General features: G+C 46.5%; 2 protein-coding genes across 6 annotated transcripts; one reads left to right on the top strand and one right to left on the bottom strand.

Moving 5' to 3' along the window:
• Positions 1–50152: 50152 nt before the first annotated feature.
• Positions 50153–60148, bottom strand: LOC141205670 (uncharacterized). 3 transcript variants are annotated; one of them, XM_073664157.1, is made up of 2 exons: positions 60044–60148; positions 50153–53161 (listed from the first exon to the last, which is right to left on the bottom strand). In XM_073664157.1, exon 2 carries the CDS (start codon positions 53135–53137, stop codon positions 51839–51841), a length of 1299 nt encoding a protein of 432 aa, XP_073520258.1. In that variant the 5' UTR covers positions 53138–53161; positions 60044–60148; the 3' UTR covers positions 50153–51838. The 3 variants fall into 3 exon arrangements, with proteins under 3 accessions (XP_073520258.1, XP_073520250.1, XP_073520269.1); XM_073664149.1 differs by having other exon boundaries at positions 50153–53264; positions 60044–60128; XM_073664168.1 differs by lacking the exon at positions 60044–60148 and adding an exon at positions 53362–53383.
• A 69225-nt stretch (positions 60149–129373) lies between these two features.
• On the top strand, positions 129374–256612 carry LOC141205336 (structural maintenance of chromosomes protein 2). 3 transcript variants are annotated; one of them, XM_073664095.1, is made up of 26 exons: positions 129374–129510; positions 131627–131811; positions 131916–132065; positions 132728–132850; positions 135575–135613; positions 136241–136351; positions 136467–136511; positions 154061–154294; positions 159844–159993; positions 160072–160305; positions 162184–162343; positions 162427–162544; positions 176399–176537; positions 176623–176742; positions 176856–177060; positions 177256–177391; positions 185573–185697; positions 186116–186309; positions 186642–186785; positions 186863–187057; positions 200779–200979; positions 203978–204094; positions 204219–204379; positions 212092–212239; positions 214725–214873; positions 255633–256612. In XM_073664095.1, the coding sequence occupies exons 2-25, from the start codon at positions 131644–131646 to the stop codon at positions 214869–214871; spliced, it is 3564 nt and encodes a 1187-aa protein (XP_073520196.1). In that variant the 5' UTR covers positions 129374–129510; positions 131627–131643; the 3' UTR covers positions 214872–214873; positions 255633–256612. The 3 variants fall into 3 exon arrangements, with proteins under 3 accessions (XP_073520196.1, XP_073520188.1, XP_073520236.1); XM_073664087.1 differs by having other exon boundaries at positions 129489–129622; XM_073664135.1 differs by lacking the exons at positions 131916–132065; positions 132728–132850 and having other exon boundaries at positions 129489–129622.
• Positions 256613–288358: the final 31746 nt, after the last annotated feature.

Genomic DNA, 288358 nt, shown 5'->3' with positions numbered 1-288358 from the left:
TTGAGTCCAGGACCGGGGAAAGTCTCCGAGTACGGTACTGATCATTTCTTCCCTTTCCTCTGCGGGTTGAGGGTTCTCTTGATCTTCGTCAGGGCTTTGCAGCTGCTCGGGACACTTTTTCAGGTAGTCTCTGGAGACAATGGCTGTGGTCTCTCCTCCATCCTTACTGATTACACAGACTTTTGGGTTATCATGACTTGAAGGCAGTACTGTGTACGGGTCCTTCTCCCACTGGTTGTCCAACTTGTGGAGCCGCCTCTTTCTCTTCAAGACCTGCTCTCCAGGTACCAGGGGAACAGCGGGAGCATGCTGATTATAAATCTTCTCTTGCCTTTCTCTTGCTTGAGACAGACTTCGCTCGACGCTCTCCTGTACTTTCCGATACGGCTGCTGCCGTTCTGTATCCCAGTCCGTAACTGGCGAGGTGTCCTCAGGTGTCAGGACTCCCATATCCAGGTCAATAGGCAGCTTACCAGGTCTTGCTCTCATTAGGTAAGCCGGGGTACAGTTGGTGGAACCTACAGGGATGTGATTATATAAGTCCACCAGATCAGGCAGTTTTTCAGGCCAGAGACTGTGTTCTTCCAGGGGCAACGTTTTTAGCAAGTCTATCACCACCTGGTTCATTTTCTCACATAGTCCGTTGGTCTGAGGGTGATAGGGCGTTGTTCTTATCTTCCTGCAGCCATACAGATTGCAGAACTCTTGGAAGACCTCCGCTTCGAAGGCTGGCCCTTGGTCAGTCAACACTTGCTCCGGATACCCGTGTGGACGGCAGAAGTGCTGCTGGAAGGCTCTAGCTGCTGTTTGAGCCGTTAAGTCCTTGACAGGGACCACCACCAGGAACCGGGAGTAGTGATCTACGATGGTGAGGGTGTAGACGTACCCAGATTTGCTTGGAGCCAGTTTCACATGGTCCAGGGTTACCAGTTCCAGTGGCTGTCTGGTGATGATGGGCTGCAGGTGAGTCTTCTGGCTGGCGCGGCCCTTCCTTCTTAGGTTGCACGGGCCACAGTCTCTACACCACCTCTCGATGGCTCCTCTCATGCCTACCCAGTAGAACCGTCCACGCAAAGGAACTCCAGCTTCTTCCATCCGAAGTGTCCTGCTCCGTCATGGTATGCCTCCAGAACCATAGCCGCGTCTCGTCTTGGGACCACTACCTACCAGGTCAGCTCATGTGTTCTAGAGTTGACCATTCTCCGGCACAGCTTCTCCTTGTAAAGAAACAGTCTACTTTTCTCCTTCCACAGTTGCTTGGTCTCCTCCGGAGCGTCTGGGTCAAGACAGGCATCAGCCTGTGTCAGCATTTCCTTCACCAGACGGACTGCGGGATCACTGTCTTGTGTCTCCGCCCAGCTGTAGTGGGGTAAGGGATTGAACGTGGCAGAGCGCCTATCCCTTACACGGTGGGAATACAGGGTAATCCCATGACGGTGGAACGCAGGGAGTTCGACCTCTTCCAGTTCTTCTGGATCTTCCCCTACGTCCAGTAAGTTTGGCATTCTGGACAGGGCATCCGCGTTGGCATTTGAGCGTCCCGCCCGGTATTTGATGGTGAATTCATAGTTGGACAGGCAGGCCATCCATCTCTGCTCCAGGGCACGAAGTCTTGCAGTGTCCAGGTGCGTCAACGGGTTGTTATCCGTGTACACGGTGAACTTGGAAGAGGCAAGGTAATGCTTGAAACGTTTGGTCACTGCCCACACCACTGCCAGGAACTCTAGCTTGAATGAGCTATAATTCTCAGGGTTTCTCTCTGTGGGCCGTAGTTTTCGGCTGGCATAAGCGATTACCCGTTCTTTCTCCTGCTGGATCTCGGACAGTACGGCTCCTAGCCCGATGTTGCTCGCGTCCGTGTGGAGGATAAAGAGCTGGCTGTAGTCAGGGTACGCCAGGATTTCATCCCCCGTGAGGGCCATCTTCAGCTGGCGCAAGGACTCCTCTTCCAGCTTTTCCCACCTGAAGGGCGGCTTCTGGCTTTTGGCCTTCCTGGATTGACCTATCAGGAGGTCCTGCATAGGAGCTGCCATTTTGGTGAAACCGGGAATGAATTTTCGGTAGTAGCCTACCAACCCGAGAAACTGCCGCACTTCCTTTATGCTGGAGGGTCTTGGCCAGTCTTTAATCACGGTGATCTTATCGGGGTCGGGAGCCACTCCATCAGCACTCACCACGTGTCCCAGGTACTGCACCTTTGGTTTCAGCAGGTGACACTTGGAGGGTTTCACCTTTAGGCCGTAGCTTGCCAGGGCGTCAAACACTTCTGCCAGGTGCTTCAAATGGTCCTCGTAGGTTTTGGAATAAACGATGACATCGTCCAGGTATAACAGGACCGCCTCGAAATTCCGGTGTCCCAGACAGCATTCCATCAACTGCTGGAAGGTTCCTGGTGCGTTGCAGAGCCCGAACAGCATACAGTTGAATTCGCTGAGACCCATCAGGGTGGTGAATGCAGTCTTCTCCTTGTCTGCCTCTGCTACAGGAACCTGCCAGTACCCGCTAGTAAGATCCAAAGTGGAGAAGAAGTTAGCAGATTTTAATGCAGCTAAAGATTCTTCTATTCTAGGTAACGGGTACGCATCTTTGTGTGTGATATGGTTGACCTTTCTGTAGTCTACACACATTCTCATTGTGTTGTCCTTCTTTTTCACTAGAACTAGTGGAGCTGCCGAGGGGCTACAGCTGTCCCTGATTACCCCAGCCTCCTTCATGTCCCGCAACATCCCCTTTGCATGCTGATAGTGTGCAGGGGGTACAGGTCGGTATCTTTCCTTTATGGGTGGATGGTCTCCTGTGGGGATGTGATGCTCTACCCCCTTTACTCGCCCGAAGTCTAGCAGGTGTTTACTAAAGACTCTTTCATACTCCTGAACCACCCGGTAGACTCCCTGTTTTTGGTGTGGGGGAGTGGAGTCAGTACCCAAATGCAGTTGCTGACACCAGTCCTCCATTTGTTTCTTAGAGCAGTTACCTTCCTCTGGTTGAGATGGAGGCAAGGGTTCTACGGCCTTTACAGAATTTTGGTTTATGGTGAACAATTTGGCTAGCGTGGCATACCGGGGCAGGTGTACTTCTCTCTCCCCGATATTTACGATGCGGACAGGTACCCTCCCATGGCGTACATCGACCACTCCCCGTGCTGTCAAAATGGTGGGCCTACTGTCTGAGTAGACGGGCTCTACCATTGCTTGGTAGTCTCTACCTCTTAGACCAATAGCTGCCCGGCACCATATCATCATCTCACTTTTCGGGGGCATGGCAATAGGGAACAGGTCACACATTCTCACGCTACCAATCTCACCACCAGATAATTCCACCTGTTGCCGTTTCATCAGTGCCCGGATTTCTTTTTGGAGCACACGCTGCTGGCTGGAACTGGCGTTCTTGGCAACCTGCTGTAAAATGAGAATCACCTCTGCAAGACAATTTTCAATCACGTTAGTTCCCAAGGTTATTCTAGGGTGACTCTCATAACGGTCAGTGTCCACAATAATCAGTCCTTGTGCCGCCAGTTCGACCTTACCGACCTTAATGGTCACCTCTTTGAACCCCACCTGCGGCACGGGCTGACCATTGCTGGCGATGATACTCAGGTCGTCATCTGGGTAGCGGGTTATGTCCGAGTCATTCCAGTACCGCTTAAAGAGCACGTACGGGATGGTAGTCACCTGTGACCCAGTGTCTAGTAGGGCACTCATAGGAATGCCATTCAGTACCACAGGCAAGACCGGACGTCCCCCTACGTATTTATCACGCCAGTTCGATGGGCCTGATGATCTTATGCCTGGGGGTTGGCCCTCTGCCCCAGGTTGTGCCCGTTTAAATGACAGTACCTTGCCATATGTCCGGGTTGATTGCAGCGGCGGCAGATGGGTTGTCCGTCCTCGTTGTATCTGTCGCTGGGTCTTCCTCTGGACGATGGGATCCTCCTCTGTCGGTGCCACGGGACGTCCTCCGGACTGGTGGCCAGCTTGATCCTTCCTGGAGGAGAGACCTGTAAAGACTGCACAGTTCGGGTTAGCGCGGCTACGCTTTTAGTTAGCTCTTGGACCTGATGGTGCAGGTCTGTAGCCGGGTTGTTGTCCAAAGCTTGCGCACCAGCTCCTACAGGCTCTGCAGACAAGGGCGCAGCCTCTTGATGATAGGTAATAGCAGGGCGCCGGTGGGTTACAGCGCTACCCGGTGCCGGTTCTCGGAGCACCCGGATGGCCCTGTCCTTGAACTTTGCAAAGTCTAAACCAGGGTTCTGCAAGGCCATTGCACGCAACTGGGTTCGGTGGGCGTTGGACAGCAGACCCTCAATGAATTGCTCAGTTAACAGTTCATCTGCATTCCGCACACTGTCAGGGTCTGCCTGTTTAATGGCTCCCAGGGCCTCTTGCAAACTCAAAGCATAGTCTCTTATACTGTCTTGGGCCCGCTGCTTGCACCCATAAAATCTCATTTTGATCTCGGCTGAGGTGCGGGTATCAAAAGTGTCCTTCAGACGGGCCAAGATCTCCTTTACGGTCTCCTTGTCCCAGACTGACCAGGACTTTACTTCACGCTGGGCTGCGCCGGTTAGCTGGCCTATCAATATGCTCACTTTCTGGCCCTCCGTCAGGGGGTATACCTTAAATAGGCTGTACAGTCTCTCTTTAAAGTCGCTTAGGGTATGCGACTCCCCTGAGTATTGGGGCAGCCAGGCCGCTCCGGGGATGTAAGGCATTGTAAATGGCATTACTGTGGCAGTGGCCGCGCTGGTGGTAGAGGGTCCCTCCGTGTCCGTCATCTTCCTCCCCCCTAGTTAAGTGTGGCCTACCTTCCGACGATCCTCTTCTGTAGGCCGCGGCTCCGCTGGTGCTGCTCCGGACGAGGACCTTGCGTCGCGTCCTGGTGACGTCAGCGTCGCTTTCTCTCCCTTCCAGAACCTTGCGCAGCATCGGTGCGTGGGGCGGAGCTTCGGGTCTCGCGCGCTTTCGGCATCCACGCCCCTCTTCTTCCTGCGCGGCGTCCCGAAGATGGCGTCCGATAGTGGGAAAACGACTGCGGATGGCGAGAAAACAGCTGCGGATGGCGGGAAACTTCTGAAGATGGCGGGAAACGGCTCCGGATGGCGGGAACCTTCACCACGGCAGGTATGACAGTCTTTTGAAGGCACGCAGTACCCGGTGGTTGCGGGCACGAAATCCTGCCGACTACGCCAAGAGTTGACGCGCCCCCTGGGCCGCGTGGGGAACCCGGAACCGGGCCTTTTGTGGGATGCTGTGGGTTGTAGTCACCGTGGCGGCGACCCGGTCCCGTGGCTCAGGGTGGTCAAACCAGTGGCAGTCTTTATAGGGTTTTTGTGGTTTAATGTCCGACTACGCCACCCGTGGATTGCGGTCAGGGTGTACCGCCGATGCGAGGCAGTCCGCTGAGGCTGGTGTGGTGTGCGCAGCCAAAGATGGGATAACTCCCCACGGGAAGAGTATGGCCTCAGAGCAGGGAATGTGGATGATGGGAGTGATGGTGCGCGGGCGTCCCAGTACCAGTAGTGTTGTATGCGGTGAGAAAGCAGGAACGACTCAGAGTCTTTGCAGTGCAGTTCAGGGTCTTTGCTGATGATATTAAGGCAGACCCTCCCGGGAGTACTGGCTAGCATAAGGGGCCTGGTCAGTCTGTGAGCAAGCAGGAGTTCCCCTGGCCAGGTGGAGTTGTAGGCCTCCCCGTCTATCTGCACTCTTCCTGGCTACCTTGCTGTAAGCGAGTGGAAGTAGCCCACGTCCCTGAGTATACCGTGTGGTGCTCACCTATATGGCTGGTGACTTGGGGCCTTCTGATAGCCTCCGCTCCTCGATGGCGGTGCTGGTCCCTTCCTTGTGACTGAGCCTCCGGGCTTCTATGGTCAGAGGACCTGGAATCCCCTGCCGGCTGGTTTCTGCTGCTGGACTTAGAGGTTCCCACAGCCTCGGACTCCGTTGTCCGGTCGTAGTCTCTTCATCCAGGACGAGTAATATGTGCTTCCAGTCCCTGGCACTCAGCTCCTGCTCCTACAGAGCTCCTAGCTGTTTCTCGCCCTGTGTCTGGAACTTCACTCCAGGCTCTGACTAACTAACCCCGCCCCAGATCCAGTTTATATAGGGCATGTTCCTCCCCTATCTGGCCTGGGACAGGAGGTGTTGCATGTTTTAGGGCTCCTGACCAGGAAACCTCCCACCTGCTCTCAGACGTAATATTTCTATTACTGTGGTAACCAGACCCCTGGGGTGCCACACTATCATTCGGTGGTGTTTAGAAGTCTGACCCAATCCAGCCCTTGTTCATTTTTATAAGAGTCAGCCTGTCAGCATTTTCAGTTGACAGGCGGATGCGCTTATCAGTTATAATTCCACCAGTGGCACTAAAAACCCGCTCTGATAAAACGCTAGCGGCAGGGCAGGCTAGGACCTCCAAGACATAGAGAGCCAGTTCATTCCACGTATCCACCTTGGATACCCAATAATTATAATGCACAGAGGAATCACAGAGGATGTTGGTACGGTCGGCAAGGTACTCCGTCAGCATCTTCCCAAACTTTGCACTCCTTGTGAGAGTACCCCGCGCCTCAGGGCCTGTGCGATGGGAGGGGCTGAGAAAATTCTCCCAGAACTTTGACAGTGTTTCCCTGCCTCTGCTGGATTGGAGTTGTGTCTCTCTCGCTTGTAGTCCTTGGTTGTCCAACGAACTATGACCTCTGCCACCAGCGTTTTCAGATCTGAATTTTTTTAATAGTTCCGCAACAAGGGCCTTCTGGTACTGCCCCATATTTGTATACCTGTCTGCCTCAGGAATGAGAGATATAAAGTTCTCCTTGTAGCGTGGGTCTAGAAGTGTCACCAACCAGTAATGACTGTCACACAAAATTTTGAGAACGCAAGGGTTATGGGAAAGGCAGCGTAACATAAACTCAGCCATGAGTGCCAGACTGCTAACAGGCAAGACTTTCGTGTCCTCACCAAGCGGACGAGTGACCATGCTCTCCTCCTCCTCTCTGTCCTCAGGCCATCCACACTGAACAGACAGTATGACAGTTGTGCAGGTAGTACCGTCTATAGCGCATAAAACTAGCTCCTGTTTTTCCTCCTCCTCCTCTTCCTTATTGTCACGCAATCCATGTTGGGATGAGATGAGGTTGGGCTGTGTGTAATCACCCTGTATGGTTCCTTGCTCCATCTCATCGTGCTCCGCCTGCAATGCATCCTCTTTGATTGTGAGCAGAGAGCGTTTCAGAAGACAGAGAAGCGGGATGGTGACGCTAATTATGGCGTCATCGCCGCTCACCATCTTGGTGGAGTCCTCAAAGTTTTGGAGGATGGTACATATGTCTGACATCCATGTCCACTCGTGAGGTCTTATGTGTGGAGCCTGAACTGAATACCGACGGCCTTGTTGATGCTGTTACTTAACAACTGCCCTCTTCTGCTCATACATCCTTCCCAACATCTGCAGTGTAGAGTTCCAACGCGTGGGGACATCACACAACAGTCTGTGAGCCAGAAGCTGCAAACGCTGCTGAAACACGGCAAGGGCGGCGGAAGCTGTAGGTGACTTTCTAAAATGGGCACACAGGCGGCGTACTTTAGCAAGCAGATCCGGCAGCTCCAGGTAGGTTTTTAGAAACCACTGAACCACGAGGTTAAGCACATGGGCCAGGCATGGTATGTGTGTGAGTTCGCCTCGCCTCAGAGCCGCCACCAGGTTCCGGCCATTGTCACACACGACCATGCCTGGCTGTAGAGTCAGCGGTGTGAGCCACAGATCTGCCTGCTCTTTCAGAGCTGTCCACAACTCTTCAGCATTGTGCGGTTTGTCACCTAAGCATATTAGCTTCAACACAGCCTGTTGCCGCTTGGCCAACTCAGTGCTGCAGTGCTTCCAGCTTGTGATGGATATGGTAATTTCAGAGATGGAGGCTGAGGAGGATGAGGTGCAGGAGCTGTAGACTGTGGGGGCAACCCTGATTGACCTAGGGCCTGTAATCCTTGGCGTCGGAAGGACGTGTTCTGTCCCAAGGTCCGACTGGCTTCCGGCTTGCATTTTGTTAACCCAGTGTGCCGTCAGCCAGATGTACTGTCCCTGCCCACAAGGACTTGTCCACGTGTCCATGGTTAGGTTGACTTTCCCGGTAACTTCGCTGTTGAGGGCACGGCTAGTGTTTTGGGACACGTGCTTGTGCAATGCGGGGACGGCACTCTGGGAGAAATAGTGGTGGCTGGGAACCGAGTACCGAGGAACGGTCACCACCATCAGGTTGCGGAATGCTTCCGTCTCCACGAGCCTAAAAGGCAACATTTTGAGCGCAAGCAGTCGCGAAATGTGGGAATTTAGTAGTGTGGCCTCAGGGGCGTTGGCTGCGTATTTGCGCTTGTGTTCCAAGGACTGGGGTATGGACAACTGAACGCTGCGCTGGGACAAGGACGTGGATGTGCTTCCTGATGCTGCTACTTGAGAGTGTGCAATGAGAGGTGCAGGGAAGGAGGCATCTTCGCATGCACCTTGGACAGGTGACTGGCTTGCATGCACAACAGCAGAAGCAGTGGTGCCACCCGCAGACACTGTTCCTGGACCCTGAGGTTTGGCCCACAAAGTCAGGTGCTTTGCTGCCATGTGCCTGATCATGCTGGTGGTGGTCAAGCTGGTCTTTTTGCCACCCCTGCTGATGCTGGCCTGGCAGGTGGAGCGAATGGCCTTTTTGGGGTTATCGGCAGAGTCTTTAAAAAACAACCAGACTCGGGAAGACCTAACAGTTGTACTGGCAACTTCATTCGTGTTGGTGTTACGCGGAACGGTTGCCTGCCTTCTGCCTGTGGCCACTACACTGCTTCTTCCTGCCTGTTGGGGTGCTCTGCCTCCCTCCCCCTGTGTGTTGCTCTCCTCGCTCTGCATGTCCTCCTGCCAGGTTGGGTCAGTTCCTATATCATCCACCACTTTGTCTTCCACTTACGCACCCTGGTCCTCCTCCTGACTTTCTGGCAATTGTGTCTCATCATAGTCTACCTCTTGTGACACTTTCCCACCGTCGCCTTCGTGTGACCGTGGCTGCTCAAATATTTGGGCATCGCTACATGCGATCTCCTCTTGCCCCGCTTCAAGTGGACCGGGCGAGAGGGCCAAATCTATAAATGGAAAAGTGAACAGCTCTTCGGAGTGTCCAAGTGTGGGATAAGTTGTCTCTGGGCACTCGGTACTCTGGGCACTCCATGGTGGAGGAAGGAGGTTCAGGGTGAGGAATATGTGGTCCAGACTCACAGCTACTGAGACTTGACTGTGTGGAAGACAGGGTGGTGGTGATGATGGCTAAGTGACTAGAAGCATTATCTGCTATCCAGCCAATAACCTTTTCACACTGCTCTGTGTTCAATAGTGGTGTTCTGCGGTCCCCTATTAATTGGGACAGGAAGGTCGAGCGAGAAGATGTGGGTGTTTGCTGTGGCACAATTTCAGCTTGCCCATGGCCTCGGCCTCTGCATGCATCATTACCATCACGTCTAGTTCCCCGTCCCTTGCCACGTGCCTTGCCCATTTTAAATGGACAATATCTTCCACACTCACTACAAATGGCTGAATTTGGAGCGAACTTATATGTGATGGACAAACCACATTTTTAAATACCTGGCCTGGCAAACTGGTGTCAATAGCTTCACTGACACACTGAAAAAAATGTTTAATGGAGGCCAGAAATGGCAGTATTTTCTGAAAACGTATATGTGATCCGTGTGACGGAGAAAACACAGTTTTAGATAGCTGGCCTGTAGGTAACTATTTTGAACAGCAAACTGGTGTCAATAGCTTCACTGACACACTGAAAGAAATTTTTAATGGAGGCCAGAAATGGCAGTGTTTTCTGAAAAAGTATGTGATCCGTGTGACGGAGAAAACACAGTATTAAATACTCGCCCTGTAGGTAACTATTTTGAACAGCAAACTGGTGTCAATTTCTTCACTGACACACTGAAAATTTTTTAATGGAGACCAGAAATGGCAGTATTTTCAGCGCAATTATATGTGATCTGTGTGACGGACAAACCACATTGTTAAATAGCTGAATTTTTAGCGCTGTAATATGGAAAGGACCTGGCTATATTCTGCAGTGTCAACAAGCAAATTGGGCAGAAAAACGGTGTTCTCTGGATTGCTTTTTAAGCAAATAATGAGGATTAAGATCCAGAAAAAAAATTATTCCTGGCCCCTGAGACCTGGGCCTATTTCTAGAAATATCTAACAGCAGCAGCAGACACAACTGGAATGGAGCCTCTTGTGCTATGTGCACTGCAGTCTGCTATATACCCTGCCTGCCTATATACACTGCCTGCCTGATATCTCCGCAGATGGATTAGTCCTCAGAAGGACTGTTTGTTGAGATGGATATGTGTCTCTAATATAGTTTGGTACACCTACACTAACTAGAAACAAGCAAATCTCTCCCTAGCTCAGCAGCACCTCTCCCTACACTGTCTGATTCCGGAGTGACTGTGACGAGCATGGAGGCGCCAGGTTTGATATAGACCCGATGACGCTGGGCGGCCAGCCAATCACTGTAATGCCACAACCAACATTGCTGCGGCATTACAGTAAATGGCAGACAATCCCTGCATGTTCACTGGCTCTGTAAAGAGCGGCAAACATGCAGGGAGGGGACCCGAGCTCCCGCCGAGCATCTCGAGCAGTGAGATGCTCGGGCAAGCACCGAGCTGTAGCAAGCATGCTCGCTCATCACTAGTAGTTATACATTGAGACTACGTATTACATTGTTGTGCAATAATTTGAATATGTGTCATGTTTAGCTACAATTCTGCAGCTGTGTCCTCTGGTCTTATATAAAGTTGTCAATTTGGGACAGTCCAGTAAGCACCTGACCATCATCATAGTAGGGCCTATTTGATTACCCTCTTTTTTTCAAGTACTAGGTTTCTCTTTGACACCTTTACCCCCCCCCAAGCTTGTTTTCACCTTCATAACCACGCCAAATTTTACATTTCTGACTAATGTCCCTTTATGTGGTAATAATTCTGGAACGCTTTAACGAATTGTAACGGGTCTGGGAGGTGGAACCTCTGTGCAACTATACAAGGGGGCAGTCCTTGTAAGGAAGCGGGTGGTTCCCAGGGAAGACGAGCAGGTAGTCACGGCAAGTGACAGGGACAGTCTCTGGGTAGAGGGGCAGGTAGTCACGGCAAGTGACAGGGACAGTCTCTGGGTAGAGGGGCAGGTAGTCACGGCAAGTGACAGGGACAGTCTCTGGGTAGAAGGGCAGCGGGCTGGTGGCTGGTGAACGCTCCCAGGTGAGCGGGCGAGAGTCTCTGGACAGGCAGGTGGTCACGGCAAGTGATGGCAGAACCTCCAGGTAGACTAGCAGACAGGTAGCGGGTGGACGCTCCCAGGTGAGCGGGCAAGAGTCTCTGGACAGGCAAGTGGTCACGGCAAGTGACGGCAGAGCCTCCAGGTAGGCTAGCAGGCAGGTAGCAGGTGAGCGCTCCCAGGTGAGCGGGCAAGAGTCTCTGGACAGGCAGGAGGTCACGGCAAGTGACGGCAGAGCCTCCAGGTAGGCTAGCAGGCAAGTAACAGGTGAGCGCTCCCAGGTGAGCGGGCAGGCTGGTCCATAGACAGACTGACAGGTGTCGGAGAGCAGACCGTCGGACCGCAGGCTTGCAAGCTGGTAAGCGGATATCAGGCAGGTATCAAGCAGGAATCTGGCAGATGACTGGCAGGTAACAGGCAGGAATCAGGCAGGTGACTGGCCGGTCACTGGCAACGGGACCTGAGGGCTGAAGCAGAGTGAAGGCTTTGCAACAACATTGCTCGGGCACCTCCATTTTGGAGGAGGTGCCTTATATATGGGAGGTCCTCCGGCAATTGGCCGGGGACTCCTTAGGACGGCGCGCGCGGTCCCTTTAAGAGAGGGGGAGCGCGCGCGCGCGCCCTAAGCACACTGCCGGGGAAGGAGCGCGTGCCGGAAGCAGCGGGGAGAGAAGCGCTGGAGGACGCCGCGCCAGGAGCGGGGAGGTGAGAGGGACGGCGTCTCTGCCTAGTACGGGGCAGAGACGCCGATGCTACAGTACCCCCCCTTTAGGCCCCCTCTTTTTTTGGCCAGAAAGAAATTTTTCAAGGAGAAGCGGGGCGTTGATGTTCTCCCTGGGTTCCCAAGTTCTCTCCTCAGGACCAAACCCCTTCCAATCTACCAGAAAAAAAGGTCTTTCCTCTTACCCTCTTGGAGGCCAGAATACTCTCTACCTCAAAGATGTCATCAGCGGAAACTGGAGCAGGAGGGGCACCTGGATTATTGGAAAAAGAGTTAAAGACAACGGGTTTGAGGAGAGATACGTGGAAGGAGTTGGGAATCCGTAGGGTGGCCGGGAGTTTTAATTTGTAGGCCACAGGGTTAATTTGCCTGAGGACTTCGAAGGGACCGATGAATCGAGGGCCCAACTTGAAGGAGGGTACTTTGAGCCGCACATGTTTGGACGAGAGCCAAACCTTGTCTCCCGGACGGAATTGAGGCGGATCCAGACATCTCTTATCAGCATATCTCTTCATCCGCTCAGAGGACAGAAGAAGAGCGGACCTGGTGCTCTCCCAAATAGTAGAAAATTCGCTGACAAGAGACTCCGCAGCAGGGTTGTCCACAGAAACGGAGACAGGAAGCGGAATCCGGGGGTGCTGGCCATAGACAATAAAGAACGGGGACTTGGAAGAGGATTCGCTCTCGTGGTTATTATAAGAGAACTCGGCCCAAGGAAGGAGGTCCACCCAATCAGAATGGTGGGCATTAACAAAGTGCCGGAGATAGCTGGTAAGGATCTGATTGATCCGCTCCACTTGACCATTGGACTGAGGGTGGTAAGCGGAGGAGAAGTCCAGGGTGACGTCCAGCAGTTTACATGTGGCTCTCCAGAAGCGTGAGGTAAACTGAACCCCTCGATCCGACACGATGTGGAGGGGTAGGCCATGGAGACGGAAGATATGGCGAATAAAGTCCTTAGCCAGCTCAGGTGCAGACGGAAGACCAGGCAGGGGAATGAAGTGGGCCATTTTAGAGAAGCGATCCGCGACCACCCAAATGACAGTACACCCGGCAGAGACAGGAAGATCAGTAATGAAGTCCATAGCGATGTGTTGCCACGGGGCAACAGGTATGGGAAGCGGCAGGAGACGACCAGCTGGTAAGTGTCTGGGAATTTTGTTGCGGCCACAAGATGAACAGGCAGAGACGAAGTCTACCACATCCTTACGCAGGGTAGACCACCAGTAATGCCGGGAAATGAGTAGGAAGGTCTTCTTTTGGCCGGCATGGCCAGCTAGTTTAGAAGAATGACCCCAGCGAAGAACCCTCTCACGGTCTGGAGGCGCCACGAACGTCTTGACGGGTGGAAGACGAGTCAAATCCAAGGGGGCCACATTCATCACCTTGGAGGGGTCGATAATGTGCATAGGCTCCTCCTCTTGGTCGGAGGACAGGAAGGATTGGGACAAGGCATCAGCTTTGACATTTTTGTCCGCCGGGCGGAAATGAAGGATGAAATCGAAGCGGGCAAAAAACAAAGACCACCGGGCCTGACGTGGATTAAGTCTCTGGGCATTTTGGAGATATGCCAGGTTCTTGTGATCCGTATAGATGATCACCGGGTATAGAGCCCCTTCAAGCAGGTAACGCCACTCCTCCAGCGCCAATTTAACGGCAAACAGTTCTCGGTCTCCTATGGAGTAATTGCGCTCAGAGGAGGAGAAGATTTTAGAGAAAAAGCCGCAGGTTACCATTCTCCCGGAGGAAGACTTCTGGGTGAGCACCGCTCCGGCTCCAGAGGAGGAGGCATCAACCTCCAGGTAGAACTGTTTGTTGCAGTCCGGACGGTGCAGCACAGGGGCAGAGGAGAAGGCTTGTTTCAGGGAAAGGAAGGCCTCCTCAGCTTCGGATGACCATACCTTGGGATTAGCTCCCTTACGGGTGAGCGCAGATATGGGCGCAGTCCGTGACGACAAGTGAGGAATGAAGAGACGATAGTAATTAGCGAAGCCCAGGAATCGCTGTATCGCCTTCAAGCCCTCCGGACGGGGCCACTTTAGGACAGCAGAGAGCTTCTCGGGATCCATTCGCAAGCCTGTCTGGGAGATAACGTAGCCCAGGAAAGGAAGAGAGGTCTGCTCAAAAAGGCACTTCTTGTATTTAGCATAGAGGTGGTTCTGCCTGAGCCTAAGCAGGACCTGACGAACATCCCTCCGGTGTGTGGGAAGATCCGGAGAGAAGACCAAGATGTCGTCCAGGTATACCACCACGCAGGAGTAAAGAAGGTCACGGAAGATGTTGTTGACCAGTTCTTGGAAGACGGCGGGAGCATTGCAGAGACCGAAGGGCATCACACGGTACTCATAGTGTCTGTCCCGGGTATTAAATGCTGTTTTCCACTCGTCTCCCTGACGGATACGGACCAGGTTATACGCTCCACGTAGATCCAGCTTGGAGAAGATCCTGGCGCCTTTAAGACGATCAAATAACTCAGAGATGAGCGGAAGGGGGTATTTATTTTTAACCGTGATCTGATTGAGTCCTCTATAGTCAATACAGGGGCGTAGCGAGCCGTCTTTCTTTTTGACAAAGAAGAATCCGGCTCCAGCCGGGGAGGTAGATTTCCGGATAAATCCCCTAGCTAGATTCTCTTCAATGTACTCAGACATGGCTCGGGTCTCGGCTGCAGACAACGGGTATATACGCCCACGGGGAGGAGTGGTGCCAGGTACCAGGTCGATCGGGCAGTCATATGGCCTATGGGGTGGCAACGTCTCTGCTTCCTTCTTACCGAAGACGTCCGCATAGGGCCAGTAAGGAGCCGGGAGACCTGGTAAATTAGCTGGAGTTGGCGGAGGGCGAGCTGGGCGGACCGGAACCAGGCAGGTCCTATGGCAGTCTGGACCCCATCGGAGTACTTCACCGGATCGCCAGTTCAATACGGGTTCGTGTGTCTGGAGCCAAGGTAGACCTAGCAACAGGGAGTGAGAAAGTCCGGACAACACATGGAATGAGATTTCCTCAGAGTGCAGCATTCCCACCTGCAGGGTTATGGGTTCAGTGACGAGCAGGATGGTCTCCGAGAGAAGTCTTCCATCCACGGAGGCGACTGATAATGGTTCAGCCAGGGACTTGGTGGGAATACGGTATCTCTCTACCAGAGACTGGGAGATGAGGTTTCCAGCAGCTCCAGAATCCAGGTGGGCGAGTTCAAAGTGACGGTTTTCTCCCCAAGCAATAGAGACCGGTAAAGTCAGAGACGGAGAGGGCTTACTTTTGTCTAGGACGACCTCTCCGAGCGGTCCTAGACACTGGCGTTTCCCGGCTTCTCTGGGCAGGAACGGATGAAGTGCTCCATACTGCCACAACAGAAACAGCTTCCCTCGGCTCGGCGAGATTCTTGGCGAGATCTGACCATCTTGGTCTGGTCGATCTGCATAGGTTCAGGCGAGAGCGCCCGTGGAGTGACTGATTAAGAGTCAGGTCTCAGGGAAGTAGGAGCAGAGCAAGAAAATTCTTTCTCCCAGGTAGTCTCTTTGGCACGTTCTTGGAACCGGATGCCAATCCGGGTAGCTAGTGACACCAGGTCATCCAGAGTGGTAGGAATGTCCCGACCAGCTAACTCGTCCTTAATCCGACCGGAAAGACCCTCCCAGAAGACGGACACCAGAGCCTCATTTTCCCAGGCAAGCTCAGAAGCGAGGGTGCGGAACCGTATGGCATATTGGCCCACGGTGAGACTCCCTTGGCGGAGATGTAGCAGAGAGGAGGCAGAAGAGGTTTTCCGTCCAGGTTCATCGAAGACTTTCCGGAAAGCAGCGAGGAAAGACGGCAGGTCGGACACCAGGGGATCCCCTCTCTCCCACAGGGGATTTAGCCATGCCAGTGCCTCCCCAGTGAGATGGGACATGATGAAGGCCACCTTGGCCCGGTCGGAGATGAACTGGTATGCCAATAGCTCAAAGTGCAGGGTGCACTGGTTTATGAAACCCCGAGCTAAAGTAGGTTCGCCGGCAAAGCGTGGAGGTGCCAGAAGCCGAGGTCCATAGTCGGGTACCATGAAGGGACTGGATTGCGGTACCGCAGGAATGGGCACGGCTGGACCAGAGGTAGACATAGACAAGTCACACAATGCGCCTAGACGAGAGTTAACGGACCGTAGATAGGACAGTACCACCACCTGCTGAGTTTTCTGACATAAGACTTCCTGGTGCAGATCGGAGATCTGGGGGCCACCGGGTTCCATGGCCCGAGCAAACTGTAACGGGTCTGGGAGGTGGAACCTCTGTGCAACTATACAAGGGGGCAGTCCTTGTAAGGAAGCGGGTGGCTCCCAGGGAAGACGGGCAGGTAGTCACGGCAAGTGACAGGGACAGTCTCTGGGTAGAGGGGCAGGTAGTCACGGCAAGTGACAGGGACAGTCTCTGGGTAGAAGGGCAGCGGGCTGGTGGCTGGTGAACGCTCCCAGGTGAGCGGGCGAGAGTCTCTGGACAGGCAGGTGGTCACGGCAAGTGACGGCAGAACCTCCAGGTAGACTAGCAGACAGGTAGCGGGTGGACGCTCCCAGGTGAGCGGGCAAGAGTCTCTGGACAGGCAGGTGGTCACGGCAAGTGACGGCAGAGCCTCCAGGTAGGCTAGCAGGCAGGTAGCAGGTGAGCGTGCAAGAGTCTCTGGACAGGCAGGAGGTCACGGCAAGTGACGGCAGAGCCTCCAGGTAGGATAGCAGGCAAGTAACAGGTGAGCGCTCCCAGGTGAGCGGGCAGGCTTGTCCATAGACAGACTGACAGGTGTCGGTGAGCAGACCGTCAGACCGCAGGCTTGCAAGCTGGTAAGCGGATATCAGGCAGGTATCAAGCAGGAATCTGGCAGATGACTGGCAGGTAACAGGCAGGAATCAGGCAGGTGACTGGCCGGTCACTGGCAACGGGACCTGAGGGCTGAAGCAGAGTGAAGGCTTTGCAACAACATTGCTCGGGCACCTCTATTTTGGAGGAGGTGCCTTATATATGGGAGGTCCTCCGGCAATTGGCCGGGGACTCCTTAGGACGGCGCGCGCGGTCCCTTTAAGAGAGGGGGAGCGCGCGCCCTAAGCACACTGCCGGGGAAGGAGCGCGTGCCGGAAGCAGCGGGCAGAGAAGCGCTGGAGGACGCCGCGCCAGGAGCGGGGAGGTGAGAGGGACGGCGTCTCTGCCTAGTACGGGGCAGAGACGCCGATGCTACACGAATCCCAGTAATTCTGAGCATGTTTTCTCGTGACATATTGTGCTTCATGATATTGGTAAAATTTCTTCAATATGACTTGCGCTTATTTGTAAAATATTGGAAATTTGGCAAAAATTTTGAAAATTTAGCAATTTTTAAACTTTTAATTCTTATGCCCTTAAACCAGAGAGATATATCATATATCACACAAATTAGTTACCGTATTTGCCGGCGTATAAGACGACTTTTTTGCCTTGAAAAACATGCCTCCAAGTGGGGGGGTCGTCTTATACGCCGGGTGCACTTCAGTTGGGATAGACATAGCTGCCCATAGTGGCCTTCCGATGCTCGCCCGGTGCCCATAGTGGCGTCCCGATGCCCGCCAGGTGCCCATAGTGGCCTCCCGATGCCCGCCCGGTGCCCATAGTGGCCTCCCGATGCCCGCCCACCTCATTCTACATACCATCCAGCATCCAGCGAGCATCAGCAGCGAGACAGGGGTGCCAGCCTTTTCGGCGTGACTGGCCCGCCCCTTGTCTACGCAGAGCTCGCACATGCGCACTTGCACAGTAGTGCCGGTAACAAGGAGATGCAGGGGCGGGCCGGAGGAGCTGCGGCCGTACAATGGTGACAATGACAGGTACTGTAATGGCACTAATACTAATGGCACTCATGTAATACCGGTAACAATAATAGCACACAGGGGTACACTTTTATACATTTTGCAACTCTCTCCTCGCCCCCTCCCCTCTTCTTATGCATACCTTGATAAATAACAAACTCTATATTTTGAGTGGAAATGTTTGGGGGTCGTCTTATACGCCCAGTCGTCTTATACGCCGACAAATACGGTAATAAATAACATTTACCACATGTCTGCTTTACATCTGCATCATTTTTTAAACATATATTTTTTTTGTTAGGAAGTTAGAGGGGTTAAAAGTTGATCAGCTATTTCTCATTTTTACAACAAAATTTACTAAACCATTTTTTTAAGGGACTACTTCACATTTGAAGTGATTTTGGGGTCCTATATGAGAGAAAATACCCAAACGTGACACCATTCTAAAAACTACACCCCCACAACCACATTCAAGAAGTTTATTAAATCTTCAGGTGCCTCACAGGAATTAATGCAATGTGGAAGGAAAAAAAATTAACATTTTACTTTTTTTCATAGAAATTTTAATTTAGCCCCAACTTTTTTATCTTCTGAAGAATAACAGGAAAAATTGGACCCCAAAATTTGCAGCTCAATTTCTCCTAAGTACGCCGATATCCCATATATGGGGAAAAACTACTGTTTGGGCACACATCAGGGCTCAGAAGAGAAACAGCACCATTTGACTTTTTGAACTAAAAAATGACTGAAATCGAGAGTGGACGCCATGTCGCGTTTAGAGAGCCCCTGATGTTCTTAAACAGTGGAAAACCCCTACAAGTGTCCCATTTTGGAAACGAGACCCCTGAAGGAATGTATCTAGATGTGTGGTGAGCACCTTGAACCCACAGGTGATTCACAGAAGTTTATAACGTTGAGCCGTGAGAATAAAAGATCCCATTTTTCCCACAAAAATGTTCTTCTAGCCCCAAATTGTTATTTCTACAAGGGTAACAGATGAAAATTGACACCAAAATTTGTTGTGCAATTTCTCCTGAGTATGCCAATACCCCATATATGGGGGAAAACTACTGTTTGGGTGCATGGCAGTGCTCGGAAGGGAAGCAGCACCATTTGACTTTTTGAACACAAAAATGGCTGGAATCGAGAGTGGAAGCCATGTTGTATTTGGAGAGTTCCTGATGTGCCTAAACAGTGGAAACTCCCCCAGAAGTGACCTCATTTTGGAAACTAGTCTCCTCAAGGAATGTATCTGGATGTGTGGTGAGCACCTTAAACCCCCAGGTGCTTTACAAAAGTTTATAATGTAGAGCCATGAAAATAAAAAAATCAAAGTTTTCCCACATAAATATTCTTTTAGCCTCAATTTTTTTATTTTCAAAAGGGTAACGGAGAAAATGAACTGTACAATTTGTTGTGTGATTTTTCCTGAGTATGCCGATACTCCATATGTGGAAGAACACTACTGTTTGGGCGCACAGCAGGGCACGGAAAGGAAGGAGCGTCATTTGACTTTTGGAGGGCAAAATTGGCTGGAATCATTAGCGGACACTGTGTCGCATTTGGAGAGCCCCTGATGAGACTAAACAATGGAAAACCCCATAAGTGACCCCATTTTGGAAACTACACCCCTCAAGAAATTTATCTAGATGTGTGGTGAACACTTTGAACTCCCAGATGCTTCACAGAAGTTTCTAACATAGAGCCGTAAAAATAAAAAATCACATTTTTCCTACAAAAATTTTCTTTTTGAACCAATTTTTTTATTTTCACAAGGGTAACAGGAGAAAATGCAACCCACAATTTGTTGTGCAACTTCTCCTGAATACATACTGTACATACCCCATATGTGGGGGAAAGCTACTGTTTGGGCACATGGCAAGGCTCAGAAAGGAAAGAGTGACATTCTGAAATGCATAGTTTAATGAAATGGTCTTCGGGTGTCATGTCAAGTTTGGAGAGCACCTGATGTGCCTAAACAGTGGAAAACCCCAACTGACCCCATTTTGGAAACTAGACCCCACATGGAATTTATCTAGATGTGTGGTGAACACATTGAACCCCCCTGGTGCTTCACAGAATTTTACAATGTTGAACTGTGAAAATGAAAAAAAAACATTTTCCCACAGAAATGTTTTTAGCACCAAAATATTTTTATTTTCACAATGGTAACAGGAGAAAATGGACCTCACAATTTGTTGTGTAATTTCTCCTGAGTATGCAGATACCCCATATGTGGGGGAAAACTACTGTTTGGGCGCATGGCAGGGCTTGGAAGGGAAGCAGCACCGTTTGACTTTTTGAATGCATTTTGGAAATCACTCCCTTCAAAGAATGTATTGTAAGATAACTCATGGACACATAGTTGATGGGAGGTATGTATCACAGAGATGGAATCCTGGAATGTTGCTCTAGTGTATCTAAGCACTAAGAGGTTTGTTTGGTGCTCCAGACCAGCTTTTACCGGTAGCCAGAGAGATGGGCAGGTCTGGTTACCCACATACCTCATCTCTGGGTGTGGTTAACAAGTTAAAATGGTTGCTTGGCACATGGTCTGTGTTATTGTCTCCAGAGTGAGCCAGGGTACTGGACCCTATAAAGCCTGTGTGCCCACAGGACTGGCTAAGTAGAGACTTTGCCTAAAGGACTGTTTAATTTGTTTTGCCTGCACTAAAGGCTGTTTGTCTTCATTTTTACTTATGAACGGTTTATGAAGTAATAAACCGACATGGACATTTAAATGGAAAACGCTTCCTGTTTGCCTCCCAACGCACCCAAGTGAGTAGAAACCCTACAATATCTAGATGTGTGGTGATCACCTTGAACCCCCAGGTGCTTCACAGAAGTTTATAACATAGAGCCCTGAAAATAAAAAAAATCAAGTTTTTCCCACAAAAATGTTATTTTAGCCTTAATTTTTTTTTTAAACGGGAGAAAATGGAACCCAAAATTTGTTGTCAAATTTTTCCTGAGTACACAGAAACTTCATATATAGGGGAAAACTACTGTTTGAGTGCACTGCAGGGCTCAGAAAGGAAGGAGTGACTTTTGGAATGCAGACTTTGATGGAAAACACAAATTACCCAATTTTGGAATCTAGACCCCTCAAACAATTTATCTAAACATGTGTTCAGCACCTTGGACCCCCAGGTGCTTCACAGAATTTTACAACATTGAACTGTGAAAATGAAAAAAAAAAAAATTCCCACAAAAATATAGTTTTAGCCCAAATTGTTTCATTTTCACAAGGATAGCAGGAGAAAATGGACCCAAAATTTGTTGTACAATTTCTGCTGAGTACACCGATACCCAATATGCGGTCAAAAACTATTTTTAGGCACATTTCAAAGCTCAAAAGGGAAGCGGCATATTGGAGTTCAGATTTTGCTGGAATGATTTGAAGGTGCCATGTCATATTGGCAGAGCCCATGAGGTGCCAAAACAGCAGAAACCCGCCATAAGTGACCTAATTTTACAAACTACACCCCCAATGAATTTATATAGGGGTGCAGTGAGCATGTAGACATCACATGTACCTCACAGAACTTTATACCATTGGGCAGTGAAGAAAAAATAATTACATTTTACTACTAAAATGTTGTTTTAGCCCCAGGTTTTTAATTTTTCTAAGGGCTAGGTGGAAAAAAATAAACCTCAGTTTCTTGTGCAATTTCTCCTGAGTGCACCTATACCCTACATGTAATAGGGAAATACTTTTCAGGCACAGAAGAAAAGGAGCACCATATTTAGGGGCGGACATACTGCCTATGTAGCCGTTGCAGCTGCACAGGGGCCTGGGGGGGAGGGGGCAGCATTGGAAAGTTAATTATTATGTCTCCTGTGTTTAAGAGACATAATTACGTTGGCCAGAAGGTGGCAGCATTACAGAACTGCAGCACAACATTCTGGTCTGCGTTAGGCCTCTCTATATCACTGGAGGCTGTCGGAACAGAAGGAGAGAGGGAGAGAGGGATGACAGAATGATTGTCTGCAGAGACGACAAGAAGATAGAGCTCATGTTACAGTCCTCAACATTCTGTGCTGTGTCATCCTCTATCTCTATACTTGGTTATGGTTTCTGTGCAAGACATGCTGTGAAGCCCCACTACTTCCAGAGAATGTGAGATCAGCTTAGGTAGGTATATGTATTAGTGTGTATATGCTGTATGTGCAGAGGTGTATCTGGGGGGGGGGGCAGCCAGGGCATGTGCCAGGGTGCAGCCAGCAAGGGGGTGCAGTCAGGCCGCCTAATGTGGCGGTCCGAGGTGTCTCCCCCGGCAGCTGCATTCTGCCGCCCCCTGGACTGGGATTCGGCCGTTCTCTGAGCAGGCTGTCAAGCTGACAGCCCGCTCAGAGAAGCTTCAGCGTGCCGGCTCCCAGCGTTCAATTGTACTTGCGTCTCTCAGATCCGAGTACAACTGAAGCTCTGACCGTCATCTTAGAGCGACGTCAGCAGCGTGATCAGGTCATGTGATCACACTGCTGACGTTACTCACCAGCTCCCGGAAGAGAGAAGACCATGGGTGGTAAGTGCTCCTGTGGCTATGGAGCTGAAGACAACGAAGATTCAGCATGGGGAGGAGAGGGGAGGGGAGGGGAGGGGGATTTATTTAGTGTGCAGGGGAGGCTTTTTATTCATTGTGCAGTGGGGGCTTTTTATTCAATGTGCAGGGGGATTAGGGCAGCATGGTGGCTCAGTGGTTAGAACTGCAGCCTTGCACTGGGGTCCTGGGTTCAAATCCCACCAAGGACAAAATCTACAAGGAGTTTGTATGTTCTCACCATGTTTATGTGGGTTTCCTCTGGGTTCTCCAGTCTCCTACCACACTCCAAAGACATATTGATAGGGAATGTAGATTGTGAGCCCCAATGGGGACAGTGCCCATAATGTCTGAATTGTAAAGCTTTTTATTCAGTGTTGAGGGAGGGATTTATTCATTATGCAGGGTGGGGGGCTTTTTATTCAGTGTGCGGTGGGGGGCTTTTTATTCAGTGTGCGGTGGGGGGCTTTTTATTCAGTGTGCGGTGGGGGGCTTTTTATTCAGTGTGCGGTGGGGGGCTTTTTATTCAGTGTGCGGTGGGGGGCTTTTTATTCAGTGTGCAGAGGGGGGGCTTTTTATTCAGTGTGCAGAGGGGGGGGGGCTTTTTATTCAGTGTGCAGAGGGGGGGGGGCTTTTTATTCAGTGTGCAGAGGGGGGGCTTTTTATTCAGTGTGCAGAGGGGGGGGGCTTTTTATTCAGTGTGCAGAGGGGGGGGGCTTTTTATTCAGTGTGCAGAGGGGGGGGGCTTTTTATTCAGTGTGCAGAGGGGGGGGGCTTTTTATTCAGTGTGCAGAGGGGGGGGCTTTTTATTCAGTGTGCAGAGGGGGGGGCTTTTTATTCAGTGTGCAGAGGGGGGGGCTTTTTATTCAGTGTGCAGAGGGGGGGGCTTTTTATTCAGTGTGCAGAGGGGGGGGCTTTTTATTCAGTGTGCAGAGGGGGGGCTTTTTATTCAGTGTGCAGAGGGGGGGGCTTTTTATTCAGTGTGCAGGAGGGGGCTTTTTATTCAGTGCGCAGGGGGGGGCTTTTTATTCAGTGTGCAGGGGGGGGCTTTTTATTCAGTGTGCAGGGGGGGGCTTTTTATTCAGTGTGCAGGGGGGGGCTTTTTATTCAGTGTGCAGGGGGGGGCTTTTTATTCAGTGTGCAGGGGGGGGCTTTTTATTCAGTGTGCAGGGGGGGGCTTTTTATTCAGTGTGCAGGGGGGGCTTTTTATTCAGTGTGCAGGGGGGGGCTTTTTATTCAGTGTGCAGGGGGGGGCTTTTTATTCATTGTGCAGTGGGGGCTTTTTATTCAATGTGCAGGGGGATTAGGGCAGCATGGTGGCTCAGTGGTTAGAACTGCAGCCTTGCACTGGGGTCCTGGGTTCAAATCCCACCAAGGACAAAATCTACAAGGAGTTTGTATGTTCTCACCATGTTTATGTGGGTTTCCTCTGGGTTCTCCAGTCTCCTACCACACTCCAAAGACATATTGATAGGGAATGTAGATTGTGAGCCCCAATGGGGACAGTGCCCATAATGTCTGAATTGTAAAGCTTTTTATTCAGTGTTGAGGGAGGGATTTATTCATTATGCAGGGTGGGGGGCTTTTTATTCAGTGTGCGGTGGGGGGCTTTTTATTCAGTGTGCAGAGGGGGGGGGGCTTTTTATTCGGTGTGCAGAGGGGGGGCTTTTTATTCGGTGTGCAGAGGGGGGGGCTTTTTATTCGGTGTGCAGAGGGGGGGGCTTTTTATTCGGTGTGCAGAGGGGGGGGGCTTTTTATTCAGTGTGCAGAGGGGGGGGGCTTTTTATTCAGTGTGCAGGGGGGGGCTTTTTATTCAGTGTGCAGGGGGGGGCTTTTTATTCAGTGTGCAGGGGGGGGGCTTTTTATTCAGTGTGCAGGGGGGGGGCTTTTTATTCAGTGTGCAGGGGGGGGGCTTTTTATTCAGTGTGCAGGGGGGGGCTTTTTATTCAGTGTGCAGGGGGGGGCTTTTTATTCAGTGTACAGGGGGGGGGCTTTTTATTCAGTGTACAGGGGGGGGGGCTTTTTATTCAGTGTACAGGGGGGGGGCTTTTTATTCAGTGTGCAGGGGGGGGGCTTTTTATTCAGTGTACAGGGGGGGGCTTTTTATTCAGTGTACAGGGGGGGGGCTTTTTATTCAGTGTGCAGGGGTGGATTTTTATTCAGTGTGCAGGGGTATTAGGGCAGCATGATGGCTCAGTGGTTAGCACTGCAGCCTTGCAGCACTGGGGGCCTGGGTTCAAATCCCACCAAGGACAACATCTACAAGGAGTTTGTATGCTCTCCCCATGTTTGTGTGAGTTTCCTCCCACACTCCGAAGACATACTGATAGGGAACGTAGATTGTGAGCCTCAAGGGGACAGTGCCGATAATGTCTGAATTGGAAAGCACTGCAGGATATGTTGGTGCTATATAAATAAAAAGATTATTATTATTATTTATTCAGTGTGAGGGGGCTTTTTATTCAGTGCGCAGGGGCGGATTTATTCAATGTGCAGGGGGGGGCTTTCTATTCAGTGTGGAGGAGGCCTATTTATTCAGTGTGCAGGGGGTCTATTTATCCAGCGTGCAGGGGGGGATTTTTTATTCAGTGTGCAAAGGGGCTTTTTTTTCAGTGTGCAGAGGGGTTATTTATTCATTGTACAGGGGGGGATTTATTCATCGCACGGGGGGGGCTTTTATTCAGTGTGGAGGGGAGCTATTTATTTTGTGTGCAGGTGAGGCTATTTATTCAGTGTTCGGGGGGGGCTTTTTATTCAGAGTTCAGGGGCCTTTTTATTCAGTGTGCAAAGGGGCTTTTATTCATTGTGCAGGGGGGGTCTTTTTATTCAGTGTGCGGGGGGGTTATTCAATGTGCGGGGGGGGGCTTTTTATTCAGTGTGGAGGGGGGCTATTTATTCAGTTTGCAGGGGGGGGCTATTTATTCAGCGTGCAGGGGGGAATTTATTCATTGTGCGGGGGGGATTTATTGATTGTACAGGGGGGCTTTTTATTCAGTGTGGAGGGGGATATTTATTCAGTGTGCAAGGGGGCTATTTATTCAGTGTGAGGGGGGTTTTCAATGTGCAGGGGGGGCTATTTATTTAGTGTGCAGGGGGGGCTATTTATTTAGTGTGCAGGGGGGGCTTTTTATTCAGAGTGCAGGGGCCTTTATATTCAGTGTGCAAAGGGGCTTTTATTCAGTGTGCAGAGGAGCTTTTATTCATTGTACAGAGGGGGAATATATTCATGTACAGGGGGGCTTTTTACTCAGTGTGGAGGGGGGATATTTATTGTGCAGGGGGTGATTTTTATTCCGTGTGCAGGGGGCTATTTATTCCGTGTGCAGGATGGCTTTTTATTCCGTGTGCAGGGGGGCTTTTTATTCAATGTGCAGGGGGGCTTTTTATTCAGCGTGCATGGGGGTATTTATTCATTGTGCGGGGGGGATTTATTCATTGTACAGGGGGCTTTTTATTCAGTGTGGAGGGGCTATTTATTCAGTGTGCAGGGGGGCATTTTTATTCAATGCGCAGGGGGGAAATTTATTCAGTGTGCAAGGGGGCTTTTTATTCGGTGTGCAGGGGGGCTTTTTATTCAGTGTGCGGGGGGGCTTTTTATTCAGTGTGCGGGGGGGCTTTTTATTCAGTGTGCAGGGGGGATATTTATTCAGTGTGCAGGGGGGCTTTTTATTCAGTGTGCAGGGGGGCTATTTATTCAGTGTGAGGGGGGGCTATTTATTCAGTGTGGAAGGGGGCTATTTATTCAGTGTGCAGGGGGGCTTTTTATTCAGTGTGCAGGGGGGCTATTTATTCAGTGTGAGGGGGGGCTATTTATTCAGTGTGGAAGGGGGCTATTTATTCAGTGTGCAGGGGGGCTATTTATTCAGTGTGCAGGGGGGGTTGTTCAGTGTGCAGGGTTTTTTTTCAGTGTGCAGGGGGGCTTTTTAATCAGTGTGCAGGTGAATTAGGGCAGCACGGTAGCTTAGTGGTTAGCACTGCAGCCTTGCAGAGCTGGGGTCCTGGGCTCAAATCCAACCAAGGACAACATCTGCAAGGAGTTTGTATGTTCTCCCTGTTTTTGCGTGAGTTTCCTCCAGGTTCTCTGGTTTCCTCCCACACTCCAAAGACATACTGATAGTGAACATAGATTGTGAGCCCCAATGGGGACAGTGCCAATAATGTCTGTAAATTGTCTGAATTGTAAAGCACTGCAGAAATGTTGGTGCTATATAAATAAAAAGATTATTATTTTTTCAGAGTGAGGGGGCTTTTTATTCAGTGTGCAGGGGGGCTATTTATTCAGTGTGTGGGGGATTTATTCAGTGTGCAGGGGGCTATTTATTCAGTGTGTGGGGGATTTATTCAGTGTGCAGGGGGATATTTATTCAGTGTAGAGGGCATGTACCATAAGAGGGACAGTGTGGGGGTCATATTTTGTGCAGTGAATATAGTGAGGGGCAATTATTTATTCAGGGGCTCAGCGTAGGGCAGATATTTTTATTCACGATCATTATAGTGACACTGCTATCTTTAAGGGCACCATGTTGGGATGTGCAGCTGTGGATAAGAAAAGTCATCATGGCATCTTGCCAAGAGGAATTAAAAAAAGAGAATGACTAAAGAGACGTCATCTATCAGGTACCTGGATGTAAATGTTTTTTGCGATGCCGACATTTTTAGATTTTTATTCATGATAGGAGCATTAAAGATGTTGTCCACGTTTGTGATGAGTCTGCAGTCATTCTGTGTGACTGCAGACTTCTGAAATCTCACAGTGCTCCCTGCACACTATTAGGATTCTCTGGTGCTGGCAATTTATATACATGCGTTCACATGCCGACTAGACATGCGTGGCCTCACTCAATGAAAATTAATTGAGCGAGGCTGGACCCGTCTAGTCTGAATGTGGCCAGACGTATACAAATATCATACTTGTGCTCACATGACCATCCACTCTTGCCACGGCAAGGGAGAATCCTAAAAGTGTGCAGTGCATGTGCTCTGAGAATTCAGAAGCCTGCAGTTACATATAGGCTTCACTGTCAGGATTCAGCTCTGCTTGCAGGTTACATCAGTCCTCACACGGCCACTTCACTCACATGCAATTTATACTTATGGTCACGTGACAACTAGCTTCTCTTCCTGCTTTTCTCAGAGACAATTAGGAAGAGCAGCTCATCGGCATGTGACTAAGGCCACGGCCCCACTATCAGTATTCGGTCAGTATTCGGTCAGTATTTTTTCTCAGGAGTGGGAGCCAAAACCAGGTGAGGAACAATCAGAGAAAAGGTAGAATAGAAACAAGTCACCAATTCTGCATTTATCACCCACTCCTGGTTTTGGCTCCCACTGCTGAGAAAAAATACTGACTGAATACTGATAGTGGGGCCCTGGCCTATGTGTGCAAATCGCTTATGTGCTGGGGAAGAAGTGGGGGCACCAAACTGAATTCTTGCCCCCGGGTGCTAGAAGACCTAGATACACCTCTGTGTATGTGTATATGTGTGGTTTTCTTTTTGTAAATGAGTGTATGAGGCTATGTATCTGCATTCTTGTGTATGTATGATTGTGGTTTTACAGGAAGATTTTATGCTGTAGTTTTTTTTGTACCTGGCAGCCAGAGTTTGATCAATATTAGGTCTTGTTCACATTATGTTTTTTATCTATGTTTAGCATGTATGTTTGGAAAACACCTAATGTACATGCGAAATATGTCAAGAGCATACCTCCCAACTTTTGAAGAAGAGAAAGATGGATAGATCATGCGGTGCACATAATGGCAAATTTTGGCCACGCCCCTGCTCACACCCCAATCTACACCCATTTACAATTCCTTTATCCCCTGGCAGGAGGAGTTGTCAGAGGGGCGCTGGTAATGAGGGGCATTCAGCAGACGGCCCTCATCCCCATTCCTGGTATGCATGGCCTCCTCATCCCCATTCCTGGTATGCATGGCCTCCTCATCCCCATTCCTGGTATGCATGGCCACCTCATCCCCAATCCTGATATGCATGGCCACCTCATCCCCAATCCTGGTATGCATGGGCCCCTCATGCCAAATCCTGGTATGTATGCCCCCCTCAGACCCAATCCTGGTATGTATGCCCCCCTCAGACCCAATCCTGCTATGCATGGCCCCCTTAGACCCAATCCTAGTATGCATAGCTCCCATCAGACCCAATCCTGGTATGCATAGCTCCCATCAGACCCAATCCTGGTATGCATAGCTCCCATCAGACCCAATCCTGGTATGCATAGCTCCCATCAGACCCAATCCTGGTATGCATAGCTCCCATCAGACCCAATCCTGGTATGCATGGCTCCCATCAGACCCAATCCTGGTATGCATGGCTCCCATCAGACCCAATCCTGGTATGCATGGCCCCCTCAGACCCAATCCTGGTATGCATGGCCCCCTCAGACCCAATCCTGGTATGCATGGCTCCCATCAGACCCAATCCTGGTATGCATGGCCCCCTCAGACCCAATCCTGGTATGCATGGCCCCCTCAGACCCAATCCTGGTATGCATGGCCCCCTCAGACCCAATCCTGGTATGCATGGTCCCCTCAGACCCAATCCTGGTATGCATGGCCCCCTCAGACCCAATCCTGGTATGCATGGCCCCCTCAGACCCAATCCTGGTATGCATGGCCCCCTCAGACCAAATCCTGATATGCATGGCCCCCTCATCCCCAGTCCTGATATACATGGCCCCCCCCATTACAGCACACATGAAAAAAATAAACAATTCTACTCACCTTCCTTCTTCCCCTCTGCTCCAGCGCTGCATCCTGTCTGGCAGTGTGTCACCCTACCTGGATGCCACAAGTGTAATTAAAGCTGTGTCTGAGAGCAAGGGGGAGGTTCTCTGGTCAGGGGAACATTAGCATGCAATGCCTCCTGTCTCAGGCCAGTAGGGGGAGCAGGCTGCCCCTATAAAAGCTGGTACTGGGGACAGGGTTAGAGAGAACTGGATTGCCTGTCTCAGCTCTGAGACGTGTCCCAGAGTGGAGCAGGGACAGAAAGTTGATTGCACCTAAGAGGAAGTGTGGCAGTAGGAGAGAGCCACCAGCCAGAGACAAGAGGCGAAGAGAGCCTGTTTTGGCAGAGAAAAGACTTAACTTTTCCAGACTTTGGTGTCTGAGGCTGGAAGGATTCTACATCCCCCAGCAGAGAACCAGTCCGCAAGGGACTGTACATTCCTTGGCCTAAGAAGCCTGGAGGCCCTGCCACAACCGAAGGGACCAGTAAAGCCGTACAAGGCTGGGAGCAAAAAGGAACCCACGTCGCAGGCCATACAGGCGAGAAAGCACGGAAAGCTCGGAAACGTGGGCTGTTATCCTATCAGGAGGAGATAGTCAGAAGGAGCGCAGAAAGCACGGTAGGCCTACACCCTCACCCTGACCAGGGCCAATTTCCCCGTTGCTCTCAGACATCCAGGTCCCCTCCTATCTGGGACTGTTTGTGGGTCAGTTTACCTGTTAGTAAAGACCCTGGACTGCAACCTGTTGTCTGTGTGCTCCTTGCTCCTCCAGCACTACCATCACTCCCACCATCCACTATACTGCCCTGGGGCCGCACTCTTTCCGTGGGGAGTCACACTACCATAGCTGCACACCTCATCAGCCCCAGCGGTCTGCATGCAGCGGCGGTTCCTAATAACCGCAATCCACGGGTGGCGTAGTCGGACATAATCAATATAACGGACTACCACTGGCCTGACCACCCTGAGCCACGGAACCGGGTTGCCACTACTACTCCCATCGTTCCCTATTGCCCGGATCCGAGTGCCCCACGGCCCAGGGGGCGAGTCAGCTTTGGCGTAGTCGGCAGGATTTCGTGCCCGCAACCACCGGGTACTGCGTGCCTGAAAAAGACTTTTGTAACTTATCTGTGGCGAAGTTTCCCGCCGTCTGGAGTCGTTTCCTGCCATCAGACGTCATCTTGGACCTTTTCCCGCCGTCTTCTGCCGTCTTCCCGCCATCTGCAGCTGTTTCCCGCCATCGGACGCCATCTCCAGGACGCCGCGCGGGAAGAAGAGGGGCGTGGACGTCAAAACCGCGCGAGATCCGAAGCTCCGCCCCACGCACCTACGCTGCGCAAGGTCCTGGAAGGGAGAGAGAGCGACGCTGACGTCATCGGAGTGCGACGCCAGGTCCTCGTCCAGAGCAGCAGCGGAGCCGCGGCCTACAGAAGAGGATCGTCGGAAGGTAGGCCACGCTTAACTAGGGGGGAGGAAGATGTCGGACACAGAGGCGCCCACTACCACCAACGCAGCTGCAGCAGCGGTGATGCCCTTTTCCTTGCCCTACATCCCTGGAGCGGCCTGGCTGCCCAAATACTCAGGGGAGCCCCATGCCCTAACTGACTTCAAGGAAAGGCTATACAGTTTGTTCCACGTTTACACCCTGACAGAGGAACAGAAGGTCAGCATATTAACAGGGCAGTTAACTGGCGCAGCCCAGCGGGAGGTAAAATCATGGCCCACTGAGGAGAAAGGGACTGTGAAGGGTATTCTGGCCCGGCTGCGGGGTACCTTTGACACACGTACCTCCGCTGAGATTAAAATGAGGTTCTATGGATGTAAGCAGCGGGCACAGGACAGCATCAGAGACTATGCCCTAAATCTGCAGGAAGCCTTGAGGGCTATTCAACAAACTGACCCTGGCAGTGTGCAGGAAACGGATAAGCTGCTAACAGAACAATTCATAGAAGGTCTGCTGTCTAGCGCCCACAGGGCCCAACTGCGCCTCATGTTCTTTCAGAACCCCGACCTGACCTTTGCCCAATTTAAGGACAGGGCCATAAGGGTGCTCCGTGAATCTGCAACCAGTGGCGCTATAAACCCCCGGCGCCCTGCTATCACCTACCACCAGGAGGCGGCGCCCTCCTCTATGGACTCCGTGTAGGCTGATGCACAGGCCCTGAACCAAGCCCCGTCGAAAGGCCTGCACCACCAAGTCCAGGAGCTGACCAGGAGCGTCGTGGCGTTGACCAGGACCGTCCAGGCGTTGCAAGTGGATCCGTCAAGACCCATCGAGCTGGCTTCAAGTCCGGAGGATGTCCCGTGGCGTCGGCAGAGGAGGATCCCGTCGTTCCGAGGGAGGCCCACAGACCGCTACGCAGAGGATGGACAGCCCATTTGCCGTCGATGCAACCAGCCCGGACACATTTCCAGGTACTGTAATTTAAACGGGTCCAACCTGGGGCAGAGGGCCGACCCCCAGGCATAAGATCACCAGGCCCTTATAATTGGCGTGATAAGTACGTTGGGAGACGCCCGGTTTTACCCGTGGTGCTGGACGGTATCCCCATGAGCGCCTTGCTGGATACTGGGTCGCAAGTAACCACAATCCCTTATGTACTTTTTAAGCAGTATTGGACTGATGCTGATATCACACGGTATCCAGACAGTAACTTGAGCATCATCGCCAGTAATGGCTTACCCGTGCCGCAGATGGGGTTCAAGGAGATGACCATTAAAATTGGTAAAGTTGAACTGCCGACACAGGGAGTGATTATTGTGGACATTGACCGTCATGAAAGTCACCCTAAAATAACTGTGGGCACTAACATAATTGAAAATTGTCTTTCAGAGGTAATTGTAATTCTACAACAGGTGGCGGTGAATGCTAGTTCCAGCCAACAGAGAGTCCTCAACAAGGAGATAAAAGCCCTGATGAGACGGCAGCAGGTAGAACTGTCTGGTGGTGAGATCGGTAGCGTAAGACTGAGTGACCCATTCCCCATTTCCATGCCTCCCAAAAGTGAAATGATGATCTGGTGTCGGACTGCAATCGGGTTGAGAGGTAGAGACTACCAAGCCATGGTAGAACCCGTGTACTCAGACAGAAGGCCCACCATTTTGACAGCCCGGGGGGTGGTTGATGTCCGTCATGGGAGGGTGCCCGTCCGCATCCTCAACATTGGGGAGAGGGAAGTACACTTACCCAGGTACGCTACACTCGCCAAACTGTTTGTTGTCGAACACAAAGCTATCAGGGCCGTGGAGCCCTTGCCTCCATCTCCTCAGGCGGAGGGTAATGGCTCCCAGAAACAAAAGGAGGACTGGTGCCAGAAACTCCACGTGGGTGCTGACTCCACTCCCCTGCACCAAAAACAAGGAGTCTACCGGGTGGTACAGGAGTACGAGAGAGTCTTTAGTAAGCACCCGCTAGACTTCGGCAGAGTAAAAGGGATAGAACACCACATCCCCACAGGGAGCCACCCACCAATAAAAGAGAGGCACCGACCTGTACCCCCTGCACATTATCAGAACGCAAAGGGCATGCTAAGAGAGATGAAAGAAGCTGGGGTTATTAGAGACAGCTGTAGCCCCTGGGCAGCCCCTTTGGTTCTGGTCAAAAAGAAAGACGGCACCATGAGAATGTGCGTGGACTATAGACAAATCAACCGTATCACCCACAAAGATGCATATCCGCTGTCTAGAATAGAAGAGTCTTTAGCCGCACTAAAATCAGCTAACTTCTTTTCTACTTTGGACCTTACTAGCGGGTACTGGCAGGTTCCTGTGGCAGAGGCTGACAAGGAGAAGACCGCCTTCACCACCCCGATGGGACTGAGTGAGTTCAACTGTATGCCTTTCGGGCTCTGCAACGCACCAGGGACCTTCCAGCGGCTGATGGAATGCTGTCTAGGGCACCGAAACTTCGAGACGGTCCTCCTTTACCTGGACGACGTGATCGTCTATTCGAAGACCTACGAGGACCATCTCAAGCACCTGGCCGAGGTGTTCGAAGCCCTGGCAGGCTATGGCCTGAAGGTGAAACCATCGAAGTGTCACCTGCTGAAACCAAAGGTCCAGTACCTAGGGCACGTGGTAAGCGCGGAAGGAGTGGCCCCCGACCCTGACAAGGTCACGGCAATCAAGAGCTGGCCAAGCCCCTCAAACATCAAAGAGGTGAGACAGTTTCTCGGGTTGGTAGGCTACTACCGAAGGTTCATCCCCGGGTTCACCAAGATGGCAGCTCCTATGCAGGACCTCCTGATCGGACAGTCCAAGTCCAGAAGTCAAAAGCCACCCTTCAAGTGGGATAAACCGGAAGAGGAGTCCTTCCGCCAGCTAAAGATGGCCCTCACAGGGGACGAGATCCTGGCCTACCCTGATTATGGCCAGCCTTTCATTCTCCACACAGATGCCAGTAATGTGGGACTGGGAGCCGTACTGTCCCAAAACCAACAGGGCAGAGAACGGGTGATCGCATACGCCAGTCGGAAGCTGAGGCCCACCGAGAGGAACCCGGAGAATTACAGCTCCTTCAAGCTAGAATTCTTGGCGGTGGTGTGGGCCGTGACGGAACGCTTCAAGCATTCAAGCGGTGGATGGCCCGTCTCTCCAGCTATGACTTCGTGATCAAGTACCGAGCAGGCAAAACCAACGCCAACGCGGACGCCCTATCAAGAATGCCTCACTTACCTGAAGGTGACGAAGACCCAGAAGAACTGGAAGAGGTAGAACTCCCCGCGTTTCACCGGTATGGAGCCGCTCAACACTCTCACCGCGTGAAGGAGGAGGATCTAACAACTGTGATGATGAATCCCCTACCTCACCACAGCTGGGCCGAGACCCAAGATAGTGACCCTACAGTCCGCCTGGTGAAAGATCTGCTGACCCGGGAAGACGCCTGCCTAGATCCAGATGCCCCAGAGGAAGCCAAGCAGCTATGGAAGGAGAAGAGCAAGCTGTTCCTCTACGAAGGCAAGTTGTGCAGAAGGATTGTCAACCACCGGACGCACGAGCTGACCTGGCAAGTCGTGGTCCCAAGGCAAGATGCAGCTATGGTCCTGGGAGCTTACCATGACAGAGCGGGACACTTTGGTTGGAAGAAACTGGAGTTCCTGCTAAGAGGAAGATTCTTTTGGGTCGGCATGAGAGGAGCTGTAGAAAAGTGGTGCAGAGACTGTGGCCCTGGTCACCTGAGGAGGAAGGACCGCACCAGCCAGAAGACACCCTTGAGGCCCATCGTCACCACGCAGCCTCTTGAGCTGGTAGCTCTGGACCACGTCAAATTGGCTCCAAGCCGGTCCGGATACATCTATGCCCTGACAATCGTGGACCACTATTCCCGTTTTCTAGTGGTGGTCCCGGTAAAGGACTTGACAGCCCAAACAGCGGCCCGTGCCTTCCAGCAATACTTCTGCCGTCCACACGGGTATCCGGAACAGGTCCTGACAGACCAGGGTCCAGCGTTTGAAGCTGAAATCTTCCAGGAGTTCTGCAACCTCTATGGCTGTAAGAAGATTCGTGCAACCCCTTACCACCCCCAAACCAATGGGATGTGTGAGAAGATGAACAATATAGTCATTGATCTCCTGAAGACGTTGCCCCTGGAGGAACGCAGCCTGTGGCCAGAAAAACTGCCGGACCTGGTAGACATGTACAACAATATCCCGGTGAACGCTACAAACTGCACCCCGGCTTACCTGATGCGAGCCAGACCGGGTAAGCTGCCCGTAGACCTGGAGATGGGAGTCCGAATACCTGAGGACACCTCCCCGGATGCGGACTGGGATATGGAAAGGCAACTGCAGTACAAGAAGGTACAGGAGAGTGTGGAGAAGAGCCTGGCCCAGGTGAGAGAGAAGCAAGAAAGACTCTTCAATCAACACGCCCCTGCTAGTCCCCTAGAACCTGGTGAGCAAGTCCTAAAGCGAAAAAGAAGGCTACATAAGTTGGACGACCAGTGGGAAAGGGAACCCTACACCGTACTGCAGTCTGACCACGACAACCCAAAGGTGTGCGTAATCACCAAGGACGGAGGAGAAACCACTAGCACAGTCTCCAGAGACCACCTCAAAAGGTGCCCCGAGCAACTCCGTAGTGTAGAAGAAGATCAGAGTGACCTTGAACCTGCAGAGGACAAGGAAGAAATGATCAGCACCGTTCTCGGAGAGTTCCCTCAGTCCTGGACTCGCATAAATGATGCCATAGTGGTACCTGTACTGCATTTCCTGCAACCGGCCCAGCAACAACCAACACCAGAGTCGGAAGGTGAAGAGGAGCAAGCGGTTCCAGAGGCAGAAGAGCCTGTTCCAGCAGCCCAGGAGAGTCAACCCTCTGCTGACAGTGAGCCTGCCATGCCTGCGGTAAGCCAAAGAACCTGCAGACAGCTGCCTGCCCTACCTGTACATTCAGCTGGTAGTTGTACCCCTAACGCTAGTGGGGAAAGCCAGGTTAGTCCACCACCAGACAGTGGGTTAAGGAGGTCAACCAGGAGCACAAAGTGACAGATACCCGCTCGCTGGAGAATATAGGATGCACTAAATTGTAAATAACCTTGTTGCCAAATGTTAAAATGTTTGCCAAAGTTACCTGCATGTTTATTGATAGTGTGTTTCAGTCTCTTGCAGCAACCGTAAGGACTCACAGGTTATGGACTTTTTATAACCGGGACCTTGTATGGACTGCATTCTGAGCCTAACCCAGGAATGAACTAAGACTGTGAAGAACTTGGGGTAGGACAGACCCCCACCTGGTTAAGGCTCCCGTTGTACTGGTGATATGGACACCCGGTCACAGGCCACACTGTGACCTAAAGAACTCAATTTGTGCGCCGTCTGTCTATTAATGTTTTATTGTTATGCATATTGTCTTTGTTTATTGTTTAGTCCCGGAGTACTAAATTTCACTAGGGGGGAATGTGTCACCCTACCTGGATGCCACAAGTGTAATTAAAGCTGTGTCTGAGAGCAAGGGGGAGGTTCTCTGGTCAGGGGAACATTAGCATGCAATGCCTCCTGTCTCAGGCCAGTAGGGGGAGCAGACTGCCCCTATAAAAGCTGGTACTGGGGACAGGGTTAGAGAGAACTGGATTGCCTGTCTCAGCTCTGAGACGTGTCCCAGAGTGGAGCAGGGACAGAAAGTTGATTGCACCTAAGAGGAAGTGTGGCAGTAGGAGAGAGCCACCAGCCAGAGACAAGAGGCGAAGAGAGCCTGTTTTGGCAGAGAAAAGACTTAACTTTTCCAGACTTTGGTGTCTGAGGCTGGAAGGATTCTACATCCCCCAGCAGAGAACCAGTCCGCAAGGGACTGTACATTCCTTGGCCTAAGAAGCCTGGAGGCCCTGCCACAACCGAAGGGACCAGTAAAGCCGTACAAGGCTGGGAGCAAAAAGGAACCCACGTCGCAGGCCATACAGGCGAGAAAGCACGGAAAGCTCGGAAACGTGGGCTGTTATCCTATCAGGAGGAGATAGTCAGAAGGAGCGCAGAAAGCACGGTAGGCCTACACCCTCACCCTGACCAGGGCCAATTTCCCCGTTGCTCTCAGACATCCAGGTCCCCTCCTAGCTGGGACTGTTTGTGGGTCAGTTTACCTGTTAGTAAAGACCCTGGACTGCAACCTGTTGTCTGTGTGCTCCTTGCTCCTCCAGCACTACCATCACTCCCACCATCCACTATACTGCCCTGGGGCCGCACTCTTCCCGTGGGGAGTCACACTACCATAGCTGCACACCTCATCAGCCCCAGCGGTCTGCATGCAGCGGCGGTTCCTAATAACCGCAATCCACGGGTGGCGTAGTCGGACATAATCAATATAACGGACTACCACTGGCCTGACCACCCTGAGCCACGGAACCGGGTTGCCACTACTACTCCCATCGTTCCCTATTGCCCGGATCCGAGTGCCCCTCGGCCCAGGGGGCGAGTCACCAGCAGCTCATGTCAGCATCTGAGCAGCACATGACGTCATTGCCATGCGCCCTCAGATGCCTAGGTTTGCTGCAGGGATATTCACTCCTCTCCACGCTGGGACTATTGGCGTGGAAAGGAGTGAATAGTTTTCTTTAATAGCGTGCACTGTCAGCACGGCCGTAGCTCCTGCTGCTGCTCCGCGATCCTGTGTGCCCGCTATTAGAGAGAATGAATATTCACTCTTCTCCACTCCCATGGGCGTGGAGAGGAGTGAATAGTCATTCTCCTTAATAGCGCACACAGCAGCGGTCGCGCTCCTGCTCCTGCTGTGGCTCCGCTATCCTCTGTGCCCTCTACTAAAGAGAATGAATATTCACTCCTTTCCACGCCCATGGGAGTCGAGAAGAGTGAATATTCATTCTATTAGCGGGCACACTGGATCGCTGAGCCACAACAGGAAGCCGGTGGCTGCTGACACTGTGCGCTATTAAGGAGAATGAATATTCACTCCTCTCCACTCCCATGGGTGTGGAGAGGAGTGAATATTCATTTTTTTCCTTTAGCAGCGGGCATATGTGGTAGCTGCAGCTGCCGGCTACTACCTGTGCCTGCTGCTCCACCGCCGCAACCTGCTCCACCACAGCCGGGAGAACAGCTGAGGCGGGACTGAGCCCTCAAAGAGGGACAGTCCCGTGAAAACCGTGACGGTTGGGAGCTATTGCCTTGTATTGCTGGACAGAGGCCAGAATAGTGTCATTTTGTCCTCTGTCTGACCAATATGTATAACGCACAAGGTTTAGAATAGTACCGTAGATTAATTTCTATCATACCATAGTGTCCTGTAAAAGAATCTAAGCATTTAGCAACAATATCCTATGGATAACAGACGCCCGTGTCATTAACCCTCTGTGTCTTGAAGCTTCAATGATATCAGAGCCCACATACGGACAGTCACATCACTGGGGCTCCCAGTGGTACACGAGAAGATAAGATACCAATACTTTTTTCAATACTAAACATTGTGTACAGTGAATTTATTTAGTTTATTTGTTTTATCTAAATAATTCCCTTGTTAAAGGGAACCTGTCACGTGGTTCATGCTGACCAAACCGCGAGCAGTATGAATCAGAGCCTGGCTAAATGATTGCAGTAAAGTATATTTTTTTCTCAAGAACTGCAGGGTTTCAGAGAAACCATAGCTAAAAGGCCGGTTTCTCCCCACACTGCACTAGTTGTCAGATATCTTCCATGTGTTTATGTCGGATGGCACCTGTCAGTCAACTGGTATCGTGCGGGGAGAAGCCAGCCGCATGTGGCGGCAGAGTAGTCTAAGCTACTTTATGGTAACTGATCAGTTCTTTAAATCACCACTCCAGTATTTTATTTATTTCACCCCCAGAGTGGTATCACTAATTCATGTTCCCTGCCCCTAGTATTATACTTACCAGCCGCCATCTCCAGCTCTTCTCAGCATCACTCTGAGCTCAATTGTCCTCCTTGTGACTGTGGCTCCTGACAGACCGGAAGTCGGAGGTAACGATCACTAGCTCTCAGTGTAAGTCTATGAGAGCCTCATCCTGGCCTCATAAACTTACATTGAGAAATGACCTCCAACTCACCCGGCAAACACTGGAGCGATCTGGCAGGTCACAGCTTGCAGAAGACCAGGGCCAGTGGAGGCCAGATGTGCTCAGTTGCAGAGCAAAACACTTCAGCTCTGTCAACTTTATAGTAGCCACGGCCGGGTACTACAGATCTACCTCTTTCAATTTGAATAGAGGCAGATCTGAACACCCAGTCATGAACACTATACAGTTGACTGGTCTGCTTTGAAACTAAGCACATCCGGATGTGGGAACAGTTGCTGATTGGCAAGGGTTGCACCCGCACTGATCTTATATTGATGACCTAGCCTAATTATAGGGCGTACAGTTTAGATCCACAGTATATCAAACTGCACATCTGAGATTACATCAAGTTAACAATTGCTCCATCTGTAAATATGTATTTATATTATGGCTTTTGTAGGTTTGGTATGGAAAGCAGGGGGCCCCAAGCAAACTTCTTGCACAGGGGGCCTCCAGTGTCAGTGTCCGCCCCTGGCCATGTTATAGTGCAGATTTTACTGTTATTGTTTGCTAGTGCTATGACCCACTGGGAGAGCCCCTGAGGTGCCAGAACAGCAGAACCTCCCATAAATTACCCCATTTTATAAACTATACCTCTCATTGAATTCATCTAGGGGTGCAGTGATCATATTGACACCAAAGGTGGGTCAAAGAATTTTATACTTGTAATTTTATAATTAAAATTTTACTACAAAAAGATTTTCCTAGAATAGTTTGCAGACTCCATATACAGAGCCCCTAAGTGCCAGAAGAGCAGAATCCCCCCTCAAGTGATCTCATTTTGGAAATTATACCCCTTTGGGAATTTATCTACAGGTGTAGTGACAATTTTGACTCCATGGGGTTTTTCTAGAATCAAGCAGCAATGGATGTTGATGAGTGAAAATTGCAAACTGCCATTGTAGTGCCCGGTACGTTGTAGTGCCCGGTACGTTGTAGTGCCAGGTACATTGTAGTGCCCAGCTCATGCTTCTGGAGACACGCACCCATAGATTAGGCTTCAGAAATGCCAAACATGTAGACGCTAAATGTGGTTTAAGCACACAGAAGGTAGAGAGGCATTTGGATTTGGGAGCGCAAAATTTGCTGAATTTCTTTTGGGAGGGTCAAGGAGGCATTTTGCTTTTCCAGAGTCTTTGTACTACTAGTAACGTGGAAGCCCTCTATATTTTCGTTAACAGATGACGGACCTGAGTGGGGACTTGCTTTTTTGGTGGATTGAGTTGAAGCTTTTAATGGGAATATTTTACATAACAATTTGGATCACATTTATTCTGTGCTCTACGCTGAGCACTTACATCGGGGTTTCCATCTAAATCTCCGAGTGACGCGATTCAGATGGAACCCCCGAGGGATCCATTAACAATAAGGAGTCAGCAGAGTTACTCTGGACTCCGTCTCGCCTCTGTTTAGTGGTGTCCTTCTTTTCAGAGGTGCATAAAACTGTGGCTGATCGCGCTTTTATGCACGCCTAAAAAGAAGGACACCGTGGGATCACAGGCCAGACGGCGTCCTCAGTGCCTCCATCTTCCTCATTATAGGGAATCTTCCACCGGGGGAAGCTCTGTATAAATGTGAGCCGAGCCTTACTGCGATCTTTGGGAGGCGGAATGAAAAAATTAACAGCAGGTGAAGAATTGGTGCTATTTATTTTTTACGCCGTTCCTCGTGCAGTATAAGTAATTAGACGACTTTATTCTTCGGGTCAGTGCGATTACAGCGATACTAGATTTATATTGTTTTTTATGCTTGGCTGCTGTCACATACTAAGGCTATGTGCCCACGATGCAGAAATGCTCTGGATTTTTCCTGAGCGTTTCTGCATCTCCCTGGCAGAAAAAAAACGCATGCGGATTTTACATGCGTTTTTCCTGCCAGGGACATGCGGAAGTGAAGCATTTTTCACATGCATTTCCGCATGCGGTTTGTCAAGCGCTTTCCAAGAGATTTTAGCATCACTTGGAAAGTGCTTGACAACTTGGTCACACTATATAAATCCATGCAAACGGCATGGATTTATATAGTGTGACCGAAAGAATGTTAAAAAATAAAAAATAAAAATATTATACTTATCTTTTGATGGCCCCTGGTGTCCTTGTCCTGGCTTGCCAGCAGCTCGCGGTAGACTAAAAGGATCTGCCATGACGTCATTTAGTCATGTGACGGGTCACGCGACCGCCGACGTCAGCAGTCGCGTGACCCGTCACATGCCTAAATGACGTCACCGCAGGTCCTTTAGTCTACCGCGAGCTGCCGGCAAGCCAGGACAAGGACACCGGGGGCCATCAGAAGGTAAGTATAATGTATATTTCTTATTTTATTCTTTTTTTTTACAGGTACTATGGTACCCGAGTCTGGAGGAGACTGTCCTCTTCTCCAAACCTGGGTACCATCTGCACATTGAAACGCATGTTATCCGCATGTACAGATGCAGTGATGAGGATGACATGCGGTCCAATGCAAGTCAATGGCGGCGAAAACACAGCGATTCCACAAAATAATTGGTAGTGCTGCGGATTTTTCCGCAATGATAATGATGCGGAAATTTCCGCAGCATGTGCACAGCACATGCGGATTATCATTGGGGAACATGGCAGACCTTCTACCAAGCGTTTTTAAGCATTTCTGCAGTGGAATTGCCACTGGGGAAACGCTTAAAAAATGCATAGTGGGCACACCGCCTAAAAAACATTTTTTATTGCAAAAACTTTTGCATCGCCATATTTTGAGGGCTATAATTTTCCTATATTTCTGCCGACAGTCATGTGAGGGCTTGTTTTTTGCGGGAGTTGACGTTTTTATTGGTCTTATTTTTGGGCATATAACATTTTTTTGATTGTTTCTATTCCGATTTTTGGGAGGCAGAATGAACAAAAACTATCAATTCAGCAATTGTTTTTTTTTTTTTTTTTTTTATGCCATACCACGTGTCATAAAATTGATAAAGCAGCTTTATTCTTCAAGTCAGTATGATTATAGCGGTACCACATTTATATTTTTTTTATGTTTTGGCGCTTTTACACAATAAAAATTATTCTATAAAAAAATAATTGTTTTTGCATTGCTTTATTCTGAGATCTGTAACTTTTTTCTTTTTCCACTGACGGAGCTGTATTGTGCCTTGTTTTTTGCAGGACAAGATGACGTTTTCAGCGATATCATTTTTATTTCCATTCGTCTTTTTGATCGCGTTTTATTCCACTTCTTGTTCGGCAGTATGATGAAAAAGCATAGTTTTTCCCCCCTTTTTTTAAATGTTAACTGAAAGGGTTAACTAGTATGACAGTTTTATGGGGCGGGTCGTTCTGGATGCGACGATACCAAACGTGTACTTTTTTACATAAAAATACACATTTATGGGTACAATGAATATACTGTGTGTGTGTGTATATATATATATACACTCCCTGACAGAAGTTACGTCGCTTATCCATGTTATGTAAATAAAAGCTTATAACCTGACGTTAAATTCATCCATTGGTTTTATAAATTACTCTTTTGAAAGCTGAAACCCTCCCAAATTTGGTTTAGGTTAAGAAAATAAATTGGCATCAATGCTGAAATATTGATCATTTAATGAACACAGAATGGTCAGATTTTGGCAAGACAAAAGTTTTGTCGCCTGGTCAAATAATGCACCCAATCCTAGTTTACATCCTCACCAGTGCTCAGTAAAAGATCGGTTAATTAGTGGGTGTGTATAAAAAGAAACCCAGCACCCCAGACCTTCACTTGAACTGCAACTTGAGCTCTGGCAACATGCCAAAAATCCACCCTGTGACCAAAGCCTTGATTATCAAGAGGCTGAAGACCAGATCCACTGCAGAGGTGGCTGGCACCTTTAATGTGTCTCAGTGTCAAGTACAAAGAATTAAAGAAAGATTTGAAGAGACTGGAGATGTGTTTGACAAGCCCAGGTCCGGCAGACCCCGCAAGACAACAGCTCAGGAGGAACGTTTGTTGGTTAGAAAATCCAAAACAAGTCCCTCTTCCACTGCAGCAGAGCTCCAACAGGCCTGGTCACCTCAAGTACCTGTGTCAACTAGAACAGTTTGTAGGATTCTGTCTTGAAATGGCCTCCATGGTCGAATCAGTGCCCAGGAGCCAGCACTAAACAAAAGGCAAATAAAAAAAACTATTATGCACACGCCCGGGCTGACTGGCGTGTGCGTGATTTAGTGATTCCACTGTGCCATGAACCGGAGAGTGCCTGGAGGGGAGTAACTAAGTATCTACCCTATCCGACCAAGGTCGCACGACGGCTAACAATGCCATGCACCAGGGAGGAACCGAGCAGAGGGACCAGGTGCTACTCCAGGCCAGACCCCGGACACGGCTGTTGACCCACACCGGGGAGTACAGGAACAGGCAGGTTAGGCTGGCACACAGACAGGTGGGTATTGGCAGGCACCGCTGGCATGCAGACAGGTGGGCACTGGCAGGCACGGCTGGAGTGCAGACAGGAGGATACTGGCAGGCACAGCTGGTATGCAGACAGGAGGATACTGACAAGTATGGCTGGCGTGCTGACGGGGAGGTACTAGCAGGTTGGAGTACAGGTTGGATAGGGTCCAGTACAGACTGGGATTCAGGAACAGAACCGCAGATGCGGTAGACAAGCAGAGGAGAGAGGAACCGCTTGAGCGGTGAGCAAGGCAGAGCAGGCAGGAACCGCCGGAGCGGTGAGCAAAGCAGAGAGGACAGGGCTCTGTTCACACTGAACAGACTGGAAGGGAAAAGCAGAACCAGATACACTCAAGGTACTTTCAATGAAGTAGCGAGTGGACTCTAAACTCACAAACGGAAGTACAGCGACAACGAGTAGGAGTTAGGTGCAGGTTCAGACTCTGCAGAAAAAGGGAAGGTACGGACATAGAGAAAAACAGGTAACAGGCTAGGAGAGTGTTCAGACCGGAACTGAGTGTTCAGACAGGAACTGACACTGCAGCGAGATACAGGAGCGAGTCTGGGTATGCGGCCCCCAGAATGGCGGACAAACAGGGTAGAAGACACAGATAACAGGTCTGGGTATGCGGCCCCCAGAAGGCGGGACAAACAGGCTAGGAGAGTCTTCAGACAGGCCTGGGAATACAGCCTCCAGTAAGGCGGACAGGCAGGAAAGACAGAACAGGACCTGGCACATCAGAGACAACAAGCCCTCTGAGGATAAGAGTTGCTCAGGCACCAGCTTCAAGGTGGAGCTGGTTTAAATATCCAGTGACAGACAGCAATAGGCTGAGGACGCATTAGGGGTGCGCCCACAGCAGCTACAAAAAACAGGAAGTAACCGGGCCACCACCCTAAGCAGTCAGAACTGAGACAAACAGACAGCATGAATAGAAGCCAGGCTAGCAGACTGGAATGATCAAGTTTGCGATCTTGCATAGTGAGAGATGGTGCACCATGCAAGCCCGCCACCAGGTATGTTACAAAAACGTGTGGCATTTGCAAAGTCCTACAGCCTGCTAAACAGATGGACATTGGAAAAGTGGCAGAAGGTGGATTTCTCTGATGAATCTTCAGTAGAATTACACCACAGCCGCTGCAAATACTGCAGGAGACCTACTGGAGCCCATATGGATCCAAAATACACCCAGAAAACAGTTAAATTTGGTGGTGGAAAGATCATGGTCTGGGGTTACATTTAGTGTGGGGGTGTGCGAAACATTTGCAAGGTGGAAGGCAATATCAATAGCCTAAAATATCAATAAGTATTAGCTACCTCTTACATTCTAAATCATAAAAGGGGTCAAATTCTGCAGCAGGATGGTGCTCATCTCATACATCCATCTCTACAACAAAGGCAAAAAAGATCAAGGTGCTCAAGGACTAGCCAGCCCAGTCACCATACATGAACATCATTGAGCATGTTTGGGGTAGGATGAAAGAGGAAGCTTGGAAGACAAAACCAAAGAATCTAGATGAACTCTTGGAGGCATGTAAGACTGCATTATTTGCTATTCCTGATGACTTCATTAATAAATTGTATGAACCATTGTTGAACAGCATGGATATAGTCCTTCAAGCTCATGGAAGTCACACAAAATATTAAATATGATTCTAATAGCACCACAACTTCAATCACCAATGTTATGCAACATATATTTGTATTTTAAGAAAATTATTTGTTTGAATATCACATTACTTTCTGTGGGCGACAAAACTTTTGTCTTGCCCAAATCTGACCATTCTGTATTCATTAAATGATCAATATTTCAGCATTGATGCCAATTTATTTTCTTAACCTAAACCAAATTTGGGAGGGCTTCAGCTTTCAAAAAAGTAATTTTGAAAACCAATGGATGAATTTAACGTCAGGTTATAAGCTTTTATTTACATAACATGGATAAGCGACATAACTTCTGTCAGGGAGTGTGTACAGTACAGACCAAAAGTTTGGACACACCTTCTCATTTAAAGATTTTTCTGTATTTTCATGACTATGAAAATTGTACATTCACACTGAAGGCATCAAAACTATGAATTAACACATGTGGAATTATATACTTAAAAAGAAAGTGTGAAACTGAAAATATGTCTTATATTCTAGGTTCTTCAAAGTAGCCACCTTTTGCTTTGATGACTGCTTTGCACACTCTTGCCATTCTCTTGATGAGCTTCAAGAAGTAGTCACCGGAAATGGTTTTCACTTCACAGGTGTGCCCTGTCAGGTTTAATAAGTGGGATTTCTTGCCTTATAAATGGGGTTGGGACCATCAGTTGTGTTGTGCAGAAGTCTGGTGGATACAAAACTGATAGTCCTACTGAATAGACTGTTAGAATTTGTATTATGGCAAGAAAAAAGCAGCTAAGTTAAGAAAAATGAGTGGCCATCATTACTTTAAGAAATGAAGGTCAGTCAGTCCAAAAAATTGGGAAAACTTTGAAAGTGTCCCCAAGTGCAGTTGCAAAAACCATCAAGCGCTACAAAGAAACTGGCTCACATGAGGACCGCCCCAGGAAAGGAAGACCAAGAGTCACCTCTGCTTCTGAGGATAAGTTTATCCGAGTCACCAGCCTCAGAAATCGCAGGTTAACAGCAGCTCAGATTAGAGACCAGGTCAATTCCACACAGAGTTCTAGCAGCAGACACATCTCTACAACAACTGTTAAGAGGAGACTTTGTGCAGCAGGCCTTCATGGTAAAATAGCTGCTAGGAAACCACTGCTAAGGACAGGCAAAAAGCAGAAGAGACTTGTTTGGGCTAAAGAACACAAGGAATGGACATTAGACCAGTGGAAATCTGTGCTTTGGTCTGATGAGTCCAAATTTGAGATCTTTAGTTTCAACCACCGTGTCTTTGTGTGACGCAAAAAAGGTGAATGGGTGGACTCTACATGCCTGGTTTCCACCGTGAAGCATGGAGGAGGAGGTGTGATGGTGTGGGGGTGCTTTGCTGGTGACACTGTTGGGGATTTATTCAAAATTGAAGGCATACTGAACCAGCATGGCTACCACAGCATCTTGCAGCGGCTTGCTATTCCATCCGGTTTGCGTTTAGTTGGACCATCATTTATTTTTCAACAGGACAATGACCCCAAACACACCTCCAGGCTGTGTAAGGGCTATTTGACCAAGCAGGAGAGTGATGGGGTGCTACGCCAGATGACCTGGCCTCCACAGTCACCAGACCTGAGCCCAATCGAGATGGTTTGGGGTGAGCTGGACCGCAGAGTGAAGGCAAAAGGGCAAACAAGTGCTAAGCATCTCTGGGAACTCCTTCAAGATTGTTGGAAGACCATTTCCGGTGACTACCTCTTGAAGCTCATCAAGAGAATGTCAAGAGTGTGCAAAGCAGTCATCAAAGCAAAAGGTGGCTACTTTGAAGAACCTAGAATATAAGACATATTTTCAGTTGATTCACACTTTTTTGTTAAGTATATAATTACACATGTGTTAATTCATAGTTTTGATGCCTTCAGTGTGAATGTACAATTTTCATTCTCATGAAAATACAGAAAAATCTTTAAATGAGGTGTGTCCAAACTTTTGGTCTGTGCTGTGTATATATATATATATATATATATATATATATTTATTATTTTGTGATTTTTTTAATTTTTTTGCAATTTTTTTCAACTTTTTTTTTTACTTTATTACTTAGTCTCTTTATGGGACTTTCACTCTTCACAGTCTGATCACTGTTATAAACCATTTATAACTGTCAGTTCTGCACTGATGCACAAATTTGTTAGACCATGTTCTGAGCATTGCGGTCACTGCTTCTGGTGTTGAGCGAATTTGTTCGGCATTTCGGATGTTAGCTGCGTCACAGCGTGGCAAATCAGGGATGTTTGTGGGCAGAGCCGATTTTTTGACGCGAACAAGCCGGAACCCTGAACACAAACCCGCATTTGAAAAGTCGAACAAATTCGCTCAACACTAGCAATGAGAACCAGGTGTCTTTTATGATGTCAGCTGAACACCGGGAGGCGATCGCGCACGCACAGCTCCTGTGTGCACAAAACTGCCATGATGTACCCAGTACGTCCCAGGTCAGGAAGTCATTCCCTTTCATGACGTACTGGGTAAGTCAAAGGTCGGGAAGGGCTTAAAGGAGTTCTCGGGGACTTTTATATTGATGGCCTCTCCTTAGGATAGGTCATCAATATCTGATCGCTGGGGGTACAACACCTGGCACCCCCACCAATCATCTGTTCCTGGTGTTGACAGTGACTGCGCATGCGCTGTGAGGAGCGGCTCTTGCCGCACACAGTGAAGCGGCTCCCAGCACTACACACTTTGCTGGCTGGCCATGACATACTGCGCAAGTGCCCCATACTTGCGTCAGCACAAGCCGGGAGCAGAATTCAAATGCGTGGGCGGCGCCAGCCCTGACTGAATGCGAGGAATCACACCCCTATGACTAAACGAGCAGGTATGATATAAACATATAAAGTGCTTTATACTCATGATATTAACGCCAATTTTAATGAAATGCATCACTAACAACGCAATGGGGGCAGTGTACATAGCAACTAGGACGTGACAGGTTCCCTTTAACTTATATTACTGGAGTGTTTGGGTCTTCATGGCTCTAACCTTTGGAACACTATGCACTTGCAAATTTTGCTGAATTCTCTCTTACTGTTTCAAACTGGAGCTATTGTCCTGATATTATTTTATAAATATTATCAATATAACAGAAAGGATAATGACTCTGATTTAGCTCTACAGAGATCTACGGTACTTCCCTTAGGTAACATTCCCCCGATGAGCTTTTGGTAAGATTTTCTGCACTATTTCTGCACCCATTAAGTAAAATAGGTTCCTTGCATTTTTAAAAAATATGCAGCATAAAAAACTCACCAAAAACTTATTGTGGGAACATAGCCTTAAATGGTTATTCCCATCTTAGCACTTATCTACAGGATAGGTGATAACTTACTGACTGCTAGTGGACCCACTGCTAGCACCCCCACTGACTGTAATATGCAGATAAAACACAAATTGTATTTCCAGCGTGCCCTGTGGCCCCTCTACTATAGGAAGGAAAAGGGTGCCATAATAGAACTGTCTACCTTTGTTTTGTGCAAAGTGTCACCAAGTAGACACCTGTTTGTGGGTGTACATAGAGAGACTGCTCTGTTCTCAGCTTTTATTCTGTTCTGTATTGGTAGATCAGTACACAAAACATACAGATTTGTCATGATCTACAGTGCAAACACAGAGATGAGTTAAAGAAAACATTGTCCAAATAGTTAAAGCCTGTTAAAATCAAGATAATGGCAGAACAATCCCTATTCACAGCAATGGTAGATCATTGTCATTCAAGAGTAAAAAATATCCTGAACCCACGCAGTAATCAGAGTGCTTTCCTGGATCAATAAAAATATATTTTTCCGGTTTTATGAGACCATAATACTACTACAGATTAACCTAATGGTCTATTTACACTGGACAATTATAATGAGCGAGCGTTCCTAAATAGGCTATCAATCACTTGACGAAGGAACAAAACAATTGTTTGCTGGGTGAAATAATCAACTTTCTGGGCAGGGCATCATCCTGTGTAAACAGAACCTGCAAAAAGAACCCCATACACATCAGATCATTGGCAAATCTTAAGCCCCCGTCACACTAAGCGAGATCGCTAGCGAGATCGCTGCTGAGTCACAAGTTTTGTGACGCAACAGCGACCTCAGCAGCGATCTCGCTACGTTTGACACGTAGCAGCGACCAGGCCCCTGCTGTGAGATCGCTGGTCGAGTCGGAATGGTCTGGACATTTCTTTCATCGTTGAAGCCCCGCTGGGTAGCATGCATCGGTGTGTTTGACACCTTACCAACGACCTTGTTGACGACTCAGACACAGAAACACATAGGCGTGCATCGTTATACAGATCGTTACGGGTCGCCGCATCGTTGCTGCGTCGTTGGGAAGATCTGACTGTTTGACATCTCACCAGCGACCACATAGCGACGCAGCAACGATCCCTGACAGGTCGTATCGTTGTCGGGATCGCTGTAGCGTCGCTTAGTGTGACGGGGCCTTTACTGAAATCAGTGGGATTGGTCGACTTTAACGTCTATGGGTACTTGTTGATCATGGAGTAGATATCTAGTACTTGTCATGCCTACTTGCTGTGATAGACTATTTCAAAGTTTGGCTACTGTACTTAAAGAAGTTGGCCACAACTTTTTATTATCTCCCCAATGTATCCCCCCGGATAGTATATTTGTAAATACCTTCTGTTGCAGGTTCTGCCTGTGAGCGGCGCTATCACTGGCCGCTCACAGGCATCACGTGACCCCGTGCTGACGTCACTACAAGTGAGGCGTGACTCAGCGCTGGGGTCCCTGCGGTGGCTGCTGGGTTGTGGGCGGGGTTTCCCCACACGCCACACCCAGCATCCACCGTGCACTTTCCCGATGAATGGGGAAAGGCAGAGCGTGCGGTGGATGCCGGGTGTGACACGCGGTGCTAACCCCGCCCACAACCCAGAAGCCACCGTGGAACGCGGAAGAGGGACCCTCGGCTGCAGCCGCAACTTGTCGTGACATCAGTGGATGTCAGCATCGGCTGCAGCCGGGGGGTCACGTGATGCCTGTGAGCGGCCAGTGATAGCGCCGCTCACAGGCACTAACTGCAACAGAAGGTATTTACAAAAACACTTATGGGCCCCGGGGGGATACATTGGGGAGGGAATAATAAGTAGTGGACAACCCCGTTAAATTAGATGTCCTGGTCTTTGTGTAGTTATGAAAAATTCACATTTTAATTTCTTGTATTAATACAGTAAAAGTTGACAAAAGTGCTGAATGGTGTTTTCAATTATCTTCTAACTTAGCACCAAAACAACAAGATATATAGTAGTAGTTAAAATCTACTGTCCAACTCCTCTGTACATCCATGAAATTCTCCCTTGAATAACAATAATAGGCAAACTAGTCTGACGGCATTAGTAAAAGTGCTCTGATGTACTTTGTACTGTTTAGTTTCATTTATCTTCACTTACTAGAACTTGGTCAACTCCGTTGAGCTTTAAGAAAAATGCATGTAAAAAACTGAAACAAACTACTATAATTAACTGAAATTTAATTACACTTCAAATAAATACATTTTTTTTACTAAACTAACTTAAGAAAACATCATACAACATCAATAATGATTCATGTAATTATTCTTTAAATTCTAAATGGCCTAAAACATAAAGTGCTTAGAAATGTATGTCTATTCAATGTGAAAAATATCACTCAAATTGAATAACAAAGAAAACAATCTTTTTAAATAAAACAAAATCATCCAGAATAATAAAGGTAAGGCCAGGGGATGCGGGGGCAGCGTGGCATAAGCTTCAAACAATCATGGTGGGCCAATGGCGGCACAACGGTGAAACAAAATCATGCAGCAATTTGCCATCGAGGTGGACAGAATTTCAGCCTCACATGGTGGCCGCACCGTCTGGCCATACCCTTAGACATCAAAAACCATTAGTAGTAACATGGCTATCTAGCAATCATATAAATAAGGATCAAGTAATTTATCTTCTTGCAGACAAACATCAGTTAAATGTAAACTATATAATGCAATGTTTATGTGATCTGTTCTACAGAAATAAATCTCTTCCTTAAAGGGGTTGTCCGGGCAAAATTAACATTTTACAAGTAGATTGGTGTATTAAAAAAAAATAAAACTATACTCACCTGACCCGGGTCCAGTGCAGGTCGTTCCATGGTCTGCATTTACATGTAAAGGAAAGTCACTGGTCAAAGCAGCACCAGGACAACTAGGACCTGTGATTGGCGGATGTGGTCAGCGGCATTGCTGATACCACTGATGATGAGCTGCTGAAATCCTTTCGATGTAAACACAGATTATGGAGCGGCCTGCACCGTATCACGGTAAGTGCGGGTAGGCGAGTATAGCTTTGTTTATTATTTTTTAATATACCAAACCACAAATTTCATTTTTTCTAGACAACCCCTTTAAATTCTCACTCTGGTTTCCAGCTTCTGGCAAAAACAAAATAATCACAACATGACTAATCTTTCTGTTGTGCTATCTGGGCACATACAAAAATTGTGACATAGTGACAAATAAATATATTTTACCTGCCATGAACTTGGTTTACACAATGCAGTGCTTCTAACCACAGCCCTGAGATTTTTTTTTGTTGGTGGATCATAAGAATTCCAATTGAATGAAATGACATTTTAATTCCTATATGGGTTAGAAAATATTTTTTTTCCATGTCCTGACCTTTTGCTTTGTCTTCGAGGCCATAATACAAAAAGAAACATCATAATAATGTGCAAAGCAGCACACCGTATACAAACATACAGTAAGTACATTTGACATATCCCTGAAAGGAGATCAGCTAATTAATAGCATCAATGTTAGTATTGTTGGCAGACACAAATTTTAGGGCTCGTTCAGGTGAAGTTTACATACTTTATTGGTTCCCCTGTAAAGGAGAGCCCCTCAGTAGCGATTGGATTAATCTAAATGAGCCCTAAGAAATCCTTCAAGACATTTTTCAATGACAGAGTGATGTATTATTAGCTCTTCGATTGCATGTAAGGAATGTGCTATTTATTTTCCAGGTTTGGCACACAATCTTCACAGTAAAAAAGAACATTAGTGTCTTTTGTCATTTATGGTTTCTTCAACAAGATCTATCCTTTTCAACCTTTCACCCCCAAAAGAGTTCAACAACAGGAGAGGCACTAATCTCCATATTACATTGCCTTAGTTGCCTTTTCTAGTTCTTCATCATAAATTTACCCTTTGCACCCAGATGCTCTGATGTTGGCATCTGACTGGATGAATGTACTTTTCCTGACTTATCAAGCCTAGTGTTTGGCAGTAGTTTTTGAAGAGGTACCTCAGTTCTTTCTTCGTTTATCATATGTAGTTTTTCACAAGATCGGTTCTTTTTTTCAGTCTCCAGCATGGTTGGTAGAGCATTTAAATCCTTATTTGCTTTGCCCTTAACCCTTGGATTATGTATCCAAGAATGTTCTTCAGAGATGATACTCCAATGTCTACCAGGGGTTTGGTTGTCTTTTTCGCCAGTACTCATTTTCCTCTTTTCCAACGCTGGTTTGCACTCTTGCTTTTTTGGCAGTTCTTTTGCTGTTTTCTTCTCATACATATGTTTTAACTGCTCAGCCTTGTCTTGATGGTACTTGGCTTGATCTCCAGAGCTTCGTAGACCTTCCAGTGAGCATAACATGTTGGAAATATTGTTTCTACCGCCAATTTGCAAATTTATATTACTATTATTTTCTTCTTTCCTTAGGCCACTTACATAATGGTTCATCAACTGCTTTCCTTCAGTACTAGAACATTTAGTCTCCACAAAATCCATCACTACAGGTTTGCGTTGGCGAGGAATATCAGACACAGACTTTACATTACTATGAAGGATTGATAAATCATCAATCTTCTTCCTTTCCAAGTCTTTTGTTTTGCAATCAGAAGATGTTTCACAGTTCATTCGTTCTTTTAATCCTTGTTTTAACTGCAGTTTTTCTTGTAACTTCATATCTGTGTGCTGCATGGCAGTAAGGGAAGATGAAAAGACGTCGCCGTCTAAAGTATTCTCGGCGTCACCCCCTTGCCAGTTAAATACCACTGTTCTGTCAGGGACTGTAGATACAGATGAAGAAACGGAGGAATAAACAGTGGATACTGAACACAATGGTGCAATATTATCCGATTGGCGTTCAGTCTCATTTATACACCCAGCTTCAGTTTTTGCAGCTGGTTTCAGGAGAGATATATCCTCACTGGCTGAGTGGTACAATTTTTCTTGGGCATTTTCATCTGCGTAGTACTTGTTTTTTATCCATATGCCGCCAGAGCAGAGAAAGAGTATGGCTGAAAAGTATAAAACGCAGCCTCCTCCCAGTATTCCAAGTCCAACTGTGCCAAAGGGATTGAGATATCCAATCGTGATCATCACAATTGATGCGATGATTAACAAAGTTGACACGATGACAACGATTGCGATGAAGACATGCTTCCATTGTATCCTGGTGGGTCCTGCAGAAGCCATGACTCAGGTAAGCTCGTGTGTCCTCTAAATGAGAAAAGTCTGTTACACGTTGCTTTATACACAGATCAAGGTAGCAGATTGACTCACAGGTTTCCCTGATGTCTCCTCCTCCAGTATGTAAAACAGTCTAAACAAATATCAAGAAGGTCAGTACGTGTAGAACAAGAAAAACAACTGTCTGCATATCTTTGACACATACATTCTTCGCTTCTTATTGCTTTTACCTGCACCATTGTATACGCGTACATTTCATTTGAATAAGAACAGTGAAACTTCTTTGCAGAGACCGCCCAAACCTAATCAGCAATCTTCTAACTGGTAATAGGTCAGTTAATAAAATAAACACGTCGCGTAAAAAAAAAAGCTCAGATCCAGGTTTCATTTTTTTTCCTAATGCACTTTAGTAAATGATTTAGGACAATAAAAGGATGAAATACTATAGCTGTTATGTAATCACAAACGAAATGTGACTAGTCACAAAAGAAAATATTATGTTCTGTGTGCGGGACGTTCTGGTCGTAATGAAAGTATGATAGCAAATCTCTGTTCAATAAAAATCTTGGTGCAAAACGCAACTGTTCATCAGCATGAAACGTTAATGTAAAAATATACCTATAAAGAGAAAAATCAGAGAAAATGAAAATTTTGCAGTGGTCTCTTAATTTTTGCCAGAGCTGTATGTAAAGTTGCTGTAAGGGCTCGTGCAGACGACCGTAATAATCGAACGAGTGCTATTCTTTGTTTTGATGGATAGCACTCGCCCCCATGTTATTCTATCGGGCCGTGCGCATGTCCAATTTTTTCCTTAGATGGTCCGGGGGAAAAAAAATCGCAGCATGTTCGAATATGCTCCGATATTCGGATCGCACTCGGCCATGTAAGTTAATGAGCCTGTGGAAAACATCCGATTGCATTCGGATGACATTTGAATGCAGTCCGATTTCCACGGACTGACAAAATGGAGTAGATGGAAAAAACATTTTCTCCCATTTTTTCATCATCCGAGAGAATCAGATCGCACTGTAATAAGAGTTTGATCAGAATATGATTTGCAAGAATTTACCCTCGTGTGACCCTAGCCTCGTGTTACCTTTTGTTTTAGTAATCCTTGTTTCTGAGAAATTTATTGGCAAACTTTATGCAAATGAGCTACAAGTGAAGTCTCTCTCCTTCTTTACCTGCCCACCACTGTCCTACTGTCAGTGACTGACAGGTCACTTTTGTCACCCAACCTGAGATCTCGCATAGATACTGTCATTCCCTGGGGTGTCTCATGCACACTAAGGTCCTGATGATGTTGCGAAAGCCGGACTGTCAATCTGTGCATGCTCTGCCCACGGGAATGATGGTGTCCACAAGAGTTCTAGAGCAGGTTCACACAAAAGTGACCTATTTGTTACTGGCAGAAGACAGGTAGCGGGTGGGAAAATGAGAAAGGGTGGAGAGCTGTAACGGCAGGGCCAACTTCTCTGCATTTGAGACTCAATTGCATAAATATTTACGGATGGATTTCTCAAAAGCTGGAAACAAGGATTTCTAAATCAGGTATGGACAGCATCAACATTAGAGACTTTCCATAGATGATGTTAGTTTGGGGTATAAAAAACTGCTGACAAGTTCCCTTTAAAAAAGCCACGAGGAATTTCTAAAGAAACATACTGGAGAGTTTTATCATTTTCCATTATTCAATGCTTAAACTTTAATTTCTGAAGTGTGAATGGGGCCGATACATCAAAGAATTTACATAAAACACGGAATGGCCATAAAAAGTTTGCACAACTTGGGCTGTGTGCCCACGATGCGTTTTTTAAGCATTTCCGCAGCGGCAAAAACGCTGCAGAAACGCTTAAAAAACGCATGGTAGAAGGTCTGCTATGTTCCCCAGTGATAATCCGCATGTGCTGTGCACATGCTGCGGAAATTTCCGCTGCGGATTATCATTGGGGAAAAAAACGCACTACCAATTATTTTGCGGAAGTGCTGCATTTTCGCCGCCATTGACTTGCATTGGAACGCATGGATTCCGCATCACTGTATATGTAGATGCGCATTCCATGCGTTCTAATGTGCGGATGGGTACCCGGGTCTGGAGAAGAGAAGACTCTCCTCCAGACCCAGGTACCATAGAACCTATGAAAAAAAAAATAAAAAAAAATAAATAAATATGATATTTACCTTCTGACGGCCCGCGGTGCGCTCGTCCTCCCATGCCGGCAGATTGCGGTGGACTGAATGACCTGCGCTGACGTCATAGTCATGTGACGGGTTACGCGATGCTGACGTCAGCAGGTCCTTCAGTGTACCGCGATCTGCCGGCAGCCAGGATGGAGTGAAGCAAGACTGCGGGGGCCATCGGAAGGTAAGTATAGATTTATTTTTTTATTTTTAAACATTCTTTACGGTCACAGTATATAAATCCATGCCGGTTGCATGGATTTATATAGTGTGACCAAGTTGTCAAGCACTTTCCAAATGATGCTAAAATCGCTTGGAAAGCGCTTGACAACCGGCATGCGGAAATGCATGTGAAGAATGCTTCACATCCGCATGTCCCTGGCAGGAAAACGCATGTACAATCCGCATGTACAATCCGCATGTGTTTTTTCTGCCAGGGAGATGCAGAAACGTTCAGGAAAAATCCGGAGCAGTTCTGCATCGTGGGTACATAGCCTTAGAGCTGCATAAAAATGTTGGTGTTTTGAAATCTATCAGTGAGTCTTATTCCTGCACGCCCCTCATTAAGACTGGTGTATGAAACACTAGTCTTAATGAATCGGTACCTAAATGTAATAAATATTTCCTGTAACATTCTGTCCAGCTTATTATAAAGCAATACGGAGATTGTTGAAAATGCATCAACAGCTTGGAAATGTGATAGTGTTTTCACTGCATGGGAAAATTTATCAAAAGGTTTGTAAAAGATTTTCATTTAAATTAAAGGTGAAGTCTAGTAAATATGATCCTCTAATATGTCATAGATACTGCAAATGTGAGTAGGCTAGTTTTATCAGCAGGGCTGCCACCAGGAATTTCAGGGCCCCATACTGGCAACATTTTTGGGCCGCCTTCAGACTCCGCCAGGCTCCAGCCCATCTCCGCCTCCACCCCTTGAACCTTCCACAGTCCCACCGCCCACTCTTGGAAAAACTCCATTCTACACCACGTCCTCACCAATCACACATTACCAGTTTTTATTGAACACCAGATCACATACATAGCCATCAGCTTTTATTATGGCCAAAAGATTTTTTAAGCCGCCACCACGGCAAGGTAGACTCTTTTGTCAGGGCCCTACTCTACTCTAACCTATAAAAAAAAATGTAAATATCCAATATTTTTTTGAATATTTTTATTTATTTTTCTTTCAGGGAATGAGTCACGTGCATTCAGGTTGTGATAATTTTTTTTATAATGTGTATTTCTGACTGCATAGGATTATAGTCAAATGAATCGTGCGGCTACTCGCATGTCTGACCAGCCGCTCCGTTCATTTCAGGGGGCAGTTAGAGTTATGGGGCCCCTGTTCTCAGGATTGGTGGGAGTTCTACTTCTGGGACCCCCCACTGATCACAAGAATGGGGCCCCCGAAAATCTCATCGCCCCCTGAAATGAGTTTAGCAGCTGATTGGGCATGCCATTTGATTGTAAGGGCCAGCTTACACCGCAGATTTTCAATCAGAATTTTCGTGCGTGCAGGTCCTTTCTCAGCATGACTGCGGCTAAAACCCGCCATTCCGCAATCCTCATCACTGTCTCCCATAGAGATGAATGGGAGGCATGAAGGAAGCGGCCACCATTGATATTTATCAGAATGTTGGCGTGGCTGTCCACGCCAAACTTCTGCTTTAAGATCCGCCATGTGAACTGGCCCTAATAATTATTCCATATGTTGTTTATAGGGTATAAGTATTAGGTTACTAGAATATCCCCTTTAAAACATGCAACTGTACGTTATTGCAGGCAAGCAGACAGGCAGCAGTCAGAAGGGCTGAACTTAGTAGTACTTAGTAGTTTACAGGCAGACAGCAGACAGAGACGGCCGCCAACTTCACACTGCACAAGAAGAGTAGCTGGTGGGGTGGACCAGCAGGTGGGCGAATGGGAAGTCGGATGGGGAAATGGGAGGTCGGACGGGCGGGTGAGCGGGCGGTGGCACGCACCTCATCACTTTCAGGCCCTGAATTCCTGCATATAATGTGCTGCAAGAGCCCGGGGTGCACCGGTATCTTAGGAACAGAGGGTGGGCCGGCAGCATTTGACGTCACTGTTGTTAGGCCGTTTATACAGTGGCTCGGGGCCCAGTCGGGGCCCCACCTCTTTGCTTCTCCTCACCAGGCCCCATACAACAGTAATAGCAGTAATGCCCTGATGACGGCCCTGCATATCAGCACTGATCTCCAGACTGAAAGACCTCTTAAAAGAGCTCACACCTACAGAGCCATCTACACTGGAAATCAGTAGCGATCCAAGATCAGACTTTACCGATGTGTTCTTCTACCATTCTGTATATCTTATCAAAAAGTCATCTCCTCTTGTAATGGATGATATGGATAGTACACTGCTCAAAAAATAAAGGGAACACTCAAATAACACATCCTAGATCTGAATGAATGAAATATTCTCATTGAATACTTTGTTCTGTACAAAGTTGAATGTGCTGACAACAAAATCACACAAAAATCATCAATGGAAATCAAATTTATTAACCAATGGAGCCCTGGATTTGGAGTCACCCCCAAAATTAAAGTGGAAAAACACACTACAGGCTGATCCCACTTTGATGTAATGTCCTTAAAACAAGTCAAAATGAGGCTCAAAATTGTGTGTGGCCTCCACGTGCCTGTATGACCTCCCTACAACGCCTGGGCGTGCTCCTGATGAGGTTGCGGATGGTCTCCTGTGGGATCTCCTCCCAGACCTAGACTAAAGCATCCGCCAACTCCTGGACAGTCTGTGGTGCAACGTGATGTTGGTGGATGGAGCGAGACATGATGTCCCAGATGTGCTCAATCGGATTCAGGTCTGGGGAACGGGCGGGCCAGTCCATAGTTTCAATGCCTTCATCTTGCAGTAACTGCTTACACACTCCAGCCACATGAGGTCTGGCATTGTCCTGCATTAGGAGGAACCCAGGGCCAACCGCACCAGCATATGGTCTCACAAGGGGTCTGAGGATCTCATCCCGGTACCTAATGGCAGTCAGGCTACCTCTAGCGAGCACATGGAGGGCTCCAAAGAAATGCCACCTCACACCATTACTGACCCACTGCCAAACCAGTCATGCTGAAGGATGTTGCAGGCAGCAGATAGCTCTCCACGGCGTCTCCAGACTCTGTCACGTCTGTCACATGTGCTCAGTGTGAACCTGCTTTCATCTGTGAAGAGCACAGGGTGCGAGTGGCGACTTTGCCAATCCTGGTTTTCTGTGCATTTCTTTGCAAGGCCGAAAAGCCCTCCATGTGCTCGCCAGAGGCAGCCTGGTTGCCATTAGGTACCGAGATAAGATCCTCAGACCCCTTGTGACACCATATGCTGGTGCGGTTGGCCCTGGGTTCCTCCTAATGCAGGACAATGCCAGACCTCATGTGGCTGGAGTGTGTCAGCAGTTCCAGCAAAATTAAGGCATTGAAGCTATGGACTGGCCCGTCCGTTCCCCAGACCAGAATCCGATTGAGCACATCTGGGACATCATGTCTCGCTCCATCCACCAATATCACGTTGCACCACAGACTGTCCAGGAGTTGGCGGATGCTTTAGCCCAGGTCTGGGAGGAGATCCCACATGAGACCATCCGCAACCTCATCAGGAGCATGCCCAAGCATTGTAGGGAGGTCATACAGGCACGTGGAGGCCACACACAATGCTGAGCCTCATTTTGACTTGTTTTAAGGACATTACATCAAAGTTGGATCAGCCTGTAATGTGTTTTTCCACTCTAATTTTGGGGGTGACTCCAAATCCAGGCCTCCATTGGTTAATAAATTTGATTTCCATTGATTATTTTTGTGTGATTTTGTTGTCAGCACATTCAACTTTGTACAGAACAAAGTATTCAATGAGAATATTTCATTCATTCAGATGTAGGATGTGTTATTTGAGTGTTCCCTTTATTTTTTTGAGCAGTGTAGTATTTAAAATAAAACTTTTGACTTGGAAGCTAGGGATACTCATATCTTTGTGTGAAGCCTTGAAAAATCTGGAACATGCTAGATCCAGTGCTTATTCAAGCCACAGCCCCTTTCTATACCAAAGTAACAGAAATCCTTTTTTTCCTGCCTGAGCTTGTTAAGTGTTTGACGTGTTTAGAAAAACTCTTTGACCCCCTTTTTCTTCACTCACATACCTTGGCCAGCAGTACTGTGAGATTACAAAACTGGAACACTCTGGCATATGCAGCCTTTATTTTAAATGGTAAGACTTGGCGGATATGAAAACATAGTGGGGATTTTAGCAAGACTGGCATTTTAAATGAAAGTCATGAACCTGTAGTCCCCCCTGGAGAAAGATGCGTCAAATTTATTAAGAGGTTCACACTTGTTAATACATTTGCTGTATCTTTCGGCTGTCCATGTGCCAGAAAATGAAGTCCATGCCAAACATAGATTTCAGTTACAATGTACACTATTTTAAAGCGCATATTATAGTTAGTGATGCTTGAGCACTGAAATACTTGAGAGCCCGGTACTCGAATCAAGCACTCGCTCTCTTCTTTCTCTTCTCACTCTCTCTTCTCTTTCTCTTCTCACTCTCTCTCTCTTCTCTTTTTCTCTTTCTCTTTCCAAGGTTCAAGGTTCTCTACAAGGTTCACATACACAGTTCCTGCCTAAAGCATCTAGCTCCATACCAATGCTATCTCAAAGCCTAGAGAAAACATTAGTGTAACGTGTGTGTGCCTGGATCGCTTACCTGTATCTGCACTGGTCCTCTTTCCGTACACTGTTCCGTTTTCAGTATGGCGGCTTCCCTCAGTTTTAAATTGCCTAGACAAGTTATACAGCACATGTGGACATTAATGATTGATCAGTTAGCATCCGCTGCCAAAGCCATATACTGACAGTTAGAACGGAGGAAGAGATGAAAAGAAATCCAACATTACTGACCTCAAACTTTCAGTTATTAAAAAATTTGGTCAGTAAAAGTCCAAACTGGCCATTGCAGCATTTTCTTCCACTTAGTAATGATGTTTCAAGGTTTCCGAGTATCAATATTTTATTGCCTCAGCCAACTGAATCTGCTCTTTGCATTAACCCCTTCCCCCACATGGAGGTTTTCTGTTTCTGGGCTTTCATTTTTTTCTTCCTCTCATTCTACCAAGAGCCATAACTTTTTTAATTTTTCAGCCCACATAGCCATATGGGGACTTGTTTTTCGCGGGACGAGTTGTAGTTTTGAATGTCACCATTCATTTTACCACCATGCGAAAATGGAATGGAAATAAAAAATGGAAGATAAAAAAAAAATCGAAATTCGGCAAAATTGTAAAAAAAAGTGCAATTACGCAACAGTCTTTTGGCTTTTGTTTTTATGGATTTCATTGCACAGTAAAATGACCTGGCAATATGATTCACCAGGTCAGTATGATTGTACCAAACATGCATAATTTTTTATTAAATGTGCCCCTGCTGTGTACTGTGTAATGGTTGTGTCTGACCGTGCAGGGACATGGTCTGATCATACCACATCTCCTGAGCAGGGGAGGACGCAAAAGAGTATACAGACATTACAGCAGGGGGTCACAGCTGCTGCTTTCTGTGAGGTAAAACATGTTTTTAAACAGGCAGGAAAATGTTTTACCTCACAGAAAGAATCAGCTGTGACCCCCTGCTGTCTTGTCTATATACTCTTTTGCTTCCTCCCCTGCCCAGGAGATGTGGTATGATCAGACCATATTCCTGCATGGTCAGACAGACATTACACAGTACACAGCAGGGACACACTTATAAGATTATCTCAGCACAGGAACATTTTTAACACAATTTTAATCCAATTGCGTAACTTATTTTTATTCCAAGATCTATTGATTAAAGTGTTCTTTGTTGATGTTTCTTATTACATTTGTTGTGGCAACTGAAAAAACACAATTCTGGTGCTTTGATTTTTTCCTCATTATGGCATTTGCCAATATGGTTAATTAATGTTATATTTTGATAGATTGGATTTTTTCAGCCATACCACATACGTGTATTTTTTTATTTCTTGATTTTAATGGAGGAAAAGGGGAGTGATTCAAACTTTTGTTTATTTTTTTCATATTTGTAAAAAGATTTTTATTTTATTTTTATTGTGTTTTGTAGTCTCCTCACGGACTTGACCCTGTGATTGTCCGATCATTTGTATTTTATCCAGCAATAACACAATATTGCAGTTTATCATAAGGGCCTTCAGCAGACCTAGACTGTCACAGCACCCCATTGAGTGTCACGGAAGGGGCCGATGGGCACTTAGAAAGGCTCTCGCCCTAGGACATGCCCTGTAATAGCAGCTGGCAGAGCTTAGCTCCACCAGTGGCTGTGAGAGGCAGATGATGGCTGGATATTCATCAGTGTTTGTATGCCAATAGCTGAAGTGGAACATGCAAAAAAAAACTATAATTCAAAGACTGACACCTGTTCTGTGTTTTGGAGACACTGCTGGTTTTGGCATACAAATACTGATGAAAAGTCACCGACGTCTGAATGAGCCCTTACACAGAGCAGTTGACTATGTGGCACAAGACAACAAGTCCTGTTTTGATAATCTCCTGCTGATCAAACATTGATTTTATTGAAACAGCAACACACCGCCGATTAAGTGAGCTGTAATTGCAGGAAATAGGTTATCAGCCCCTAAATCATGCTGCTCTCATATTACATAGCAAACCTGCTGACGGATTCCCTTTACCACACACAGCACATGGGCGTTTAATAGGCGCTAAAACCTTAAAACCCCTTTTGTTAGCCGAGATCTGCTTTACAGTATCAAGGAAATGAATACTACATTGATTGCAAGATTTCAGTGTGTTGTTTTTTTTTTTTTCTTTCTTTTTTTTTCTTAATATAGTTAACATTTTGGGAATTGGCGTTTTCAAAGGGAACGGGACAGGGGGCGCAATAGGGTGTCTAATAGACACTCACTTGTCTAATTCATGACGAGATGTGGCGCACCTTATGCAACATCTCAGTACTCAAGTATTTCAGCACATCACTATCTCAAGATGCGCCTGTTTAAAACGCCTCAATAGAATTATGCAGCTCGGACTTCGGCATGCCACCTCATCAACAATGCCGGTCTTCATGAATTGGGGGTATAGTCTTTTTTCTTTTTACTATTTTTGTGCACAAAAAGTAACTTTCATTAAAATTTCATTCGCTTTTTTCATTGATTATTTGGGGTACTTATGACTTTTTTTTAATATGATATTTGTTGTATGTAATACATAAAATGATAGTTTTATAGTTCAGCTTGTTATGGAAGTGGTAATATCAATTTCGTATAGCAGCCATTTATAACAACTTCTTTTGATCCACGCCTAATGTCCTGCTGTTTATCTAACAAACATATGTTTATATTATATATATATAAATATATATACAGTATATATATATATATATATATATATATATATATGTACTGAAACTATACTATACCTGCGACTACATGGTAAATAGGAAATGAAAAAAGTCTTGGAAATTTCTGAGTTTCAACAGCGGATGTTTATTAGTCAATTAAAACTTTTTTTTTTTATTATGTCATGCAATGCCAGTAAGCAGTTCTATTTCCTTGTCTCACCTGTTGTATGTTGACATGGTGAACTGAGTTAAGAGGTCACATACAAATGATACAAGACATGAAGGAATGAATGCAACAAGTATATGCAGGCAACGATTAACAATGGCAAATCATACACGTCTTCCAGCTTTCAGGGAAAACATTCTAGCAATAGAAAGCTTTTTTTCTTATTATTCATGACTCATTGTTTTATTACTTATGACTTTGTGAGTAAATGATCTACGAATGTAACAATGATGATATTAAAAAAAACACACAATACATAAAGTGGATATAAAAAGTCTATACACTCCTGTCAAAATGCCAGATTTTTGTCATGTAAAAAAATCATACCAAGAAGAATAATTTCAGAACATTTCCACCCTTAATGTCATCCATAATCTGAACAAATCCATTAAGAAACAAACTGAAATCATTTTCAGGTTGGAAATAAAGATAACACACCTAAAATAATGTGGTTGCATAAGTTTGCACACCCTCTTAAAATTGGGAATGTGGATGTGTTAAATTATCAAATCACATTTAAACTTATGTTAAAGTGAACCTGTCATGTGAAAAAATGCTATTAACCTGCAGATATGGGGTTAATCAGTCAGTGCCAGGAGGCATGGTTACAGCCGCTGCTCTCTATACACAGAGCGGAGACCGAACCCATGACGGTGCTGCCCCAGTGGCTGAGACCTGAACGCTACTGGGAGGAAAAAGGTTAATTTCCTCCCAGCAGCAGGGTTCTAAGTGCAGACGCCGGACAGGTTCAAAACGCTATTTACCTGCAGATTAACCCAATATCTGCAGGTTAATAGCATTTTTTCACATGACAGGTTCCCTTTAACCCCTTAACGACAGTTAAGGATACTTATTCCTCAGCGCGGTGAAAATGCATTGCTGAGGAATAAGGCTGTAGCGCCCCCCAGCGTCGACAATTTTCCGGGGTCTCAGCTACCAGGGGTAGCTGAGACCCTGGAGAATATGATCAGCGCCAGTTTTTCCGGTCCCCGATCACGTGATCGCCGTTATTCACCGAATATTATTCACCGGGATTTTTTTACAAGTAAAGAAAAAAATGATGACGATATGGCGACTAGTGTTGAGCGCAAGTGCTCGCTACTTGAGTTTGCATCGGGTGCTCAGGTATGCACTGAGTATCGCGGGTGCTCGAGTGACATGCTCGAGTCTCCGCTCCATATGCTTCGTAGCCAAAAAAACCTCTCGGGATTGCCTGCCATGCACGAGCGATCCCTGCATGTTTTTTTTGGGTGTCTAACAACCGTGAAACAAGCGAAGCGGGGACTCGAGCATGTGTGGCACCCCAGGGGTCTGGTTGCCACAGTAATAGAAATATTATGTCTGAGAGCAAGTGGGAGGTTTCTCTGGTCAGGAGCCCTAAGCATGCAACACTGCCCGCCCCGCCCCAACCTGGGAGGGGAGGAATCTACCCTTATAAACTGGGTCTGGGGCGCGATTAGGAGGGACAGAGCCTGCAGAACAAGCAGAGCAGTCAGAGTCTGGGAGACAGAGTCTGAGAGTCAGAGCCTGGAGAGGGAAAGTGACAACAGGAGCTCTGTAGGAGCAGGAGCGAGTGCCAGAGGCTGGAAGCTAGAAAGCTCACCTTGGCTGAAGACACTAAACCCGGACACGGAGTCTGAGGCTGTGGGGACATCCAGGTCCAGCAGCAGAATCCAACCGGCAGGGGATTCCATGTCCTCTGGCCATAGAAGTCCGGAGGCACGGTCACAAGCAAGGGACCAGCACCGCCATCGTGAAGCGGAGGCTAACGGAAGGCCCCAAGTCACCGGCCATATGGGTGAGCACCACACGGTATACTCAGGGACGTGGGCTACTTCTACCCGCATAGAGCAAGGTAGCCAGGAAAGAGTGCAGATAGTCGGGGAGGCCTACAACTCCACCTGACCAGGGGAGATCATACTTGCTTACAGACTGACCAGGCCCCTACTGCTAACCAGTACTCCCGGGAGGGTCTGCGTTATTCCATCAGTAAAGACCCTGAACTGCACCACACGTCTCTGTGTTTCATCGCCGCACCAGCACCATCAGTCCTGGGACGCTCACACCATCACTCCCATCATCCACACTAGCTGCCCTGAGGCAATACTTCTCCCGTGGGGAGTTATACCATACTTGGCTGCGCATACAACATCAGCCTCAGCGGTCTGCAGCGCAGCGGCGGTCCCCACTGACCGCAATCCACGGGTGGCGTAGTCGGACATTTGTCACATTACTAATACTGCCACTGGTTTGACCGCCCTGGGCACGGACCGGGTCACAGCCACGGAGGACTACAACCCCCAGCGATCCGGCTCCGGGTATCCCCTGCACAGCACAGGCCCAGGGGGCGCGTCACATGTCACGCGATACATGGTGCATACCTGAGTACCCGATGCAAACTCAAGTAGAGAGCACATGCGCTCAAGACTAATGACAACTTTTTCAATATGATGACTTAATGTTATCAAATTCTGTGTCGTATCTCTGGGTTCAAAATGTTCACTATACCCCTTGATAAAATCCTTGAGGGGCCTAGTTTCCAAAATGGCGTCACTTGTGGGGGGTTTCCACTGTTCAGGCGCATCAGAAGCTCTCCAAACAACGCGACATGGAGTCATCTCTCGATTCCAGCCAATTTTGCGTTCAAAAAATCACACAGTGCTCCTTCACTTCTGAACCCTGCCATGCGCCCAAACAGTGTATTTTCCCCACATATGGGGTATCGGCGTACTCAGAAGAAATTGCACAACAGTTTTTGTGGTCCATTTCTCCTCTTACCCTCGTGAAAATAATAAATTTGAGGCTAAAAGATCATTTTTGTGGAAAAAGTTAGATTTTTTTTATTTTCACGGCTATATGTTATAAACTTCTGTGATGCACCTGGGGGTTCAGGGTGCTCACCACACATCTAGATAAGTTCCCTGAGGGGTCTAGTTTCCAAAATGGTGTCACTTGTGGGGAGCTTCCACTGTTTAGCCACACCAGGGGCTCCCGAAACGCAACATGGCGTCCACTAATTATTCAAGCAAATTTTACAGTCAAAAAGTCAAATGGTACTTCTTCCCTTCCGAACCATGCCATGCGCCCAAACAGTGGTTTTCCCCCACATATGGAGTATCGGCTTACTCAGGAGAAATTGCACAAGAAATTGCATGGTGCAATTTCTCCTGTTACACTTATCAAAATGTAAAATTGGAGGCTGAAAAATATTTTTTGGGAAAAATGTGAAAATTTTATTTTTACGGCTCAATGTTATAAACTTCTGTGAAGCACCTGGGGGTTCAAGGTGCTCACCACACATCTAGATAAGTTCCCTGAGGGATCTACTATTCAAGAAAATTTTACATATGGGATATTGGCGTGCTCAGGAGAAATTGCACAACAAACAACAAATTTTGAGGTCCATTTTTTCCTGTTACCCTTGCGAAAATAAAAAAAATTGGGTCTACAGTAACATTTTTGTGAAAAAAGTTAATTTTTTTCTTCCACATTCCAAAAATTCCTGTGAAGAACCTGAAGGGTTAATTAACTTCTTGAATGTGGTTTTGAGCACCTTGAGGGGTGCAGTTTTTATAATGGTGTCACTTTTGGGTATTTTCTGTCATAAAGGCCCCTCAAAGTCACTTCAAATGTGATGTGGTCCCTAAAAAAATGGTTTTGTAAATTTTGTTGGAAAAATTAGAAATCGCTGATTATTATTATTATTATTATTTATTTATATAGCACCATTGATTCCATGGTGCTGTACATAAGGAGGGGTTACATACCAAATACAGATATCACTTACAGTAAACAAACTAACAATGATAGACTAGTACAGAGGGAAGAGGACCCTGCCCTTGCGGGCTTACATTCTACAGGAACGGGGAAGGAGACAGTAGGTTGGGGGGTTGCGGTAGCTCCGGTGTTGTTGAGGTGGCCGCAGGCAGGTCATAGCAGGCTGTAAGCTTGTTTGAAGAGATGGGTTTTCAGTTTCCGTCTGAGGGATCCAAGTGTGGCGGATAATCGGACATGTTGAGTCACAGAATTCCATAGGATGGGGGATATTCGGGAGAAATCTTGGAGGCGATTGGGCGAGGAACGAATAAGTGTGGAGGAGAGAAGGAGGTCTTGGCAGAACCGGAGATTACTTAAGGGAATTTATCGGGAGATTAGTTCAGAGATGTACAGAGGAGAGAGGTTATGAATAGCTTTGTAGGTCAGTGTTAGTAGTTTGAACTGGATACGCTGGGCAATTGGGAGCCAGTGAAAGGAATTTGCAAAGGGGGATAGCAGAGGAGTAGCGAGGCTAGAGATGAACTAGTCGCGCAGCAGAGTTAAGGATGGACTGGAGGGGTGCGAGAGTGTTAGCAGGAAGGCCACAGAGGAGGATGTTGCAGTAGTCGAGGCGGGAGATGATGAGGGCATGCACAAGCAGTTTAGTAGATTGAGGGTTGACGAAAGCACAGATTCTGGAAATATTTTTGAGCTAGAGGCGACAGGAGGTGGCGAGAGCTTGGATGTGGGGTTTGAAGGACAGGGCAGAGTCAAGGGTTACACCGAGACAGCGGATTTCTGGTACAGGGGAAAGTGTGATGTCATTTATTGTGATAGAAAGGTCAGGTGGGAAAGATATGCATGATGGGGGAAAGAAGATGAGCTCAGTTTTGTCCACATTGAGCTTGAGGAAGAGGGAGGAGGAGGAGGAGGATATGGCTGCTGGACATGCTGGGATTTTGGACAGCAAAGAGGTGACATCTGGGCCAGAGAGATAGATCTGGGTGTCATGAGCGTACAGATGGTACTAGAAGCCATGGGATTTTATGAGCTGTCCCAGGCCAAGGGTATAGATTGAGAAGAGTAGGGGTCCTAGGACAGAGCCTTGAGGGACTCCAACAGAGAGGGTGGCGGGGTGAGGAGGTAGTGTGGGAGTGGGAGACGCTAAATGTGCAGTTGGAAAGGTATGACGAGATCCAGGATGGGGCAAGGTTTTTGACGCCAAAGGAAGAGAGGATCTGTAGAAGGAGGCAGTGGTCAACTGTGTCGAAAGCAGAGGACAGGTCAAGAAGAAAGAGTACAGAGAATTGTCTGTTAGCTTTGGCTGTAAGTAATTCATTAGTCATTTTGGTAAGAGCAGTTTCAGTGAAATGGTGGGGGCGGAAGCCGGATTGTCGAACAGAGAGTTAGGTGAGAAGTGAGAGGAAAGTTCAGCGTGAACGCGTTGCTCAAAGAGTTTGGAGGCAAATGGGAGCAGTGATATGGGGCGGTAGCTGAACAAGGTGGTTGGGTCGAGGGATGGCTTTTTGAGGATGGGCGTGATTGTGGCATGTTTGAAGGCAGCAGGGAATGTACCAGTAGTTAGTGATAGGTTGAAGAGATGGATTAGGGATGGAATGAGTGTGGGGGTAAGGTTGGGGAGGAGGTGGGATGGGGTCGAGTGCACAAGTGGTGAGGTGTGATTTAGAGAGGAGACGAGTAAGGTCTCCTTCTGTGATGTTGGGAAGGAAGGTTATGGGGGAAGGGCAATGGTCTGGAAAACAAAGTGGTGGTTGGGCAGTAAAGACTTGCCTTGTTTGGTCAATCTTGTTTTTGAAGTGTGTGGCAAACTCCTCAGCAGAGATGACGGAGGTCGGAGGGGGCAGTGGAGGGCGGAGGAGAGATTTAAAAATGTTGAATAGCTGTTTGGGGTTGTAGGATAAGGAATATATGAGGGTTGTGAAGTAGGCCTGCTTAGCAGAGGTGAGGGATGATTTGAATGCGAGTGTTGCTTGTTTGAATGTAGTGAAGTCATCTTGACAATGTGTATTCTTCCAACGCTGGACGCTTGTCGAAGTTGTTTAGTGAGGTTATTGTGCCAGGGTTGCCTTTTGACTTGTCGTGCTCTGCCATGCATAAGAGGGGCACGGTAACGGTCTGATGATACCAAAGTTTAACTTTTTGACCATAATTCGAAAAGGTACCTTTGGTGCAAAGCCAGCACTGCGCCTGACCAAAATAACACCATGACCAGAGTGAAGGATGGTGGGGGCAGCATTATGCTTTGGGGCTGTTTTTTGGCAGCTGGAACTGGAGCTTTAGTCAAGTTGCAAACATCAGTCAATTTTGCAACAAAACCTTAAGGCCTTTGCTAAAAGCTAAAGATGAAGAGAAATTTCTCCTTTTAGCATGACCATGATCCTAAGTATACCTCCAAATCAACAAATGAATGGCTTCGCCAGAAGATCATTGTTTTGGAATGGCCCAGCCAGAGCTCAGACCTGAATCCAATTGAAAATCTGTTGGTTGAGCTGTAGATGGTTGTACACAGTAGATGTCCTCTCAATCTGACAGGTTTGGAGCGCTATTGCAAGAAAGAGTAGGCAAAGATTGCCAATTCTAGATGTGCCATGCTGATAGACTCCTACCCAAAAAGACTGAATGTTGTCATGAATTCAAAGGGTATTTCAACATAGTATTAGTTTAAGGGTGCGCATATTTATGTAACCACATTGTTTTACTTCTTTTTCCACCCAAAAAGATTTCAGTTTGTTTTTCAATTGAATTGTATAGATTATATGGGACATTAAAGGTAAAAAAAAATATCTAAAATATATATATATTTTTTTTTAAATGAAATCTTGCAATTTTCACTTTAGTCACTGAGCATTCTGTAAGGGTATGTGCACAAAACAACTTTTTCAGGCGTATTCCGCTCCAGAAGCCTGCCTGAAAAGCACTCAGAATACCCTAAAATGAATGAACATATGGATTTCTATGTAATAACAACTTGATGTTCATATGTTCAGTCTTTTTGAGTGTCTTTTAACCTCTCAAGATTTCAAAAGACACCGTTCGGCTAAAAGAAGTGATCTGACCATTCTTCAGGCATTTACATCCTGAAGACGTGTAATGCAGGTGCCGGGATGCAACGCACAGAGACACAAGGCGAGAACAGTCAGAGATGTTTGTAAACAGTTTTATACAACAGGTATACTGAAACAAGGGATTAGCAACAAGGGTAATGAATAGAGATGAGCGTTGTTCTACTCGAACTGTTCGCCAATCTCAAATTCGAGCTGTTTTGGGCGGTGTTCGAGCCGTTCGGCGAACACGAACAATTTGAGAAAAATTCGGCTGTTCGAGGTTATGTTCGATAACTGTTCGTGCACCAAAATCATAACTGGATTTTTTCTCAGTAATGATGAAAATTAATGTTAATACGCAGTTTGAGTGTACAGCGGGGTGGGGGGAGGGGCAGGGGATGGATCTCTGCAGGAACAATGAAGATCTCCATTTTTTTTTCTCTTTCCCGCATTTACAGTGGGGAGGTGCAATCTGTCAGCCTATCAGCAGCGCACACACGGAGCGAAGTGCTTTTTTTCACACAAGCAAGGGCATGTGTCATTGGCAGTGTATGTCACATGTCCTTGCCCTATAAGACCCAGCCATTTTCCCCGTCGCCACCATTTTCTCACTGCTGCAGCTGCGTGTTAGACGGCACCGCTGTTGCTGTGTGCGCTATACCTTGTTAATTTCAAGCCAATTTTCGCACAAATATACAGATAGCTTGGGAGTAGGGAATAGTTGTGATTGCAGTCCTTTTAAGGACTAGGTTACAGCATTTCCTACGACTTTTATCAGGCAGGTCTGTGCTCTTAAATAGATAGGTTGTGGGAGTAAAGACTAATTGTAATTGGAGTCCTTTTCAGGACTAGGTTACATCAGTTCCTATCAGTTTTTGCCAGGCAGGTCTGTGCCAGTGCTGTGCAAGTTTTTTTCACAGCATTTGGCTAAATCTAGCAAAGCTAATCCTTTTTGGCCTATTGCAGAGTGTGTTAGTCAGTGGAGTAGCCTATCTGTGTTGCAAGATATACCACCTGTGTATAGAATACCAATTTTTTTACTGCACCTAGTGAAGTAAAATCTTTTGGGCATAGCATCATTCTATTAGTCCATCTATACTGACCTCCATCAGGTTGCAAACTGAATCTAATTTTTTTCTGCATCTAGCTCTGAAAAAATATTGGGCTTCTAGCTGTGTGTGGGTCTTGTTCTATTAATCCATCTATACTGACCTCCATCAGGTTGCAAACTGAATCTAATTTTTTTCTGCATCTAGCTCTGAAAAAATATTGGGCTTCTAGCTGTGTGTGGGTCTTGTTCTATTAATCCATCTATACTGACCTCCATCAGGTTGCAAACTGAATATATTTTTTTCTGCATCTACCTCTGAAAAAATATTGGGCTTCTAGCTGTGTGTGGGACTTATTGTATTAGTCCATCTATACTGACCTCCATCAGGTTGCAAACTGAATATATTTTTTTCTGCATCTACCTCTGAAAAAATATTGGGCTTCTAGCTGTGTGTGGGTCTTGTTCTATTAATCCATCTATACTGACCTCCATCAGGTTGCAAACTGAATATAATTTTTTTCTGCATCTAGCTCTGAAAAAATATTGGGCTTCTAGCTGTGTGTGGGTCTTGTTCTATTAATCCATCTATACTGACCTCCATCAGGTTGCAAACTGAATATAATTTTTTTCTGCATCTAGCTCTGAAAAAATATTGGGCTTCTAGCTGTGTGTGGGTCTTGTTCTATTAATCCATCTATACTGACCTCCATCAGGTTGCAAACTGAATATAATTTTTTTCTGCATCTAGCTCTGAAAAAATATTGGGCTTCTAGCTGTGTGTGGGACTTGTTGTATTAGTCCATCTATACTGACCTCCATCAGGTTGCAAACTGAATATATTTTTTTCTGCATCTACCTCTGAAAAAATATTGGGCTTCTAGCTGTGTGTGGGTCTTGTTCTATTAATCCATCTATACTGACCTCCATCAGGTTGTAAACTGAATATAATTTTTTTCTGCATCTAGCTCTGAAAAAATATTTGGCCTTCTAGCAGTGTGTGGGACTTGTTCTATTAGTCCACCTATACTGACCTCCATCAGGTTGCAAACTGAATATATTTTTTTCTGCATCTACCTCTGAAAAAATATTGGGCTTCTAGCTGTGTGTGGGACTTGTTGTATTAGTCCATCTATACTGACCTCCATCAGGTTGCAAATTGAATATAATTTTTTTCTGCATCTAACCCAGCCAATAGTTTTGGCCTAATACCACAGTTTGGCCACTCAGCTCTGCTCGGTTCCCATCCATTGTTTTTTTGTGCAAACAACTCCAGAGTTGTGAATTAGTTAACCACCAAAATGAGTGGAAAAAGGCCTGCTGCTGGTGGAAAGGGGAATAGGCGTGTTGGGAAGGGGAAAAAAGGTTGTGTCCGTGGGGTAGGTGTTAAAGCAACAGTAACATCTGCAGAAGAAAGACCATCTTCCAGCCAAACTAAAATGTCTACTTCTTTTAGCGGACAATGTGATAAGATCCCTTTCTTACGGCCACGCCAATCGCTACAAATTCCAGATGAGGCACAAAAACAGCAGGTGCTTCAACGGATATCAAGTGCTCCTTTAAGTGGGCTCTCCTCCACATCAACTTCAACATCACAAATACTCCAGTCCTCAAAGGTGTCACCCAAATCGCACTTGCTTCCTCACAGCTCCCAAATCTCCAGCTGCCCGTCTGAGTATGAGGTAGAACAGATGGTTGAGTCTGCAGAGCTGTTTACTCATACTATAGCCTGGGAATCAGAGGTCGACTCCAGCGCTTCTGTGAATCCAGACGAGGAAATGATCTGCACTGATGCCCAGAATCTTTATGAGTCGGATCCAGGACCAGACGCAGAAGGTTCTGACCATAATGTAGACCCTCATTCCCAAACTGTAACTCCTGTTGGTGGAGACAATGAGGAAGACGATGATAAGACTCAAATACCTGATTGGAGCGACAACTTTAGTTTTTTGTCAGGGCAGGAACAGGTTGGCTCTGAGGACGACGGGTGTGATAACACACAGGGTGATGATGATGAGGTTGGAGATCCCACTTACTGTCAACCCACAGTCAGCCAAGAGATGAGGTCAGCAGAGGAGGTGGAGGAAGATGCTAGTGACGACGAGGTCAGGTTGCGCCTTCCTGGACAGAGACGTAGTACTGGAAGCACGTCAACAACTGCATCCTCAAACACAACTCTGCCTCTCACCACAAGTCGTGGTGGCTCTTCAGGTCGCATGGGTGCTAAGCCTTGCATAGCCTGGGCATTTTTTCAGATCGATAAAGATGACCCAACTCGTGTTATCTGTAACATTTGTCAGCAAAAGCTAAGTAGAGGCCAAAAAATACATAGTTTGAGTACTTCATGCATGAACCGGCACATGGACATGAAGCATAAGTTGCAGTGGGAAGCTCAGTGTGCTACAATGCGGCCTAGCCGGCCGGGCCAACCACCGTCTGCCATATCTTGTGCATCCGCGGCCTCTTCATCCTCTGTGACTGGGGGGACAGCAGTCACACCTGTTTTGGGGCGCAGACCTGCCACCTCTTTACCCGCAACAGCCAGCGTGATTGGCAGGTCATCATTTTCTTTGGAGGTGGGAACACCAGCTGGTGTTGAGCGCTGTCCGACATCGATAGCACCACCTTTGGATCAAGGCAACCTAACATGTCCGCCTGCATCTTCCTCACAGACCGGCAGTTTGCCGGGGACACCCTTATCAACCCTGTCTAAGCACAATAGCCAGCCCTCGGTCCCTCAGATGTGGACAAGTAAAAGACCATTTCCTCCTAGCCATGAGAAAGCTAAGAGGTTGAATTTCACCATCTGCAAGCTCTTGGCTACAGAAATGCTGCCTTTCCGCCTGGTGGACACAGAGGATTTTCGAGACCTTATGTCCGTCGCAGTGCCCCAGTACCAGATGCCCAGTCGGCACTACTTCTCAAAGAAAGGTGTGCCTGCGCTCCACCAGCATGTCGCACACAACATCACCGCTTCTTTGAGAAACTCTGTGTGTGACAGGGTGCATTTCACCACAGACACTTGGACGAGTAGGCATGGACAGGGGCGTTACATGTCGCTGACTGGGCACTGGGTAACTATGGTGACAGCAGGACAAGGGGCTGCTGTCCAAGTCTTGCCGTCCCCACGAGTTGTGCGTCAATCCTCTTTATGTCAAAGTTCCTCCACTGCTTCTGCCTCCTCAACCTCCTCTCGGTCTTCCACCTGCACCCAAAGCCTGTCTGGTCATGCCACAAGCTTTCTAACTGTGCAGAAGGGATCCTGCACACCTCCTTACTATGCTGGCAGTAGGGCTCAAAGTCATCAGGCGGTTTTTACATTGAAATGTCTGGGAAATGTGAGTCACACAGCTGAGGAGTTGTGGTCAGCTCTGGAGAACCAATTTCATGAATGGTTGTCTCCACTGGACCTGAAACCAGGGAAGGCCGTGTGCGACAATGCTGCAAACCTGGGTGCGGCCCTTCGCCGGGGCAATGTCACACACGTGCCTTGTATGGCTCACGTGTTGAACCTGGTTGTCCAGCAATTTTTAGCCCACTATCCCAGACTAGATGGCCTTCTGCAGAGGGCACGGTCGCTGTGTGCTCACTTCCGCCGTTCGCATCCCGCAGCTCAGCGACTTACATCTCTACAGAAGTCGTTGGGCCTGCCACTTCACCGGCTAAAATGCGATGTGCCTACCCGGTGGAATTCAACTCTGCACATGTTGCAGCGACTGTGGCAGCACCGACAAGCCCTGGTGCAATACGTTCTGACGTATAGCCTGGGCCAACGAGATTCAGAGGTGGGGCAAATCACGCTGGAGGAGTGGTCTCAGATCAGGGACCTATGCACCCTTCTGCACAGTTTTGAAATGGCGACGAAGATGTTTAGTGCTGACGATGCCATTATCAGCATGACTATTCCGGTGATTTACATGCTGGAGCACATGTTAAACAGAATTCGGAGTCAGGTGGTGGCACAAGAGGAGGTGGAGGAAGTAGAGGAGGAGGAGTTGTATGCGGAAGGGCTAACATCTGCAAGGTCCAGACGGTCGGCAGCACCAAGGCGGCAGGCATGTGAGGGTGGGGGAGATGGTTTTACCAGGGCGCATGGTAGCAGCCAAACTAGTGAGGAAGGTGCAGGAGCCCAGGAAGAAGTGGAGGACGAACTGATGGAAGACTCATCAGATGAGGGAGACCTTGATCACATTTCTGTTGTGCGAGGTTGGGGGGAGAGGACAGAGGAAGGAAGCATGATTGTTACCTCGCCACCAACACAACAGGGACTTGGTGCTCCTGGATGCGCAACACACATGAGTGCCTTCTTGCTGCACTACCTGCAACATGACCCTCGAATTGTGAGAATTAGAAATAATCCTGACTACTGGGTTGCCACACTGTTAGATCCCCGGTACAAAAGTAAATTTGCAGAAATTATTCCTGCCATAGAAAGGGATGCACGCATGCAGGAGTATCAGCAGAGACTGTTGCAGAATCTTACATGTGCTTTTCCACAAAATACCAGTGGTGCACGTAGTGAATCTCACAGTTCCAACTTGCCAACCGTGGGACCGTCAAGTGTTCAGCACTCAAACCGTAACAGAACCACAGTATCTGCTGGTAACATCAATTTTGCGGAATCATTTCACCACTTTTTTAGCCCATCCTTTGCAAGGCCACAGGAGACAAGAAGTCTGACACATAGTCAACGCCTAGAGACGATGGTACAGGAGTATCTCCAAGTAAACATTGAAGCCACGACTGTGTCACTGGACCCTTGCTCTTTTTGGGCTTCCAATCTGGATAAATGGCCGGAGCTAGCCACTTACGCCTTGGAGATCTTGTCATGCCCCGCAGCCAGCGTTCTGTCTGAACGTGTGTTCAGCGCTGCTGGTGGTGTGCTGACAGAAAATAATTTTGGGGCTCCGAGATGCGCAAGACACATAAGTGCCTTCTTGCTGCACTACCTGCAGCATGACCCTCATATTGTCAGAATTCGAAGTAATCATGACTACTGAGTTGCCACACTCTTAGATCCCCCAAACTTTTCGATCAACCTTTTCATTTTAATAAAGACCAAAAAAATGGTCATTTTTGAAATTATAAGCATTAGCAGGTTGTTAGAAACTGAAATCCAAACAGTTTTCAACTCAAAACTTTATTCTAGGTGATGTTACATTTTCACATAGGACCCCTTGTTCGAAAGGAGCTTCTGAACTCTCTCGTCCATTGAATTTGTCAGGTTTTGGATGGTTTCTGCTTCAATTGTTTTGCATGAGGACAGAATACCCTCCCAGAGCTGTTGCTTAGATGTGAACTGCCTCCCGCCATCATAGACACTCCTTTTAATGATGCTCCAAAGGTTCTGAATGGGGTAGAGGTCAGGGGAGCATGGGGGTCACACCATAAGTTTGTCCCCTTTTATGCCCATATCAGCCAGAGATGCAGATGTTTTATGTGCAGCATGAGATGGTGCATTATCATGCAGAAAAATGATCTTGCTGTGAAATACACGGTTCTTCTTCTTGAACCATGGCAGGAAGTGCTGTTTGAGAAAATCCACATACATTATGGAGTTCATCTTTAGCGCCTTCAGGGATCCTAAAGGGGCCGACAATCTCTCTCCCCATGATTCCAGCCCAAAACATTACTCCACCTCCTCCTTGTTGGCGCTGTAGCCGTGTTTGCGTGGGGTGTCCATCAACCAGCCATCCTCCACTCCATCCATCTGGACCATCGAGCGCTGCACGGCACTCATCCGTGAACAAAACTGTTTTGAAATCAGTCTTCATGTAATGTTTGGCCCACTGGAGCCGTTTCTGCTTGTGTGAAGTGGATAGAGGAGGTCGACAGGATGGCGTATGCACAGCTGCAAACCTCTGAAGGACCCTGCATCTTGTTGTTCGGGGGACGTTGGAGGCACAAGCAGCTTCAAAAACTTGTCTGCTGCTATGACAAGGCTTTTTGGCCGCTGCTCTTTCAACCTGACGTAATTGCCTGTAGGAAAGAGTCCTCAATTTGCCCTTATCAGCACGCACACGTGTGTACTGTGAATCAGCTACATACTTCTTGATTGCCAAGACACTTCATCCTGATCATCACACAATGTTGATTGTAGTCATGCCTTGACCTAAACACTCCACAATTTGTTGCTTCTCAGCAGCCGACACATCCTTTTTCTTTCCCATTTTGGCAGAAAATGTAGGCTGCTTAATAATGTGAGAGAGCCTTCTTAAGTAGTCTTGCCTTTCATTGGACACACCTGCCAAACTAATTAGCACAGGTGTCTGCAATTGCTTACAGTGATATAAAGAGCCCTGACACACATCACCATCAATGAGTTTAACTGACAAACAAACAAATTCTTCCCTTATCACTCCTAAACACTTTTTGCATAATAATTTGGAACGCAGTGTACATGTGCTTTTCCACAAAACACCAGTGGTTCACGTAGTGAATCTTACAGTTCTAACTTGCCAACCGTGGTCTGTATGGAGTTGTTCAATAAAGGGCCCAAAATTAAGATAACATAGATGGGAGAGGTCTCTATGAATAGGAATTCCTAAGTATTTGATACCCTGTGAGGGACAGGCAAAGGGAAAGTTGGACTGGATGGAATCCTATATGGATTTGGGGAGGGAGACATCGAGGGCCTCAGACTTCGCTGCATTGATTTTAAAATTTGACCATGTAACAAAGTGATCTATTTCAGCCATAACAGCAGGGATGGATATATGTGATTGAGTGATATATACTAGGACATCATCAGCAAATAGAGAGCACTTGTACTCGGTGCCTCCCACCTCAATCCACCTAATATTGGGGTTATGGCGAATTGATGAGAGCAGGTGCTCCGTCACTAGGATGTATAAGAGAGGGGACAGAGAACATCCCTGCCTTGTCCCATTGGTGATTGTGAAAGGTGATGAAAATGTTCTGACGCGCCCCCTGGGCCTTGGGACACCCGGAGCCGGACCCTTTTTGGTGGATGCTGGTGGTTGTAGTCTCCGTGGCGGCAACCCGGTTCCGTGGCTCAGGGCGGTCAAACCAGTGGCGGAACTATTTATGTGGTTTTGATGTTTAAATGTCCGACTACGCCACCCGTGGATTGCGGTCAGAGTGAACCGCCGCTCCAGGGCAGACCGCTGAGGCTGGTGTTGTGGGTGCGGCAGAGCGTAGCATAACTCCCCACGGGAGGAGTATAGCCTCAGGGCAGTGTATGCGGAGGATGGGGGTGATGGTGCAGGGCAGCAGCAGTAACGACACGGAGTCAGTGATGCAGTCCAGGGCCTTTACTCACAGTTCTTATTATCCAGACCACGTCTGCAGGTAACGGCTGCCCACGTCGTACTGTGCTCAGCAGGTGAGGGGCTCAGACAACTCCCAGATAACTTTGGAGCACTTCACAGGACCCCCTTTGTGTGTCCTTTGTCTGGCCTTTCTTACCAACACTTCTGTCCGGCTGCCTCGGGCCTCCTCTTGGTAAACTTGGCGCCAGTTTCCCTGACCCTATGTGGTGCCTTCCTAGCGGGTGTAGCGAGGGGCTGCGCCACATAAAATGTCAGAGCCTCCGGTTTCTAGCTGAGGGTCGTTTCCTGCCTCCACTGTTTCGGGGACCGGTCTCCCCCTTTGGCCTGACCCCTCCACGCAGGTGGATTCGGGCGTGCGGTGGCGACTCGCCCGTCCGCACCCCTGGGATCCCTTCATTCCTCGTTCCTGGAGCCTTCTCCGCTCCTCTTCCTTCCTTCTCCCTCTTCCAGGCCTGGGCCTCTGTTACTAGGCCCGCCTCCGGAGCAGAGCTCATGCAGAGCCCCTGCTCCCTGCCACTTCTGCTCAGACTTCTCTGCACTGAACTAAGATGGTGCCCACCTTTTATACTCCCTTCTCAATGCACCCAGGAACTGCTTCCTCCCTGCTCCTGCACTACAGGGTTCCCCTTCCTCAGTGTTCCCTCCCCCCACTCCAGCCACTGACAGGGACTGTCGTGCCCATCTCAGGGGCATATTGGTCGCCCTGCCCCACGGCAATGTGGTGTAATGCATGCAGGTGTCGGGTCCTGATCCACACTCCATCCTTACCTGAGAGTGAGATATCACACCTCTGGGTGAGGTGCAATACGTCTGTAGCAACCGAGCCCTCAGGGTGCTACAGTTCCATTTATCTTCAGCCTAGGTGACGTATTGCGATACAGGGCCGTGATTTTGGCTATAAAAGGGTCCCCTAGACCCCTACCCCAAGCTTTTTAAGAGAATCATATATGGCGTGCCAGGAGACTCTATGGAATGCTTTCTCAGCATCCAACGAGAGTATCTAATTACAAATTTTTAACTGCATCTAGCCCAGGAAATACTTTGTGCCTAGTAGCAGTGTCTGCTAGTCAGCGGATTATCCCGGCTGTTAAGCAAGCTACACCACCTGTAGTTTAGACACTTAATTTTTTCAAAGGAAATGATTCGGGACCATGGGATACTTAGTGAAGAGCATCAGGAGGCACCCCAAGGCATAGGGGCTGGGACTGGCATTAGGATGCCTTGCGGTGGACAGCCGAGCTCGATCCTTATAAAAGCTTTTTAACTGCAGCAGCTTTAGTGGACGCTACTGGAGCTGGAATTACGCGGCTGCTGGCATGAGACTTGCCCTCCAATAGATCCTTGTAAATGGATTTAAAGTGTATTCATTCAAATTAGAGAGACAATTTAAATTAAAAAGCTTAGAGCTGCCTCCACCACAGGGGGGCTCGCTCGACCCACCAGCGGACAGGCACCAGTATTGGGAGAGGGGGGCTGGCCGTCAGGGTTCACCGCGGCTCTGGCACAAACCCGGCGACACGGAGGTGGCACGGGCAGGAGCGGACTGGCCGTGTCGGCTTCTCACTTTTTGGATTTTAGAAGGGCATGACATGCCTATATCTGTGTCTCCCCCTCCTTTTACTCCTCCACCTCTTTTATTTTCGCATGACTATATGTACTTGTCACTTTTCCATGTGTTAGTTATGTCTTCTGAGCAGTTTGTCAGCTTTTGGACACCTTTGAAGGTGTTTTCTATGTGTTTCTATGTGTTTTTGTTTGCCTGCCATTGTTTTTAACGGTGTTCGAAGGTGTTCGACGAACAGTTCGACGAACAGTTCGGCGAACACACGGGTGTTCGACGAACCGAACCGAACTCGAACACTACGGGGGTGGCTCAACACTAGTAATGAACAGTGGTTTGAAATATCAGAAAAAATACAAAATTTCTCAAAGTAAGGCGCAGTCTCTTAAAATAAGGCGCAGTCTCTTAAAGTCAGGTGATGCCCTCAAGCAAGAGAAGCACCACACAAGTTCTTTAACCGTGAATTTGGCCCTAGCGGGGGTCACCGGTTATTCTCGCTAGGCCGTGAGTCTCTTTCCGGATTAATTCAATTAAATCACGTTGTGCTACTTTAGCCCCAACCGTCCCCCTCCCAACCTGAGTACTTAAACCCAATTGTCCCCGGTACCGTGGGTGAGCAGTGGAAGTGACGGCCCTGCTCACGTATGCAGCTCCTCTCTGCTTGGCTGTTGGGGGCAGTCTCTCGAGCCTTGGATAGGGGGGTCCAGGCCTCGTCTGTCGGCGGCCGACGTCGGGTTCCGCGAACTCACTCAGCACCGCGATCAGGTTCCTAGTATCCTCAGCAGGCACAGCACTCGAGTCACAACTGTGAGGGATCCGGAGCTCTTTTACCGGTGCCCGGCTGGAGCACCTCTCAGGCCTTTGGATTTGGCCTGTCACGCGGGGTTTCTCAGGACGCAGGGAGCACGTCTGCTCCTCTCTGCTGCTTGGCGCCAAAGACCCCTCAGGTTTGGCGCGCTGGCCTCTTATCTCTCTGAACTCCTTCCTGGAAGTCACCTGATCGGGTCCAGCCTCTGAATCTGCCCTCCCTGCAACTTCCTTTGTATATTTTGGTTCCGCTTGACTGTCTCTGGCCAGTAGATGGCAGTCTCGCTCCATCCTTGAAACATCATGTTGAAGTTCTTTTACAAGCTTTTTTGCTCGTTCTACATTCCTCCCTCCTTTTTGCTCGCCAGTCCTCGGGCGAGTGGACTCCTCGCAGAATAGATGTCTCCTTCCAGGCAGTGCAAGCTCAGACAGGAGTTGGGCACACTCCTGCGTTTTCTGTTGGATTCGGGACCAGATAAACTCTTCCTGAGCGTACCGGTTAGGAGGAATTCCGGCATTAGCCCGCTCTGTTCTGCGGGGCTCTTCTTGCGGAGGAGACTCCGGGAGATCTGAGGAATCAACTACTGGGGATTGCAAATCATTTCCTGACTCATTCTGACTTCCACTCGGGAGTGGCACCAACGGTTCTGACGGGCCCAACTGCATTGTGGCCCATCCTTCTTCATCCCCCAAGGTTCCTGTATGTGGCACTTCAGCCAACACGTCTGAGGGCCCAGCCCTGTTACAGACTTCTGCTTCAGAGGAGCAAGGTCGCAATAGATTATGGTGCAACACCCTGGATGTCGCGGCGTCATCCCCTTCGGGCCTAACCTCGTAGACGGGGTTGTCTGGGTGAACCTTCTTCACCACCCGATATGGTATTGCCTCCCAACGATGGTCCAGCTTACTCCCAAATAGTTTAGCCCTCACCAGCACTCGGTCTCCTGGCTGAAGCGATCCACCTGTGGTCAGGGGCCGAACTGCATGCTCTACTTCCTGAAACTTCTGAGCAACCAGTCTTCTCACGGTATGGAGTCGACGCTGGTGTTCTCGAATCCAGGTACTTGGGCTACTGCCCGGACCGGGGTCTTCTGAGTCTAGCTCCAGTTCGGTGATTTCTCGGCCACTTCTTCCAAACAGCAACATGTAGGGGGTGTAGCCGGTGGTTGCATGAACTCGATTATTATACACCCACACCAGCTCGGACACGAATTCGGGCCACTTCATCTTTTTGTCCGCTTCCAGTGTTCGCAACATTTGCAACAGGGTTCGGTTAAAGCGCTCGCATGCACCGTTCCCTTGCGGGTGGTAGGGCGTTGTCCGGGAACGGTCGATCCCATAGATGCGGTATAGCTCATCCATCACTCATCCTTGGAAGCAGGCTCCCTGGTCAGAATGTATTCGCTTCGGGCACCCATAAATCCGGATGAAATCTTGACAGATGGCCTTGGCTGCGGCTTCTGCCGTCTGATCTTTAGTGGGCGTCACTACTGCAAACTTGGTGAAGTGATCAGTCATGACTAAACAGTGTCCATAACCGTTGTATGAAGTTCCTACCATCAAGTAGTCAATCAAGACTTCCAAGGGGGCAGAAGTTCGGATGGTCTGAATGGGAGCTCTTTGCTCCGGGGGCTTGTTCAACTCACACTGGCGACATGTTCAGCAGACCCCCTCGACTCCTTGTCGCAGTTGAGGCCAATACACCAGCCGTTGCAACCACCGGAAGGTCTTTTCTACTCCGAAGTGAGCACCTCTTCTATGAGCTTCTTGGGCTAGCTGTGTTACTAGCGCTCCTGGAACTACCACTTGCCAGGTAACATCAAACTCTCGAGGCAGCTGGATTCTTCGGCATAGCAAGCCGTCCTTCAGGAGGAGCCTCTCCCACTGGCCTAGGATTTGTAGGGTAGTTGGAAGTGAAGCGGCTCTGGTTTCCTGGTCGGGTCTCTGATTAAGGGCGACCCATTCTCTCAACTTTGCTAGCTCCGGGTCGGATTGCTGCAGATGTATCCATTCGTCTCTTGAATGGCCCAGAATCTGAGTGGGCCTCGGCTCCCCTCTGGTCTCTTGGGCGTCGACCACAGCAGCGGCGAACTGGCTGAAATCCGGGATCTCGTCGCCTTCGAGCTCCTCATCTCTGTCCTTCGTCGGCCCCGCCTGAGTGACCCGGGACAGGGCATCTGCATGTGTGTTCAGGGCTTTGGACTGATAGGCGATTTTATACTGGAATTTGGACATCCCTGCGACCCACCGCTGTTCTAACGCGCCCAGTTGGGCGTTCTCCAAGTGGGCCAAAGGGTTGTTATCTGTCCGCACTTGCACTTCTGACCCTGACAGGTACTCCGCAAACTTCTCGGTCATGGCCCACACCAGTGCCAGTAGCTCCAGCTTAAACGAACCGTAGTTGTCCGGATTCTTCTCCGTATCTCGGAGTGACCTGCTGGCATATGCGATCACTCGCTCTTTCCCTCCTTGTACTTGAGGGAGCACTGCTCCCAGCCCATGCAAACTTCCATCAGTGTACAACATGAACGGCTGCGAAAAGTCAGCGTAGGCCAGAATCGGGGCATCTGTTAGCGCCATTTTCAATGCTCGGAATGCCTCTTCTTGTCGTGGGCCCCACTGAATGGGCTGCCGCTTGGCTCCCCCGGCTGTTCCTCTCAGCAATTCATTGAGCGGGTTCGCAATCTTAGCAAAGTCTTTAATGAATCTGCGGTAGTATCCAGCGAGCCCCAGGAATGCCCTTAGTTCCCTTAGATTGGCGGGCGTGGGCCACTTCTGCACGGCAGCTACTTTCTCCGCAGTGGGGCACCCCTGCACTGGACACAGTGTGCCCCAGATATTCAATTTCTCGTTTGAAGAGACGACACTTACGAGGCTTAATTTTCAGGCCGTGCCTTTGTAGCCGTTCTAACACTTGTTCCAATCGGCGGAAATGATCCTCAAACGTTGCGGAATAGATAATTATATCGTCCAGATATATTAAAGTGGCTTCAAAGTTGAGGTCCCCCAAGCATCTCTCCATCAGCCGTTGGAAGGTTCCTGGCGCATTTGTTAGTCCGAACGGCATTCGATTGAACTCAAACAGGCCCATAGGGAGAACAAAAGCTGTCTTCGGACGATCCTTCTCAGCTACTGGGAACTGCCAATAGCCACTGGCCAGGTCGAGGGACGAGAAGAATTTGGCGCTCCCTAGTGCAGATAGAGACTCTTCGATTCGGGGGAGTGGATAGGAGTCCCGTACTGTACAGGCATTCAGCTTCCGATAGTCTACGCAGAATCTCAGGGTACCGTCCTTTCGGACCAGCACGATCGGAGCTGCCCAGGGGCTCTGGCTTTCACGGATCACACCGTTCCGCAACATGTGGGCCAGCATTTTGAGTGTCTCGCTGACTGTTCAGACACAAATATATCTGTGAAAGAGCCAACAGCTCTTTCACCTCCTGGTACATTTGAGGTGGGATCTGCCGATATCTCTCTCGGATGGGAGCAGTATTTCCGGTGGGTATTTCATGCTGAATGTCCCGAGTGCACCCGAAATCATCTTCATGCTGTGCAAACACTCCCTGATATCGCTGTAGAAGTTGTTCGATCTGCCTTACTTGTCCAGCAGAAAACTACTCAGTCAGGTTAGCTTCCATTTCTTCCAGGAGGTGGCGTCCAGCCAACGGTTCTCTTCCATGTTCCTGGGTATTGAGGGACACCTCTAGGGTCCATGGTTTTCCTTCCACAGGTGCCAGCCCTATAGCGTCAGCTCTAGTAAGGGCCTCCGGCATTACGCACACTCACGCCACCTCTTGTCGGGGCAACAACTGTAAACTGGTGCCACTTAAATTGATGCAGCGCACGGGTACTTGACCGTGCCGCACGGTGGCCAGAGTCCGAGCAATCAGGAGTCCAGAGGGCGCTTCTTCTCCCTCCATTGGTTCAACTTGAATGTCCACGCCCTCTAAGGACACATGTGCCAGCACCGGCAAAGTGAGTACAGTCTGTCCCACCGGCAGTGTCATTGTGGCTTCGGGCGGTATCGATACCTTACCAAGGTACTGGGAGGTAGTGGGCAACTTTTGAATCTGACTGACCCGCACGAGGTGCTGGAACACTCTCTTGTTAGCTGGGTCTCGAGTGGCGCAGGTCCAGTTGTTTTTGCTACAGCCCTCAGCCAGGAACTGTCCGACTTCTTTCAGCACATTCATGCCCAGGGTTACAATGGGCCCATCGCCTCCGGGCCCGGTGGTCAGTACAATCCCTTTTCGACCGAGGTCCTTTCCACATGCCCGCACGGACATCCATACTACTCCCGCTACTGGGATAGGTAGTTGATTAGCCGCCACCAATTTGACAGTGGGTTCCCGGCAGGAACGAGCGACTTCAGGAAAGTGACTTTGGAAGTACGTCTCAGGCATAGTGGTCACTTGAGACCCGGTGTCCATCAAACAGCGGATCCGCTGCCCATTGAATTCAGCCCAGATAATGGGCCTCTCGGAGACAATGTCTTCAGAGCTCCCTCTTCTACTCTCTGAAGCTCGAGACCCCACGGTATGCTCCACAACCGTGGGGAATTTTAGTTTAACGGCTGTCCCCTCCTACTCCTTTCTCGGTTGGGACAGTCTTTGGAGATATGCCCCCTACCTCCGCGGGTCCAGCACTCCGGTCCTCGTTCTGCCGATAGGTCGGGTACATGTCGTGCTGGGGCCGGATAGGAACGTCTTTCTCGTTCTGGTCTCCGTCTGCGTTGAGCAGTACGGTCCGTCGGCAAGGGGGCCGTAGGAGTCTTCCTAATAGAATTCAGCTCACCCCGAATGTCTCGAATTTCCTGACGTATTTCCCATACCCAATCAGGCTCTTGGTTGGTGAATCCAGGAGCAATTGCCTCATGACTTCTAACTGTGGCTTTGAGAACAGGAACTTCTCTCTCCAGGACTCTAGCTTCAGCCCCTACCTCCAGGAAGCCCATATCAGGGCTCAATCGCAGCCGCTCCTTCAGGATCTGCCTCAGGGAAGGGTCTTTCAAGCCAGCAATCAGTTGGTCACGCAACACCTCATCCAATGGTCCCAGTCCTCGGTTCCCATCTCGAGTTTTCTTAGTGATATGGGCCGTCACTTCCTGTAATGCATTAACATACTGATTTACTGTCTCATTTTCCCCTTGGACCCACTGAAACAACCGTAAGCGCAAGTGTCCCAAATCTGTAGCGTCACCGTGCATGTCCTCTAGAATTTTTATCACTTTATCCACGGTGTCACGGTCCCCAGGTGGGCGGTACATCACAGTCTGTCTGGCCTCTCCATCAAGGGTTAGGAGGGCCAGCTCCGCCTGGGCTAGAGGGTCAAGGGGATGCATACGTAGCATACTTCTCAGTCTTTCTGCCCAGTCCCAAAGTGACATGCCATGCCCTGTAAACTTGGGAAGATGGCTGAGCATAGCCCCCAGGGGTATATGGCTCCGGCCGGACCCAGCCACAGACTGATCCGCCATCTCTGCGTCTGAATGTTGCATCCTGCCGACTACGCCAAATGTAATGCAGGTGCCGGGATGCAACGCACAGAGACACAAGGCGAGAACAGTCAGAGATGTTTGTAAACAGTTTTATACAACAGGTATACTGAAACAAGGGATTAGCAACAAGGGTAATGAACAGTGGTTTGAAATATCAGAAAAAATACAAAATTTCTCAAAGTAAGGCGCAGTCTCTTAAAATAAGGCGCAGTCTCTTAAAGTAAGGTGATGCCCTCAAGCATGAGAAGCACCACACAAGTTCTTTAACCGTGAATTTGGCCCTAGAGGGGGTCACCGGTTATTCCCGCTAGGCCGTGAGTCTCTTTCCGGATGAATTCAATTAAATCACGTTGTGCTACTTTAGCCCCAACTGTCCCCCTCCCAACCTGGGTACTTAAACCCAATTGTCCCCGGTACCGTGGGTGAGCAGTGGAAGTGACGGCCCTGCTCACGTATGCAGCTCCTCTCTGCTTGGCTGTTGGGGGCAGTCTCTCAAGCCTTGGATAGGGGGGTCCAGGCCTCGTCTGTCGGCGGCCGACGTCGGGTTCCGCAAACTCACTCAGCACCGCGATCAAGTTCCTAGTATCCTCAGCAGGCACAGCACTCGAGTCACAACTGTGAGGGATCCGGAGCTCTTTTACCGGTGCCCGGCTGGAGCACCTCTCAGGCCTTTGGATTTGGCCTGTCACGCGGGGTTTCTCAGGACGCAGGGAGCACGTCTGCTCCTCTCTGCTGCTTGGCGCCAAAGACCCCTCAGGTTTGGCGCGCTGGCCTCTTATCTCTCTGAACTCCTTCCTGGAAGTCACCTGATCGGGTCCAGCCTCTGAATCTGCCCTCCCTGCAACTTCCTTTGTATATTTTGGTTCCGCTTGACTGTCTCTGGCCAGTAGATGGCAGTCTCGCTCCATCCTTGAAACATCATGTTGAAGTTCTTTTACAAGCTTTTTTGCTCGTTCTACATTCCTCCCTCCTTTTTGCTCGCCAGTCCTCGGGCGAGTGGACTCCTCGCAGAATAGATGTCTCCTTCCAGGCAGTGCAAGCTCAGACAGGAGTTGGGCACACTCCTGCGTTTTCTGTTGGATTCGAGACCAGATAAACTCTTCCTGAGCGTACCGGTTAGGAGGAATTCCGGCATTAGCCCGCTCTGTTCTGCGGGGCTCTTCTTGCGGAGGAGACTCCGGGAGATCCGAGGAATCAACTACTGGGGATTGCAAATCATTTCCTGACTCATTCTGACTTCCACTCGGGAGTGGCACCAACGGTTCTGACGGGCCCAACTGCATTCTGGCCCATCCTTCTTCATCCCCCAAGGTCCCTGTATGTGGCACTTCAGCCAACACGTCTGAGGGCCCAGCCCTGTTACAGACTTCTGCTTCAGAGGAGCAAGGTCGCAATATATTATAGTGCAACACCCTGGATGTCGCGGCGTCATCCCCTTCGGGCCTAACCTCGTAGACGGGGTTGTCTGGGTGAACCTTCTTCACCACCCGATATGGTATTGCCTCCCAACGATGGTCCAGCTTACTCCCAAATAGTTTAGCCCTCACCAGCACTCGGTCTCCTGGCTGAAGCGATCCACCTGTGGTCAGGGGCCGAACTGCATGCTCTACTTCCTGAAACTTCTGAGCAACCAGTCTTCTCACGGTATGGAGTCGACGCTGGTGTTCTCGAATCCAGGTACTTGGGCTACTGCCCGGACCGGGGTCTTCTGAGTCTAGCTCCAGTTCGGTGATTTCTCGGCCACTTCTTCCAAACAGCAACATGTAGGGGGTGTAGCCGGTGGTTGCATGAACTCGATTATTATACACCCACACCAGCTCGGACACGAATTCGGGCCACTTCATCTTTTTGTCCGCTTCCAGTGTTCGCAACATTTGCAACAGGGTTCGGTTAAAGCGCTCGCATGCACCGTTCCCTTGCGGGTGGTAGGGCGTTGTCCGGGAACGGTCGATCCCATAGATGCGGTATAGCTCATCCATCACTCATCCTTGGAAGCAGGCTCCCTGGTCAGAATGTATTCGCTTCGGGCACCCATAAATCCGGATGAAATCTTGACAGATGGCCTTGGCTGCGGCTTCTGCCATCTGATCTTTAGTGGGCGTCACTACTGCAAACTTGGTGAAGTGATCAGTCATGACTAAACAGTGTCCATAACCGTTGTATGAAGTTCCTACCATCAAGTAGTCAATCAAGACTTCCAAGGGGGCAGAAGTTCGGATGGTCTGAATGGGAGCTCTTTGCTCCGGGGGCTTGTTCAACTCACACTGGCGACATGTTCGGCAGACCCCCTCGACTCCTTGTCGCAGTTGAGGCCAATACACCAGCCGTTGCAACCACTGGAAGGTCTTTTCTACTCCGAAGTGAGCACCTCTTCTATGAGCTTCTTGGGCTAGCTGTGTTACTAGCGCTCCTGGAACTACCACTTGCCAGGTAACATCAAACTCTCGAGGCAGCTGGATTCTTCGGCATAGCAAGCCGTCCTTCAGGAGGAGCCTCTCCCACTGGCCTAGGATTTGTAGGGTAGTTGGAAGTGAAGCGGCTCTGGTTTCCTGGTCGGGTCTCTGATTAAGGGCGACCCATTCTCTCAACTTTGCTAGCTCCGGGTCGGATTGCTGCAGATGTATCCATTCGTCTCTTGAACGGCCCAGAATCTGAGTGGGCCTCGGCTCCCCTCTGGTCTCTTGGGCGTCGACCACAGCAGCGGCGAACTGGCTGAAATCCGGGATCTCGTCGCCTTCGAGCTCCTCATCTCTGTCCTTCGTCGGCCCCGCCTGAGTGACCCGGGACAGGGCATCTGCATGTGTGTTCAGGGCCTTGGACTGATAGGCGATTTTATACTGGAATTTGGACATCCCTGCGACCCACCGCTGTTCTAACGCGCCCAGTTGGGCGTTCTCCAAGTGGGCCAAAGGGTTGTTATCTGTCCGCACTTGCACTTCTGACCCTGACAGGTACTCCGCAAACTTCTCGGTCATGGCTCACACCAGTGCCAGTATCTTCAGCTTAAACGAACTGTAGTTGTCCGGATTCTTCTCCGTATCTCGGAGTGACCTGCTGGCATACGCGATCACTCGCTCTTTCCCTCCTTGTACTTGAGGGAGCACTGCTCCCAGCCCATGCAAACTTCCATCAGTGTACAACATGAACGGCTGCGAAAAGTCAGCGTAGGCCAGAATCGGGGCATCTGTTAGCGCCATTTTCAATGCTCGGAATGCCTCTTCTTGTCGTGGGCCCCACTGAATGGGCTGCCGCTTGGCTCCCCCGGCTGTTCCTCTCAGCAATTCATTGAGCGGGTTCGCAATCTTAGCAAAGTCTTTAATGAATCTGCGGTAGTATCCAGCGAGCCCCAGGAATGCCCTTAGTTCCCTTAGATTGGCGGGCGTGGGCCACTTCTGCACGGCAGCTACTTTCTCCGCAGTGGGGTGCACCCCTGCACTGGACACAGTGTGCCCCAGATATTCAATTTCTCGTTTGAAGAGACGACACTTACGAGGCTTAATTTTCAGGCCGTGCCTTTGTAGCCGTTCTAACACTTGTTCCAATCGGTGGAGATGATCCTCAAACGTTGCGGAATAGATAATTATATCGTCCAGATATATTAAAGTGGCTTCAAAGTTGAGGTCCCCCAAGCATCTTTCCATCAGCCGTTGGAAGGTTCCTGGCGCATTTGTTAGTCCGAACGGCATTCGATTGAACTCAAACAGGCCCATAGGGAGAACAAAAGCTGTCTTCGGACGATCCTTCTCAGCTACTGGGAACTGCCAATAGCCACTTGCCAGGTCGAGGGACGAGAAGAATTTGGCGCTCCCTAGTGCAGATAGAGACTCTTCGATTCGGGGGAGTGGATAGGAGTCCCGTACTGTACAGGCATTCAGCTTCCGATAGTCTACGCAGAATCTCAGGGTACCGTCCTTTCGGACCAGCACGATCGGAGCCGCCCAGGGGCTCTGGCTTTCACGGATCACACCGTTCCGCAACATGTGGGCCAGCATTTTGAGTGTCTCGCTGACTGTTCAGACACAAATATATCTGTGAAAGAGCCAACAGCTCTTTCACCTCCTGGTACATTTGAGGTGGGATCTGCCGATATCTCTCTCGGATGGGAGCAGTATTTCCGGTGGGTATTTCATGCTGAATGTCCCGAGTGCACCCGAAATCATCTTCATGCTGTGCAAACACTCCCTGATATCGCTGTAGAAGTTGTTCGATCTGCCTTACTTGTCCAGCAGAAAACTACTCAGTCAGGTTAGCTTCCATTTCTTCCAGGAGGTGGCGTCCAGCCAACGGTTCTCTTCCATGTTCCTGGGTATTGAGGGACACCTCTAGGGTCCATGGTTTTCCTTCCACAGGTGCCAGCCCTATAGCGTCAGCTCTAGTAAGGGCCTCCGGCATTACGCACACTCACGCCACCTCTTGTCGGGGCAACAACTGTAAACTGGTGCCACTTAAATTGATGCAGCGCACGGCTACTTGACCGTGCCGCACGGTGGCCAGAGTCCGAGCAATCAGGAGTCCAGAGGGCGCTTCTTCTCCCTCCATTGGTTCAACTTGAATGTCCACGCCCTCTAAGGACACATGTGCCAGCACCGGCAAAGTGAGTACAGTCTGTCCCACCGGCAGTGTCATTGTGGCTTCGGGCGGTATCGATACCTTACCAAGGTACTGGGAGGTAGTGGGCAACTTTTGAATCTGACTGACCCGCACGAGGTGCTGGAACACTCTCTTGTTAGCTGGGTCTCGAGTGGCGCAGGTCCAGTTGTTTTTGCTACAGCCCTCAGCCAGGAACTGTCCGACTTCTTTCAGCACATTCATGCCCAGGGTTACAATGGGCCCATCGCCTCCGGGCCCGGTGGTCAGTACAATCCCTTTTCGACCGAGGTCCTTTCCACATGCCCGCACGGACATCCATACTACTCCCGCTACTGGGATAGGTAGTTGATTAGCCGCCACCAATTTGACAGTGGGTTCCCGGCAGGAACGAGCGACTTCAGGAAAGTGACTTTGGAAGTACGTCTCAGGCATAGTGGTCACTTGAGACCTGGTGTCCATCAAACAGCGGATCCGCTGCCCATTGAATTCAGCCCAGATAATGGGCCTCTCGGAGACAATGTCTTCAGAGCTCCCTCTTCTACTCTCTGAAGCTCGAGACCCCACGGTATGCTCCACAACCGTGGGGAATTTTAGTTTAACGGCTGTCCCCTCCTCCTCCTTTCTCGGTTGGGACAGTCTTTGGAGATATGCCCCCTACCTCCGCAGGTCCAGCACTCCGGTCCTCGTTCTGCCGATAGGTCGGGTACATGTCGTGCTGGGGCCGGATAGGAACGTCTTTCTCGTTCTGGTCTCCGTCTGCGTTGAGCAGTACGGTCCGTCGGCAAGGGGGCCGTAGGAGTCTTCCTAATAGAATTCAGCTCACCCCGAATGTCTCGAATTTCCTGACGTATTTCCGATACCCAATCAGGCTCTTGGTTGGTGAATCCAGGAGCAATTGCCTCATGACTTCTAACTGTGGCTTTGAGAACAGGAACTTCTCTCTCCAGGACTCTAGCTTCAGCCCCTACCTCCAGGAAGCCCATATCAGGGCTCAATCGCAGCTGCTCCTTCAGGATCTGCCTCAGGGAAGGGTCTTTCAAGCCAGCAATCAGTTGGTCACGCAACACCTCATCCAATGGTCCCAGTCCTCGGTTCCCATCTCGAGTTTTCTTAGTGATATGGGCCGTCACTTCCTGTAATGCATTAACATACTGATTTACTGTCTCATTTTCCCCTTGGACCCGCTGAAACAACCGTAAGCGCAAGTGTCCCAAATCTGTAGCGTCACCGTGCATGTCCTCTAGAATTTTTATCACTTTATCCACGGTGTCACGGTCCCCAGGTGGGCGGTACATCACAGTCTGTCTGGCCTCTCCATCAAGGGTTAGGAGGGCCAGCTCCGCCTGGGCTAGAGGGTCAAGGGGATGCATACGTAGCATACTTCTCAGTCTTTCTGCCCAGTCCCAAAGTGACATGCCATGCCCTGTAAACTTGGGAAGATGGCTGAGCATAGCCCCCAGGGGTATATGGCTCCGGTCGGACCCAGCCACAGACTGATCCGCCATCTCTGCGTCTGAATGTTGCATCCTGCCGACTACGCCAAATGTAATGCAGGTGCCGGGATGCAACGCACAGAGACACAAGGCGAGAACAGTCAGAGATGTTTGTAAACAGTTTTATACAACAGGTATACTGAAACAAGGGATTAGCAACAAGGGTAATGAACAGTGGTTTGAAATATCAGAAAAAATACAAAATTTCTCAAAGTAAGGCGCAGTCTCTTAAAATAAGGCGCAGTCTCTTAAAGTAAGGTGATGCCTTCAAGCATGAGAAGCACCACACAAGTTCTTTAACCGTGAATTTGGCCCTAGAGGGGGTCACCGGTTATTCCCGCTAGGCCGTGAGTCTCTTTCCGGATGAATTCAATTAAATCACGTTGTGCTACTTTAGCCCCAACTGTCCCCCTCCCAACCTGGGTACTTAAACCCAATTGTCCCCGGTACTGTGGGTGAGCAGTGGAAGTGACAGCCCTGCTCACGTATGCAGCTCCTCTCTGCTTGGCTGTTGGGGGCAGTCTCTCAAGCCTTGGATAGGGGGGTCCAGGCCTCGTCTGTCGGCGGCCGACGTCGGGTTCCGCAAACTTACTCAGCACCGCGATCAGGTTCCTAGTATCCTCAGCAGGCACAGCACTCGAGTCACAACTGTGAGGGATCCGGAGCTCTTTTACCGGTGCCTGGCTGGAGCACCTCTCAGGCCTTTGGATTTGGCCTGTCACGCGGGGTTTCTCAGGACGCAGGGAGCACGTCTGCTCCTCTCTGCTGCTTGGCGCCAAAGACCCCTCAGGTTTGGCGCGCTGGCCTCTTATCTCTCTGAACTCCTTCCTGGAAGTCACCTGATCGGGTCCAGCCTCTGAATCTGCCCTCCCTGCAACTTCCTTTGTATATTTTGGTTCTGCTTGACTGTCTCTGGCCAGTAGATGGCAGTCTCGCTCCATCCTTGAAACGTCATGTTGAAGAAGCTTTTTTGCTCGTTCTACAGACGCTTTATAGTTTTTGATAGAAGTCAATGAGAAAGCTTAAAAGTTGCCCAGAAGTAGTCAGGACATCTTTTTGAGTGTTTTGCTAGCATTATTGCTTCAGAAACCGCTCCATTGTTAAATGGAGTTAAAAAAAAGTATGGAAAACGACAATGACAAATATGCCCCCAAAACAATGGAAAAAATTCTCTAAAAAACCCTCGGGTGGTCAAAAGCATTGAAAAAGCATTCAGGAAACAAGAAAAAAAATGCTGAAAAAGACGCCTTCTGAAAATAAGCATCTTCCTCTTGAAAGACTCTCAGGGGTACGCCCACCTAGAAAAGACATTGTGTACAAACACCCATAGGCTGACACTTCCTGTTCTGTGGAGATTACATTTCAGAAGTCATCTCAATATTATCACAGACAGGACTACAGTAACATTTAAAGGGTTGTCACCTTCCAGACAATTTTCTGCCCTAGCTACAATTTGTTAAAAAAACGACAAACCGTCCTGTTCTCACCTTCCCTGGGTCCACCGGTGAGTCTCTGCTGCAGCTCTCGAAGTCTGGCTATGAATGCTGTGCAGACGTCACAATGACATACAATTAGTGAGACATACAATTAGCCCAACGTCTCTGCCAGTGTAGATAGAATGCCCCCTTCACAGCCGCTGAACTCGATGATTGTCTGCCATGCTGGTGACGTGACATCAGCGCTGCAAACAATACCAGACACTGGGAGTAGCTATGGAGTCTCACTGATGGAGCCGAGGAAGATTAGTACAGGGTAGTTTGTTGTTTTGTTTTTTTTAACAAATCCAGGGCAGAACATTGTCTGAAAGTGGACAACCCCTTTAACACCTACATACACTGTGTGCAGAATTACTAGGCAAGTTGTATTTTAGAGGATTATTTTTATTTTTATTATTGATCAACAACTATGTTCTCAATCAACCCAAAAGACTCATAAATATCCAAGCTTAATATTTGTGGAAGTTGGAGTGGTTTTTTTTTAGATTTGGCTATCTTAGGAGGATATCTGTTTGTGCAGATAACTATTACTGTGCAGAATTATTAGGAAACTTAATAAAAACCTAATATAATCCCATCTCACTTGTTTATTTTCACCTGGTAAACCAATATCCGTGCACAAAATTTAGAAATAAACATTTCTGACATGCAAAAACAAAAACAAAAAAAAATAGTGATCAATATAGCCACCTTTCTTTATGATGACACTCAACAGCCTTCCATCCATAGATTCTGTCAGTTGCTTGATCTGTTTTCGATCAACATTGCGTGCAGCAGCCACCACAGCCTCCCAGACACTGTTCCGAGAGGTGTACTGTTTTCCCTCCCTGTAGATCTCACATTTTATGATGGACCACAGGTTCTCTATGGGGTTCAGATCAGGTGAACAAGTGGGCCATGTCATTATTTTTTCTTCTTTTAGACCTTTACTGGCCAGCCACGCTGTGGAGTAGTTGGATGCATGTGATGGAGCATTGTCCTGCATGAAAATCATGTTTTTTTGAACGATACCGACTTCTTCCTGTACCACTGCTTGAAGAAGTTGTCTTCCAGAAACTGGCAGTAGGTCTGGGAGTTGAGCTTCACTCCATCCTCAACTCGAAAAGGTCCCACAAGTTAATCTTTGATGAAACCAGCCCATACCAGTACCCCACCTCCACCTTGCTGGCGTCTGAGTCGGAGTGGAGCTCTCTGACCTTTACTGATCCAGCCTCTGGCCCATCCATCTGGCCCATCAAGAGTCACTCTCATTTCATCAGTCCATAAAACCTTTGAAAAATCAGTCTTAAGATATTTCTTGGCCCATTCTTGACATTTTATCTTATGTTTCTTGTTCAAAGGTGGTCGTTTTTCCCTGAGTAGCGCACACCTTTTGCTTTCTGATACTCCAGTAACGTTGCAGCTCTGAAATATGGCAAAACTGGTGGCGAATGGCATCTTGGTAGCTTCACGCTTGATTTTCCTCAATTCATGGGTAGTTATTTTGCGCCTTTTTTGGCCAACACGCTTCTTGGGACCCTGTTGGCTATTTGCCATCAAACGCTTGATTGTTCAGTGATCACGCTTCAAAAGTTTGGAAATTTCAAGACTGTTGCATCCCTCTGCAAGACATCTCACAATTTTGGACTTTTCAGAGCCCGTCAAATCTCTCTTCTGACCCATTTTGCCACAGGAAAGGAAGTTGCCTAATAATTAACACACCTTATATAGGGTGTTGATGTCATTAGTCAACACCCCTCCTCATTACAGAGATGCACATCACCAGATTTACTTAATTGGTAGTTGGCTCTCAAGCCTATGCAGCTTGGAGTAGGACAACATGTATAAAAAGTATCATGTGATCAAAATACTCATTTGCCTAATAATTCTGCACACAGTGTATAGAGAACACATTATACAACAGCTCACCTCCTTCCCTTTCTGCATAGTAACCTCTGCACCAGTGTTGAGCGAGCATGCTCGACACAGCTCGGTACTTGCCCGAGCATCTCACTACTCGGGATGTTCGGCGAGCACCGAGCATTTCCGGGTTACTCGGGCGGGAGCTCGGGTCTCTGCCCTGCATGTTTGGCGCTCTTTACAGAGCCAATGAACATGCAGGGATTGCCAGCCAGTCACTGTAATGCCGCAGCCATGTTGGTTGTGGGCATTACAGTGATTGGCTGGCCGCACAGCGTCACCTCGAGTATTTAAAACCGGGCACCGCCATCTTGGACACAGTCGTTCGGGATCAGACAGTGTAGGGTCAGTGCTGCTGAGTTAGGGAGAGATATATAGTGCGAAATAGGTAGTGTAGGGTCTCTAAAGCCTGCAAAATCAAACAAACAGTACTTCTCAGGACAAATATCCATCCCAGATATCAGGCAGGTAGGCAGGCTGTATAGGAGATGCAGTGGTTATACCAACAAACACTGCATTACAGTCCTGTGTGCTACCGCTGCTCAAATTGCTAGACTTAGCCCCAGGTCTCAGGGGCCAGGAAAAATCCTTTTTTTTCCATCTAAATCCTCTTTTCTTTTTTTTTCCCTCAGTCAGACTGTACAAATACCCGTCTTATTAACCTTTTGGTATTTCCCCCCCCCCCCAAAAAAAAAATTGAGTGTGTCTGTGAGTGTTCAGACACAAATATATCTGTTTAAAAGAGTCTGGTGTAGGCCAGATAACTAGAACTGTGGTTTTGCAGTTCCACGCTTCAAATCTCTGTATTATCCACTTTTTTTCCTTTTTTGCATAAAAAAAACATTTTGAGTGTCTCGCTGACTGTTCAGACACAAATATATCTGTTTAAAAGATTCTGGTGTAGGCCAGATAACTAGAACTGTGGATTTCCTCTCCCACGGTTCAAATCTGGGTGTAATCCACCTTTTTGCATTAAAAAAAAACATTTTGAGTGTCTCGCTGACTGTTCAGACACAAATATATCTGTTTAAAAGAGTCTGGTGTAGGCCAGATAACTAGAACTGTGGTTTTGCAGTTCCACGCTTCAAATCTCTGCATTATCCACTTTTTTACCTTTTTTGCATAAAAAAAAAAACATTTTGAGTGTCTCGCTGACTGTTCAGATACAAATATATCTGTTTAAAAGATTCTGGTGTAGGCCAGATAACTAGAACTGTGGTTTTCCTCTTCCACGGTTCAAATCTCCTTTTTATTACCCTTTTGCCATTGATAGTGCATTGATATTTTACTTCATTTACAATGGGCAAGGTGCGTGGCAAGGGATGTGGAACTGGACGTTCTGGTGATGGTGCGTAGAGAGGACAGGGCCGTGGCCAAGGTGAAAATGTGCCACAACCAACAGCCACATCTTCTTGCTCCCAGTTCTTGACCGAATTACTAGGGAAGTGTGGCGCCCCTGAGGGTTCAGTCGCCACAGAGGTACTGCACCTCACCCAGAGGTGTGGTGTTTCCTTCTGTCAGGTAAGGAGGGAGTGCTGCCCGGAACCCCAACACCTGCATCCAACACTACACTGCTCCAGGCCGGCTGGAAGGGCAAGATGCAATGTGTTTCCTGCTGAGCCCTGACCCTGGCTGGAGTGGGGGGAACCCAGAAGTAGGGGGAACCTGTAGTGGGTGTGGGTGGAGGAAGCAGTTTAAGGGAGCACTATACAGTGAGGTATAAATAGGGAAGCCATCTTAGGGTGGCAGAACAGTCGGGTTAGTAAGTGAGAGAAGTCAGTCAGGGAGCAGAGTCTCTTTAGGAACTCTGCTCCATAAGTAGGGCCCAGTCCTAGAGGCCCAGGAGGGGAGCAGAGGAGTAGGCTCCGATCTACAGAAGGGATCCTAGGGGGTACGGCGAGTGCGAGACGGCACCCGTACGCCCCGAATCTGTCAGACGACAGAGGGATCGTAGGCCGCAAGAAGGGGACCGGCCCTTGGTCCAGCCGTGTTACTCTACGTCTCGGCTGGGAAAACCGGAGGCTTCTGGCTTATATAGTCAGTTGCCGAAGCCGCATTCTAATCCCCGTGAAGGTCAAGTAAGTCCGGGAACTCCAACGTACAGGAGGGACTTCAGAGCACCCGAGCGGGATTGAGAGCGGGCAGCGCAGGGCAGGAGGGAGAAAGTCCCAGCGTGAAGACGGTCTAGCTAGGAACACAAGAAAGTGGGGTTCTGCCAGGTACTCCTAATCTGCCTGAGGAAGTGCTGAACTCCTGCCTGGTGAACGCAGCGCGACGTGGGAGGCTGACACCTGTACAGTGCACCAGTGGAACTGTCATAAGAACTGTGAGTAAAGACTCGGATGACTGCACCGTACTGCCTCCGTCCATTCTTTCATCAGCGCCATCTTCCCTCCCCGCACTACAACGCCCAGCGCAACTTACACTACCTACACTGCCCTGGAGCTAGCTCTACCTGTGGAGAGCCACACCATCCCTGCTGCCGTAACACCAGCTCCAGAGGACTGCTCCGCAGCGGCGGCACCCTTTAGCCGCAATCCACAGGTGGCGTCACAAACTTTCCAAATCCCCTATAAAATTCCCCCTTTTTACTGACCGCCCTGGGTCACGGACCGGGCCAGCCACCGTGATATTCCCCATACCGGCATCCAAAAGAGGCCCGGCTGCTGAGTACCCCACGGCCCAGGGGGCGCGTCAGAAGCACACAACAGCACCACTATTGCGAACTGATCAGTGTGAACAGGTTATTCATTGGATAGCAGATAATACTTCCAGTCACCTGGGCACCACCACATCCGATCTGTTTTCTACACGGTCAAGTGTTAGTAGTTGTGAGTCTCGACTGCATACTCCTCCTCACCCTGATGCTCCTTCCTCCCACCATGCCGAGTGTCGTCAGACAGCAACTGATCCCACAGTTGGACATTCTGAAGAGCTGTTCACTGGTCCATTTCCATATTTGGGCCCCTCGCCTGCTCCGCTTGAAGTGGTGGAAGAGGAGATCCCATGTAACGATGGCCAAATATTTGAACAGCCACGGCCACAGGAAGGCGACGCTGGCAATTTGTCACAAGAGGTAGATGATGACGAGACACAATTGCCACAAAGTGAGGAGGAGGACCGTGGTGCGGAAGTGGAAGAGGAGGAGGTGGTGGATGATCTAGTAACTGACCCAACGTGGCAGGAGCACATGCAGAACGAGGCCAGCAGCACACAGGGGGAGGGAGGCAGAGTACCCCAACAGGCAGGAAGAAGCAGTGTGGTGGCTGCAGACAGAAGGCGGGCAACCGTTCCCCGTTGTAACATACCTGGTGGCGTTCTTGCATAGTGCTCCATCCCCCACTATGTAAGATCACGAACTTGATCACCAGTCCAGTCTGCTAGCCTGGCTTCTTTCCATGCTGTCTGCTTGCCTCTGTTCTGGCTGCTTAAGGGCAGCGCCCGATCTCTTCCTGCTTCTTGTAGCTGCTGTGGGCACACCCCTGATGCGTCCTCAGCCTATTGCTGTCCGTCACTGGATATTTAAATCAGCTTCACCTGGAAGCTGGTGCCTGAGCAACGTGTTCATTCAGTGTGTTCCTTCACTATGAATGTGCCAGGTCCTATTCTGTGTTTTCTTGCCTGCCTGTCTGCCTTCCTGGAGGCTGTATTTCCAGGCCTGTCTGAACACGCTCCTAGCCTGTTCATCCCACCCTCTGGGGGCCGCATACCCAGACTCGCTCCTGTATCTCGCTACAGTAACAGTTCCTGTCTGAACTGTCTACTAACCTGCTTCCTGTTTTTCTCTATGTCCATACCTTCCCTTTCTCCTGCATTGTCTGAACCAGCACTTGGCTTTACCTTGGCTCGTTCCTGTATTTTTTGCAGTAACAGTTCCTGTCTGAACTGTCTCCTAACCTGCTTCCTGTTTTTCTCTATGTCCGTACCTTCCCTTTCTCCTGCATTGTCTGAACCAGCACTTGGCTTTACCTTGGCTCGTTCCTGTATTTGTTGCATTAACAGTTCCTGTCTGAACTGTCTCCTAACCTGCTTCCTGTTTTTCTCTATGTCCGTACCTTCCCTTTTTCTGCAGAGTCTGAACCTGCACCTAACTCCTACTCGTTGTCGCTGTACTTCCGTTTGTGAGTTTAGAGTCCACTCACTACTTCATTGCAAGTATCTTGTGTGTATCTGGTTCTGCCTTTCCCTTCCAGTCTGTTCCGTGTGAACAGAGCCCTGTCCCCTCTGCTCTGCCTTGTTCACCGCTCCTGCGGTTTCCGCTCTACTCTGCCTTGCTCACCGCTCCAGCGGTTTCCGCTCTGCTCTGCCTTGCTCACCGCTCCAGCAGCTTCCGCTCTGCTCTGCCTTGCTCATCGCTCCAGCGGTTTCCGCTCTGCTCTGCCTTGCTCACCGCTCCAGCGGTTTCCGCTCTGCTCTGCCTTGCTCACCGCTCCAGCGGTTTCCGCTCTGCTCTGCCTTGCTCACCGCTCCAGCGGTTTCCGCTCTACTCTGCCTTGCTCACCGCTCCAGCGGTTTCCGCTCTGCTCTGCCTTGCTCACCGCTCCAGCGGTTTCCGCTCTGCTCTGCCTTGCTCACCGCTCCTGCGGTTTCCGCTCTGCTCTGCTTAGCTCACCGCTCCTGCGGTTTCCGCTCTGCTCTGCTTAGCTCACCGCTCCTGCGGTTTCCGCTCTGCTCTGCCTTTGCTCACCGCTCCGGCGGCCTCGCCCCGCTTTGCTCTTGCTCACCGCTCCGGCGGTCTCGCCCCGCTCTGCTCTTGCTCACCACTCCAGGCGGCCTCGTCCTGCTCTACTCTTGCTCACCGCTCCAGGCGGTCTCGCCCCGCTCTGCTCTTGCTCACCGCTCCGGCGGCCTCGCTCTGCTCTGTTTGTCTACCGCATCCGCGGTTCTGTTCCTGAGTCCCAATCTGTATAGGACTTTATCCCGTCTGTGCTCCAACCTGCTTGTGCCTCCCTGTCTGCACTCTAGCCGTACTTGCCTGTACCCCCTGCCTGCATACCCGCCTGCCTGCATACCCGCCTGCTGCATACCAGTCGTGCCTGCCTGTGCCCACAGTCGGTGTGCCAGCCGAGCCTGCCTGTTCCTGCATTCCCCGGTGTGGGTCAACAGTCGTGTCCGGGGTCTGATCTGGAGTAGCACCTGGTCCCTCTGCTCGGTTCCTCCCTGGTGCACTGGCGTCGTATGCCATCGTGCGACCTTGGTTGGATCGGGCAGATACTTAGTTACGCCCCTCCAGGCACTCTCCGGTTCATGGTCCAGTGGAATCACTAAACACGCACACGTCAGTCAGTCCGGGCGTGTGCATAACACCCGTAACACCAACACAAGGGACGTTGCCAGTACAACCGGTAGGTCTTCCAGAGTCTGGAATTTTTTTAAAGACTCTGATGATAACCCCAAAAAGGCCATTTGTACCACCTGCCAGGCCAGCATCAGCAGGGGTGACAAAACTACCAGCCTGACCACCACCAGCATGATCAGGCACATGTCAGCAAAGCACCCGACTTTGTGGGGCGAACCCCAGGGTCCACGACCAGTGTCAGCGGGTGTCACCACTGCTTCTTCCGCTGTTGTGCGTGTAAGAGAACCCCCTGTTGTGCATGCGGGGCAATCCCCTGTCCATACTGCATGCAAAGATGCCCCCTCCTCTTAGTGTTCACTTGTTATGGCAGTTTCTCAAGAAACAGCATCAACGTCCACGTCCCACCGCAGCGTTCAATTGTCCATATCCCAGACCTTTGAACGAAAGCGCAAATTTGCAGCCAATGCCCCACAGGCCACAGTCCTAAATTCGCACATTTCACGACTGCTTGCGTTGGAAATGCTGCCTTTTAGGCTGGTGGACATGGAATCCTTCCGCAACCTTATGGCGGTGGCCGTCCCTCGGTACTCGGTCCCCAGCCGACACTATTTTGCCCGGTGTACCATCCCCGCACTACACAAGCACGTGTACCAAAACATCTGCCGTGCCCTCAACAACGCAGTTACTGGGAGAGTCCACCTGACAACGGACACGTGGACAAGTGCTTGTGGCCAGGGACGGTACATCTCCCTGATGGCACACTGGGTAAACATAGTGGAAGTTCGGGACCCAGTCGGACCTTGGGACGGAACACATCCTCCCCACACCGAGGATTGCAGGACCTATGTCAGTCAGAGTTGCCCCCACAGTGTACAGCTCCTGCGCATCATCCTCCTCCTCCTCCTCATGTTCAGCCTCCATCTCAGATATCACCACATCAGTTACAAGCTGGAAGCACTGCAGTACTGCCTCAGCCAAGCGGCAACAGGCTGTGCTGAAACTCATAAGCTTAGGTGATAAACCTCACACTGCTTGTGAGTTGTGGACAGCTGTGAAAGAGCAGGCAGCTCTGTAGCTGAGACCACTGACCCTACATCCAGGCATGGTAGTGTGTGACAATAGCCGTAACCTGGTGGCGGATCTGAGGCGAGGCGAGATCACGCACGTACCATGCCTGGCTCATGTGCTTAACCTCGTAGTTCAGCGGTTTCTTAAATCGTACCCCGAGTTGCCAGATCTGCTCGTCAAAGTACGTCGCCTGTCAGCTCATTTTCGGAAGTCGGCTACAGCTTCCGCCGCCCTTGCTGTGTTGCAGCAGCATTTGCAGCTTCCGGCACACCGACTGGTGTGTGATGTCCCCACACATTGAAACTCTACCCTCCACATGTTGCAAAGGATTTGTGAGCAGAAGAGAGCAGTTGTGGAGTACCAGCTGCAACAAGGCCGTCGATATTCAGGTCAGACTCCACACATAAGACCTCAGGAGTGGACCTGGATGTCTGACATATGTACCATCCTGACAAACTTTGAGGAGTCCACCAAGATGGTGAGTGGCGATGACGCCATCATTAGCGTCAGCTTCCCACTTGTCTGTCTTTTGCAACGCTCTCTGCAGAGAATTAAAGAGGAGGCATTGCAGCCAGAGTATGATGAGATGGATCAAGAAGCCGTAGCGGGCGATTACACACAGCCCAGCCTCATCTCATCCCAACGTGCATTGGGGGACAATGAGGGAGAGGAGGAGGAAGAACAGGAGCTGGTATCATGCGCTGTAGACGGTAGTACCTGTACAACTGTCATACCGTCGGTTCAGCGTGGGTGGCCAGAGGACAGGGGGGAGGAGGAGGAGGAGGAGGAGAGCATGGTCAGTCGTCATCTTGGTGAGGACATGGAAGTCTTGCCCGTTACCAGTCTGGCACGCATGGCTGACTTTGTTACGCTGCCTTAACCGTGACCCTCGCGTTGTCAAAATGTTGGGTGACAGTCATTACTGGTTGGTGACACTTTTAGACCCCCGCTACAAGGAGAACTTTCACTCTCTTATTCCTGAGGTGGAGAGGTCTACAAAAATTGGGCAGTACCAGAAGGCACTTGCTGCAGAACTGTTAAAAAAATTGCCATTTAAACATGCTAGCGGCAGAGGTCACAGTTCGTTGACCAACCAAGGCGTACAGGCGAGAGAGACGCAACTCCAATCCAGCAGAGGCAGGGGAACACTGTCAACGTTCTGGGACAGTTTTCTGAGACCCGCACAGCTTACAGGCCCTGAGGCAAGGGGTACTCTCACAAGGAGTGGAAAGTTTCAAAAGATGGTGAGGGAGTACCTTGCCGACCGTACCAGAGTCCTCCGTGATTCCTCTGTGCCTTTTAATTATTGGGTATCCAAGCTGGACACTTGGAATGAACTCGCTCTGTACGCCTTTGAGGTCCTGGCCTGCCCTGCCGCTAACGTATTATCGGAGCGTGTTTTTAGTGCCGCTGGGGGAATTATAACTGATAAGCGCACTCGCCTGTCAACTGACAATGCTGACAAGCTGACTCTAATCAAAATGAACAAGGGCTGGATTGGGCCAGACTTCTCATCACCACCAAATGACAGCAGAGTAACATAAAGTCAAATCCACTGTGTTATTTCGGGAGGTGTATTGCCATGCACCGCTTCACACCCACACATGGGTATATGCTTCCTCATTTCGGCTGTTTTTTGCTCTGCTCCTTATCCTCAGCCTCCACCACCACTATACCACCAGGGTGACCGTGGTCCATGTTGCCAGAATTGCAAGTTCCTCCGTCCTAATTTTTGGCAGCTTTTGTTTGGAAGGCATAGGCAAAGACTATGGGAGACCCACTCCCCAATAATGGGAATAATGTTTTTAATATGCTGTACTGCATGGCTCTTGTAAGGGGCATTAAAACAGTCTTGTTAAGCTACTGTGACCTCCACGTCTCTTCCAAGGGGCATTAAAACCGTCTTGTTAAGCTACTGTGACCTTCATGTCTCTCCAAGGGGCATTAAAACCGTCTTGTTAAACCACTCTGACCTCCACGTCTCTTCCAAGGGGCATTAAAACCGTCTTGTTAAACCATTCTGAACTCCACGTCTCTTCCAAGGGGCATTAAAACCGTCTTGTTAAGCTACTGCGACCTCCACGTCTCTTCCAAGGGGCATTAAAACCATCTTGTTAAACCACTCTGACCTCCACGTCTCTTCCAAGGGGCATTAAAACAGTCTTGTTTAGATACTGTGACCGCCACGTCTCTTCCAAGGGGCATTAAAACCGTCTTGTTAAGCTACTGTGACCTCCATGTCTCTTCCAAGGGGCATTAAAACCATCTTGTTAAACCACTCTGAACTCCACGTCTCTTCCAAGGGGCATTAAAACCGTCTTGTTAAGCTACTGTGACCTCCACGTCTCTTCCAAGGGGCCTTAAAACCGTCTTGTTAAACCACTCTGAACTCCACGTCTCCTCCAAGGGGCATTAAACCGTCTTGTTAAGCTGCTGTGACCTCCACGTCTCTTCCAAGGGGCATTAAAACCGTCTTGTTAAGCCACTCTGAACTCCACGTCTCTTCCAAGGGGCATTAAAACCGTCTTGTTAAGCTACTGTGACCTCCACGTCTCTTCCAAGGGGCATTAAAACCATCTTGTTAAACCACTCTGACCTCCACGTCTCTTCCAAGGGGCATTAAAACAGTCTTGTTAAACCACTCTGACCTCCACGTCTCTTCCAAGGGGCATTAAAACCATCTTGTTAAGCTATTGTGACCTCCACGTCTCTTCCAAGGGGCATTAAAACCGTCTTGTTAAATCACTCTGACCTCCACGTCTCTTCCAAGGGGCATTAAAACCGTCTTGTTAAACCACTCTGAACGCCACAGGTCTTCCAAGGGGCATTGAAATGTTGTTTTTAATTACCTCTAACCTCCACGACTCTTCCAACGGCCATTGCATTTCCTCCTAATTTTAGTCAGCTTTTGCTTTTCAATGCATAGGCGGACACTAAGGGAGACCCACTCCCCAATAATGGGTAGAAGGTTTTTAGTACGCTGTAATCCACGTCTGTTTCAAGGGGCATTGCAGTTCCTCATAATTTTTGGAAAGCCTTCCATTCACTGCTTAGGCCAACAGTGTACAGGAGACCCAGTTGCTATAAATGGAAAAAACGGTTTAGTTAAGGCCCTCTGACCTCCATGTCACTTGCAAGGGGCATTGGAGTGCCTCAAAATTTTTGGTAGGCATTGCACTCACTGTATGCCCTATAACTGTGTAGCCGAACCGCTCCTTTTGGTACAGAAACATATCCTAAAAGACATGTGTGGTTGACTGGCCTGATATTGATGTGAATGGTCCCTGTTCCTCCTGATCTTTCTCCTTTGCCACCACCTCATCCATCATTCATCACCTGAAGCTTTGTTTTAACGGGAGTCATAGAACTAGGATAGTAGCAGGAAAACATCCAGCAATCCTCGGAGGAGATAGGATATGTGCCAAAACGCTGACCACCTCAGGCCTATTCGCTACTACATACATGCGCTTGCATTCCAAGGAACAGAAAGCTAAGGAGATGGATGGCCTCATGATCATGAATAATTTACTCGTTGTGTAGGAGGCCGACCACTGCTGCTGTCTACCTTCTGAACTTTGTGTTGAAGCCTGATTGACCCAGTACCCGTAATGTTTTGGTATGCGCGCTTGTGTATAAGGCACACCGGGACAAATAGGGGTGGCTGGGGACCGTTTATGGACACCCGGCCGCCCCCAGGTGACTGGGGACCGTGTGTGGGCACCCGGCCGCGGGGCGGCTCGGGACCGAGTATGGATACCAGGCCGCCGACGCAGACATGACGTGGTGGCCAGATTCCACCTCCACATGCATAAAAGGCCAAATTTCAAGTGCAAGCAAGCAAGCAGTATGGTATTGCAGCCTGGGGGTGGGTGGGTGGGTGGCAGGCTGCATACTTGCGCTTGCATTGCAAGGAATGGGGGAGGTACAATTGAACACTGCCCTGGGACAAGGACTTGCACGGGGATAGTTGCAAGTCTGCATCTTCTGATGGGCACACTTTTAGGCAGTGACCTGGGTGTCAGAGATGCTTCCAGGGGTCTTCCCCATGCTGTTCCCATGTCTTTTCAGCACTGTATGCATGTGTCACACAGCACATGGCCAGATAAGGTTGTAAAATGCTAAAATGACATTTCCCGGTGAATGCATTTGTCACGGTTGAAAGCAATACAAAAGTGCAAAAACGCATAAAAAATGCTACTTGTGAGCATAGCCCAAGGTGTGGAGGAGTATTTTTGTTTTTGGTTATTTATTTTACCTTATACACAAGTCTTTACCCTGGAAAGGATGTTCCTTAACATATTTCACAGGAAAGCAGTTTCAGTTTCGTTTTTGAACATTTTATTGTGAGCCCGTAAAAGTGGCTTAATACCTCTGACCATGTTGTTGACAGCAGTGACCTGGGGGTCAGAAATGCTTCCTGGGGCGATCCCCATGCTGTCCCCATGTCATTTGAGCACTGTCGCTATCATTTTGGGCACTTTTTAGGCTTTCTACAGACTACCGGGGGTGCCGCCGCAAAAATGCTCGGGTCTCCCATAGACTAACATTGGGCTCGTTGCTCGGGTCGAGCACCCGAGTATCACGGTGAGCTCGGCCCGAGCTTCGAGCACCCGAGCATTTTAGTGCTCGCTCAACACTACTCTGCACATGTCATAGAGCACGCCTCAAAACTCACTCATAGAAGTTAATTCAGATCTCTAGATTATTGTTTTCTACAGTCCATGTTGGAGCTATAAAGCGTATTCATTAACAGCAGTTGAGTAAGATGTCCATCCACATATTTGTGTGCAGAAAATAGAATAAAAAAATTAAAGAAAGTAAAAAGAGGAAAAAAAAGATGTTTTAGTATCTGTTTATAATTAGTAAAAAATATAGATGATAAATTCCCTATAAACAGTGTAGCGCCAGCGTCCATGAACGCTTCTCTCTTCCCACGGCAGGGACACCGACTCACCGCTGCCCCCATCGCGCACTTCCTCCTCCTCCGGCTGCTGCCCGGGGTCTCCGCACTGCTCGCAGATCCTCGGGCACTGTGCTTAGGGTGCACGCACTCCCTCCAATGGCTGGGAGACTCTTATTATTTAAGGCACCTCCACCTGGTGGGAGATGCCTGTGCACCGTGTTAAGTCAGTTGTCCACACGCGTGCTAGTTCTCAGGTCCCCTGTACCCGCTAGTCAGTTTACATGTCTGCCCGTACTTGCCTTGTGTGCCTGTATTTCTGCCGAGTGCGCCAGCACCTGCCTATACATCAGCCGTGCCCGCCTGCACCTGCCTGTCTGTATATCAGCTGTGCCCACCAGCACCTGCCTGACTGTACATCAGCCATGCCCACCAGCACCTGCCTGACTGTACATCAGCCGTGCCCACCAGCACCTACCTGTCTGTGCATCAGCCGTGCCCGCCTGCACCTGCCTGCCTGTACATCAGCTGTGCCCGCCTGCACCTGCCTGCCAGTATATCTGCCGTGACCGCCAACACCTGCCTGCATCTGCCATGCCAGTCTGTATACCAGCTGTACCTGCCTGCACCTGCCGTGCCAGTCGCTATACCAGCCGTACCTGTCTACACCTGCCTTGTTTCCCAGTATTCCTGTCATGCCTGCCTGCAATTATCATGTCCATCTAGTCTTGGCCGCTCCATCTACCTGCCCTTTTGGAGGTCAGCTGCCATGCGTCCGAGGTCTGTCTGGAGTAGCACCTGGTGTCCATCTGGAGCTAAGTCTAACCCCACCATCAGGGACTCTAGCGAAAAGTTAGGTGTTCGACTAGTCACGTCTCTCCAGGCTCTCATCGGATCACGACACAGTGGTTCCACCACTCCTGTTATAAACAGTAGTGTCATAGCAACTGCCAGTCTGCGGTTTTCTTCTCATACCCACTAATCTTTGCATATCATGCTTTGTTGTAACTTGTAGCCTGTCTCTACCAATATACATAAACAGATAGATACATACATCTGTTGCTGTGAACACCTTGCTAGTCTGTGTATCAAAAGTCCAATAATTTGGACTGAGGGTATGTGCACACAGAATCTTTATACAGAGTTTTCGGAGTAGAAACTCCAAGTTTTTGAGGACTTTTGAGTTTTTAAAGAACATTTGGAAAGTTTTTATTCCATTTCTGCTCCAAAACCTCCTGAAAAAAAATTTGTATGCACATACCCCAAAAGTGTGAACTCTTGTGATTCTATCTTATGTTCTCTAACTTCTGCGTACTTGTAGAAAAGAGAAAGATTGGACACCTAGGCCCCGATCCATCAAGACTGGCGAAGAGTACACTGGAGTGTGGTACGCCAAATTCAATAAGAGGCAAGGGCCTCTTAAAAGGGTGGTCAGATACCTAAAACGCTCTTTATAAATATCTACCTTTATACCCTAATCACTTTTGTAATTAGATTATAAAATACCATACACTTCTCCTATCCTGCTAATCTCTAAATATGTCTTTCTACTCCACTTCCAGTGACATTTTGTTTCAGAGGAGTCTCAAATGGGACATCTCAGCAGGTTGGGGCTGCACTCACTACCCTGCAGCTTTTATCGCCCCTCCTTAAACAGGACGTCATCAAGAAGCGACGGTGAAGTTACTGGTATTTACTGTAACGGGTCTGGTAGGCGGAACCTCAGAGATACTATACAAGGGGGCGGTCCTTGTAAGGGAGCGGGTGGCGACCAGGGAAGATGGGCAGGCAGTCACAGCAGGTGACCGGGACAGTCTCTGGGTGAACGGGCAGGAGGTCACGGCAAGTGACCGGGACAGTCTCTGGGTAAACGGGCAGGAGGTCACAGCAAGTGACTGGGGCAGTCTCTGGGTGAACGGGCAGGAGGTCACAGCAAGTGACCGGGGCAGTCTCTGGGTGAACGGGCAGGAGGTCACAGCAAGTGACCGGGACAGTCTCTGGGTATAGGGTAGGTACGACCTGTGACGGCTGAGCCTCCAGGTAGGCTAGCAGGCGGATGACAGATGAGTTCTCCCAGGTGAGCAGGCGAGAGTCTCTGGAAAAGCAGGTGGTCACAGCACGTGACGGCAGAGCCTCCAGGTAGGCAAGCAGGCAGGTAGCGGAGGAGCGCTCCCAGGTGAGCGGGCAAGAGTCTCTGGAATAGCAGGTGGTCACAGCACGTGACGGCGGAGCCTCCAGGTAGGCAAGCAGGCAGGTAGCGGAGGAGCGCTCCCAGGTGAGCGGGCAAGAGTCTCTAGAATAGCAGGTGGTCACAGCACGTGACGGCGGAGCCTCCAGGTAGGCTAGCAGGCAGGTAGCAGAGGAGCGCTCCCAGGTGAGCGGGCAAGCTGGTCCATAGACAGACTGACAGGAGTAGGAAGGCAGACCGTCGGACCTCAGGCTAGCAAGCAGGTAGCAGGAATATCAGGCAGGAAACAGACAGCAAACTGGCAGGACTCTGGCAGGAATCAGGCAGGTAACTGGCAGGAAACTGGCAACGGGACCTGAGGGCTGAAGCAGAGTAGTGAACAGTGCAACAACATTGCTCGGGCACCTCCATTTTGGAGGAGGTGCCTTATATATGGTGAAGTCCTCCGGCCATTGGCCGGGGACTTCTTAGGACGGCGCGCGCGGCCCCTTTAAGAGGGAGGGAGCGCGCGTGCGCGCGCCCTAAGCACAGTGGCTGGGAAGGAGCGCGCGCTGGCAGCAGAGCGGGAGGAGGACGCCGGGCTCGGAGCAGAGAGGTGAGGGGAACAGCGTCCCTGCCTAGCAGAGGGCAGGGACGCCGACGCTACAGTACCCCCCCCTTTAGGCCCCCCCTTTTTTAGGCCAGACAGAAATTTAGCAAGGATGAGAGGGGCATGGATGTTCTACCGGGGCTCCCACGTTCTCTCTTCAGGACCAAACCCCTTCCAATCTACTAGAAAAAAGGTCTTCCCTCTTACCCTTTTGGTGGCCAGAATGTTCTCTACCTCAAATTCGTTTTCAGCGGAAACCGGAGCAGGAGGCGTACCTGTAGACTTGGAAAAAGAGTTAAGTACCACGGGTTTGAGGAGAGATACATGGAAGGAGTTAGGGATCCGCAAGTTGGCCGGGAGTTTCAATTTATAGGCCACCGGGTTGATCTGACTGATGACCTCCAGAGGACCGATGAACCGAGGCCCTAACTTATAGGAAGGAATCTTGAGCCGGACATACTTGGACGAGAGCCAGACCTTATCCCCTGGACGGAATTGAGGAGGATCCAGACGTTTTTTGTCAGCATGTCTTTTCATACGCTCGGATGACAGAAGGAGTGCGGACCGGGTACTCTCCCATATGGAGGAAAATTTGTTAACAAGAGATTCCGCAGCCGGATTGTCCACCGAGGTGGAGACGGGAAACGGGATCCGAGGATGCTGACCGAAGACTACAAAAAACGGGGATTTGGAGGAGGATTCGCTCTCGTGATTGTTGTACGAGAATTCGGCCCATGGCAGGAGATCCACCCAGTCAGAATGGTGGGCATTAACGAAGTGCCGGAGGTAACTGGTCAGGATCTGATTGATCCGCTCCACTTGACCATTAGACTGTGGGTGGTAAGCGGAGGAGAAGTCCAGGGTGACGTCTAGCAATTTACAAGTGGCTCTCCAGAAACGAGAAGTGAACTGTACCCCACGATCCGACACGATGTGACGGGGCAGGCCATGAAGACGGAAGATGTGGCGGATAAAGTCTTTAGCCAGCTCGGGTGCAGACGGGAGGCCTGGCAGGGGAATGAAGTGAGCCATCTTGGAAAAGCGGTCAGCTACCACCCAAATGACCGTACAACCGGCAGAGACGGGAAGATCAGTTATGAAGTCCATCGCTATATGCTGCCAGGGGGCAGCAGGTACTGGTAGAGGAAAGAGGCAACCGGCTGGCAGGTGTCTCGGAACCTTGTTGCGGGCGCAGGACACACAGGCAGAAACAAAGTCTATTACATCCTTGTGCAGGTTAGGCCACCAGTAGTGCCGGGTAATAAGCTGGAGGGTCTTTTTCTGACCGGCGTGGCCAGCTAGTTTAGATGAATGACCCCAGTGTAGGATCTTCTCCCGATCAGGTACCGATACGAACGTCTTACCGGGAGGGAGACGATTTAGACTCACGGGAGCCACCTGCATTACCCTGGCGGGATCGATGATATGTTTAGGTTCCTCCTCGAGGTCAGATACCAGAAAGGATCGGGACAAGGCATCCGCTTTGATGTTCTTGTCAGCCGGGCGAAAATGTAGAACAAAATCAAAGCGAGCAAAAAACAAGGACCACCGGGCTTGGCGCGGGTTAAGTCTCTGGGCATGCTGGAGGTAAGCCAAGTTCTTGTGGTCAGTGTAAATTATTACCGGATGAAGAGCCCCCTCGAGTAGGTAACGCCACTCCTCCAATGCCAGCTTGATGGCCAATAACTCTCGGTCTCCTATGGAATAATTGCGCTCAGAAGAGGAGAAGAGTTTGGAGAAAAAGCCACAAGTTACCATTCTCCCGGAAGATGATTTTTGAGTAAGTACAGCTCCGGCTCCAGAGGAGGAGGCGTCAACCTCCAGGAAGAACTGCTTGTTGCCGTCCGGACGATGCAGCACCGGGGCGGAAGAGAAGGCCTGTTTTAAGGAAAGAAAGGCCTCCTCTGCTTCGGACGGCCACTCCTTGGGATTAGTACCCTTACGGGTGAGCGCGGAAATTGGGGCAGTCCGGGAAGAGAAGTGTGGTATGAAGAGGCGGTAGTAGTTGGCGAAGCCCAGGAACCGCTGAATGGCCTTCAACCCCTCCGGTCGGGGCCATTTCTCGATGGCAGACAGTTTCTCTGGATCCATTCGTAGGCCGGTCTGAGAAATAATGTAGCCCAAAAACGGAAGCGAGGTCTGCTCAAAGAGGCACTTCTCATATTTAGCGAAGAGGTGATTCTGCCTGAGCCTGAGCAGGACCTGACGAACGTCCCTCCGGTGAGTCTGGAGATCCGGAGAGAAGACCAAGATGTCGTCCAGGTACACCACAACGCAGGAGTAGAGAAGGTCCCGGAAGATGTCATTGACCAACTCTTGAAAGACGGCAGGAGCGTTACAGAGACCAAAGGGCATTACCAGATATTCATAGTGGCCGTCCTGGGTGTTGAATGCAGTCTTCCATTCATCCCCTTGACGGATACGGACCAGATTGTACGCCCCACGGAGGTCCAGTTTGGTGAAGACTCTAGCCCCCCTCAGGCGATCAAATAATTCTGGAATGAGCGGAAGGGGGTACTTATTCTTCACCGTGATCTGGTTAAGGCCTCTATAGTCTATACAGGGACGGAGAGAGCCGTCCTTCTTTTTTACGAAGAAGAAGCCTGCTCCCGCCGGGGAGGTAGATTTCCGGATGAATCCCCTCGCCAAATTCTCCTCAATATATTCGGACATCGACCGGGTCTCAGCAGCGGACAATGGGTAAATACGCCCACGGGGAGGAGTAGTACCGGGTAACAGGTCGATAGGACAGTCGTATGGTCTATGAGGGGGTAATGTCTTTGCCTCCTTTTTATTAAAGACATCAGCAAATGACCAATAGGGAATCGGAAGTCCAGGTAGATTAGTTGGGGTAGGAGAAGGACGGACGGGATGAACAGGAACCAAACAAGTCTTATGACAGTCCTGTCCCCAGCGAAGGACTTCTCCGGTCTGCCAGTCAAGCACGGGTGCATGTCTCTGGAGCCAAGGTAGACCTAGTAAGAGGGCGTGAGAGAGTCCAGGTAGAACATGAAAAGAGATGCTCTCAGAATGCAGCATTCCCACCTGCAGAGTTATGGATTCGGTGATGAGTTGGATGGGACGTGGTAAGAGGCCCCCATCCACAGCAGCGACAGATAATGGTACAGCCAGAGGTTTGGTGGGAATGCGGTATTTTTCTACCAGGGACTGTGAAATAAGATTCCCGGCCGCTCCAGAGTCAAGTTGGGCTAGTTCGAAATAACGATTCTCCCCGCAGATAATAGAGACTGACAGTAGCAGAGATGGAGAGGATTTATTCTTGTCTAGGTGGACCTCTCTGAGCGAACCTAGACACAGGCGTTTCCCGACCTCTCCAGGCAGGTACGGATCCGGTGCTCCTTACTGCCACAGTAGAAGCAGCTCCCTTAGGCACGGCGTAAGTCCTGACGGGTTTTGACCATCTTGGTCTGGTCGACCTGCATAGGCTCAGGAGAGTGTACCTGGGGAGAAACGGAGGGAGTGACGGGTTTCTGAAAAGTAGGAGCTAGACGTGGAAACCTCCTCTCACGGGTGACCTCTTTGGCACGCTCCTGGAACCGTAGGTCAATCCGGGTGGCAAGGGTTATTAAGTCATCGAGAGTGGTTGGAATGTCCCGACCGGCGAGTTCATCTTTAATACGGCCGGACAGACCCTCCCAGAAGACAGATACCAGAGCGTCGTTATCCCAAGCCAGCTCCGAGGCAAGGGTACGGAACCGTATGGCATATTGGCCCACGGTGAGATTTCCCTGGTGGAGGCGTAGCAGAGATGATGCGGATGAGGTCTTCCGTCCGGGTTCGTCAAAGACTTTCCGGAAAGCCGTGAGAAAGGCAGGCAAATCGGACACCAGGGGGTCTCCTCTCTCCCATAGAGGATTTAGCCAGGCCAGGGCCTCCCAGGTGAGATGGGACATGATGAAGGCAATTTTGGCCCGGTCGGAGTTAAACTGGTGGGACAGGAGTTCAAAGTGCAGGGTGCACTGATTTATGAAGCCCCGAGCCTGAGCGGAGTCGCCTCCGAAGCGAGGAGGTGCAGAAAGCCGGGGTCCGGGGTAGGATACCATGGTATTGGTGGGCAGCGGAGCTGCCGGGTTGCGAGTCATGGCACTGGCGGTGGTTGCTGGTGGAGCAGTCAGAGTGTCCAGGCGAGAATTGACATTCCGCAGGTGACCCAGGATGGACTCCTGTTGGGACCTCTGACGGGACAGTTCATGACAGAGGTCCGAGAGCAAGGGAGCTTGGGTGCCACCGGGTTCCATGGCCCGAGCAAACTGTAACGGGTCTGGTAGGCGGAACCTCTGAGCTACTATACAAGGGGGCGGTCCTTGTAAGGGAGCGGGTGGCGACCAGGGAAGACGGGCAGGCAGTCACAGCAGGTGACCGGGACAGTCTCTGGTTGAACGGGCAGGAGGTCATGGCAAGTGACCGGGACAGTCTCTGGGTAAACGGGCAGGAGGTCACAGCAAGTGACTGGGGCAGTCTCTGGGTGAATGGGCAGGAGGTCACAGCAAGTGACCGGGGCAGTCTCTGGGTGAACGGGCAGGAGGTCACAGCAAGTGACCGGGACAGTCTCTGGGTATAGGGTAGGTACGACCTGTGACGGCTGAGCCTCCAGGTAGGCTAGCAGGCGGATGACAGATGAGTGCTCCCAGGTGAGCAGGCGAGAGTCTCTGGAAAAGCAGGTGGTCACAGCACGTGACGGCAGAGCCTCCAGGTAGGCAAGCAGGCAGGTAGCGGAGGAGCGCTCCCAGGTGAGCGGGCAAGAGTCTCTGGAATAGCAGGTGGTCACAGCACGTGACGGCGGAGCCTCCAGGTAGGCAAGCAGGCAGGTAGCGGAGGAGCGCTCCCAGGTGAGTGGGCAAGAGTCTCTGGAATAGCAGGTGGTCACAGCACGTGACGGCGGAGCCTCCAGGTAGGCTAGCAGGCAGGTAGCAGAGGAGCGCTCCCAGGTGAGCGGGCAAGCTGGTCCATAGACAGACTGACAGGAGTAGGAAGGCAGACCGTCGGACCTCAGGCTAGCAAGCAGGTAGCAGGAATATCAGGCAGGAAACAGACAGCAAACTGGCAGGACTCTGGCAGGAATCAGGCAGGTAACTGGCAGGTAACTGGCAGGAAACTGGCAACGGGACCTGAGGGCTGAAGCAGAGTAGTGAACAGTGCAACAACATTGCTCGGGCACCTCCATTTTGGAGGAGGTGCCTTATATATGGTGAAGTCCTCCGGCCATTGGCCGGGGACTCCTTAGGACGGCGCGCGCGGCCCCTTTAAGAGGGAGGGAGCGCGCGCGCGCCCTAAGCACAGTGGCCGGGAAGGAGCGCGCGCTGGCAGCAGAGCGGGAGGAGGACGCCGGGCTCGGAGCAGACAGGTGAGGGGAACAGCGTCCCTGCCTAGCAGAGGGCAGGGACGCCGACGCTACATTTACTACAGTTTCTTTCATCACTACTATCAGGGAAATATTGAGAAATATTGAATATATTCTTTCTTTCTTCCTCTGAAGCCCCCCTTACCCCTCCCTTATCCACCAATTGTCAGTACAAGAGCTGTCTCCATGTACATCTCAGCACAAAACCCCAATTAGCACACTCATGAGTAAGGCCTTGTATACAACTGCTGGCAAGATAGGTGCCAACAGCCTACTTAAAATGTGAATCGTTTTCCCCTGGAAAAGGCAGGGGATGATTAGATGCAGGCTTGCAATAATTTACGTGTAACTGTTGAAGCTTGCTTCAAGAGCTTCAAAAGGAAGTCTATAGACTCGCCAGCACCGATACGGAATATGGAATATTGTAAGATTCATAATTCCGATAATAATGGGACCTATATTTTTAGTGGCATGGTCAGCCAAGGAGCGATATGCTAATTTTTTCATAGCCGTAAACCCCTCCGTGGAGCTGTAGCGCAAAACACCAGAATAGCAGACCGCAACACCGCGATGTGTGGTCTCTAAATGAAGGTAAAATCATAATAGAAAATATGGTACCACTTTTGGGATTCTGGGATCTACCAGCGATAAGTTATCCCAAAAAACAGATTTTTAATACAAACATGAAGGGTGGAGCCCAAGCCCCTGTGATGTTAGCACAAGGGGGTGTGGACAGGTCTCTCTCTTAAGCATAAAATAGTTTGCTGAGGTTGGAGCAGTACTCATTGCAGGGAGCATATGTATCATAAGTAAGGGGTCACGTCCCCCCGAACGGTCATAAGGAGAGCTCTCATCTGGCTATATTGAATCGTCGTAGTGATCTTTATAGAGTAAGTTTCTTCTTTAATCCTTATTTTTTGTGTAACTGCTATGTATTTTAATGTCTCCTTTATAAAATCCTTGTATATATTTTTCCTAAACACTGCCTCCCTTTTGGATTAAACTTAAAATTTAATAGTTCTGTTTCTTTTGTCCTGTAATCGTTCCCTCCCCGCAGCCATATACGCTATCAGAATGCAGGCGTCCGCCCAGGCCTGTATTATATTTCAAATCTGGAAGGTGGTGGCAGAGAATAATAATCGGGCTATCGTGAAGCTGACAGTGACAGTATGGGGGCGTAAACACATATTCCATGCGTTGGAATCCAGAGGTGTGACGCCCTATTCTCACTGGTCGCTTGCCGGTACCCAAGTAGAGAGTAGTCTGGATCGTGTGCTCGCGAATTCCTGACGAAATCCGTGACATAGTGATGACACGGTGAGATATTGCGTCATCGCCCCGGTGTCGTCCCTGTGGAAAACCTGACAAGTTGGTGGCAAGCGGTGGGATATTACAGAACATCAGTGGCTGGATTGAGCAATCATTCCTGTCACTGAAAACTTGCACGGTTCTTGCGAGAATTCTGTGCAGAGTTTTAAAAAATCAGATTCAGTGTTTTAATCTTCTTTTTAGCTGGAAGATTACTATACGTGTAGGAGTTGCATCGCCTTCCCTTCTCTTGTTTTTCTGTCCTATCTTTTATTTGGCAACGATGGCTACACGTGGAGAGCTCTGGTATCACCAGCAGTCAGAGGACACTATCACTGCTCTCTGTGAGCTGAGACAGATTGACCCCACGGGCAAAAACAAGGCCCAAATGATTGCTGCATTGTTGCAAGGTGCTGCAGAGCAAGTCCGACAGCAGAGCCCTGATGATGGGGCGGCTAGTCAAGGCCCGGATGGCGCTGCTGCAGGGGTCCCACCTGTGATTGCCAGCTATACCCGCAGCCAGGGTAGTGTGGACTCCCACCTGCAGATAGCCTTGAAGCAGCTTGCTGCAGACGATCGTGACGGACGACTGCAGCTGATCCTGAATTTCCAGGAGCAATGGGCCTAAGTTGACCGAGAGGAGCAACAGGCCAAGGCTGAGGCTGCTGAGCGCCAGGCAAAAGCTGACCGAGAGGAGCGACAGGCCGAGGCTGACCAACAGTACCAGCTGGAGCTAGCTTGGATTCAGAAGGAGCCATCCACCCTGCAGATCCGTGAGTCCAACAGCTTTAAACCCCGTCCTGAGTATTTTCCTGTAATAGAAAAGGATAGGGACTTGGACATATTTCTACGCGGCTTTGAAAAGGCCTGGAGGCAGTATCAGCTGCCCACGGACCAGTGGGCAAGGTACTTAACTCCAGGGCTTCGAGGAAAAGCTCTGGAGGTGTTTGCTTCTCTCCCTCAAGAACAAGATAGAAACTATGAGGCCGTCAAGCAGGCCCTGATAAAAAAGTACCGGCTGACTCCGGAGGTTTACCGGAAAAGCTTCAGAGCCCTCCAACGTGGACCACATGATAGCAACAGTGATGTGATGGATGGGCTCAGAATGAACTTTGAGCAGTGGGTCCGAGGACTGTCAGTCACCACCTTTGAGGACCTGAAGGATCTGATAGTGAAGGACCAGTTTCTTCAGCTTTGCCCTGTGGAGGTGAGGCAGTTTGTGCTGGACCGGGAGCCAAAGGAAGCCGCCAAAGCAGCCCAGATCGCAGATGCATATGAGGCCAACCTCACACAAGAGGTGCGGAAGTCAGCTACCGCCAGCTGGAAAGGGGGTAAGCCTACAACCACCCCCAGTGTTCCAGCCAGCCGGCCCTTAGCGGGTTCTGCCCCATCGTCCGGCACCTGGACTGCATTTGACTCCCGTAAGTGCTATACTTGTGACCAAACTGGTCACATCAGCCTTGTCTGCCTGGAGAGGCAGAAAATGGACACCATACCTGGGGCCCCAGGGCCCAGGAGAACTTACAACTGGTTACTGTGGGCAACACCGTTACTGTTGGCCTCAAGGACACTGGCACCGAACATGCCCTCATCCGCCCTGAGTTCGTGTTACCCGAAGAACTCATTCCTGGGAAGACCCTGACTGTCACCGGGTTTGGAGGTGTTCGCCGTCCCATACCGATGGCCCAAGTTTTCCTGGACTGGGGTGAGGGAAGGGGGTTAAGGGAAGTGGGGGTGTCGGAGAATCTCCCCACTAATGTGCTATTGGGAACTGATCTGGGACGGTTGGTTGCCCGATATATTCCTGACAACCTTCCCAGATCTGATTTGTCATATAATGCCACTGTCAATAATGTCAATGTGATGCATAATAAAATTGTGGGTTGTGGTAAAGGGGGTCTCAGCCACCTCACCCCACGGGGTGATGCTGCTGAGAATCCTCTAAAACGAGCCAGCATAAGTGCTATGGGCAAAGGGAGCAGGCACGGACACCAGGAAGCAGGTCGTCCCGTGCGGGTGACCAGTGCCACGCCAGAGAGTGGCATGGTCAATGGTAGCTGCCCCATAACTAGCACGGCTCCAGACGTACTGAGCAAGGATGGGGAGAGGCACGGGGATCATAGGGAAAGTGGTCCCGTGCCGCCGACCAGTGTCATGATGGACTGTGACATGGCCGGTCGTAGCTCCCCCCTAGTGAGCACGGCTCCCAAGGTAACAATGACAGGTGGACAGGGGTGCCCCACCACTGGTCAAGGTAAAGAGAATGTGGGTTCCCCTGTCTGTCAGGAGTATGGGAGGAAGGCGCCCATAGCCTGTCAGAGGTGTGGGGAAAATGTATCCCGAACTGGTCAGGGTGATCGGAAAGCTGGATCCCCAGTCAGTCGGGGTACTGGGCGAGTTGGGTCCATGGCTTGTCAGATAAGCAGGAGGGGTGGGCCAGGAGGTGGGGTTAAAGGGGCAATCAGTAAATCAGCCCCCTACGCCACCTCAAAGAGGGGCGGGATGTCGGGGAAATATTGAGAAATATTGAATATATTCTTTCTTTCTTCCCCTGAAGCCCCCCTCCTCCCTCCATTATCCACCAGTTGTCAGTACAAGAGCTGTCTCCATGTACATCTCAGCACAAAAACCCAATTAGCACACTCATGAGTAAGGTCTTGTACACAACTGCTTGCAAGATAGGTGTCTCAAATGGGACATCTCAGCAGGTTGAGGCTGCACTGACCTCCCCGCAGCTTTTATCGCCCCTCCTTAAACAGGACGTCATCAGGAGGCGACGGTGAAGTTATTTACTACAGTTTCTTTCATCACTTTTATCAGTGCCGGAGCCCTCACTGAACCGGGAGTGATGGCCTTGGGCGTACTAATACGCCCCAGGCCAGTAAGGGGTTAATAATTTTGTTCTTTTAACCCCTTGCCGACATATGACATACAGTTATGTCACATGGCCGGTTTCTGATTTTGATGCGGGCTCGCAAGCTGAACCTGTATTTTTCTCGGCAGATGATGGCTGATCACCTAAGAGCTCCACTCCATCCGTGGCTGTTAACATGTTAAATGCCAATGTCAAATTCTGACAGTGGTATTTAACACGTGCTGGCAGGGGCATGTGCCCATCAGCGTGCAGTGATATGATCGTGGGGCGCCAATGGGTTGCCATGACAGCCGGGGGCCTGCTGAACACCTCCGTACTTGTCAAGACGATCGTAGGTTCAAGTACCCTAAGTGGACTAGGACTAACAAATATAGTAAAAAGTGAAAAAAATTAAAGACATTATGAAAAAAATACAATACTTCAAATCACCCACTTTTTGCCCCATTAACCCCTTTACGACATCCGCCGCACATGTACAGCGCAAGTCGGGAAGCGGCCTCACAGGTTTAGCCCGCCCCATACCCAGCAGATCATGGCTGTTACAGCCAAGACCTGCTCCACCTGCGATTGTTAACCAGTTAAATGCCACTGTCAAACTCTGACAGCAGCATTTAACACGCATCGGCAGGGGGGTGCATCATTCCATGAGCCCATTGGCGCGCCTGTGACATGATCGTGGGTTGCTGATGGGTTGCTATGACAGCCAGGGGTTTTCTGAAGACCCCATGCTTGTCATTATGGAGCTCCTTTAAAACTCTGCCTGTGGCCAGGCTTCAAAGGAAACCAATATTTTTACTGTATGCAGCGATTCTGTGACATTGCTGAATATAGCACAAGTGATCAGACAATTGCAGGTCCAAGTCTCTGAAGGGGGCTAACAAGAAAAGTGAAGAGTAAAAAAAATGTTTTAAAAAACATTCAAAAAGTTCAAATCACCCCTTTTCCCCCATTAACAATAAAGATATTAAAAAAATATACATGTGGTATTGCCACGTTCAAAAAAGTCCGATCTATCAAAATATATAAATAATTACCGTATTTTTCGGACTATAAGATGTACCGGACCATAAGACGCACCTAGGTTTTAAAGGAGGAAAATAAAAAAAAATTAAGCAAAAAATGTGTTCATGATGCACTTTTAAGGGGGGGAGGTTCTTCTGCTGACACTGGTATAGGCGTAATGTCCCCCAATTTTGACAATATCCCCCATCCGGGTATATACAGTGCTGGCCAAAACTACTGGCACCCCTGCAATTCTGTCAGATAATACTCAGTTTCTTCCTGAAAATGATTGCAATCACAAATTCTTTGGTATTATTATCTTCATTTAATTTGCTTGCAAGGAAAAAACACAAAAGAGAATGAAGAAAAAATCAAATCATTGATCATTTCACACAAAACTCCAAAAAAGGGCCGGACAAAAGTATTGGCACCCTCAGCCTAATACTTGGTTGCACAACCTTTAGCAAAAATAACTGCGAACAACCGCTTCCGGTAACCATCAATGAGTTTCTTACAATGCTCTGCTGTAATTGTAGACCATTCTTCTTTGGCAAACTGCTCCAGGTCCCTGATATTTGAAGGGTGCCTTCTCCAAACTGCCATTTTGAGATCTCTCCACAGGTGTTCTATGGGATTCAGGTCTGGACTCATTGCTGGCCACCTTAGAAGTCTCCAGTGCTTTCTCTCAAACCATTTTATAGTGCTTTTGGAAGTGTGTTTTGGGTCATTGTCCTGCTGGAAGACCCATGACCCATGACCTCTGAGGGAGACCCAGCTTTCTCACATTGGGCCCTACATTATGCTGCAAAATTTGTTGGTAGTCTTCAGACTTCATATGCCATGCACACGGTCAAGCAGTCCAGTGCCAGAGGCAGCAAAGCAACCCCAAAACATCAGGGAACCTCCGCCATGTTTGACTGTAGGGACCGTGTTCTTTTCTTTGAATGCCTCTTTTTTTTTCCTGTACACTCTATGTTGATGCTTTTTCCCAAAAAGCTCTACTTTTGTCTCATCTGACCAGAGAACATTCTTCCAGTTTTAGGCTTTCTCAGGTAAGTTTTGGCAAACTCCAGCCCGGCTTTTTTATGTCTCGGGGTAAGAAGTGGGGTCTTCCTGGGTATCCTACCATACAGTCCCTTTTCATTCAGACGCCGACGGATAGTACGGGTTGACACTGTTGTACCCTCGGACTGCAGGGCAGCTTGAACTTGTTTGGATGTTAGTCGAGGTTCTTTATCCACCATCCGCACAATCTTGCGTTGAAATCTCTCGTCAATTTTTCTTTTCCATCCACATCTAGGGAGGTTAGCCACAGTGCCATGGGCTTTAAACTTCTTAATGACACTGCGCACGGAAGACACAGGAACATTCAGGTCTTTGGAGATGGACTTGTAGCCTTGAGATTGCTCATGCTTCCTCACAATTTGGTTTCTCAAGTCCTCAGACAGTTCTTTGGTCTTCTTTCTTTTCTCCATGCTGAATGGGGTACACACAAGGACACAGGACAGAGGTTGAGTCAAATTTAATCCATGTTAACTGGCTGCAAGTGTGATTTAGTTATTGCCAACACCTGTTAGGTGCCACAGGTAAGTTACAGGTGCTGTTAATTACACAAATTAGAGAAGCATCACATGATTTTTCAAAGGGTGCCAATACATTTGTCCACCCTCTTTATTAGGTTTGGTGTGGAATTATATCCAATTTGGCTTTAGGACAATTCTTTTTGTGTTTTTTTCATTGAAGACAAATTAAATGAAGAGAATAATACCAAAGAATTTGTGATTGCAATCATTTTCAGGAAGAAACTGAGTATTATGTGACAGAATTGCAGGGGTGCCAATACTTTTCGCCAGCACTGTATGCCCCCCCCTTCCTTTTATACGTGGTCCCCATCCCCACCCTGGTATGCCTGGCATCCCTCCATCCTGGTATGCATGGAACCCCTCCTTCCTGGTATGCATGGCACCCCTCATCCCTGTCCTGGTATGCATGGCACCCCTCATCCTTATCCTGGTATGCATGGCACCCCTCATCCCTGTCCTGGTATGCATGGCACCCCTCATCCCTATCCTGGTATGCATGGCACCCCTAATCCCCATCCTGGTATGCATGGCACCTCTCACCCCTATCCTGATATGCATGGCACCCCTCATCCCTGTACTGGTATGCATAGCCCCCTAATCCCTCTCCTGGTATGCATGGCACCCCTAATACCTATCCTAGTATGCATGGCACCCCTCATCCTTATCCTGGTATGTATGGCCCCTCATCCTTATCCTGGTATGTATGGCCCCTCATCCTTATCCTGGTATGCATGGCCCCTCATCCTTATCCTAGTATGTATGGCCCCTCATCCTTATCCTAGTATGTATGGCCCCTCATCCTTATCCTGTTATGTATGGCCCCCTCATCCTTATCCTGTCATGTATGGCCCCCTCATCCTTATCCTGTCATGTATGGCCCCCTCATCTTTATCCTGTCATGTATGCCCCCCTCAGCGTTATCCTGGTATGTATGGCCCCCTCATCCTTATTCTAGTATGCATGGTCCCCCTAATCCCCATCAGGCTGCACATACAAAAATAAATAAACACTCCTACTCACCTTTCTTCTCTCCTCCAGCGCTGCGTCCTGTCTGTTGGCACTGATCTCTCCATGTGAGCCACGCATGACGTCACTGCCATGCGTGGCTCACAAGGAGAGATCAGCTGCCGGAAGTCACTGCTCCCCACACCAGGATTGTGTGCGCGGGGAGAGAGGTTGAATATTCATGCCCTTTAACAACGGGCACACGCGATCGCCCGGCAGCAGCAGGAGCCGCGCTGCTGATACACTGTGTGCCGCTATTAAGGAGCATGAATATTCAGTGCTCCCCACGCCCCATGGGCGTGGGGAACAGAGAATATTCATTTTCTTTAGCAGCGGGGACAGTGTAGGCTGCAACGGGCCATTTTCCTCGAAAATTTTGGAGGAAAAAAGTGCGTCTTATAGTCCGAAAAATAAGGTAATCCAATCGGTAAACACAGTAAAAAAGAAAACTCAAGAAAGCCAAAATTACATTTTTTTTGGTCGCTGTATTTCACAAAAAATGCTGTAACAAGAGATTAAAATGTCACAAAATGGTATCAATAAAAACAGCGCTCGTCCTGCAAAAAAAAGAGTCATCACACAGCTCCATCAACTGAAAAATAAAATGTTACTGTTCTCGGAAAATGGTGACAACCCCAAAAATTTTTTTGCAAACTTCTGTTTTTTTTTCACTACTAAAATAATAAAAAACTGAAATGTTTGATATCTTTGTAATCGTACGGATGAGCAGCATCATATTGCATGTTAATTTTTACCACAAAATGTACACTGTAAAAACAGTTCCCAAAAACAATGTCAGAATTGCATTTTTTTGCAATTTCTCCCCACTTGGAATTTTTTTTCCTGCCTTCTAATACACTATGTGGTAAAATGAATGGTGTCATTCAAAAGTACAACTTGTCCTACAAAAAACAAGTCCTTATATGACTATGTGAACAGAAAAATAAGCATTATAGCTTTGGGAAGAAGGAGAGGAAAAAATAAAAATGGAAAATTTAAAATAAATACACATATTTGGTATCGCTGTGTTTGTAAAAGTCCGATCTATCAAAATATAAAATAAGTTAATCTGATCGGTAAATGGCGTAACAAGAAAACAAATCGAAGCGCAACAATTACGGGGGTTTTGTTCCGCCGCAACATTGCGATAAGAGGCAATCAAAACATATCATCTACCCCAAAATGATCAGTAAAAAGATCAGGCTCAGGGCGCAAAAAATAAGTCATTACACAGTATTATATTCTGAAAATTGAAAATACTACGGTTCTCAGAAAATGGCGACAAAAGCAAAAATTTTTCTTTTTTTTCCAAATTTCTTTAAAAAAAGATTCACCACTTAAATAAAAAACCTATACATGTTTGGTATCTGCGTACTCGTACTGACCTGGAGAATCACATTGCCAGGTCAGTTTTACCATATAGTGAACATGGTAAATAAAAATTCAAAAAACAATTGTGGAATTGCAGTTTTACTGCGCTTTCACCCAGGGCTGTGGAGTCGGTAAGCCAAACCTCTGACTCCGACTCCTCAATTTCCCTGACACCGACTCCACGACTCCGACTCCCTCATACATGGCTCATGTTTAACCCCTTAACAACATTTGACGTACTAATACGCGTCTGTGCCCTGGAACTTAAGAGCCAGACCCGTATTAGTACGTCATGGCGATCGCGCGCGCACACAGGCTGTGCGGGCGCGATCGCCGCCGGGTGTCAGCTGATTGTCACAGCTGACACCCGGTACTATGTGCAGGGAGCGGTCCTGCACCGCTCCCAGCACATTAACCCCCGCGATGCTGCGATCGAAGTCGATCGCAGCATTGCGGTGGCAAGGGGAGGTGATCGCAGATACTCACCTCCTCTTCCGGCTTCCAGCGCTGACTGCCGCGGCTTCCAGGAAGTTGCCATGACGACCCGATGTCGTCATGACAACATCCGGGTCACCAGACAGCAGGAAGATTTTTTGGACATGCGCAGTGCATCTCCAAACAATCTTCTCCCTGTCCAGCGCTGACAGTCTGCATGACTCAGGGATGGTGCTGCATTCCTGTGCCATGCAGGCGATCAGAGAAAAAAAAGTGAAAGTCCCACAGTGGGACAAAGTAATAAAGTATTAAAACTATCAGAAAGTGAAAAAAAAATAAAAAAAAAATTGTAAAAATATTTAAAAAAAAATAAAAAAAATAATCCACCAAAAATAAAAATATAATGTACCCATCAATAAATATTATTAGAAAAAAAACAATAAAAGTACACATATTTGGTATCGCCGCGTCCGGAACAACCTGACCTATAAAACTGTCCCACTAGTTAACCCCTTCAGTGAACACGGTAAAAAAATAAATGAAAAACGAAGCAAAAAAACAATGCTTTATCACCATACCGCCAAACAAAAAATGGAATAACACACGATCAAAAAGACAAATATAAATAAAAATTGTACCGCTGAAAACGTCATCTCGTCCCGCAAAAAACAAGCCACCATACAGCTCCATCAGCCGAAAAATAAAAAAGTTATAGCTCTCAGAATAAAGCTATGCTAAAATATAATTTTTTCTATAAAATTGCTTTTATTATGTAAAAGTGCAAAACATAGAAATACGATATAAATGTGGTACCGCTGTAAACGTACTGACCCGAAGAATAAAGCTGCCTTATCAATTTTACCAAACGCGGAACAAAATAAATAAAAAAAAAAAAAATTCCTGAATTGTTGGTTTTTGTTTATTCTGCCTCCCAAAAATCGGAATAGAAAGCGATCAAAAAATGTCACGTGACTGAAAATGGCACCAATAACAACGTCAACTCATCCCGCAAAAAACAAGCCGTCACATGACTGTCTGTCAAAATCTGGAAAAATTATAGCTCTCAAAATATGGCGATGCAAAAACTAGATTTTACAAAAAATGCGTCTTTTAGTGTGTGACAGCTGTCAGTCATAAAAACCCCATATGATTCTGGTATCGCTGTAGTCTCACCGACCCGAAGAATAAGGTCGTCTAATCACTTTTACCGCATGAGGAACGGCGTAAAAAATAAACTCTCAGGTTAGGGTTGTGCTAGGGTTAGGGTTGTGCTAGGGTTAGGGTTGTGCTACGGTTAGGGTTGTGCTACAGTTAGGGTTGTGCTAGGTTAGGGTTGTGTTAGGGTTAGGGCTGGGGTTGGGGTTGTGATGGGGTTGGGATTTTTTTCAAAAGTAAGAAAAAAAGATGACGATATGGCGACTAGTGTTGAGCGCAAGTGCTCGCTACTTGAGTTTGCATCGGGTGTTCTGGTATGCATTGAGTATCATGGGTATTTGAGTGACATGCTCGAGTCTCCGCCCCATATGCTTCACGGCCCCAAAAACTTTGCGGGGATTGCCTGCCATGCACGAGCGATCCCCACATGTTTTTTTTTGGGTGTCTAATAACCGTGAAACATCCGGGCGGGGACTCGAGCATGTCACTCGAGCACACGCAGTAGATGGTGCATACCTGAGTACCCGATGCAAACTCAAGTAGCGAGCACTTGCGCTCAAGACTAATGACAACTTATTCAATATGATGACCTAATGTTATCAAATTCTGTGTCGTACCTCTGGGTTCAAAATGTTCACTATACACCTTAATAAAATCCTTGAGGGGTATAGTTTCCAAAATGGGGTCACTTGTGGGGGAGCTCCACTGTTTAGGTACATCAGGGGCTCTCCAAACGCGACATGGTGTCCGCTAACAAATTGAATGGAAAATCGGCTCAAATTGTTAGCGGACGCCATGTTGCGTTTGGAGAGCCCCTGTGTGCCCAAACATTGGAGCTCCCCCACAAGTGACCCCATTTTGGAAACTAGACCCCCCAAGGCACCTATCTAGATGCATAGTGAGCACTTGGAACCCCCAGGTGCTTCACAAATTGATTCATAAAAATGAAAAAGTGTTTTTTTTTTCACTTTTTCATTTTTTTACGAATCAATTTGTGAAGCACCTGGGGGTTCCAACTGCTCACTATGCATCTAGATAGGTGCCTTGGGGGGTCTAGTTTCCAAAATGGGGTCACTTGTGGGGGAGCTCCAATGTTTGGGCACACAGGGGCTCTCCAAACGCAACATGGCGTCCGCTAATTATTCAAGCAAATGTTACAATCAAAAAGTCAAATGGTGCTCCTTCCCTTCCGAGCCCTGCCCTGTGCCCAAACAGTGTTTTTTCCCTCATATGGGGTATCTGCGTGCCCAGGGGAAATTGCGCAACAAATTTTGGGGTCCATTTTTTCTTGTTACCCCTGTGAAAATAAAAGAAATTGGTCTAAAGTAACATTTTTGTGAAAAAAGTTAAATGTTCATTTTTTTCTTCCACATTCCAAAAATTCCTGTGAAGCACCTGAAGGGTTAATAAACTTATTGAATGTGGTTTTGAGCACCTTGAGGGGTGCAGTTTTTAGAATGGTGTCACTTTTGGGTATTTTCTGTCATAAAGGCCCCTCAAAGTGACTTCAAATATGATGTGGTCCCTAAAAAAATGGTTTTGTAAGTTTTGTTGGAAAAATTAGAAATCGCTGGTCAACTTTTAACCCTTATAGCTCCCTAACAAAAAAATATTTTGGTTCCAAAATTGTGCTGATGTAAAGTAGACATGTGGGAAATGTTATTTATTAACTATTTTGTGTGACATATCTCTCTGATTTAAGGGCATGAAAATTCAAATTTTGAAAATAGCAAAATTTTCACAATTTTTGCCAAATTTAAGTTTTTTTCACACATAAACGCAAGTGATATCGAAGAAATTTTACCACAACCATGAAGTACAACATGTCACGAAAAAACATTCTCAGAATCAGGGGGATCCGTTGAAGCGTTCCAGAGTAATTACCTCATAAAGTGACAGTGGTCAGAATTGTAAAAATTGGCCTGGTCATTAACGTGCAAACCACCCTCGGGGGTTAAGGGGTTAAGTGATAAATTTACTGTAGCACAGATTCACCTCAGCTAAAAGTCTAGACCCTTAGATCAGGAATAGGACAGACATTTATAGGACATTTCATAACTTTCCCAAATTCTTATGAAAAAATATTCCCCCCAAACAGCATTGAACTATTGTACCCAATTTATTATATATATTTTATACCACAATAGACACCGACTCTGACTCCTCAGCCCCGCTTTCACCGCACTTGGAATTTTCTCCCAGCTTTCCAGTGCATCACATGAAAGAATGAATGTTGTAATTTAAAAATACAACACGTCCCGCAGAACACAAGCTCTCACACGGCTATATTGGCGGGAAAAAATAAAAAAAAAAAGTTATGGCTCTGGGAAGAAGGGGAGGAAAAAAAAAAAAAAAAAAACAGAAAATAGCCATGGCGTGAAGGAGTTAATCATGGAATGAAAAAAAAATTCCCTCAAAAATTAGATGTAACATGTACACAGCACACAAAAAAAGAGGAAATCCGTCTCTCTAGTACATGATCGGAGGCAGCAGGATGGAGGACAGTATACAGCACTGGAGCTGTAAAGCCCTGCCGTGAGGGGACGCACTGACTAGAATCCCCCAGCAGCAGTGGCTCTGACTTTACGAATGTTTCTTATATTCAGTGTAGGTATATAATAATAATAATTTTTATAGCGCCAACATATTCCGCAGCACTTTACAAATTTTAGGGGGGACATATACAGACAATACAGAATAAGCATATCTCATATCGAAAGGAGTGAGGGCCCTGCTCGCGAGCTTACAGTCTATGAGGAAGTGGGGGAGACACAAAAGGTAAAATATACACATATTGTATAATGCAGCCTTGATATACTGAATAGGATAAATAATAATACATGGACTGGTCGCCAGCCAGTATGTGTGCAGTCCTGACAGAGGCTATTAAGTGCATGGATGGTATGAACCTGAAATTGAAGATTTTAATATGGGGGAAAACTGGGATAGACAGATAGTGTGTGGAGGCGATACTCCAGTCTAAAGAAATGTGTTTTTAGGGTCCGCTTGAAACTGTGGGTATTGGGAATTAATCTAATTGTCCTGGGTAATGCATTCTAAAGAATTGGCGCAGCACGCAAGAAATCTTGGAGACGGGAATGGGAAGTTTGGATTATGGAGGATTTTAGTTTTAAGTCATTGGCAGAACGGAGGGCACGTGTAGGGTGGTAGACTGAGACAAGGGAGGAGATGTAAGGGGGTACTGAAGCATGGAGTTGTGACATAAGCAATCTATAAAGACGCACCATCAAAAGTACTGTAAAAGTACTGTAAAATTATGACGTGGGACATCATGGGGACTATTGTGTATTGTAAACTACTGGGTGACTGAAAATGCTTCCACTAGAATAGGAATCAGTCAGCAAACTACAGGGAAAAAGCTGAAATATCAATGTTTTATACGCCACCTGCTGGTCAAACTGTACATTGCAGTTACTTTTCCCGTACAGTTACATTTTGTTTTGTGTAAACTGTCTACAACTAAAATAAAAACAGAAAAACACATTACAGTATGAATACTGTACATCAATTATCATGTAAAAAATAAATAATGGTAAAATTGCCCCACATAAAGATGGCTGAATCAGGGTGTCACGTGATGTTTTAGCGCTCGACTCTATTAAGCAGTAGACATCAATTATTCAAATGCACAGCCCGCCCTATCTGGGGCCTTTCAAGGAGCGTGCCCTCAGTCTGGCTGTCTTTGTCGTGCCTGATTATTAAAATGTATCGGAACTACACTTAGAACAGATCTATTACTATGATGTAAATACGTTGTACGTTTACGGCAGGAATGTTTGAGAATAATCCTTCTTCCAGGCATATGATGGTTATTGCTACTTCTCTTTACAAAACCAGAACAGGCGCTAGTTGGGACACGTCAGCCTGTTATACTAACGTACAGGACGCGAAAAGCGCGCTCAGCTTGAACGTGAGGTGCCGGTCCCGCGCTCTGGTGAGTGTGTACCCGTGCGCCGCTGACACATGACGTTATTACCGGCAGCTCATGGTGGTGAATGCTTGTTGCATTGTTATACTCTTGTGTTTTCTAAGCAGCGGCTTCCCAGGTAACATAAACCTCACCTAGATAAGTAGCGGGTGATGGGTCAGTCATCACTGTTCGCATAGCGATGTCCCCAGACCCCTGAATGGCAGGTCACGTGACCCGTTAGGCACTTGTTTATAAGAATATAATACATTTTATGTAATTGTATCAGCAGTGATATTACTATGGAGGGACCCTGTCTCACCTTCCCCAGCCCCTCTTATCTGATAGAAAATTGTACTTTTACCTAGCAATGCCATTTACCAAAAGGGGGAAAAAAACCTGCATCATCTGAGGTACCATGAAATAACCACCACAGGCAGTGATCGGCTACAGTGGTCATGTGCAGGGCATAGCAGGCAGTCCCAGTGATTGGCTGCAGTGGTCCTGTGCGCAGCATAACTGCTCCGATGCTACAAAAGCTTCCTCATTCCTTACCCGCCCTTGAGAAAGCGGTTTTACCGCGAAACGCGCGTCGGGCTCCGTATTACCACCACCCTTTCTTCTTTCCCCCTCCTTTCCATTGTGACTGGGAGTTCCTTCTACAGGTAACATACTCCTCTTTATAAATTTTGCCCTGATATTTGGTTAATGTTGGTGCGCCCCCTTGATATATAGCAATATTTTGCTCTGCCACATTGAGTACCCTTTTACCTGACATAGTGAAATGCTTGTATTATATTTAGCACATTTATGGCTTCCCCTCTTTATGTTTTATGTTCTATCTTGGGCTAGTGTGCAATTTTACCAAGGGCTATAATCTTTGTCCTATTAGTGCATATATTGGAGTACTAGTATGTTCCTACTCGGTTACCTCTTACCTACAATTTGTCTGGTCTTAATATTTATCTCTTTACATATGTTTAATAAAGACACTCTTTTTGCAATGATATGCTGAGCTTTCCTCCTCTTTTTTATGTTTTCAGCGTGCGTTTGGACGGATGCCCGCCATTTGGCTGGCTACCCGCCCACTCTTTCGTAGCTATATGTGGCTTTTTTCTGTATTATTAAGAGGCTTCCTCATGTAGAGCCGGCTGTCAGTCAGTGCTGAGGGCGCAATAATAGTGGCTGCTCACTATGTACAGAGTGATGACTGAACTTTTTTTTTACATGATCAGACAACCCCGTTAAAGGGATCCTAACGCTGTAGACTTTTCTTCTGTATGTCAGGGGTGGGCAATTAATTTTCCCGAGAGGCCAGATGAGACCGTGACTGTTGTGGAGGGCCGAACCACTAGGCTGAAATTAATTCTGCTCAATATTAAAATATTACTGGTATAATTATTTTATATTGTATCATTTCATATTGGGCAGAATTAAGTATGCTGACATCCCCCTATAAACCGTAAGGGCTCACAGTATGAGCCCTCACATAGCCTCTCTATATACAATATGAACCTTCACAGCCCCTATATACAGTGTATGAGCGCCACACAGCTTCATGTATACACTGTTTCAGCTGTCTCAGTCCACGGGGTGCTTTTTGTCCAGGTCTCTTGTATGTGACTGCAGAATCATGATAGTGTGCGCAGTGCACACAATCACATCCTCTGCATTTTTCGTGTAGGCAGCGTCGCGATGACTACTCTCATCTGGATTTTCTCAATAGAAGAGAATTGAGAGAGGTGCAAGAGCACAGTCCGCACTTGACCGCAAGTATACAAATCACATACATGTAGTCACATGACCGCCTATCTGCGGGAGTACAGGGGAATTTGTCAGTGTGCAGACTTTTCTTCTGTGACCTGACAGCCCCTTTAATGGTGGTACTTGCATATACATGAGAATGCCAGCGCTTGGCTGCTGTTCTCCTGTGACCACTTATCACAGCAGTATAAGTGAAAGACTGGCAAGGTCCAGAGCTGTTGGGGAATTACCTGATGAGAGTAAATGAATATTTTTCATCTTACAGTGCACTAGTCCCTATTTTAGTAACATTTTCTAAATGATGGACAACCCCTTTATCCCATGTGATTGCATCCACCAATGCTCATCATATGTACATAATTCCTTTTTTCTCTTCCAGGTAGAGCAGGCTCAAAGATGCACATCAAGTCCATTATCATTGAAGGGTTTAAGTCCTACGCTCAGAGGACAGAGATCAATTGCTTTGATCCACTTTTCAATGCGATCACTGGACTTAATGGCAGCGGCAAGTCCAATATTCTGGATTCTATTTGCTTCCTTCTTGGCATCTCCAATCTTACCCAGGTAACATATGGACTGGTGGAGATATAACCTCCCCCCGATATTGTTACTTGAGAGAATTTCCAGTAACAATATCATCGTTTGATTGGTATTACATTTTTTTTTAGGTAAGAGCCTCCAACTTGCAGGATCTTGTGTATAAAAATGGTCAAGCTGGAATAACGAAAGCTACAGTATCTATAACGTTTGAGAATCTTGACAAAAAGCAGAGCCCTCTAGGATTTGAGGCACATGATGAAATTACTGTGACAAGACAGGTGAGTAAGGTTTTTCGCTGCATCTGCCCTCAATATTTTTTTTCTTCTTTAACTGCTTCTGGGCTGCTAATAGGCAATACAGGTCCAGGCAGTCCACTCTTCCCCCTACACTGACATTCTAAAACGTCAATGGAGTCTAATCAGATTTCACAAGATCGTGAAGCTATGGGGCAAGGAGTCGGCTGTCACATGTAGCCAGTCTTCCCAGAGAGAACATGGACATAATTTATCACCATATTTACCATCTCTTTCTCTATTCACAATGCTGAATCAGTACTATGTATACCGATTACTAAGCACTTGCCCTGCTTCCTCCTGTTTCCCCTTTGGAAAAAACATGTTCAATATATTGAAATAATTTCTAAAAGGAAACAAAATGTAAAATGTTTTTAGCGGTTCTTTGGTCATAAAAACAATTTGAAAAACACATTTCCTAGATTTCCCCCCAATATGAACAAAAAAACAAACAAAAAAAACTTTGACATAAAAATGAATCCCCATGTGTCACGAAAAAGAGGCAAAAATCATTTTTATAGTTAGAGTGGTTAAAAGTGCATGTGCGATAACACCCGTAAATGTCCCTGGATAGGAAAGGTGATACATGACCCGGTTATGAATTGGTTAAACTACTCTTAATATCCATTATTTTTTTTTCCTCTTAGGTTGTCATTGGTGGTAGAAATAAATATTTAATCAATGGAGTCAATGCAAACAATACTCGTGTGCAAGATCTTTTCTGTTCTGTTGGTCTGAACGTCAATAATCCTCATTTTCTCATTATGCAGGTATGTACTGTTACGCACATTAGGTGATTGCTACAACTGTTTTTTGTTTTTCTACATGGATTATAACAATAGACCGGGTAACGGAAGGGCCTCAACATGAATGGTTCTAAGGAATATCTGAGGTTGATCACTGATGACCCCTTTAACTGTACTCCTACATTTATACTTTAACCAAATTTAAAATACATCACTCTAATACTTCTGTAATTAACAATATAAAAATAGAGAAAAAGTAGTCTGGAGTGAGGAAAACTAAAGACAAGAAGTAGAGAGTAAAGGAAGATATTAAGTGTAGGAATGCCTAATTTAACCAGACTACTAGGTCTGGGCATTCTCTGTGCATAATCCAATGTGCCCAGGTATTATATTCTTTTTCTGAACTGACTGAGATTTGGCCTATTAATTGTTCCATTCTAAGGGTGTTGTTAAGTTCTGGAATAAATTCAGTGCATGAGGGTTTCCTTTTTTTCCCCAGTACCTTGGAATCCATTTCCTAGCCATAGTAAGGAGGTACCTGAGCAGACCTTTTTTAAATCCAGAGAGTGAAATATCACTCGGGCATAGTAGAGCTAGTTCCATTGAGGGTTGTGACCTGTTCATTGAAAGCTTGTTAAATAATTCAAATACTGCTTCCCAGAATTGTTTGTGGGCATGACCACCATATGTGTACATACTTGCCTTTCTTCTCCTTTGTACATCTCCAGCAAATATCTGAAGCTGAGGGGTATATGGAGCAAATAGTCGAGGGACATTTGTACCATCTTGATAAGGGTATGTGCCCACGTTGCAGAAATGAAGCAGAACATTTCTGCTTCATTTCCGCATGTCCTCTCCTGGAAAAACGCTTGCGGAATTTGGCAAGCGTTTTTCGCGCGTTTATGATGCGTTTGGGACATGCGGAATTGCCTTGCGTTTTTTATTGCATTGACAAGGCAATTCTGCATGCGTAAACACAAAATTAATAGACATGCTGCGGATTTTTGAGCGCAGCATACACGCTGCGGAAAAATCCGCAGCATGTGTTTTCCGCAGCATGTGCATAGAACTTGCGGATTCTCATTGGGGACCATGGGGGGCGGATTATCAAGCGTTTCACAAGTGTTTACGCTGCGGAAATTCCGCAGCATATACGCTTGTAAAACGCTACGTGGGCACATACCCCTAAGACCTTGTACTTCCTCTCCTGTGACAGTGAGCAGAGTGAAGACTTATGTGTAAATAGAAGAATATTAGAACGTTCTTCAGTAGAAAGAGGTCTCCCCAACTTTCTCCCCCAATTTGAATAAAATGAAGGGGGATTGTTAGTGGTAAGGTAATATTGAAATAACCCATATAGCAAGTAGATGGCATGTCCCAGAGAGTCCCCTGCCAGACAAAGACCTTCAAAGGGAGTGAGAGGCCAAAAATGTCAGTCTGTGAAAATTGTCAGTTTCATGATAATTGGTAGTACTATAATGCTTTTCTTAACGTTTTATATACTTTGTCGTACCTGCTCGTATTCAGTCATAGGGGTGTGATTCTCACATTCAGTCATGGGCGGGCGCCGCATTCAGCTAGTGCCACCCATGACATTTGAATATTGCTCCTGGCAAGTTCTAGGTTTGTGGGGCGCATTTGCACACGTCGGGCCGCTGGTCCAGAGCGTGTGCAGTGAGGCTGTGTGATTACCGGCTTCAGTGCGCACGCGCTGTGACCTGTGGCTCCCGCGCAGTCAGTGTATCTTGCGGTCACCGCTACAGTGTCACACCACATGCGGCACCCGCCCATGACAGAATCTGAGAATCTCACCCCTATGACTGAATACGAGCAGGTAGGACAAAGTATATAAAACATTATAAAATCCTTATACTACCACCGATTTTAATGAAAACAGCTTGTTAGTGATGCACATTGCATCACTAACAAACCAATGGGGGCAGTGATGATAGTAACAGGTTCCCTTTACAGTTACTTAGGGAACCAAATTTATGCAATTCAGATATGTTTGGTGGGCTTTTAGTGGGAAACTTTGTATAGGAGGAGGTCATCTGCAAATGGACCTAACTTATGATCTCTTGATTTGGCGTGTGATTCCCTTAATTGATTTGGATAGCCACAGCTAAATGCTCCATGGTTTGCATGTATAGTAAAGGTGATAAGGGGCTGTGCTGCTATTCTTTGTAACATGATCTCTTGCATTTCAAGATTCCCAAGGACCTGGAACATGAACTCCCAGTGCTCCCTGTCGAATGGCTTTTTTTAGCATCGATTGCCAGGATGCACATGGGGGTCCCCCTTCTCATAGCCCCATCCACATATGATAGTCATTATGGTGTTATCTCTTGCTTCCAGACCAGGCACAAATCCTACCTGATCTTGATCTACCAACATTGATAGGAGGGACCGCAGTCTGTTTGAAATCAGCTCTGCATACAGTTTGATATCTATCTATGTTGACATTTATGTAATTATTTTATAAAACTGTTCTCCCAATATAAAAGATCTTAGCCCCAGCTCCAAACTCTGACATCCACATCCCTGCCCTTCTACCGTCAGTCTCATGACCATGGTTTTCTAATGTTCTGTCAATCTCAGATTACTTGGTTTGTATTTATAATGGTTTATTAGTATTTTATTGCAAAAGTTCAGGTCTTGATTTTACAGCATAAGTTATAAAGTATATTTCATAGTGCTTTCCAAGTCAATATCGCATCTACCTGATTTATTTTTTCTATTCATTTGTAGGGCAGGATAACAAAGGTTTTGAATATGAAGCCTCCAGAGGTAACTATATGGTTCTCTATGGTAATTTTAGAACAGGTTTGCAACTACTGGTGTGACTCGTGGCCATATCACAACCACAACAGAATTTTTCTAGGCAATGCTCGTAGGAGTGATTGAATTGAAAATGCAATTTTGTGTTGTTTTGTTTTTTTTTTTTTTCTCATTCATTTCTTGTGGTGAAATTTTTACATATTAATTTCAGTTGGGAAAACATAAAGGGGCTCTGTCAGAACAGAATAACTGTTCAAACCAAGTACAGATGCTTGGTGCACCCTTGGTGTGGCCAAACATTTAAGTGCACCTGCTTATTTTTCATTTATCTCCACCCTTCTTTTGCCAGAGCTGTCAAGTTGAAGAAGGGGTGGGGGAGATAGAGGGAAAACTAGTAGGTGCACTTAAATGTTTGGCCTGCCGTGAAGCACCTATGCTTTGTTTGAACAGTCATTCTGTGCGGACAGGCCCTCCTCAAAACTTCAACTTGGCCTTACAATCTTGTTTTCAAACTGGTGATGTTATTAAAAAATTTTGATTTATTTTCTTAATTTTTTTTTTTTGCTTATTTTCAATATATTTTTTTTATGACTTTCAATTTGTCTCAAATTCTCAATGAAGTTTTATTTTATATAGATTCTAGCTATGATAGAAGAAGCTGCAGGCACCCGAATGTATGAATGCAAAAAAATGGCTGCCCAAAAAACTATTGAGAAAAAGGAAGTCAAGCTGAAGGAAATCCAGACGGTAAATAGTGGTAGCCTTGCTAAGTCTGAGCAGATTTTTAACAAGGGATTTGAAAGTTATTCTGGGTAATTATAACATTTTGCAACACGCATAAAAAAATTTTTTTTTCTTTTAGATTCTGGATGAAGAAATCACCCCAACTCTCCATAAACTTAAGGAGGTAATTATAGTGATTACTTCCCGGTTAACAGATTATAGCTAATGGAATAGTGTAGAAGGGGTGTCTGAGCTTTTTATTCAAGATATAACTTGAAATGAATCCTGACATTCAGAAAAACATAGTTAAGTGACATAGCACTTGCGTAGCAAAAATATGAACAAATACAAAGCCTTCTTTATTGGATCGCCCATAGTCTTTAAAGGGAATGTATCCTCAAAAAAAAAAAATGAAACAACTTAAAAAATGTTAATATTTTAAATAAGTTTTGATATTTTCAGCCAGGGCTGTGGAGTTGGTAAGCCAAACCTCCAACTCCTCAATTTCCCTGACTTTTGAATCGGAATCCACAGCATGTCCCCTCTACTGATCATGTACATAAAGTGGAGCACAGATTCATCGCAAATAATAGCCAAGTTCCTTAGATCAGGAACAGAACAGACATTTATAGAACATTTCCTAAATTCTTATAAAAACATTTACAGCACATCCTGCGTTGTACTACCCAATTTATTATATATTTTACGAGTCTGTCCATTTTATACCGACTGCACCAAAATGGACACAGACTCCATAGCCCTGTTTTCAGCATTTAAACTCTAAAGAGGAAGCTGCTGCTGACATTAGTGATGAAAACCTAGTGTACTGCGAGCTCACATTACCACTGCTGTAAATGAGGGCGGGGTTTGCGCCATGTGTCTGGTGTCATTCCTCCTCTTTTGGGTGTTTGCTGGATGAAGTTTTGGATCACAGTGCAGCACTATTTTCTTGGTGACTGCAATGTGATTACTGACGTGTAGACATTGCCAATAAAGACCACTGGCAGGACCAATTTTTAGCTTTCTTGGTAGAAGTAGAGGCCAAAATTGAAATGGTTCTCCTCCTGCAGTGCAATAAGAACATGTAGTGAATAAACGCAATTCCTCCATTTCCTTGTGTGATAAAAACTTCCTAATAACATGATTCTCCAGGTCAGTATGATTGTGGCAAGGACAAACTTGCATAGTTTTTTATTTGATAAAGAAAATGTTTTTATGGCACCATTTTCTGAAGCCAGTAATTTTTTTATTTTTCATTTGATGGCAGTGCTTTAGGGTTTGTTGTTCAACGTGGTGAGCTGAAGTTTTTATCAGTACAATTTTGACGTACATAAGATGTGTTGAGTTTTTTTTTTTAAATTATTTTATATTGCATTGTTTTAGGGCGGTGTGGTGAACGAAAATCTGCAATTCTGCCATTTTTGGTATTTTTCGGTGTATGGCATTTCCTGTATTGGGCAGTTCATTATAGACTTGAGTTTTACAGATACAGCAATACCAACTATATTTTTACTTATTTCTTTTTTTTTTAAATGGTAAAAAAAAAATAACATATTTTTGTATTGCCACAACTGTAAACGTTCAATCTTTCCGTCTTGGCACACATGACCGTATAAATAAAAATGTCAACTCGGCATGCAAAAACAAGTCCTCACACGGATCCTTTGACGAAAAATATAAAAGTTACACGCCTGAGAATGGTTACACAAACCAAATAGTTTGTTTTTCTTTCACAAAGTTCTGATTTTTTTTTTTTTTGACTACTATAATATAAATTATATATTGTATTACTCTGTCGCCTCATTGGGGGACACAGGACCATGGGTGTTATGCTGCTGTCCACTAGGAAGCGACACTATTCACAATCTGAAAAAGATTAACCGTGGCTCCTCCTCTGCAGTATACACCCCTGGACGGCATCAGCCTTCTCTAGTTTTTGCTTAGTGTCGCATAGGAGGCACACCTAAAACTTTTACTCCGTTTTCACCGACGGGATTACAGATGAAGAAAAGTGGGTCTACTGCGAGACTCCCGGCATGGCTCCTTCCTCGGCCCCTTATTTACGGGGTGCACGGTTGAAGTCGAGATGGCTATTCCTCATGTCGCTCCTTCCCCAGCCCCTCGGGAGCTGGTTCGTAGTTGAGACCTTCCCCAATTCACTTTGGTTTCTGGGTTGATGTCGAGGCGAGGATATAGCCCCCTGATGCTGACAGCAGCACCTCCCTAATCCCCCCCTGGGGGTATTAGATTGAAACGCCTCAGGTAGGGCCTGTACAGGCAGCATCTCCCAGCAGCCAGCACACTACGGCTGAATCCAGGGACCCCAGCCCTGCTGCGGGCTCCTGTCTGGGCCGGGGGGAGTGCAGGCAGGCATGACACAACAGAGGTACAGGCCTCCCTGCGCCCTGTTTCTGCGGCAGCACCAGCTCTGGTGCCTCAGGGGGACTCTTCACAGGCCCCCCCCCCCCTTCCGCTTATACCCCACCGCTATCCTGCCTTTAAATCTGGGGGGTCCGGTTCAGATCCGGACTTCCACGCCGGCCTGGAGTCCCTTTGGGCATCAGGCATCTGATTTAGGCCGTGGCTTCGGCCTAGCCGTAGCCGCCACCTCCTCTCCCCGGCCCGCCCCCCCGGATGACAAATATGACACTCTACAGCGTCCTAGAGGGGGCAGATCGAGACTGAAAGGGCGAGATTTCACACAGTTCTGCTGCCCTTTTCAGCTCTCCGCCCCCTTCTTTCTTAACTTTATTCCGGCAGCCATTATCTGCTGCAGGATAAGGGAAGACCAGCCAGTCTCCAGGGGGGCACAGGACTGTGGATCTTCGGCGCTGGAACTAGGGGCACACTGGTGGGATAAGATCACAGCTGGAGTTCTTCCTCGGCTGTGAGTCCATTATTCCTTATAGGCTCCTCTGCATAGCCACCCCAGTGCACTATGCTGGGCTCAAGGTCCAAGAGAACCAGGCAGGACTGCTATTATGCACTCTGTACAGCCTGCAGCAATACTCTCCCCAGTGGCAGCATGTACCCGCACTGCCAGGACTGCATCCAAACTACTGTGCCAGAGCCCCAAGAAGCCCCTGCCAATGCTTCGGTGTCTAATGCCACGCCGGAATGGGTCACTCAGATGTCGCAATCTATGACACAGTCTATAGATAACCTAACCTCCACATTGCTTCAGGCTCTGCAGAGTCATGCCTCGGCTATTAACACTACCCAGCAAAGGGAAGGCTCGACTCAGGGACATGACGACCCGGGCACATCCACGTCTAGGTCAGGACGCAAGCGGACCCACAGGTCACTTTCATCTGCGTCATCCCATAGCACACGGTCATCCCCTTCTAGGGAGACACACCATAGTTCCAGGTCATCTAGACCGTCCCCTACCAGGGACAAACAATGCAGTTCTCCGCAGCGATCCCCGACCAGAGAAGGCCTCCACCCCGGTTCACCCAGCAGGAGACTCCTTAGCAATACACAGGATTCGGAAGGCATCTGTGATTCCGACTCAGACAAGGAAACTGAAGGGTCCCTGATCCCAATCCCCCCCCTAGCAAATACAGCGCTAGTTGAGGACGTAATCTCGTCCATCCATCGGGTGCTGGACATTTCTGATCCGCCCCCGGAGGCACCACAACACAAGATTTCCTTTGAAGGAGTTCTGAAGCCGCCTAAGGTCTTCTTTGACCACCCAGAGTTTGTCGATCCTTAAAAAGCAGTTCTCACAGCCTGAGAAGAAGTTTACCAATCGCAAATATCTGGAGGCGCGGTACCCCTTCCCACAGGAGGCCACCAAGGAATGGACAGATCCACCCGAAGTGGATCCCCCAGTCTCTAGGCTAGCAGCACAGTCACTCCTTTCACTGCCAGATAGCTCAATCCTCAGGGACGCAGCAGACCGGCAGGTAGAACGCATAGCTCGTTCAATTTTCGAGGCCGCAGGGGCCTCCCTGGCTCCCGCGTTCGCTTCAGTTTGGGCTGCCAAGGCCATCCTGGCTTGGGCCCAAAATTTACAAGCTGGCCTACAAGTATCTGCTCCTGAGCTGTCGGACCAAGCGGTTCAAATAGCAGTTGTAGCAGATTACATGCTTCATGCAGCTCTGGATAGCATCAAACGCCATCACGATTCGGCGTATCCTCTGGCTGCGGGAATGGAAAGCAGACGCAGCCTCCAAGAAGTCCCTCTCGCACCTCCCGTACCTCAGTGGTCAACTTTTTGGTGAACAGTTGGACACGATGATATCCAACGCCACCGGGGGTAAGAGTACCTCCCTCCCCCAACTGAAACCCAAATGCACTTACAAGAAGCGTAACCAAACTCTATTCCGATCCTTTCGGAACTCTTCGGGCTGGTCCGTCTCGCGGCCAGCACAAAATAACAACCGCTCCCCACACAGGGACAACTCGCGGTCGACGCAAAAGTTGGACAAGACCTGGCAGTCAAAAGCAGGCCAGTCAAAGTTCAAAGGAGGAAAATCTCCGACTTCTTCCTCATCATGACTCACGGACTCCGGAAGACACCCCACCTGTAGGCGGCCGACTTTTGCTCTTTCATCAAGTCTGGCTGCCTAATACAGAAGACAGGGTGGGTCAGGGAACTAGTGTCTTCGGGATACAAGATAGAGTTCACTTCCAACCCACCAAACAGACTTTCTTTCTGTTCCCCCCAAAACCGCCAGCCAAGGCTCGTGCCTTCCGCCAAGCGGTCTTCTCGCTTCTTCAAGCAGGAGTCATAGTACCGATCTCCGCGGCCGAACGCTTCCGGGGGTTCTACTCCAATTTATTCGTAGTCCCCAAGAAAGGAGGCGGCTTACGGCCCATACTGGACCTAAAACAGCTCAACAAATATGTACGGGTACGTCACTTCCGCATGGAGTCCCTTCGGTCCATCATTGCGTCCATGGAGAAGGGAGAATTTCTCGCCTCCATAGACATATAAGACGCATACCTGCATATACCAATTGCACCCGCCCATCAGAGATTTCTCAGGTTCGCAATCGACCAGGACCACTACCAGTTCGTGGCTCTCCCGTTCGGAGAGCAGAGCAGGACACTGCTCCCAGAGTGTTTACCGAAGTCATGGCAGCCACCATGGACGTCCTGCACTCCAGAGGCATAGTAGTCGTTCCATACCTGGACGATCTCCTTATCAAGGCTCCCACCTTCAAGGACTGCGAGCTCAGCGTCTCAATCACAATCAACATTCGAAGTCGCCTGGGCTGGTTAGTCAACCTACAAAAGTCATCACTAACCCCGAGTCAGTCTCTGACCTTCCTGGGAATGCTATTCAACACCTTCAGGGGTCTAGTGCTCCTTCCCAAGGACAAGGCACTTCCTCTCCGTCTAGCAGTTCGCACTCTCCTCAGCAAACCCCCTCGATCTCTCCGGTTTGCCATGAGAGTCCTTGGCAGAATGGTGGCGGCAATAGAAGCGGTCCCATTTGCCCAGCTTAACCTCAGGCCTCTCCAACTTGCCATCCTCAAGTCATGGGACAGGAACCCTTTTTCTCTCGACAGGAAGTTCCTGCTGACGTCGTCAACCAGGAGGTCCCTGCACTGGTGGCTCAAGCCAACTTCACTAACAAAGGGGAAATACTTTCTCACGGGTCAATGGAAGGTTCTGACCACTGACGCGAGCCTGACGAGTTGGGGTGCGGTACACCTACACTACAGAGCACAGGGCAAGTGGTCCCCAGTGGAAGCGACCATGCCCATCAACATCTTGGAAATTCGTGCCATCCTCCTGGCATTGAGAGCCTTCCATCACTTACTGGCAGCCTCTCACATCGGAGTACAGTCGGACAATGCCACGGCTGTGGCATATGTGAATCACTAAGGGGGAACCCGCAGTGCCCAGGCGATACGAGAAGTGACACACACATTCTCCACTGGGCGGAAGACACAGGTTCAGTTCTCTCTGCGGTCCACATTCCGGGTGTGGACAACTAGGAAGCAGACTTCCTCAGCCGGCAAGGAATGGACTCGGGAGAATGGTCTCTCCATCCCGAAGTTTTTCGACAGATCTGCCATCACTGGGGGACTCCGGACGTGGACCTAATGGCATCCCATTTCAATGCCAAGGTCTCCAACTTCATTGCCAGGACACACGACCTGCAGGCGCTAGGAGCGGATGCCCTGGTTCAGGACTGGACCCAGTTCCAGCTCCTGTACATTTTTCCACCTCTCCCCCTGATATCCAGAGTGGTGAGGAAGATCAAGCAAGAGGGAGTTCCAACCATCCTAATCGCACCGGACTGGCCCAGACGTACATGGTACGCCGACATCGTACAGCTCACAGCAGACGTCCCTTGGCGTCTCCCCGACCGCCCGGATCTTCTGTCACAAGGCCCGTTCTACCACCAGAACTCAGGGGCCCTCAATTTGACGACGTGGCCATTGAGACCTGGGTTTTAACCCAGTCAGGGTTCTCGCCGGACGTCATTGGAACCAACAGGGCACGGAAGCCAACCTCTGCTAAGATTTATTACCGTACCTGGAAAGCCTTCTTTACCTGGTGCGAATGTTGTGGCCAGACCCCATTCCCTTATTCCCTCCCCAGGGTACTTGGGTTTCTCCAATCGGGTCTGGAGGCCAGACTGTCCCTGGCCTCCCTTAAGAGCCAGGTGTCAGCTCTCAGTGCTTTTTCAGAGGTGCATTGCTAACAAGCCGCAAGTAATCACATTTCTTCAGGGGGTTTCCCAATTGGTTCCCCCTTACAGACGACCACTAGAAACGTGGGACCTCAACCTGGTGCTCACAGCATTGCAGGAAAGTGGTTTTCCTGGTGGCAATCGCCTTGCTACGCAGGGTGTCTGAAGTGACAGCACTCTCCTGCAGACGGCCCTTCCTGGCTTTTTACCAGGACAAGGTAGTTCTCCGTACGGTCCCATCCTTCCTTCCGAAGGTTGTGTCCATGTTCCACCTCAATGAGGAAATTTCACTGCCATCCCTCTGTCCGGTCCCGGTTCATAGAGTAGAGAAGGCTCTGCATACGCTTGACCTTATCAGGGCATTGCGTATCTATGTGTCTAGGACTGCGCTCTTCCGGAAGTCTGTTTCTCTTTTCCTTCTTCTGGAAGGTGGCCGCAAGGGTCTGCCAGCTTCCAAAGCTACCCTTGCCAGGTGGATCAAATCCACCATACAAGAAGCCTACCGCCTCAAAAATTCTCCTCTTCCAGCAGGTATTAAGGCACACTCTACACGTGCGGTAGGGGCCTCCTGGACCATTCGGCACAACAAGTGTGTAAGGCAGCCACCTGGTCTAGTCTACACACGTTTACCAAGCACTACAGGGGTCATACCCAGTCCTCCAGCAGACGCGAGCCTGGGAAGATGTGTTCTGCAGGCAGCGGTACCCCAATTGTAGGGGCCCGTCTACACAATATTCGTTCATTGCTTCCCACCCAGGGACTGCTTTGGGACATTCCATGGTCCTGTGTCCCCCAATGAGGCGACAGAGTAAAGGAGATTTTTGTGTACTCACCGTAAAATCTTTCTCTTGGCCTCTAATTGGGGGACACAGCTCCCACCCTGTCGCCCGTTTCGGGCCGTTATTATGTTGAGTTCTCATATTGTTTTTTTTTTTTTTTTTGAGTTCGTACATGGTTGCCTTCTTATAGGCATGGTTATGTTATCCATGTTATGTTCCTCCTAATGCTTTTGCACAAAACTGGAGAAGGCTGATGCCGTCCAGGGGTGTATACTGCAGAGGAGGAGCCACGGTTAATCTTCTGCAGATTATGCATAGTGTCTCCTCCTAGTGGACAGCAGCATAACACCCATGGTCCTGTGTCCCCAAATTAGAGGCTAAGAGAGATTTTACGGTGAGTACACAAAAATCTCCTTTATTCGGACTATAAGACGCACTGTTTTCCTCCAAAATTTTGGAGGAAAGTAGGGTTGCGTCTTATAGTGTTGCGTGGGGAGCAGTGACCATTCACTCTCCTTAATAGCGCCCCCGCTGTAGCCGCAGCGCGGTTCTCTGAAATACTACCTGTGCCATGCCAGAGAGGCAACGGGAGATTAGGGAGATAAATAAGTGACTCAAGAACTGAGGTAGGAAGGAGGGATTTGGGTTCCTGGTGAACTGGGCCAACTTCAGTTGGCTACAGACTATGCTAGGAACCGGCTGCACATCAATGGGGAGCGTGCAGCTGTGCTGGGGGAGAAAATGGCTAGAAGGTTGGAGGAGTGTTTAAACTAGGGATTGGGGGGAGGGTATTCATTTTATAGGTGGGGAAGATAGTGACCTGGGCACAAATAAAGAAATTGGGGGTGGGGTTAGAACAGTCAATAAAGTAAGAAGGAATAGAGGTTCAGAGAGATGCATAAAATGCATGTACACTAATGCCAGAAGCCTCACCAACAAAATGGAGGAATTAGAATTAATTTTGTTGGAAAATAATTGTGACATGGTGGGGATATCTGAGACTTGGCTGGACGAGAGCCATGACTGGGCAGTTAATTTACAGGGCTATAGTCTGTTCAGAAATGACTGTACAAACAAGCGAGTGGGGGGGGGGGTGTTTATATGTAAAATCATCCTTAAAACCCATCTTGCGGGAGGATATATGTGAATCTAATGGAAATGTAGAGTCCCTGTGGGTGGAGATAAGGGGAGGGGGAAAAAATAATAAATTACTGATAGGGGTTTGTTATAAGTCTCCAAAAATAATGGAAGCAGCGGAGAATATCTTCGTAAAGCAAATAGATGAAGCAGCGACTCAAGGAGAAGTCCTTTTTATGGGGGACTTCAGCTGCCCTGAAATACATTGGGGGACGGAAACCTGTAGTTCAAGCAAAGGTAATAGGTTTTTGACAACTATGAGAGACAATTACCTTTCACAACTGGTTCAGGACCCAACAAGAAGGTGGGCACTGCTAGACCTAATATTAACAAATAGGCAAGACCGCATATCAAATATACGAGTTGGGGGTCTCTTGGGTAATAGTGATCACAAAATAATAAGTTTTCATTTATCCTTTAATAAGATGTGTAGTAGAGGGGTTACAAGGACACTAAACTTCAGGAAGGCAAATTTCCAACGGTTGAGAGATGATCTTAGTGCAATAAACTGGGACGATATCCTCAGACATAAAGCTACACAAAGCAAATGGGAGACATTTATTAGCATCCCGAATAGGACCTGTGCACAATATATACCCTATGGGAATAAACATGCTAGAAATAGGAGGAAACCACTATGGCTAAATAGAGCTGTAAGGGGCGCAATAAGTGACAAAAAAGAAAGCATTTAGAGAACTAAAGCAAGTAGTTAGTGATGAGGCATTAAATAAATATAGAAAATTTAAATAAATTCTGGAAAAACCAAATCAAGGCAGCAAAGATTGAGGCAGAGAGAATCATTGCCAGAGAAAGTAAAAATAATCCCAAAATATTCTTTAACTACATAAATAGTAAAAAATTATAGTGTTGGCCCCCTTAAAAATAGTCTGGGTGAAATGGTGGATGAGGATGAGGAAAAAGCTAATATGCTAAATGATTTTTTTTCTCCCTTATTTACACAAGAAAATCGCATGACAGAAAACATGATTAGTGATAACAAAAATTCTCCATTAAATGTCACTTGCTTATCCCAGCAGGAAGTACGGCGGCGTCTAAAAATCACTTAAGTTGACAAAAATACCCGGGCCCGGATGGGATACACCCGCGAGTACTGCAGGAATTAAGTAACGTCATAGACCATTATTTTTAATCTTTAAAGATTCCATAATAACAGGTCTGTACCACAGGACTGGCGTATAGCAAATGTGGTGCCAATATTAAAAAAGGGGACAAAAGCTGAACTTGGAAATTATAGGCCAGTAAGCTTAACCTCTACTGTGGGTAAAATCCTGGAGGGTTTCCTAAGAGATGCTATACTAGAGTATCTGAAGAAGAATAACCTCATGACCCATTATCAACATGGGTTTACGAGGGATCGTTCCTGTCAAACTAATCTGATCAGTTTTTATGAGGAGGCAAGTTCTGGACTGGACCAAGGAAATGCAGTGGATGTTGTGTATATGGATTTTTCAAAAGCTTTTGATACGGTTCCACGCAAAAGGTTGATACATAAAATGAGAACATTGGGGATAGGGTAAAATATATGTATGTGGGTTAAGAATTGGCTCAGTGATAGGAAACAAAGGGTGGTTATTAATGGAAAACACTCAGACTGGGTCTCAGTTAACAGTGGGGTACCACAGGGGTCAGTATTTGGCCCCCTTCTTTTTAACATATTAATGACCTTGTAGGGGGCATACAGAGTAATATTTCAATATTTGCAGATGACACTAAACTCTGCAGGGTAATCAATACAGAGGAGGACAATTTTATATTACAGGAGGATCTATGTAAACTAGAAGCTTCGGCTGATAAATGGCAAATGAGCTTTAATGGGGATAAATGTAAGGTAATGCACTTGGGCAGAGGAAACAATGTATAATTATATGCTTAATTGTAAATTTCTGGGCAAAACTGTAACTGAAAAAGACCTGGGTGTATTGGTGGACGACAAGCTCACGTTTAGTGGCCAGTGTCAGGCAGCTGCTGCAAAGGCAAATAAAATAATGGGATGCATTAAGAGGCATAGATGCTCATGAGGAGAACATAATTTTACCTCTATACAAGTCACTAGTGCGACCACACTTACAATACTATGTACAGTTCTGGTCTCCGGTGTATAAGAAAGACATAGCTGAACTAGAGAGGGTGCAGAGAAGAGCGACCAAGGTTATTAGGGGACTGGGGGCCTGTAATACTAAGACAGGTTATTACACTTGGGGTTATTTACTGTGGAAAAACGAAGGCTTAGGGGTGATCTTATTACTATGTACCAGTATATGAGGGGACAGTACAAAGACCTGTCTACTGATCTTTTTACTCTGAGGCCAGAGACGGGGACAAGGGGGGATCTTCTACGTGTGGAGGAAAGAAGGATTAATCATAATCACAGACGCAGATTCTTTACTGTAAGAGCAGTGAGACTATGGAATTCTCTGCCGCATGATGTTGTAATGAGTGATTCACTATTAAAATTTAAGAAGGGCATGGATGCCTTTCTTGAAAAGTATAATACTCCAGGTTATATATACTAGATTCCTTGATCCAGGGAACTAGTCTGATTGTCGTATGGAGTCGGGAAGGAATTTTTTTCCCCAATGTGGAGCTGTTTGCCACGTTTTTTTTTTGCCTTCCTCTGGATCAACATGTTAGGCTATGGGTTGAACTAGATGGACTTAGTCTTCCTTCAACCTTAAAAACTATGTATGCTACTATGTTTGTGTGCAGCGTGATGGGAATCAGGGGGTGCCAAGCATACCAGGAAGAGGGATGAGGGGGGCCATACATACCAGGATGAAGGGTGCAATACATACCAGGAAGAGAGATGAGGGGGGCCATGCATGTCAGGATGGGGATGAGGGCCACGCACAACAGGAAGGATGGGGGATATTAACAGAATTGGGGGACATTACCCCTATAACAGTGTCAGCAGCAGACCCCCTCCCCCTTAACAGGGCATCATGACCACATTTTTTGCTTAATTTTTTTTTCTATTTTCCTCGTCTAAAACCTAGGTGCATCTTATGGTCTGGTGCGTCTTATAGTCTGAAAAATATGGTGTGTATATATCTCTCTCTCCAATCTCTCTAGACGTTTCGTTTTGCCGTAGTCATACTGTCCTTCAAATGCTAGGTAATTTTTACCAAATGAATGCTGCAATTCCAAAAAAACGATTCGGGTGTGTGTGAATTGCTCATTATTCACCATTTTATCACGCTATGAATTTTTCTGTTCATAACATAGCAAATCACGCCGTTCAAAAGTAAAACTTGTCCCCCAAAAAAACAAGCCCTCATCTGGCTGCATCGATGGAAAAATAAAGTATTGACTTTCTGAGGAAGGGGAGAAAGAAAACAAATGCGCAAAAATTGGAAAATTTCCTGGTCATGAAATGGTTAATGGAGAGGCGGGATGAATCAAAAAAAATGAAAAATGACATTGGGGAGGGGGGGGCTTTCTGTTTTATGAAACCAGAAGAGGTAAAGCAGACAGCTGTGAGCTGATATTATCAGGCTGGGAATGTCCCTGGTTATTGTGAAATTCCCAGCCTTAAAATACCATCCTGCAGCTGCCCCACAAGTGGCGCATAACATTAGATGTGGCAATTCTAGCGCTTTGCCTTTGCTCTTCTGGATTGCCCTGGTGCATTGGCAAATGGGGTAATGGGACTTGGGATTGATGTCAGCTGTGAATTGTCAAAAATCACAGCTGGCAACAAGCCCTGGTGTTGGCAATGGAGAGGTGTCTATCAGACACCCCCATTACTTACCCAGTAATAAAGTATTTTTGTGTGTTTTTTTTTTTTTTTTTTATTTGAATAAACACTCATTGACACTTTCCCTGGTTCACCAATTTATTGAAAAAAAAAAAAAAAAAAAAGGTCCTATGTAGTCCAGGGAATCCGATGTGGTTTACAAATGGAAACCTGAGAAATAAAAGCAATACACTTTACCTCATTCATCAATTTATTAGTCCAACTGTAGTCCAGTGCTTCCTTCGACTTTCCCCGATTCCATCGTTTAAAGCCTATGGAGGCTCATTCTGAATCTCCATAGGCTTTTAGCAGCAGCCACTCCCAGTTCACGCTGCGCTCTGCGAGAACCAGCGTCTCTGAGCAGCGGTGATGCAGTAACAATGCTCATCAGTCACCGAGTCTCCTGGGGGGCAGTCAGAAAATGCGAAGGCAAAGTGACAGAATTGGCGCATCTAATGTGATGCGCAACCTCTGGGGCGGCTGCGGGCTGGTATTTTTAGGCTGGGAAGGGCCCACTATCCATGGACCTTCCCAGCCTGATATGAGCTCACAGCTGTCTGCTGTACCTTTGCTGCGTTCATAAAATAGGGGGGACCCTTATGTAATTTTTTTTTTTTTTTATTAGGTTAAACAAGCCTAAAAAGCTCAACAATAACACGAAAGGTACTAAAGGGTGCAAGTTTATACTATGTAGTGGGGTTGTGAAATGATATAGCTACAGGATATTTATTCTAGTGTGTCTGTCTGGCTGGCTGTGAACTTCCTGTGCTTGTCTGATGCAATTTCTTGGTTACTCGCCCCCATTGACTTGCATTTGCGAGTCTTGTCCGATATACACGGCCAAACACAGCATGCTGCAATTATTTTTTTTTTCCTCTAAATGCACTGGTCTGATTTACACGCTAATGTGAGTGAACCCTTAGTGTCATGCTCTGATACAGACCAGCAAATAAAAATGCCAACCCCAAGTAAATGACAAGACTAGTGAATTTTATTACAATTTTCTATTTTAGACTAGATTTAAAAAAAAAAATAAAAAAAAGTATTTCTTTATAATTATTTAATAAAAAAAAATTGTGAAACTTTGCCTTTTAAACATCCTAGCAGTCCTCACTTTATTCCACTGACATTCTAAAACATCAAGTGCAGAGTAAGCAGCTTGCAGGAGTTTGTGCTGTAGTGGATAGCTGGCTTTCAACCAAAACTAAACTATCCACAGAAAAGGCAGAGAGTTTATTACAATCACTGCCTTCCTGATCACGGTATACACAGCACTGGTTCAGTGCTTGTGTATAAAGATTAGTAACCACTGTCCCTGCTCTCTTCCCAGGACCCAGCTATCATGCAATTGCTGAGTGTAGGGAGGGAACAGGAGCTTCTGGGTCCTAGGGCACTCGGTCAGCTCTGCTATACAGTTATTTAACTGAATTTGAAGTATAAAATAAAAGTATTAAAATGCTTGTGTGATAGATATAGATAGATATAATATTTATGAAAGATATTTGGTACTCGCTGAAAAATCTTTTTCTCAGAGCCTTCATTGGGGCACACAGGAAACTATGGGTGTATTCTGCTGACACTAAGCAGAAAAAAAAAATGAACGCCTCCCAGCAAGGCTACGAACACCGACTGGCGGAGAGCTAATCAGTTAGTGAGAAAGCAGTAGGAAAGGAGATAAAAGGAGCATACCCTAAATTGAACCAACAATGGCACAAACAAGGGAGGGTGCTGTGTCCCGCCCCCCCAATGGAGGCTCTGAGAAAAAGATTTTACGATGAGTACCAAAAATCATCTTTTCTTTATCACTTCACTAAGGGACATGAGAAACCATGGGGGACACAAGAAACCTAAAGCAGTACCTATGGTGGGAAAAACCAGCTACACCAAAATCTAAGGTAGGTCAACTGCTGCGCGCAGGACATTCTTGTCCAACCTGGCGTTCTAAGAGCATAGAAGAGAACCGTGTGGAACAAGACCAGGAAGCAGTCTAGCAGTTCCAAGGGCGAATAGCCCATGAAGTCCCCACTGTCATGTGGGGGAAGCCAGGATCCTAAGCGTGATCGGTCTTTGTTTCACTCTGTACGCTCCGAAAATGAGAAAAAACAGGTACATTGGGTCATGGAGGTGTAGGAAGTGGACAGACCACCTTCAGAAAACGCAAAAAAAAATATGAACATCTAAGGAATCCTGTCCTGGAAATATAGATGCCGCTCTAAGATCCTGGTTGAGAAGAGGTCACTCCAGAGGAATGGAAGAAGCAAGTATGAAATACCTTTAGAAGTAAAGGGAGTAACCACCTTAGAAAGGAGGGATGGAGCCTGACCTAGGATCCTGGTATACCTTGTGGGATGAAGAGCCAAGTTCTTCTGGAAGGGTAAAAGTAACCACCTTAGAAAGGAAGGAGAGCCTCCCTATGGGACAAGGGCCAAGTTCATCTTGAAGGGGATATAAAAGTCGGTCCTGACCCTTTAAAGAGTAGGAAGACAGACCGGAGTCTAGGTCCGACTGTACAAAAGCCAGGAAAGAGGGAATAGAAAAAGACTGGGTAATTATGAAGTAACCTGGTCGGAGAAAACTAGCGGCCCAAAAGGCTGCGGTTTCTGCAGTCATGATGCAAACAAAGAGGCTGAGAGTTCTGGAGGAGGAAGGGACCCTGAGAAGGCAGGTCTGGACAGACTGTAATTGTCAAATGGACACTTACAGGCTCTCCTGGGTGAGTCCATAAGGTAGACCCTAGGAGAGAAGCTGAACATTGAGCTCGGCCCAAAACACAAGACTGCCCTATTTGGAGTTCCGCTCTGGAGATTAAGTCATGGCTATTGTAGATGGGATGGACTCTGTACTTCGGAGATTTGGTGGAAGGGGGGATTATTGGTCTTTCCAGCGGTCCTGGGCCTTAAGCTCCTTGAAGACAGCTCCCCAACAGAAGGAAAGTCAAGTGAGGGAAGAGGGGGAACCAGCTCTTCCCGATCAGGAGATGTTTCGCCCGAGGGGGGAGAACTGAAGTTCGATACAGAAACGGACTATCCCGTCCATTGCGATGGGAGGCTAGAGTTGCTTCCATTGTCTCCACAAATGTGCCTAACATGCTCATGAAGAGACTAAATCTCAAGGAGAAGGGCCGAGAACTTACCATGGGGGGAAAGACCCTGGCAGCAACGGATGAAAAAATTCCGTACACTGGAGAAATGGGCATGGTAACTCCTCCAAGGGATCAGTAACGGCTGCCCTCTGAAGGGAAGGCTCTGATGAGAATATCCTTGCCTGTGTCTAGAAATGGAAAATTCCCTTGTCTGGTAGGAGGTTGACTGGTCCAGCCTGTGGAATTAGGTGCTCAGATCTTGAGGCGTCTGGAGACCCTCAATTTGCTTAGTCCCAGACCAGCAACAACCCTGAAAGGAAAGGAAAAAAGGTGAATACTTCCCATGCGGGATGGTGCATCCAGGTCAAAGACTTCCAAGCTGAGCCTCTTTGCAACCGAATATACTGCTGTTGTTGGGAGCAGCCGACAACTGTAAGCGAGAGAACGCAGATAAAGACTCATGTAGGTATGTCGCTCAGCTGGGTCCAACAACTTCGTTGTAGGAACCCCAGAGGGAAACCTTGAGCAGGAACATGGGCAGACAGACAATGCTGCCAACCGAATAGCGGTAAGATTATTCTTGAGGGCTGATCCTTAAACCTGCGAGGGCAGAGATGGAAAACTCGTTAGCTCTCTACCAGTCGGTGGGGTGTACACTGCTGGGAAGGAGTTGGCCTTTTTCCCAGTGTCACCCTCCTAGAGGCAGCAGCATACATTCATGGTTTCCTGCAGGGCTGTGGAGTCGGTAAGCCAAACCTCCGACTCCTCAATTTCCATGCCACCGACTCCATGACTCCGACTCCCTCATACATGGCTCATGTTTAAATGATAAATTTACTGTAGCACAGATTCATCTCCGCTAAAATTCTAAATTCTTAGATCAGGAATAGGACGTTTCATAACTTTCCCAAATGCTTATGAAAAAATATTCCCCACAAACTGCATTGAACTACTGTACCCAATTTATTATATATTTTAGGAGTCGGTCCATTTTATACCGACTCAGACTCCACAGCCCTGGTTTCTTGTGTCCCCCAATGAAGCGATAGAGAGAAATAATTTCTATAGAAAGGAGAACACCATTTAAAATGTGTTTTTATAATTATATTATGTATTTTTTATTTTACACTAAAATTTAACCCCAGGTATTGCGGAGAAAAAAATAGTTTAATTATGGGAAACTTTTTTAACGGGTCTAAAATTCGATGTACCAAAAAAAAACAGAGAATGCACCTGTCAGAAGAGAGGCATAATGGCCTGGTCTTGAACTGGTTAATGAACTGTGCAACATTTCAGTTATTGAAGCCTTTTATTGAGCATTGTTTGAAAGCTGCCTTAATAGCTGAAATTTTACACAGGTAATTCGAAGCCCCACTCCGGTGAAATGATTTGCCAGTTTGTCAGCGATCATGTATGTAAGTGTAATAAAGGTAGTAACATTCTCGCCAGTCGCTGTCTTCTCTTGGTTTCAGCTGCTCTTCAGTCCCTTCTGGCGCCACATCATTGCATCTGTCACCTACTGGATCACTGTGGAGCGGAGGTCACTTTCTCAATATAATGTCACATTCATGCTTTCAGTATTTGTAAGCCAAAACCAGGAGTGGATAAAAAATACAGAAGTGGTGCAAGAATTTCTATTATACTTTTCTTCTGATTGTTCCACTCCTGATTTTGGCTTACAGACGCTGAGGTAAAAAACTGAACCTGTGAACGTGGTCTTAGTCTGAGACTCCGAACACGGCCCTCTAGCCTCATTCTGAGTCTAATAGACTTTTATTAAGAAAATTAAGTGACCTCCACACAACAACCACTGTGTGATCTGGTGGGTCACAAATGCAGTAATGTGACGACTGCAACTGGTGAGTATATTCCTGCCATCATTACACTTACACACATGATCCCTAATAAATGGGCAACTTAAAGTCACTAAAGTGAGCCTTTATTGCTGCTTTATTCTTCCATATGTTGCTGCATCTTCTTTTTTCTAGATTATATTGTGTTGGAGCTTGAACCAGTACAGAAAAAAATGACGTGCTGCCTATGCTTTATTTTCTACCAATATTAGTATGTTTGATAATGGTGTATATAGCTAATATTGCATGCGTCAGATCCAATGCAGCTGTATTTATTACTTCTTTGGTAGTGTATATGCAATGAAACATTGATATGGGCAATAGCCATTATGTGAAGCCAGAATAATTTAGAGCTTTTTAATCAGAAAAGTAGTAAAATTGTGTGTATTTGGGTTTTCTTTGTTTTTGTTTTTTCCATAATTTACTGTATATGCATTTGCCGAGCTTCTAATTGTTTTCTTGTGTTATCTCCATAGGAGAGATCCTCTTATTTGGAATACCAGAAGATCTCAAGAGAAATTGAACATCTGAGCCGTCTCTATGTAGCCTATCAGTTTATGTGTGCAGAGGAGACCAAGGTGCGTTCTGCTGAGGAACTGATGGAAATGCAGGATTCTATTCACAAACTTCAGGAGACAATGGCCGAGAATGAACGGAAGGTGAAAGAACTGAGCAAAGAGATTGTGGAGTTGGAGAAGAAGAGGGATAAGGTATAAATGATTTTAGTTTCTTAAAAATAAGTTGATTGAAGGTTATTGTGCTGCATGATCTTCCTGCCGCCATCTATAATATGTCAGGGTACCTGCTAACAAGTGTTCCTTTCACCTCAAGACACACAAATTGTGCATCTCCACTTGAGTATTTCCACTTTGACAACCTTAACCCCTTACTGACATTATCAGTAATAGTACGGCCTTATGGACCAGGTACGTACTATTACGCAAAATGTGATCGCGCCCGCACAAAAGCTGTGCGGGGCGATTGTCGCCGGGTGTCAGCTGATTCTCACAGCTGAGTACCCATCTTACCTTGGATCGGGACCCAGTGCTGTGTGCGCTGGGTCCCCATCATTGCCATGGTGACCCGATGTCGTCATGACATCCGGGTCACCAGGCATCAGCAAGTTAGATCGTGCTCAGTGCACGATCTATCTTGTGTCTGCAGGGCTGACAGCCTGCATAGCATAGGAGAGGCTGCTGCATCCCAATGCTATACAAGCGATCAGCCTCCAAAAAATGAAAGTCCCATAGTGGGACAAAGTGTAAAAGTAAAAATGAAAAAATATACTGTACCCATAAATATTATGAAAAAATACCAAACCAATAAAAGTACAGATTTGGTATCGCCGCGTCCGGAACGACCTGACCTATAAAACTGTCCCACTAATTAACCCCTTATGTGAACACTATAAAAAAAAAAACAAACATGATGCTTCATCATACCGCCAAACAAAAAATGGAATAAAACGCGATAAAGATGACGTTTTTTCAGTTGTACCATTTTTATTTACATTCATCTTGTCCCGCAAAAAAACAGAGCTGTATGGTGGCTTATCAGCCGAAAAATAAAAAGTTATAGCTCTCAGAATAAAGCGATACAAAAAATATTTTTTTCTATAAAATAGTTGTGTAGAAGCGCCAAAACCTAAAAAAAGATATATAAATGTGGTATCGCTGTAAACGTACTGGCCCCAAGAATAAAGCTGCCTTATCAATTTTACCACACGCAGAACGACATAAAAGCAAAAAAAAAAAATCCTGAATTGTTGATTTTTTTGTATATTCTGCCTCCCAAAAATCTGAATAGAAAACTATCAAAAAATGTTGTGCCCGAAAATGGTACCAATAAAAACGTCAACTTGTCCCGCAGAAAACAAGCCCTTGCATGACTGTCAGCCGAAATATGGAAAAATGATTGCAAAAACTATTCTTTGCAACAAAAAAAAGCGTCTTCGTGTGTGACAGCTGCCAAACATAAAAGCCCGATATGAATCTGGGATCGCTGTAATCTTACCGACCCGAAGAATAAAGTAGTCTAATCATTTATACTGCATGAGGAACGGCGTAAAAAAAATAAAAAAAAAACTAGGGTTGGGACATTTTTTTACAGTAAAGGAAAAAAATTTGGGAAAGTTATGAAATGTCCTATTCCTGGGTCTAGACTTTTAGCTGAGATGAATCTGTGCTACAGTAAATTTATCACTTAAAGGGGTATTTCCATCTCCAGGATCCTATCCCAATATGTAGTGGGTGTAATAATATTGGCAAATACCTCCAATTAGAAGTGTAGTACAGTTTTTTTTTTATTCTTTGTCTCTTTCCTCATGTGTAGGGCATTGCAGGACCTTAAGTATCCATGGTTACGTGCACTGATAAGTGACAGTTAGCTAGCTGCTAGTGGTCGTAACCGTGGATACCTAAGGTCCTGTATTGTCTGCACATCAGGTAAGTGGCATAGCGAATCAAAAATACTATACTACATTTCTAATTGGAGGTATTTGCTAATATTATTATTATTATTACACCTACTACTTATTGGGATAGCATCTTGGAAATGGGAATACCTCTTTAAATATGAGCCATGTATGAGGGAGTCTGAGTCGGTGTCATGGAGACACCACAGCACTGACGATATGGCGACTAGTGTTGAAGCGCAAGTGCTCGCTACTTGAGTTTGCATCGGGTGCTCGGGTATGCACCCAGTATCGCGGATGCTCAAGTCTCCGCCCCATATGGTTCGCAGCCAAAAAAAAACTTGCGGGGATTGCCTGCCATTCAGGAGCGATCCCCACATGTTTTATATGGGTGTCTAATAATCGTGAAACATGCGAGAGGGGACTCGAGCATGTCACTCGAGCACCCTTGATACTTGGTGCATACCTGAGTACCCGATGCAAACTCAAGTAGCGAGCACTTGCACTCAAGACTAATGACAACTTATTCAATATGATGACTTAATGTCATCAAATTCTGTGTCGCACCTCTGGGTTCAAAATGTTCACTATACCCCTTGATAAAACCCTTGAGGGGTGTAGTTTCCAAAATGGGGTCACTTGGGGGGGGGTTTCCACTGTTTAGGCTCATCAGGGGCTCTCCAAACGCAGCATGGCGTCCACTAATAAGTCAAGCAAATTTTACAATCAAAAATCAAATGGTGCTCCTTCCCTTCTGAACCCTGCCGTGCGCCAAAACAGTGGTTCTCCCCCACATAGGGGTTATCGGCTTACTCAGAAGGAATTGCACAGCAAATTTTGGGGTCCATTTTTTCCTATTACCCTTGTGAAAATAAAAAAAATTGGAATTTAAAGTAACCTTTTTGTGAAAAAAGTTAAATGTTCATTTTTTTTCTTCCCTATTCCAATAATTCCTGTGAAGAACCTGAAGGGTTAATAATTTTCTTGAATGTGGTCAGTCACTTCAAATGTGATGTGGTCCCTAAAAAAAAAAATAAAATTTTGTAAATTTAGTTGGAAAAATGAGAAATTGCTGGTCAACTTTTAACCCTTAACTTCCTAACAAAAAAAATTGGTTCCAAAATTGTGCTGATGTAGACATGTGGGAAATGTCACAAAATAGTTAATAAATTAACATCTCTTCGATTTTAATGCCATGAAAATTAAAATTTTGAAAATTGCAAAAACTTTCAAAATTTCGCCAAATTTACGATTTTTTTTTTCTTTTCACAAATAAACGCAAGTGATATCGAATAAATTTTTCCACTATCATGAAGTACAATATGTCACGAAAAAACAATCTCCGAATCAGGGGGATCCATAAAGCGTTATGAGTCATTACCTCATAAAGTGACAGAGGTCAGAATTGTAAAAATTGGCCTGGTCTTTAACCTTCAAACCACCCTCCCACTCCTTGAAACTCTTCAATTTACTTATTAAATTAAACAAACAAACAACAAATATTATTGGTTTATATTTCCTCTTTCTAAGTAAACTTGCCAGATTACAGACAACATTTGGTATTATTCACTGTTTTAGGTAAATCTAATCTCTAAATACTACTGAGTTTGCTATGTAGGCACCACATTCACAAGCTAATTATTTCAAGCGTGTTTGATGAATTGTGGCCAGCATCAACAGGTCCAAATACATAGTTGTTAGAGAGATTTTCAGCTGCCTGGAATCAACTGGATAAAACCAAGTTTTTGGCTGGAGTGGAAGATGACACCATTTCAACTGAGCTAGGTCCACTTAAGGAGTGTCTAGTTTGAATGTTGCACCAACCAGCTTACACAATGCCATCAAAGAGATAATTACAAGGAATTGTTAACACTGGCACTACTGTTCCTTGGTTTGCCGGCAAACTCAGACGTGCACCTACCATCGGACCCGATGGATGGCCAAAGTGATATACGCTCTGAAGATATTTGTTTCGTCACCAATTTAGTTTAACTTTGACAGAGTTAAAAAATCTGTCAATTTTGCACTTTTACTGTCCGCTTATACTTGAAGGCTTGGTACCTTTGTCAGATCCCAGCCACATCGCCGCAAAAATGACTTGACATTACTGCAAGAACTCATAGCATACAAAGGAATCAACGTTATTGAAAATTTATGGGCAAAGCTGAAAAGGCAGGTGGAACTAGGCATCCTACAAACCTGGATCAGTTACACCAGTTTTGTCAGGAGGAATGGGCCTAAATTCCGACGAACTATTGTGACAAGCTTGTGGAAGGAGATCCCAAACGTTTGACCCAAGCTTGTATCCCCTCACATGTTTGCTAGGAATGCTGCCCGCGTTCTCCACCAATTGTAGGGAATGCTACTCGCCTGGGTGCGTCGGGAGGCAAAAGACCAAACATTTCCATTTTAAATGTCAATGTCTGTTTATTGCTTCATAAACCGTCCTCAACCAAAAGGAAAATGTGCAGGCAAACCAAAGAAAACCGTCCTTTAGACAAAGTCTCTGGTTAGCCAGTCCTGCGGTCACACAGGCTGGTTAGTGTCCATTACCCTGGCTTAGTTTGGGTAAACCACACAGGAGGCCTTCTTCCATACACAAGATCATGTGTCAATCAACGGACTCCATTTTAACCTCTTAACCACACCCAGAGGTGAGGTATGTGGGCAGCCAGACCCACCCATCGTTCAGGCTGCCCGTAAAACCTGGCTCAGATGCACCAAACATTCCTCTTAGTGCTATGTGCACTAGAGCAGTGCTCCAGGATTACATCACAGATGACTACAATCTCTGTGATACATACCTCCCATCAGCTATGTCCGGTAGCTGCATTATGTACGTATGTATGTGTGTGTATGTATTGTGGAGTTGGCAGTGACCATACCGAGGTGTGTGTGTGTGTGTGTGTGTACACACACCTCTGTACGGTCACTGCCAACTCCACAATAACACAAGAAAGATTATTAGCTGCCACCACCGATTGTTTTACAGGCCTGTGGATGTATAGCTTCAGGGTTGTGGTTTACAGAGCGAAAGGAATAGAACTATTACATTTTTTTTATATATTTAATCCTGAAAGATGGGCAGTGTTTTATATTTGAAAAAATATATATACATGATACAAAATGGGAGCAAAATAATACGATGTATACAATTACATAGAATAAAATGGATTAACAAAAGAAACTTACTAAACACTGGTCACAGAAATGGCTCAGAGCTTAGCAAATGGGAACACTTCTATTGAGAAACGTCTAGTGGAACGTTGATCAAGTCTACACAGGTATGTATCTCCCTGCATTGAACGCAAATCATAATTTGCCTTGTGTTTTTATTAGCTGCTAAGTCACACCCACACACTTCCCTTTGATGACCTCATGTGAGCTTGATCGTGGGATGTGGCTTCAGTTTCAGAAGTTTGAGATTTCCATCATTCTCTGTATCTTTGCTCCTGACGATCACAGGCTCTAGACACTACCGTCATATTTATCATGATTTTACCGTTGCATAGACCCCAAATATGACAGGTGTAGCTTCATCTATCAGGCTGTTATTCAAGTGGAGGGATTCTAGTGAACCCACGGCGATGTGAGTGCGTTACGTCCGTCCCTTTGCTGCAACGCCAGAAATCTAGATCTCGTAAATATTGAATAGACACAAACCACAATATTCATATCTGACCATCTGAGACGTCGTATCTAAAATCTGTGTCTAGGAAAGCTTAGTTCTTTGTCCCTGATGTTCTGTGTGTGTGTGTGTTGGGGGGGGGGTGAATGCCCCTCCTTGGAGATGTCTTATGGATTTTAATTTTTATATGACAAAACCTATGATTCTTTATTTTGAAGGAAGTTGGCGGTGTCCTGCGTACACTAGAGGAAGGCCTTGTTGAAGCTCAAAGAGCAGACACTAAAGCACAAAGTGCCCTGGATCTGAAGAAACAAAACTTGAAAAGTGAAGAGAAGAAACGCAAAGAAGTGGTCAAAAGCATGGAAGAGGTCTGATGCTGGGAAAAAAATATGTAACTGGTCTGAGCCTATTATATAGAGTCTTCATGTTTTAACTGCTTTTTAAAGGATGCCAAGGCTTTAACGAACAAGGAGAAGGAAATTAAGAAGATTACAGACAGCTTTAGCATCCTGCAAGAGACCAGTCAAAAAGATACAGAGGCCTTCACTGCTGCACAGCAGCATTTCAATGCAGTGTCTGCAGGGCTGTCGAGTAATGAAGACGGTGAGGAGGCTACGCTAGCGGGACAGATGATGACATGCAAGAATGACATCAGCAAAGCGGAAACCGAGGCCAAGCAGGTACGTTTTTTTTCTTCTTGCAAGCATGGTAATGTTTTATGGCTTTAAAATCTGGAGGAATATGACATAAACCAAAATGTTTTTGAATTTTCATTCCACTTTTGTCATATCAGGAGAAGACAAAACAAGGCAGAACTTGTGTAACACGGTGGGCTTTTACATAGTGTTGTATATTACGATTAAGGCAAAAACATGCTGGGGCCATGTCCCATCTGACGGCTGGGGCCCCGTCAGATGGCTGATTACAATACTCCTTAATGTCCTTGTAAAATAATACTACTTTCTGTATTTTTTCTCTATCGATGACTTCTCAAAGTATCAATATCAAGATATTCTTATAAAAAAAAGTATCTATTTATTCTCAGGTTGTCCATTAAAAAGAATTATTGCAGAAGGTACATACAATAATTAGTTACAAAGTGATTGTCCATTTGTCCATAATTAGCTTAATTGTTGAGATTAACCCATCTTTCCCTGGAATTCTGGATGGTAGATTGCGTCTGTGTCCAGCACGTGTGTCCGGATGACACCATGTGTCCGGACTTACATCAGCAGCTGGCTTACACACAGATCCTCGTCCTGTGGAATGGCAAGAGAGCCCCCTGTCTCTAACATGGGCTTTTATTGCACTTGTCATTCCGCATATGGTAGTGAACTAAAAATACCACACAAATAGCGCATGTCATCTAGAAACTATGGCTGATGCAATCTTATGTAATGTATGGTACAGAATTAAGAATAAAATGAATATCCATAATTAATATTTAAGTCCTCTTTTGCAGTTTTGGAAGCTAGTAAACTAATGTGAGTTATCACCTTTTTTTCTGTACCCTGCTCCTGTAGAGTTTGTATTACAAATAAAGCAGCCTCTCATACTTTCTCAAGGGCACTATATTTTTTGGTTAAATAACAATTGTGGATTAATAATGAAATTCAGTTTCATGTTCTATAAACTTAATTACACAGTACCAGTCAAAGGTTTTGACACCCCTGTTAATGCAGTGTTTCCCTTGTTCTTATTGGAATGTGCATGTTGTAGATTCAGACTGAATGCAGCAGAACCACAAAGGAACACACATGGAAACAAACCAGAAAATTTGTTAAATCTTAGATTCCTCAAAGTACCCCTTTTTTCTCTGATGACCGCTTTACACCCCCTCTGGCATTCTCTCAAGCAGCTTCATTAGGTAATCGCCTAGCATGGCTACCAATAAACAGGTATGCCACATAAAGAGTTCACTTGTGGAATCAACAGCCTTCAGAAAGTGTTTGCGACCATCAGTTGTATTTTGCAGAGACCGTGTTGGTACACAGTACTATCCAGTGCTGAGCACTATGCTACAACTGTTCTAAGCCAGAATATGGCCTAGAACCACTCAACAAAGTAAAGAGAAGTGACAGTCCATTACTTTGACCACCATGTCTTAATCTGGAAAATTGCTAAAGCCTTTTAAGGTATCCTCAAGGTCCCTTGTGAAAAACATCTACTGCTATTATGAAACTGAGGACCGTCCCAGGAAGAGAAGACCAATATTACTTCATTAACTCTGCCGTAAAGGATATGTTCATTGTTGACAGCCCAAATAAATGATGCACAAAAATCAAGTAGCAGACACATCTCAATATCCACTAACCAGAGGACACTGCGATAATGAGGCCTTTATTATCGAATTGCTGCAAAGCATGCACAACGGAGAACCACAAACCAGAAGAGATTTCCTTCGACCAAGTTACATAAGGACTAGATATTAGATCAGTGGTAATCTTCCAATGTTCCAATAAGAACAAGGAAAATGATGGAAAGATGGAAATTCACTAGCTATCATTATTTTAACCAAAGAGTTAGAATAAATATGTGACAGAAATTCTGTTTTTCAGGCTCAATTGAAACTGAAGCATGCACAGCAGGAACTAAAAACCAAGCAGGCCGAGGTAAAGAAGATGGACAGTGGTTACAAGAAAGACAATGAGAAATTTGAAGCCGTTAAGAAAAGCAAGGAGAAGCTTGAAGAGGAAATCAAGAAACTTAACTATGAAGGTTCTCGTGTAACGTATATAGTTTTTATGATAAATTCTTACACAACTTTTAATAATGATTTAAACTTACATTTTTTACTTTAGATGGAAAAGAGGAGAAGCTTTTGGAAAAGCGCCGAGAGTTATCTAGAAATGTAGGACGCCTTAGGGAGACCTATGAATCGCTGATGGCTCGCTATTCCAGTCTCCACTTTGAATACAGGTACACTGCACTCATAGTTACATAGTTTATAAGGCTCAAAAAAGACAAGCGTCCATCCAGTTCAGCCTATTTCTTGTGCACTGCAGCTATTCCGCAGCGTTGATCCAGGGGAAGGCAAAAAAAAACCATGCGGTATAGGCAAATTTATATCATTGAGGAAAAATTCACTTCCCGTCTCCAATCTGGCAGTCAGATTAAATCCCTGGATTAATTAACTATCACTAAGCATAAGATGTAATTTTATTGTTCTCAAGAAAGACGTCCAGGCCTCTCTTGAACTCATTAAGTGAGTTGGACATCACCACTTCCTCTCCCAGAGAGTTCCAGAGTCTCACGGCTCTGACCGTAAAGAATCCCCTTCTATGCTGGTGCAGGAACCTTCTTTCCTCCAGACGCATAGTGTGCCCCCTCGTCTTTGTCACCATCCTTGGTATCAACAGGTCATCGGAGAGATCTCTGTACTGCCCCTGATGTATTTATACATGTTTATGAGGTCTTCCCTTCTCTTTTCCAATGTAAATAGGCCTAATTTTGACAACCTCTCTGGGTATTCTAGTCCCTCCATTCCCTTTATTACCTTAGTCGCCCTCCTTTGTACCCTCTCTAGCTCCAATATGTCTTTCCTGAGCACCGGAGCCCAGAACTGTGCACAATATTCTAAGTGCGGCCTTACCAGCGCTTTATACAGAGGAAGAACAATGTTCTCATCATATGCCCCTATTCCTCTTCTGATGCATGCCATTATTCTATTTGCCTTCGCAGCTGCTGCCTGACACTGGGCACTCCAATTTAATTTGCTGTTAACCAAGACGCCCAGGTCCTTCTCCATGTCAGATTTCCCCAACGGTTTCCCATTTAATATGTATGGGTGACTGCTGTTTTTCTTTCCCATGTGCATGACCTTACATTTATCGGCATTGAACCCCATTTGCCATTTTTTGGCCCAACTCCCCAATTTATCTAAATCCTCCTGTAGCTGTGCCCTATCCTCATCTGTATTAACTACTTTACAAAGTTTAGTATCATCTGCAAATATTGCTATTTTACTATGCAACCCTTCCACTAGATCATTAATAAATATATTAAATAATATAGGGCCCAAGACAGACCCTTGAGGCACCCCGCTAGTAACCCTGACACACCCTGAGCTTACTCCATTGATAACCACCCTCTGCTTTCTATCACTCAGCCAGCTATTTACCCACTTGCACACATTATCCCCCAGACCAAGCATTCTCATTTTATATACCAACCTTTTGTGTGGCACGGTATCAAACGCTTTGGAGAAGTCAAGGTATACAACATCCACTGACTCTCCCCGGTCCAGCTGTGAGCTCACCTCCTCGTAGAAGGCAATCAGGTTTGTTTGGCAGGAGCGATCCCTCATGAATCCATGTTGATATGGAGTTAGACAGTTATCATTAAGATATTCTACAATAGCGTCTCTAAGAAATCCTTCAAACAATTTACCCACAACAGACGTTAAGCTGACTGGTCTATAGTTCCCAGGGTCACTTTTAGACCCCTTTTTGAATATTGGTACCACATTTGCTTGGCGCCAGTCTAGTGGGACAGTCCCTGTCCATAAAGCGTGCTTGAATAAAAGATACAGCGGTCTGTCTATCACATTACTTAATTATTTTAGTACCCGGGGGTGTATGCCATCTGGGCCTGGTGACTTGTCTATTTTGATATTTAGACGTTTCTGAACTTCCTCCTGGGTTAGGTGGGTGATATTTAGCGGAGGGTTTACTTTATCACTCTGCATTTCCTCTGATAAATTGTTTTCTTTTGTGAAAACCGTGGAGAAGAAGCTATTGAGTAGGTTTGCTTTACCCTCATCGCCCTCTATGATTTTACCGAGGTTATTTTTCAATGGGCCAACTCCATCAGTTTTAATCCTTTTACTGTTTATATAGTTAAAGAACAGTTTGGGATTCGTTTTACTTTCCTTGGCAATTAGTCTCTGTCTCCTCTTTTGCTATCCTTATTTGTTTCTTACAGATTTTGTTTTTTTCCCTATAAGATATTAGCGCTTCCTCGCTGCCTTCTTGTTTAAGTTTACCGAAAGCCCTTTTTTTGTTTTTCATTGCCCTCTTGACTTCCTTATTTAGCCACATTGGCTTCCTCCTATTCCTAGTCCTTTTATTCCCATAAGGTATGTACCTTCTACAGTGACTATGTAGGACTGTTTTGAAAATTTCCCATTTTCTATCAGTGCTCCTATTACTAAAGATACTATCCCAGTCTATAAGGTGAAGGGCATCTCTTAGCTGATCAAACTTTGCCCTCCTGAAGTTCAGTGTTTTTGTGACTCCCTTGCTGGGCACCCTACTGAAGCACATGTGGAATTGTATAATGTTGTGGTCACTATTTCCCAGGTGCCCCCCCGACCTGCACCTCAGTTATTCTGTCTGGCCTGTTAGTTAATATTAAGTCTAAAAGGGCCGTCCCTCTAGTTGGTTCCTGCACAAGTTGTGACAAATAATTGTCTTTGATAATTGACAGAAACCTGTTTCCTTTCTGAGATCTACAGCTTTCGGTTTCCCAGTCTATATCGGGGTAGTTGAAGTCCCCCATAATAATCACCTCGTTATTTTTTGCTACTTCGTCTATTTGTCTCATTAATAGACTTTCCGTGGCTTCTGCTATATTTGGTGGTTTATAACAGACTCCTATGATAATTTTATTATTGTTTTTTGCCCCATGTATCTCCACCCATAAGGACTCGACCTCCTCATTTCCCTCCCATACATCCTCCCGTGTTGTAGGCTTTAGACACGTCTTTACATGGGTATAAGGATTGTTTAACCATTTAATGACCATTGAATTTTTGTCATTTTGCTCTTACATTTTTTCCATCTCTTATTCTAAGAGCCATAACTCTATTTTATTATCAAGCCATATATAAGTGCTTGGATTTTTTTATTTATTTTTTTCTTTTGCAGTACGAGTTCTAGCTTTGAATGAGAGTTAATTTTACCATGCGATATATTGGGAAAAAAAAGAAGTGGGGGGTTCAAAGTGCAATGACATTGCATAAAAATACCCCCCCTCAAATCTGCCTTTTTTGGCGCGGTGGGGTTGGGGGGTGGTTGTTCTTCTGACCTTCATTGTGTGGTAACAAATGATGACTTGGCAACACGATTCTCATCAGGTCAGTTTTTTCGTTTTTTTTTTTTTTTAAGAAGTGAAAGAAAATTCAGAAATTTAAAGGAAAAAAAAAAATTTCCATTTTCTTACACTTGTATTTATTGATTAAGCTGTGCGAGGGCTTGTGGTTTTTGTTTTTTTTGTTCTTTTTTTGCCCTGAGCTGATATTTTTATTGATACTATTTTGTATAATAGAACATTGTATTGTTTTAAAAGTGCAGCGACTGAAAAAAGGCAATTCTGATGTTTTATTTTTTTTCTTGATCGCTGAGGGACTGCTTTAGGACAAGAAAAGATGATTTTGGGTACTGACAGTAAAATCTTTCTCAGAGCCTTCATTGGCGGACACAGCACCCACCCTTGCTTGTTCCATTGTTGGTTCAGTTTTTTATGTCCCTTTATCTCCTTTCCTACTGCTTTCTCACGGACTACTTAACTCTGTTCCGGTCGGTGGGTATAGCCTGCTGGGGAGGAGTGAACTACTTTTCTGCCTAGTGTCATGCTGCTAGTAGCAATAGCATACCCCCACGGTTTCCTGCGTCCTTTCTGGCCCAGGGCGTACTAATACGTATCTGGGCCTTGTGGGCCTCATACGTATTAGTACCCCCTATCTTCAATGCGGCACCGCGACTTCGGTCACAGCATTTCTCACTGTTTCCGGCAATCAATTGCCGGAAATAGTGATGTGCAGCCTAGGATCGGTGCTCCTAAGAGCACCTCAGGGTACACTCACAAGTTTAGAGTTTATGAAGGGAAGGACTCCCTGATTGAACCCCCTGAATGCCCCCCTGTTCTGGGAGTGAGTGGGAAAATTGTGTGGGACTTGGTGCACCCACTGCTGGATAAAGGTTATCACCTGTACGTGGATAACTTTTATACCAGTGTCCCTCACTTCAAGTCCCTCTCTGCGTGAGGTACTGCAGCCTGCGGTACTGTCCGCAAAAATCAGAGAGGCCTCCCAAAGACGCTAATTGGGCAGCTGCTCAAAAGGGGTGACAGCAGAGTCCAATGTAGCGACCACCTGATGGTGATCAAGTACAAGGACAAGAGGAATGTCCTTCTCTTGACCACCATACATGGTGATGGCAGCACCCTCAGCACTGTACGAGGTTCCACAACACAGGTCGTCAAACCAGACTGTGTAGTGGGGTACAACAAGTACATGAGGGGAGTTGATCTCTCTGATCAAGTCCTTCAGCTGTACAGTTCTTTGAGAAAGGCCAAGGTATGGTATAAGAAGCTGGCTGTGCACATTGTACAGATGGCAATGCACAACACTTTCCTTCTGTCACAATGTGCAGGCCAGACTTCTACGCCGTACCTTCACTTCCAGGAAGTCGTTATCAGGGCCCTGATATTTGGCAGTGGTGACGGAGCGGGCCCCAGTACTTCCGGAACTGAAGGACCTCGAATTGTACCAGGCCAGCATTTCCCGGGGGAGATCCCTCACAGTGGAAAAAAAGGTAAGTCACAAAAGAAGTGGAATACGCAAGGACACCATTTATCGATGTGACAGCTGCCCCGACAAACCTGGCCTGTGCATGAAAGAATGCTTCAGAAGGTACCATACTTCCATGGACTACTAAATTAATTTCTGACGTATAACAACCTGACGAACACTACACAACTGACGTAGTGTTCGTCAGGTTGTCATATGTCAGTTGTGTAGTGTTTTTGTCAGATTGTCCTACACAACTAACGTATGACACTACATTATATAATTAAAAAATCAGGTATCCGTTCCGAAAAGGGGGCACTTATTAAGCGCTTCCACTGTTTAGGCACATCAGGGGCTCTAAAAACGTGACATGACGCCCACAGACCATTCCATCAAAGTCTGCATTCCAAAGAGTCATTCCTTCCCTTCCGAGCCCTGACATGCGCCCAAACAGTAGTTTTCTCCAACACATGGGGTATTAGTGTACTCGGGAGAAATTGGATAACAGATTTTGAGGTCCACTTTCTCCTGTTACCCTTGTGAAAATGTTTTTTTTTTACATTTTTGTGGAAAAAAATGTTTTGTTTTTTTTTATATTCTCACAAGTCCACGTTATAATTTTCTGTGAAGCACCTGGGGGTTCAAGATGCTCACCACACATCTAGATAAATTCATTGGGGGTCTAGTTTCCAAAAGGGGGCACTTGGGCATTTCCACTGTTTAGGCACATCAGGGGCTCTAAAAACGTGACCTGATGCCCGCAGACCATTCCATTAAAGTCTGCATTCCAAAGAGTCACTCCTTCTCTTCCGAGCCCTGCCATGCGCCCAAACAATGGCAAACCACCCTCGGGGATAAAGGGGTTAATGAAGGCTCATAGAAAGATTTTACAGCGAATACCCCAAATTTTCTTTTCTTTTCCTAAAACAGACCAAAATCTTTTTCTCTTTTGTGATTTTAATGTACGGTCACACTCTGTGTGACTGCAGACTTATGAATCCCTCAGCACAGGCACTGTGCATTGCGGGGATTCGCCGGCTTCAGACCCGTGACCGGAGGGTTTGTATGTACTGGCCGTCTGCATCACTAGACCGGGCGTGGCCTCGCTCCATAGAAGTGTATGCTCTACGCTACGTGCCACTTTTGGGCTACAAGCCTACAACTTTGGACAATGGGCTAAAACACCTACAATTTAATGGGCAGGTAGAACTGGTTATACATCACCTGCTGCATCCTCCCATTAACCAGCTGGTGATGTATAACTAGTTCTACCTGCCCGTTAAATTGTAGGCGTTTTAGCCCATTGTCCAAATTTGTAGGATTGTAGCCCAAAAGTGGCATGTAGCGTAAAGCAGGACCCTTCAGTTCAGGAGGTCACCTTGCCCAGGTTGATGGGCACACATGAATTGGCCAATTTGTGCTAAGAACCTTCACTTTTTGGGAGTACAGCTTACTGAGTAATAATATAGTTTAGATTTAATGTTTCCATTGTTTTTATGTATCTTTTCCATCAGAGTGAGTTGTTATTATTATATAGAATATATTAAATATTACACCTATACAGTATTTTTGGGACCATAAGACGCACTAGGTTTTATAGGAGGAAAATAGAAAAAAATGTAAGCAAAAAATATGCTCATGATGCACTGTTATAGGGGTAATGTCCCCCAATTCTGTTAATATTCCCCATCCTGGTATATATGGCCCCCTCCTTCCTGGTATGCGTGGCACCCCAATCCCCCTTCCTGGTATGCTTGGCACTCCAATAACCCATCCCTCAATCCTGGTATGCGTGGCACCTCCACCCACCCCCATCATGCTGTACACAAAAAAGAAACCATTATACTACCCTTTCTTCCCTCTGCTCCAGCGCTTAGTCCCGTTCTGCTGCCAGCACTCAACTCAAAGTGTGAGCCGCGCATGACGTCTCTGCCATGCGCCCTCACACTGCGAGATGAGCTGCTGGAATAGTCACTGCTCCCCACGCCGGGACTATGGACATGGGGAGTAGTGACTATTCACTCTCCTTGATAGCGCGCACACTGGACCTGCAGTGCAGCTGCTGCTGCGGCTTGGCGATTGCATGTGCTCGCTATTAAAGAGCATGAGTATTCACTACTCCCCACGCCCATGGGAGTAGGTTGTAGTGAATATTCATGGTCTTTAATAGTGGGCACACATAACCACCAAGCAGCTGCAGGAGCGGCGCTGTGGGGACAGTGTGCAGGCTATTAAGGAAAAAGAATATTCACTGCTCTCTACGCCAATGGGCATGGGGTGCAGTGCATATTCATTTTTTGATTGATAGATAGATAAATAGAGATAGATATCTAATATCTTGTAATCTTGAACCTGAATTTTTTGACCAGTGTTGCAGTTCTATTAAAATTAGCCTATGACTATGGAGGACTAAGACAGCAGTAACTGGGCCTTTCAGCAGGCACCTGGTTGCCATGGTAAACCACTGGTTCCCCGCAGTTGCATCTCAGCAGACTGTTGCGCGCGCACGCACACATCGGCAACGGCATCATTTTAAATGCTTCTGTTTTTTGGGGACTCTGGGCAGTTTTTACATAATGTCATGAGCATTATTAGAGCGTAAGATGTGCAGTCAGGGCTTTGTATTAATTGGACCACGTCGGAGATGGTGTGAGACTGTCAAAATGACACTTGACAGAAGCATCATACCGCTAGATGTTAAGTCTGGTAAATATCTTGGGGGTATAGTGGTTATCTCAGAATTTGAGAAGTTGTTGAATTTGGATCCCCTGATAGAGAAGTTTAGGCTGAAAATGGATATATGGTGTGAATTGCCACTTTCAGTTTTTGGCTGTATTAAAGGTGTACACCGGGGAGATAGAAAACTCTTGTTCTGTTCCTACACTCGTATACTATAAAGATGGGATGCCCAGAACACTTGTAATTCAGTGTGACAGCCAGGGCTGTGCAGTCGGTACGCTAACCCACCGACTTCGACTACACAGCAATGCCTCACTATTGAGCAAGTACATAAAGTGCAGAACAGATTTATCTCAACTCAAAACATAGATCCTTAGATCAGGAATAGAACAGACATTTATACGACATTTCATAACTTTTTCAAATTCTTATGAAAACATTTGCCGCACATACTGCATTGTACTACTGTACCAATTTATTATATATTTTAGGAGTCGGTTCATTTTATTCCGACTCCATACCCCTTGTGACAGCAGCTGCTCCTCACTGCCGTCTGGGATATTACATCTCACACCAGTGTGAAGCTCCCTGCTGTTACTATCAGCAAGTCTCCTGATAATAGCTGCTAGCCCCCTGATATTTATCACTATTCAGTTTTATAATTGGGGTGTGGTTTGTAGCCTTAAACCAATGCAGTGCTCTGCTCCCTGCCTGACACATGGCATTATACATTATGCTCTGTCATGGGTTGTACATCAGAGGATCACAGCATGTATTTGCATGGAGTTGTTAGCATGAATGCTACTAGAAGGGAGCATGCCCCCTGTTCTTGGACTAAATAGAGACAGATATCAGGGGGCAGGCAGCTAAGAACAGCCTGGAGCAGGCCAAGTACCCTGTTCACTGCAGAGAAATTGCTATTATGAAAAAGAAAAATTGGCTGATAGCAACAGCAGGGAGCTGCACACTGATGTAACCTATTGTTCCAGACGGGAGAGGAGAACAGTGAGGAGCAGCTGCTGTCGCACTGAATTACAAGTGTTCTAAAGATAATGGGAAAGTGCACTCGGCATCTCATCTTTTCTAGTGTATGAGTGCTGGAATGGTACAAGAATTTCTCTATCTCCCTGGTGTACCCGTTTAGCCTTATTAAAATTCTATATGTCCGTTACTTTCTTCCACGTAATTCCCCAATTTGAATCCCTCAGTGTTTTTTTTTGTTTTTTTCCCCCTCCAAAAATCAATTAGATTTTTTTTGACATTTGAGCTGATGTAAAGGTATTGCCAGAATAAAATTTGAAACGCTACAAAGAAGCAAAGATGATGGACTCACTGTGCTCATCTTTGGAATTCTTTATTTGGTGACATTAATAATGCACATTGAAGGATAGGTGCTCATGGTCTCAGACCCTTGCAGATTATTGATCCAAAATTACATAGATATGATACGTTTGTGCGAAGCTCTGGAGGCCCATAGATTTAAAGCTCAATCTAAGAAACTTAGAACTCTATATATGATTTTCTTTCTCCTATAGACACACACACACACACACACACGTGTGAAAAAGTGTTTGGCCTCTTCCTGATTTCTTAAATGTTTCAGATCACAAAACAAATTGAAATATTTGACAAAGATAACACAAGTAAACACAAAATGCAGTTTTTAAATGAAGTCTTTATTATTAAGGGAAAAAGAAATCCAAACCTACAGGGCCCTGTGTGAAAAAGTGATTGCCCCCCCCCCTCCTGTTTAAATCATGAATTAACTGTTGTTTATCACATCTTTAGGAAGCTGAGTTCAATTTCCCTAGCCACACACAGACCTGTTTAGTTGAATTAGACCAAAAGATCCTCAGAAGCTAGACAAACAGCATGCTGTGATCCAAAGAAATTCAGGGACAAATGAGAAATGAAGTAATTGAGATCTATCAGTCTGGAAAAGGTTATAAAGCTATTTCTAAAGCTTTTGAGGCTCAAGCAAACCACAAATGGTGAAAACATGGAACAGTGGTGAACCTTCCCAGGAGTGGCCGGCCCACCCAAATTACGACTCATCCAAGAGGTCACAAAAAACCCCACACTATCCAATGAACTGCAGGCCTCACTTGCCTCAGTTAAGGTCAATGTTCATGACTCCACCATAAGAAAGAGACTGGTCAAAAATGGCATGCATGGCAGAGTTCCAAGACAAAAACCACTGCTAAGCAAAAAGAACATAAAGGCTTGTCTCAGTTTTGCCAAAACTTTTGGACTGACGAGACAAAAGTTGAACTTTTTGGAAGATGTAACACAGCATTTCAGAAAAAAAACATCATACCAACAGTAAAATGTGATGGTAGTGTGACGGTCTGGGGCTGTTTTTGCTGCTTCAGGACCTGGAAGAATTCCTGTGGTAAATGGAACCATGAATTCTGGTGTTTACCAAAAATATCTTGAAGAATGTCCAGCCATCTGTTTGTGACCTCAAGCTGAAGCGCACTTAGGTTAAGCAGCAGAACAATGATCCAAAACATACCAGCTAGTCCACCTCTGAATAAGTCTTTGGAGTGGCCTAGGCAAAGTCCTGACCTTAATCCGATTGAGATGCTGTGGCATGACCTTAACAATACGGTTCATTCTTGGAAACCCTCCAATGTGGCTGAGTTTCCACAATTTTGCAAAGATGAATGGGCCAAAATTTCCTCGAGCGTTGTAAAAGACTCATTGACTGTTATCGCAAACACTTGATTTGCCCAACCAGTTATTAGGTTTAGGGGGCAATCACTTTTTCACACACACAGCACTGTAGGTCTGGATTTCGTTTTCCTTAATAATAAAGACCTTCATTTAAAAACTTCATGTTGTGTTTACTTGTGTTATCTTTGTCAAATATTTTAATTTGTTTTATGATCTGAAACATTTAAGTGTAACAAACATGCAAAACAATAAGAAATCCGGAAGGGGGCAAACACTTTTTCACACCACTGTGTGTGTGTATAGATAGATCTAGATCGCTCTCTCTAGATGCATTTCACATGTGTTAATTGAAAGTTGTTCTCCAATGAATACGATCTCCCATATAACCAGTTTTCTAAATCTTTGCAATTGCACCATGCATATGACATGGAAATTACCAGGGAAACAAATCTAAAATAACAGTAGCTCGGAACCTAATTGTAGATGTTGTGGGTGCTACAGAGAGTTCTAGAGGCTTAATATCTATCGACACCTGCTTCAAGAAGAATTGAAACAAATTACCTTTACCTTTTTAAAAGAAAAATAAGAGACAGCTCTTGGTACAATAGAGGAGGAGCAATAGATGGCTATAACTATATATGATCCTCAAAATATCATTAAGTCACGCCATCTCATTCCCAATGTGTACTGGATGCAAGATCCATGATGCAGACTTAAAGGGACCGGTCACCAGATTTGACCGATGATAGATAAGCCCACCACCTTCCAGGCCTCGTATACAGAATTCTATAATGCTGTATATATGCCCCAACCCGACCTGCAAGACAAAGAGTTTTTATTATGCTCACCTGAGGGTGGGTCCCGTCCGAGGGTTATCACTGGTCCTGGTCTGGCGTGAAATGCTGATATACGGAATGCTGTGTATCAGGTTTAAAAGGTAGTGGGCTTATCTCTGATCGGTCAAACCTGGTGACAGGTTCACTTTAATGCATATGATGTGGTTATGCCACTATCTTTTGGGAGGAAAAAAATGATAGGGCTGTTAAATTCAGTTTATGGAATTTCATTGTAGAGGTCCCAGGGGAAAATTCATTACGTGTGGCAGAAAGATTCCAGCAGCTAAATAGGAAAGGTTTTTTTTTTACAATTAGAGCAGTCATACTGTGAAATGCCCTACCACAAGAGGTAGTAAATAATTGCAGACACTAAATTAGCATTTAAAAAAAGTCTGGATGGTTTTCTCACAACAAATGGCATTGTGGGTTATGAATAATCATGATAGAAAATGTATAGCTGGCGGAAAAAGGTTGACCTTGATGGACCCAGGGCTGTGGAGTCTGTAAGCCAAACCTCTGACTCCTCAATTTCCCTGAGTCCGACTCCCTCATACATGGCTCATGTTTAAGTGATAAATTTACTGTAGCACAGATTCATCTCTGCTAAAAGTCTAGACCCTTAGATCAGGAATAGGACAGACATTTATAGGACATTTCATAACTTTCCCAAATTCTTATGAAAAAATATTCCCCACAAAATTCATTGAACTACTGTACCCAATTTATTATATATTTTAGGAGTTGGAGTCAGTCCATTTATACCGACTCCAACTCCACCAAAATGGACACGACTCCGACTCCACAGCCCTGGATGGACCTAAATCTTTTTTTTTTTTTGTCAACATGTGTAGTTGTGTATTTATGGTTATGTGGATGATCTGCCAGTTTCTAACCCCGCTAAGTTTGCCATGACGAGATTGTTCTACATGACCAGAATGCTAATAGCGCAGCACTTGTTGAAAAAATCTGTTCCTACATTGAGGAAGTTTATAGAGTGAACTGGTTAGTTACAATGGAGAGGAATATATGTCTCTAAAGAGGAGCGGTGAAGAAATGTAATGACATATGACCCTGGCTGCACTGACAAGAGATCAGGTGATCTAATTTTTGGGATAGCTGACTATTTGAGTCGTTCTCATTAATATATGGATGCTCTCTGATGTTCCTTGTGTTCCTGCTCTACCTGGAATAAGCTATGTTTAGGATATACAGTACAGACCAAAAGTTTGGACACACCTTCTCATTTAAAGATTTTTCTGCATTTTCATGACTTTGAAAATTGTACATTCACACTGAAGGCATCAAAACTATGAATTAACACATGTTGAATTATATACTTAACAAAAAAGTGTGAAACAACTGAAAATGTCTTATATTCTAGGTTCTTCAAAGTAGCCACCTTTTGCTTTGATGACTGCTTTGCACACTCTTGGCATTCTCTTGATGAGCTTCAAGAGGTAGTCACCGGAAATGGTCTTCCAACAATCTTGAAGGTGTTACCAGAGATGCTTAGCACTTGTTGGCCCTTTTGCCTTCACTCTGCGGTCCAGCTCACCCCAAACCATCTCGATTGGGTTCAGGTCTGGTGACTGTGGAGGCCAGGTCATCTGGCGTAGCACTCCATCACTCTCCTTGGTCAAATAGCTCTTACACAGCCTGGAGTTGTGTTTGGGGTCATTGTCCTGTTGAAAAATAAATGATGGTCCAACTAAACGCAAACCGGATGGAATAGCATGCCGCTGCAAGATGCTGTGGTAGCCATGCTGGTTCAGTATGCCTTCAATTTTGAATAAATCCCCAACAGTGTCACCAGCAAAGCACCTCCTCCTCCATGCTTCATGGTGGGAACCAGGCATGTAGAGTCCATCCATTCACCTTTTCTGCGTCGCACAAAGACACGGTGGTTGGAACCAAAGATCTCAAATTTGGACTCATCAGACCAAAGCACAGATTTCCACTGGTCTAATGTCCATTCCTTGTGTTCTTTAGCCCAAACAAGTCTCTTCTGCTTGTTGCCTGTCATTGGCAGTTCCCTAGCAGCTATTTTACCATGAAGGCCTGCTGCACAAAGTCTCCTCTTAACAGTTGTTGTAGAGATGTGTCTGCTGTTAGAACTCTGTGTGGCATTGACCTGGTCTCTAATCTGAGCTGCTGTTAACCTGCGATTTCTGAGGCTGGTGACTTGGATAAACTTATCCTCAGAAGCAGAGGTGACTCTTGGTCTTCCTTTCCTGGGGCGGTCCTCATGTGAGCCAGTTTCTTTGTAGCGCTTGATGGTTTTTGCAACTGCACTTGGGGACACATTCAAAGTTTGCCCAATTTTTCGGACTGACTGACCTTCATTTCTTAAAGTAATGGTGGCCACTCGTTTTTCTTTACTTAGCTGCTTTTTTCTTGCCATAATACAAATTCTAACAGTCTATTCAGTAGGACTATCAGCTGTGTATCCACCTATATTCTGCACAACACAACTGATGGTCCCAACCCCATTTATAAGGCAAGAAATCCCACTTATTAAACCTGACAGGGCACACCTGTGAAGTGAAAACCATTTCCGGTGACTACCTCTTGAAGCTCATCAAGAGAATTGCAAGAGTGTGCAAAGCAGTCATCAAAGCAAAAGGTGGCTACTTTGAAGAACCTAGAATATAAGACATATTTTCAGTTGTTTCACACTTTTTGTTAAGTATATAATTTCACATGTGTTACTTCATAGTTTTGATGCCTTCAGTGTGAATGTACAATTTTCATAGTCATGAAAATACAGAAAAATCTTTAAATGAGGTGTGTCCAGCTTTTGGTCTGTACTGTAGATAATTGGATAATAGCACTGTATACTTCATAAAGGAATATGGGTATTTATTCTGTTTATACGTAACTGGATATATATTATAGTAGGTATAGTGGGGTAGGGGGTCTATTTGTATGTTTGTATTTTGAATTGAAATTCAATTAAAGAAAAAATACTCAATTCAAAAAAGAATATTTTGAAGTCATATTAATATTGTCAAAAGATTGATCAGACCTTTGCCTAAATTACATTTTTATTGTAATGTACTATATTTTTCAAAGGGACCCAGAAAAGAATTGGGATAAAAGCCGTGTGAAGGGTCTCATAGCTTCACTGATCTCCGTGAAAGATGTTTCCACTGCAACAGCATTAGAAGTGGTGGCTGGGGGTCGGCTGTACAATGTCGTGGTTGATACGGAGGTAATGTTCTCTTGTGCTATAATCTCTCCTTTAGGGAATATAGGCAGGTGAATTGTATATGAATATTTTTCTCTTTACGCCTTAGGTTACAGGTAAAAAATTGCTGGAAAAAGGGGAATTGAAGCGGAGGCTCACAATCATTCCACTCAATAAAATTTCAGCACGTCGTATAGGAGACGATACCATTAAGGTTGCAAAAAATCTGGTATGTATTTGTTCAGAGTTTGAGTTGCTGAGGTTAAATTCAATCGGGATTATGTGAAATCTGCTCTGGAGAAACTTACACACAAAAAAAAGTGTTTTTTTTTTTTTTTTTAGGTTGGAGCTGACAATGTAAACCTTGCCCTAACATTGGTTGAATATGAGTCCGAGCTGCAAAAAGCAATGGAGTATGTGTTTGGAACAACATTGGTTTGTGACACCCTAGACCATGCTAAAATGGTGACCTTTGACAAACGAGTGTTAACCAAAACTGTGACTCTAGATGGAGATACTTTTGATCCACAAGGAACACTCAGTGGAGGTAACTTTATTTCCTAAAATTCTTTATATAAAGTTAATAAAATAACTACAGTAGATCCTGCTGTAACTGTTAGAACTGCCATATAGTGCTTTTTACTTAGTTTAAGACCATGTTATAGTCTAATCTATGAACTCACGGTGCATCAGATAACTCTGCATTATACATCAGTTGTCTTTTTTTTTTTCCTACTCTAAGGTGCCCGTTCCCAGGCCCCATCCATGTTATCTAAAGTTCTGGAGATCAAAGATGTTCACGACGAATTAAAGACCAAGGAGGCTGAGCTGCAGACAGTGGAGAACGAACTGACTTCCTTAAAGAATACAGCAGAGAGGTAAAGTATACAGTTCAGCCAATTGGAGACTGAACCTTCTCCTCTGGTTATCATAATTAACTGGTGTGAATACAACAAGTGACTGAAAAGTCTAGGGTTTTCCAGTTTCTGTAAAGAGGTTGCATTATTGGTGTACTGCTGAAAAGGTTTGTTTGGTTTTCTGGTCTCTTTTCATGTGACTTTTGGTCACACTGAAACCATGGGTCACTGCAAAATCAGTGTTTCCCTATGAGAGAAGATAGATGCTGGTGACTGTTTTATTTCATGATAGTCCTGCAACTCTTACCCCATAAAGGAAACATTGTGGTTGTATAACAGTCCTGATAACACACAATCTGATCACTTGCAGAGTCAGTGAGGTCTCCAATGGTGACCAATCGCATATTAGTTGCTGAGTGTAAATGAGTTCACAAGAAGATAACAATCCTGTAACTGACTAACATAATATTTTGTTTTGGACAACTGGTCAATAATTCACGGACTAGCAATATTTTATACAGACACATTGTAAAACTATAATAAATCATTAAGATTATAAGTGATACATGTTAACACAACCATAATTCTGATGTGAAGACATCAGCTACGTTCAAATGTTGTAAAATGTTGATAATTATAGTCAAAATCTGTAGTTTTATTCGTCTTCAAAAAATATTCAGACACCTTGTCTTTTTTTCATGGACCGGACAAGAACTTGCCCTATTTTTACAGACTGTCCTGAAATTTCTGGATGTTTAGTATCCCTGGTCAGTTATCTGTATGTGAAGGAAGCTGCTGAATTATGTATTCTGATGGGATTCTTATGGTGTACACGCCTAAGGCTAGGTTCAGACATGGCGTAAAGCTTCCATCTTGGATTATGTTGTGGATTTAATTGTATGCATTGTAAAGGGTGAAATTCGTGCTCAAAATTCATGGCTTTTTTTTTTGCAACATGATAGGTATGCTACACATGTGAAATTATACAGACTGACTATTTCTACGGTGTGTGGTTAGGGTTGGGAAAAGTACTGAGTGAGTAGCTGTGACAATGTAGGAAAATCACTTAACTGAAAAAGGTAATGCTGTGTAGGAAAGCCAGCAGGACCGGGTAAAATCCTAGCACTAGAGGTACTAATTAGGTGGACCTGGCTAGCCAGGACTTAAACCAGGCCATGAACTCACTGGAGGCAGTCAGATGGGGGAGCCGAGCAGAGTGTGTTGTATTGGAGCTGCAGAGAGAGGAGACAGAATTTTTCTGAGAAAAGACTGCACATGTCGTGTGCACAAAACTGCAAGTTTGCTATGGACAATAGCCGGTGTGTGTTACCAAACCGGGACTAGCTCAGCCGTGCCTGACTCACCAGTGAATGTGAGCCCACTGACCCTAAAGCTGGACCTGAATTGCCATCTGGGTGAGACCCTGTTGCTGCTTTTCCCTCATCGGAAAAGTATTGTGATTTTTGTTACGTGTGTCAGGAGAAGGCTGTTTTCATTTAAACAGCTCTGCAAGTTTATGGAGTTCAGTTAACCTCACACTGCTTTATCACAAGAATCCAGTGCCTACCTGAGAGCGTGCATCCCTACAGAAATTTATTAGAATACACAGTTGGCTGTGTAACTTCAGACTGGTCAGCGTGCCTATCCTGAACAGTGTCTTACATCTGAAACCGCCAACAGTGGACACAGCATCAGAACCAGAGCATTTGGGGATGAAAGTGACCTCATCTGATGAGTCATGTTTCCTTTTAAATCACAAGAACTCAGTGTTTTCTGTTTGAGAACAGTCAGATGGCTTTATAGCTCAGACTAGGATCGGAATGCAATGCTCGAACTGACCGTCTGCTCTCCTGACCGGAGTGTGACAGCTGTCACGCTCATGCTCAGGTCGGCAGACCCGACGTCCAGTTCGAGCATTGCGTTGCGATTCTTCTCTGAGAGATGCAGCCATCTGACTCTTCCCTTAGCAGGATAATGCACCCTGCATCACTGCTAAAAATGTTCAGGACATTGTCTGAAAACATAATACAGTAGAAGGTGCTTACTTGTCATCCAAATTCTCCAGCTGTCAATCCTATCGAGCATCTGTGGGATGTGCTGGGAAAAAAAGTCCTATCCTTGCAGGCCAATCTCTGCTGCTTTCGTTTTGGAGCTAGAGGTAATTTTCAACATAACTCCAGGCCACATTTTGCTCTTGCTACTGTGAGCAGACACTGCTGTCTAAAAGTGGTACCATGGCCTGCAGCATCTCCAGACTTGTTTCCCATCTAGGACATCTTTGGTTGGTATTCGCAAAGGGAGGTGCCAGCAGCAGATCTTGATTTGTGTGGGTCATTCCATGTCAAGTGAACCAATGAATTTTTCCTCTGTTTTTAATTCTTTTGAGATTTTGTTCTCTGGTAATAGTGTGTTAGAGAATGTAAAATGTGAAGGAAAAAAAATTACATGAAAATTTAATAAATAAATAAATACAAAGTTTTGAAAAAAACTTTATTTCTGTGTTGCATGCCATTGCGTGTCTCCTCATAACTCAGGCCAGAAACAAGATGGAGAAATGGAAAAAACCCCATTAGGCCACGGCCCCACTATCAGTATTTGGTCAGTATTTTTTCTCAGGAGTGGGAGCCAAAACCAGATGAGGAAAAGTTATAATAGAAACAAGTCACCAATTCTGCATTTATCACCCACCAGATATGTCACAAGAATATCTTTAATATTTTACCCGTGCGGACTCTAACACAAAAGTTTGAAAAGCATTTCCAAAGAACTATATTAACTTGTCAAAGAACTCACATGTGCCTCCTATGCTCCAAGCCACATCTGTATCAAAATTCACATTGGAATCTCAGCGGGATCATACTTAAAAAAATAAATAAATAAATAAAAACTATATGAACAGTGTCAATTTGAAAATCTTGAATTCAGATCTGCTGAGCCTGTGGTCTGAAAGTGCAGGGTCTGTTTTCCAAGTAAAATTTAAAAAAATGTCATGATTTGTCCTGATTTTAAACCAGGCAAATCATTAGATAAATCTATAGGGGATACAGTGACAGTTTTTTCCAATGGTGATGAAGGGAGCCAAATTATACCTGGCAAGAAAGATTGTGTGTCTATGAAAGTGAACGGTAAGAAAACTCATGTCCATAAGAGGCTGGTTATTGCCAATTTGAAAGACCTATGAATATATTTTTTTATTAAATTCAACTTCTGCCAAAATGTGCTGACCTGCAACCGAACTATTGTGTCCTGGCTGGTGGCAGTGGTGCACACTCAGTATGCATATGTACAGCACACCAGCACACTAAGCTTATGATTGAAGGTGGCAAGCTGAAATATATTCAGATTGGTGATTACAAAGTATGTGTCTCAAATAATGTGCTCAGAAATTAGTTCAAACTGTTACCTAAATATCTGCCAAAAATGTACTCCAGTAATGGTTCTTAAGAAAAAATACTACCGTATATTCCGGCGTATAAGACGACCTGGTGTATAAGACGACCCCCCTACTTTCCTGTTAAAATATAGAGTTTAGGATATATTCACCGTATAAGACTACCCCTTTTCCAACGCATACCAAACACCGGTAAAAATTAAAAAAAAACAGATTTGAATTTAACATGGTCCTTTTTTAATTTAAATTCTTATGACATGCAGGTATATAGCAGGAAAACTGTCACTCATAAACATATTAAAATAGGGGGGACCCCACGTCATTTTTTGGGGGGGTCCCCCATTCTAATAGCTAGTAAAGGCTAGGTATTCAGCTGGGGGCTGATATTAGTAGCCTGGGAAGCTCCGTGGGTATTACCCCCTTCCCAGACTTCAAACATCTGCCCCAGCCGTCTGCTTAACCTCCGCTAGAGACTATAATGATGGTGGATCCCACGCCAATTTTCTTTTTAAAAAATCCTTTATTTTAGCACTAAATGACAATTGAGGGGTTAATAAAGATGCAGTCCCTAAATTATTATTAATTTTTTAATTAATTTTTCCCAAAAATGTTGACGTGGGCTTCGCCATATTTTTGTGTCCAGCCAGGTACAGCAGGCAGGAACGGGCTGCCCCCAACCACCAGCTGCCTATTTGTACCTGGCCGGACACAACAATATAGGGAAGCCCTTTTTTTTTTAATTATTTCATGAAATAATTTAAAAAAAAAAGACGTGGGGCTTCGCCCTATTTTTGTGTCCAGCCAGGTACAACTAGGCAGCTGGGGGCTGGAATCTGCAGCGCAGGGAGGCCCAAGCTTTCTGCCCCCCCAAACCCCCCCCCCCCACCCCCCCGCTGCAAATTGCAGTCCGCAGCCACCCCGGAAAATGGCGCGTTCATAGAAGCGCCATCTTCTGGCGCTGTACCCAACTCATCCAGGGCCCTGGTGCGGTGGCTCACTGGGTAATAAAGGGGTTAAGGCCAGCTTGGCATTATCAGCTGGCCCTAAGCCCGAAATTCATGGGGTCACGCCAATATTAGACATGACCGCCATGAATTTCTAGTAAAGTAATTAAAAAAAACACAAACACCCAGAATAAAGTCCTTTAATTGAAATAAAGACACAATTTTTTAATGTTCTAAATTAAACCATACTTACCATCACGCCCATTCCAGCTGAAGCCAACGATCTCCTGCAATAAAAGTAAAATAATAAAGCAACCTCATCCTTACCTTTCCATGGTTCCCAGGACCGGTCCAGCTCTGCTACATTCACATGACAGGCTGCACCGCAGCAGAACGCTGCCGTTCAGCTTGCCATGCGGCAGACACTGAGAAGCGCAGGCATGCTTGTGCTCCTCAGTGTCTGACTGTGACGGCATCCAGATGAGCCGAGATCATGTCCAATGAACTCGGCTCACCTCATGCACGTCACTGACAGCGTGGGAAAATTCTCCTGCTCCCCGCATGCGCAGTAGAAGTTTCCCACGCTGTCAGTGACGGACGTCCAGGAGGTGAGCTGAGTTCATTGTCGGCTCATCTGGATGCCGTCACAGCCAGACACTGCAGAGCGCAAGCATGCCTGCGCTTCTCAGTGTCTGCGGGATGACAGGCTGGATGGCAGCGTTCTGCTGCGGTCCAGCCTGTCATCTCGATGTAGCAGAGCTGAAGCTGTCCTGGGAACCATGGAAAGGTAAGGATGAGGTTGCTTTATTATTTTACTTTTATTGCAGGAGATCGTTGGCTTCAGCTGGAATGGGCGTGATGGTAAGTATGGTTTAATTTAGAACAATAAAGAATTGTGTGTTTATTTCAATTAAAGGACTTTATTCTGGGTGTTTGTGTTTTTTTAAACTTTTACTATGGGGTTAGTAATGGGGGTGTCTTATAGACGCCTCTCCATTACTAACCTGGGCTTGATGTCAGCTGGCATTATAAGCTGACATCAACCCCAGCCCTATTACCCCACTGCCACCGCTACAGGGCAGTGGGAAGAGCGAGGCTAAGTGCCAGAATTGGCACATTCTATAGATGCGCCATTTCTGGGGCGGCTGACGGCTGGTGTTTCTAGCCTGGGAGGGGGCCAATATTCATGGCTCCCTTCCTGGGCTATTAATATCAGCCCCCAGCTGTCTGCCTAGCCTTTGCTAGCTATTAAATTAAGGGGGACCCCACGTCATTTTTTTGGGGGGGTCCCCCATTTTAATAGCTAGTAAAGGCTATGTATTCAGCTGGGGGCTGATATTAGTAGCCTGGGAAGCTCCGTGGGTATTACCCCCTTCCCAGGCTTCAAACATCTGCCCCAGCTGTCTGCTTAACCTCCGCTAGAGCCTAAAATTAAGGGGAACCCCACGCCAATTTTTTTTAAATAAATCCGTTATTTTAACACTAGATAAGTACAGTAACCAGCACTGTCACTGTACTTCTTATATATGTGACTGACATGTTTCTATCTATCTAATCTATGTGTGAAGCTCTATTCTTTCTATTCTAAATTGTCGGGTGCCGGCTTATGCCGCTGCTGAATTGCCGGCTTTTCATATATTGTCACAGAAGCGATGCGAACTTCCCTGCTCCGGACACAGCGCAGCGCTTCTGTGACAAGTGAAAGCTGTCGGCACAGAAGCCCTGCGCTGTGTCCGGAGCTGGGAATACGCAGCGATGTGTCCGTTTCAGCACAGAAGCGCTGACTGTCTGGACCTACCGCCGCCGTATTTTAACTCCCTCCACCTTATATTAACTCCGACATGGCAGGGATACGGCCACGGCAGCTTATTAACACCCCCAGAGTATCCCCGCATGTCAATTTCTGAAAGTTCAAAAGCATTACCGGCGTATAAGACGACCCCAGACTAGACAGAAGATTTTTCAGTCTTCAAAAGTCGTCTTATACGCCGGAATATACGGTAAATCACCTCGAAGAGGCTATGGTAGATAGTGTAACTTCTAGACAGTGGATATCTGGTGAGAGATGGACTTTTGACACTGTTTCTAAAAGTGCAGAGGACTTTGTGGAACATTTTCATGACAAGCTGATAGTCCTTAAAGGGTTAGTCCGAAACCCAAAAGTATATTTCAATTAAGAAATCTTTAAAAACGAATAACTATTGTAATACAAGTCATGGTAACATTCCCTACCAGTCACTCTGTACTTCAACTTAAGGACCTGTTTAGATTACCCACTTCCTATGACAATTCATTAGAGAATCCCAGTGCATGATGGGATACTCAAACGAATGGTCATCTGCTGGCAGAAACTGCTGTCACTCCCCCTCTCTGCCCTTCAACGAAGCGTCATTGATGGGGAGGAGGCTGTGACATCCTGACACCCCCTTTGATTTGGTTTCTGCCCTGAAACTTAGCGTCAACAGTGACACTGATTTAAGGGGCTAGTCCCTGCTGTGTCTCTTGTGCAATGTTTCTCTCAGCGTCCTGTGCGATGAGCCCAGCTTCCAGTCTATTGTCTAATAGTAATAAGCCGGCTCTGCTTAGTCAGAAATAAAATACAGAAGTGTAGTTCTGATATCTGAGTGCTTACTTCATGATTCAATAACTGTTCATTTGTTCCAAAAAAAAAAAAAGGATTTCCGTGATAAAAACTGACCACCTACCAAGTTTTAGCAAGGCCTACCTACTTATTGGAGGGCTCTTCTGCACTTTATAAAAATAGAAAAAAGTTATAAATGTATGCCACCACAAGAAGAATTTTGGAGTTGAAGCTGAATGGCACTTAAGGTTTAGGAGGCGCCGTGAAACTCCTTGCAGCTCGAGCTAGCCTGCATAGGCCATATTCACACCAAATCTTAACACCCATTCTTTTCAACTGGAGTGGGAAAAATATTCCTAACATCTGGTTCATGTACTGTACAATCCAGGACAACGAAGAGTTTGTTAAAACAATGGTTACAGGAAGCAGAACCCATCACAGGGACTCAGCAATACCACACTTTCATTCCATGTAGTGAAAGCAAAATAAAAACAAGGATTTTTTTCATTCAGCATTAACAGTGAAGTCCATGAAGTGATTGAAGATGGCACAAGGTTGGCAAAGGATGACATAACTGGTGATGTGACCTGTGAATATGATCGGCACTGGTGGCTGCTAATGTACTCTCCAAAGATTATGACCATGAAGAAGTAGAAGTGACTTTTTTGCACCTTCTGGTCCATCACCGTCCTCTTGTGTATCCAAGAAAACCAGACATTAAAAGTAACTAAAAATCTGATATTAACTGAGGTAGCCCCAAACCCCATAACAGCCATACATACTCTGACACAAAAGGAAACTGCCAATATTAGTAAGGGCTTGTGGACAAGATTACATTTCACCCAGTAGAAGGAACAAATTAATGATAAAAGGTCGGTGTAAAGACTTACTAATAATTAAGACTAGTTCATATTGTTTTGTTAGTTTGATTTAACTACTGTACTATTTTTAAAAACTTGAAAAAGGACATGTCTAGTGACTTAATAATAAAAAAAAGTTACATATATATTTAAAAAGGTGTTAAAAATATTGACTCTCTTAAGTTAGCATTAAACATAGCTGATTAGGATCATGACCAAGGTGTGTTAAGTGTGGGTATTTCTGCTCGTGGAAATCGATGCGGAATAAATCAAGATGTTTTGACATTTTTTTTCGTGTGCACATCATTAACATGTCTATTGATCCTGTGATTTCCATGATTCCTCGACTTTGTGTTGCAATTTCATTGAGTATAGATTGCTATGCTTAAACTTTGTTCAGTTTTTGTCCTTTGTCCTTTTTTACAGGTATCGACAGTTGAAACAGCAGTGGGAGATGAAGTCTGAGGAAGCTGATCTTCTTCAAACAAAATTACAGCAAAGCTCCTATCACAAGCAGCAAGAAGAATTGGAACATCTTAAACAAACTATTGGTGAGAATCTTATTTTGCAGCTTTGCTTCCTTCAAAAGTAGTAGGGGCTAATTAAGGGAGAAATTGTCTAAACAATATGTGAAGCAGGCTTGAAGGAAAAGCTACTTTTTTTTTTTTTTTTTTTTTTTTTATATAGATTGATGCCTCCGTGGCACTGAACTGATACCATAAGTTCAACTTTTCTAAATTCTGCCCATTCCAATCATCAGTCAGTATTGACCTTATAAATTATATTGTGATTGCGTTGGGTAGATGCCTCAGCTAGTGTTTTGCCCATTGTGCACTAGCCATCTCAATGGAAGAGCAAAGAAGCAGTGACACTTTGAAATAATTTTGTTAGTCTTCATTTGCAGGACCTCATGCTTTAATTTTTTTTTTTTTTTTACAATCTTAAATATGTGCTTTTTCCCAATGGTAGATGAATGTGAGGGAACATTAAAGAAATCTAAGGAGGTCCAGAAAAAAGCAGAAGAAAAATATAAGGTGCTTGAGCACAAGATGAAAAATGCAGAAGCTGAGCGAGAGAAAGAACTGAAGGAAGCCCAGCAGAAATTGGATGAGGCAAAGAAGAAAGCAGATGCTTCAAATAAGAAGATGAAAGAAAAACAACAAGTTGGTGTCCCATTCTTATTAGAAGAAACCTAAAATCTGAACAATAATATTTTGATGATTCCCATTTTAATATTTCTTACTTTCTCTTCGTTACGTAGTGGATTCCATAAAGTGGCTTTTGGTTTGCAACCATTTCTTCTGTTAATGTGCTGCTGATTCACCCAGCAATCAGATGATATTGTTTTTATATTAGCAAAAGAGTAAGGTTCTGAAGGATGTTGGACAACCCATCTTACTGGTTTATTTTTGGGGATCTGAAAAAAAAAAAAAAAAAAAAAAAAATGTATTCTTCAGCTAAAGGTTTAGTAATTGGTTTTATGTTCATGGTCTAGGAGGTTGATGCTCTCGTTTTGGAGCTCGAGGAACTCAAAAGGGAACAAACAAGTTACCAGCAGCAAATTGAAGCTGTAGATGAAGCCATGAAAAGCTACCAAGAGCAGTTAGATAGCATGGCAGCAGAGGTTTCTAAAAACAAGGTATTTATTGTCTGTGATTGAAAATACTGTGTATTTTATTAACCTATGCTTTATTCGTATATCTATTTTTTTGGCAGGAAATTGTGAAGAAAGCTCAAGAAGAACTTGCCAAACAAAAGGAAATTATCATGGGTCATGACAAAGAAATTAAGAGCAAATCAACTGAAGCTGGCAAGATGAGGGACAGCAACAATGACATCCAGCTCAAAATAAAGGAGCTAGAGCATAATATTACCAAACACAAGAAAGAAAGCTCTGATGCATCTGCCAGGGTAACAATCGTTTCTAATCTGAGCTCTCAATGTCTATCAAAATTCATAGGGGCGTATTTATCAAGTTAAATGCACCAGAATTCTCCCGTAATGTGCGCTAAAAGAAACTGCCTTTTTCTATCGTTTCATTGGGGGACACAGGTAACTATGGGTGTAATGCTGATGTCACTAGGAGGCTGACATTAGGCAAAAGTTAGCTCCTCCTCAACAGGGTACACCCACGAACTGGCACGTAGCTAATCCTTTTTAGTTTAAGTGAAAGTAGGAGGCAGACACTTGCCTGCTTCCAAATCCGTTTCTTTTAGGGTCTTGTTTGTTAATCTTTTCCCTTTTGTCTTTCAGGCTCAGCTTGTCACTATGTGCAACAGGGTGTAACAGCTCACCCTGATTTTCCACAGAGAGAATAGTGTGGTCCTCCACATCTTACCCTCTCGTGTCTTTGCGGCAGGACCATATTCCCCTAAAACACCAAGTGTGTCGGGGCAGCCAGAGGATGGCCCTTGCCATCTAAACCCAAGTCCAGTTGTCCACCAGAGCCAGGTTGTGCCAGAGGGGAAGACGAACCATTCCCAGTGACCCCTTGACGGCACCTGAAGACAGTCTTCAATCTGTGAAGAGGGAGTCGGCGCCATTATTCTCCCTCCTTCCCCAGACTACTATCACTTTTCTCTACTCCTTCCCGTACTACTACTCCCCTCACCACAGATCCGTTCAGGTTGGAGTGCTCCTGGGCTCTTTCTAGGACTCATCAGAACCTCCAGGCCCCTCGCTCATTTCGGCCCATCAACGGGCCTTGTTCTACGCTCACTGCCCCACGCACTTCACCGGCCGAGAATTTTAATATAGGCCTTGGCATTCCAGAGGCCTATTTTTGTCCGAGCCCCTATCTCCTGGGGCCTTCATACGGGCTTTGCTACCTGTTCTGCTGCCCCGCATCCCAGCCCGCAGCCAACTTGCCAACTCCTTTTTGGCGCCTTTCCACAGTGCTCTTCCCTGCGTTGTCACCATCATTCTCTGCCACAAATAGCCCTATTCTCGCGGCCGACCGCATTCTGACGTCCAATGCAGGAGAAGGGGATACATCCTCAGCACGGATCTACTCTGCCGACCATGCATATGCTGCCTGCCACACTGTGACGTCACCTCTGGAGAGGGTTTTTACACTTCACAGATCTTCTGCCAGACTGGTAGGCTCTGTCCATCAAATAGGGCACATAGACAATTAGCAGTACCCACACTATTACCTCCTTTATATGCAGCTCTAGGGAGACTTGCTCCCGTCTCATCTACGCTATTATTCTTCACATTGCCTGTTCAAACTGTAAGAAATAATTGACCTCTAGCCAGCAATCGCACCTCTGCTCCGACTTCAGCCCTCCCATGATGCAAGCTGGCCAGGATTCCCCCCACTGCCCGGGAAGAGCGTGCACCCCTTCCCCGCGAGTGGGCTACCTCACTTTTCAAATCTGTTGCCGACCTGACGCTGGTTTTGGACATTGAATGTTTGCCTAAGGCCACGGTCACACATTCAGAATTTGGTCAGTATTTTGCAGCAGTATTTGTAAGCCAAAACTAGGAGTGGGTGAAAGACGCACGTGTTTCTATTATACTTTTCCTCTGACCGTACCACTCCTAATAGAAACAAATGTGCTTTTTCACCCACTCCTAGTTTTGGCTTACAAATACTGATGCTATATACTGACCATGTGAACGTGTCCTAATGCAGCAGCAAACATTGGTGCCCCGATCGTTCCACGGGACGGATCGGGCTCATCCTCTTGTTCACTCAGTCATGACAGATTGCACATGAGATCAAGGAAGCAGTCCCATTCCCCCTCCTCTGGATCTCCTTCACCATCCCCATTCTCTAGGATAGCCTCTATTTCCTGCTTTTCCTCCCCCAACCCCCACACAGCTTAGAGGTCTGAACTCCACTCTGAGTCAGATTCGGAACCTTGATTCTAAACAAGCTTCCAAGCTACAGGACTTGGCAAGAATCAGACCTCCTCTGATGTCAATTATCAAGGAATAGGACTTCCCTACTATGGAAAAGAGTATCCTATCCTTCAAGAGGGTAAAATGCCCTCTGTTATCAAACCATAAGGAGTTTGACTAGGTATTTTCCCACGAATGAGAGCACCCGGACAAACGTTGTTGGAAAAGTAGACATATGGAATATCTTGTAGCACTTCCACCCCCTCCCCCGACCTCAAACTTTGGGCTTGGTCTCTGGTTACCCCTCTGTCCTTCAACATGATCCTCCCTCTTTCGGACTGCTTCTCCCTCAAGGATCCTTCCAATTCTTTGAATTGAACATTGAACAACTGGTCCAAGTCGGTTTCTGTCTAGGTCAAGCTCCTTCGTCAATGCATCCTTTCAGGTGCCCCACCCAACGAACTAGCCGATCTCGCTGATCAAATTGCCCATGCAGGGAAATATCTCCTCAGTGTCTCTCGGCGCTGCAGGTTGCTCAGCAATCGCTTCTAGCAACATTATGGCTGATCGCCGAGTCCTTTGGCTTAAGGTTTGGAATGCAGATGCTGCTTCCAAAAAGTCCCTTACCAGTCTCCCCTTTCTGGGTCTTCACCTGTTCAGAATCAGACTGGAACAGATCAACTCTGATGCTACTGGAGGGAAGAGTACCTCTCTTCCCCAGCAAAGACCCAAGCGTCTCTCCCCCTGCCAGAAGGCGCACTCTACATTTTTGCTCTTTTCGTCCTCTGGGATATCCAACCGCCAGGACAGTCCCACTGCATAGCAGGAGATCAGGAAACCCTCCGTCAAAGCTGACTCCTTTCTGCCGATCACTTAGCCGTCAGAGCAAGCCCTCCAGAGCCAGATCAAACAGATTTTCTTCCCCATGACTGGTTACTCTAATCTAGGGATCCCCCATAGTGTGGGCAGCCGTCTCCTTCTATTCAAGGATGCGTAGCTCTCCGTGATCGACTCATGGATCAGAGAGGTCGTTTACACCAGTTAAAAGATAGTTTCCATCTTTCCCCCACTAGCGTTTTCTCGAGTTCTGGCCCCCAAGGGATCCCTCACTGGTTCTTGGGTTCTTTCAAGCAATCTCCTCCCTACTTCAATCCGACGTCATCGTTCCCTTTCCTCCTCAGGAGCGTTTTTCAGATTATTACTCAAATCTTTGTGGACCCAAAAAAGGATGGTTCAGTTCTCCCCATCCTGAACCTCAAGCTCCTGAACAAGCGAGTGCGACTTTGCCACTTCAGGATGGAGTCCCTCTGTTCGGTTGTTGCCTCTATGGAACCGGCAGAGTTGTTCTGTGGACATTCAAGACGCTTACTTTCATATCCCAAACTGCGAATCTCATCAGAGGTTCCTTCACTTTGCCGTCCAGGATTCTCACTTTTTTAATTGAAGAAGCTCCCCTTGGGGCTAGCCTCTGTCCCCAGAGTCTTCACGAAGGTCATGACGGCCGTCATGGCCTTCCTTCGCCTCAGTGGAATCCTGGTCATCCCTTACCTGGACAACTTTCTGATTTGTTCTCTCAGACGTCCATCTCCCCGTTGCTTCGAACCTGCATGAGTGTGCTGGGCAAGATGGTAGCTGCGATGGAGCCCCTTTTCCCAGTTTCACACTCATCCTCGGCAGCTCGCACTCCTGTCTCGCTGGGACAAGACCTTTTCTCTCGACAGCCCCATCCTTCTCCCTCCCCATGTAGACAGATGCTGGCATGGTGGCTATTATCTCCCTTATTCACCACAGGAGGCCTTTTCTCCCAGTACATTGGCAGATAGTGATGACAGACGCCAGCCTGCTCTGCTGTGGAGCAGGGTTTCATCAGTTCAGTGCCTCTGAAAATCTCGGGAGTCCTCAGTCCTCATCAACATCCTGGATCTCGGGGCCATCTACCTCATGTGCTCATTCAGTTCAACAATGCCACAGCTGTTGTGTACATAAATCACCAGGGCGGAGCTCAAAGCAGATCCGCCATGTTAGAGGTCCATCGGATTCTGGCTTGGGCTGAATAGAAAGTGCCCGCTATATCAGCAGTCCACATTCCCGGAGTGGACAGATAACTAGGCAGCCGACTTCCTAAGTCACCAGGGTCTCTGCTCGGGCGAGTGGTCCCTGAACCAATGTGTTTTTTTTTTTGTTTTGTTTTTTTCTAAGGTGGGGCATACCCAATGTCTACATGATGGCATCCAGGATGAACAAAAAAGTTCCTCACTTCTTCCCCAGGGCTCACGACCCCCTTTCAATCGCCTCAAACGCTCTGGTCCTTCCTTGGTTGCAGTTCCGCCTCAAATATCTTTTCAGCAGCAGAAGGGAAGGAAGGGAGACACCGATCCATTACTAGTGGGTAGGCGGAGCCCCACAGGATAGTTCACCTCAGATTTATAAAAAGTGACGACTGGCCCCTCCAGTTAGGGTCCTCCTACTCCCATGTTCCTCAGTCTGAAATTTGAGGTCGCAGAGGATAGTCGCTGCCTTCGCAGCTCCTCAGAAGATTTTCCTATTTTTATTCCGGAGACCTGGACCCCCCGTGGTCTAGAGGTCTCAGGGGGTCTCAGCGCTGCTGGGACCCCTGACCCTCCCCTGGCAGATCTGCGTACCCCCTAAGGAGATCCCCGCAGAACCCTGCTGGCCCCGGGGGATACAGGGCGCTCCCTGGCGGAGACGCACACCGCTCGTGTGGGGTCCCTGCGCGCTCCGCCGTGGGGGGGAGCAAAGGGCCACGGCGCCACACATCCCTGGGGGTCCCTGTGGCGCTCAGCTGGGTAAGTGCTCTTATTGAGTGCTTTCAGCGGCAGCTGCTGTCACTATGTTTTTGTGGTGACTGCTGTTTTTTTCTGGCTTGCAGGGATTTCGCCTCTGCATACAGCGTTTGATCCTCGGCTGGCAGGGGAGCAGGGACGGGAGGATTCGCGCGCTCCGTTCGTAGCTCGGCGGGGGGCGTGGCTTAGCGTCTCTCTGCTGTCAGTCTTCTTGGCTCGTGACAGGAAGTGCCTGGAAAGCGCGCGCTGGAGATGTCCCAGCCCCTTCTTCTTCCGGCCAGCGTCCATCCTCGTGCAGCGTCTCCTACTCCCTGCTCCCCGCTCTCAGCACACCGAGAAGAGCAGTCTCTACGCCAGCTGGTGAGTCTCTCCTGCCTTTTAGGCAGAAAGTTCCTTCTTGGGTATTACAGCGCAGAGCACTTTCCTTATGTCCTAGGCTGACAGGGTGTGCTGTATACGGCGCTGCTACTTCCCTGCTGAGATGGCTCTGACGCACACCTCACAAAATGGGTAGTGCGGATCAGTAGCATTAACCCCTTCTGAACGGGGTCTGGCCCATCAGGCTGTTAACCCTCTCTGGAGGTGCACCCTTCTGGGATCAGAGGGTGCTTCTCTCTAGTCTGTTAGGTTAACTTTTGCTCTGCAGGCCGCTGGGGTAGCTTTTCTCCTTCTGAGGAGGAGCTTTAACCCTTCAGTGCCGGGTGGTTTTTTTGTGCAAGAACAGGCTGTGGTAGTGGAATTCACACATCCTTGGTTACTGTACCCATTGTAAGGTTATTACCGCCTTATCCTCGACGCTCGCAACTTTGTGGGGGCATGTCGGATCAGGGACCAGGGGGCGCGGACCTCTCTCCCGGTCCGCTTCAGGATCAGTCACGCGTATCTGATACGCCGGGGTCTTCAACGGCGTCAGGTTAGACTCTAGTTGGGGGTCTGTGATGTTAAGGTGGAGGCGCTCACTCGCTCCATTGACAGTCTGTCTGACCTCCTGGGTCATTGGGTCTCTGCTAAGTCCCAACCGACGTCAAGAAGCGTCACAGGCCTGTGGCGGCGCCGTCTCCTCCGCGCAGTGCGTCGGAGGCTTCAGAATCGCCGACAGACTCTTCTGGTGAGATCTCCGATTCTGATGAAGAGAATCGGCGGGGTCGCTCTGCTTCGCTTTCGGGCCGCGTGGACGCTTTTGTTGAAGCTATGCGGGAAGCGTTACAACTGTCTGAAGAGGTGACGGGGCGTCCTGGCAAATCGGCTCGGCTGTATCAGGAGTCACGTCGGGCTCGCTCGACGCTGCCGATGCACGAGGAACTTAACAAGGCGGTGGAGAAAGAACGCCTGTGTCCGGATAAACGTTTCCAAGGGTTGCTGTTTTTTGATGACCTGTATCCCTGTTCCACGGAAACGAGCACTAATTGGGTCCCCTCTCCTGAAGTGGATGTGCGATTTTCTCAGCTGAGCAAATCCTCTTTGCTTCCTGTTAAAGGGAAGGCGAGTCTTCAGGACCCGCTGGATAGAAGGACGGAGTTAGCGGCAAAGTCCATCTACGAGGCCGCGGGTCACGGATTCCGAGCGGCCTTGGGAGCCATGTGGGCTGGTGAGGCTACGCTGCGGTGGTTGGATCAGCTGCGGACTTCATGGCAAGATGGAACTCCGCTGTCTGAAGTGGAAAGGCTCTTCCAGCTCTTGGAAGAGGCGGCCTGATATGGCAGGGACGCAGTGCTGGATACTACTTCGGTGATGTCCAGGGCTCAATCCTCGGCCGTCACAGTCAGGAGAGCACTGTGGCTTAAACAGTGGACCGGAGACGCAGTATCCAAACAAGGTTTGCTGAGTCTGGCGTACAAGGGCGGTCAGCTGTTTGGTTCGGACCTCACGGAGCTGATTGCCAAGGCCAAAGATACGGCTTTGCCGCAGCGAAAGGCAGCGGTTTCTACGTCTGGCAAGTCAAGTGCCGGTAGTGGTCGTCGGTCCTTTCGGCCCAGGCGTCTGTTCGGTCAGCCTTCTTGGAGATCGGATCGTCCCTCGTCTTCCGGAAAAAAGACCTCCCAGAAATCCCTTACTCCCTGGAAACAACATTTCCGTCAGGACAAGCGGGAGGTTGACAAAAAGCCCACTAAGGCGGACTGACGCCAGGAACCCTCTCGAGGGCTCTAGGGTGTGAGGTCGTCTGCTACAATTCGGGTCGATTTGGGCGTCACACGTATTGGACGCCTGGGTGACGCGGGTTATGTCGGAAGGTTATTTCATAGTTTCATTCTCGACCCCCGGACAGGTTTCGTCAGTCGCGCATCCCGTCCGAGCCCAGGCTAGCTGCCGCACTGCTGCGGGAGGTCGACTCTCTTCTGCAGCAGGGTGTGGTGATTCCGGTTCCGCCGGAGGACCAGGGAAGGGGGTTTTACTCCAACCTTTTTGTGGTTCCCAAAAAGGACAAGTTTCGCCCCATTCTGGACCTCAAAGAATTGAATTTGCATGTCCAGACCCGGAAATTCCGTATGGAGTCTCTTCGCTCCGTCGTGGCGGCCCTGTCGCAGCACGATTTTTTGATGTCTATCGACATCCACGACGCCTATTTGCATGTCCCTATCGGCAGGGCTCCCCAGCGCTCCCTGCGGTTCGCCATAGGTCAGGCCCATTACCAGTTTGTGGCCCTACCGTTCGGGTTGGCCTTGGCGCCCAGGGTTTCTACAAAGATTCTGGCGTCGCTCATGGCGCTCCTTCGAAAGCAAGGAGTTACGATTCTCCCCTACCTGGACGACCTGTTAATTGTGTCGCCCACAGCGGAAGAGGCGGTGACAGCTCGCGATCTCTCCCTTCAGCACCTGGAGGACTTCGGGTGGCTGGTCAATTGGAAGAAGTCGTCATTGGAGCCGTCGCAGTCAAATCCTGTTCTTAGGGATGCATTTCGACACGGTACGGGCAGTGGTGTCCCTGCCTCCGGACAAACAAGCGAACCTTTGTCACCATGTCCAGGCTATGAGGTCGGCGATGGTTATGTCCCTTCGGAAGTGTATGCGCCTTCTGGGTCTGATGGTGGCGGCAATGGAAGCGGTACCGTTTGCACAATTTCATTCCCGGGGTCTTCAAGATCTTATTCTGACCCGTTGGGACCGATCGCCCGCTTCGCTGGATCGCTGTGTCGGTATCTCCTGCAAGGTGCTAGAGTCTCTTGGATGGTGGTTACGTCCGGAGACTTTATCCCTGGGGAAATCCTTCCTCCTCCCACGGTGGTCGGTCATTACCACCGATGCCAGCCTGACTGGCTGGGGGGGGGTTTGGAACGATCTCTGGGTTCAGGGGGTCTGGGCGTCAGAGGAGTCGTCTCTGCCGATCAACATCCTGGAGTTGAGAGCGATATTTCTCTGCCTCCGACATTGGACGGTCCCTTTTGAGCGGTCTGCCGGTCCAGATTCAGACGGACAATGCGACAGCGGTCGCATATATCAACCATCAGGGCGGGACGAGGAGTTCCAGACTCATGATGGAGGTCTCTCGGATCCTGGTTTGGGCCGAATCCAGGGTTCCAGCCATATCCGCGATTCACATCCCAGCAGTGCTGAATATCACGACGGACTTCCTCAGTCGCGAGCAGGTGGATCCCGGGGAATGGGGTCTTCATCCGGAAGTTTTTGCACTGCTGTGCTCCCTTTGGGGGACTCCCCAAGTGGACTTGATGGCATCCAGGCTGAACGCCAGGATTCCGACATTCATGTCCAGATACAGGGACCCGGAAGCTGTGGCGGTAGATGCTCTAGTGGCCCCGTGGGACCAGTTCGAGCTGATCTACGTGTTTCCGCCGGTATCCTTACTTTCACTGGTGATCCGGCGGATCAAACTAGAGCATATTCCGACGATTTTGACGGCGCCGGATTGGCCGCGGAGGGTGTGGTATTCAACGCTGGTGTCTCTTCTGGCGGCGCCTCTGTTTCCACTGCCTCTTCGCCCGGACCTGCTAACCCAAGGGCCCATTCACCATCCGGACCTGAAGTCGCTTCGTTTGACGGCGTGGTTCTTGAGACCGAGATCTTGACCCGTCGTGGTTTTTCGGCCGAAGTCATCGCCACCTTGCGGGCGGCCAGAGGTCCGGCTACGACCAGGATTTATCACAGAACTTGGAAGGCCTTCTATTCATGGTGTTCTGGATCGTCAAGGAACCCGAGGGTTTTTTCCATTCCCAACTTCTTGGCTTTTCTGCAATGTGGTTTGGCCAAGGGTCTGGCGGTTGGTACCTTGCGGGGTCAGGTATCTACACTATCCGTGCTTTTTCGGAAAGCTATTGCCTCGCGCAGGGATGTGCGTTCGTTTTTTCGCGGGATTGCACGTCAGTTCCCGCCCCGGAGGGCGTTTGTGGCTCCTTGGCAGCTCAATCTAGTCTTGGAGGCTCTTCAGCTCGGGCCGTTTGAGCCTATGGATTCAGCTACGCTTTACTTGCTTTCTTGGAAGGTGGTCTTCCTGGTGGCGGTCACCTCTTGGAGAAGGGTTTCTGAGTTGGCGGCACTGTCTTGCTCGCCCCCTTTTCTGGAGTTCCACTCGGATTTCGTGGTGCTTCGTACCCGTTGCGATTTTCTGCCCAAAGTGGTGTCGCGTTTCCACGTCAATCAGGACATCATGTTGCCCTCCCTCTGTCCGAAACCAAGGAATCCAAAGGAACGGGCCTTGCACTCGTTGGATTTGGTGCGGGCTTTGAAGTTCTATCTTACCATCACGCAAGGGTTTCGGAAGTTGGACTCTTTTTGTGATTCCTGCTGGTCGTCGGCGTGGTCAGCGGGCTTCTAAGGACACTATAGCTCGGTGGATACGTTCGGCTATCCTGGAGGCGTACCGGCTCAAGGGCGAGCCTTGTCCGGTTAAGGTTCGAGCTCATTCCACGAGAGCGGTTGGTTCGTCATGGGCTGTTCGTCAGGTGGCCTCGGCAGCGCAGCTCTGCCGGACGGCTACATGGCGTTCCGTCTACACTCTTACTAAATTTTATAAAGTGGACGTGAGTGCTTCCGCCGATGCGGCCTTGAGACCCAGGGTCCTGCAGGCGGCGGTGGTTTAGGTTTTATCTTTATCTAGTTTTGGCGCTTGTTGCGCGCTTGCCTAAGTTGTTGGGGTGTTGGCGATTCTGCCACTGTTTCCCACCCTTGAGTTCTGGACTGCTTTGGGACGTCCAACTAGTAATGGATCTGTGTCTCCCTTCCTTCCCTTCTGCTGCTGAAAGACTGATTTTGGTAAGACCTTACCTGTAAAATCCTTTTCAGCGAAGGAAGGAAGGGAGACACAGCACCCTCCCAGGGCAGAAGTGTATTATTGTTTTCCAGATGCGGCGCGACTCCTCTCTGATGGCGGTCATCGGGACTGGGGTCGGCGCGCTAGGGCTCTGTTCCAGCATTGCCAGCTCATCGCAGTTGTCAGGTCCAGTGAGTAGTGCCTGGGACTGTGTGTTCTTTCTGTTATATGCATAACCTGTTCTCTCGCATTTCTGAATTGTCAGAAGGGGTTGTGTTGTCTGCTCTTCCTTAGCTTGTGTACGGACTGAGGAACATGGGAGTAGGAGGAGCCTAAGCTGGAGGGGCAGGTCGTCACTTTTTATAAATCTGAGGTGAACTATCCTGTGGGGCTCCACCTACCCACTAGTAATGGATCTGTCTCTCCCTTCCTTCCTTCGCTGAAAAGGATTTTACAGGTGAGGTCTTACCAAAATCCGTCTCTTCCGCTGATTCCTAGGCTCATCAAGAAGATCAAGGTGGAGGGAGTACCAGTCATTCTTGTGGCTCCCAACTTTCCAGAAGAGCTTGGTACATAAGTGGTCAATCTCATAGCAGACATGCTGCGGAGACTCCCAGATTGTCTAGACCTCCTTTCCCGGGGTCCCCTCTTCCATCAGAATTCTCAGTCTCTCAATTTAATGGCATGGCTGTCGAAGCCACAGCCTTGAAGCACACAGGTTTCTCTGAACAGGTCATTCAGACCATGATCAAAGCAAGGAAACCGGCTTCCTCTCGCATCTACCACCGCACTTGGAAGGTCTGTTTTTACTGGTGCGAAGTAGAGCACGCAGCTCCCATATCCTTTTCTTTTCCGTCCCTTCTGGCCTTTAAGTCAGGTCTTGAATCTGGCCTCTCTTAATCCCGCAAGGGCCAGGTCTCTGCCCTGTCAATCCTGTTCCAGAGGAACCTAGCTTCCCGCTCTCAGGTCAGGACCTTCTTACAGGGAGTTGCTCGTTTTGTTCCTCCCGTGGACCCCTGGGACCTCTACCTGGTCCTAAACTCTCTTCAGGGTTCCTACTTTGAGACCATTCGGGATGCTCTGCCCCTTCTTTCCTGGAAGATGGCCTTCCTGGTGGCCATCACCTCAATCAGGCGAGTCTCGTAGCTGGCGGCTCTTTCGTGCCATTCGCCCTTCCTTGTCCTTCATCAGTACAAAGCGGTGCTATGTCCAGCGCCTTCCTTTCTTCTGAAGGTAGTTTCCCCCTTCCACCTTAATGAGGACAGTCCTTTCTTCCTTTTGTTCATCTCTAACTCCTCCTCTGGAACAATCCCTCCACAAGTTGTCTCTCTATCTCACCAGAACAGCATCTTTCAGACGTTCTGACTTTGTTCGTGAATCCAGGGGGTCACCACAGAGGTATTCCGGCCTCCAAAGCCACAATTGCCTGCTGGATCCTCTCTGCCATCCTGGAAGTGTATCACACACAGGATAGACTGCCCCTGCCCGGGGTCAAAGCTCACTCCACTCATTCAGTTGGGGCCTCCTGGGCCGTTCACCACCAGACCTGTGCGTCGCAGCTCAGCAAGGATGCTTGCTACATGGTCTTCAGTCAATACCTTCTCAAAGTTCTAGAGAGCGCATACTTATGCCTCGTTTGATTCGAGCTTAGGTGGGAAGGTTCTGCTAGCGGCAGTCGCCTGGGCCAAGTCCTGCTCTGAGCGTTCTTCCTTTTTTTCTATTTATCACTTTTTGGGATACTTTAGGAGGTCCCATGATATCTTTCCCTAATGAAGCGTTAGAGAAAAGAGGATTTGGGGTATTTATCGTAAAATCTTTCTCAGAGCCTTCATTATGGGACACAGTTCCCGCCCTTGCTCTGCTTATGTTGCGCTTGTTCAAGTTAATGTTTTCTGTTGCCTCTCCTACTGCTATCTCACTAACTGATTAACTTCTTGCCAGTTGGTGGGTGTACCCGCTGAGGTGGTGCTAATTTTATTGCCTAGTGGCAGCAGCATACACCCATGGTTTCCGGTGTCCCCCAATGAAAGCTCCGAGAGAGATTTTACGGTAAGTACCCAACATACAGTGCTGTGCAAATTAATTGGGACAAAGCATTTTTTAAGTATAATCGTAAGTTGGTTACCAATCTGTGATTCAAACCACTTTTAACTGCTTTGAACAGGTGTAAGTGTACAACCTTGAGTAACAAAATGTGTTTTGACTGGTTTTAATCAGAAAAGAACAGCTAGCTGCCCCCTCAGCTTCAGTTGATAGCTTGTTTCTGTGAGGAGTGGTTTAGTGTACTTTTTCTCTGTGTGATTCGTGCCTGTAAAAATGGATGTTACTCCACGGAAGAGGTCTAGAATTATTATTCTTAATGAACATGCAAGTCTGACTGTAAGAGAAATCGCTTCCACCGTTGGTATTGGAAAATCTACCGTTTCAAGAATAATTCGCAGACACAATGAAACTGGATCGTTTTCTCCAAAACTAAAAGGGAAATGTGGAAGAAAAAGGAAAACGACACCAAGAACTGATAAAACACTTATCAGAAATGGTAAAATTAATGCAAGAAAAATAAGTAAAGACCTCCAAAGAGACTTGTTCGCTGCAGGTATTGATATTAGCGATTCGACTATACGGTGCAGGCTTCTGGAAGTTGGTCGGAGGGCAACAAAGCCAGTAAAGAAACATGCATCGGCAAAAAAATATAAATCTTGGACAACTACCCAGTGGAAAAAGGTAATTTTCAATGATGAAACCCATCTTTTTGTTCAAGGGTACAGAGCAAGTGTTATAAGAAGCAAAAATGAACCATTACGAGCTGATCATATTCAGCAAACTGTAAAACACCCTCTAAAACAGATGTTTTGGGGCTTTTTTACAGCTGATGGTACAGGGAGCTTATTTCCTGTTGATGGTATGATGAATTCATCCAAATACATAGTCGTTTTAAAACGTTTTATTGTGCCATTCATGCGTAAATTTGAAGGGACATTCCAACAAGATTTGGCTCCATGCCACAATTCCAAGTGTGTGAAGAAATTCCTGGAAGAAAATAAAGTAAAAGTGCTGGACTGGCCTGGCAAATCACCAGACTTAAATCCTCTAGAAAATTTGTGGAGCATTGTGAAGAGACGTCTTGGCAAAATGGACTGTACAACCAAAGAACGCATGATAAACAGTGCCATACAAGTGTGGTTCCATGATGAAGAATTGAAGAATCTATGCAAAAACTTGGTAGAATCAATGCCAAAGCGCATTGAAAATCTCATATCTGCTAAAGAAGGACATATTTTTTACTAAAATTAGTATGCAACAGTGCATTATAACATTTTATTATTAAATATTCAAAAATGTGTTTTTTTGCTTTGTCCCAATTAAATTGCACAGCACTGTACTTGTAACATATTTGATATGTTTTGGACAAGTCCTCAAGTGTCTAACTAGGGGGCACAACCTCTCTAAAAAGTGGTGTAAAGAGAGAAAGGAGAAAAAAATGGCACCCATTTGTCACAAAGTAAGCCAACTAATAGGTGATGTAATCTTGGATGAGACGGTCTTCAAAATTTAGATTGATCAAACGGCATGTACCAATTTTAAAATGCACCAGATTAATTAAACTGTTTGCACTGTCTAAGAATTTGACAGTTTTGATACATATGCCCCGTTATGTCCAGTTTAATAGAACCAATTAGATATCAATGTTTTGAGTGGACTAAAGATACGGAATTGTTATAGAAAAGGTGTTGGGGTTCTTGACCGTTTGACGATCGGCTACCTCCTTTTTCCAATAAGGTTGAAAAAATGCTGACGGACTATGAGTGGATTTCTTCCGAGAAGCATCTTTTTGGGCTAGAAAACACAGCCTATGACTTTAAAGCCAACAATCCCAAAGCTGCAGGTCAGAGGCTACAGAAATTGCAAGAAATGAAGGAAAAGCTGGGTCGGAATGTCAACATGAGAGCAATGAATATGCTAACACAAGCAGAAGAGAGGGTAAGATCGGCATCCTGTAAATTTGTTTTCAGGCATCAGTCTTAATGAATAGATCATTGACAGCAAAGATCCATCTGTGATAACAGAGCTCTGTTTACTTTTAAAAGTGATGTTTCAAAACCAGTGCAATAGTAATGTGGCAACCTGTGTGTGTGTGTATAAAATATATATACTTTTCTCTTGCACCTGTTATGATACATCACCCCGTAGTGTTAATGAAGATGGACAAGGTTTGTACTATATTGGTGAACTGCATTACATATGCAATTGCCTATTCTTGCTTCAAAAAAGGAGCAGGTTAGCGTCAGGAGAAATATATTTTGCACAGCTCTGCCTCTGCTAAAGGCATGTGAATTCTCACTTTCTACTGTAGCATATTTAGCCATAACATGCTGCTGGCTAATGTGCACCATGCCAACAGTTAAAAGGCTTGTCTCACAAACACAAGTGCTGTCTAATCAATAGATAATTGAAGATTAAGCATTTTCACATTGGATATATGTGTACTAAAATGTTGCTGTGCAGAGATGAACTTTGAAATTATGCCTGTGATGTATCCTGTGTAACTGACTGTCCTACCATACAGATGTGTTGCTGCTTTGTGTTGATCCCACAGGAGGAGGATAAATATCCTTTTATGTAGGAACTTCAGTTCAATAAATCACAGCAAAGAAGTACAACAATCTCAGTGGCTGGCCGTAAAAACAGCGTATATTATACGTCCCGCCACTGCGCTCTTTGTAGTGAGTGCACTGGTGTGATTTATTTAATGAGCTCCATGGTTCTCTACTGTAACACATACCGTCTCCACTTGGATGGAAAGGAACAGGCAACATTTTAAGCATAGAACAGCCCCTGCCAGCGGCATCAGTGGAGAATATTCACTTTTCCATTCTTCTTCCTCCTGTGGGGTCAATACAAGCAGCATGTGCTGACCAGTGGCTAAAGCGCTTCTACATGGTCAAGTACCAGCACTTGCACAGGAGACATCAGGGGCACTATTTTAAGTTTATATTTGTACAGCTACATGTTTGTTTGTTTTTTAAATACACCCAATTGTGAAAATAGTTAATCTTTCATTATCACTTTGTTTTTGCCTTCTCTGCTGCTGTACATTGTGGGAAAAGTGTTCTTTACGTCACACACTATAATGTAATCAAGTGTGGGAAAAAAAAATCTGAAAGATGCATGCAAGTTTGTCAAAGATTTCCAATAACATCCATCGGGATGTTTAATGCAGCTTTGGTCTATTACCTGCATGTGGTTTAATGCAAAGATAAATAATGTATTTCTAATGTATTTCTAAAATTATATTCCCTTTTTAACAATAATCTGACCATCCGTTCATAGCTGCCAGTTTGGTTTCTAAAACCAGTCCCCCCATTGATGTGTACATGCTCTAATAGGACCTTTTTAATATATCTCTAAAACCCAGGATTGACTGATAAGCTTCTACTTCTTCTACTCATTGGTCTGGATGTTTTATTTTTGTAGTTGGAGAAGGATGTCTTGTACCAGTGATGATATAATAGGCCGAGCTTTCCTTACAGTATAAAGAGATCACTGTAATTAATCTTCAGACTGTTCAGATCCAGTGTCTTATTTTTTTGACTTCTGCCAGCCACATAACATCAGAGGGCATTAATGAGTAGAAATAGTTAAGCAAAATCACTGTGTTCCTGTCATTACTGTTCATAGATATGATCTAGGTTGCCAGTCAAATATTGCCATACCTGGACAGGTGGCATGAGAAATCCTGTACCTAAGCGGGATTTACCACATCCTTAACCTAAACCTTGAGGTACCCGACTCAGTGGGTGAGACTGGGGCCAATACAATAGGAGCAGAGCAAGGTCAGACAGGGTATTTGCTCATGTTAAGTATTTGCTGCATTTTTGTCAAGTGTTGTTTTTCGCGCAGTTTTGTTACAAAAACGAAAGCCTTTCCTAGTGCCAGCAAAGTGAATGAGATTACTGAAGACTTGTGCACACGTTGGTTATTTTTTCCTCACAGAATTGAAGCCGTTTCAAATCTACAACATGTCAATTCTTTCAGCATTTTTGCTGCATTTTCACCTATTCTAATGAATTATTACTTATTTTATATTGTGTTTTTTTTTCCTGTTAACATTTCCATATTTGCAGTAGAAATGTCTGCAGAAAATGCTTAACTTGTGAACATACCCTAATGGGCAACTTTTCTGCAGCTGTAACAAGCAAAATAGGCAACTTCAGAGAGGCCAAGTTTGTTGCGTAGTACTGCTTAATGTAAATCTAAAAGGACAGTGGTAGGATAAGGCGCAAGCTGGAGCTGGTAAGTCCTGATCTGTGGTTATTTCAATGTGATATGTCCCAAATGACACAATTGAAAAAGGTAGAATTTGTAGCCAGACAGTGTCCCTCTTTATTCTTCTATCCTGGATCATTGATTTTCTTGTTTAAAGGGAATCTGTCACCACATTTGAGTGATCTGACCTATTAATATGGGCATACAGGTAATAGTCTGCTGATATTAGTCATACCGGTTTGCCTCACGGATGATGCCTTATTGTGGAAGAATCCGTCTTTTATAGCTTTATGTAAATTACCTCTTCCAGGCTATGAGGCGTACGCTGTCCGGAAGATAATATTGCCTCCTCTCCATTATCCTATCTTTCTCCTCCCCTATCGTCACTGTGTCCCAGTGAAGTCAGGTGCATATTCCGGCTGCCATCTCTCCTCTGCACTGTTCTGCCCTTCTTTGGGCACTGGCTTCACTTGTTCTGCGCAGATGCCTGCAACTTACTGTAACTTCTGCTCCCAGTGTTCTCCAGTGAGTGCACACTTGACTTCCTTCCTCCAGCCCTGCATGGTAAGCGTGTCATTTGCACCTTTTCTGCACGCTGGAGAACACGAAGATCAGATCGCTCAAATGTGGGGATTCTCTTTAAAAGCAGAAATAATTGCAACTAATCTAATAGTTTTACATTAAGATTTACTAATGAGTTTTATTTCTTCAGTATAATGACTTGATGAAAAAGAAGAGAATAGTGGAGAATGACAAGTCAAAGATTTTGGGCACTATTGAAGAACTTGATGAGAAGAAAAACAGCGCTTTGAAGATTGCATGGGAAAAGGTAAGGGGCTCTGTTGGAGTTTTGCTTTGACCTTGTGATGTGATTGTGCTCTACATTGTTTTGTGCTGTTGTAGAAGAAGTAATCATTGATAATGCAATGATGACACTTTTTTCTTTTTTTAAGGTGAATAGTGACTTTGGTTCCATTTTCTCCACGCTTTTACCTGGGGCAAATGCTGTGCTGGCTCCTCCAGAAGGATGCGATGTACTAGATGGACTGGAGTTTAAAGTTGCATTGGGAAGTACATGGAAAGAAAATTTGACAGAACTGAGTGGAGGGCAACGGTAATTATGTGACAATATATTTAAACAAAGAAAAATTTCAGGATCTTCAGAAAATTGCTCTTTATTGAAAAAATGAAAGGTCACAAATCCGGTAACCGGAATTGCAGGCAATGACTAAAGACAGCAGTCTGAAAAGCGTTTGCCTGTAATTCTCAGTTTCTGGACTTGTGGCCATTATTTTTTCAATAAAGAATGATTTTCTGAAGATCTTGGATGCTTGAATTCTTCTCCCTAATTTCTGTGGCACTGCAAGGTTCCTCTGCACAAATCCTTCATATGTGGGCTGTTTTTTGTTTTTTTTTTTCTACGCAATTTCCAAATGTATATCTAGTTCTTACTTGAAGTGTCATTCTTGTGTGATGTTCCCCATTCATTTCTATGGAAGTCGGTGGATGTGCCATAGATATTGAAGATGGGAATTTAATGCCTGAAAATCATATTAGCAGTAAATACTTACAAAGCTGTTAGATAATTCTATACATCCATTTATTTGTTACATTTCTTAGAAGTTGATTGTATCTAGTAACGCAAGCATCTCTTGTAATCTGCTGACAGCATTTGTGGGAAGTTGGGACAGTGGATTCTCTCTTCCCTTATATTGCCATCTCTACCACCTGTTATAATGTAATATTAACCAATTGTTGATGTGGTTGTTGGAAAATCCCAGAGAACAGTTTATTATAAATCGTAAACTGCCCATTACGTTCCCTCCCTGGGTCCAGTGCGGAGTCTCCACTACTGCCCCTGATGCCTCTCATTGTCTGCAGTGTTGATGTCGACGTCTCGCTGACCTTGCAACAGCCAATCGGTGACCTTAGCGGCTCTATGTTGGGGGTTCCTTCTACATGGACAGAGCCTCTCAGCTCACTGATTGTTGACATAAGCACTGCCGCCAATAACACTAACACAAGGATGGAGCTACACCGCATACTCAGTTCTGGTCTCTGGGATAATGAGTAAAGTGTGTATGTGTTTTATTTAAAAATAAATAAATAAAAAATTGCGATTTCCTGAAAGGGGACAATCTTTTACGTTTCAATGTCTCCAAGCCAAAGTTTCACTTTAACCATCTACATATTTGGAAAGAAGCCACTTAATAACATAAATTCAGATACAGCAAATGGCAAGACTCCTTTCTCATTTCTGACCTGACATACTGGTTTATACATATTTTTTTCTACTTTAATATTATCTAAAAAAAAAAAAAAAAAAAAAACATTTGCAGAACATTTTGTACTGTGAGCGAAATACGCTCTCCTCTATGCCTTCCGAACTCCAAATTAATAAGATTTGTTTTACGAGCGCTCGGGAAATCAATACAGCACAGCCAGGAATGGTGTACTAGAAAAGACTTCTGCTTTATTAACACATGTGGCACTTTAAATAGGGTCAGAGACAAAAGAATAGTTCTCTCTGACCTATGAACCAATAGTAACCTTAGGGGAGTGAATAGAGATGTGAAACCTCACTGCCCATCAGTGTTAAGGCCCCGTCACACTAAGCGATGCAGCAGCGATCCCGACAATGATCCCCCTGTCAGGGATCGTTGCTGCGTCGCTATGTGGTCGCTGGTGAGATGTCAAACAGTCAGTTCTTCCCAACGACGCAACAACGATGCGGCGACCCGTAATGATTTGTAGAACGATGCACGCCTATGTGTTTCTGTGTCTGAGTCGTCAACAAGGTCGTTGGTAAGGTGTCAAACACCGATACATGCTACCCAGCGGGACCTCAACGATCAAAGAAATGTCCAGACCATTCCAACACGACCAGCGATCTCACAGCAGGGGCCTGGTCGCTGCTAAGTGTCAAACGTAGCGAGATCGCTGCTGAGGTCGCTGTTGCGTCACAAAACTTGTGACTCAGCAGCGATCTCGCTAGCGATCTCGCTTAGTGTGACGGGGCCTTTACTTGATCACCATTACACAGAAGTTACAAGATAAGATTGATACCACATACTCAAAATGGATTCTTTATTCGGTCGTCCATGACAGCACCACGTGAGAGAGAGGATCCGCCCATCAAGGACAGGAAACCTACAGGTTAAAAAGGGCGGCCCTCTCTTTCCGCCTCAGTTTAGGTTTCCTGTCCATGATGGGGGACCTTGCAGGCTTACCTGCAGAAGATGGACTCCTGTCCCAGAGAGGGCCACAGCAGGTGGTTGGAGCCGGTCCGTCCCGGTCCTCTGGAGACGCCACGGCAGGGCTCATGGGGGCGCCTCCGTGAGCGTTGCGGCAGGCGCGACATCGCCTCACGGGAGGTAGATGTCCGCCAGGTGTGGGGCCGCTAGCGGGCTTCCCCCCCCCCTCGCTACCGCTTGCAGGAGATCCAGGTCGCGCCGGCGGCGCACGTGACTGGCGCAACCTTCTGACGCGACTTCCGGTGCGCCGGGCAGGAAGCCCTGTGACGTCACCGGAAGGTGCGGGGCTCGTTTGAATTTTTTGGCGCGAGCAGCTGAACTCCGGGGGATTGAGGACCTGGCGGCGAGTAGCCCACCTGGATCCCACCTGGACCTGGGGAGGAAGACCAAGGAGCAGGTAACGCCCTCCTGGGTAAAAAAAAAAAAAAGGAAACACACACCCACACATGGTACCGGTATGGCCAGTATATAAAGGGTCTGGTAGCATACAGAGGTGCTTCCCAGCCCATTCTTACATTGTAAGCTATGGAAGATTCACAGGAGCTGTCACCTAGGCAACAACATCTGCTGCAGGAGCAGCCCTCTGGGGAGCCCTCACAACTAGTGGCGCAGCGTCATTCCCGGCTAGGGTCTGGTCGTACAACTAGAAGAGCTACCACTAAGAGCAGGAAGGACGGTCCGGTGCGGCGTGATTCCTCGCCATGCATGCTGGATTCTTCTGCTTCTACGGTACCGAAGGTTCTGTGGGGTGAGTGGAATCTTCGTGAAAGTTCTAGTAATGTTTCCTCCTTCTTTCTATCTATGACTTTCTTTTAGAGCAAGAAATGTTCCTCGAAGTCCAAGCACAGAGAGTGTGCCTTATGCAGCTGTCCACTCCCTGATTCTTATAGCAAAAGGTTGTGTCAGCTTTGTATCCGCAAAATTATATCGGAGGAGACCCCAGATTTTTCCCTAGGCATAAGAACTTTAATAAGGGAAGAAATAGGCAAAGCATTGCAAGGTTCAGAGTCTGGGCATATTCCTCAAGAAACCCAGCCGGGTTCAGACTCTGAGCTATCGGTCGCTTCCTCCTCCGCCTTCTCTTCCTGTGATAGTGAGCCAGACAGACAGTGCTTCCCCCTGAAGGAGGTCGATGCCCTAGTAAAAGCCGTCCGATCTACAATGGGGATAGTGGACTCGAGGGTAGAGAAGTCAGCTGAGGATGTTATGTTTGGTGGTCTGGGGCTAAAGAAGAGAAGGGTCTTTCCAGTAAATTCAAGGGTGAAAGACCTCATTGATAAGGAGTGGAGAAAGCCTGACAAGAAGGGTAGTGTTCCTCCATCCTTTAAAAGGAAATATCCGTTTGAGGATGCTATGTGTTCCTCCTGGTTAAAAGCACCCAAGCTGGATGTTGCTGTTACTAAAGCAGCGAAAAGAACTTCCCTCCCGTTCGATGATATGGGTGCATTGAGAGACCCCCTAGACAGACGGGCTGATACTTTCCTGAAAGGGGCATGGGAGACAGCTGCGGGAGCACTGAGACCAACAGTAGCAGCTACCTGTACGTCCAGAGCCCTGATGGTTTGGCTTGAACAGTTAGACAGTCAGTTGAAGGATGGGACTTCTAGGAAAGACATTATTTCTTCCCTTCCACTGGTTCAGGGGGCGGCAGCTTTTCTTGCTGATGCATCTGTGGACTCGGTGAGGTTGGCAGCAAAGTCAGCAGCACTGTCAAATGCGGCTCGGCGAGCCTTGTGGATTAAAAGCTGGCCAGGGGATTTACAGACTAAGTCCAGACTGTGTACAATCCCGTGTGAAGGGGAATACCTCTTTGGTCAGACCATGGACGACTTATTGGAGAAAGCGGGGGACCCTAAGAAGGGGTTTCCATCAGTTCCTCTACCCTCCTTTTAAGAGATCGTTCCGGAAGAGGAAATTTTTCCGGAAGAGATATTTCAGGGAGCAAGACAAGTCTGATGAAAGAGGTCGAAAAGGTAGAGGTCTACTCTTTGGTCCGTCTCCAAAAAATGAGCAGAAGACAGGGGATACACAATCAGCCCAGGTGGGAGGGAGATTGTCATTTTTTTGTCCCAGCTTGGGAACAGATTTCTCATAGTAATTGGATTTTGAGCCTGATTAAGTATGGTCTTAAGTTTCAATTTAAAGCATTGCCTCACAAAAGGTTCATGGTTGTTCCCTCCAGTTCTTCCCCAGAACGCCAGGCTGCCCTCGTTTCGGAAGTACAAACCCTAATAAGAAAGCACGTCCTGATTGAGGTTCCGGAAGCTGAAAAGGGTCTTGGTTTCTACTCCCCGCTCTTCTTGATTCCGAAACCGGATGGAAGTTTCAGGACAATTATAAATCTGAAATCCCTGAATAATTTCCTTAAAATACACACCTTTAAAATGGAGTCTTTAAAATCCGTAATAAAGTTACTTTTTCCCCACTGCTATATGGTAGTGCTCGATCTCAAAGATGCGTATTACCATATCCCAATTCATAGTGATTACCAGAAATACTTGAGGCTGGCCATTGAAATAGACGGGGTGGTTAAACACTTCCAATACACTGCACTCCCCTTCGGTTTAGCTATAGCCCCACGGGTTTTTACTAAAGTAATGGCGGAAGTTATGGCCCATATAAGAGAAAGGGACATTCTAATTATCCCTTACCTGGATGATCTCCTGGTAGTGGGGAATTCGTTGGTTCAATGCGAGACCCACCTGCAGGAGACCATGTCTGTCTTAAAGAGTTTGGGGTGGTTTCTAAATTTAGAAAAATCTAGACTATCTCCACTCAAGGTACAACAATATCTGGGGGTCATATTAGATTCCAGGAAACAGCTATGTTGTCTTCCAGAAGAGAAAATTGATAGAATCCGGGAGTTGGTAGAACAATGTATACGTAAACCTTCTATGTCACTCCTTAAGGCCATGTCACTATTGGGAACCTTCACCTCCACTTTTCCTGCGGTTCGTTGGTCACAATTGCATTCAAGAGCCTTTCAGTGGGATGTGTTTTACAATAACGCAGCTTTAGAGGGGCATCTAGACCGTAAGTTTACGCTAGGTCCTCGTGCCATATGGTCCCTTCGTTGGTGGTTACGACAAGACAATCTTGCTAAAGGGGTTCCCTGGGAATGTAGTCCAACTGCAGTCTTGTCCACTGATGCAAGTGCTACAGGTTGGGGAGCTCACTTTGAAGGGAAATTAGTGCAGGGAACCTGGTCAAGCAGTGAGCAACAGTTGTCATCAAATGTTAAGGAGCTTCTGGCGGTGCAGCATGCGTTCAACGAGTTCCTTATATATTTTCAGGACCAGCATGTCCGTGTACTCTCGGACAATCAAGTCACGGTAGCTTACATAAACCACCAAGGGGGAACCCGCTCAAGAAACTTGATGAGGGTAGCGAATGCACTTCTGCTGAAAGCTGAAGATCACTGTCTCTCTCTTTCGGCTAATCATCTAAAAGGCAAGGAAAACATCACAGCGGATTTCCTCAGCCGTACTTCTGTAAAAGGAGAGTGGTCCCTAAATACACAAATATTCTCGAGAATCGTAGAAATGTCGGGCCTTCCGTCTGTGGACTTATTCGCAACAAGAGCCAATCGGAAAGTGGAAAATTTTTGTTCCTTAGACCCCAGAGAAGGACCCCTGGCAGTGGACACCTTTATGGTTCCCTGGAGGTTTCCTCTGGCATATGCCTTCCCTCCCATGATCCTGCTCCCAGCGGTGATAAAAAAAAGATCAGGGCAGACCGGGCCAGAGTGATACTCGTATGTCCCTTTTGGCCCAAAAGACCGTGGTTCCCTTGTCTCCGGAAGATGTCCTTATCAGATCCCTGGGTTTTTCCGGAGATTCCGGACCTCCTCACTCAAGGGCCACTTTCCCATCCTCCAACCCCGAGTCTACATTTGACGGCGTGGAATTTGAGAGGGTGTTATTGACCAACAAAGGATTCCCTGCAAATGTAGTGAATACTCTCCTGGCTAGCAGAAAACCTGTTACCACCCGTATTTATGCCAGGACCTGGAGGAAGTTTCTGTCCTTTGTAGAAGTTAAGGTGGAGGAGGGGCCCCCTATTGGAAAAATTCTGGAATTTCTGCAGTGAGGCTTAGAATTAGGTCTCACTACCAGTACCTTGAAAGTACAGGTGTCGGCCTTGGGAGCTTTATTTTCTTCCAATATTGCAGATAACTATTGGATAGGCCGTTTTATGAAAGCTTCCTTTAGGTGTAGACCCATTACCAAAGCAAAGATGTCTCCCTGGGATTTGAATTATGTCTTAGATGCCTTGACCAGTCCTCCTTTTGAGCCACTAGATTTAGTCTCCCCCAAAATTATTTTCCTAAAGACGGTCCTGTTAGTAGCCCTAACTTCAGCCAGGAGAGTCAGTGACCTACAGGCCCTTTCAATATGCCCTCCATTCACGCAAATTCTGGACGATAGGATTATATTAAAACCTGATCCAGCCTTTCTTCCTAAAGTGGCCACTCGATTCCATAGAACCCAGGAAATAGTTCTCCCAACTTTTTGCTTTCCGCCCAAAAATCAAAAAGAGGAGAGACTTCACACTTTAGACGTTAGGAGGTGCGTACTAAGGTACTTAGAAGTATCACATGGCTTTAGAAAGGATAAGTCCCTATTTATTTGCTATCAGGGGGCTAGGAAGGGTTGTAAGGCCTCAAAGGCTACAATCGCTAGATGGATCAAGGAGGCCATTTCCCTCGCATACTCCTCAGGGGAAAAAGAGATACCGGAGGGATTGAGGGCGCATTCTACCAGAGCGGTGTCAACCTCCTGGGCGGAGAAGACAGGGCTTTCCATTGAGGAGATTTGTAAGGCTGCCACTTGGTCTTCTCCCTCTACTTTCTATAGGCACTATAGATTGGATCTGGGTGGCTCTGCAGATCTCACTTTCGGGAGAAGGGTGCTTCAAGCTGTGGTCCCTCCCTAATTTCCTTCGTCTCTGTAATTCTCTCACGCGGTGCTGTCATGGACGACCGAATAAAGCCTTAGTTACTTACCGGTAACGGGATTTTTCGGAGCCCATGACAGCACCCGTATATTCCCTCCCTTCACTGGTGTTGTGCACTCCTGTAGATTTGATTTCTTTTTGTGCACCCTTGTGGGAAATTGATGAAAAGTAATGTACTTAATGTGATTATGTTTTGTTATAACTAACCTTGGCGGTACTCTCATGCTCTGTTAACTAAACTGAGGCGGAAAGAGAGGGCCGCCCTTTTTAACCTGTAGGTTTCCTGACCTTGATGGGCGGATCCTCTCTCTCACGTGGTGCTGTCATGGGCTCCAAAAAATCCCGTTACCGGTAAGTAACTAAGGCTTTTCTCTCACAGTATGTTGCATAATAAATATGTAATCTCTTGTATGCTATTACTGTCTTGTTAGTGAGTTTACCCAACTGAATGGTAGGATGGAAATTCTTCTACTTGAATTTAAGATTTACTATTTCTTTCCGTAATCCTATTCTGAATAATTTCTTGTCTTGTTTGAACCAGAAATTATTGTAATTTATATTTAGTAATAATCTAGTAATATTTGCACTTCATGTCTGTGTATATATTGTTTTTCAGCTCACTTGTGGCATTGTCTCTTATTCTTGCCATGTTGCTTTTTAAACCTGCCCCTATTTATATCTTGGATGAAGTTGATGCTGCCTTGGACCTTTCTCACACCCAAAACATTGGTCAGATGCTGCGTACTCACTTTCGACATTCACAGGTATGTGGAACTGCAGCACTTGCATTTATACATTGTTACAATCCTTTTGTGGTCTCTGGTTCCAGGTGAAACAAGACGCTTGACCACATATAAAACTCAAAACAGATTTAATATGGCAAATTATTGCATGGCTTTTTTTTTTGCATCTCACAAGACTGTTTTAAAGTGTCTATTAAAAAAAAAAAAGTTAAATATGGAAATTGCCTCTTCAGAGAGTAGTAGGTAGAAGTAGCTTTCCTAAAAGTCAATATTGATAAGCTTTGCCACACGACTTGGTGTCTGTCTGGTTTGGCTTTTATCTTCATTCCATATGCATGTTTCTGGGTGTTTGCCCTTCATCATTGCAAAGCAAGAGGCATGATTTGGCTGTATGAGAGGTCTCTGACAAGGATCTAAGGGGTAACTTTTTTTTTTTTTTTTTTTTTAAATGCTAGACAATAGATCTTCCCCTATGTACTCTTACCATCCTGTCTGCCTATCATGAGACGGAATTCTCTTCAGTGTCTGTTTCTATTGTAATAAGATATGAAGGCACAACATTAGGAAGAACTTGGTTTATTGTGGGAATTGGACCCTGGTTCTCCCATCCATACCGAGAATTGAGATATAACATCCCCTTCCATATGCTCTGAAATCTGTCTGCTGAACAGGAAAACTGGTGACAAGAGAATAAACCATTTTGAGTTTCCATGCTGGGAAAAACTCTAGGGTAATCCTTCGTTCTCAGGATTGTGGGGTGCAGAAGTCAGAACACTAATAAAAAAATATAAAACACTTAGTCTCGTTAGCGTACAGTACAGACCAAAAGTTTGGACACACCTCATTTAAAGATTTTTCTGTATTTTCATGACTATGAAAAATTGTACATTCACACTGAAGGCATCAAAACTATGAATTACCGCATGTGGAATTATATACTTAACAAAAAAGTGTGAAACAACTGAAAATATGTCTTATATTCTAGGTTCTTCAAAGTAGCCACCTTTTGCTTTGATGACTGCTTTGCACACTCTTAGCATTCTCTTGATGAGCTTCAAGAGGTAGTCACCAGAAATGGTCTTCTAACAATCTTGAAGGAGTTCCCAGAGATGCTTAGCACTTGTTGGCACTTTTGCCTTCACTCTGCTGTCCAGCTCACCCCAAACCATCTTGATTGGGTTCAGGTCTGGTGACTGTGGAGGCTAGGTTATCTGGCGTAGCACCCCATCACTCTCCTTCTTGGTCAAATAGCCCTTACACAGCCTGGAGGTGTGTTTGGGGTCATTGTCCTATTGAAAAATAAATGATGGTCCAACTAAACGCAAACCGGATGGATAGCATGCCGCTGCAAGATGCTGTGGTAGCCATGCTGCTTCAGTATGCCTTCAGTTTTGAATAAATCCCCAACAGTGTCACCAGCAAAGCACCCCCACACCATCACACCACCACCTCCTCCATGCTTCATGGTGGGAACCAGGCATGTAGAGTCCATCCGTTCACCTTTTCTGCGTCACACAGACACGGTGGTTGGAACCAAAGATCTCAAATTTGGACTCATCAGACCAAAGCACAGATTTCCAATGTCCATTCCTTGTGTTCTTTAGCCCAAACAAGTCTCTTCTGCTTGTTGCATGTCCTTAGCAGTGGTTTCCTAGCAGCTGTTTTACCATGAAGGCCTGCTGCACAAAGTCTCCTCTTAACAGTTGTAGAGATGTGTCTGCTGTTAGAACTCTGTGTGGCATTGACCTGGTCTCTAATCTGAGCTGCTGTTAACCTGCGATTTCTGAGGCTGGTGACTCTGATAAACTTATCCTCAGAAGCAGAGGTGACTCTTGGTCTTCCTTTCCTGGGGCTGTCCTCATGTGAGCTAGTTTCTTTGTAGCGCTTGATGGTTTTTGCAACTGCACTTGGGGACACTTTCAAAGTTTTCCCAATTTTTCGCACTGACTGACCTTCATTTCTTAAAGTAATGATGGCCACTCCTTTTTCTTTACTTAGCTGCTTTTTTTCTTGCCATAATACAAATTCTAACAGTCTATTCAGTAGGACTATCAGCTGTGTATCCACCTGACTTCTGCACAACACAACTGATGGTCCCAACCCCATTTATAAGGCAAGAAATCCCACTTATTAAACCTGACAGGGCACACAGGTGAAGTGAAAACCATTTCCGGTGACTACCTCTTGAAGCTCATCAAGAGAATGCCAAGAGTGTGCAAAGCAGTCATCAAAGCAAAAGGTGGCTACTTTGAAGAGCCTAGAATATAAGACATATTTTCAGTTGTTTCACACTTTTTTGTTAAGTATATAATTTCACATGTGTTAATTCATAGTTTTGATGCCTTCAGTGTGAATGTACAATTTTCATAGTCATGAAAATATAGAAAAATCTTTAAATGAGAAGGTGTGTCCAAACTTTTGGTCTGTACCGTATGACATCACTTTGAGAGCAGGAAAACACCATTTCTTTTATATGTCTAACACAAATTGGATCCTTCTCTTAAAGTTCATCATTGTGTCGCTGAAAGATGGAATGTTTAACAACGCCAATGTCCTCTTCAAAACCAAATTTGTGGATGGAGTGTCTACAGTTGCTCGATTTGCACAGAATCAAACGGGAAAAGCTCCCAAGAACAAGAAGGCAAGAACATGAAGGCAAGAACAAATCTAGAGTAAAAAGAAAAGATGCATAAATGATTTAACAAAGAATTTAGTGTACTATACAATATGAGCTGTTGGCTCTAAATCATCTGTACTTTGTAAACCATAACATTTGTTTTGTCCTTGTCTTTCATAGAATTATGCAGATGAACTCATTGTAAAAATTATCTTATGTGGTTGAAAATTGTTTAACCTATCACGAGCCTTATAAAAACTTATAAAGTCTAAATGGATTCAATTCACTTTTCATGCTGAATATCATGCCTCTTTCAGAGATCGATGTTTTTCACGTACGCAAAAAATGATATGTCATCAGTGTTTTGTCAGTGATTTTCACGTATGATAATAAATTTATTAAAAAGCTTCTCATATCCTCTGCAATCTTTATCATGTACAGCACATGGATTGCACCCTAATGTCATACGTGTTGAACAATATAGTGTATCGATGCTTTTCATCCATGCTGCCTTTAAAAAATGGACATGTCTCCTTGATTTTTGCACGCATACACATGTGAATAGTACGATGGACTATGAGTAGTGTTCTATGCGTGAAAACATGGATAGAACACGTACATGCAACACTGACATCTGAATGAGGCCTCAAGTAGTGCAGTCAATACCTCTGACGATAACCTTCAGATTTCATAAGTTTTTTTTTTTTATTGTATGAATAAACTATTTGTAATGAAATGTTGTTACCTTGCTCTTCCAAATGAAACTTGTGCGTAATGGGTAGGTAAGTAAGCTCATGTATAGACCATTTAAATTTTGGCAATTAGATGCAATTAATATGTGCTAGTCCCATTCTATACAGTAATCAAACAGGTAGTTGGCACACCCAGTGAAATACTTAGCTTGAGAAGGGTGTTAGTTCCTCTGGAGCCAACGCTGAGTTCCTGTAGACCTATAGTAGACAGTAGGGAAGGAACTGCACACCTTATGGCACTTGGAGATGCTTCAAATTGAATTTGTCAGTAGTTCATATCCATTGCTTACACGGCTGTAATTACTGTATTATGTTAACGTTTCAGGTGAAGACACTTCATCAGATATATAGGCTATGTACAATCCACATAGGTCAAAGGGGCCCAGGCTGCGGCATGGGATTCCCACAAAGTGGCCTGTATAAAGGCCTGCAGTGTGAGTAATGTAATACTGTACTTACCCTGGTGTAACCAATGGATATGAAATGCTGACAAATCCTATATTCAAAAGTCAGATTTATTGCAGATGTTTCTGCAACTACCTTAATTCTAATGGAATTTGTGGAAATCCTTGCCCATATTGCAGAATCACACTCACATGTATGAGAGTAGGAATTAAACTTGGACCTTGTATTTCCAGGAGTCCATCATGATAGCACACCAGGAGGTAGTCCTTCTCATCCTCTAGGGAAGGAAACACCCAAGAGGTTAAAAGCTCCCACCCTCAGTGTTTTACCAATCACCACACCAGGGTGGATGCACCTTAAAGGGGTTGTCCACTACTAGGACAACCCCTTCTTAATCTAAATGTTTGGCCCTGATTAAAGTAAAAAAGCTTATACTCTTCTCCCATAACACCTAAACTTGGAAAAAATTCCAAAAACCTCTAGCAGATATAAGATAACATTCTTTATTGACAAATATTGATTAAAAAATTCATTATCAAATAATCACAAGGTTTTGAGATTATTTAAATGAGGGAAAGGATGAAACAAACAAGCAGGCACGCATGGACAGATATAATTATAATTTTTTAGTAAGCTTTAGTTCTTGTGGGTAAGTATGCCTACATAGGAGGAAAAAATGAGATAATAACAATGATAACTCCCATATAGGCTGGTAACAAATGGCCATATCAATAAAGTTATGGGTCAAGACATCATAGTGATAAAAGACCCAGAAATTGAATTAAATAATCTGGCTCACAAGAAAGTAGTGAAAAAATGCTTGCATCAGTAAAAGCGCCAACCAAGACCATTAAACTTACCCATCAGGGATGTTTAATGATTGGGGACCCATCATTGTATGATTGGGGACCCACTGCATAGTTTTGTCTATGATAACCAAATGGGGAGATATGATGTATTTATCTCTAGCCAATATGTATTATTTCTGTTTTTGGAATAGTTTCTTGTACTCTTCTCCCATGTTGGCGCCGTTCCAGTAGTGTCGGCACTCGCGGCCCTGGGGCCCCCGTGTTGTGGTTATGACACGTGAACTCAGCGCTGGCATCACTGTCCCTGCCTTCCGTCAAATTTAAACATGAAGCGCAAGTCCGGGCTGCAGCTGATCTGACTTCCTCTTCATGTTCAATTTGTCCGAAAGCAGGGACAGTGACACCAGCGCTGATTGGGTGCCAGGTTTACGTGTCAAAACAACCGCACGGGAGCCTAGGGACCTCGAGTGCCGATACCACTGGAACGGCGCCTGTCACAGGAGGGGAGTATAGTCTTTTAGTTTAAAGGGGGGGCCAAGCGTGGGGTATGAGAGTTGTTCAAGTAGTGGACAACTTCTTTAATTTTATTGAATTTTATTGAATTCTCACGTGAAGTCAACAATTAAGTACAAGGAAATCAGGGGAGGGAATGTAAGGGTGCTGTCGTGATGGACTCCTGGAAATACAATTACCGGTAGGACTAATTCCTACTTTCCAGAACGTCCCTCATGACAGCACACTAGGAGAAATACCAAATAAATGGATTTTAGGGTGGGACCACTGCCTGAAGGACTTTTCTTCCATAGGTCAACTGTTGACCAGATAATATGTTCAACTTGTAGTGTTTACAGACTGTATTTAGGCTAGACCGGATTGCGGCTCTGCAAATCTGGTCCACTGCGGCTCCTGCCCTTTCAGTCCAAGAAGCGGAGATTGCTTGCTTATGTTGAATGCGCCTTAACACCCTCTGACAGGCTTCTCCTTTCTGATTTGTATGCCAAGGAAATGGTGGATGTGATCCATCTGGCTAATCTTGCTTTCGAGGTCTTCTTGCCTTTGTTCTTCCCTGCGAACTGAACGAAGAGGTTTGACTCTTACCTCCAACCTTCTTGTTTTTTGGATGCTGGTAAAAGGAGGGTAGAATAATCTCCTGGATCAAGCTTACACTGGACACCACCTTCTGAAGAAATGTTGGGTCAAGTTTAAATATTATGCGGTCTTCTAATATACAAAGATAAGGATTTCTCACTGATAAGGCTTGGATTTCGCCAACTTTTCCCTGACGTAACTGCTACCAAGAAACTCATCTTCATGGAAAGCAACTTGATATTCATGTCCTCCTGAGATTCAAAGAGAGACTTGCATAATGCATTCAGTACCAAGTTTAGATCCCACGGGGGCACTGATTTCCTAGCTGTGGGTCTTAGTCTGCTGATTGCTTTAGAGAATCTAGCGACCCAGGGATGGTTCAACAGCGGATAGTCAAAGACGCATAGAGTTGAGATCTGGACTCTTCGTGTGCTTGGTCTTAAACCCTTTTCGAATCCCAGCTGTAGAAATTACAGGATTTTAGGAATGTTTGGGTGGGAGGAATCAATGAGATTTTAGAATAAGTAGCAGAAGTAACCGGTTTCCTATTCTTGCATCATCTTGACCACTCACTCCGACAGACCCTGGGACATTACGATCTGCTTCTCAGAATCCAAGCTGTCGGGTGCAATAGGTGTATATTTTGATGTAGGAGGGGACCTTGACCGAGAAGGTCGTCCCTTTCTGGAAGGGGATGTGGATCTTCTAGCGCCAGATGATCGAATAGAGGAAACAGCTCCTTTTTGGGCAGAAGGGGGCGATCAGTATTACTGTAGCCTGATCGTCCTGTATTTTCCTCAGGACCCTAGGAATTAATGGAAAAGGTGGAAAGGTATATAGTAGATTTCTGTCCTATCTTTGGGACAATGCGTCCACCCCCTCCAAGTTGTTTTCTTGATTCAGGGAGCAGAAACTAGCCACCTTTCGCGGTTTTTCCCTTGCGAACAGGTCTACTCGTGGGACACCCCAACGTTGGGTCAGCTGTTGAAACACATCCATCTTTAATTTCCATCCTGAAGACCTTACGGTTTCCCTGCTGAGGAAATCTACCACTGAAAGATCTGCAAGGCTAGAGCCTGCAGAATGACCTTTTGGGCCCCCTGATGACAAACAAAGGAGACTGCTGTGATGTCCGTTTTAAGATTTTTACATGTCGACCTCTGAGATGATTCTAGCACCTGGTGCGTCTCCCATACTGCTCGTAATTTTCTGTAGCTGGATGATCTTGCATGGACGTTTGGTGACCATGTCCCCTGAAGGTATTGACCTTCCACTTCAGCACCCCAATCTTGCTGACTTGCGTCAGTAGTAACCCAGATGCATGGGGAAAAGATCCAAGATATCCCTTTTTGGAGCTTTCTTAGAAACGTCCACCATGTTAGTGATGTCTTCACTCTTGTAGATATGACCAAATCTGAACTCATCATCTTTCCTCCAGCTCTCATATCTTCCCCAACTGATCTATCTACCACAATAAATTACATCACTCTTTCCCCTGTACCAGAAATCTGCTGCCTCGGCGTAACCCTCGACTCTGCTCTGTCCTTCAAACCACACATCCAAGCCCTCGCAACCTCCTGTCGCCTACAGCTCAAACATATTTCCAGAATCCGTCCTTTCCTCAACCCTCAATCTACTAAACTGCTTGTGCATGCCCTCATCATCTTCTGCGTCGACTACTGCAACATCCTCCTCTGTGGGCCTACCTGCTAACACACTCGCATATCTCCAGTCTGTCCTTTAAAGAAGTTGTATACTACTTTATATTATCCCCCCTGGGCCCCTAAGACTTTTTGTAAATATTTGTCACAAGTGAGGCGTGAGTCAGTGCTGGGGTCCCTGCTGCCGGCACTTGTCGTGACATCAGAGGATGTCAGAGTCAGCTGCAGCCAGGGGTCATGTGATGCCTGTGAGCGGCCAGTGATGGTGCCGCTCACAGGCATTATCTGCAACATAAGGTATTTACAAAAAGTCTTAGGGGCCCCGGGGGGAAACATTGGGGGGGGGGGGGGGGTAATATGAAGTAGTGTACAACCCCTTTAACTCTGCTGCCCGACTAGTTCATCTCTCTCCTCGCTACTCTGCTACCCCCCTTTGCAAATCTCTTCACTGGCTCCCAATTGCCCAGCGTATCCAGTTCAAACTACTAACACTGACCTACAAAGCCATCTATAACCTTTTTAAGAGGGGAACAGAGAAGGATGTTTTATGAGGATCGGAGGTTGCGTGCAGGTAAGTACCAGGAGACTAGGCCACAGATGTATGGAGGAGACAGGTTGTGGATGGCCTTGTATGCCAAGGTTAGGGTCTTGAACTTGAATCTCTGGGCAATGGGGAGTCAGTGCAGGGATTGATAGTGGGGGGGGGGGACAGGTGCATTGGTCGAGCAGCAGAGTTTAGGATAGATTGCAGGGGTGCGAGAGTGTTGGAAGGGAGGCCACAGAGCAGGAGGTTGCAGTAGTCGAGGCAAGAGATGATGAGGGCGTGCAGTAGTGTTTTTGCAGATTCATGGTTGAGGCATGTGCGGATCTGGGAAATATTTTTGAGTTGAAGTTGGCAGGAAGTGGAAAGGGCTTTGCTATGTGGTTTGAAGGATAGATCAGAGTCCAGGGTTACCCCGAGGCAGCGAGCTTGCGGGACTGGGGAGAGTGGACAGCCATTGACTTTGATAGATAGGTCAGATGGGGGGGGGGGGGGGTTGAGATGGTAGAAAGATGATGAATTCAGTTTTATCCATATTAAGTTTTAGGAATATAGCAGAGAAGAAAGATGAAATAGCAGACAGACATTGTGGGATTCTGGTTAGTAAGGAGGTGATATCAGGTCCAGAGAGGTAGATCTGTGTGTCATCAGCATAGAGGTGATACTGAAAGCCGTGAGACTCTGAGCTGTCCCAGGCCGAAGGTGTACATAGAGAAGAGCAGGGGCCCTAGAACTGAGCCTTGGGCTACACCGACAGATGGGGGTGGGGGGGGGGTGGGCGGGGGGTGGGCGGGCGAGACAAGGAGGTGGAGTGTGATTGGGAGACATTGAGTGTCCTGTCTGTTAGGTATGGATAGGGCCAAGTCTGTGATGCTGAGATATGAGTCTTAGTAAGAAGGAATTGTCCACTGTGTCGAAGGCAGATGACAGGTCCAGAAGGAGAAGGACAGAGTAGTGTCGCTTGGATTTGGCCAATATTCTCATTGTGTACCTGATTAACACCCGCTTTTTCCCAAGGAAGGATTGAACCTTGTTTCTGACCTCTTCTAGTTTGTAGGGGGCAGAAAGGATGTTCTGAGATGGGAGTCTATGAGGATCCCCAGAAACTCCTTCCACATACCTGGCTCTAAATTGGATTTTTCCCAATTGATGAACCACCCCAGATTTTTTAAAGTGAGCATAGTTTCTGAGAGATGACAGTTGAGTTGATGAACAGAGTCTGCCACCAGGAGAAGATCGTCCAGTTATGGGATGATAATTATCCCTATCTTCCTCAAAAAAGCCACGACCTTATTAATTTTGTAAATATCCAAGGGGCCGAGGATACGCCGAACGGAAGGCACTGAAATTGGAAGTGCTGGATTATCCCCTAATCTAGTAAAAACCGCTGACAAGCAGGATGGATGGCCACATGTTAATATGCATCTTTTAGATCTAAGGTGCACATTACCAATCCTTCCCTATTAACGGGATAGTTACTTATAGTCTCCATTCTGAGCTTTCTGTACCTGACCCCACTGGTTTAGGGGCTTTAGATTTATAATGGTGTAATACTTTCCTGAGAGTTTCTTTATTATTATAATTATTATTTCTTACTATAGCGACATTTATTCCATGGCGCTTTTACATGTGAAAAGGGGTGTACATAATAAAAACAAGTACAATAATCTTAGACAGTCGAAGTCACTGACTGGTACAGGAGGAGAGAGGACCCTGCCCGTGAGGGCTCACAATCTACAAGGGATGGGTGAGAATACAGTAGGTGGGGGCAGAGATTATAGAAAAGAGACTGGAATAGTGTCCCTGGTAAACTTCCAAGTGAGGTACTGGAATAATCGCTCCGGATGATATTAGATTCCTGACATCCCCTGAGAGTCTTTGTAGAAAGGTTAGAGATTGGGCAACGGTTAGGTGAAATTTTTCTGGAGGGGGCTGAGTAAATTCTATCCTGTAGCCTTCCCCCTACAACTTGCAGAATCCACTGATTCTGTGTGATCGCTTACCATCCTTCCAGAAAGAACCAAAGCTTTCCCCCAACTCTACTGGCTTCAAGGTGTCTCTGTTGGACCTGAACTGAATGGGGCATTTCTACCTTTACCTCCCTTGGGGTAACTCAATCTTCCTGTTTTACCTTTCCCTTTGAATTCTTGTCCCTGGGACCTACAAAAGAAAGGATAGCTCCTAGGCCTTTCTTCTAAGAACCCGTTTTGCTGTCGGAAGCCCTCTCTAGTATCTCATCCAACACACGTCCGAAAACACTTGTAACCCTGAAAACAGGATGGAGCGTAGCTTGCTTTTGAATGACTATCTCCCGATCAAGTAATTAACCAGATGGCCTACCTAGCTGAGTTAGAAAGGACGTTGCTTCTGGCTGCAAACTTTACTGATTCCGCCAAAGCATCTGCCATAAAACCCATAGTCATTTTTAGCACGGGAAGGGACTCTAGTACTATCTCCCTGGGAGTATTGGACTTCAACTGAGCCGTTAATTCGTCAATCCACAAACACATGGACCTAGCTACAGAGGTGGTGGCTATTTTGGCCCTAATGATAGCGGCTGAGGCTTCCCAAGCCCTTCTTTGTAACCCTTCTGCCTTCCTGTCCATTGCATCACGAAGACAGGAAGATTCTTCAAAGGGGATTGTAGTCTTTTTTTTTGCCACTCTGTCAATTGGGATGTCTATTATTGGGATTTCTTCCCAAACTTTAACCTCCTCTGGATCAAAGGGGAGACTGGCTTTGAAATCTCTGGGGATGACTAGCCTCTTTTCTGCATCTTCCCACTCTTCCATAATCATGGCTTTGATATGTTTGTTGACTGGGAAAACTCTGAGTTCTCAGTCCTCCACACATCTCATCTTGTATTGAGTGAGCCACCTGCGTCGCCTCAATTTTCATGGTGCTCTGTACCGCACGTAATAGATCAGTGTCCTCAGATGATAAATAATACTTCTTCCTCTCTTCTGAGGGGGTCTTGGGTGTATCCTCATCACCCTCCAGACCCTGGTCAGAATAATAGGAACACTCTTCCGACGATCCCTCCATTTCCCATTTAGCCCTTTTGTGACGGGATCTGACCTGAATCGCATGAGAGGGAACAAGGCTGGAGACCGTGCTTTGTACTTCCTCTTATGTACCTCTGGTAGTTTGGCTTTACAGGTCACACATCTTCTGGTTTTCTTCCTGGAGGAAAATCCAGACCCTATAGGGGCTCCTCTGTCCTAAATTCAAACAAGATAGGAAATTAAGGCTTAAACGATCCTGCGCTTTCTCAAGAAAGTCCAGTAACATTGTAAAGACTTACAATGCCCAGGGATTGTTTGGACAGTGTCTGTGAACACGTAGGATTAACATCCATGGTTAGACTGTGCACAATAGAATCCCATCCACAATAGGCTTTTATAGTCCTACCTTCTCTTCTGGTAGATCCTTCTGTGCCTCTGCCTTGAAACCAGAAGTGAATCCCACCCTGGAACGCACACGCGCCGGCAGAGCGTCCTGTATCCCTCTGCAATCCGGAAGTGTGTTCCACCCTGTAATGCTGGTCGCGCTTGTCAACCGGATGTGTGCCTGGTGGAAGTTCCAGTGCGTGGCCGAAAACCCTCCACAGAGGGAAGCGGCGAAAGCCAGAAGCCATTTCCAGCTCTACTGACCCGGCTGAGGGACCCCTATCCAGCGAGGTTTAAGCCACTAGCCTCTTCACAGGGGGAAGGGAATAGATGGATCCCCCTGAGCTCGCCAGGTAATCCTTGCGCTGATGCGCTTCCTCTCGTCTCTGTCCTGATAGGGACAGGAAAAACACTGAGGGTGAAGTGAAGTGGAGGGGAGGGGGGCTTTTAACCTCATGTGTTTCCTGTCCCTAAAGGATGAGAAGGACTACCTCTTGGTGTGCTGTCATGAGGGACATCCTGGAAATATGTATTTTCAGTCTCAGAAGCTTTAGCAGCAAATCTACCAAGCATCACAATTGTTTAAAAGTGATCTCGCCTTCAGTGCTTTTTTAGAAGATGGTTTGCGCTTTCTTGGAAGCTGCATATCTATTTTGTCAGAATGTCAAGAATACTCTTCAATACATAAAAGAGGTAAATCACAGAATCAAGATCTTGTTATGCCCCTATTTCTGTTTGTAATGTAGCACAGAACCACATTCTTAATTCTGCAGACATCACAGCTGAATTCTTCCGTTGTTCCTTGCAGGATCTGAGCTTCCTGATTTCTCACATGATTTGTATTCTGTACAATGTAGTTAACATCAGGCATATTTTGATGTACAAAAAGCACCTGCTTGTTTCTTCTGGGTGCCTGTGCAGAAGAAACAAGAGGCCAATGCCCATAGAAGGGTGGAAAAGTAACGTGGAATATCACAATTGCAGGCGCGGGAAAACCCCTAGACGTCACAGGGCCCTGTGACGCTGATGGGAGTCGACAGGCATGCAAATGAAGCCCGGAGGCTGGGTTTCCTTCCAGGCACCGCACACCCCAGTGCCTGGAAGAACACAGGATTAAAAGATGATTTCTAAAGAACAAGACTGTAGATATGAGGCATACAGGTATGACTATTTTAAGTATTCTAGAACCTGTATGCCCATATTAATAGTTTAGGTACGTCCAAGGGGGTAAAAAATCCCCGTTTAAAGAAAGGAACTCAAGGATTGTTATTTAAAGGGGTTGTCTACTTCTAGGACTATTATTATTATTATTTTTAAAGAGAACCTGTCACTTGAGTCATGCTGCCCAAACCAGAGGCAGCAGCTGTGCTGCACTAGTTGATTGACAGGTCTCTTCTATGTATGTACATAGGAGAGACCTGTCACTCCCCTGGAGCAGGGTCATAAGAAGCTGGAGTGTTTCTGAGAAAAATATACTTGGCTGCAGCCAGACTCTGCTCATGCTGCCCAAACTATGGCTAGCATGAAACAGTGACAGGTTCCCTTTAAATGCATGTATGTTGGCTTAAAAATACATTTTGCAATGTGGTTAGGTTAAAAATGTTGCATTGTTTTTCACTTTTACAGGCTCTGTTTCTTTGCACCTTCAACTTTGATGTGGTCTGTCATAAGTCAGTTGAGAGGAGCTCCTAAATAGAAAGAATCTCTCCCATTGGAATAACAAAATGATCTCACTGATGGATCCTCAGTTAACCCATTCTGTAAACAGTGCAACATATAGTCTACACAAGGCAAAGGTTGCAAAATGTTTAATAAGACCCAGTTCAAAAAAAAATATTTTTTCTTACAAAAATATGTGCATTTCTGTAGGAAAAAGAAAATTGTCCCCAAAAGCGGGGCTCGCCTTTAACTGGGAGTACTAATTCAGACAGGACCAGTGGGCCATTGGTAGATCGGCCAAATGCCAGATATTGAAGTATAACTGCTCTTCTAGAACACTGAATACATTTGATATTAAAGGGAATATGTTAGTAGGTTTTTGCTATGTAATCCGAGAGCAGCACAGCATAGGGGCTGAGGCCCTGATTCCAGTGATATGTCACTAACTAGGCTGTTTGCTGTGGGTTCAATAAAATTTGTGTTTTATCAGCAGGAGATTATAACTACTGGACTAGCTGTCACATGCCTCCTGCTCTGTATAAACCCGCCTCCACCCGCTTTCTCTCAATGCAGAGTATACACAGAAAGCTGCCAGTCAGTGGTGTGGGCTGGATTGTACACAGATCAGCTTTCTGATCTCTGCTAGATTTGCAGTAGAGATAGTTTACTGAGTGCAACTGTTTTGATAAAAATCATTAAGTGGTTCATCGTTGGAATCAGGACTTATGCCCTTACATCATGTTGCTCTCAGATTGGGTAGCAAAAAACTGGTGAAAGATTCTCTTTAAAGGGAATTTATTAAGGCCAGCCTACACTAATATTAATCTAAAGTACTTATTTTTTAACCTCTTACCGCTGAAGCCTGTTTTGAGTTTCCTGACAGCTCCATTTTACAAATGTGTTACTTTGATAATAACTTTGGAATGCTTCTTTCAATCTTCGATACACCACTGATCACCTGTCCCCCTAAACTGCTGCCATAACAGTATCCCCGCAAATGTTGGAGGCTACTGAAGGGGTAACCAAGCAGGCATCCGAAAATGTGATAGTGGTTGAGTATAATTTTCCGACGGGTGGTGGTTGGGTATAATTCCCCCATATCCACCCTATCTTCCATGGGTATCGGTTAGGGTCTTTTCCCTGGGGAAGTCTTTCCTATTTGTTCCCCTTTAGGGTCTCTCCCCTGGCAGGTCGCCATCCTCTTATTTCACCTGGGCCATCTTTCCACCACTTTTCCCCCCTTTTTTTGCAACACTTTTGGCTATTTTTTTTCCCCACGTTCTTGCAGCTGTCCTGCAGCTATTTCCCGATCTCTGTTGCCTTTTGCACCTTTTCTCTGGGGTCTTCTACGACCCTAGGCTTCCCCTTGGTCCCCTCCCTCTGTCGCTGAACAACGTGGCTTTTTTCCAGCCACCCATAACTGCCACTATACCGGGGTTCCTCGTGACAGGGAAGCACACACACGTCCTAGCTTTATATGTAGCTAGGCCACAACTTTCTTTCCTTGCCTTTTCTGAGCCCAGAGCTGTGCCTGCAGGTACCTTTTTCCATGTTTTCTTCACCTGCAATGGCCCCCTTTTTGTACTCCCCACTGAATGCAGGGACCCGAAGGCAGAGTGCCACGGAAGCTACATCTAGATGTAAGATCCAGTGTTTTCTCTGCCGACAGTGCTATTTGAAGTACAGATCCTTCACCTTTCCTGCTACCTGTAGGTGACCACATGGGCCCATTCTTTTTTTTTTTTTTTCTTCCAGGCAACTGTCCTCTCCCTGGGTAGTTGCACCCCTCTCCCCCCACAATGCTGGTTTGTTTGTGCTGTGGCAAACATTTACCATGCTGTCATTCGGGCTGCCTCTAATGCGTGAACCTCTCGCCTATCCAGGCCCCCTTAAGTCCCCCTCAGGGTCTACATTTCCCCTGAACGGGTCAGGTCTTTAATAAGGCCTCTCTTAAGCTGTGGTTAGTTCCCTAGAGCACTTGACAGCCAAGCCCACTCTTGAGTGTTTGCTCACGCAATTGGCATCCAGTGTCATAGAGTCTTTTGCTCCTCCCCAGAGACTCTACCACATAAGACGTAGATCCTTGTCGGCCTTCCCAGACGACTAGCTGGGACAGAACCACAGAAGATGCCTTGGTTTTCTCCCCTGCCTAGCCCAATCTCCCTGGGGACACATCAGACTCAAAATTCAAACATGATTCTGAGTTGGCCTTGACCATGCAGGACCTCATTCGGGCATTGAGTGAAACTACATGTCAAGGACGAGTCTGTCACCACTTTTCAGGAAGCAGTGTCCCTCCGGTGGCCCTACAAGCAATAGGTCGTTATTAGAGATGAGCGAACGTGCTCGGTGATACACCTATATCACTCGAGTATCTGGGTGCTTGGTACTTGGCAAGCATTAGCTCGATTTCAAACTATTTAGAATCCCCACCCCATATTTTTGGCACCTGTTACGCAGCCAATAAGCATGCGGGGATTGCCTGCGAGTCACTGTAATGCAGTAGCCATCTTGTTACTTACCGTACTCATTACTGTGATTGGCCGTATGACATCATCAGGGGTTATAAAAGGACAGGCGCCGCAAGGCTCGCCACACTGACGCCATTGCACAGCTCTGTGACAGTTCTTATTGGAGGGAGAGAGTGCTTATCCAGGCATGTGTGTGCACACTTTATTTGACTATATTGTCATCAATAGAGTATTACTTGTTTTGTGGTACATTTTGGTGTAATATAATACTCCAAAAAAGCGCTGAAAATTTTTTCTGAATTCAATTATTCATCCATAAACTATTACATGCTTTGTGGTAAATTTCGGGGTTATATAACATTCCAAAAAGTGTTCAAAATTCTTTCTGGATTCAATTAGTCATCCATACTGTGTAAGGTGCTTAGTGGGCGACAAAGAATCACGCGAGACTCCCGAGGGAGTGACTGGAAGAATATCGGAGCCAGAGGAAGCTGGCGCGACAGCACAGGTGGTGGAAGCCTGTGGTCTGGAATAGGCCCTTTTCCCGGAACCACCAAAAGCCGAACCCAGGCCGCAGTCTTCACCTCTGGGGTTCTTACGGACTGCAGATGGGAGAGCCAGGATCCAGGAACTGGTGGGTGGACTGCAGGGTCTAGACTGGTCGAAAAAGACAAGGAAGCGAGCCAGGACCAGGGTTGGAGAAATGGTAGCGGGCCCGATAGTCGCAAGGTACCGACTGATGGCATCCCGGGGGGAGGTTGTTACGTACGACCGGCAGCGGAGAAGGGGGTCCATCGAAGGGTTTGAAACCTGTCATCACATCTTGTTCAACCAGTTGGTAGTAGAGACGGAACACTTGCCTCAAAGGCTGCAAGAGCTGACATGCTTTCTGTTACATTTTCGTGGTATACAACACTCCAAATAAGCGTTTAAAAATATTTCTGGATTCAATTAGTCTTCCATAGAGTATTACGTGTTTTGTGGTATATTTCAGTGTTGTATAACACTCCCAAAAAGCATTGAAACATTTTTCTGGATTCAATTAGCCACCCATAGAGTATTACATGCTTTCTGTTGCATTTCGGTGGTATATAACACTCCAAAAAAGCATTGAAAAATATTTCTGGATTGAATTTGTCATCCATATGCTTTTACGTACTTTGTGTCACATTACAGTGGTATTAAACTCAAAAAACCTCTTTGACTGCTGCAGGTGACTTTTTTTTTCTTTCTTAAAAATAAACTTGGTTTCAAGAGGCCTAGCAAATAGAAAATGTGTAAGGCGTGTCGTAAGGGATAGGGAAGTGGAAGTGCTGATGATAGTGCATGCAAACGCCAAGGGCCTGGGGCAGATGCGACTTCGCCTGTTGCTAGAGTATAAGAAACACGTCTATCCACGACACATAGGTTCCTGTCCCACTTTGCAGGGAAGCACGGTACACCACTTCTGAAGCCAGAGCGGTGCAAACAGTTGGTCGGTTGGATAGCAGATAATGCTTCCAGCATGCTTGGCAGCAGTACCCAGTCTTTCACACGGTCCAGTCTCACCAGCCTACAGTCTGGATCACTTAATCCTCACTCTGATCCTCCTTCCTCCCACCATGTTGTGTCACAGGAGATTAGTGATCTCACACTAAAACACACCGAGGAGCTCTTTATAACATCATTTCTTGATTGTGGCCTCTCAACCTGCATACTCTAAGAGGGACAGGAGGACATGCAGTGCTGCAGCAGCTCATGCTAGTGCCAACTCACCGACTGGTATGCGACGTGACCACGCGCTGAAACTCCACACTGCATATGCTGGCAAGGCTTTGTGAGCAGCATAGACCAGTTGTGGAATACCAGCTCCAACATGCCCGTTGGTATTCTGTTCAGCCTGCGCACATAACTGAAGAGTGGGCATGGATGTCTGACATTTGTGTGGTTCTCCAAGACTTTGAGGACTCCACAAAGATGGTGAGCGTTGATGACACTATAGTCAGCGCAACGATCCCGCCTCTGTGCCTACTTAAACAGTCGCTGCTGACAATTAAACATGAAGCCTTGCATGCGGACCAGGTGGTGACGGAGGAAGACATGAGACAGGGAGATACTACCCAGCCTCATCTCATCTGCTCAATGCAGATTGGGTAACAATGAGGAGGTGGAGGCTGAGGAGGAGGAACAGGAGCTGGCTTAATCTTCAATATTTGATTGAGGCCTGCCATTTGTTGTCTTCAAAGATCTATGGATGACCCTACTTATAATTTTTTCCTAGATTTGCACTTTCTGAGTGTAGGAGTACCACAACTACATTTAATTTTTTTATGAGGTCTTCAAGGGTATATGGATGACCCTGCGTGTAATAATTGTCAGGCTTTAAACTTAGTGCATAGACTTTATGAGTCTAGTAGTACCACTACATGACAATTTCAACAGAATGTGTATGAGGCCCTCCTTTGTGTCTAATGCAGGGTGTATCTGAGTTCCTAATTTTTGGCACTTCTTGTTTCCTTCATAAATTACACTGGAATTTCCAATTTTTTAATACATTCACTTTTGGTTTACTTTAATTATTATTTTTTTAATCCTTTTAAATTTTGCCTTATATGCAAGTCATTATACAGGAAAAAATGTTTCTTAGCATTTTTTGTCCTGTAAACTCCAAGTTCTCTTCGATTTTGAATGTTTTATTGTCAGTCCTTAAAGTGGCATAAAAGTGTGACACCATTGTTCTCAGCACCGATCTGTGAGTCAGAGAAGCTGCCAAGAGTCTTCCCAATGCTGTTCTTCCATTCAGCACTTTTTCCATCCATTTCAATATTTTTACTGCCCCCAAACCTCCTTGTAGGGTCTGCCGGAAAGATGTTCAGATTTCCCATTGACTCCCATTATACTCGTTACTCGAAACGAGCATCCGAGCAATAGAAATTGCTCGGTTCGAGAAACGAGCATCCAAGCATTTTAGTGCTCGCTCATCTCTAGTCGTTATGCCAACCTGTTCATAGTTCACCAAACGAATGGCTTGGTCAGACCCATTCTGCACTTTAACATGCTCACCAAATTCATATAGTTGCATCACTGGAACTAGGACAATTCCACTCTTCAGGAACCATACACGACACCTGTCTCCACATACCCATTGCTTAGTTTCCTTACTTCGCTGCTGCTTTTTTTTTCCAATTTTTCGTACTCGCTTCCAATTGACAGCAGCCTACATAGTCTTCATCAAGGTACTTATTTTCCTTTTGGTGCTACTCCGTGCCGGAGTGGTTACAATCAGCTCCTATCTAGACGATCTGTTGGTGAAGGCTCCGTCAAGGTAGGAGAATCTGTTCAGTCTCCAAATCTCCTTAGATTCCTTGGAGCTTGTTAGAACCCTCCTGTTTGCTTTTCCATCTTGTGTTTTGCGGTCACGTGACCACCTGCCTTTATATTCCAGCTCCGCCCTCCTGGCTGTGCTGGACTTCAGTGTTTGACTGTTTCTCTAACCAGGTGCTTCTGTGCCTTTCTCTGTCAGTTCGTTTGGTCCCAGTCCTTAGTTCTTTTAGGGACCCCTCCCCTTATGCTATAGGTCTTCATTCAGACTAGCCGAGGACTAAGGCGGGTCTGTTCGCTAGGAACAGGCAGCCCTCTACATCGTAGGGATTCAGCTTAGTCTTACTGTAGGGACAGCTTCCCCCTATCTTTCCTTAGTACTTGTTGCAGATCATAACAGTAAGTCCAGCCCAAAAAAAAACTAAAAGGAAAGAAATTTGGGGATCAGTATGGTTTCGTCCAGGATTTGGCTCAGCGCCTGCAGGGATTGTCTCTGGAGGTAGCCAAGTTCCAGCAACACGTGAGTAGCTGTTCTAAAGCGCATTTTGTGGAACCCAAGGTAGGACTGCCTGATGTTTTTTATGGTAAACAGCAAGATTTTTTTTCCTTTAAAAATGCTTGTTTGTTATATTTTCGTTTGAGACCAAGGTCCTCTGGGAATGAATCACAGCGCATTGGTTTTATGTCTCTTTTGCGCAACGAACCACAGGGATGGGGCTATTATATGATGATCCTGACCGAGTCTCATCTGCTGAGGCAGAACTCAGGCGTTTGAATCAGGGGTCAGGTGATGTTGAAAATTATTGCACACACTTCAGAAGATGGGCCTCGGAAGTTTGATGGAATGATCCTGCTCTGAAATGTCTATTTCTTGCTGGTCTGAGTGAAAGGGTTAAGGATTTTCTAATTGCATTCCCTGCACCTGGACTCTGCAGGATGCCATGCAATTAGCTGTTTGTGTGAATAGGAGATTGAGATTTAGACAGAATGAGGTAAAGACTCCTGTAATGCCAGGTCCTAGTCCCCAGAAAATCTGCTCTGACGGCGGAGAACCGATGGAGGTTGGGGCGAAGTCACTCCCCTCTCAGGAAAGAGACCGGAGGTTCGCTGAGGGATTGTGTCTTTATTGTGGTAAAGTGACCATTTGATTAAGTATTGTGAGCTTCGTTTAAGTAAAGAAAAAAAAAAGGTCAGGTACGCCCGTATAGCTTGTTTACGCTAGGCAGGAGTATTTCTTTCTGGGAGTGCTACTTTGCAGGAAAATTTGATTGAATTTCAGGTATTTGTGGATTGTGGATCAACACTTAGGCTATGTGCCCACGATGCAGAAATGCTTAGGATTTTTTCCTGAGCGTTTCTGCATCTCCCTGGCAGAAAAAAACGCATGCGGGATTGTACATGCGTTTTCCTGCCAGGGACATGCGGAAATGAAGCGTTATTCACTGGTATTTCCGCATGCGGATTGACAAGCGCTTTCCAAGCGATTAGCATCACTTGGAAAGTGCTTGTGACAACTAGGTCACACTATATAAATCCATGCAAACGGCATGGATTTATATAGTGTGACCCGAGAGAGTGGTTAAAAATAAATGTATGCTTACCCTCCGATGGTCCCCGGTGTACTTCTCCCTTGCCGGCAGCGGTGTCTTTGTATTGAAAGACCTGCCGACGTCAGCGTCGCGTGATCCGTCACATGACTCTGACGTCAGCGCAGGTCCTTCAATCCACTGCGAAGTGCCGGGAAGCAAAGAGGAGCGGGTCGCCAGAAGGTAAGTATACATCTATTTTTTATTTTATTCTTTTTTTTACAGATTTTTTAATGGTACCTGTGTGTGGATGAGACTCTCCTCTCCTCTACACCCGGGTACCATCTGCACATTAGAACGCGCCAATTACGCAAGTACAGATGCAGTCTTGCGGAATTGGCGCGTTCTAATGCAAGTCAATGGCGGCGAAAACACAGCGCTTCCGCAAAATAATTGGTAGTGCTGCGTTTTTTTCCGCAATGATAATCCGCAGCATGTGCACAGCACATGCAGATTATCATTGGGGAACATTGCTGCCCTTCTACCATGCGTTTTGAATGCATTTCCGCAGCTGCAGAAACACATTAAAAACGCATCGTGGGCACACAGCCTTAATGTGATTGATAAAGGGTTTTTGGAAAAACTTAAATTGAAATCCAAACCTTTGTCATCACCTATTTCTGTGATTGCAATTGATAACACTCCCTTGAAATGCATTGCTCACAAGGTTGCTGCATTTCCCCTCACTATCCGTGAAGTTCACCAAGAAATTTTGGACTTGGTTGTATTAGATAATTTACCCTCTCCGTTCGTTTTAGGTTTGCCTTGGTTAAAACTGCACAATCCTTTGCTGGACTGGTCTACTAATGTGATTAAGTCTTGGAGTCCGAAGTGCTATGATAAATGTTGTAATGGTCGCATTGCGGCTGTGGAAAAAGGGGAATTACCTGTACCTATTCAAGATTTTTGGAGGGTTTTTTCAGAGGAGGAGTCGCAAGTTTTACCTCCTCATAGGGATTATGATTGCGCCATTGAGTTTGTTCCTGGAGCTACTCTTCCCAAGAGTCGCTTATTTAATCTGACTATCCCTGAAAGAAAGGCCTTGGAGGAGTACATACAGACTAGCCTGGCTGCTGGTCACATTAGACCTTCTAAGTCTCCTGTGGCAGTTGGATTTTTCTTTGTTAAAAAAAAGGACGGGGCTTTACGTCCATGTCTGGATTTTCGTGAAATTAATAAGATTACCGTACGCAATTCCTACCCATTGCCGTTAATTCCTGACTTGTTTAACCAGTTGGTGGGGGCCAAGTGGTTCTCTAAAATTGATCTCCTGGGGGCATACAATTTGTTACGAGTGAAGGAGGGTGATGAATGGAAAACTGCTTTTAACACTCCGGTAGGTCATTTTGAGAATCTGGTGATGCCTTTTGGTCTTACCAATGCACCTGCATTTTTTTTCAGAACCTTATTAATGACATCCTGAGACCTTTGATTGGTAAGAATGTGGTTGTGTATTTGGATGACATTTTGATTTATTCACCAGATCTGGAGTCCCATTGGCAGAGTGTACATGAAGTTTTGCAGTTATTGAGTGATAATTCACTCTTTGCTAAGCTGGACAAAATGTGAGTTCGCTGTGAAGAAAATTAGTTTTCTGGGCTATATTGTCTCCAGCGAGGGCTTTGAGATGGACCCGGTGAAGGTTCAGGCTGTGCAGGAATGGCCTAGACCTATTGGTTTGAAATCTATACAGAGATTTTTGGGTTTTGCCAATTATTACAGGAAATTCATTAAGAATTTTTCTGTAATTGTTAAGCCTCTGACCGATCTCACCAGGAAAGGTGCGAATACGGTCCAGTGGACTACTGAGGCCATTGAAGCATTTGAGTATCTTAAAGAGAGGTTCAGTTCTGCCCCTATGCTTATGCAGCCTGATGAGACCAAGCCTTTTTTGGTCGAGGTCGATGCTTCATCGGTGGGGGTCGGAGCAGTTTTGTCTCAGGAGAACAAGGATGGAGTACATCCTTGTGCCTTCTTTTCGAAAAAATGTTCGGAAACCAAACTGAATTATGATATTGGAAATCAGGAGTTACTGGCTATTAAATTCGCGTTTGAACATTGGTGTCATTTTTTGGAAGGCGCTAGATTTCCTATTCGGGTGTTCACAGATCATAAGAATTTGATCTATCTGGATGCTGCCAAGCGCTTGAATGCCCGTCAAGCTAGGTGGGCACTTTTTTTTTCTCGGTTTCATTTTTCTGTTACCTATATCCCTGGTACTAAGAATGTTAAAGCCGATGCTTTATCTCGCAGCTTCTCTCCTACGGTTGGTGCCGAGGAGGAGGAGAGCATTTTACAGAAAGGAGTTGTGGTGGCGGCATTGGACTCCGTTTTGGAGAATGCGATTCTGAAAGCTCAAGATGATGCTCCATCTAACACTCCCTATGGGAGGTTGTTCGTGCCTAGAGCCTTTAGGAGAGATTTGTTTGTGTAGTGTCATGAGTCTCGGTTGGCAGGTCATCCAGGAATTTCGGAGCCTAAGAGACTTATCAGTCGCAGTTTTTGGTGGCCTGGATGGCAGAAGGAAGTCATCAAGTGGGTGCATCAATGTACTGTGTGTGCTAGGTCAAAGGCTTCACATAGTCCTGCTGCGGGGTTGCTTTGCCCTCTGGAGCTTCCTAGTGCACCTTGGACGCATCTCACAATGGATTTTATTACTGATCTTCCTGTGTCCGAGGGTTTTACTGTCATCTGGGTGGTGGTGGACCGTTTTAGTAAGATGTGTCATTTGGTTCCATTCATTAAGTTGCCCTGCGCCAAGACACTCGCTAAGGCATTTGTTAAGGAGATTGTCAAGCTTCATGGCGTTCCCACGGATATTGTTTCTGATAAAGGACCTCAGTTTGTGGCTCGCTTTAGGCGTGCTTTTTGTGACAGGTTGGGAGTCCATTTGTCATTTTCGTCATAGTCACATCCTGTCCATTACCTTGTGATCCTCCTTGAGATGGTTCTACTCCTTCATTGGAGTCCAGCTGTGTTTAATTAAACTGATAGGACTTGATTTGGAAAGGTATACACCTGTCTATATAAGACCTCACAGCTCACAATGCATGTCAGACCAAATGAGAATCATGCTCATCAGGAGAATCAGCTCAAATGAACTGCCCAAGGAGCTCAGACACAGAATTGTGGCAAGGCACAGATCTAGCCAAGGTTACAAAAGAATTTCTGTAGTCTTCAATTTTCCTAAGAGCACAGTGGCCTCCAATATCCTTAAATGGGAGTGAAAAATGTAAAGGGGTCTGAATACTTTCCGTACCCACGGTATATACATGGATGGGGGGAGCATATATACATGGATTGAGGGGGGGGCATATATACATGAATTGAGGGGGGGAATATATACATAGATTGGGAGGAGCATTTATACATGGATTGGGGGGAGCATATTTACATGGATTGGTGGGAGCATATATACAAGGATTGGGGGAGCATATATACATGGATTGGGGAGGGCAGCATATATACATGGATTGGGGTAGGACAACATATATACATGGATTGGGGGAGGGCAGCCTATATACACGGATTGGGGGAAGGCAGCATATATACATGGATTGGGGGAGGGCAGCATATATACATGGATTGGGGGAGGGCAGCATATATACATGGATTGGGGGAGGGCAGCATACATACAAGGATGGGAGCATATACCAAGATGGGGGTGAGCACATTCTTTATTTCTGCAGTCTCACACCCCTGCTCCTTTCTGTCGCTGCTCTCTGCCCCCGAACACCCCCCCTGCTGGCTCTCTGTATCAGTTGTTTTTTCTGAACTAAAACCTCAGTATTCAGGTTAAATTGCACTTGGCGATAAATAAGTGGTTTTGGATTACAGTTTGGGCACTCGGTCTCTTAAAGATTCGCCATCACTGGTCTAGCCATTCCCTTTGGTGAATCTATTATATTAGGCTATTTGTATTAGTACAGGAACATAGTTTATATTGGAGGGATCTAATACACTACCTCCTGATCTAATAGAGATTGTTAAAGTCACACCTCCTATTTGTGAATTTCTACTAGGCTAGTAAGGCAAACATAGACATATAGATATCTAGAGGATCCCCTCATACAAAATTTTGAGTTTCAGATAGGATACTCAAAATAATAAAGGAAGAAAAAGAATCTCCTATAAAATCCTGATTGTCTGATAGGATACATATAAAAAATAATAATAAAGGTAGAGGACGAGTCCAACACTATCCATCACCCTAGCTGAGAATAAGCTTGGAGATTATTGAGAATTACTGAAAATGTTTAAATTTATATTATTACCAATCTTCTCTTTTAATTGATAAGAATAAAAAATATATTTTATCTATTACTCCAATTGGATTAGTCTCTGAAAGTGACTATTGGAAATCAGTGTACAGTGAATTTTTCAGAGTGAAAATTACAAATATGCCATTTTAGTGCCCAATACATGGACCACATAAATTAAGTGAGTTGTCCTGGGTTTAAAGGGGTATTCTCAAGTTATTAAATTGCTTTAATTACTTAGACAGCTTGAAAGCTTATAGTTGTCTATGTACTGACATGCTCCTGCACTGAGAGCTTTTAACTTTCATAGTGTACAGCTGGTTTCCATGGAGCTCAGCCACTACTGCCTCCCTAGACCTTGGCCGAGAGTGTGCAGTAGTAATATTCCAGGAGTGGGGTTATCTCCTAATATACCAGCCGCCTCTCTCCAACCCATTGATTTCTATACAGCAGTTGGCTGCTCACCTACCTTTCCCACCCTCTCAGCTTCTGAGAAGCTGCTGTTATAAATCTTGTAAAATCAACAGTGCTGCAGTTTTCAAATCAGGTCTCTTAATCACAGCTCTCTCTGTCTTGAGCCCTGTGCTTGTTCAGTTCGCTATGTATAAATACAGTGTACACTCCAGAACAAGCCAGTAATAGCTGATGTCTTACAGCAGAACTTGTTACAGCTCTGCTGCTCACCAGAGCTGTCACTCAAGGAGCAGAGCCCACCCTGCCCGAATGCAGGTAGTAAGGAAACTGCATTACTCTGAGCTATTCAAGAGACAATTTGAGAAGACCCCTTTAACAATTGATGATCCATCTCAATATGAGATAGGTGGGGGTCTACACCACCCACCGGTCAGCTAAAAACTGATGCTGCAATGGCCCGAACTAAACAATATACAGGTGAAACACAACAACCCCATACATTGCTTGGTGGCCGCTGCCAAGTTCTGAAGTTTATTCGCTTCAGTTGGAGATAAAGCACAGTCCTTGTCTGCGGCAACTAATGTACAGGGCTTCTGTGTTCCCCTTGAACACCGCTTAATTCTGCCACTGGAGCAGCTTTCAGCTAGTCAAGGGGGAGGGAGTGTTTATAGTTCAGTTCATCAATCATTAGATTCGGTCGAACTCTTTTAAGTTAATTGTAGTTGGGGCCCGCTGCTGAGTTCACAAGATGGGCCCTTTAGCTTTAAGAGCGTGCATTATACTGGATTGTTTTTGGCAGGGCTGTGGAGTCGGTAAGCCACAGTTGCGACTCCGACTCCTGGATTTTATCAGGTTCCGACTCCGGCTCCAACTCAGACTCCTTCATAAATGGCCAATTCGTAACAATAAATTTACTGTTGTAAAATATTAACATTGTGCTTATTCAGTTTCTCACCATCATATAAGTAATCAGACCACTTAGAGCAAAAACTATATTTATTAGAATACAATTAGAATATAGCAAATAACTTTTCTAAACTCTTGTAAGTAAATATGCAATAAACACTGTTATGCAGTTAATAAGAAGAAATCTATAAATTTGTCCTCAGAAAAAGTATTGCCTCTGTCAGATCCTCCTTCATGGATGCCCTCAACCTCTCTACACTAACTTGGGTTGGTGGCAAAGCAGTAACCACTCGGGCAACATCTCTAACAATGTCAGGATACAGAGGAATCGCTTGTTGCACTGTTATTTTTTATGTCAATTTCTTTTAGTGCACATGAAAAATTCTGCTGAAATGTACTGGCTGTGTTCTTTGATGGGGATGACTCTTCTATGCGGGAACGCTTTGCACCGTCCTTGTGATCCAAATATTTTTCGAAATTAAATTCTTCATCAGTTGATGATGAGGGTGAAGATGTGGCAGGACGACCAAATTCTTCTTGTTCCTCCTGACTGTTCTGCAACCCTTTCATCCTTACTGCTATTTCAAACAGAGCTTCTTTTCCTTTAGTTAGCTGTTGATCATCTAGAAGAATCCGATGCATTGGGTCTACATAAACAGCTGCCAAAAGAATGTTATTTTGTAATAGTAGCTCCTCTCTCCTTTCATTGATGTAGCAATGCCACTTGCAATTAACCCTCCTCTTTGGGACAGGCGAAACATCAGGTTCTTCCACTCCTTTAAGAAAATACCTGGAGTTAAGTCCTCTGCTTGTAATTTTTTAGTCACTGTAAATGGGTGCTCTAGCAATTTTTCCAGCTCAGTCACCTGATGCCACTGACTTTCATTTAGCGTCAGTTGAGGGTTAGCCATGTCTACAAGAAAGGTTTTCAGTTCAACCAAGCGCTGAATCATTAAGTAAGTACTGCCCCATCGTGTGGCTTGATCAATAATTGCCCCTTTTCCAGCACGTCTCTTCAAAATTGAGTCAACTTTAGGGGTTCTGGCAACAGTAGCCAATTTTCTCACCTTGCCAATCAGTGCAGCAGCATGTCCTTCTTGCAGACTGTCTCTTATAGCCAGCTGTAGCGTATGCACAACACAGCGCATGTGATGAATGAAAGAACGTATTGACACAGTTTCAACAAGATCATCTAAACCAGGGGTCCCCAAACTACGGCCCGCGGGCCACATGCGGCCCGCGGAGGACTTTTATCCGGCCCGCAGGGCTATGAGCGGAGGAGAGGGGAGCGGTGCCATTGCCCGCCCTTCTCCCCCGCTTGCTCAGGGCCCCGGCAGGCGGATACTTACCTCTGCAGATCCGCTGTCTTCCTGCTCTGCGCTTCCTGTGAAGTCTCAGGTCAGAGGGCGCGGTGACGTCTTTACACCGCGCCCTCCCGAGTGCCGTCACAGGCAGCGCAGAGCGGGACGACGACGACGCGACGCTGGAGTCCAGACCAGAGTAGAGCAGTGGCAGCAAATAAGAAGTGAGGTGAGTATTGGATTTTTTTATTTTTTTTTAATGTATGGAGGCATAGGTCATTATATGTGGGGGGGGTGACATCCTGCAAGGGGTATAATATGGGGGGGTGACATCCTGAATGGGGCATGATATGGGGGGTGACATCCTGCATGGGGCATTATGTGGGGGGGTGACATCCTGAATGGGGCATGATATGGGGGGTGACATCCTGAATGGGGCATGATATGGGGGGGAAAGGGACATCCTGCATGGGGCATTATATGGGGAGAGAGGTGACATCCTCCATGGGGCATAATATGGGGGGGGTGACATGCTGCATGGGGCACAATATGGGGGGTGACATGCTGCATGGGGCATAATATGGGGGGGTGACATGCTGCATGGGGCATTATATGGGGGGGTGACATGCTGCATGGGGCATTATATGGGGGGGTGACATCCTGCAAGGGGTATAATATGGGGGGGTGACATCCTGCATGGGGCATGATATGGGGGGTGACATCCTGCATGGGGCATTATATGGGGGGGTGACATGCTGCATGTGGCATTATATGGGGGGGTGACATGCTGCATGTGGCATTATATGGGGGGGGTGATATGCTGCATGTGGCATTATATGGGGGGGGTGACATGCTGCATGGGGCATTATATGGGGGGGTGACATGCTGCATGGGGCATTATAAATACAGGGGAGTGATATCATGCATAGGACATTATATGGGGGGGTGACATCCTGCATGGGGAATTATATGGGGGGTGACATCCTGCATGGGGCATTATATGGGGGGTGACATCCTGCATGGGGCATTATATGGGGGGGGAAGGGACATCCTGCATGGGGCATTATATGGGGGGGAAGGGACATCCTGCATGGGGCATAATATGGGGGGGGTGACATGCTGCATGGGGCATAATATGGGGGGGTGACATGCTGCATGGGGCATAATATGGGGGGGTGACATGCTGCATGGGGCATTATATGGGGGGGTGACATGCTGCATGGGGCATTATATGGGGGGGTGGCATCAAGCATGGGGCATTATAAGGGGGGAACAGCCTGCATGGGGCATTATAAGGGGTGGAACAGCCTGCATATGGCATTATAAGGGGGAAACAGCCTGCCTATTGGGGACATTTACCTGCCTATTGGGGACATTTACATGCCTATTGGGGACATTTACCTGCCTATTGGGGACCTATGCTGCCTATTGGGGACATTTACCTGCCTATTGGGGATATTAACCTGCCTATTGAGGACCTATGCTGCCTATTGGGTACAGTTACCTACCTATTGAAATACCGGTTGATTTAACTTTACTTGTTCTTCATTTTAAATATTGTATTTGTTCCGTATTGTTTTTTTTACTACAAAATAAGATATGTGCAGTGTGAATAGGAATTTGTTCATAGTTTTTTTTAAAAACTATATTCCGGCCTTCCAATGGTCTGAGGGACCGTGAACTGGCCCCCTGTTTAAAAAGTTTGAGGACCCCTGATCTAAACTATCATGTTGCTGTTCATCTGAAGCAACTTCAGTTTGCTCCTCAGTTACAATACTGTGTTCCTCTATTTCAAACATTTCTGTGTCTGTGGACCCAGAATGTTCTTCTAGCTGCTGGTCACCATCATTACTCTCATTCATTAGCTTAATAGTACTTATCATATTTGAAGCATTGTCAGTTACGACAGAAAGAACTTGCTCTTTTTTAAGTTCATAGTCTTGCAGAACCTTTTCCACCAAGACCTGGAGAAACTCACTGGTGTGATGAGCTTTGGTGTCTTTTACTGCCAATGTCTTGGTAACTATTTCATTTTTGTCACAAACAAATCGGACATTGATGGTAAAATAGTTTACTCTGTCACGTGTGCAGGCATCCATTTTAAGAATAATTAGAAAAATAGCCCAAGTACTACAAATTGAGTGTGGGCAAGGGAACAGAATCCCCCCCGACACCCTCAAATACCGACTCCAAGGCAACATTTTTTTACTAGGAGAAAAACAGAGTCATCATGGTTTTTTAAAAAAAGACACATATTTTATTAACAATCAGTTAAGACAAGTGTTGTAATCAAAAAACAAAAGGAAATTAATAAAGAGCAAGTGAAAAGCAAGGTGGACAATGAAATATCCACATAAGCCCAAACAGACCTGCCTCAATATTAGATGCTTAATCAAAAATAGACACAACTCTTATGACTGGAAAAAAAGGATTTTTCCATAAGAGTAGAAAGACCGCTGCACCTAAGATTTTCAACCAATACAGTGAAAATTGCATAAATAATAGGCCAATAATTTATCTCAATGGAATATCAAAATTGAAGAGCTGTCGTTAAACTGAACACCTAGTGGCGCACTATAGTATACTGAAAAAAGAGAACAAGCATCAAAGACAGACCCATCAATTAAGGTGCAGCGTGCATGTTAATATAAACTATAGAGTTGGACAGATAGAGGAGCATCTCCACATATTCCCTCCCTTCCCCCAATCTCCCACTCCTACAAAATGAAAGGAGGGGAGAGTGACCTCTTAGGCATATTAACATAAAGTGCCAGAAAGGGGATGTCACTCAAATTGGCAGTGGGGGAGATGTTGTTCTTACCAGGGGTGGTGGTGGGCAGTCAGTGGGCTTTAGGACAAACCACGTGCATCCTCGACGCGCGTTTCGCGGCGACTACGGCCGCTTTCTCAAGGGGCGGTGAAAATAATGGGAAGCAGGCACCCTTTTTGAATCATTAGTGCCGGTCACGTGAGCGATCACGTGACCGGTCACATGTGTGATAGGGGCGTGCACTGGTGCCCTAGCGACGCGAAGCTGGCGCATGCGCCCGCCATAACCCGCGCCAGACCACGCCCCCAGGCCGTCAAGACACCATCGCGCACGCGCGGGCACGCCGCTCAAAGAGCGGAGGTGCCCGACCGTGCGCGGACGTCATACAGACAGCCGGAGGCGCGCCCAACAGCAGGGAGGCCGGCGCATGCGCACCACGTCCCAGGGCAACAGTGCACGCATAGAAGTTACATATACACAGAACCAGGAAAGACAGAGCAGGAATTAAACAGGGAATTTCATATCATGACACCATATCCATGACAATTTGTCCATCAAGCCCTTTTCTTTGTCTTTTTCCATATTTCTGTCATCCCATCCTTAATTTCTATGGAACATCTGCATCACACAATCATTTGGAGTAAATAAAGATTCATCCAATAAGGTGCAAAGAGAGGAGTTATGTTATTATCTGAAAAAAAGCTGAAAAATGTATACAATTAAAAACAAGAATTAAATTAAAACCAAAACAAAAACAAAAAAAGGGAAAACGGAAAAAAACAAAATTAACCCCAGACTAGACATATATATCCCTCGGACACAGTGAGGGTAACAAGGAGAGGGTAATTGTATGAATTAAAATTAACTAGAAAAAACCCAACATCACAAGAAGGAGGAAAAAGAGAGGGACTCATTTAGTCCACGGGGCGACAATGTCCCAAGTGTCACTATCCACTTAGCTTCAACCTGCGCCAAAACCTTTTTGACATTGCCGCCCCGTGCACCCAAACGTATCACGTCTATCCCCCGCACTTTGAAACAGCGAGGGTCGCAATTATGGACAGCCCTAAAGTGCCTAGGAATACTTTTGAGTTCGCTAACGTCGGTCGTTGTCCTGGCCGCACCAATGTCGCGCACATGCTCACGCATACGTATTCTCAGTTCCCTAGATGTAAGTCCAATATAGATTAGAGGGCAATCACACATGGCATAATAGATGACATTACTAGTGCCACATGAAATATAGTGTCTTATTTTAAAGAGTCTGTTGCCATCTGAGGACGTAAACGTGTTGCAGCGCGCGACATTGGTGCAGGCAAGACAACAACCGCAGGGAAAGGTTCCAAGGGTCGGTCCACGAGAGCCAAAAAGATTTGGTTGTGTCGGGACATAGTGGCTCGACACTAGAAGGTCTTTAAGATTTTTGGCCCGTCTCGGTGTCATAAGGGGACGATCCCCAAGAATTGGTCCCAGGGAGGGGTCGGTTGCCAAAATGTCCCAATGCTTGGTCATAATCCTCCTCATATTTTCCCACTCATGGTTGTAATCCGAAATATACCGAATTTTTACTTGTCCGGTCTCCGATCCTTTAATAACATTTGAGTATAGTAAGTTGTTACGTGGGGTCCGTCTGGCCCTATCATATCCATGCTTGATACATCTGTTGCTGTACCCTCGTTGTTTAAATCTGAGCCTCAAGTCCACGGCCTGACGCTCAAATCTAAGGTCAGAGGAGCAGATTCGCCTCGCCCTCAGGAATTGCCCGACGGGGACGGCCCTTATAGTAGTGGGATGGTGTGCCGTATCGGCATGTATTAGGGCATTAACTGACGTAGACTTCCTAAAAATGTCGGTCTGGAGGCACCTCCCACCATCAACCTCCAGCTCGACATCCAGGAAGTCAATTTTAGTAGTATGAGATCTATATGTCAGTTTAATGCCCCATGTATTCTGGTTCAGTTGTACCATAAATTCATCGAGCTGTTGCACCGTCCCTCGCCAGAAAAACAAAATATCATCAATATAGCGGAGCCAGCATAAAATTTGGTCCGTGGCCCCCGCGCCCTCATCGCCAAAAATATGTCTCTCCCATGCTCCTAGAAAAAGGTTAGCGTACGAGGGCGCGCAGGCCGCCCCCATCGCTGTGCCCCGCCTTTGCAGATATACTGCATCTTTAAACAAAAAATAATTATGGGTCAGGACAAATTGCAAGAGCTCGATGATAAACCCACACAAAGGGCCGCCCAGGTCGGACGCCCCGAGGAAGAGACGGACCGACTCCAGACCAATGGTATGCTCAATGCAGGTGTACAGACTTTCCACATCTGCTGTAACAAGCAATACCCCACTATCCAAAAGGACGCCATCGACCCGCGTAAGGACGTCCGCCGTGTCTCTGATGTACGAGGGCAGGGTCTCAACAATTGGCTTCAAGTAAAAGTCAATAAATCTGCATATGGGTTCACATAGACCACCCAGACCTGACACGATCGGACGTCCCGGCGGGTCGACGGGGTCCTTATGGATCTTAGGTAAAAGGTCGGTGTTTTTGGAAATCGGACAGTCAGGGCCTCCACCGTTTTCTTATCTACAATCCCACCCTCACAGGCATTGGCCAAAATCACCTGGAGTGCTGCGGAGAAGGAGGTTGTAGGGTTGTAACAGAGTTTGGAGTAAGTATTAGCATCCTTTAGTTGACGGAATGCTTCTTTCTCATATTTCTTGCAGGGCCAAATCACAATATTTCCCCCTTTGTCCGCTGCCTTGATTACAATGTCACTATAGGACTGCAAAGTACTAATTGCTTTCCGTTGAGATGCTGTAAAGTTATCAAATCTTCTAGAGGTAGACAACCTTCCAAAGTCCTCAGATACAAGCCTAGAAAAAATTTCCACAGCCGGGCACAGGGACAAAGGGGGAAAGCGTGTAGATTTAGGCCTTGCACATGGGGGTAACCCACCTTGTTGGAAAGATCCTTGCTCCTGCAATAGTTCCTCCAAATTTGAAATTGCCTCCTGCTCCGCAGAACTCCAGGATTCACAAGGTGCCATGCTCCTAGAGTGTAATTTATGGAGGATGAGTTTGCGTGTAAAAAGGTGAAGGTCCTTTAAAGCTGTAAAATAATTAAAGCCATTAGTGGGGGAGAAAGACAATCCCTTGCTTAGAACCTCCAACTGCTCTGCAGAGAGAACATGGGAGGACAAATTGACAACCTGTAACTCCCCCTGGGACCCACTCACCCGTTGTTGCGATGGACCTTTTGTTTTTGCTAGTCTGTCGAGTCTGGACCCTTCTAGGATTTTGTCCCAGAGCACTCGGATTATCCACAAATTGCGTTTTTTCGTGAGGGTCCTCCACAGACGTGGTGGATGACATGGACGTTGATCTTGATCTGGAAAGAGAGCCTCCTCTCTGTTGAGGGCGAGACCGTCTATTTGAATGTCCCCATTTGTACATACGTTGTAATTGTTTATCTTGTAAATCACGTGAAAATTTCTTGGATTTAAACGTCTGGACCTCATTAGCCAGTTCCTGAGCTAGAATTTCAATGTCTTCATTGAATTTTTTTAAAGACTCATTAGACATCTCTTTCTTCAGTATAAGCTGTAGTTGTTCAATTTCGGTCTCAATCAATGTTAGAGATTTCTGGTTCATCTCAATAAGTAGGTGCATGTATCCAATTGAGCATATGTTGGAATGTTGTTCCCATCTAGTCTTGATAGAATCATCCTCTACATTGAAGGAGGGAAAGATCTGTACTCTCAGACCCCGGGGTATGAGACCCCTCTCAATATATTTTTTTAGGAAAGCCACATTCCACCATAGCCGTGTTCTCTTTCTAATGAGATCCTTAAATTTATTAGTATGTTCATTCATACAGAACCCCCCCCCTGCATTACTATCATTGTCCTCCTTGCATGCATCGTTAAGTTGTGAGAGCCAGGTTCCGTCCCGGGCTCGAAAGTCCATAGCGGGCCTGAAATAAACTGTGTGAGCCACAGAAATAAATATAATTAGAAAAATAGCCCAAGTACTACAAATTGAGTGTGGGCAAGGGAACAGAATCCCCCCCGACACCCTCAAATACCGACTCCAAGGCAACATTTTTTTACTAGGAGAAAAACAGAGTCATCATGGTTTTTTAAAAAAAGACACATATTTTATTAACAATCAGTTAAGACAAGTGTTGTAATCAAAAAACAAAAGGAAATTAATAAAGAGCAAGTGAAAAGCAAGGTGGACAATGAAATATCCACATAAGCCCAAACAGACCTGCCTCAATATTAGATGCTTAATCAAAAATAGACACAACTCTTATGACTGGAAAAAAGGATTTTTCCATAAGAGTAGAAAGACCGCTGCACCTAAGATTTTCAACCAATACAGTGAAAATTGCATAAATAATAGGCCAATAATTTATCTCAATGGAATATCAAAATTGAAGAGCTGTCGTTAAACTGAACACCTAGTGGCGCACTATAGTATACTGAAAAAAGAGAACAAGCATCAAAGACAGACCCATCAATTAAGGTGCAGCGTGCATGTTAATATAAACTATAGAGTTGGACAGATAGAGGAGCATCTCCACATATTCCCTCCCTTCCCCCAATCTCCCACTCCTACAAAATGAAAGGAGGGGAGAGTGACCTCTTAGGCATATTAACATAAAGTGCCAGAAAGGGCATGTCACTCAAATTGGCAGTGGGGGAGATGTTGTTCTTACCAGGGGTGGTGGTGGGCAGTCAGTGGGCTTTAGGACAAACCACGTGCGTCCCCGACGCGCGTTTCGCGGCGACTACGGCCGCTTTCTCAAGGGGCGGTGAAAATAATGGGAAGCAGGCACCCTTTTTGAATCATTAGTGCCGGTCACGTGAGCGAGCACGTGACCGGTCACATGTGTGATGGGGGCGTGCACTGGTGCCCTAGCGACGCGAAGCTGGCGCATGCGCCCGCCGTAACCCGCGCCAGACCACGCCCCCAGGCCGTCAAGACACCATCGCGCACGCGCGGGCACGCCGCTCAAAGAGCGGAGGTGCCCGACCGTGCGCGGACGTCATACAGACAGCCGGAGGCGCGCCCAACAGCAGGGAGGCCGGCGCATGCGCACCACGTCCCAGGGCAACAGTGCACGCATAGAAGTTACATATACACAGAACCAGGAAAGACAGAGCAGGAATTAAACAGGGAATTTCATATCATGACACCATATCCATGACAATTTGTCCATCAAGCCCTTTTCTTTGTCTTTTTCCATATTTCTGTCATCCCATCCTTAATTTCTATGGAACATCTGCATCACACAATCATTTGGAGTAAATAAAGATTCATCCAATAAGGTGCAAAGAGAGGAGTTATGTTATTATCTGAAAAAAAGCTGAAAAATATATACAATTAAAAACAAGAATTAAATTAAAACAAAAACAAAAAAAGGGAAAACGGAAAAAAACAAAATTAACCCCAGACTAGACATATATATCCCTCGGACACAGTGAGGGTAACAAGGAGAGGGTAATTGTATGAATTAAAATTAACCAGAAAAAACCCAACATCACAAGAAGGAGGAAAAAGAGAGGGACTCATTTAGTCCACGGGGCGACAATGTCCCAAGTGTCACTATCCACTTAGCTTCAACCTGCGCCAAAACCTTTTTGACATTGCCGCCCCGTGCACCCAAACGTATCACGTCTATCCCCCGCACTTTGAAACAGCAAGGGTCGCAATTATGGACAGCCCTAAAGTGCCTAGGAATACTTTTGAGTTCGCTAACGTCGGTCGTTGTCCTGGCCGCACCAATGTCGCGCACATGCTCACGCACACGTATTCTCAGTTCCCTAGATGTAAGTCCAATATAGATTAGAGGGCAATCACACATGGCATAATAGATGACATTACTAGTGCCACATGAAATATAGTGTCTTATTTTAAAGAGTCTGTTGCCATCTGAGGACGTAAACGTGTTGCAGCACGCGACATTGGTGCAGGCAAGACAACGACCGCAGGGAAAGGTTCCAAGGGTCGGTCCACGAGAGCCAAAAAGATTTGGTTGTGTCGGGACATAGTGGCTCGACACTAGAAGGTCTTTAAGATTTTTGGCCCGTCTCGGTGTCATAAGGGGACGATCCCCAAGAATTGGTCCCAGGGAGGGGTCGGTTGCCAAAATGTCCCAATGCTTGGTCATAATCCTCCTCATATTTTCCCACTCATGGTTGTAATCCGAAATATACCGAATTTTTACTTGTCCGGTCTCCGATCCTTTAATAACGTTTGAGTATAGTAAGTTGTTACGTGGGGTCCGTCTGGCCCTATCATATCCATGCTTGATACATCTGTTGCTGTACCCTCGTTGTTTAAATCTGAGCCTCAAGTCCACGGCCTGAAGCTCAAATCTAAGGTCAGAGGAGCAGATTCGCCTCGCCCTCAGGAATTGCCCGACGGGGACGGCCCTTATAGCAAAAACAAAGGTCCATCGCAACAACGGGTGAGTGGGTCCCAGGGGGAGTTACAGGTTGTCAATTTGTCCTCCCATGTTCTCTCTGCAGAGCAGTTGGAGGTTCTAAGCAAGGGATTGTCTTTCTCCCCCACTAATGGCTTTAATTATTTTACAGCTTTAAAGGACCTTCACCTTTTTACACGCAAACTCATCCTCCATAAATTACACTCTAGGAGCATGGCACCTTGTGAATCCTAGAGTTCTGCGGAGCAGGAGGCAATTTCAAATTTGGAGGAACTATTGCAGGAGCAAGGATCTTTCCAACAAGGTGGGTTACCCCCATGTGCAAGGCCTAAATCTACACGCTTTCCCCCTTTGTCCCTGTGACCGGCTGTGGAAATTTTTTCTAGGCTTGTATCTGAGGACTTTGGAAGGTTGTCTACCTCTAGAAGATTTGATAACCTTACAGCATCTCAACGGAAAGCAATTAGTACTTTGCAGTCCTATAGTGACATTGTAATCAAGGCAGCGGACAAAGGGGGAAATATTGTGATTTGGCCCTGCAAGAAATATGAGAAAGAAGCATTCCGTCAACTAAAGGATGCTAATACTTACTCCAAACTCTGTTACAACCCTACAACCTCCTTCTCCGCAGCACTCCAGGTGATTTTGGCCAATGCCTGTGAGGGTGGGATTGTAGATAAGAAAACGGTGGAGGCCCTGACTGTCCGATTTCCAAAAACACCGACCTTTTACCTTTTACCCAAGATCCATAAGGACCCCGTCGACCCGCCGGGACGTCCGATCGTGTCAGGTCTGGGTGGTCTATGTGAACCCATATGCAGATTTATTGACTTTTACTTGAAGCCAATTGTTGAGACCCTGCCCTCGTACATCAGAGACACGGCGGACGTCCTTACGCGGGTCGATGGCGTCCTTTTGGATAGTGGGGTATTGCTTGTTACAGCAGATGTGGAAAGTCTGTACACCTGCATTGAGCATACCATTGGTCTGGAGTCGGTCCGTCTCTTCCTCGGGGCGTCCGACCTGGGCGGCCCTTTGTGTGGGTTTATCATCGAGCTCTTGCAATTTGTCCTGACCCATAATTATTTTTTGTTTAAAGATGCAGTATATCTGCAAAGGCGGGGCACAGCGATGGGGGCGGCCTGCGCGCCCTCGTACGCTAACCTTTTTCTAGGAGCATGGGAGAGACATATTTTTGGCGATGAGGGCGAGGGGGCCACGGACCAAATTTTATGCTGGCTCCGCTATATTGATGATATTTTGTTTTTCTGGCGAGGGACGGTGCAACAGCTCGATGAATTTATGGTACAACTGAACCAGAATACATGGGGCATTAAACTGACATATAGATCTCATACTACTAAAATTGACTTCCTGGATGTCGAGCTGGAGGTTGATGGTGGGAGGTGCCTCCAGACCGACATTTTTAGGAAGTCTACGTCAGTTAATGCCCTAATACATGCCGATACGGCACACCATCCCACTACTATAAGGGCCGTCCCCGTCGGGCAATTCCTGAGGGCGAGGCGAATCTGCTCCTCTGACCTTAGATTTGAGCGTCAGGCCGTGGACTTGAGGCTCAGATTTAAACAACGAGGGTACAGCAACAGATGTATCAAGCATGGATATGATAGGGCCAGACGGACCCCACGTAACAACTTACTATACTCAAACGTTATTAAAGGATCGGAGACCGGACAAGTAAAAATTCGGTATATTTCGGATTACAACCATGAGTGGGAAAATATGAGGAGGATTATGACCAAGCATTGGGACATTTTGGCAACCGACCCCTCCCTGGGACCAATTCTTGGGGATCGTCCCCTTATGACACCGAGACGGGCCAAAAATCTTAAAGACCTTCTAGTGTCGAGCCACTATGTCCCGACACAACCAAATCTTTTTGGCTCTCGTGGACCGACCCTTGGAACCTTTCCCTGCGGTCGTTGTCTTGCCTGCACCAATGTCGCGCGCTGCAACACGTTTACGTCCTCAGATGGCAACAGACTCTTTAAAATAAGACACTATATTTCATGTGGCACTAGTAATGTCATCTATTATGCCATGTGTGATTGCCCTCTAATCTATATTGGACTTACATCTAGGGAACTGAGAATACGTGTGCGTGAGCATGTGCGCGACATTGGTGCGGCCAGGACAACGACCGACGTTAGCGAACTCAAAAGTATTCCTAGGCACTTTAGGGCTGTCCATAATTGCGACCCTCGCTGTTTCAAAGTGCGGGGGATAGACGTGATACGTTTGGGTGCACGGGGCGGCAATGTCAAAAAGGTTTTGGCGCAGGTTGAAGCTAAGTGGATAGTGACACTTGGGACATTGTCGCCCCGTGGACTAAATGAGTCCCTCTCTTTTTCCTCCTTCTTGTGATGTTGGGTTTTTTCTGGTTAATTTTAATTCATACAATTACCCTCTCCTTGTTACCCTCACTGTGTCCGAGGGATATATATGTCTAGTCTGGGGTTAATTTTGTTTTTTTTCCGTTTTCCCTTTTTTTGTTTTTGTTTTGGTTTTAATTTAATTCTTGTTTTTAATTGTATACATTTTTCAGCTTTTTTTCAGATAATAACATAACTCCTCTCTTTGCACCTTATTGGATCAATCTTTATTTACTCCAAATGATTGTGTGATGCAGATGTTCCATAGAAATTAAGGATGGGATGACAGAAATATGGAAAAAGACAAAGAAAAGGGCTTGATGGACAAATTGTCATGGATATGGTGTCATGATATGAAATTCCCTGTTTAATTCCTGCTCTGTCTTTCCTGGTTCTGTGTATATGTAACTTCTATGCGTGCACTGTTGCCCTGGGACGTGGTGCGCATGCGCCGGCCTCCCTGCTGTTGGGCGCGCCTCCGGCTGTCTGTATGACGTCCGCGCACGGTCGGGCACCTCCGCTCTTTGAGCGGCGTGCCCGCGCGTGCGCGATGGTGTCTTGACGGCCTGGGGGCGTGGTCTGGCGCGGGTTACGGCGGGCGCATGCGCCAGCTTCGCGTCGCTAGGGCACCAGTGCACGCCCCCATCACACATGTGACCGGTCACGTGATCGCTCACGTGACCGGCACTAATGATTCAAAAAGGGTGCCTGCTTCCCATTATTTTCACCGCCCCTTGAGAAAGCGGCCGTAGTCGCCGCGAAACGCGCGTCGGGGACGCACGTGGTTTGTCCTAAAGCCCACTGACTGCCCACCACCACCCCTGGTAAGAACAACATCTCCCCCACTGCCAATTTGAGTGACATGCCCTTTCTGGCACTTTATGTTAATATGCCTAAGAGGTCACTCTCCCCTCCTTTCATTTTGTAGGAGTGGGAGATTGGGGGAAGGGAGGGAATATGTGGAGATGCTCCTCTATCTGTCCAACTCTATAGTTTATATTAACATGCACGCTGCACCTTAATTGATGGGTCTGTCTTTGATGCTTGTTCTCTTTTTTCAGTATACTATAGTGCGCCACTAGGTGTTCAGTTTAACGACAGCTCTTCAATTTTGATATTCCATTGAGATAAATTATTGGCCTATTATTTATGCAATTTTCACTGTATTGGTTGAAAATCTTAGGTGCAGCGGTCTTTCTACTCTTATGGAAAAATCCTTTTTTCCAGTCATAAGAGTTGTGTCTATTTTTGATTAAGCATCTAATATTGAGGCAGGTCTGTTTAGGCTTATGTGGATATTTCATTGTCCACCTTGCTTTTCACTTGCTCTTTATTAATTTCCTTTTGTTTTTTGATTACAACACTTGTCTTAACTGATTGTTAATAAAATATGTGTCTTTTTTTAAAAAACCATGATGACTCTGTTTTTCTCCTAGTAAAAAAATCCATTTTAAGAAACAGAAAGCGTCCCTTGAGGGTTTTTTTAAGTTATTCCTTTTGTTTAAAAGCTTCTTCGATTACTAATTTTCTAATACTCTCTCTCTCTCTCCAGAGAAACACCAAGCTTGCGGACCATTTCCCCATTCAGACACATAAAAGCTGATCGTGAAAATAATGAAATAGGCACACTATCCTTTACAACAAGCTCTATGATCTGTTTTTTAAATTTATCTACTGTCATTGTCACAGTAACTTTGTCACTGACAAAATATCTTGCAACTGATGGCTGCAAAGTTCTCTGCTCCTTTGTTTGGCTGGAAGAGCTGAGCACTGGTTCTTTGGTTTGGATGCAGTCTTTCTCATCCACTGCTTTCAGTACTTCTGGATGAAAGCGCTGTAAATGTCTCTTTAGATTAGAAGCTCTGGTAGGAGCATTTTTATCTTTGCCTGAATATGCACTGATCTTGGCTTCACAGCATTTGTTTTCGTCTGGATCATTTGTCATACACTGACAGACATAATGTTTTCTATCTTGAGTGATGGTGAAATGTTCTAATACAGCTGATTTAATGTGACGCTTCTTTGACATTCTCAGGTTTTTAATTCTGCATTCACAATCCAAATGACAATTGTTTTTCCTAAAAACAATTGTACAAAATTATTGCCAGGTCGTACAACTGATATAGTGGTCAGTAATACTGTTATTCCTCATGTACTCACAGTTAACTGATGCAAAGTTTGTTGAAAGGATAATACTTCTTACAGTCTTCTTCTTCTGAGTAGCAGCTGTGAGATGCTTGGAAGACACACACCTAGTAAACATCTAGTCTAGAGGAGGAGCTTTACTACTAAGAATTTGCAACACAATTTCACTTTCAGTTTCATACATTGTAAGTAGGGGGATTGGGGCAGCATGAGGTTAACCAAGTATAAGATTAGATAAGGGCAGTGGAGAACAGTGACACACAAGAAGTAAGAAATGTCTCTATCTCCAGCAGAACTGCTTATCACTGTTGTTCATAGTTTGATAGTAGATACAGTTATATGAAAAAGTTTGGGCATCCCTATTAATCTTAAGCTTAATGTTTTATAAAAATTGGTGTTTTTGCAACAGCTATTTCAGTTTGATATATGTAATAACTGTTGGACACAGTAATGTTTCTGCCTTGAAATGAGGTTTATTGTACTAACAGAAAATGTGCAATCTGCATTCAAACAAAATTTGACAGGTGCACCTCACCAGAAAAGTGACATTAATATTTAGTAGTTCCTCCTTTTGCAAAAATAACAGCCTCTAGTCGCTTCCTGTAGCTTTTAATGAGTTCCTGGATCCTGGATGAAGGTATTTTTGACCATTCCTCTTTACAAAACAATTCCAGTTCAGTTAAGCTTGATGGTCGCCGAGCTTGGACAGCCCTCTTCAAATGATCCCACAGATGTTCAATGATATTCAGGTCTGGGGACTGGGATGGCCATTCCAGAACATTGTAATTGTTCCTCTGCATGAATGCCTGAATAGATTTGGAGCGGTGTTTTGGATAATTGTCTTGCTGAAAGATCCATCCCCTGCGTAACTTCAACTTTATCACTGATTCTTGAACATTATTGTCAAGAATCTGCTGATACTGAGTGGAATCCATGCGTCCCTCAACTTTAACAAGATTCCCGGTGCCGGCATTGGCCACACAGCCCCAAAGCATGATGGAACCTCCACCAAATTTTACTGTGGGTAGCAAGTGTTTTTCTTGGAATGCTGTGTTTTTTTGCCGCCATGCATAACGCCTTTTTGTATGACCAAACAACTCAATCTTGGTTTCATCAGTCCACAGGACCTTCTTCCAAAAAGAAATTGGCTTCTCCAAATGTGCTTTTGCATACCTCAGCCGACTCTGTTTGTGGTGTGCTTGCAGAAACGGCTTCTTTCGCATCACTCTCCCATACAGCTTCTCCTTGTGCAAAGTGCGTTGTATAGTTGACCCATGCACAGTGACACCATCTGCAGCAAGTTGATGCTGCAGCTCTCTGGAGGTGGTCTGAGGATTGTCCTTGACTGATATCACCATTCTTCTCTGCCTTTCTGATGTTTTTCTTGGCCTGCCACTTCTGGCCTTAACAAGAACTGTCCCTGTGTTCTTCCATTTCCTTACTATGTTCCTCACAGTGGAAACTGACAGGTTAAATCTCTGAGACAGCTTTTTGTATCCTTCCCCTGAACAACTATGTTGAATAATCTTTGTTTTCAGATCATTTGACAGTTGTTTTGAGGAGCCCATGATGCCACTCTTCAGAGGAGATTCAAACAGGAGAACAACTTGCAAGTGGCCACTTTAAGTAGCTTTTCTCATGATTGCATACACCTGGCTATGAAGTTCATAGCTCAATGAGGTTACAAAACCAAAAAAAGTGCTTTAGTAAGTCAGTAAAAAGTAGGTAGGAGTATTTAAAACAAGAAAATGATAAGGGTGCCCATACTTATGCATCTGTCAAATTTTGTTTGAATGCAGATTGCACATTTTCTGTTAGTACAATAAACCTCATTTCAAGGCAGAAACATTACTGTGTCCAACAGTTATTACATATATCAAACTGAAATAGCTGTTGCAAAAACACCAATTTTTATAAAACATTAAGATTAATAGGGGTGCCCAAACTTTTTCATATAACTGTATATATTTGAGTAACATTTATAAAATTCATATGAAAGTTCAATTATGAAATATTAATAAATTTTTTTAAAGCTGAAGTCGGAGTCGGTACATTTCTACCGACTCTGACTCCAACCAAAACTAACTCCGAATCCACAGCCCTGGTTTTTGGAATCATTGTTGCTTTTCCAGCATCTTTTGAACTAATAGTAATGTGAGAAATCTCTATTTTTCAGTTGACAAATGACAGATCTGAGTAGGGGATTATTTGCGGGATTTGTTGAGATTTCTGTTGGTGCCATTTCGGGGTATATAACATTTTTTCAATCATTTTTTGTTCCGATTTTTCAAAGGCAGAATTAATAAACAGCAATTCAGAAAATGTCTAATATTTTTTATGCTTTTTCACGCTGTTCACAATGTGGTAAAATACTTTATTTGGGTCAATATGATTACAGCAGCACAAAGGTTATATACTGTAGTATTTTTAGATATTGCTATTTTGCACACTAACATTTTTATTTATTTATTTTTTTTAATTTGCTCTTAGAATACATCAATGGCTCTATTAAAGGACGTGTCTGTCAATCAGTTCCTTTCAAGTGATTTGATTCTATGGTGACCGTATATACGCTGCCGGCTTCTCCTTTGTATGTGACTCCTGCTCGGAAGTCCAACGTCACCACCGGACCGGATTTGACATCTATTTCTGATACCTCACTTTTAACCACCGCACAAGTGACCTAATTTCAGCGCTTTCACCTTAGCTGTTAGACCGCTTTAATGTCGTACTTTATTTTTTCTATATTCATGATTCATGTGAGTTCTGTTCAGTTAGGGTTTCCCCAGTTATCTGTATTTACTTTTATACACATCACTTGTGCATTTTGAGTGCTCTATGCTTTGTATATTGCGCCTATGTGTGTGTTTTGTAGTGATAGTATAATTATAATGCACTATATTGTACTTTCACTGTATCAGTATTGAAGATGCAGACCACTCCTCCCTCTCCCCATTTATTACATTATGGACACCGGTTGATATACTGGTGCTAAGCTGGTCCATATATGTACAGTATATACATTTTTTTCCAATATAACCACTATTTGTCCATTCAACTTTACAGTTAAATAGTAATGATTCACAGTGACATATCTATATCAATTTGGTATTTCTGATGTCTCTTCTTTCTTGCCTTTTCTCTTATTTTTCACCTATGGTATCATACAATGGTAATTGCTCCACTAAGATACTTTTACTGGACCGATATTAGGGCCTGTCGCCTTCCATAAGTGAAACTATTGTTATTTTATTGACATTGAATTGTGTTAGCATAACAGTCTGTTTTGTTTGGTCAGCATTATTATTGTATATTATTTTATTACTTTTTTGACACTTTCTTTACATTTGTTAAGAATTTTGTTAAGAATTTTTATTTTCCATATAGTGCATCAGAAGAAAATCTGTTATTGGTTGAAATGTTAGACACATAAAAATATGAATTGTCAATAAATACTATTTGAATCTTCAGTTGAGTGCCTAGTCCTTTTGACGTACCGTAACTCCTTTATTGCCGAACCACATATGGCCTTAACCCTTTCACTCCCGAGCCTGTTTTCACCTTCCAAACCGGGCCAATTTTTACAATTCTGACCACTGTCACTTTATGAGGTAATAACTCTGGAACGCTTCAACCGATTCCCCTGATTCTGAGATTGTTTTCTCATGACATATTGTACTTCATGAGAGTAGTAACATTTCTTCGATATCACTTGCGTTTATTTGTGAAGAAAATTGGAAATTTGGCAAAAATTTTGCAATTTTCAAACTTTTAATTTTTATGCCTTTATATCAGAGAGATATGTCACACAAAATACCATATTTTTCTAACTATAAGACGCACCAGACCATAAGATGCACCTAGGTTTTAGAGGAGGAAAATAGAAGAAAAAAATAAGCAAAAAATGTGGTCATGATTCACTGTTAAGGGGCAGGGGGTCCGCTGCTGACACTGTTATAGGGGTAATGTCCCCCAATTCTGTTAATATCCCCCTCCTGGTATATATGGTCCCGCCTTCCTATTATATGTGGACCCATCCTCATCCTGGTATGCATGGCACCACTCATCTCCATCCTGGTATGCATGGCACCCCTGATCTCCATCCTGGTATGCATGGCACCCTTCATCCTGGTATGCATGGCACCCCTCATCTAGGTATGCAAGGCACCCCTCAACCTGGTATGTGTGGCACCCTTCATCCTGGTATGCAAGGCACCCCTCATCCTGGTATGCATGGCACCCCTCATCCCCATCCTGGTATGCATGGCATCCCTCATCCCCATCCTGGTATGCATGGCACCCCTCATCCTGGTATGCAAGGCACCTCATCCTGGTATGCATGGCACCCTTCACCCTGGTATGCAAGGCACCCCTTACCCTGGTATGCATGGCACCCCTCCATCCTGGTATGCATTGCACACGTGATCACCATCCTGTTATGCATGGCACCCCTGATCTACATCCTGGTATGCATGGCACCTCTCATCCCTATCCTGGTATGCAAAGCCCCCCTCATTCCTCACACCTTTCTTCCCTCCGTTCCAGCGCTGCATCCTGCTCTGCTGCTAGCACTTATCTCACTGTGTGAGCCACGCATGACATCATTGCCATGTGCCCTCACAAGGTGAAATGAGCTGCCGGAATAGTCATTGCTCCCCACGCCGGGACTGTGTGCGTGGGGAGCAGTGATTTCACTCACCTTAATAGCCAGCACACAGTGTAGCCACAGTGCCGCTCCTGCTGCTGCCGGGCGATCGCGTGTGGCCGCTATTAAAGAGCATGAATATTCACCTTTCTCCACTCCCATGGACATGGAGAGGGGGTGAATATTCATGCTCTTTAATAGCGGGCACACGCAATCGCCCGGCAGCAGCAGGAGCGGCAAAGCAGTCATCAAAGCAAAAGGTGGCTACTTTGAAGAACCTAAAATATAAAACATATTTTCAGTTGTTTTACACTTTTTTGTTAAGTATATAATTCCACATGTGTTAATTCATAGTTTTGATGCCTTCAGTGTCAATGTACAATTTTCATACTCATGAAAATACAGAAAAATCTTTAAATGAGAAGATGTGTCCAAACTTTTGGTCTGTACTGTATATATATATATATATATATATATATGTATATATATATATATATATATATATATATATATATATATATACACTGCTCAAAAAAATAAAGGGAACACTTAAACAACAGAATATAACTCCAAGTAAATCAAACTTCTGTGAAATCAAACTGTCCACTTAGGAAGCAACACTGATTGACAATCAATTTCACATGCTGTTGTGCAAATGGAATAGACAATAGATGGAAATTATTGCCAATTATCAAGACACACTCAATAAAGGAGTGGTTCTGCAGGTGGGGACCACAGACCACATCTCAGTACCAATGCTTTCTGGCTGATGTTTTGGTCACTTTTGAATGTTGGTTGTGCTTTCACACTCGTGGTAGCATGAGACGGACTCTACAACCCACAGAAGTTGCTCAGGTAGTGCAGCTCATCCAGGATGGCACATCAATGCGAGCTGTGGCAAGAAGGTTTGCTGTATCTGTCAGTGTAGTGTCCAGAGGCTGGAGGCGCTACTAGGAGACAGGCCAGTACACGAGGAGATGTGGAGGGGGCTGTAGGAGGGCAACAACCCAGCAGCAGGACCGCTACCTCCGCCTTTGTGCAAGGAGGAACAGGAGGAGCACTGCCAGAGCCCTGCAAAATGACCTCCAGCAGGCCACAAATGTGCATGTGTCTGCGCAAACGGTTAGAAACCGACTCCATGAGGGTGGTATGAGGGCCCACGTCCACAGATGGGGGTTGTGCTCACAGTCTCATGCTGCACATAACACATCTGCATCTCTGGCTGCTATGGGCATAAAACGGGACAAACTTATCGTGTGGCACCCATGCTCCCCTGACCTCAACCCCATTGAGAACCTCTGGAGTATCATCAAAAGGAGTGTCTATGATGGCGGGAGGCAGTTCACATCTAAGCAACAGCTCTGGGAGGGTATTCTGTCCTCATGCAAAACAATTGAAGCAGAAACCATCCAAAACCTGACAAATTCAATGGACGAGAGAGTTCAGAAGCTCCTTTCGAACAAGGGGTCCTATGTGCAAATGTAACATCACCTAGAATAAAGTTTTGAGTTGAAAACTGTTTGATTTCAGTTTGTAATAACCTGCTAATGCTTATAATTTCAAAAATGACAATTTTTTTGTTCTTTATTAAAATGAAAAGGTTGAAACCTCTGCTGTGCATAATAATTTGGAACATGCATTTTGAGTGCAGTTTGAGTTTTTTATTTTTTTAAAAATATACTGTTATCATAGGCAGTTTGTACAAAAACCTTTCAATTGTACTCTAATAGTTATTTGACTGGAAAATTACAATGACTGCAATTCATATAGGTAATTTGGGAAAATCTGAGAAAATATTATTTGCATAATAATTTGGAACACAGTGTGTATATATATATATATATATATATATATATATATATTTATATACATACACATACACTGCTCAAAAAAATAAAGGAACACTCAAATAACACATCCTAGATCATTCCAACCAACATTCAAAAGTGACCAAAACATCAACCAGAAAGCATTGGTACTGAGATGTGGTCTGTAGTCCCCACCTGCAGAACCACTCCTTTATTGAGTGTGTCTTGAAAATTGCCAATAATTTCCATCTATTGTCTATTCCATTTGCACAACAGCATGTGAAATTGATTGTCAATCAGTGTTGCTTCCTAAGTGGACAGTTTGATTTCACAGAAGTTTGATTTACTTGGAGTTATATTCTGTTGTTTAAGTGTTCCCTTTATTTTTTTGAGCAGTGTATATATACAGTACAGACCAATAGTTTGGACGGGCACACCTTCTCATTTAAAGATTTTTCTTTATTTTCATGACTATGAAAATTGTACATTCACACTGAAGGCATCAAAACTATGAATTAACACAAAAAGTGTGAAACAACTGAAAATATGTCTTATATTCTAGGTTCTTCAAAGTAGCCACCTTTTGCTTTGATGACCGCTTTGCACACTCTTGGCATTCTCTTGATGAGCTTCAAGTGGTAGTCACTGGAAATGGTCTTCCAACAATCTTGAAGGAGTTCCCAGAGATGCTTAGCACTTGTTGGCCCTTTTGCCTTCACTCTGCAGTCCTGCTAGAACTCTGTGTGGCATTGACCTGGTCTCTAATCTGAGCTGCTGTTAACCTGCGATTTCTGAGGCTGGTGACTCAGATAAACTTATCCTCAGAAGCAGAGGTGACTCTTGGTCTTCCTTTCCTGGGGCGGTCCTCATGTGAGCCAGTTTCTTTGTAGCGCTTGATGGTTTTTGAAACTGCACTTGGGGACACTTTCAAAGTTTTCCCAATTTTTCGGACTGACTGACCTTCATTTCTTAAAGTAATGATGGCCACTCGTTTTTCTTTACTTAGCTGCTTTTTTCTTGCCATAATACAAATTCTAACAGTCTATTTAGTAGGACTATCAGCTGTGTATCCATCTGACTTCTGCACAACACAACTGATGGTCCCAACCCCATTTATAAGGCAAGAAATCCCATTTATTAAACCTGACAGGGCACACCTGTGAAGTGAAAACCATTTCCGGTGACTACCTCTTGAAGCTCATCAAGAGAATGCCAAGAGTGTGCAATGCAGTCATCAAAGCAAAAGGTGGCTACTTTGCAGAACCTAGAATATAAGACACATTTTCAGTTGTTTCACACTTTTTTGTTAACTATATAATTCCACATGTGTTAATTCATAGTTTTGATGCCTTCAGTGTGAATGTACAATTTTCATACTCATGAAAATACAGAAAAATCTTTAAATGAGAAGGTGTGTCCAAAGTTTTGGTCTGTATTGTATATATATATATATATGTATATACATACACACTTACCACATTCGGACTATAAGATGCACCTCCCACTTTCCTCCAAAATTTTGGCGGACAAAAGTGCGTCTTATAGTCCGAAAAATACGGTAGTCAATAAATAACATTTCCCATATGTCTACTTTACATCAGCACAATTTTTGAAACATCATTTTTTTGGTTAGGAAGTTATAAGGATTCAAAGTTGATCAGAGATTTCTCATTTTTAAAATAAAATTTACAAAACCATTTTTTATGGATCACATCACATTTGAAGTGACTTTGAGGGGTCTATATGACGGAAAATACCCAAAAGTGACACCATTTTAAAAACTGCACCCATCAAGGTGCTCAAAACCACATTCAAAAAATTAATTAACCCGTCAGGTGCTGCACAGGAATTAATGGAATGTGGAAGAACAAAATTAACATTTAACTTTTTTTCACAAAAATTTTGCTTTAGACCCCAATTTTTTTTTTTCTTCACAAGGTTACCCGGAAAAATTGGATCCCAAAATTTGTTGTGTAATTTCTCCTGAGCACACCAATAGCCCATATGTGGGGGAATACTATTGTTTGGCGCATGGCAGGGCTTGTAAGGGACAGAAATGTTTAAAGTAGTGGGCACCACCAAATCTAATAGGGATCTAATGCATATCAAAAGAGCATCATAAAAGAAAAAAAAGAAAGAAAAGAAGTATGTATATACAGTGATCACCAAAATAAGAGCAAATAATTTTTATTGAACATGTAACAAACCAAAATATTTAAAAGCATTTTAAGAACCATAGGGTACAAACCGAAAACAGCCGGATAGGGCTGAAATGGAACCTGCCTAAGACCCACCTATAAGTAAGACAGGATAAATAGGAGCACAGTGCTAAGTTTATAAATTGGCACCAATTATAAACAGTGGCCAACGTTTTGCCCCCACCTAGATAAGGCAATTGGATAAATGAGGCAATCTCAATACAACATGAAGCAATTACAAGCTCTCAATACAAGATTTCATATCAACTGAACAAAAATTGCCAGCAAAGTAAAGTGCAGAAACCAATGCGCACATATATCTCTCTGTTAATGGAGGGTAAAGCAAGAAAAATAATATACTTAGCAGTCCATGGATAATCGCCCCTAAAGAATCAGAGCACAAAGCGGGTCAGGGAAGGAAACGTGAACCCCACGTGTATCAACACAATGTGTCTTCCTCAGGGGTAAGTATAGCTCAATAAGGTAGATACATGTATTTATATACTGCACAATAAAGATAATGTGTACCAGCTGGCAGCAATGGCGATTGCAGGCGTGCGGTATTCCCAGGAGCCCAGTGCACAGGCTCCAACACAGTAAGTGCTGGAAGTCTCCATGTAAACAAGGTGCGCACGCGCCAGCCCAGTATCGGCCGGAAGTCACTCAAGCAGGAAAAGCGCCGGTAAGGATACGCTTGTGCTCCTTAGGCTATGTCCGAACATAATGGTTGTTTGGAAACATTGAACTATTGTTTGGGTGCTCGGAAGGAAAGGAGCACCATATGACTTTTTGAATGCAAAATTTGCTGGAATCATTAGCGGACGCCATGTCGCGTTTGGAGAGCCCCTGATATGCCTAAAGAATGGAAACTCTCCAACAAGTGACCTCATTTTGGAAACTAGACCCCTCAGTGAACTTATCTAGATGTGTGGTGAGCACCTTGAAACCCAGGTGCTTCACAGAAGTTTATAACGTTGAGCCACGAAAATAAAAAAATCTAATTTTTCCGATAAAAATGTTCTTTTAGCCCCAATTTTTTTATTTTCACAAGGGTAACAGGAGAAAATGCACCATACAATTTGTTGAGCAATTTCTCCTGAGTACGCCGATACCCAATATGTGGAGGAAAACTACTGTTTGGGCGCACAGCAGTGCTCGAAAGGGAAGGAGTGACGTTTTGGAACTCAGACTTTGATGGAATGGTCTGCGGGTGTCATGTTGTGTTTGGAGAGCACCTAATGTGCCTAAAGAGTGGAAACCCGCCACAAGTGACCCCATTTTTGGAAATTAGACCCCTCAAGGACTTTATCTAGTCATGTGGTGAGCAGAGCACCTTGAAACCACAGGTGCTTCTCCGAATTTTACAACATTGATCTGTGAAAATGAAAATAATATATATTTTTCCCACAAAAATGTTGTTTTAGCCCCAATTTTTTTCATGTTCACAAGGATAGCAGGATAAAATGGACCCCAAAATTTGTTGTGAAATTTCTCCTGAGTACGCCTATACCCCATATGTGGTCGAAAACTGCTTTTGAGGCACAGAACAGCAGAACCCCCATAAGTAACCTCATTTTACAAACTACACCTCAATCAATTTATCTAGGTATGATCATATTAACCACAGGTGTGTCACAGCATTTTAAACCATTGGGCAGTGAAGAAAAAATAATTACATTTTTACCATCAAACTTTTGTTTTAGCCCCAGATTTTACATTTTGAGGACTCCATCCATATACAGAGCCCCCGCTAGAAAAGCAGAATCCCTCCTCAAGTGACCCCATTTTGTAAATTATACCCCTTTATGAATTTATCTACTGGTGTAGTGATGATTTTGACTCCATGGGTGTTTTCCATAAACAAGCAGCAGTGGATGTTGCTCAGTAAAAAATTGCAACTGACGTTGTAGTGACTAATACATTGTAGTGACCAGTACATTATGACCAGCTTATGTTTCTGGAGACACGCACTCGTAAATTAGGTGGACTTTCATTGCTACAGAAATGCCAAACGTGGATGCTAAATGTGGTTTAGGCACACTGTGAGGCTCAGAAGGGAAGGGGGCATTTGGATTTGGGAGCACAGCATTTGCTGAATTTCCTTTCGGGGGGCAAGAAGCCATAGCAATTTTCCAGAGCGTTTGTACTACCAGTAAGCTGGAAGCCCCCTATATTTCCATTGACAGATTACAGACTGGAGTGGGGACTTGCTTTTTTTGTGAATTGAGTTGAAGCTTTTATTGGGAACATTTTAAATAACATTTTGGATCACGTTTATCATGCACTCTATGCTGAGCACTTATATCAGGGTCTCTATCTAAATATCCGAGTGACGTGATTAAGATGAAACCCCAGAGGAAACCATTCCAGATTTATATACCATATTTATTTGTGTATAAGCCAACTTTTTCAGCACATTTTTTATGCTGAAAAAGCCCCCCTCGGCTTATACTCGAGTATATACTTACATTCCGGCTGTGGAAGGTGGTGGGGTGGGGAGTTGCGGTGGCAGAGGAGCGATGAACAGGCAGTAGCCGGCTGCTGCAGATACCATGTGTGCCCACTGCTAAAGAAAATTAATATTCACTCTTTTCCACGGCCATGGGAGTGGAGAGGAGTGAATATTCATTTTATTTTATAGCACGCACAGTATCAGTCGCAGCCACTGGCTTCCTGCAGCAGCTCAGCGATCCTGTGTGCCCACTATTAGAGAGTATGAATATTCACTCCTCCCCACTCACATGGGCGTGGAGAGAAGTGAATATTCGTTCTCTTAAGTAACGGGCACACAAAATTGCTGAGCCGCAGCAGGAAGCCAGTGGCTGCAGCTACAGTGTGCGCTATTAAAGAAAATGAATATTCACTCTTCTCCACTCCCACAGTTCCAGCGTGGAGAGAAGTGAATATCCCCGCAGCTCACCTCAGCGTCTGAGGGTGCATGGCAGTGACATCATACGCTGCTCAGATGCTGAGATCAGCTGCTGGCAGAACAGGACGCAACGCTGGAGCAAAGGGAAGGAAGGTGAGTAGAAGTGTTTATTTTTTTGATGTGTGCAGTGATAGGGGAGCCATGCATACCAGAATTGGGGATGAGGGGGCCATGCATACCACGATTGGGGATGAGGGGGCCATGCATACCAGGATTGGGGATGAGAGGGCCATGCATACCAGGATTGGGGATGAGGGGGCCATGCATACCAGGATTGGTGATGAGTTGGAAATGCTTACCAGGATTGGTGATGAGTGGGCAACGCTTACCAGGATAGGGAAATTTACCAGTAGCTGCTGCATTTCCCACCCAAGGCTTATACTCGAGTCAATATGTTTTCCCAGTTTTTTGTGGTAAAATTAGGTGCCTCGGCTTACATTTGGGTCGGCTTATACTTGAGTATATACGGTAGTTTTTTATGTTTGGCAGCTATCACATACTAATAAACGCTTTTTATTGTAAAAAAAAAGTTTCTGCATATTTTGATAGCTATAAATTTTCCATATTTTGGCTGACAGACATGTGATGGCTTGTTTTTTTGGGGGACGAGTTGACGTTTTTACTGGTACCATATTCGGGCACATGACATTTTTTGATTGTTTTCTATTCCGATTTTTGGGATGCAGAATGAACAAAAACTAGCAATTCAGGAATTGTTTTTTTTTTTTTTTTTATGCCATTCCAGGTGTGGTAAAATTGTTAAGGCAGCTTTATTGTTTGGGTCAGTACGATTGCAGTGATACCTCATTTATATAGTTTTTTTTATGTTTTGGCGCTTTCACACAATAAAAACTATTTTACAGATAACATATTTTTGCATTGCTTTATTCTTATATATATATATATATATATATACAGTACAGACCAAAACTTTGGACACACCTTCTCATTTAAAGATTTTTCTGTATTTTCATGAAAATTGTACATTCACACTGAAGGAATCAAAACTATGAATTAACACATGTGGAATTATATACTTAACAAAAAAGTGTGAAACAAATGAAAATATGTCTTATATTCTAGGTTCTTCAAAGTAGTGTGCTTTGATGACTGCTTTGCACACTCTTGGCATTCTCTTGTTGAGCTTCAAGAGGTAGTCACCGGAAACGGTTTTCACTTTTTCACTTCATAGGTGTGCCCTGTGAGGTTTCATAAGTGGGATTTCTTGGCTTATAAATGGGGTTGGGACCATCAGTTGTGTTGTGCAGAAGTCTGGTGGATACACAGCTGATAGTCCTACTGAATAGACTGTTAGAATTTGTATTATGGCAAGAAAAAAGCAGCTAAGTAAAGAAAAACGAGTGGCCATCATTACTTTAAGAAATGACGGTCAGTCAGTCCGAAAAATTGGGAAAACGTTGAAAGTGTCACCAGCCTCAGAAATCGCAGGTTAACAGCAGCTCAGATTAGAGACCAGGTCAATGCCACACAGTGTTCTAGCAGCAGACACATCTCTACAAAAACTGTTAAGAGGAGACTTTGTGCAGCAGGCCTTCATGGTAAAATAGCTGCTAGGAAGCTACTGCTAAGGACAGGCAACAAGCAGAATACACTTGTTTGGGCTAAAAAACACAAGGAATGGACATTAGACCAGTGGAAATCTGTGCTTTGGCCTGATGAGTCCAAATTTGAGATCTTTGGTTCCAACCACCGTGTCTTTGTGCGACTCAGAAAAGGTGAACGGATGGACTCTACATGCCTGGTTCCCACCGTGAAGCATGGAGGAGGAGGTGTGATGGCGTGGGGGGGCTTTGCTGGTGACACTGTTGGGGATTTATTCAAAACTGAAGGCATACTGAACCAGCATGGCTACCACAGCATCTTGCAGCGGCATGCTATTCCATCCGGTTTGCGTTTAGTTGGACCATCATTTATTTTTCAACAGGACAAAACCCCAAACACACCTCCAGGCTGTGTAGGGGCTATTTGACCAAGAAGGAGAGTGATGGGGTGCTACACCAGATGACCTGGCCTCCACAGTCACCAGACCTGAACCCAATCGAGATGGTTTGGGGTGAGCTGGACCGCAGAGTGAAGGCAAAAGGGTAAACAAGTGCTAAGCATCTCTGGGAACTCCTTCAAGATTGTTGGAAGACTATTTCTGGTGAATACCTCTTGAAGCTCATCAAGAGAATGCCAAGAGTGTGCAAAGCAGTCATCAAAGCAAAAGGTGGCTACTTTGAAGAACCTAGAATATAAGACATATTTTCAGTTGTTTCACACTTTTTTGTTAAGTATATAATTCCACAGTGCCTTCAGTGTGAATGTACAATTTTCATAGTCAAGAAAATACAGAAAAATCTTTAAATGAGAAGGTGTGTCCAAACTTTTGGTCTGTACTATATATATACAGTTATATGAAAAAGTTTGGGCACCCCTATTAATCTTCAGCTTATTGTTTTATAAAAATTGGTGTTTTTGCAACAGCTATTTCAGTTTGATATATGTAATAAGCTTAAGATTAATAGGGGTGCCCAAACTTTTTCATATAACTGTACATACTAGCTATTGAACCTGTTCTGCGCCCGGGTGGTGAGCATTTTTATTGGTATATGGTCTCCCATGCTGGTATGTGCTGCCCCCCATCCTGGTATTTGTGCTGCCCCCATCCTGGTATTTGTGCAGCCCCCATCATGTCCCCCCATCCTATCCTGGTATGCATGGCACCCCTCATCCTTATCCTGGTATGCATGGCACCCCTCATCCCCAATCCTGGTATGCATGGCACCCCTCACCCCCAATCCTGGTATGAATGGCACCCCATCTCTCATCCTGGTATGTATGGCACCCCTCATCCCCCAATCCAGGTATGTATGGTACCCAATCCCTCATCCTGGTATGCATGGAACCGCTCATCCCCCAATCCTGGTATGCATGGCACCCCATCCCTCTTCCTGGTATGCATACCCCCCTCATCCCTATCTTGGTATGCATGGCACTCCTCATCCCCCAATCCTGGTATGCATGGCACCCCATCCCTTATCCTGGTATGCATGGTACCCCTCATCCCTATTCTGGTATGCATGGTACTCCTCATCCCCAATGCTGGTATGCATGGCACCCCTCATCCCCAATGCTGGTATGCATGGCACCCCTCACCTTCCAATCCTGGTATGTATGGCACCCCTCATCCCCAATCCTGGTATGAATGGTCCCCTCACCCCTAATCCTGGTATGCATGGTTCCTTCACCCCCCAATCCTTGTATGCATGGTACCCCTCATCCCTATTTTGGTATGCATGGTACCCCTCATCCCTATTCTGGTATGCATGGTACCCCTCATCCTGGTATGCAGGGTACCCCTCATCCCCAATCCTGGTATGCAGGGTACCCCTCATCCCCAATCCTGGTATGCATGGCACCCCTCATCCCCAATGCTGGTATGCATGGCACCCCATCCCTCATCCTGGTATGCATGGTACCCTTCATCCCTATTCTGGTATGCAGGGTAGCCCTCATCCCCAATCCTGGTATGCATGGCACCCCTCATCCCCAATGCTGGTATGCATTGCACCCTCACCCCCCAATCCTGGTATGTATGGCACCCCTCACCCCCTAATCATGGTATGTATGGCACCCCTCATCCCCAATCCTGGTATGCATGGTCCCTTCACCGCCAATCCTGGTATGCATGGTCCCCTCATCCCCTATTCCTGGTATGCATGGTACCTCTCATCCCCCAATCCTGGTATGCATGGTACCCCTCATCCCCCAATCCTGGTATGCATGGCACCCCATCCCTTATCCTGGTATGCATGATACTCCACATCCCTATTCTGGTATGCATGGTACCCCTCATCCATATTCTGGTATGCATGGCACCCCTCATCCCCAATGCTGGTGTGCATGGCATCCCTCACCTTCCAATCCTGGTATTTATGGCACCCCTCACCTTCCAATCCTGGTATGTATGGAACCCCTCATCCCCAATCCTTGTATGCATGGTCCCCTCACCCCTAATCCTGGTATGCATGGTTCCTTCACCTCCCAATCCTGATATGAATGGCACCCCTCATCCCCCAATCCAGGTATGTATGGTACCCAATCCCTCATCCTGGTATGCATGGAACCACTCATCCCCCAATCGTGGTATGCATGGCACCCCATCCCTCTTCCTGGTATGCATAGCCCCCTCATCCCTATCCTGGTATACATGGCACTCCTTATCCCCCAATCCTGCTATGCATGGCACCCCATCCCTTATCCTGGTATGCATGGTACCCCTCATCCCTATTCTGCTATGCATGGTACCCCTCATCCCCAATGCTGGTATGCATGGCACCCCTCATCCCAATCCTGGTATGAATGGCACCCCATCTCTCATCCTGGTATGTATGGCACCCCTCATCCCCCAATCCAGGTTTGTATGGTACCCAATCCCTCATCCTGGTATGCATGGTACCGCTCATCCTGGTATACATGGCACCCCTCATCCCTATTCTGGTATGTATGGTACCCCTCATCCCTATCCTGGTATGTATGGTACCCCTCATCCCTATCCTGGTATGTATGGTACCCCTCATCCTGGGATGCATGGCACCCCATCCCTCATCCTGGTATACATGCCATCCCTCATCCCAATTCTGGTATGTATGGCCTCATCCCCCAATCCTGGTATGCATGGCACCCAATCCCTCATCCTGGTATGCATGGCTCCCTCATCCCAAATCCTGATATGCATAGCTCCCTCATCCCTATCCTGGTATGCATGGGACTCCTCATCCCACAATCCTGGTATGCATGGCACCCCATCCCTTATCCTGGTATGCATGGTACCCCTCATTAGTGTTGAGCGTGATAATCGGGTGCTCGACCCGAGCAACGAGCCCAATGTTAGTCTATGGGAGACCCGAGCATTTTTGCGGCTGCACCCCCGTCAGTCTGTAGAAAGCCTAAAAAGTGCCCAAAACGATAGTGACAGAGTTCAAATGACATGGGGACAGCATGGGGATCGCCACAGGAAGCATTTCTAACCCCCAGGTCACTGCTGTCAACAATGTGGTCAGAGGTATTAAACCACTTTTACGGGCTCACAATAAAACGTTCAAAAGCGAAACTGAAACGGTTTTCCTGTGAAATATGTTAAGGAAGTTCCTTTCCAGGGTAAAGACTTGTGTATAAGGTAAAATAAATAACCAAACATAAAAATACTCCTCCACACCTTGGGCTATGTTCACAAATAGCATTTTTTATGCGTTTTTGCACTTTTGTATTGCTTTCAACCGTGACAAATGCATTCACTGGGAAATGTCATTTTAACATTTTACAATCTTATCTGGCCATGTGCTGGGTGACACATGCATGCAGTGCTGAAAAGACATGGGAACAGCATGGTGGGGAAGACCCCTGGAAGCATCTCTGACACCCAGGTCACTGCCTAAAAGTGTGCCCATCAGAAGTGATCCTTGCCGCATCAGAAGATGCAGACTTGCAACTATCCCCATGCAAGTCCACGTTCCAGGGCAGTGTTCAATTGTACCTCCCCCATTCCTTGCAATGCAAGCGCAAGTATGCAGCCTGCCACCCACCCCCAGCCTGCAATACCATACTGCTAACTTGCACTTGAAATGGGGCCTTTTAGTTTGGAGGAGGCCGAAGCTGGCCATTACCTCATGGCTGCCTCAATCTCCAGCCGCCCGGCGGCCGGGTGTCCACGCTTGGTCCCCAGCCGCCAGGGGGAGGCCGGGTGTCCATACCCGGTCCCCAGCCGCCCCGCAGCCGGGTGTCCACACACGGTCCCCAGCCGCCTGGGGGGGGCCGGGTGTCCATAAACGGTCCCCAGCCGCCCCTATTTCTCCTGTCAACTTCCCCCACACTTTTCTTAGCCTGGCCTGCTTTAGGGCAGCATTGGACGAGCCCACCAGAGAACCAGACTCCTCCGGTGGGCCCTGGCTTCTCCATCAGGGGAGTTGAGAGTGCCAAGGTGTGGAGCATGATGATGATGATAGAAGTTAGCATCTGCTTTGTTTTCTTGGAATGCAAGCGTAAGTGTGCAACCTGCCACCCACCCACCCCCAGGCTGCAATACCATACTGCTAGCTTGCTTGCACTTGAAATTGGGCCTTTTAGGCATGTGAAGGCAGATGCCAGCCACCATGTCATGGCTGCGTCGGCGACCTGGTATCCATACTCAGTCCCTAGCCGCCCGGCGGCCGGGTGTCCATGCTCGGTCCCCAGCGCCAGGGGGCGGCCGGGTGTCCACACACGGTTCCCAGCCGCCTGGGGGCGGCCGGGTGTCCATAAACAGTCCCCAGGCGCCCCTATTTCTCCTGTCAACTTCCCCCACACTTTTCTTAGCCTGGCCTGCTTTAGGGCAGCATTGGACGAGCCCACCAGAGAACCAGACTCCTCCAGTGGGCCCTGGCTTCTCCATCAGGGGAGTTGAGAGTGCCAAGGTGAGGAGCATGATGATGATGATAGAAGTTAGCATCTGCTTTGTTTTCTTGGAATGCAAGCGCATGTATGTAGTAGCGGCTAGGCCTGAGGTGGTCAGCGTTTTGGCGCATATCCTACCTCCTACGAGGATTGCTGGATGTTTTCCTGCTACTATCCCAGTTCTATGACTCCCATTAAAACAAATCTTCAGGTGATGAATGATGGATGAGGTGGTGGCAAAGGAGAAAGAGCAGGAGGAACAGGGACCATTCACATCAATATCAGGCCAGTCAACCACACATGTCTAGTAGGATATGTTTCTGTACCAAAAGGAGCGGTTCGGCTACACAGTTATAGGGCATACAGTGAGTGCAATGCCTACCAAAATTTTCGAGGCACTCCAATGCCCCTTGGAAGTGACATGGAGGTCAGAGGGCCTTAACTAAACCGTTTTTTTCCATTTATAGCAACTGGGTCTCCTGTGCACTGTTGGCCTAAGCAGTGAATGGAAGGCTTTCCAAAAATTATGCGGAACTGCAATGCCCCTTGAAACAGACGTGGATTACAGCATACTAAAAACCTTCTACCCATTATTGGGGAGTGGGTCTCCCTTAGTGTTCGCCTATGCATTGAAAAGCAAAAGCTGACTAAAATTAGGAGGAAATGCAATGCCCGTTGGAAGAGTCGTGGAGGTTAGAGTTAATTAAAAACAACATTTCAATGCCCCTTGGAAGAGCTGTGGAGTTCAGAGTGGTTTAACAAGACAGTTTTATTGCCCCTTGGAAGAGACATGGAGGTCGCAGTAGCTTAACAAGACGGTTTTAATGCCCCTTGGAAGAATGGTGGAGGTCACAGTGGAATAAAAAGACAATATCAATGCCCCTTGGAAAAGTGGTGGAGGTCGCAGTAGCTTAACAAGACGGTTTTAATGCCCATTGGAAGAATGGTGGAGGTCGCAGTAGCTTAACAAGACAGTTTTAGTGCCCCTTGGAAGAGACGTGGAGGTCGCAGTAGCTTAACAAGACGGTTTTAATGCCCCTTGGAAAAGTGGTGGAGGTCGCAGTAGCTTAACAAGATGGTTTTAATGCCCCTTGGAAGAGACGTGGAGGTTGCAGTACCTTAGCAAGACGGTTTTAATGCCCCTTGGAAGAATGGTGGAGGTCGCAGTGGAATAAAAAGACAATATCAATGCCCCTTGGAAAAGTGGTGGAGGTCGCAGTAGCTTAACAAGACGGTTTTAATGCCCCTTGGAAGAGACGTGGAGGTCGCAGTAGCTTAACAAGATGGTTTTAATGCCCCTTGGAAAAGTGGTGGAGGTCGCAGTAGCTTAACTTTTAAAGCCCCTTGGAAGAGACATGGATGTCGCAGTAGCTTAACAAGACGGTTTTAATGCCCCTTGGAAGAGATGTGGAGGTCGCAGTAGCTTAACAAGACAGTTTCAATGCCCCTTGGAAAAGTGGTGGAGGTCGCAGTAGCTTAACAAGATGGTTTTAATGCCCTTGGAAAAGTGGTGGAGGTCGCAGTAGCTTAACAAGACGGTTTTAATGCCCCTTGGAAAAGTGGTGGAGGTCGCAGTAGCTTAACAAGATGGTTTTAATGCCCCTTGGAAGAATGGTGGAGAAAGAGCAGGAGGAACAGGGACCATTCACATCAATATCAGGCCAGTCAACCACACATGTCTTGTAGGATATGTTTCTGTACCAAAAGGAGCGGTTCGGCTACACAGTTATAGGGCATACAGTGAGAGAAATGCCTACCAAAATTTTCGAGGCACTCCAATGCCCCTTGGAAGTGACATGGAGGTCGGAGGGCCTTAACTAAACCGTTTTTTTCCATTTATAGCAACTGGGTCTCCTGTGCACTGTTGGCCTAAGCAGTGAATGGAAGGCTTTCCAAAAATTATGCGGAACTGCAATGCCCCTTGAAACAGACGTGGATTACAGCATACTAAAAACCTTCTACCCATTATTGGGGAGTGGGTCTCCCTTAGTGTTCGCCCATGCATTGAAAAGCAAAAGCTGACTAAAATTAGGAGGAAATGCAATGCCCGTTGGAAGAGTCGTGGAGGTTAGAGTTAATTAAAAACAACATTTCAATGCCCCTTGGAAGAGCTGTGGAGTTCAGAGTGGTTTAACAAGACAGTTTTAATGCCCCTTGGAAGAGACATGGAGGTCGCAGTAGCTTAACAAGACGGTTTTAATGCCCCTTGGAAGAATGGTGGAGGTCACAGTGGAATAAAAAGACAATATCAATGCCCCTTGGAAAAGTGGCGGAGATCGCAGTAGCTTAACAAGACGGTTTTAATGCCCATTGGAAGAATGGTGGAGGTCGCAGTAGCTTAACAAGACAGTTTTAATGCCCCTTGGAAGAGACATGGAGGTCGCAGTAGCTTAACAAGACGGTTTTAATGCCCCTTGGAAAAGTAGTGGAGGTCGCAGTAGCTTAACAAGATGGTTTTAATGCCCCTTGGAAGAGACGTGGAGGTTGCAGTAGCTTAGCAAGACGGTTTTAATGCCCCTTGGAAGAATGGTGGAGGTCGCAGTGGAATAAAAAGACAATATCAATGCCCCTTGGAAAAGTGGTGGAGGTCGCAGTAGCTTAACAAGACGGTTTTAATGCCTCTTGGAAGAGATGTGGAGGTCGCAGTAGCTTAACAAGATGGTTTTAATGCCCCTTGGAAAAGTGGTGGAGGTCGCAGTAGCTTAACTTTTAATGCCCCTTGGAAGGGACATGGATGTCGCAGTAGCTTAACAAGACGGTTTTAATACCCCTTGGAAGAGACGTGGAGGTCGCAGTAGCTTAACAAGACGGTTTTATTGCCCCTTGGAAAAGTGGTGGAGGTCGCAGTAGCTTAACAAGATGGTTTTAATGCACCTTGGAAAAATGGTGGAGGTCGCAGTAGCTTAACAAGACGGTTTTAATGCCCCTTGGAAAAGTGGTGGAGATCGCAGTAGCTTAACAAGATGGTTTTAATGCCCCTTGGAAAAGTGGTGGAGGTCGCAGTAGCTTAACAAGACGGTTTTAATGCCCCTTGGAAAAGTGGTGGAGGTCGCAGTAGCTTAACAAGATGGTTTTAATGCCCCTTGGAAGAATGGTGGAGAAAGAGCAGGAGGAACAGGGACCATTCACATCAATATCAGGCCAGTCAACCACACATGTCTTGTAGGATATGTTTCTGTACCAAAAGGAGCGGTTCGGCTACACAGTTATAGGGCATACAGTGAGAGCAATGCCTACCAAAATTTTCGAGGCACTCCAATGCCCCTTGGAAGTGACATGGAGGTCGGAGGGCCTTAACTAAACCGTTTTTTTCCATTTATAGCAACTGGGTCTCCTGTGCACTGTTGGCCTAAGCAGTGAATGGAAGGCTTTCCAAAAATTATGCGGAACTGCAATGCCCCTTGAAACAGACGTGGATTACAGCATACTAAAAACCTTCTACCCATTATTGGGGAGTGGGTCTCCCTTAGTGTTCGCCTATGCATTGAAAAGCAAAAGCTGACTAAAATTAGGAGGAAATGCAATGCCCGTTGGAAGAGTCGTGGAGGTTAGAGTTAATTAAAAACAACATTTCAATGCCCCTTGGAAGAGCTGTGGAGTTCAGAGTGGTTTAACAAGACAGTTTTAATGCCCCTTGGAAGAGACATGGAGGTCGCAGTAGCTTAACAAGACGGTTTTAATGCCCCTTGGAAGAATGGTGGAGGTCACAGTGGAATAAAAAGACAATATCAATGCCCCTTGGAAAAGTGGCGGAGATCGCAGTAGCTTAACAAGACGGTTTTAATGCCCATTGGAAGAATGGTGGAGGTCGCAGTAGCTTAACAAGACAGTTTTAATGCCCCTTGGAAGAGACATGGAGGTCGCAGTAGCTTAACAAGACGGTTTTAATGCCCCTTGGAAAAGTGGTGGAGGTCGCAGTAGCTTAACAAGATGGTTTTAATGCCCCTTGGAAGAGACGTGGAGGTTGCAGTAGCTTAGCAAGACGGTTTTAATGCCCCTTGGAAGAATGGTGGAGGTCGCAGTGGAATAAAAAGACAATATCAATGCCCCTTGGAAAAGTGGTGGAGGTCGCAGTAGCTTAACAAGACGGTTTTAATGCCTCTTGGAAGAGATGTGGAGGTCGCAGTAGCTTAACAAGATGGTTTTAATGCCCCTTGGAAAAGTGGTGGAGGTCGCAGTAGCTTAACTTTTAATGCCCCTTGGAAGGGACATGGATGTCGCAGTAGCTTAACAAGACGGTTTTAATACCCCTTGGAAGAGACGTGGAGGTCGCAGTAGCTTAACAAGACAGTTTTATTGCCCCTTGGAAAAGTGGTGGAGGTCGCAGTAGCTTAACAAGATGGTTTTAATGCACCTTGGAAAAATGGTGGAGGTCGCAGTAGCTTAACAAGACAGTTTTAATGCCCCTTGGAAAAGTGGTGGAGATCGCAGTAGCTTAACAAGATGGTTTTAATGCCCCTTGGAAGAATGGTAGAGGTCGCAGTGGAATAAAAAGACAATATCAATGCCACTTGGAAAAGTGGTGGAGGTCGCAGTAGCTTAACAAGATGGTTTTAATGCCCCTTGGAAGAGACGTGGAGGTCGCAGTAGCTTAACAAGTTTTAATGCCCCTTGGAAGAGACGTGGAGGTTGCAGTAGCTTAACAAGACGGTTTTAATGCCCCTTGGAAAAGTGGTGGAGGTCGCAGTAGCTTAACAAGACGGTTTTAATGCCCCTTACAAGAGCCATGCAGTACAGCATATTAAAAACATTATTGCCATTATTGGGGAGTGGGTCTCCCATAGTCTTTGCCTATGCCTTCCAAGCAAAAGCTGCCAAAAATTAGGCCGGAGGAACTTGCAATGCTGGCAAACAAGAGCCATGCAGTACAGCGTATTAAAAACATTATTCCCATTATTGGGGAGTGGGTCTCCCATAGTCTTTACCTATGCCTTCCAAGCAAAAGTTGCCAAAAATTAGAACGGAGGAACTTGCAAAGCTGGCAACACGGACCATGGTCACCCTGGTGGTATAGCGGTGGTGGAGGCTGAGGATAAGGAGAAGAGCAAAATACAGCCTAAATGAGGAAGCGTATACCCATATGTGGGTGTGAAGCGGTGTATGGGAATACACCTCCCGAAATAACACAGTGGATTTGACTTTATGTTACTCTGCTGTCATTTGGTGGTGATGCGAAGTCTGGCCCAATCCAGCCCTTGATCATTTTGATAAGGGTCTGCTTGTCAGCATTGTCAGTTGACAGGCGAGTGCGCTTATCAGTTATAATTCCCCCAGTGGCACTAAAAACACGCTCCGATAACACGCTAGCGGCAGGGCAGGCCAGGACCTCCAAGGCGTACAGAGCGAGTTCATTCCAAGGGTCCAGCTTGGATATCCAATAATTAAAAGGCACAGAGGAATCACAGAGGATGCTGGTACGGTCGGCAAGGTACTCCCTCACCATCTTTTGAAACTTTCCACTCCTTGTGAGAGTACCTCGCGCCTCAGGGCCTGTAAGCTGGGCGGGTCTCAGAAAACTGTCCCAGAATGTTGACAGTGTTCCCATGCCTCTGCTGGATTGGAGTTGCGTCTCTCTCGCCTGTACGCCTTGGTTGGTCAACGAACTGTGACCTCTGCCGCTAGCGTGTTCAGATGGGAATTTTTTTAACAGTTCTGCAGCAAGGGCCTTCTGGTGCTGCCACATTTTTGTAGACCTCTCCACCTCAGAAATAAGAGAGTGAAAGTTCTCCTTGTAGCAGGGGTCTAAAAGTGTCACCAACCAGTAATGACTGTCACCCAACATTTTGACAATGCGAGGGTCACGGTTAAGGCAGCGTAACATAAAGTCAGCCATGCGTGCCAGACTGGTAACGGGCAAGACTTCCGTGTCCTCACTAAGATGACCACTGACCATGCTCGCCTCCTCCTCCCCCCTGTCCTCAGGCCACCCACGCTGAACCGACTGTATGACAGTTGTACAGGTACTACCGTCTACAGCGCATGATACCAGCTCCTGTTCCTCCTCCTCCTCTCCCTCACTGTCCTCCAATGCACGTTGGGATGAGATGAGGCTGGGCTGTGTGTAATCGCCCATTACGGCTTCTTGATCCATCTCATCATACTCTGGCTGCAATGCCTCCTCTTTAATTCTCTGCAGAGAGCGTTGCAAAAGACAGACAAGTGGGATGCTGATGCTAATGATGGCGTCATCGCCACTCACCATCTTGGTGGACTCCTCAAAGTTTGTCAGGATGGTACATATGTCAGACATCCAGGTCCACTCCTGAGGTCTTATGTGTGGAGTCTGACCTGAATATCGACGGCCTTGTTGCAGCTGGTACTCCACAACTGCTCTCTTCTGCTCACAAATCCTTTGCAACATGTGGAGGGTAGAGTTCCAACGTGTGGGGACATCACACACCAGTCGGTGTGCCGGAAGCTGCAAACGCTGCTGCAGCACAGCAAGGGCGGCGGAAGCTGTAGCCGAATTCCGAAAATGAGCTGACAGGCGGCGTACTTTGACGAGCAGATCTGGCAACTCGGGGTACAATTTAAGAAACCGCTGAACCACGAGGTTAAGCACATGAGCCAGGCATGGTACGTGTGTGATCTCGCCTCAGAGCCGCCACCAGGTTACGGCCATTGTCACACATGACCATGCCTGGATGTAGGTTCAGCGGTCTCAGCCACAGCTCTGCCTGCTCTTTCACAGCTGTCCACAACTCACAAGCAGTGTGAGGTTTATCACCTAAGCTTATGAGTTTCAGCACAGCCTGTTGCCACTTGGCTGAGGCAGTATTGCAGTGCTTCCAGCTTGTAACTGATGTGGTGATATCTGAGATGGAGGCTGAACATGAGGAGGAGGAGGAGGATGATGCGCAGGAGCTGTACACTGTGGGGGCAACTCTGACTGACATAGGGCCCGCAATCCTCGGTGTGGGGAGGATGTGTTCCGTCCCAAGGTCCGACTGGGTCCCGGCTTCCACTATGTTTACCCAGTGTGCCGTCAGGGAGATGTACCGTCCCTGGCCACAAGCACTTATCCACGTGTCAGGTGGACTCTCCCAGTAACTGCGTTGTTGAGGGCACGGCAGATGTTTTGGGACACGTGCTTGTGTAGTGCGGGGATGGCACACCGGGCAAAATAGTGTCGGCTGGGGACCGAGTACCGAGGGACGGCCACCGCCTTAAGGTTGCGGAAGGATTCCATCTCCACCAGCCTAAAAGGCAGCATTTCCAACGCAAGCAGTCGTGAAATGTGCGAATTTAGGACTGTGGCCTGTGGGGCGTTGGCTGCGAATTTGCGCTTTCGTTCAAAGCTCTGGGATATGGACAATTGAATGCTGCGGTGGGACGTGGACGTTGATGCTGTTTCTTGAGAAACTGCCATAACAAGTGAAGACTGAGAGGAGGGGGCATCTTTGCATGCAGTATGGACAGGGGATTGCCTTGCACGCACAACAGGGGGTTCTAATACACGCACAACAGCGGGAGAAGCAGTCGTGACACCCACTGACACTGATCGTGGACCCTGGGGTTCGCCCCACAAAGTCGGGTGCTTTGCTGACATGTGCCTGATCATGCTGGTGGTGGTCAGGCTGGTAGTTTTGTCACCCCTGCTGATGCTGGCATGGCAGGCGGTACAAATGGCCTTTTTGGGGTTATCAGCAGAGTCTTTAAAAAAATTCCAGACTCTGGAAGACCTACCGGTTGTACTGGCAACGTCCCTCGTGTTGGTGTTACGGGGAACTGTTGATCGCCTTCTGTGTGCGGCCACCACACTGATTCTTCCTGCCTGTTGGGGTACTCTGCCTCCCTCCCCCTGTGTGCTGCTGGCCTCGCTCTGCGTGTCCTCCTGCCACGTTGGGTCAGTTACTAGATCATCCACCACCTCCTCCTCTTCCACTTGCGCACCACGATCCTCCTCCTCACTTCGTGGCAATTGTGTCTCGTCATCGTCCACCTCTTGTGACAAATTGCCAGCGTCGACTTCCTCTGGCCGTGGCTGTTCAAATATTTGGGCATCGCTACATGGGATCTCCTCTTCCACCACTTCAAGCGGAGCAGGCAAGGGGCACAAATATGAAAATGGACCAGTGAACAGCTCTTCAGAGTGTCCAAGTGTGGGATCAGTTGCTGTCTGACGACACTCGGCATGGTGGGAGGAAGGAGCATCAGGGTGAGGAGGAGTGTGCGGTCAAGACTCACGGCTACTAAAACTTGATCGTATGGAAGACAGACCGGAGGTGGTGGTGCCCAGGTAACTGGAAGTATTATCTGCTATCCAATTAATAACCTGTTCACACTGATCAGTTTTCAATACTGGTGTTGTAGTGTGGTTCCCTAGTAATTCGGTCAAGAAGTGGGAGCGAGAAGATGTGGCTGTTGGTTGTGGCACATTTTCACCTTGGCCACGGCCCCGTCCTCTACACGCCCCATCACCAGAACGTCCAGTTCCACGTCCCTTGCCACGTGCCTTGCCCATTGTAAATGAAGTAAAATAGCTTACACTCGCACTATCAATGGAAAAAAGGTAATAAAAAGGAGATTAGAACCGTGGAAGAGGAAAACCACAGTTCTATTCCGGCCTACACCAGACTCTTTTAAACCGATATATTGGTGTCTGACCAGTCAGGGAGACACTATTACAGTTTTTTTTACGGCAAAAAATGCCAAAAGCAGGATAATACAGAGATTTGACCCGCGGAACTGCAAAACCACAGTTCTATTTCTCTGGCCTACACCAGACTCTTTTAAACAGATATATTGGTGTCTGACCAGTCAGGGAGACACTATTACAGTTTTTTTTTACGGCAAAAAATGCCAAAAGCAGGATAATACAGAGATTTGACCCGTGGAACTGCAAAACAACAGTTCTATTTCTCTGGCCTACACCAGACTCTTTTAAACAGATATATTGGTGTCTGACCAGTCAGGGAGACACTATTAACGTTTTTTCTACGGCAAAAAATGACAAAAGCAGGAAAATACAGAGATTTGACCCGTGGAACTGCAAAACCACAGTTCTATTTCTCTAGCCTACACTAGACTCTTTTAAACAGATATATTGGTGTCTGAACAGTCACAGACACACTCAATTTTTTTTTTTTTTGGGGGGGGGTGGGAAATACCAAAAGGTTAATAAGAGGCGTATTTGTACAGTCTGACTGAGGAAAAAAAAAATACTGAATTTAGATTAAAAAAAAGGATTTTTCCTGGCCCCTGAGACCGGGGGATAAGTCTAGCAATTTGACCAACAGGAGCACACAGGACTGTAATGCAGTGTTTGTTGGTATAACCACTGCGTCTCCTATAGAGCCTGCCTGCCTGCCTGATATCTGGGATGGATATTAGTCCAGAGAAAGACTGATTGTTTGATTTGGCAGGCTTTAGAGACCCTACACTACCTATTTCGCACTATATATCTCTCCCTAACTCAGCAGCACTCTCCCTACACTGTCTGATCCGGAGCGACTGTGTGCAAGATGGCGGCGCCCGGTTTAAAATACTCGAAGTGACGCTGTGCGGCCAGCCAATCACTATAATGCCCACAAACAACATGGCTGCGGCATTCCAGTGACTTGGTGGCAATCCCTGCATGTTCATAGGCTCTGTGTAAAGAGCGCCAAACGTGCAGGGCGGAGACCCGAGCTTCAGCCCGAGTAACCCGGAAATGCTCGGTGCTCGCCGAACATCCAGAGTAGTGAGATGCTCGGGCGAGTACCGAGCAGTGTCGAGCATGCTCGCTCAATACTACCCCTCATCCCTATTCTGGTATGCATGGTACCCTTCATCCCTATTCTGGTATGCATGGTACCCCTCATCCCTATTCTGGTATGCATGGTACCCCTCATCCCCCAATCCTGGTATGCATGATTCCCCTCATTCCTATTTTGGTATGCATGGTACCTCTCATCCCTCTTCAGGTATGCATGGTACCCATCATCCCCAATGCTGGTATGCATGGCAACCCTCACCCAGCAATCCTTGTTTGTATGGCACCCCTCGCTCCACAATCCTGGTATGTATGGCACCCCTCATCCCCAATCCTGGTTTTCATGGTCTCTTCACCCCCAATCCTGGTATGCATGGTCCCCTCACCCCCTATTCCTCGTATGCATGGTACCCCTCATCCCCCAATCCTGGTATGCATGGTACACCTCAATCCTGGTATGCATGGTACCCTCATCCCCCAATCCTGGTATGTGTGGCCCCTTCATCCCCCAATCCTGGTATGTGTGGCCACCTCACCCCCCAATACTAGTATGTATGGCACCCCTCATCCCTATCCTGGGATGCATGGTACCCCTAATCTCTATCCTGGTATGTACGGTACCCCTCATCCTGGGATGCATGGCACCCCATCCCTCATCCTGGTATGCATGGTACCCCTAATACCTATCATGGTATGTATGGTAACCCTCATCCTGGGATGCATTGCACCCAATCCATCATCCTGGTATGCATGGCCCCCTCATCCCTGTCCTGGTATGCATGGCACTCCTCATCCCCCAATCCTGGTATGCATGACACCCCATCCCTTATCCTGGTATGCATGGCACCCCATCCCTTATCCTGGTATGCATGGTACCCTTTATCCCTATTCTGGTATGCATGGTACCCCTCATCCCTATTCTGGTATGCATGGTACCCCTCATCCCCAATGCTGGTATGCATAGCACCCCTCATCCCCAAAGCTGGTATGCATGACACCCCTCACCTTCCAATCCTGGTATGTAAGGCACGCCTCACCTTCCAATCCTGGTATGTATGTCACCCCTCATCCCCAATTCTGATATGCATGGTCCCCTCACCCCCAATCCTCGTATGCATGGTCCCCTCACCCCTCAATCCTGTTATGCATGGTACCCATCATCCCCCAATCCTGGTATGCATGGTACCCCTCATCCCCCAATCCTGGTATGCATGATACCCCTCATTCCTATTTTGGTATGCATGGTACCCCTCATCCCTTTTCTGGTATGCATGGTACCCCTCATCCTGGTATGCATGGCACCCCATCCCTCATCCTGGTATGCATTGTACCCCGTACTCCTATCCTGGTATGCATGGTACCCCTCATCCCAATCCTGGTTTTCTTGGTCTCTTCACCCCCAATCCTGGTATGCATGGTCCCCTCACCCACCATTCCTGGTATGCATGGTACCCCTCATCCCCCAATCCTGGTATGCATGGTACCCCTCACCCCTAAATCCTGGTATGCATGGTCCCCTCACCCCCCAATCCTGGTATGCATGGTACCCATCATCCCCCAATCCTGGTATGCATGGTACCCCTCATCCCCCAATCCTGGTATGCATGATACCCCTCATTCCTATTTTGGTATGCATGGTACCCCTCATCCCTTTTCTGGTATGCATGGTACCCCTCATCCTGGTATGCATGGTACCCCGTATTCCTATCCTGGTATGCATGGTATCCCTCATCCCTATTCTGGTATGCAGGGTACACCTCATCCCCAATGCTGGTATGTATGGCACACCTCATCCCCAATGCTGGTATGCATGGCACCCCTCACCGAGCAATCCTTGTTTGTATGGCACCCCTCGCTCTCCAATCCTGGTATATATGGCACCCCTCATCCCCAATCCTGGTTTTCATGGTCTCCTCACCCCCAATCCTGGTATGCATGGTCCCCTCACCCCCCATTCCTGGTATGCATGGTACCCCTCATCCCCCAATCTTGGTATGCATGGTACCCCTCACCCCTAAATCCTGGTATGTATGGTACCCTCATTCCCCAATCCTGGTATGTGTGGCCACCTCACCCTCCAATCCTAGTATGTATGGCACCCCTCATCCCTATCCTGGTATGCATGGCTCCCTCATCTCCAATTTTGGTATGCATGGCCCCATCATCCCTATCCTGGTATGCATGGCACTCCTCATCCCCCAATCCTGGTATGCATGACACCCCATCCCTTATCCTGGTATGCATGGCACCCCATCCCTTATCCTGGTATGCATGGTACCCCTTATCCCTATTCTGGTATGCATGGTACCCCTCATCCCTATTCTGGTATGCATGGTACCCCTCATCCCCAATGCTGGTATGCATGGCACCCCTCATCCCCAATACTGGTATGCATGGCACCCCTCACCTTCCAATCCTGGTATGTATGGCACCCCTCATCCCCAATACTGGTATGCATGGTCCCCTCACCCCCAATCTTGGTATGCATGGTCCCCTCACCCCCCAGTCTTGGTAGGCATGGTACCCCTTATGCTCCAATCCTGGTATGCATGGTACCCCTTATCCCTATTCTGGTATGCATGGTGCCCCTCATCCCCCAATCCTGGTATGCATGGTCCCCCTCATCCCTATTCTGGTATGTATGGCCTCCTCATCCCCCAATCCTGGTATGCATGGCACCCCTCATCCCCAATCCTGGTATGCATGGTACCCTTCATCCTTATTCTGGTATGCATGATACCCCTCATCCCCATGGCGATAATGTCTGCAAAGCGCTGTGGAATTAATGGCGCTATATAAGTGAGGAAAATAAATAAATAAATAAACCCCTTATCCCCAATGCTGGTATGCATGGCACCCCTCATCCCAAATGCTGGTATGCATGGCACCCTTTGCCTTCCACTCCTGGTATGTATGGCACCCCTCATCCCCAATGCTGGTATGCATGGTCCCCTCACCCCCAATCTTGGTATGCATGGCCCCTTCATCCCTATCCTGATATGCATGGCACTCCTCATCCCCCAATCCTGGTATGCATGGGACCCCATCCCTTATCCTGGCATGCATGGTACACCTCGTCCCTATTCTGGTATGCATGGTACTCCTCATCCCCAATGCTGGTATGCATGGCACCCCTCATGCCCAATGCTGGTATGCATGGCACCCCTCATCCCAAATGCTGGTATGCATGGCACTCCTCATCCCCTATGATGGTATGCATGGCACCCCTCTTCCCAAATGCTGGTATTAATGGCCCCCCTCACATTCCAATCCTGGTATGTATGGCACCCTCATCCCCAATCCTGGTATGCATGGTACCCCTCATCCCCCAATCCTGGTATGCATGGTACCCCTCATCTCTATTCTGGTATGCATGGTACCACTCATCCCCCAATCCTGGTATGCATGGTACCCCTCATCCCTATTCTGGTATGCATGGTACCCCTCATCTCAATTCTGGTATGTATGGCCTCCTCATCCCCCAATACTGTTATTCATGGCACCCAATCCCTCATCCTGGTATGCATGGCTCCCTCATCCCCAATCTTGGCATGCATGGCCCCCTCATCCCTATCCTGGTAAGCATGGCACTCCTCATCCCCAAAACCTGGTATGCACGACACCCCATCCCTTATCCTGGTATGCATGGCACCCCATCCCTTATCCTGGTATGCTTGGTACCCCTCATCCCTATTCTGGTATGCATGATACCCCTCATCCCTATTCTGGTATGCATGGTACCCCTCATCCCCAATGCTGGTATGCATGGCAACCCTCATCCCCAATCCTGGTATGCATGGCACCCCTCCCTCCCCAATCCTGGTATGTATGGCTCCCCTCATCCCCAATCCTGGTTTTCATGGTCTCTTCACCCCCAATCCTGGTATGCATGGACCCCTCATCCCCCAATTGTGGTATGCATGGTACCCCTCATCCCCCAATCCTGGTATGTGTGGTCCCTTCATCCCCCAATCCTGGTATGTGTGGCCACCTCACCCCCCAATCCTAGTATGTATGGCACTCCTCATCCCTATCCTGGTATGCATGATACCCCTAATTTCTATCCTGGTATGTACGGTACCCCTCATCCTGGGATGCATGGCACCCCATCCCTCATCCTGGTATGCATGGTACCTCTAATCCCTATCCTGGTATGTACGGTACACCTCATCCTGGGATGCATGGCACTCAATCCCTCATCCTGGTATGCATGGCTCCCTCAACCCCAATCTTGGTATGCATGGCCCCCTCATCCCTATCCTGGAATGCATGGCACTCCTCATCCCCCAATCCTGGTATGCATGACACCCCATCCCTTATCGTGGTATGCATGGCACCCCATCTTTTTTCCTGGTATGCATGGTACCCCTTATCCCTATTCTGGTATGCTTGGTACCCCTCATCCGTATTCTGGTATGCATGGTACCCCTCATCCCCAATGCTGGTATGCATGGCACCCCTCATCCCAATGCTGGTATGCATGGCACCCCTCATCCCCAATGCTGGTATGCATGGCACCCCTCACCTTCCAATCCTGGTATGTATGGCATACCTCATCCCCAATACTGGTATGCATGGTCCCCTCGCCCCCAATCCTGGTATGCATGGTCCCCTCACCCCCCAGTCTTGGTAGGCATGGTACCCCTCATGCTCCAATCCTGGTATGCATGGTACCCCTCATCCCTATTCTGGTATGCATGGTACCCCTCATCCCCAATCCTGGTATGCATGGTACCCCTCATCCCTATTCTGGTATGCATGATACCCCTCATCCCCCAATCCTGGTATGCATGACACCCCATCCCTTATCCAGGTATGCATGGCACCCCATTTCTTATCCTGGTATGCATGGTACCCCTCATCCCTATTCTGGTATGCATGGTACCCCTCATCCCTATTCTGGTATGCATGGTACCCCTCATCCCCAATGCTGGTATGCATGGCGATAATGTCTGTAAAGTGCTGTGGTATTAATGGCGCTATATAAGTGAGGAAAATAAATAAATAAAAAAAAACCTCATCCCTATTCTGGTATGCATGGCACCCCTCATCCCAAATGCTGGTATGCATGGCACCCCTTACCTTCCACTCCTGGTATGTATGGCACCCCTCATCCCCAATGCTGGTATGCATGGTCCACTCACCCCCAATCTTGGTATGCATGGCCCCCCTCATTCCTATTCTGGTATGCATGGCAATCCTCATCTCTCAATCCTGGAATGCATGACACCCCATCCCTTATCCAGGTATGCATGGCACCCCATCCCTTATCCTGGAATGCATGGTACCCCTCATGCCTATTCTGGTATGCTTGGTACCTCTCATCCCTATTCTGGTATGCATGGTACCCCTCATCCCCAAAGCTGGTATGAATGGCACCCCTCATCCCCAATGCTGGTATGCATGGCACCCCTCACCTTCCAATCCTGGAACGTATGGCACTCCTCATCCCCAATCCTGTTATGCATGGTACCCCTCATCCCTATTCTGGTATGCATGATACCCCTCATCCCCCAATCCTGGTATGCATGACACCCCATTCCTTATCCAGGTATGCATGGCACCCCATCCCTTATCCTGGCATGCATGGTACCCCTCATCCCTATTCTGGTATGCATGGTACCCCTCATCCCTATTCTGGTATGCATGGTACACCTCATCCCTATTCTGGTATGCATGATACCCCTCATCCCCAATGCTGGTATGCATGGCGATAATGTCTGTAAAGTGCTGTGGAATTAATGGCGCTATATAAGTGAGGAAAATAAATAAATAAATAAACAAACCCCTCATCCCCAATGCTGGTATGCTTGGCACACCTTATTCCAAATGCTGGTATGCAAGGCACCCCTTACCTTCCACTCCTGGTATGTATGGCACCGCTCATCCCCAATGCTGGTATGCATGGTCCCCTCACCCCCAATCTTGGTATGCATGGCCCCCTCATCCCTATCCTGGTATGCATGGCACTCCTCATCCCCCAATCCTGGTATGCATGACACCCCATCCCTTATCCTGGCATGCATGGCACCCCATCCCTTATCCTGGTATGCATGGTATACCTCATCCTTATTCTGGTATGCATGGTACTCCTCATCCCCAATGCTGGAATGCATGGCACCCCTCATACCCATTGCTGGTATGCATGGCACCCCTCATCCCAAATGCTGGTATGTATGGCACCCCTCACATTCCAATCCTGGTATGTATGGCACCCCTCATCCCCAATCCAGGTATGCATGGTACCCCTCATCCCCCAATCCTGGTATGCATGGTACCCCTCACCCCTATTCTGGTATGCATGGTGCCCCTCATCCCCCAATCCTGGTATGCATGGTACCCCTCATCCCTATTCTGGTATGCATGGTACCCCTCATCTCAATTCTGGTATGTATGGCCTCCTCATCCCCCAATACTGGTATGCATGGCACCCAATCCCTCATCCTGGTATGCATGGCTCCCTCATCCCCAATCTTGGCATGCATGGCCCCCTCATCCCTATCCTGGTATGCATGGCACTCCTCATCCCCAAAACCTGGAATGCATGACACCCCATCCCTTATCCAGGTATGCATGGCACCCCATCCCTTATCCTGGTATGCTTGGTACCCCTCATCACTATTCTGGTATGCATGGTACCCCTCATCCCTATTCTGGTATGCATGGTACCCCTCATCTCCAATGCTGGTATGCATGGCAACCCTCATCCCCAATCCTGGTATGCATGGCACCCCTCATCCCCAATACTGGTATGCATGGCACCTCTCACCCAGCAATCCTTGTTTGCATGGCACCCCTCCCTCCCCAATCATGGTATGTATGGCACCCCGCATCCCCAATCCTGGTTTTCATGGTCTCTTCACCCCCAATCCAGGTATGCATGGTCCCCTCATCCCCCAATCCTGGTATGCATGGTACCCCTCATCCCTGAATCCTGATATGCATGGTACCCCTCATCCTTATCCTGGTATGCATGGTACCCCTAATTTCTATCCTGGTATGTACGGTACCCCACATCCTGGGATGCATGGCACCCCATCCCTCATCCTGGTATGCATGGTACCTCTAATCCCTATCCTGGTATGTGCGGTACCCCTCAACCTAGGATGCATGGCACTCAATTCCTCATCCTGGTATGCATGGCTCCCTCATCCCCAATCTTGGTATGCATGGCCCCCTCATCCCTATCCTGATATGCATGGCACTTCTCATCCCCCAATCCTGGTATGCATGACACCCCATCCCTTATCCTGGTATGCATGGCACACCATCCCTTATCCTGGTATGGTTGGTACCCCTCATCCCTATTCTGGTATGCATGGTACCCCTCATCCCTATTCTGGTATGCATGGTACCCCTCATCCCCAATGCTGGTATGCATGGCAACCCTCATCCCCAATCCTGGTATGCATGGCACCCCTCATCCCCAATTCTGGTATGCATGGTCCCCTCACCTTCCAATCCTGGTATGTATGGCATACATCATCCCCAATACTGGTATGCATGG

Source organism: Phyllobates terribilis, unplaced genomic scaffold, assembly GCF_046119375.1.
Source record: "Phyllobates terribilis strain yellow unplaced genomic scaffold, ASM4611937v1 Scaffold_1__5_contigs__length_1240528914, whole genome shotgun sequence".
NCBI lineage: Eukaryota > Metazoa > Chordata > Amphibia > Anura > Dendrobatidae > Phyllobates > Phyllobates terribilis.
The sequence above is the reverse complement of the archived record's forward strand: the minus strand, read 5'-3'. Positions and strand labels throughout refer to the sequence as shown.

Bases quoted from the DNA above. Each gene is read 5' to 3' on its own strand.
- LOC141205670 (XM_073664157.1), bottom strand. From the start codon at position 53,137: ATGGCTTCTGCAGGACCCACCAGGATACAATGGAAGCATGTCTTCATC.
- LOC141205336 (XM_073664087.1), top strand. From the start codon at position 129,562: ATGGTGGTGAATGCTTGTTGCATTGTTATACTCTTGTGTTTTCTAAGC. The intron at 136,352-136,466 runs GTAAATAGTGGT...TTTTTCTTTTAG, and splicing joins AGCTGAAGGAAATCCAGACG to ATTCTGGATGAAGAAATCAC. The intron at 177,392-185,572 runs GTAAAGTATACA...CCTTTTTTACAG, and splicing joins TTAAAGAATACAGCAGAGAG to GTATCGACAGTTGAAACAGC.